Here is a 251,411-nt window from a genome sequence, read left to right on the forward strand (position 1 = left end):
ATGGCAGAGTGTGTACCTAGGCAGCTGCCAGTCATAGAAATGAAAAGCCACCAGAGAACTGTTTCTTGTGGAGAACTCTCCATGGAATGACAAGAGAAAACTCCTCTCCCTACAAAGACTGATGAAAAGACCATTGTATAGTTGGTATTGCTTTAGCATCCCAGGCTTTGTCGCTACGGTGTCAGATGGGAAACGAAAAAGTTGGGTGGGGGGAGAAAAGGTTTCTGGAGATTTTACTGTAGTTTCTTATTCTTGTAGTTTTGTTAATAAAGTTTCTTTATTCCTTTTAAGCCTGTTTTCCCTTCTCCTAATCCATTTCTCACAGCAAGAAATGAGTAAGTACTCTGGTGATTTTTAGCTAATGCTAAAACCCACCACATTATTTGGTTCATTGGGCGGAAAACGCAGATTGGCAAATCTAAACTACTACAGGGTGGCACTGGCCTGTGGCAGCAGAAGGGCCTGGGGGTGGTGCTGGGGCTGAGCAGTGGCTGTGTCCCTGGGGATGCTCCTGCCTGGCCCTGGTTTGGGGACACTGAGCCTGGCAGTGCCTGCTGGGCCAGGCTGGCTGGGGTGCCTTTGCTGGAGCTGTCCTGCAAATGCTCCCTCTGGGGAATTGGGGATCCCTCTGCTGCTCCTGCCAGTCCCAGATGTCCCTTGTCCCTGACAGTCACGGCCTCATGTGCTGAGCTGTGCTGGGGGCAGTGTCCCTTAGTGGGCATGGCCATGGTGACCCACAGGAGCCGTCCCTGCTCCTTGTCCTTGTCCTGTTCCAGCCCCACAGCCCTCCCTGCTGTGGCTGTGCTGCTCCACACCCCATCCCACCACACAAGAGGAGGAGGAAGCTGTTCAGATCTTAGGCTGACGTGTGAAAAGGTGCCATATTGCTGTGGAAGTGACCAAATTTGTTTGCCCAGGGGAGTGACAATGCTGTGTTCCATGAAAGGCAGGGGCTTCTCTCTCAAACCAAACAAAGCAAACCTCAGGCGCTAGCATTTGAATAGTTTGCTATATATGTGCGTCCATGTACTTGTGTGTGCAAGAGTAACTGCCTGCTTCAGGGACAGTTTTCCCTCCCAAGAATCATAGAGTCATAGAATTATTGGTGTAGGAGAGGCCCTTTAAGCTCATTGAGTGCAACCATTCCTCCAGCACTACCAAGGCCACCACTAAACCAAGTCACTCAGTGCCACATGCATATGGCTTTTAAATACCTCCAGGGCTGGTAATTCCACTGCTGCCCTGGGCAGCCTGTCCCAAAGCTTATTATGGATTCTGCAAAGAAACTATTCTTAATACCCAATTAATTCTTCCCTGGAACTGCTTATGTCCATTTCCTTTGTTCCTGTCAATTTTTACCTGTGAGAAGAGACAGACACTAAAAAATTTTCTGTTGCCATTGCTTTCTAGAACTGCAGAGTTTGTTGAGGGATGTTAATATCAACCCTGCCTGCTGTGGCCTTTCCTTCCCCTGTGCTAACCCTGAAATTTTATTTTGCCACTCTTTACAAACTATGCAGACAAACCTGTTGAGGTGAAATGAGAGGTGAAACTTTCCTCTCAGCGTGCAAAGCTGAACACTTTTACAATAGTCAGTCAGATCTTCCACATCCCACTCTGCATATTTATAATGTCAATAAAATGAGAGAATGCAAAGAAGCAAACCATTTCCTCATTTCTGCTCTTCCCAACATCGACCCAGCTCCCTTGTCCATCCCATCCCTCCCCTATCCATCCCAGCCCGTTGCTGCTGTGCCGTGGGTGTCACAAGAGGTTGCATGGGGACAACGGTGACATTGATTGCAACAGCCCCAGGAGGCACCTCAGCCCCTGCCCCTGCAGCAGGGAGGGAGCAGGGCCAGCCCCAGCACCCCCACACACACGGGGCACTCCTGGGTTGGCCCAGGCCACTTGTGCCAGCAGCAACTGGGGCCTGTCCCACCCACCAGCACTGCTATAAATCCAGCCTGTCTGGGGCAAAGCAGCATTCCCTGGCCCCCAGGGCATCCTGGACACAGCCATTCCTGGTGGGTTTGCTGCTGCCTCAACACCCAGACCTTCTCCAGGCAGGTGAGTGTGGAGCCTTTTTCTGCAGTCCTGCCCACTGAAGGTCTCAGGTCAAAGCTCAGGACAGGAGAGTCTCCTAAAGCACAAACTGCTGGATGTGTCCAGGTGGAAAATTTGGCTATCAGAGATGTCTGGGAAAGAGAATAAAAGTCTTAAGAGTAGTCTAAGAGTCCAGAACATGTGAAAAGTGAAATTTTGTTTTCCTAACTGCAGGAGGGACTTGATTGGTGCCTGTGCTGCAAAGAGGAGATGAGATCATTGTTGGGAGAATGGGCACTTTCCTTAGCAAAAAAGAGAGGCACTTTTCCCAAACCAGTGTGGAGATTTCCCATCATTTCAAGCTTTCAATAAATGCAAAGGTTGTTTTCTGCTCCCATTTCTGGGCACCAAGACACGTCCCTGCCCTCTGGCTGCTCCCTGGGTCAGTGCTGGGGAATGTCCTTGCTGGGAATCCTGGGAATGCTCTGGGGTTGGGAATGGACACTGCCAAGCTGAACTGAGAGGACTTTTGTGATCCCAGGGAAGCAGAGGATTGGTCAGGGTGTTTGGGGTGTGTGTTTGATACATGAAGCCCAAAGGAGGAACAGCCCTGTAGTTCCATGCCTGTCAATGGCCATTTTATCTCTGCATTTCCCAAATTTCACTGGCCATTTATTTTGGTTTCACCAGCAACAGTGGGTCCCAGATCTGCAGTCTGTGCTCTGGGAAAAGGTTTCAGAAGATCTATGAGGAAGGCAATTGAATCAGTGCAGGTTATTGATTTCCCAGAGACTGAGACAGTGGAATACTGCCAAGGTTTGAAGGCTGGCACAGACCTAAGAATTGTTTTTAGAGAAAGGTAAAGGGAAGTTGATCATATGTGGTTGGAGGCAGCCCCTCTGCTCTCTGCTGAGCCACAGAGCCCTGCAATATCCTGCCCTGCCTGGGCTCCTGCATGTCCCCATTGCCTTGGTGTCCCCTCTGCAGCCCTGTGAAGACCCAGGAGAGGCAGCAGCCATGAAGATCCTGTTCCTGCTCTTCCCCCTGATCCTCCTGTTGGCCCAGGGTGCTGCAGGTGAGAGGGAAGAGGGGAAATGGGGAAAGTGTGAGCACCCAGCAGTGCGAATTCAAAGTCCCAGGAAATGACCCTGCTTGTGGAGGTGATGAGAAGGTAACAGGGGATTGAGGTCAAAGGGGTTTCTCAAGTGAGTTTCCAGCTAGGCAACAATTTGTGGTGGAGGGAGCCCAAGGAAAGAGAATCCTGTTCTGGTCTTCTGTGGGTTGAGAAGGGATTTAGTTTCAGGCTCTAAGCCTGCACCTATTTGGGACTCTCTGGATGTTCTCTTGCCCTGCACAGGGATGGCAGAGAGCCCCAGGGGTGTTTGGGTGGAGGCATTTCCTGGGGCACAGAGGTGACATTTGTTATGCAGTGGTTCACCCACTGAGTGTCCCAAAACATCATTGCCCCAGGGGATGATCCCTGCATGGGGTGGACAAGGACTTTCCATCAGAGGTCACACAAATCATGGCAGAGCCAGGACAGGGGTGTGGGATGTGAGGAGTCCCTGCCTGCCAGCTGTGCAGCTGGGAGCCAGCACGGCTCTTCCTCAAACACACGCTGGTTTTTTCCACTCTCTGCTCTGGTGTGCCCCCAGTTTAGGGGCACAGGGACCTTCCAGGTGAGAAACATTGCATTTGGAGATGTGGCTGTGTGAGGTTTGGAACTGAGCCCGTCTCTAGGCCTGAAATGCATGGGGAGCATCAACCTGTCCATAACAACACTGCTGTCCCGAATTATTGTTTTAATTGTTCCAAGTGTGAATTTCCCCATGGGAATAGGAAGTGAACTTGAATGTAAACGCCGAAGAGGATACTGTTATTTTGGGAAATGTGTCCTCCCTGCAAGGCAAATTGGAAGGTGCACAGGACAAACCGTCTGCTGCAGAGGGTAAGCTCTGGATCCTGGTTGGGGAAAGGGCTTCTTTATTTTCCCCCAGACAAATCTGTTACAAATTAATTTATCGCCAACACCTGCAAATACTCTTCTGCAATTATGCTTTGTGAAAGATGCCAAAACAGGGAAGGAGAAGTCGTTGAGAGTTTTGGAGCTACCCAGAGTGAGCTTGCAGCAGCCCAAGGACAGCCAGGGTCTCCCCACTCAACAAAGCCACCAGAGTGAAGCCTTCCCTGTCCTTGGGCAGCACCAAGGACATGATCCAGGTCTTGCTGCACCTGCACAGACCTGGAGCCAGGGCTGCCAGCACTGAGATAGCCCAGGTCCAACCTGTCTGCACCAAGGACTGCACCTCACCTGCCCTGAGCCTGAGGCTGCTGCACCACACCCTGGGCATTGCAGGGCAGGGGGAGAGAGGGACGGGGAAAGTTACACCACATGATGTGCTTGTCTCTTTTCTTCCCACAGTATCTGGGGTTAAAACCCTGAAATTCCCAAGCAGGATTTGCCCCTTCCTTCTGGCTGCTGGACCCATCTCCTGATGTCCCCTCCCGTCCCTGCCTGTGCCGTGCCCAGCTGGGGTGACAGCAGCAGTGGCAGCTGCTCCTGCTGGGTGCTGCTGGGCTGGAGCCCTGTGGTGCCAGCCCCGCTGTCTTTGGGGCAGGGGCTGCTTTTCCCGGCTTGAATAAAGACGAGCACTTTGGCATTGCAGGCCTGGGCCGTGTGTGTGTGTGTGTCCTGCTGCTGGAGGGTTGCTGGGTGGCACTGGCCTGGGGGTGGTGCTGGGGCTGAGCAGTGGCTGTGTCCCTGGGGATGCTCCTGCCTGGCCCTGGTTTGGGGACGCTGAGCCTGGCAGTGCCTGCTGGGCCAGGCTGGCTGGGGTGCCTGTGCTGGAGCTGCCCTGCAGATGCTCCCTCTGGGGAACAGGAACATTGTCCTGGTGTTCATAGGCCCAGATATCATTCTTTTAACAGGGCACTATGCCCATGCCAGAAAGAGATGGGCTAGGAGCTGTGGACACAGTGGCAAAGCCTCATCCCTAAAATAGCCAGAGCTTTGTTACAAGTTCCCAGTGCCGATCCCAGCTGCAAAACCTGCAGCAGGAACCATTCCTTAAAGGGATTGCAGTGAGAAGCTTTAGGGAGCATTGCACATCCACCAGGAGAACTCACATGTGACTCATGACCTTGACAGAGATAAAAGAAATACCTGAAAAAAAAATGTTTCCTGTGCTTTCTTTCATCTGCATTGTGTCTATATGGAATACTCAGTATCACAGCACAGCTTCACTGTAGCATCATTTAAATCCTTCATTTTGCCATGCATTCAATTCATTAATATCTTTCCTGCTGCTCCTTGCAGCATCAAGAGAGGGAGAGCACAGAGGCCAGGTTGGAGTCACCAGTAGCCCAAAAGTTCCTTTTCCTGTTGCTCCCCTTGCACCAGAGAAAAGGAGGCTCCAGTTTCCTCTTCTGACACGTCTGAGAAGGATTCCCAACCCAGGGCCTTGTGTCATCCTCCCTTGTGTAATGACCTTGTGGTGCTGTGGTTTGTTGGGCACATCCAGGGACACAGGGACACATCCAGGGACACAGGGACACATCCAGGGACACAGGGACACATCCAGGGACACAGACCCTGCTCACTGGAAACCAGCACCCACCTGCTGCTCTAGCACAGAGAGAACCTTTTCTGAGTCCCTTCAAGAAACCCTCCCAGTAAAACCCACCATCAGTAATGTGGTCAGATGGTGCCTCTGCTCCTGCTGAGCATGCAGGATCCATCTCCCACATTTTTATGATTGCCACCTTGTCACTGTGACTTCACATCTCTGGGTTGGACATGAGAAAAGGCCAAGAAGTTCTACTTACAAATCCCCAGTACCCCCACCCTTGTAGTTTTGGGGGAACCAGATTGCTCTGCCAAACACCTGGAGAGGAAGTGCGAAATTGGGCACAGACCCTCCTGCCCAGAAAGGACTGTCACTTCTCCCAGTGGCATGGCTGGCATCAAACACACTGCATTCACAAGTGATGGCTGCATCCAGCTTGTATTTCTTCACCTTGGTTGGCATTAGAAGGAGACGCGGTTTTGTTGGATCACCTGGTTTATAGAACATGTCATCTATCCTGGTGTTGCTCTCATTTTATATGAAGAGTCACTAGAGAGAACCCTGCTTAACACTCTGACATGTCAGGTGCAAAGAGCTCTTGTCTAATAAGAAGTTCCTGAAGTGTCCAAAGGTGTTTTCCATATTTTGTGAGCTTTCGCACATCCTTCACCTGTTATTTTTTTCAATTAGAATAAGAAGAAGGAAGGATAAGGGTGAAAGAAAGGTTTTCACACTGACAGAGTTTAAATCAGATATTAGGTAGAAAATATTCCCTGTAAGCGTGCTGAGGCCCTGGCACAGGCTGCCCAGAGAAGCTGTGGCTGCTGCATCCCTGAGAGTGTCCAAGGCCAGGTTGGACAGGGCCTGGAGCAACCTGGGATAGTGGAAGGTGTCCCTGACCATGGCAAGGTGAGGAATGAGATGAACTTTTACAACACTTCAAACCCTCATGATTGCAGAGGGGATCCTGTAAGCCTATGCAAGAAGGATTCTGCTCCCCTAGGACTGGGCTGGTGCCTGTGCCCACACCCCCAGTTCCTGTGCCCATCCCAAGGATTTCCCAGCTGGCCCCACAGCCCATTGCTGCTGTGCCGTGGGTGTCACAAGAGGTGTTGCATGGGGACAACGGTGACATTGATTGCAACAGCCCCAGGAGGCACCTCAGCCCCTGCCCCTGCAGCAGGGAGGGAGCAGGGCCAGCCCCAGCACCCCCACACACACGGGGCACTCCTGGGTTGGCCCAGGCCACTTGTGCCAGCAGCAACTGGGGCCTGTCCCACCCACCAGCACTGCTATAAATCCAGCCTGTCTGGGGCAGAGGGAGATTCCCTGAACTGGACTCTTCACACAAGAGATTCCAGGTGGGTTTATTACAAACCATTTCTGCCTTGGTGTGCTCTGAGCCAACACCTTCATCAGGTAGGTCACTGGGGAGTCACTTCTGGGCCACCAAGACACTTCCCTGCCCTCTTGTTTCTTCCTGGGTCAGTGCTGCATGGGGAGTGGGATTGATGGGAATCCTGGGAATAATCACAGTTAGGAATAGACACAGTCCCAAGTGAGCTGGGAAGAATTTACTGACTTCAGGAAAGCAGAGGAGATAGTGCAGGGTGTTTGAGGATCATCCAGCTTTGGGCTGGCTGGGGGCATGAAGTGTATTGGATAAGATTTAATTTAGCTTGGCCTCTCCAGGCACAAAGATTCTCCTAAATCCTTGACCCTGCTTTGGTTCTTGGTGTGTCCCCTCTGCAGCCCCAAGAAGACCCAGGACAGGCCTCAGCCATGCGGATCCTCTACCTGCTCTTCCCCTTGTTCCTCCTGTTGGTCCACAGTGCTGCAGGTGAGAGGGACAGAGGGGAGATGGCTGAGGTGTGAACCCCTGTCACTGGGGTTTTCCACTCCTGGTAAGCAACCACAATTCTCAGGTATTGATAACATTTCAGAGGCACTTGCTGTGAGGAGGATCTGGGCAGCTGAGGATGCAGCACAGCAACTCCTGTAGCTCATGTTACTCCTTCCCTCTGCCTTTCTCCACATGCACATCTTGCTGTAGAAGAAAAGAACTCTGACTGGAGAGTTTAGGATGTTGGGTTTGGTGCTCAGTTCCCACACAAGACTGGGACTCAGAGCCAGCACTGGTTCCTCTGGAACCAGATACATTTTTAACAGTTACGCCATACTCACTTTGAGTCTTTCCTCCTTCTGCAGGATCCTCCTTGAGACCAACAAATAAGGAAGAATGTGAGAAATCAGGGGGGTACTGTGGATTTCTGAATTGTAAATTCCCCTTTGTCATCAATGGACGATGTTCAAGGTTCTTTTATTGCTGCAAAAAGTAAGTTTTGGAATGAAAAAGCTGCTATCATGGCAGAAGGTGTTTAAAGGCCCCTGAGTAGCAAAAGGCTCAGCACCCTTCAGGCTACAAACCAGAGCTGAGGGGAGGGAAGAGAAGGTGCTTGGAGTGGCCCTGAGTGGGGCTGCAGCAGCCCCAGGTCAGCCAGGGCCTCCCCAGTCTCCTCCAGCCCCCAGGACCTCATTCAGATTTTGCAGAGGACTCAACCACTCGCCAAAGAGTGAAGCCTTCCCTGTCCTTGGGCAGCACTCAGGACATGATCCAGGTCTTGCTGCACCTGCACAGACCTGGAGCCAGGGCTGCCAGCACTGAGATAGCCCAGGTCCAACCTGTCTGCACCAAGGACTGCACCTCACCTGCCCTGAGCCTGAGGCTGCTGCACCACACCCTGGGCATTGCAGGGCAGGGGGAGAGAGGGACGGGGAAAGTTACACCACATGATGTGCTTGTTTCCTTTCTTCCTATAGTTTGTGGGGTTGAAACCCTGAAATTCCTGAGAAGAACATCCCATTCACTTCTGGCTCCTGAAAATCCCCTCCTGATGTCCCCTCCCGTCCCTGCCTATGCCGTGCCCAGCTGGGGTGACAGCAGCAGTGGCAGCTGCTCCTGCTGGGTGCTGCTGGGCTGGAGCCCTGTGGTGCCAGCCCCGCTGTCTTTGGGGCAGGGGCTGCTTTTCCCAGCTTGAATAAAGACGAGCACTTTGGCATTGCAGGCCTGGGCCGTGTGTGTGTGTGTCCTGCTGCTGGAGGGCTGCTGGGTGGCACTGGCCTGGGGGTGGTGCTGGGGCTGAGCAGTGGCTGTGTCCCTGGGGATGCTCCTGCCTGGCCCTGGTTTGGGGATGCTGAGCCTGGCAGTGCCTGCTGGGCCAGGCTGGCTGGGGTGCCTGTGGTGGAGCTGCCCTGCAAATGCTCCCTCTGGGGAACAGGAACATTGTCCTGGTGTTCATAGGCCCAGGTATCATTCTTTTAACAGGGCACTATGCCCATGCCAGAAAGAGATGGGCTAGGAGCTGTGGACACAGTGTCAAAGCCTCATCCCTAAAATAGCCAGAGCTTTGTTACAAGGTTCCAGCTCCAATCCAAGCTGCAAAACCTGCAACGGAAGCCATTCCTTAAAGGGATGTGTTGTGGGGGATGTCATGGAGGATGGCATAGACATCCAGAGATCTCACATGTGACTCATAACATTGATAGGGATAAAAGAATTGCCTGAACCAAAAGGTTTGCCTTGTCTTCTTTCATCTGCATTGTGTCTATATGGAATACTCAGTATCACAGCACAGCTTCACTGTAGCATCATTTAAATCCTTCATTTTGCCATGCATTCAATTCATTAATATCTTTCCTGCTGCTCCTTGCAGCATCAAGAGAGGGAGAGCACAGAGGCCAGGTTGGAGTCACCAGTAGCCCAAAAGTTCCTTTTCCTGTTGCTCCCCTTGCACCAGAGAAAAGGAGGCTCCAGTTTCCTCTTCTGACACGTCTGAGAAGGATTCCCAACCCAGGGCCTTGTGTCATCCTCCCTTGTGTAATGACCTTGTGGTGCTGTGGTTTGTTGGGCACATCAGGGACACAGGGACACATCCAGGGACACAGGGACACATCCAGGGACACAGGGACACATCCAGGGACACAGACCCTGCTCACTGGAAACCAGCACCCACCTGCTGCTCTAGCACAGAGTGGAACCTTTTCTGAGTCCCTTCAAGAAACCCTCCCAGTAAAACCCACCATCAGTAATGTGGGCAGATGGTGCCTCTGCTTCTGCTGAGCATGCAGGATCCATCTCCCACATTTTTATGATTGCCACCTTGTCACTGTGACTTCACATCTCTGGGTTGGGCATGAGAAAAGGCCAAGAAGTTCCACTTACAAATCCCCAGTACCCCCACCCTTGTAGTTTTGGGGGAACCAGATTGCTCTGCCAAACACCTGGAGAGGAAGTGCCAAATTGGGCACAGACCCTCCTGCCCAGCAAGGACTGTCACTTCTCCCAGTGGCATGGCTGGCATCAAACACACTGCATTCACAAGTGATGGCTGCATCCAGCTTGTATTTCTTCACCTTGGTTGGCATTAGAAGGAGACGTGGTTTTGTTGGATCACCTGGTTTATAGAACATGTCATCTATCCTGGTGTTGCTCTCATTTTATATGAAGAGTCACTAGAGAGAACCCTGCTTAACACTCTGACATGTCAGGTGCAAAGAGCTCTTGTGTAATAAGAAGTTCCTGAAGTGTCCAAAGGTGTTTTCCATATTTTGTGAGCTTTCGCACATCCTTCACCTGTTATTTTTTTCAATTAGAATAAGAAGAAGGAAGGGTAAGAGTGAAAGAAAGGTTTTCACACTGACAGAGTTTAAATCAGATATTAGGTAGAAAATATTCCCTGTAAGTGTGCTGAGGCCCTGGCACAGGCTGCCCAGAGAAGCTGTGGCTGCTGCATCCCTGAGAGTGTCCAAGGCCAGGTTGGGCAGGGCCTGGAGCAACCTGGGATAGTGGAAGGTGTCCCTGACCATGGCAAGGTGAGGAATGAGATGAACTTTTACAACACTTCAAACCCTCATGATTGCAGAGGGGATCCTGTAAGCCTATGCAAGGAGGATTCTGCTCCCCTAGGACTGTGCTGGTGCCTGTGCCCACACCCCCAGTTCCTGTGCCCATCCCAAGGATTTCCCAGCTGGCCCCACAGCCCATTGCTGCTGTGCCATGGGTGTCACAAGAGGTGTTGCATGGGGACAATGGTGACATTGATTGCAACAGCCCCAGGAGGCACCTCAGCCCCTGGCCCTGCAGCAGGGAGGGAGCAGGGCCAGCCCCAGCACCCCCACACACACGGGGCACTCCTGGGTTGGCCCAGGCCACTTGTGCCAGCAGCAACTGGGGCCTGTCCCACCCACCAGCACTGCTATAAATCCAGCCTGTTTGGGGCAGAGGGAGATTCCCTGAACTGGACTCTTCACACAAGCAATTCCTGGTGGGTTTATTACAAACCATTTCTGCCTTGGTGTGCTCTGAGCCAACACCTTCATCAGGTAGGTCACTGGGGAGTCACTTCTGGGCCACCAAGACACTTCCCTGCCCTCTTGTTTCTTCCTGGGTCAGTGCTGCATGGGGAGTGGGATTGATGGGAATCCTGGGAATAATCACAGTTAGGAATAGACACAGTCCCAAGTGAGCTGGGAAGAATTTACTGACTTCAGGAAAGCAGAGGAGATAGTGCAGGGTGTTTGAGGATCATCCAGCTTTGGGCTGGCTGGGGGCATGAAGTGTATTGGATAAGATTTAATTTAGCTTGGCCTCTCCAGGCACAAAGATTCTCCTAAATCCTTGACCCTGCTTTGGTTCTTGGTGTGTCCCCTCTGCAGCCCCAAGAAGACCCAGGACAGGCCTCAGCCATGCGGATCCTCTACCTGCTCTTCCCCTTGTTCCTCCTGTTGGTCCACAGTGCTGCAGGTGAGAGGGACAGAGGGGAGATGGCTGAGGTGTGAACCCCTGTCACTGGGGTTTTCCACTCCTGGTAAGCGACCACAATTCTCAGGTATTGATAACATTTCAGAGGCACTTGCTGTGAGGAGGATCTGGGCAGCTGAGGATGCAGCACAGCAACTCCTGTAGCTCATGTTACTCCTTCCCTCTGCCTTTCTCCACATGCACATCTTGCTGTAGAAGAAATGTACTCTGACTGGAGAGTTTAGGATGTTGGGTTTGGTGCTCAGTTCCCACACAAGACTGGGACTCAGAGCCAGCACTGGTTCCTCTGGAACCAGATACATTTTTAACAGTTATGCCATACTCACTTTGAGTCTTTCCTCCTTCTGCAGGATCCTCCTGGTCTCCAACAAATAAGGAAGAATGTGAGAAATCAGAGGGGTACTGTGGATTTCTGACTTGCAGATTCCCCTTTGTCATCAATGGACGATGTTCCAGGTTCTCCTATTGCTGCAAAAAGTAAGTTTTGGAATGACAAAAGCTGCTGTCTTGGCAGAAGCTGTTTAAAGGCCCCTGAGTAGCAAAAGGCTCAGCACCCTTCAGGCTACAAACCAGAGCTGAGGGGAGGGAAGAGAAGGTGCTTGGAGGTGCCCTGAGTGGGGCTGCAGCAGCCCCAGGTCAGCCAGGGCCTCCCCAGTCTCCTCCAGCCCCAGGACCTCATTCAGATGTTGCAGAGGACTCAACCACTCGCCAAAGAGTGAAGCCTTCCCCGTCCTTGGGCAGCACTGAGGACACGATCCAGGTCCTGCTGCACCTGCACAGACCTGGAGCCAGGGCTGCCAGCACTGAGATAGCCCAGGTCCAACCTGTCTGCACCAAGGACTGCACCTCACCTGCCCTGAGCCTGAGGCTGCTGCACCACACCCTGGGCATTGCAGGGCAGGGGGAGAGAGGGACAGGGAAAGTTACACCACATGATGTGCTTCTTTGCTTTCTTCCTATAGTTTGTGGGGTTGAAACCCTGAAATTCCTGAGAAGAACATCCCATTCACTTCTGGCTCCTGAAAATCCCCTCCTGATGTCCCCTCCCATCCCTGCCTGTGCCGTGCCCAGCTGGGGTGACAGCAGCAGTGGCAGCTGCTCCTGCTGGGTGCTGCTGGGCTGGAGCCCTGTGGTGCCAGCCCCGCTGTCTTTGGGGCAGGGGCTGCTTTTCCCGGCTTGAATAAAGACGAGCACTTTGGCATTGCAGGCCTGGGCCGTGTGTGTGTGTGTCCTGCTGCTGGAGGGCTGCTGGGTGGCACTGGCCTGGGGGTGGTGCTGGGGCTGAGCAGTGGCTGTGTCCCTGGGGATGCTCCTGCCTGGCCCTGGTCTGGGGACGCTGAGCCTGGCAGTGCCTGCTGGGCCAGGCTGGCTGGGGTGCCTTTGCTGGCGCTGTCCTGCAAATGCTCCCTCTGGGGAATTGGGATCCCTCTGCTGCTCCTGCCAGTCCCAGATATGCTGGTGCCCACACCCCCAGTTCCTGTGCCCATCCCAAGGATTTCCCAGCTGGCCCCACAGCCCATTTCTGCTGTGCCGTGGGTGTCACAAGAGGTGTTGCATGGGGACAACGGTGACATTGATTGCAACAGCCCCAGGAGGCACCTCAGCCCCTGCCCCTGCAGCAGGGAGGGAGCAGGGCCAGCCCCAGCACCCCCACACACACGGGGCACTCCTGGGTTGGCCCAGGCCACTTGTGCCAGCAGCAACTGGGGCCTGTCCCACCCACCAGCACTGCTATAAATCCAGCCTGTCTGGGGCAAAGCAGCATTCCCTGGCCCCAAGGGCATCTGGACACAGCGATTTCTGTTGCAGCCTGGGCACCAAGACCCTCATCAGGTAGGTACCTTTTGAGGACAGGTCTCCATTATCCCACTCTCTTCTGGTACTGACACTTTATAATTTACAAACTGTTGGAAGTGTCCATGTGGTCAGTGGAGGCCCTTTGAGCTTTTTAAAAAAGGACATTATTTTTTTCTATAATTCAGTAGAAAATTCAGTAATTATCAGAGCTCAGAATATGCTGGAAGTAATCCTCGGTTTCTTGTCTTCATCTTTGACTGGAAATGTATCCAGAGGTTGGAGGGATGTCCCTGAGTCTTCTTGTTCTGGGATACCTAGAGACTGTGCTGGATAAGTCGGGAGATGCTATTAGAAGAGTACAGAGATTTTCTGTTCTTTCCCGCTTCTATTAATATGGAAAAACTTTTTTTGTCCACAACCAAACTATGATTCTGTGATGTAGCTGAACTTGCTAATTTTAAAGGAGGGTGGAACTAATTTAGCTATAAGGGATCACTTCATCCCAAACCATTCTATGGTTCTCTTGACCACAGTGATAGGCAGGAACCTCCTTTACCAAGTGTTGGGCATCTCCAGGGACATCAATTTCCCTCAACTCCAGAACCTAGGTAATTCCCAATTCTTTTTTGACTATGGCCTTTGTGTTGAGTGTTGACATGAGCAGCACCTAGCAAGCAAACTCTGCTTTGTCTTTTGGAGAAGGTGAGGCAGAAGTGTGAGAATAAAAGCAGCAGCAACATGTTTCATCTGGGAACTGCATTTGGAAATCTGTGTTGTTCCACCCTTGGCTCTGTCTCACCAGAAGCATGTATTTCTCCTCAAGACAGAAGTGTTGGATGCAAAAGGATTAAGGGAACACAGATTCCAAGACCAGATATTCTGGTTGTTTTCCACAAGTGTTTGAATTCTGATTTGGCCACAAGTTCAAGCATCAGGCATTACTTGTCCCACATATCCCTTAAGAGAGTTCATAGAGAATTCATAGAGAGTAAGATGATGGGAATTGCCCAACAGGCCAACTCTTCCCCAGCTGCTCCCAGGAATTCCTAAAGGTACATACCTGAGACCCATTGTTTGAAACAAGCCACTTACGATAGTCCTCTTGCAATTTATAACATTACTGTGTGCTGCAATGTCCAAGACCTTTGGAGTGTCCACTCTGCAACCCCGTGAAGTCCTGGGAGAAGTGTCAGCCATGAAGATCCTGTTCCTGCTCTTTCCCTTGTTCCTCCTGTTGATCCCGAGTGCTGCAGGTAAGAGGGGAAGAGGGAAAAGTGCCATCACACATTCTTCTCCCAGACTACTGTTTCAACTCTTTTCCTGTGCATGATTTTCCATGGCAGCAGGAAAACATGAAAAGTGCATCCGAAGAGGAGGATTCTGTGCTGTGGGGGGCTGTCGTTTCCCCTATAAATTCGTGGGAGTTTGTTCAACACTGAGTCACTGCTGCAAACCGTAAGTTCTGGAAATTATTTGCTCCTGGTCATAGATAAAGTTATTATTGTCTTTCAAGCCTTCACACATTCATACTCAGAGGCAAAAGTCAGGGAAAGGAAGGGAAAGTCCTTTTGGATTTGGACCTGCTCTGAGTAGTGCTGAAGAAGCCCCAGGTCAACCAGTTCTGCCCTACACTCCTTTAGCCCCACAGGGTTTGCTCACTGTCAATGCAGAGACCACAGCTCTGTTGAAAAAATGAGAAGGCTGTCCCTGGAATAGTGTGAGGCACAGGATCCTCTCTCCTGATATCTGTGACAGCTGGAGTTGGCCTCTGTAGGTTGAGTGTTATCTTCCTGTGGTTGTTTTTGGTGCAGAGGAAGAGGGAGAAAGAGGGGAAAGAAAAGTTACAATAGGTGATGTGCTTGTTTCCTCTCTTACAGTGTTTGGGGTTGAGACCCTGAAATTCCCAAGCAGGACTTGCCCCTCACTTCTGACTGCTGGACCCATCTCCTGATGTCCCCTCCCGTCCCTGCCTGTACCATGCCCAGCTGGGGTGACAGCAGCAGTGGCAGCTGCTCCTGCTGGGTGCTGCTGGGCTGGAGCCCTGTGGTGCCAGCCCCGCTGTCTTTGGGGCAGGGGCTGCTTTTCCCGGCTTGAATAAAGACGAGCACTTTGGCATTGCAGGCCTGGGCCGTGTGTGTGTGTGTGTCCTGCTGCTGGAGGGCTGCTGGGTGGCACTGGCCTGGGGGTGGTGCTGGGGCTGAGCAGTGGCTGTGTCCCTGGGGATGCTCCTGCCTGGCCCTGGTTTGGGGATGCTGAGCCTGGCAGTGCCTGCTGGGCCAGGCTGGCTGGGGTGCCTGTGCTGGAGCTGCCCTGAAAAGGCTCCCTACTGTGAGGCAGAAAACTGATCCTTCTTTTTATAGGCCCAGACTTCTTTCTTTTCTCAGGCCCCTACTTCGCTGTCACTCCGTTTGAGGTGGGTGATGGTCCTTTCTTGTGGGTGGTGCTCAGCACAGGTGCGGATGAGCTCAAGGGAGGCACTGTCTGGCTGCTGGGTGGGAAAAGAGCTCACAGGGTTCTCTCCAGGGATGTCTCATATGCCCAAATGGAGCAGGACATGGCTCCAGTTGGGAATCTCAAGCTACACATCTGTTTTGTGTGTTCATTGTGCACACCTGTGGAGCCCCCTCTCAGTCTGGTTGTTGTCTGGGCACACTGGAGACTGGCCGGAGCCCAGGCAGGGCCTTGCCCTCTGTGCCGAGGCCACCTGGGCTCTGCAGAGCTCTGGGAGATGCTGGAGTGTCCCTGCAGCTCCAGCAGCAGCTCTGGGCTGGGCAGGGCAGCAGACCCAGCCTACGGCTGTCCTCATGTCCCTGGGCTGCCAATTGTTCCCTGTCTCCAACATCAAGGGGAAGTTTTCTGGTGATTTTTATGGCACTTGATTGGGACACACTCAGGGTCTCCCTCAGCAGCCTTCAGCAGAGACTCTCCAACATATCTGATGTCTCTATCCCAGCACAAGGCAGGATTCTGATGGTGAAGCAGGATTTCCCTTCCGCCCTTCTCCTCCTTCTCTCCACTGCTGTGCACAGTGCTGTGGACTCAGAAAGATATACGATAGGAACTGTGGTGATAGGGGCAAAACCTCATCCCTAAAATAGCCCGAGCCATGCTACAAGCTCCAGTCCCAGCTGCAAATCCTGCAGCAGAAACCATTCCTTAAAGGAATGGGGCAGTGAGGAATGTTTCAGTAGCACAGCCACCAAGAGAAATCATATGTGACTCATCATCTCAGTAGAGGCAAAATAATACTGAAAGGTTTGGGTTCTGTCTTTCATCTTCATTCTTTTTACAGGAAAATTCAACATCCATAGCACAGTTTTACTGTAGCATGACTTAAACCCTCTATTTTTTATCCAGTTAATTCATTAGTGTTGTACCTGCTGCTCCCTGGAACATATACAAGAGGAGAGCACGCATCACAGGCTGGAGTCACTTGAGTGTTCACAATGTCCACCCCAAAATTTCCCTTCCCTGTTTTCCCTCTGCACCAGAGAAAAGGAAGTTTTGATTTCCTCTTCTGACACCTCTGAGAAGGATTCCCAATCCAAGGTCTGGTGTCACCCTGCCTTGTGTAAAAACTCCTTGTGGTGCTGTGGTTTGTTAGGCACATCCAGGGACACAGACACAGACCCTTCTCACTGGAAAACATCGCCAACCTGCTGCTCTGGCACAGAATGGAACTTTTCCCACTTCTCTTCAAAAAACCTTCCCAGTAAACAATCTGGGCAGTTGGGCCCTTTGTTTCTGCTGAGGATGCAGAATCCATTTCCCATATTTTTTGCAATTGTCACCTTGTCACTGTGACTTCACATTTCAGGGTTGTACAGGAAAAAATGTTGAGACACCAGGTTCCACTGCCAAATCCTCAGAAACTCAGGCTCTGCAGTTTGGGGGCAACCAGATTGCTCTGCCAAACGCCAGGAGAGGGAGCTGCTAACTTGGGAACGTGGCAGAGACCCCTCCTGCCCAGCAAGGACTTCTCACCAGAACTGGGCTGGTGCTGATGTCTGCACCCCCCAGTTCCTGTGCCCATCCCAAGGATTTCCCAGCTGGCCCCACAGCCCATTGCTGCTGTGCCGTGGGTGTCACAAGAGGTGTTGCATGGGGACAACGGTGACATTGATTGCAACAGCCCCAGGAGGCACCTCAGCCCCTGCCCCTGCAGCAGGGAGGGAGCAGGGCCAGCCCCAGCGCACATGAATTGACTGCAGGGTTGGGTCTGCACTCACAGGAATGCTGACACCACTGGGTGTTGGAAGTGAAGAATGTGGTAACATCAATTTGTCCGAGCTGACAGAGAAGACACCTGGCTTTTGACCTGCTGGGTGATTTTTATTGGCATTTTCAGGTTGTAGCCCAAAGGCACCCTTTGGAAAGATCATCTTCTGGAGGATCTGTACAGCCAGCCTGGGTGATCTATTTCCCTTGAAGACATGCTAAGGTGTTCTGGGGGCTGTCTGCAGGATCCTCCAGAAGGGATGTGGAAAGGACAGAGGCTGTGGGCTGAAAGAGGAGTTGGTGCTGTGGGCCTGGAAGGCAGGGAATTGAGAAGGGACTGCACAGCAGACCTCAGCCCCAGGGCAGATGGGGAAAATGGAGATCCCAGTCCTCAGCGTGATGGGAATCAGGGACATCTGGGATGCGTGGGGTGGAAGCATGGCCATGCTTGGCAGAGACAGCCCCCAGCATGGCCATGCACACAAAACTGTGGCTGTTGGGGACAAGGGACATCCAGAACCAGCAGGACCAGGACAAGGGGCCCAATTCCCCAGAGGGAGCATCTGCAGGGCAGCTCCAGCACAGGCACCCCAGCCAGCCTGGCCCAGCAGGCACTGCCAGGCTCAGCATCCCCAAACCAGGGGGATGTGTGGGGGTGCTGGGGCTGGCCCTGCTCCCTCCCTGCTGCAGGGGCAGGGGCTGAGGTGCCTCCTGGGGCTGTTGCAATCAATGTCACCGTTGTCCCCATGCAACACCTCTTGTGACACCCACCCAAACCTCCTGCTCCCCAGGCAGGAGCATCCCCAGGGACACAGCCACTGCTCAGCCCCAGCACCACCCCCAGGCCAGTGCCACCCAGCAGCCCTCCAGCAGCAGGACACACACACACACGGCCCAGGCCTGCAATGCCAAAGTGCTCGTCTTTATTCAAGCTGGGAAAAGCAGCCCCTGCCCCAAAGACAGCGGGGCTGGCACCACAGGGCTCCAGCCCAGCAGCACCCAGCAGGAGCAGCTGCCACTGCTGCTGTCACCCCAGCTGGGCATGGTACGGGCAGGGACGGGAGGGGACATCAGGAGGGGATTTTCAGGAGCCAGAAGTGAATGGGATGTTCTTCTCAGGAATTTCAGGGTTTCAACCCCACAAACTATAAGAAGAAAGCAAAGAAGCACATCATGTGGTGTAACTTTCCCTGTCCCTCTCTCCCCCTGCCCTGCAATGCCCAGGGTGTGGTGCAGCAGCCTCAGGCTCAGGGCAGGTGAGGTGCAGTCCTTGGTGCAGACAGGTTGGACCTGGGCTATCTCAGTGCTGGCAGCCCTGGCTCCAGGTCTGTGCAGGTGCAGCAGGACCTGGATCGTGTCCTCAGTGCTGCCCAAGGACAGGGAAGGTTTTTCTCTTTAGTGGCTTTGTTGAGTGGGGAGGCCCTGGCTGACCTGGGGCTGCTGCAGCCCCACTCAGGGCAGCTCCAAAACCACAAGGGCTTTTCTCATGTTTTTGGGGCTCTTAGACTAATTATAAAAGCAGGAGAGATTTAGTCAAGTGTTGGCTAGAAAAAATTAGTTACAGATCCCTCTGGGGAAAAAGGAGGAAACTCTTTAGACAGGGATCTGCTCCTTACCTTTTGCAGCACACACTGACTGCTGAACATCTTCCAACGGGTGTTGTGGGGTAGCGGCAACCCCCAAAGGTGCAGAATCCCCCTCTGCGCCTGCATGCAGATGAACTTCCTGTTTGCATGGACAAAAGCACCCACAAAACAGTTACATCAATAATAATGATATTGGATATTATTATTAATAAGCTGATGGATAAGAAAGAAATTGTGCTCCAGGAAACACCACCATCCAAACACCTCTGGGGCTCTCTGCCATCCCTGTGCAGGGCAAGAGACTCCTAAACAGGAAGAGCAGGGCACAGGCTTGGAGTCTGGAAGCAAACGCCTTCTTGACCCACAGAACAGGCCAGGATTCTGTCTCCATGGACTCTTTCCGCTGTAAATCATTGTTGAGTTGGAAACTCACTGGAGAAACCCCTTTGACCTGGGTCCTCTGTTACTTCCTTATCACCCCCACAAACACGGTCACTTCCAGGGACTTTGAATTGCCCCTGGTGAAGGTTTACACTTTCCCCATTTCCCCTCTTCCCTCTCACCTGCAGCACCCTGGGCCAACAGGAGGATCAGGGGGAAGAGCAGGAACAGGATCTTCATGGCTGCTGCCTCTCCTGGGTCTTCACAGGGCTGCAGAGGGGACACCAAGGCAATGGGGACATGCAGGAGCCCAGGCATGGCAGGAGCCAGTGTTGCAGGGCTCTGTGGCTCAGCAGAGAGCAGAGGGGCTGCCTCCAACCACATATGATCAACTTCCCTTTACCTTTCTCTAAAAACAATTCTTAGGTCTGTGCCAGCCTTCAAACCTTGGCAGTATTCCACTGTCTCAGTCTCTGGGAAATCAATAACCTGCACTGATTCAATTGCCTTCCTCATAGATCTTCTGAAACCTTTTCCCAGAGCACAGACTGCAGATCTGGGACCCACTGTTGCTGGTGAAACCAAAATAAATGGCCAGTGAAATTTGGGAAATGCAGAGATAAAATGGCCATTGACAGGCATGGAACTACAGGGCTGTTCCTCCTTTGGGCTTCATGTATCAAATACACACCCCAAACACCCTGACCAATCCTCTCTGCTTCCCTGGGATCACAAAAGTCCTCCCAGTTCAGCTTGGCAGTGTCCATTCCCAACCCCAGAGCATTCCCAGGATTCCCAGCAAGGACATTCCCCAGCACTGACCCAGGGAGCAGCCAGAGGGCAGGGACGTGTCTTGGTGCCCAGAAATGGGAGCAGAAATCAATGTGTGGAATTTCTGAAAACCTGAAATGATGAGAAAACTCCGTAGTGCTGAGGGAAAACAATCTGCTTACTTTCCTAAAGAAACTGCCCATTGCCCAAGCAAAGAAAATTCTGGGTCTCTCCTGCAGCATCAAGGCACTGTACCAGACTATCCTGTACTTGGGAAACCTCAGTTTCAGCTTCCACATGTTCTGGTCTCTTAAACTCACATGAAGGCTTTTATTCTCGCTCCCAAAAAATCTCTGATGGCCGAACTTTCCACCTGGATACTTCCAGCAGTTAGTCCTTTAGGAGACTCTGCCATCCTGGTCTTTGAGCTGAGACACAGAGTGGGCAGGATTCCGGAAGGAGACCCCACACTCACCTGCCTGGAGAAGGTCTGGGTGTTGAGGCAGCAGCAAATCCACCAGGAATGGCTGTGTCCAGATGCCCTTGGGGCCAGGGAATGCTGCTTTGCCCCAGACAGGCTGGATTTATAGCAGTGCTGGTGGGTGGGACAGGCCCCAGTTGTTGTGGCCTGGGCCAACCCAGGAGTGCCCCGTGTGTGTGGGGGTGCTGGGGCTGGCCCTGCTCCCTCCCTGCTGCAGGGGCAGGGGCTGAGGTGCCTCCTGGGGCTGTTGCAATCAATGTCACCGTTGTCCCCATGCAACCTCTTGTGACACCCATGGCACAGCAGCAATGGGCTGTGGGGCCAGCTGGGAAATCCTTGGGATGGGCACAGGAACTGGGGGTGTGGGCACCAGCACAGAATCTTTCTTTCACATAATCACCTCTAGAATGGCTTGAGTAGAAAGGGACTTGAAAGGTCATCTCTTTCCAACCCCCTGTCATAGACAGGGATACCTTCCACTGTCCTAGGTTTCTCCAGGCCCTGTCCAACCTGGCCTTGGACAGTCCCAGGGAAGGGGCAGCCACAGCTTCTCTGGGAAACCTGCACCAGGCCCTCATCACCCCCACAGGGAAAAATCTCTTCCCAATATGCCATCTAACATTGCCCTCTGTCTGAAACCTTTCCCTCTTCTCCCATCTTTTTCCTATGTCACTTCTCCTCTGATTGAATAACCAATTGGCATGGGATATGCAAAAACTCACAAAATATGGAAAACACCTTTGGACACTTCAGGAACTTCTTATTAGACAAGAGCTCTTTGCACCTGACATGTCAGAGTGTTAAGCAGGGTTCTCTCTAGTGACTCTTCATATAAAATGAGAGCAACACCAGGATAGATGACATGTTCTATAAACCAGGTGATCCAACAAAACCACGTCTCCTTCTAATGCCAACCAAGGTGAAGAAATACAAGCTGGATGCAGCCATCACTTGTGAATGCAGTGTGTTTGATGCCAGCCATGCCACTGGGAGAAGTGACAGTCCTTGCTGGGCAGGAGGGTCTGTGCCCAATTTGGCACTTCCTCTCCAGGTGTTTGGCAGAGCAATCTGGTTCCCCCAAAACTACAAGGGTGGGGGTACTGGGGATTTGTAAGTGGAACTTCTTGGCCTTTTCTCATGCCCAACCCAGAGATGTGAAGTCACAGTGACAAGGTGGCAATCATAAAAATGTGGGATCCTGCATGCTCAGCAGGAGCAGAGGCACCATCTGCCCACATTACTGATGGTGGGTTTTACTGGGAGGGTTTCTTGAAGGGACTCAGAAAAGGTTCCACTCTGTGCTAGAGCAGCAGGTGGGTGCTGGTTTCCAGTGAGCAGGGTCTGTGTCCCTGGATGTGTCCCTGTGTCCCTGGATGTGTCCCTGTGTCCCTGGATGTGCCCAACAAACCACAGCACCACAAGGTCATTACACAAGGGAGGATGACACAAGGCCCTGGGTTGGGAATCCTTCTCAGACGTGTCAGAAGAGGAAACTGGAGCCTCCTTTTCTCTGGTGCAAGGGGAGCAACAGGAAAAGGAACTTTTGGGCTACTGGTGACTCCAACCTGGCCTCTGTGCTCTCCCTCTCTTGATGCTGCAAGGAGCAGCAGGAAAGATATTAATGAATTGAATGCATGGCAAAATGAAGGATTTAAATGATGCTACAGTGAAGCTGTGCTGTGATACTGAGTATTCCATATAGACACAATGCAGATGAAAGAAAGCACAGGAAACATTTTTTTTTCAGGTATTTCTTTTATCCCTGTCAAGGTCATGAGTCACATATGAGTTCTCCAGGTGGCTGTGCAATGCTCCCTAAAGCTTCTCACTGCAATCCCTTTAAGGAATGGTTCCTGCTGCAGGTTTTGCAGCTGGGATCGGCACTGGGAACTTGTAACAAAGCTCTGGCTATTTTAGGGATGAGGCTTTGCCACTGTGTCCACAGCTCCTAGCCCATCTCTTTCTGGCATGGGCATAGAGCCCTGTTAAAAGAATGATATCTGGGCCTATGAACACCAGGACAATGTTCCTGTTCCCCAGAGGGAGCATCTGCAGGGCAGCTCCAGCACAGGCACCCCAGCCAGCCTGGCCCAGCAGGCACTGCCAGGCTCAGCATCCCCAGACCAGGGCCAGGCAGGAGCATCCCCAGGGACACAGCCACTGCTCAGCCCCAGCACCACCCCCTGGCCAGTGCCACCCAGCAACCCTCCAGCAGCAGGACACACACACACACGGCCCAGGCCTGCAATGCCAAAGTGCTCGTCTTTATTCAAGCTGGGAAAAGCAGCCCCTGCCCCAAAGACAGCGGGGCTGGCACCACAGGGCTCCAGCCCAGCAGCACCCAGCAGGAGCAGCTGCCACTGCTGCTGTCACCCCAGCTGGGCACGGCACAGGTTTGGACGGGAGGGGACATCAGGAGATGGGTCCAGCAGAAGCAAGGGGCAAGTCCTGCTTGGGAATTTCAGGGTTTCAAAACCAGAGTCTGTAGGAAGAAAAGAAACAAGCACATCATGTGGTGTAACTTTCCCCGTCCCTCTCTACCCCTGCCCTCTGCAATGCCCAGGGTGTGGTGCAGCAGCCTCAGGCTCAGGGCAGGTGAGGTGCAGTCCTTGGTGCAGACAGGTTGGACCTGGGCTATCTCAGTGCTGGCAGCCCTGGCTCCAGGTCTGTGCAGGTGCAGCAAGACCTGGATCATGTCCTCAGTGATGCCCAGGGACAGGGAATGTTTCTTGTGTGGCTTGGGTGAGCCCTCTGCAAAGCCTCCATGAGCTCTCTGGGACGAGAGGAGACTGGGGATGTCCTGGCTGACCTGGAGTTCCTGCAGCCTCAGTGAAGGTGATCAAACCCACAGGGACTTTCCCCTCCCTTCTTGGGCCTCTCTCTCAAAGCATCAATTCAGGAGAGTATTTATCATGAGTTTCCAAAGAAAGAAATCTGTAACAGATCTTTCTGAGAAAAAAGGAAGAAAATCTTTCTTCACTCAAGGATCTGCTCCTTACCTTTTGCAGCACGCAAGGCCAGGTGAACATCTTCCCACAAAACTTGTACCCCGGGGGCAAATACGCCTAGTGCAGAAGCCTCGTTGTTTCCAGCAGCTAGTTGCACTGCCTGTTCCCATGGGGAAGGATGCAAAGAGAACAATTAAAGTAATAATCGGAGAGGGCAGAGAGTGGCTACAGACAGGTTGATGCTTCCTGGTGCTGGTGCATTTCAGGAGAAGAGAAGGGCTCATTTCCAACCTCCTCCCAGTCAAATCTCCAACTGCAATGTTTCTCACCTGGAAGTCCCTGTAGCCCTAAAGTGAGGGCACTCCTGAGCAGAGAGTGGAAAGGACCAACGTGAGATCGAGGAAGAGCCGTGCTGACTCCCAGCTGCATTCCCATCTCAGCACAGCTGGCAGGCAACATTCCACATCCCCGACCCACAGAACAAACCAGGATTCTGTTTCCATGGGCTCTCTCCAGCCCAAATTGGTGTCCATTTCAAGAAACCTCTTTCACCTCAGTCCCCTGTTACCTTCTCATCACCCCCACAAACACGGTCACTTCCAGGGACTTTGAATTGCTCCTGGTGCAGGTTTACACTTTCCCCATTTCCCCTCTTCCCTCTCACCTGCAGCACCCTGGGCCAACAGGAGGATCAGGGGGAAGAGCAGGAACAGGATCTTCATGGCTGCTGCCTCTCCTGGGTCTTCACAGGGCTGCAGAGGGGACACCAAGGCAATGGGGCCATGCAGGGCCCTGTGTGGGCAGGATTCTGGAAAGAGACCCCACACTCACCTGCCTGGAGAAGTTCTGGGTGTTGAGGCAGCAGCAAACCCACCAGGAATGGCTGTGTCCAGATGCCCTTGGGGCCAGGGAATGCTGCTTTGCCCCAGACAGGCTGGATTTATAGCAGTGCTGGTGGGTGGGACAGGCCCCAGTTGCTGCTGGCACAAGTGGCCTGGGCCAACCCAGGAGTGCCCCGTGTGTGTGGGGGTGCTGGGGCTGGCCCTGCTCCCTCCCTGCTGCAGGGCCAGGGGCTGAGGTGCCTCCTGGGGCTGTTGCAATCAATGTCACCGTTGTCCCCATGCAACCTCTTGTGACACCCATGGCACAGCAGCAACGGGCTGGGCAGGAGAGAGATGGGATGGACACGGCAGAGAGGGATGGGATGGACATGGGAGAGTGATTCATGCTGAGAAGAGCAGAAATGAGGAAATGGTTTGCTTCTTTGCATCCTCTCATTTTATTGATATTATAAATACTCGGAGTGGGATGTGGAAGATCTGACTGAATATTGCAAAACCTGCTCAGCTTTGTATGGTGAATGGAAAGATTTACCTCTCCTTTCACTTCAACAGCCTTGTCTGGGGAGATTGGAAATTAAAGGGAGAAAATAAAATTTCATGCACACTTGAAAAAAATGTCTTCCTCTGTCTCATTAAGGACTTTTGGGTTAGGTTCTTTTTCCCCTTGAACTGAAGACTGGCGAGAGGGAGGCAGTTTTCTCTTGTTCGGTCTCAGTTGTTTATTCTTTCCTTATCAGCATTATAAGGCACAAGGAGCTATGTGCACTATGATAGAAAGGGGAAAAAGGCTAACAAAAATTCTTTTCAAGGTTTTTTATATGTCCATTTACCCAATTAACAGATGCCAACTAAATTATTTTTCTTAGTGACCCAATGACCCAGCATTCCTCCTTTTCTCCCTCTTGACTTTTCTGTTCCCCTCTGTGCGCTCTCAGAAACCCATGAGCTGACTTTGCACGCCATCAGTCTGGATCCAATGGATCCAGCATCACAGATGTTCTGGGCCAAGGAGCCCCTGGGCTGGGGGAGCAGCTCGGCAGTGCAGGGCTGAAAAGAGCTTGTGATGGCAGCTCTAGTGTCAGTGCCAGGAAAGGTGATCACGGGGAAAGGAATGGCCATTGCAGGCATGGATGATTGGACAGCCATCACCAGATTGTCTAGTTCAGGAAAGGAATGGCAGTGTAAACATTTTTTGGGGTCAGGCTCTTCAGCCAGGTGAAAATGAACGAGTAGAAATGGTCTAAAGTAGTAGCAGGGAAGGAATTAGTCTAGGTATGAGGAGTAATTTCTTTGTAGGAATGGTGATGATGTTTTGAATGTGCATGCCCGTGGTAGTGGTGGAGTCGCCATTCCTGGATGGAATTTAAAAGCTGTGTGGCTGTGGCATTGTGCACATGGTTTAGTGTTGGTTTGCTAAGGTTACAGGTTTAGCCAGGTTTACAGTCCTGGCTTGATGGTTGGACTCGATATTCTTAGAGGTATTTTCAAACAACAGTAATTTTACGGGTATGATTCTTGAGAGGAAAAGTCTTCAGTGAGCCAGGCAGGGTCCCTGGTTGCTCCCCTACAGCCGTGTCTGTGGAGACACACAGGTATTGAACCAGTCAGGGAATCAAACACCTGAGGTTTGCTTCGCAGACAGGAAGAGACCCCTGCCTTTCATGGAACACAGCATTGTCACTCCCCTGGGCAAACAAATTTGGTCACTTCCACAGCAATATGGCACCTTTTCACACGTCAGCCTAAGATTTGAACAGCTTCCTCCTCCTCTTGTGTGGTGGGATGGGGTGTGGAGCAGCACAGCCACAGCAGGGAGGGCTGTGGGGCTGGAACGGGACAAGGACAAGGAGCAGGGACGGCTCCTGTGGGTCACCATGGCCATGCCCACTAAGGGACACTGCCCCCAGCACAGCTCAGCACATGAGGCCATGGCTGTCAGGGACAAGGGACATCAGGGACTGGCAGGAGCAGCAGAGGGATCCCAATTCCCCAGAGGGAGCATTTGCAGGACAGCTCCAGCAAAGGCACCCCAGCCAGCCTGGTCCAGCAGGCACTGCCAGGCTCAGCGTCCCCAAACCAGGGCCAGGCAGGAGCATCCCCAGGGACACAGCCACTGCTCAGCCCCAGCACCACCCCCAGGCCAGTGCCACCCAGCAACCCTCCAGCAGCAGGACACACACACACACGGCCCAGGCCTGCAATGCCAAAGTGCTCGTCTTTATTCAAGCTGGGAAAAGCAGCCCCTGCCCCAAAGACAGCGGGGCTGGCACCACAGGGCTCCAGCCCAGCAGCACCCAGCAGGAGCAGCTGCCACTGCTGCTGTCACCCCAGCTGGGCACGGCACAGGCAGGGACGGGAGGGAACACCAGGAGATGGGTCCAGCAGCCAGAAGCGAGGGGTAAATCCTGCTTGGGAATTTCAGGGTTTCAAGCCCAGATACTGTAAGAAGAAAGCAAAGAAGCACATCATGTGGTGTAACTTTCCCCGTCCCTCTCTCCCCCTGCCCTGCAATGCCCAGGGTGTGGTGCAGCAGCCTCAGGCTCAGGGCAGGTGAGGTGCAGTCCTTGTTGCAGACAGGTTGGACCTGGGCTATCTCAGTGCTGGCAGCCCTGGCTCCAGGTCTGTGCAGGTGCAGCAAGACCTGGATCGTGTCCTCAGTGCTGCCCAAGGACTATGAAGGTTTCCCTCTTTAGTGGCTTTGTTGAGTGGGGAGGCCTTGGCTTTCCGGTGTCTCCTTCAGCCCCACTCAGGGCAGCTCCAAACCCCTCAAGAATTTGTACCTTCTCTTTTAGGCTACTTCCAGTAATTCTAAGTTTGAAAGAAATTTGTATCAAATCTTTTTGGGGAAAAAGGAGGAAACTTTCTTTAGGCAGGGATCTGGTCCTTACCTCTTGCAGCACACACTGCCTCCTGAACATTTTCCAATAGGTTTTGTTGGGAAGCTGCAACTGTCAAAGCTGCAGAATCCTCCTTGGCGCCTGCATTTTGCTGTACTTCCTGTTTCAGTAGGCAAAAGCACAGACATCTATTACAGGCCTAATCTGGTAGAGCAGGGTGTGCTTGCAGTCAGGCAGGGACTCCTTACATCCCACATCCATGTCTATTTCCCTTGGATCTCTCCATCTCAAAATGGTGTCCAGTCGGAAACTCACTTCAGAAACACCTCTGACTTCAATCTCCTGTTACCTTCTCATCATTCCCACAAACACGGTCACTTTCAGGGACTTTGAATTCCCACTAGTGCAGGCTCACACTTTCCCCCGTTTCCCGTCTTTCTCTCTCACCTGCAGCACCCTGGGCCAACAGGAGGATCAGGGGGAAGAGCAGGAACAGGATCTTCATGGCTGCTGCCTCTCCTGGGTCTTCACAGGGCTGCAGAGGGGACACCAAGGCAATGGGGCCATGCAGGGCCCTGTGTGGGCAGGATTCTGGAAAGAGATCTCACACTCACCTGCCTGGAGAAGGTCTGGGTGTTGAGGCAGCAGCAAACCCACCAGGAATGGCTGTGTCCAGATGCCTTTGGGGCCAGGGAATGCTGCTTTGCCCCAGACAGGCTGGATTTATAGCAGTGCTGGTGGGTGGGACAGGCCCCAGTTGCTGCTGGCACAAGTGGCCTGGGCCAACCCAGGAGTGCCCCGTGTGTGGGGGTGCTGGGGCTGGCCCTGCTCCCTCCCTGCTGCAGGGGCAGGGGCTGAGGTGCCTCCTGGGGCTGTTGCAATCAATGTCACCGTTGTCCCCATGCAACACCTCTTGTGACACCCATGGCACAGCAGCAACGAGCTGGGATGGATAGGGGAGGGATGGCATGGGATGGACAAGGGAGCTGGGTTGATGCTGGGAAGAGCAGGAATGAGGAAATGGTTTGCTTCTTTGCATCCTCTCACTTTATTTCTGCTATAAGTACTCAGAGAGGGATGTGGAAGACTGGACTGAATATTGCAAATGTGTTCAGCTTTGTACGCTGAGAGGAAAGATTAACCTCTCATTTCATCTCAGAAGTCTTATCTGAGGAGTTTGTACAGAAGATGGATAAAATAAAATTTCAGGGTTTGCAGAGGGTAAGGAAAGGCCACGGAAGGCAGGGATGCTCTGAACACTGCCCACCAAACTCTCCAGATTCGGAAAGTAATGGTATGGGAAGCTTTTTTGGGGTTTGTCTCTTCTCCCTGCTAAGAACTGACAGGACCTGAGGAAATGGTCTTGATTGTACCTAGGAAGGGTTAGACTGGAAATTGGAATCAACATCCTCACTGAAAAGGCACTCAGGCACTGGCACAGGCTGCCCAGGACAGTGATGGAGTCACCATCCCTGGAGGGATTTAAAAGCCATGTAGATGTGACACTTGGGGACATGGACTAGTGTTGGGCTTGGCAGTGCTGGGGGAATGGTTGGACTTGATGGTCTTAGAGGTCTTTCCCAACATTGTTGGTTCGGTGATTCTCTGGTTCTTTAAAGAGGAAACCTTCAGTGAAACAGGCAGGGGCCCCTGTTGCTCCTTTATAAACAAATACATGGACACACATGGGTATTGAACCACACAGGGAATCAAATGCCTGACGTTTGCTTTGCACACACTGAAGCCTGTGCTGAGCTGGGGTCTGCCAGGCCCCGGGAGCGGCTCCAGGCCGGGCCAGGCCGCCCCCACCAGCGGCTACCGGGCAGAGGGAGAGGCCCAGTGCAGCCTGAAATCCATCACCGACTGCTGCGGCCACTGCCCACGACCATCTGCAGGCCTGGGCCAGATATTAACCCTTTCACTGCAGAAGTTACACCTGCAGACCTTGATCCTCTCGGAAGAGGGAAAAAGACGGAGTAATGACGCATAAAAAGCGTGAAGACATCAAGGTCAGTAAAAAAAGAGTCAAATTTCACATGAAAAAAGAATGAGGAGATGCCCTAGTATTGAAGGTACAAGTTCTTTTGGTGAGGCCATAAAAACAAACTATAATACACTAAAATATCCCTTTTAATTCATGAGAAAGTAGGGAGGACAGAGTGTTCAAAGTGCAAATGTGAGCAGAGGTATGCATGATGAAACAAAATAAATACTGAAGAGACTGTAATCCCACAAGAAGCTTAAACAGAGAAAAAGAAAATAGTAATAAAGACCCTTTGCCCCCAGGGAGAGAAGAAGACCTCTGTTCCCAGAGATAAAGATAATTGCAGAGATAGATAAAGAGAACCTTTGCTTTTGAACAGCTCATCCTTAAAATAATACCCCATAAGTTAACATGGCCCATAAACACAAATGTAAGAAGGCTGTGGAAAAGGGAAAACTTCACTATTACAAATCGTTTCCTGGTGTGATAGATTGGCATTTAAGAAAACAAAGAGAAACACCTAAGGAAGTTGAAACTGCTGGCGGCTGATGGGAGTTTTTCTCCTAGCCAACAGCTGGCCATTTCTAAGAACTGACAGCAGTTTTAACCATTTAAAAATGAGATCAACCTGTGAACACCACCTTAAGACCTAAGCCTGGGAATTTCTTTGTCTCTTGGTTTCCTGGCTGTGAACGGTAACTGAGCTCCAGCTGGCTTCCCGTCCCCTGCCCAGCCCCTGCGGCCCGGGCAGGGGCTGGGCTGGGCCTGCCGCGGCTCCCGGCCGGGAGATGGGGCCTGCGGGGCTTGCCCCGGGCTCTGGCCGGTCCCGGCCGGTCCCTGGCTCGGCTGCAGTTTTTGCTGGGACTGAATTCACAACAGGCTGCCGAGTAAAGAGAGAAAAAGCTCTTGACCTGCGGCGGGCTGAGACAGTGACCACACTCTCCAGAGCAGCCATGAAGAATCTTCCATCGCAGACAGCTCCAGCTGCTGCTCCGGCAGAGGTCACAGAACCATCTACAAAAGCCTGGGCAAGATTTTAATCCTTTCATTACCCAGATGAGACTTGCAGATTAATCCTTTTTTTCCAGAGAAAGACAAAGAGAGTAATCAACATGTAAAGAGACTTTATAAACTATTAGAGACAGTAAAGAAAAGAATTGAGCTCCTTCAGAAGAGGTAGAGAATAAGGAGATGCTTTAATTAAGCTGAAATATTTTTCTGTTAAAGCTGTAGAAATGGACAATAGTGTTCTGAAAAAAACTCCTTTAATTCATCACAGAGTATATTGGTAGGAATGGAGTGTTCAAAGTGTGGATTTTGAGCAAAAGGTAGAGTAATTGTGATACAGTGAGGTGCTGGAACAGAGAGGGGAGAAGTAATAGTTGAAGATTTGGGGCTGTTGTAAAGAGAAAACTTCTGTTTCCAGAGAAGCTCAGAGAGGCAGATGAAGAGAACTTTTGCCTTTGAATAATTCATCCTTAAAAATGACATCCCTAGACTCATTGACCCATACACACCTCAGAGTGATGTGAAATGGGAGGAGTGAACTGATGGCAGGATTTCTGGGCAGCTGGCATCAGAAAAATAGAAAGCTATAACAGAAATAGCTTTCTTGTGAGAAACTCCATAGATTAGCAGAAGAAGACTTCTGTTTCTCTACAAAGGCTGATGAAAAGACTCTAGCAGGAATTGGGACTGTTTTAAACACCAAAGTTCCAAATTTTTTTGTCTCTATGTTGTCATGTGAACAAGGAAATGGTTGAGTAGTGGGGGATAAAGGAGTTTTCTGGAAGTTTATTCTGGTGTTCTTATTCTCGTAGTTTTGTTAATGAACTTTCTTTATTCCTTTTAAGTTTTAAGCCTGTTTTGTTCTTGTTCTAATCCATATCTCACAGCAAGAAATAAGTAAGCTTTCTAGTAATTTTTTTAGTTACTGCTTTAAAACTATGACACCTGGGGAGCTGCTATTCTTAGAAATCAAAGGCAACAAGAGAACTGTTTCTTGTAAAAATGGATCCATAGCATAGCAAAAAAAGCCCTCCTTTCCCTACAACAATTAATAAAATACTATTGTAGAGGGAGTAACTAATTTAAAATCCCATGTTTTGTGTCTATGTTGTCAGTCGAAAAAGAAAAAAGACAATGGGAGGAAAAGTGTTGTAAAAGTTTTATTCTGATGCTGCTTATTCTTTTAGATCTGTTAATAAAGTTTTCTTCATACCTTTAAGTTTTAAGCCTATTTTCCCTCCTCGTGATCCATATCTAACAACCAAAAATGAGTAAGGGCACAAGTAATTTTAGCCAACACAAAACCCACCACATTATTTAGGGCATTAGCCAAGAAACTCAAATCAGAGAACCTAGACCACTGCAAAGGAGAAGACAACCTGTTTTTTACTTGTGGGGAAAAAAAAAATTTGGACATTTGCAGGCCATGGTCCATTAGAATCAGTTCACATGTCAGCCCAACACCTGCACGGTCTCCTCCTCCTGCTCATAGCTGGTGGGCTGGAGTGTGGAGCAGCACAGCCACAGCAGGGAGGGACACAGCTGGAACAGGACAAGGACAAGGAGCAGGGACGGCTCCTGTGGGTCACCATGGCCATGCCCACTAAGGGACACTGCCCCCTGCATAGCTCAGCACATGAGGCCGTGAGGCCGTGACTGTCAGGGACAAGGGACATCTGGGACTGGCAGGAGCAGCAGAGGGATCCCAATTCCCCAGAGGGAGCATTTGCAGGACAGCTCCACCACAGGCACCCCAGCCAGACTGGCCCAGCAGGCACTGCCAGGCTCAGCATCCCCAAACCAGGGCCAGGCAGGAGCATCCCCAGGGACACAGCCACTGCTCAGCCCCAGCACCACCCCCAGGCCAGTGCCACCCAGCAGCCCTCCAGCAGCAGGACACACACACACACGGCCCAGGCCTGCAATGCCAAAGTGCTCGTCTTTATTCAAGCCGGGAAAAGCAGCCCCTGCCCCAAAGACAGCGGGACTGGCACCACAGGGCTCCAGCCCAGCAGCACCCAGCAGGAGCAGCTGCCACTGCTGCTGTCACCCCAGCTGGGCATGGTACAGGCAGGGACGGGAGGGGACATCAGGAGATGGGTCCAGCAGAAGCAAGGGGCAAGTCCTGCTTGGGAATTTCAGGGTTTCAAAACCAGAGTCTGTAGGAAGAAAAGAAACAAGCACATCATGTGGTGTAACTTTCCCCGTCCCTCTCTCCCCCTGCCCTCTGCAATGCCCAGGGTGTGGTGCAGCAGCCTCAGGCTCAGGGCAGGTGAGGTGCAGTCCTTGGTGCAGACAGGTTGGACCTGGGCTATCTCAGTGCTGGCAGCCCTGGCTCCAGGTCTGTGCAGGTGCAGCAAGACCTGGATCATGTCCTCAGTGATGCCCAGGGACAGGGAATGTTTCTTGTGTGGCTTGGGTGAGCCCTCTGCAAAGCCTCCATGAGCTCTCTGGGACGAGAGGAGACTGGGGATGTCCTGGCTGACCTGGAGTTCCTGCAGCCTCAGTGAAGGTGATCAAACCCACAGGGACTTTCCCCTCCCTTCTTGGGCCTCTCTCTCAAAGCATCAATTCAGGAGAGTATTTATCATGAGTTTTCAACAAAGAAATCTGGAACAGATCTTTCTGAGAAAAAAGGAAGAAAATCTTTCTTCACTCAAGGATCTGCTCCTTACCTTTTGCAGCACACAAGACCCGGTGAACATCTTCCCACAAAACTTGTACCCTCGGGGCAAGTATTCCTAGTGCAGAAGCCGTGTAGTTCCCAGCAGCTAGTTTCATTGCCTGTTCCCATGGGGAAGGATGCACAGAGAACAATTAAAGTAATAATCGGAGAGGGCAGAGAGTGGCTATAGACAGGTTGATGCTTCCTGGTGCTGGTGCATTTCAGGAGAAGAGAAGGGCTCATTTCCAACCTCCTCCCAGTCAAATCTCTAACTGCAATGTTTCTCACCTGGAAGGTCCCTGTAGCCCTAAAGTGAGGGCACTCCTGAGCAGAGAGTGGAAAGGACCAACGTGAGGTCGAGGAAGAGCCGTGCTGACTCCCAGCTGCATTCCCATCTCAGCACAGCTGGCAGGCAACATTCCACATCCCCAACCCACAGAACAAACCAGGATTCTGTTTCCATGGGCTCTCTCCAGCCCAAATTGGTGTCCATTTCAAGAAACCTCTTTCACCTCAGTCCCCTGTTACCTTCTCATCACCCCCACAAACACGGTCACTTCCAGGGACTTTGAATTGCCCCTGGTGCAGGTTTACACTTTCCCCATTTCCCCTCTTCCCTCTCACCTGCAGCACCCTGGGCCAACAGGAGGATCAGGGGGAAGAGCAGGAACAGGATCTTCATGGCTGCTGCCTCTCCTGGGTCTTCACAGGGCTGCAGAGGGGACACCAAGGCAATGGGGCCATGCAGGGCCCTGTGTGGGCAGGATTCTGGAAAGAGACCCCACACTCACCTGCCTGGAGAAGTTCTGGGTGTTGAGGCAGCAGCAAATCCACCAGGAATGGCTGTGTCCAGATGCCTTTGGGGCCAGGGAATGCTGCTTTGCCCCAGACAGGCTGGATTTATAGCAGTGCTGGTGGGTGGGACAGGCCCCAGTTGCTGCTGGCACAAGTGGCCTGGGCCAACCCAGGAGTGCCCCGTGTGTGTGGGGGTGCTGGGGCTGGCCCTGCTCCCTCCCTGCTGCAGGGGCAGGGGCTGAGGTGCCTCCTGGGGCTGTTGCAATCAATGCCACCGTTGTCCCCATGCAACCTCTTGTGACACCCATGGCACAGCAGCAACGGGCTGGGCAGGAGAGAGATGGGATGGACACAACAGAGAGGGATGGGATGGACATGGGAGAGTGATTCATGCTGAGAAGAGCAGAAATGAGGAAATGGTTTGCTTCTTTGCATCCTCTCATTTTATTGATATTATAAATACTCGGAGTGGGATGTGGAAGATCTGACTGAATATTGCAAAACCTGCTCAGCTTTGTATGGTGAATGGAAAGATTTACCTCTCCTTTCACCTCAAAAGTCTTGTCTGGGGAGATTGGAAATTAAAGGGAGAAAATAAAATTTCATGCGCACTTAAAAAAAGGTCTTCCTCTGTCTCATTAAGGACTTTTGGGTTAGGTTCTTTTTCCCCTTGAACTGAAGACTGGCGAGAGGGAGGCAGTTTTCTCTTGTTCGGTCTCAGTTGTTTATTCTTTCCTTATCAGCATTATAAGGCACAAGGAGCTATGTGCACTATGATAGAAAGGGGAAAAAGGCTAACAAAAATTCTTTTCAAGGTTTTTTATATGTCCATTTACCCAATTAACAGATGCCAACTAAATTATTTTTCTTAGTGACCCAATGACCCAGCATTCCTCCTTTTCTCCCTCTTGACTTTTCTGTTCCCCTCTGTGCGCTCTCAGAAACCCATGAGCTGACTTTGCACGCCATCAGTCTGGATCCAATGGATCCAGCATCACAGATGTTCTGGGCCAAGGAGCCCCTGGGCTGGGGGAGCAGCTCGGCAGTGCAGGGCTGAAAAGAGCTTGTGATGGCAGCTCTAGTGTCAGTGCCAGGAAAGGTGATCACGGGGAAAGGAATGGCCATTGCAGGCATGGATGATTGGACAGCCATCACCAGATTGTCTAGTTCAGGAAAGGAATGGCAGTGTAAACATTTTTTGGGGTCAGGCTCTTCAGCCAGGTGAAAATGAACGAGTAGAAATGGTCTAAAGTAGTAGCAGGGAAGGAATTAGTCTAGGTATGAGGAGTAATTTCTTTGTAGGAATGGTGATGATGTTTTGAATGTGCATGCCCGTGGTAGTGGTGGAGTCGCCATTCCTGGATGGAATTTAAAAGCTGTGTGGCTGTGGCATTGTGCACATGGTTTAGTGTTGGTTTGCTAAGGTTACAGGTTTAGCCAGGTTTACAGTCCTGGCTTGATGGTTGGACTCGATATTCTTAGAGGTATTTTCAAACAACAGTAATTTTACGGGTATGATTCTTGAGAGGAAAAGTCTTCAGTGAGCCAGGCAGGGTCCCTGGTTGCTCCCCTACAGCCGTGTCTGTGGAGACACACAGGTATTGAACCAGTCAGGGAATCAAACACCTGAGGTTTGCTTCGCAGACAGGAAGAGACCCCTGCCTTTCATGGAACACAGCATTGTCACTCCCCTGGGCAAACAAATTTGGTCACTTCCACAGCAATATGGCACCTTTTCACACGTCAGCCTAAGATTTGAACAGCTTCCTCCTCCTCTTGTGTGGTGGGATGGGGTGTGGAGCAGCACAGCCACAGCAGGGAGGGCTGTGGGGCTGGAACAGGACAAGGACAAGGAGCAGGGACGGCTCCTGTGGGTCACCATGGCCATGCCCACTAAGGGACACTGCCCCCAGCACAGCTCAGCACATGAGGCCGTGACTGTCAGGGACAAGGGACATCAGGGACTGGCAGGAGCAGCAGAGGGATCCCAATTCCCCAGAGGGAGCATTTGCAGGACAGCTCCAGCAAAGGCACCCCAGCCAGCCTGGTCCAGCAGGCACTGCCAGGCTCAGCGTCCCCAGACCAGGGCCAGGCAGGAGCATCCCCAGGGACACAGCCACTGCTCAGCCCCAGCACCACCCCCAGGCCAGTGCCACCCAGCAACCCTCCAGCAGCAGGACACACACACACACACGGCCCAGGCCTGCAATGCCAAAGTGCTCGTCTTTATTCAAGCTGGGAAAAGCAGCCCCTGCCCCAAAGACAGCGGGGCTGGCACCACAGGGCTCCAGCCCAGCAGCACCCAGCAGGAGCAGCTGCCACTGCTGCTGTCACCCCAGCAGGGCACGGCATAGGCAGGAACGGGAGGGAACACCAGGAGATGGGTCCAGCAGCCAGAAGCGAGGGGTAAATCCTGCTTGAGAATTTCAGGGTTTCAAGCCCAGATACTGTAAGAAGAAAGGAAACAAGCACATCATGTGGTGTAACTTTCCCCGTCCCTCTCTCCCCCTGCCCTGCAATGCCCAGGGTGTGGTGCAGCAGCCTCAGGCTCAGGGCAGGTGAGGTGCAGTCCTTGGTGCAGACAGGTTGGACCTGGGCTATCTCAGTGCTGGCAGCCCTGGCTCCAGGTCTGTGCAGGTGCAGCAAGACCTGGATCGTGTCCTCAGTGCTGCCCAAGGACTATGAAGGTTTCCCTCTTTAGTGGCTTTGTTGAGTGGGGAGGCCTTGGCTTTCCGGTGTCTCCTTCAGCCCCACTCAGGGCAGCTCCAAACCCCTCAAGGATTTGTACCTTCTCTTTTAGGCTACTTCCAGTAATTCTAAGTTTGAAAGAAATTTGTATCAAATCTTTTTGGGGAAAAAGGAGGAAACTTTCTTTAGGCAGGGATCTGGTCCTTACCTCTTGCAGCACACACTGCCTCCTGAACATTTTCCAATAGGTTTTGTTGGGAAGCTGCAACTGTCAAAGCTGCAGAATCCTCCTTGGCGCCTGCATTTTGCTGTACTTCCTGTTTCAGTAGGCAAAAGCACAGACATCTATTACAGGCCTAATCTGGTAGAGCAGGGTATGCTTGCAGTCAGGCAGGGACTCCTTACATCCCACATCCATGTTTATTTCCCTTGGATCTCTCCATCTCAAAATGGTGTCCAGTCGGAAACTCACTTCAGAAACACCTCTGACTTCAATCTCCTGCTACCTTCTCATCATTCCCACAAACACGGTCACTTTCAGGGACTTTGAATTCCCACTAGTGCAGGCTCACACTTTCCCCCGTTTCCCGTCTTTCTCTCTCACCTGCAGCACCCTGGGCCAACAGGAGGATCAGGGGGAAGAGCAGGAACAGGATCTTCATGGCTGCTGCCTCTCCTGGGTCTTCACAGGGCTGCAGAGGGGACACCAAGGCAATGGGGCCATGCAGGGCCCTGTGTGGGCAGGATTCTGGAAAGAGATCTCACACTCACCTGCCTGGAGAAGGTCTGGGTGTTGAGGCAGCAGCAAACCCACCAGGAATGGCTGTGTCCAGATGCCCTTGGGGCCAGGGAATGCTGCTTTGCCCCAGACAGGCTGGATTTATAGCAGTGCTGGTGGGTGGGACAGGCCCCAGTTGCTGCTGGCACAAGTGGCCTGGGCCAACCCAGGAGTGCCCCGTGTGTGTGGGGGTGCTGGGGCTGGCCCTGCTCCCTCCCTGCTGCAGGGGCAGGGGCTGAGGTGCCTCCTGGGGCTGTTGCAATCAATGTCACCGTTGTCCCCATGCAACACCTCTTGTGACACCCATGGCACAGCAGCAACAGGCTGGGATGGATAGGGGAGGAATGGCATGGGATGGACAAGGGAGCTGGGTTGATGCTGGGAAGAGCAGGAATGAGGAAATGGTTTGCTTCTTTGCATCCTCTCACTTTATTTCTGCTATAAGTACTCAGAGAGGGATGTGGAAGACTGGACTGAATATTGCAAATGTGTTCAGCTTTGTACGCTGAGAGGAAAGATTAACCTCTCATTTCATCTCAGAAGTCTTATCTGAGGAGTTTGTACAGAAGATGGATAAAATAAAATTTCAGGGTTTGCAGAGGGTAAGGAAAGGCCACGGAAGGCAGGGATGCTCTGAACACTGCCCACCAAACTCTCCAGATTCGGAAAGTAATGGTATGGGAAGCTTTTTTGGGGTTTGTCTCTTCTCCCTGCTAAGAACTGACAGGACCTGAGGAAATGGTCTTGATTGTACCTAGGAAGGGTTAGACTGGAAATTGGAATCAACATCCTCACTGAAAAGGCACTCAGGCACTGGCACAGGCTGCCCAGGACAGTGATGGAGTCACCATCCCTGGAGGGATTTAAAAGCCATGTAGATGTGACACTTGGGGACATGGACTAGTGTTGGGCTTGGCAGTGCTGGGGGAATGGTTGGACTTGATGGTCTTAGAGGTCTTTCCCAACATTGTTGGTTCGGTGATTCTCTGGTTCTTTAAAGAGGAAACCTTCAGTGAAACAGGCAGGGGCCCCTGTTGCTCCTTTATAAACAAATACATGGACACACATGGGTATTGAACCACACAGGGAATCAAATGCCTGACGTTTGCTTTGCACACACTGAAGCCTGTGCTGAGCTGGGGTCTGCCAGGCCCCGGGAGCGGCTCCAGGCCGGGCCAGGCCGCCCCCACCAGCGGCTACCGGGCAGAGGGAGAGGCCCAGTGCAGCCTGAAATCCATCACCGACTGCTGCGGCCACTGCCCACGACCATCTGCAGGCCTGGGCCAGATATTAACCCTTTCACTGCAGAAGTTACACCTGCAGACCTTGATCCTCTCGGAAGAGGGAAAAAGACGGAGTAATGACGCATAAAAAGCGTGAAGACATCAAGGTCAGTAAAAAAAGAGTCAAATTTCACATGAAAAAAGAATGAGGAGATGCCCTAGTATTGAAGGTACAAGTTCTTTTGGTAAGGCCATAAAAACAAACTATAATACACTAAAATATCCCTTTTAATTCATGAGAAAGTAGGGAGGACAGAGTGTTCAAAGTGCAAATGTGAGCAGAGGTATGCATGATGAAACAAAATAAATACTGAAGAGACTGTAATCCCACAAGAAGCTTAAACAGAGAAAAAGAAAATAGTAATAAAGACCCTTTGCCCCCAGGGAGAGAAGAAGACCTCTGTTCCCAGAGATAAAGATAATTGCAGAGATAGATAAAGAGAACCTTTGCTTTTGAACAGCTCATCCTTAAAATAATACCCCATAAGTTAACATGGCCCATAAACACAAATGTAAGAAGGCTGTGGAAAAGGGAAAACTTCACTATTACAAATCGTTTCCTGGTGTGATAGATTGGCATTTAAGAAAACAAAGAGAAACACCTAAGGAAGTTGAAACTGCTGGCGGCTGATGGGAGTTTTTCTCCTAGCCAACAGCTGGCCATTTCTAAGAACTGACAGCAGTTTTAACCATTTAAAAATGAGATCAACCTGTGAACACCACCTTAAGACCTAAGCCTGGGAATTTCTTTGTCTCTTGGTTTCCTGGCTGTGAACGGTAACTGAGCTCCAGCTGGCTTCCCGTCCCCTGCCCAGCCCATGCGGCCCGGGCAGGGGCTGGGCTGGGCCTGCCGCGGCTCCCGGCCAGGAGATGGGGCCTGCGGGGCTTGCCGTGGCTCTGGCCGGGCCAGGCCGGTCCCTGGCTCGGCTGCAGTTTTTGCTGGGACTGAATTCACAACAGGCTGCCGAGTAAAGAGAGAAAAAGCTCTTGACCTGCGGCGGGCTGAGACAGTGACCACACTCTCCAGAGCAGCCATGAAGAATCTTCCATCGCAGACAGCTCCAGCTGCTGCTCCGGCAGAGGTCACAGAACCATCTACAAAAGCCTGGGCAAGATTTTAATCCTTTCATTACCCAGATGAGACTTGCAGATTAATCCTTTTTTTCCAGAGAAAGACAAAGAGAGTAATCAACATGTAAAGAGACTTTATAAACTATTAGAGACAGTAAAGAAAAGAATTGAGCTCCTTCAGAAGAGGTAGAGAATAAGGAGATGCTTTAATTAAGCTGAAATATTTTTCTGTTAAAGCTGTAGAAATGGACAATAGTGTTCTGAAAAAAACTCCTTTAATTCATCACAGAGTATATTGGTAGGAATGGAGTGTTCAAAGTGTGGATTTTGAGCAAAAGGTAGAGTAATTGTGATACAGTGAGGTGCTGGAACAGAGAGGGGAGAAGTAATAGTTGAAGATTTGGGGCTGTTGTAAAGAGAAAACTTCTGTTTCCAGAGAAGCTCACAGAGGCAGATGAAGAGAACTTTTGCCTTTGAATAATTCATCCTTAAAAATGACATCCCTAGACTCATTGACCCATACACACCTCAGAGTGATGTGAAATGGGAGGAGTGAACTGATGGCAGGATTTCTGGGCAGCTGGCATCAGAAAAATAGAAAGCTATAACAGAAATAGCTTTCTTGTGAGAAACTCCATAGATTAGCAGAAGAAGACTTCTGTTTCTCTACAAAGGCTGATGAAAAGACTCTAGCAGGAATTGGGACTGTTTTAAACACCAAAGTTCCAAAGTTTTTTGTCTCTATGTTGTCATGTGAACAAGGAAATGGTTGAGTAGTGGGGGATAAAGGAGTTTTCTGGAAGTTTATTCTGGTGTTCTTATTCTTGTAGTTTTGTTAATGAACTTTCTTTATTCCTTTTAAGTTTTAAGCCTGTTTTGTTCTTGTTCTAATCCATATCTCACAGCAAGAAATAAGTAAGCTTTCTAGTAATTTTTTTAGTTACTGCTTTAAAACTATGACACCTGGGGAGCTGCTATTCTTAGAAATCAAAGGCAACAAGAGAACTGTTTCTTGTAAAAATGGATCCATAGCATAGCAAAAAAAGCCCTCCTTTCCCTACAACAATTAATAAAATACTATTGTAGAGGGAGTAACTAATTTAAAATCCCATGTTTTGTGTCTATGTTGTCAGTCGAAAAAGAAAAAAGACAATGGGAGGAAAAGTGTTGTAAAAGTTTTATTCTGATGCTGCTTATTCTTTTAGATCTGTTAATAAAGTTTTCTTCATACCTTTAAGTTTTAAGCCTATTTTCCCTCCTCGTGATCCATATCTAACAACCAAAAATGAGTAAGGGCACAAGTAATTTTAGCCAACACAAAACCCACCACATTATTTAGGGCATTAGCCAAGAAACTCAAATCAGAGAACCTAGACCACTGCAAAGGAGAAGACAACCTGTTTTTTACCTGTGGGGAAAAAAAAAATTTGGACATTTGCAGGCCATGGTCCATTAGAATCAGTTCACATGTAAGCCCAACACCTGCACGGTCTCCTCCTCCTGCTCATAGCTGGTGGGCTGGGGTGTGGAGCAGCACAGCCACAGCAGGGAGGGACACAGCTGGAACAGGACAAGGACAAGGAGCAGGGACAGCTCCTGTGGGTCACCATGGCCACGCCCACTAAGGGACACTGCCCCCTGCATAGCTCAGCACATGAGGCCGTGACTGTCAGGGACAAGGGACATCTGGGACTGGCAGGAGCAGCAGAGGGATCCCAATTCCCCAGAGGGAGCATTTGCAGGACAGCTCCAGCAAAGGCACCCCAGCCAGCCTGGCCCAGCAGGCACTGCCAGGCTCAGCATCCCCAAACCAGGGCCAGGCAGGAGCATCCCCAGGGACACAGCCACTGCTCAGCCCCAGCACCACCCCCAGGCCAGTGCCACCCAGCAGCCCTCCAGCAGCAGGACACACACACACACGGCCCAGGCGTGCAATGCCAAAGTGCTCGTCTTTATTCAAGCTGGGAAAAGCAGCCCCTGCCCCAAAGACAGCGGGACTGGCACCACAGGGCTCCAGCCCAGCAGCACCCAGCAGGAGCAGCTGCCACTGCTGCTGTCACCCCAGCTGGGCATGGTACGGGCAGGGACGGGAGGGGACATCAGGAGATGGGTCCAGCAGCCAGAAGGAAGGGGCAAGTCCTGCTTGGGAATTTCAGGGTTTCAAAACCAGAGTCTGTAGGAAGAAAAGAAACAAGCACATCATGTGGTGTAACTTTCCCCGTCCCTCTCTCCCCCTGCCCTCTGCAATGCCCAGGGTGTGGTGCAGCAGCCTCAGGCTCAGGGCAGGTGAGGTGCAGTCCTTGGTGCAGACAGGTTGGACCTGGGCTATCTCAGTGCTGGCAGCCCTGGCTCCAGGTCTGTGCAGGTGCAGCAAGACCTGGATCATGTCCTCAGTGATGCCCAGGGACAGGGAATGTTTCTTGTGTGGCTTGGGTGAGCCCTCTGCAAAGCCTCCATGAGCTCTCTGGGACGAGAGGAGACTGGGGATGTCCTGGCTGACCTGGAGTTCCTGCAGCCTCAGTGAAGGTGATCAAACCCACAGGGACTTTCCCCTCCCTTCTTGGGCCTCTCTCTCAAAGCATCAATTCAGGAGAGTATTTATCATGAGTTTTCAACAAAGAAATCTGGAACAGATCTTTCTGAGAAAAAAGGAAGAAAATCTTTCTTCACTCAAGGATCTGCTCCTTACCTTTTGCAGCACACAAGACCCGGTGAACATCTTCCCACAAAACTTGTACCCTCGGGGCAAGTATTCCTAGTGCAGAAGCCGTGTAGTTCCCAGCAGCTAGTTTCATTGCCTGTTCCCATGGGGAAGGATGCACAGAGAACAATTAAAGTAATAATCGGAGAGGGCAGAGAGTGGCTACAGACAGGTTGATGCTTCCTGGTGCTGGTGCATTTCAGGAGAAGAGAAGGGCTCATTTCCAACCTCCTCCCAGTCAAATCTCTAACTGCAATGTTTCTCACCTGGAAGGTCCCTGTAGCCCTAAAGTGAGGGCACTCCTGAGCAGAGAGTGGAAAGGACCAACGTGAGGTCGAGGAAGAGCCGTGCTGACTCCCAGCTGCATTCCCATCTCAGCACAGCTGGCAGGCAACATTCCACATCCCCAACCCACAGAACAAACCAGGATTCTGTTTCCATGGGCTCTCTCCAGCCCAAATTGGTGTCCATTTCAAGAAACCTCTTTCACCTCAGTCCCCTGTTACCTTCTCATCACCCCCACAAACACGGTCACTTCCAGGGACTTTGAATTGCCCCTGGTGCAGGTTTACACTTTCCCCATTTCCCCTCTTCCCTCTCACCTGCAGCACCCTGGGCCAACAGGAGGATCAGGGGGAAGAGCAGGAACAGGATCTTCATGGGTGCTGCCTCTCCTGGGTCTTCACAGGGCTGCAGAGGGGACACCAAGGCAATGGGGCCATGCAGGGCCCTGTGTGGGCAGGATTCTGGAAAGAGACCCCGCACTCACCTGCCTGGAGAAGGTCTGGGTGTTGAGGCAGCAGCAAACCCACCAGGAATGGCTGTGTCCAGATGCCCTTGGGGCCAGGGAATGCTGCTTTGCCCCAGACAGGCTGGATTTATAGCAGTGCTGGTGGGTGGGACAGGCCCCAGTTGCTGCTGGCACAAGTGGCCTGGGCCAACCCAGGAGTGCCCCGTGTGTGTGGGGGTGCTGGGGCTGGCCCTGCTCCCTCCCTGCTGCAGGGGCAGGGGCTGAGGTGCCTCCTGGGGCTGTTGCAATCAATGCCACCGTTGTCCCCATGCAACCTCTTGTGACACCCATGGCACAGCAGCAACGGGCTGGGCAGGAGAGAGATGGGATGGACACAACAGAGAGGGATGGGATGGACATGGGAGAGTGATTCATGCTGAGAAGAGGAGAAATGATGAAATGGTTTGCTTCTTTGCATCCTCTCATTTTATTGATATTATAAATACCCGGAGTGGGATGTGGAAGATCTGACTGAATATTGCAAACCTGCTCAGCTTTGTATGGTGAATGGAAAGATTTACCTCTCCTTTCACCTCAAAAGTCTTGTCTGGGGAATTAAAAAAATTAAAGGGAGAAAATAAAATTTCATGCACACTTGAAAAAAAGGTCTTCCTCTGTCTCATTAAGGACTTTTGGGTTAGGTTCTTTTTCCCCTTGAACTGAAGACTGGCGAGAGGGAGGCAGTTTTCTCTTGTTCGGTCTCAGTTGTTTATTCTTTCCTTATCAGCATTATAAGGCACAAGGAGCTATGTGCACTATGATAGAAAGGGGAAAAAGGCTAACAAAAATTCTTTTCAAGGTTTTTTATATGTCCATTTACCCAATTAACAGATGCCAACTAAATTATTTTTCTTAGTGACCCAATGACCCAGCATTCCTCCTTTTCTCCCTCTTGACTTTTCTGTTCCCCTCTGTGCGCTCTCAGAAACCCATGAGCTGACTTTGCATGCCATCAGTCTGGATCCAATGGATCCAGCATCACAGATGTTCTGGGCCAAGGAGCCCCTGGGCTGGGGGAGCAGCTCGGCAGTGCAGGGCTGAAAAGAGCTTGTGATGGCAGCTCTAGTGTCAGTGCCAGGAAAGGTGATCACAGGGAAAGGAATGGCCATTGTAGGCAGGGATGATTGGACAGCCATCACCAGATTGTCTAGTTCAGGAAAGGAATGGCAGTGTAAACATTTTTTGGGGTCAGGCTCTTCAGCCAGGTGAAAATGAACCAGAAGAAATGGTCTAAAGTAGTAGCAGGGAAGGAATTAGTCTAGGTATGAGGAGTAATTTCTTTGTAGGAATGGTGATGATGTTTTGAATGTGCATGCCCGTGGTAGTGGTGGAGTCGCCATTCCTGGATGGAATTTAAAAGCTGTGTGGCTGTGGCATTGTGCACATGGTTTAGTGTTGGTTTGCTAAGGTAACAGGTTTAGCCAGGTTTACAGTCCTGGCTTGATGGTTGGACTCGATATTCTTAGAGGTATTTTCAAACAACAGTAATTTTACGGTTATGATTCTTGAGAGGAAAAGTCTTCAGTGAGCCAGGCAGGGTCCCTGGTTGCTCCCCTACAGCCGTGTCTGTGGACACACACAGGTATTGAACCAGTCAGGGAATCAAACACCTGAGGTTTGCTTCGCAGACAGGAAGAGACCCCTGCCTTTCATGGAACACAGCATTGTCACTCCCCTGGGCAAACAAATTTGGTCACTTCCACAGCAATATGGCACCTTTTCCCATGTCAGCCTAAGATTTGAACAGCTTCCTCCTCCTCTTGTGTGGTGGGATGGGGTGTGGAGCAGCACAGCCACAGCAGGGAGGGCTGTGGGGCTGGAACAGGACAAGGACAAGGAGCAGGGATGGCTCCTGTGGGTCACCATGGCCATGCCCACTAAGGGACACTGCCCCCAGCACAGCTCAGCACATGAGGCCGTGACTGTCAGGGACAAGGGACATCTGGGACTGGCAGGAGCAGCAGAGGGATCCCAATTCCCCAGAGGGAGCATTTGCAGGACAGCTCCAGCAAAGGCACCCCAGCCAGCCTGGTCCATCAGGCACTGCCAGGCTCAGCATCCCCAGACCAGGGCCAGGCAGGAGCATCCCCAGGGACACAGCCACTGCTCAGCCCCAGCACCACCCCCAGGCCAGTGCCACCCAGCAGCCCTCCAGCAGCAGGACACACACACACACACGGCCCAGGCCTGCAATGCCAAAGTGCTCGTCTTTATTCAAGCCGGGAAAAGCAGCCCCTGCCCCAAAGACAGCGGGGCTGGCACCACAGGGCTCCAGCCCAGCAGCACCCAGCAGGAGCAGCTGCCACTGCTGCTGTCACCCCAGCTGGGCATGGTACGGGCAGGGACAGGAAGGGACATCAGGAGATGGGTCCAGCAGCCAGAAGCGAGGGGTAAATCCTGCTTGGGAATTTCAGGGTTTCAAACCCGGCGACTGTCAGAAGAAAGCAAAGAAGCACATCATGTGGTGTAACTTTCCCCGTCCCTCTCTCCCCCTGCCCTCTGCAATGCCCAGGGTGTGGTGCAGCAGCCTCAGGCTCAGGGCAGGTGAGGTGCAGTCCTTGGTGCAGACAGGTTGGACCTGGGCTCTCAGTGCTGGCAGCCCTGGCTCCAGGTCTGTGCAGGTGCAGCAAGACCTGGATCATGTCCTCAGTGCTGCCCAAGGACAGGGAAGGCTTCACTCTTTGGCGAGTGGTTGAGTCCTCTGCAACGTCTGAATGAGGTCCTGGGGGTGGAGGAGACTGGGGAGGCCCTGGCTGACCTGGGGCTGCTGCAGCCCCACTCAGGGCCACTCCAAGCACCTTCTCTTCCCTCCCCTCAGCTCTGGTTTGTAGCCTGAAGGGTGCTGAGCCTTTTGCTACTCAGGGGCCTTTAAACAGCTTCTGCCAAGACAGCAGCTTTTGTCATTCCAAAACTTACTTTTTGCAGCAAAAGTAAAATCTGGAACATTTTCCCGCAATGCCATAGGGGAAAGGGCAATGTAGAAGTGAGCAGAATCCCTTTTCTTGCCTACATTGCTTATCATTTTTTGGTCCTGAGGAGGATCCTGCAGAAGGAGGAAAGACTCAAAGTGAGTATGGCGTAACTGTTAAAAATGTATCTGGTTCCAGAGGAACCAGTGCTGGCTCTGAGTCCCAGTCTTGAGTGGGAACTGAGCACCAAACCCAACATCCTAAACTCTCCAGTCGGAGTCCATTTCTTCTACAGCAAGATGTGCATGTGGAGAAAGGCAGAGGGAAGGAGTAACATGAGCTACAGGAGTTGCTGTGCTGCATCCTCAGCTGCCCAGATCCTCCTCACAGCAAGTGCCTCTGAAATGTTATCAATACCTGAGAATTGTGGTCGCTTACCAGGAGCTGGAAAACCCCAGTGACAGGGGTTCACACCTCAGCCATCTCCCCTCTGTCCCTCTCACCTGCAGCACTGTGGACCAACAGGAGGAACAAGGGGAAGAGCAGGTAGAGGATCCGCATGGCTGATGCCTGTCCTGGGTCTTCTTGGGGCTGCAGAGGGGACACACCAAGAACCAAAGCAGGGTCAAGGATTTAGGAGAATCTTTGTGCCTGGAGAGGCCAAGCTAAATGAAATCTTATCCAATGCACTTCACCCCTGTCGTGGTTTTAAACCAGTAACTAAAAAATTACTTATTTTTTGCTGTGAGATATGGATTAGAGCAATAGCAAAACAGGCTTAAAACTTAAAAAGGAATAAAGAAAGTTTATTAACAAACTACAAGAACACCAGAATAAACTTCCAGAAAACACTTTATCTCCCACTACTTGACCATTCCCTTGTACATGTGACAACATAGAGACAAAAAACCCCAGAACCTTGGTGGTCAAAAACAGTCTCAATTCTTGCTACAGTCTTCTCATCAGTCTTTGCAGAGAAACAGAAGTCTCCTTCTGCCAATCTATGGAGTTTCTCACAAGAAAACTATTTTTGTTATAGTTTTCTATTTCTCCAATGCCAGCTGCCCGGAAATCTCTCATCAGAGTTCACTCCTCTCATTTCACATCACTTTGAGGTGTGTATGGGCCATGAGTCTAGGGATGTCATTTTAAGGATGAGTTATTCTAAGGCAAAAGTCTTCTTCATCTGTCTCTGTGAGCTTCCCTGCAAACAGTTTTCTCATTGCCTCTCAAGGCCTCAAATCTTCGCTCAACCCTGTTCCAAGCACCTCACTGTATTACAATTACTTTCTCTCTTGCTTAAAATCCACACTTTGAACACTCCATTCCTCCCAATACTCTGTCATGAATTAAAGGAGTCTTTTTAAACTACTATTGTCCATCTCCATAGCTTTAACAGAAAGATATTTCAGCTGTAAAGCATCTCCTTATTCTCTCTTCCCCATTTAAAACTTAACTCTTTTCCTCACTGTTTTTGGTGGTTTTATGATGTCTTCTTCATGTTGATTCTCTCTCTCTCTCTGTCTTTCTGAGAAAAGGAGTAATCTGTATGTCTTATCCAGGTAGTAAAAGAATTAAAAGCTTTAGAAAAGCTGCAAGAGTTCACGGTGTCAGGTTTCAGTCCAGCAGCAGAAACTGAAAACTAAGCCAAGCTTCTTTTCCTTCCCTCCCTCCCTCTTCGTCCTCTGCAGCCTTCTCCGGCCTGAAAGGGGGGGGGGAAAGAAGAGGCCACGACAGAGCCTTTTTACCTTCTCAAAAGCTGGAAACAAAAGAGAACGAGAGTGCTCTGACTGTACATCTTAAAGGGGTGTTTACAAGTTGACTTAAGATTTTTAAGATTTTTTTTTTTTTAAGTTGACCAAGATTTTTAGATGCACTACAACACTTTTTAATGGTCAAAACTGCTGTCAATTCTTAGAAATGACCGATAATTGGTCAGGAGGAAAAACTCCCATCAGCCACCAGCAGTTTCAACTTCCTTAGCTCTCAAAGCTGTCTTAAAGGTAAAGCTACCCCATGACAATCCTCCCAGTCAGCCCAAAGCTGGATGATCCTCAAACACCCTGCACTATCTCCTCTGCTTTCCTGAAGTCAGTAAATTCTTCCCAGCTCACTTGGGACTGTGTCTATTCCTAACTGTGATTATTCCCAGGATTCCCATCAATCCCACTCCCCATGCAGCACTGACCCAGGAAGAAACAAGAGGGCAGGGAAGTGTCTTGGTGGCCCAGAAGTGACTCCCCAGTGACCTACCTGATGAAGGTGTTGGCTCAGAGCACACCAAGGCAGAAATGGTTTGTAATAAACCCACCTGGAATCTCTTGTGTGAAGAGTCCAGTTCAGGGACTCTCCCTCTGCCCCAAATGCGCTGGTTTTGTCCTGGTTCCAGGGGGTGGGACAGGCCCCAGTTGCTGCTGGCACAAGTGGCCTGGGCCAACCCAGGAGTGCCCCGTGTGTGTGGGGGTGCTGGGGCTGGCCCTGCTCCCTCCCTGCTGCAGGGCCAGGGGCTGAGGTGCCTCCTGGGGCTGTTGCAATCAATGTCACCGTTGTCCCCATGCAACACCTCTTGTGACACCCATGGCACAGCAGCAATGGGCTGTGGGGCCAGCTGGGAAATCCTTGGGATGGGGGATGGGGGCACAGGCACCAGAGCAGTCCTGGGGGAACTGAGTCCTTCTTCCAGAGATTCATTCTGGACTGGTTTGGGTTGGAAGGGACCTGAAAGCACATAAGATTCCACCCCTTGCTATGGGCAGGGATACCTTCTGCTCTCCCTGGTTGCTCCAAGCCCTGTCCAACCTGGCCTTGAACACTTCTAGTGATGTAGTATACACAGCTTCTCTGGGTAACCTGTGCCAGGGCCTCATCACCCTCAGAGCCAAGCATTTCTTCCCAATATCTGGTGTAACCCTGTCCTGTCAGTTTGAAGCCATTCTCCCTTTTCCTGTCACTCCAGGCCCTGGCCCAAAGTCCCTTTCCAGATTTTTTGGATCTCCTTGGGGCACTGGATGGGGTCTCCCCAGTCCCTTCTCCAGGCTGGACACCCCCAGATAACTCGATCTCTATGGTTTTGGCATGTATGAGTCTGCTTTTTGAGTAAGGCAGAAAATGAAATACTCTTTTGAGCCTTCTGCTTCCTAACTCCATCACTGGGCAGAGTTTTGCTGCCAAGCCATGGCCCTGAGACAAATCTGAAATATTTTGTCATGATGTCATGTGTTTTGGAGAAAGACAGTTGCAGGATAGAGGCATCTTCATAGGAAATGAGAGGTGGATGAAGTTACCCAATGAAACAGCATAGAAGCAAATGCCAATAATCAACAGCCTGGCATCTCTGCCGAGTGCTTCGTACCCAGCTGGAAAATTGGAATTGGCCAGGGTGGTATCCTTGGATAGAGAAATCTTTATCAGTAGAACCAGAGCCACTCACTATGAACACACATGTTCATGAATCATGATGATGGAGGCATTTTCCAGAGAGGGTAAGGTCAGCCTTAGCAGAGGAAAGGCATTCTAACCTCAAGTTGTGTCCAGGTGGGTGGAGAGGAGAAGACCCCCAGCTCCCACCCTGCAGGACTACCCAGGTTACCCATCTGATCCATAGGGCCCCTTTGTGATGTCATTTTGAGGGACACCTGCACAGCTCCCCTGGGAAATCTGTTTTCCTCTAAGGCCCACAAAAGTCTCCCTGAGGTGTCCCCATGGGATCATCCCATCCTTGCCCTCAGGCAAGGGAGTCCCTCCCTGCCATGTGGTGGGATGGGGTGTGGAGCAGCAGAGCTCCCAGCAGGGTCTCTGGCAGGGAGTGTTACAGGGGACCAAGGGCCTCCAGTTGGGGAAAGAGAGGTATTAACCATTCATGTTTTCCCACAAAATGATATCTGCACAGGAAGAAATTAGGGATTTTGGCATCTGAACACATTCCCACAAAGGGAAGCTGAGCTTTTTTAGCCAGCCTTTCTCTTGGCACTGTAGGTTAAGGTCTGTGTAGACCTGGAGAGCTGTATGGCTCAGAAAAACTCAAATTAAGGAGCAGTTTGCACCATAAATTGTTGCCCTCTGGGGTTTGTGTGTCAAATCCCAGGCAGGATCATGACCCAAGTTTCAATGCATGTTTCAGTGACCAATGCTAAGCAATAACAATTTATTCAGAAGGAGGGAAAGCAATGCAGAGCACTTTTGGGTTTACTCTATATCATTAAGCTTTTTGCATTGGCAATGAAAGGAGTTTGAGGCTTTGCAGCAGGATCCAGTGGGTTTAGGAGTAAGGAGATTCCATGCAAATTTGTAGGTTTAGAAGAAATTTTCATTGCTCTTCAATGAATGGCTCATCAACATTTCTTAAGTTCCATGGCCTGCAATAAGGAAAAAAAAAATTAGATTGTCTTTCTGCTTACATTCCCTCCCTACTCACTCTCAGCCCATGGTTTTTTCCCTTCTGGACACAAATTCTTCCCAAAATAGTTCATGTCATTTGTAGTCATGTTGGGACAGCTCTCTGCAATCATAACTGTGAGAAAGGAGATTGTTTCCCTGTTGTTTCAGGAAAAGCAGGGAATTAAATTGGTATCCTTAGATTCTAGGGCGAGTGCATTCATTCATGACTGAAAATAGAAGCCTGTTTTTCATATGATAATTTAATTTTATAACAAAATTTACAACAAAAACTTTACCCTGTGCCTGAGAGCATTTTCCAAATATTACTTTGGCAACATTAACACTTGAGTCAACACGGAACACTTGACTATCGTCATGGCATAATAGCTCTTTTTTCCCCTTATACCAAATTTAAATATTCAGGAGCACCTTGGGGTTTAGGAGAAAGGCAAAATATTTATTATTTCCCTGCTCATCCTGCAGATGAGCCTTGGTGAACACCAAACTCACGGTTTGCAGCAGGAGCGGAACCCAAAGCAACTCCCAACTTTAACCAGGTGGAAGGGACATCCTCCAAAGTGACAGCTCCCACCTCTACAGAATATCATTTCCCTCCGGGGCGAAGACAAACCTGCAACAAGAACAAAATATTTCCTTCCTCCTTGCTCTGCAGGGCAGGGAATTGCAGTGGAAGAGTTTCTCATTCCTTTGTCACCAACATCCCACCCCGGCTGTTTCAAAAGGCCGTGTGGGTGGTGAGGTTACAAAGCAGGTCTAGCACAAGCATTGGGCTGATTGATTCATTCCTGACTGGCTTCTACCAATTTGAAATAGAAGTGTTTAAATGTGCTGGGAATTTTGCACAAAAATCCCTTTCTAGCATCTCTTTCCCATCTTACCTGGAGAAACCTGGAGCGCCAAGAAGAGGAGGGAAAAGAGCAGGTAAAGGATCTTCATAGCTGAGGATTTGCTGTGGCACTGTTGGGAAAAGCACCAAGAAAGACTAAAGACAGACAGTTCCTGGGATCTGCAGTCTCCTGAACACTGTGTTAATAAAAATTACATTTATATTAACTTTGTCTTCAAGTTTTCAAAAATAATCACTAAAACCCATAGGAAATCCTGACTATTGTGTGGGGCAAAATGTTTTCAGGACACGTGATCATTAAGTTATTTTAATAGTTTGGTTGCTCAGATTTCTTTTCCATTTTGCAAATAGTCCTTAGTAAGGACACAATGATGGGATCCCAGAATGGTTTGGATTGGAAGGAACCTTGAAACTCATCTTGTTCCACCCCCTGGGGCTAAGATACCTTCCACTAGACCAGTTTGTTCAAAATTCCATCCAACCTGGTCTTGAATATTTCCTTAACTTTATTTTTAGCTAAATGATTTAACCTAGTAAATAAACAACATAAAACAAAATTAGGTGAAAATACTGTAAAAACTACAAACTTCAGGAAAAAATAAGTTCATTTTGTAATGTTTAAATTTATCAAGAGATCAATTTGCTCAACGTCTCCAGTCTTAGTCTACAGGCAGCAGTTCTAGAATGGAAATCTACAATCAAATAAATTCCCATTTGAAAATGAAATTTTAAAAGCAAACATATGATACCTTCATTGGAAGAGTTTAAACTAATATTAGGGTTTATAGGATAAGATAGCCTATAAGAGCACTTAGGGATAAAGGAGGGGCAGTTAATGTTTCATATCCTGGTATGAGGAATGTTCCGATCTGTCAGAAGTGATGGTTTCTCAAGCAAGGAATGGAAGTGAGATTGTGCTGAAATATGGTGACCCAAAAATGTTTCAAAATTAGTATTAGAAATTTACCTAAGTTTCTATATATTTGGAAATATCAGGAGAAATAAGGAGAAAAATGAACAATTCTGAAAATGAAATAAGGGTTTTAACATCGAGACATAAATAAAAAATACTATATATAAAATATGTATTATATACCGTACTAAAATATAAAAATATATAAATAATATATCATTTTATACCTATTAAGCCTTATGCAAATATTTTATTACTATTTATAATATCTTTATATTCCACAGCTATATATTTAATGGAAATATACAGATATAGACATGCACATTTCTACTGAGAGGTCAGGAATTTCTCTGGACCACAGACCTCTCTAAAGTAACCCAAACCAAACAGTTATTTTTCCTAGGATTTAGGAAGCAGAGATTTTTATTAAAGCTTTCTATATATTAGCATATATTTGAGCTACTTATTCAACATGTCCAGTTTTCTGAAATCTTAAGTTTACCTTTTCTAGTTACAATACAAATTAAAGTTAATAACACAGAGGTTTGGGAGTTTGTTTTGGAGTTGAGTTTTTGAGGAAAAAAATAAAGCTGACATCGAAAAGAACTGAGACATTACCAGGTATCAGGTGAGCCCTGAAGCCAAACACGACTTGCTCGTGGTCCCTTCCCTCCTGAAGACTTTGGCTCTGGGACTGGGATACTCTTTTATAAGGTGGGTCCCAGAAGAGACTGACAGTTTCTTTCTCTTCTCAGACATTCATTGAACCAATCCAAAAAATGCTCTTTTATTCCTGGTGGCATCTAACCCAACCAGAAACCAGCTGCTTTTCATTTCCCAATTATACAACAGGGTTTCTCCCTGAACTTGTTTAAGCTTTTTTCCTGGAAAATCCCATGTTTTTCGTGCAATACCTCTTGTGACACTCCAGTTTGTGTAAGAGACGTTAACCCACCATGGTATATGTCAAACATCTTGGGACATAAGTTGAACTGTCCCTGCTTAAGAGTAACTTAAAACCTTGCAATACAATCCCAGTTAATTTTCTGTTCCATAAATACAGAATGTAAGAACACAGAATGGACATGTGGAACTAAAACAAATGTCCATTGGCTTCCCAGACAGTGGCCACTGAAGATGCCTGAGTGAAACAAAATATACAAGAATAAATGTACCAAAATACCAAAATACATTATGGTTATGTCCCTGGACACCCAGATGATGGGAAATATGTAAATTTATGCAAATCCCATGCCAGAGGATGTCTTTAGACTCTCAGGCCCCAAAGCTCCTGCTTGAGCTTTTTTTCCCCAGGACTCTGGTTGATTTTTTGGTACTTCTGGCTTCCAGTTGATCATTCCAAAACCACATTATGCCTTAGATGAGCATTCAGTTTTTGGTTATCTCCTCTCAGTCTTCCAGATGTTGACCTCTGCTTCTTCTGCCATGGGAAGTAGCACCCAGCTTCTGCATGGATGGAGCACCTCTCCTGTAAAGAGGTGGAGAGAACCAGGGGTGTTCAGCCTGGAAAAGAGAAGGCTCCAGGGAGACCTCGGACTTCATCTTGGTATCTAAAGGGGGATTATGAAAAGGAAGGAGAGGGACTTTTTATATGGGCAGATAGTGACAAGACAAAGGGAAATGGTTTTAACTGGACAAATGGCAGGTTTGCATTACATGTTAAGAAGAAATTCTTCCCTGCAAGGATGGTGAGGCTCTAACACAGGTTTCCCAGAGAAGCTGTGGCTTCCCCACCCCTGGAAGTGTTCAAAACCAGGTTGTATGGAGCTTGGAGCAACCTGAAATAGTGGAAGGTGTCTCTGTCCACATTGGGAAGGTTGGAATGAAATGGTCTTTAAGGTCCCTTGGAATCCAAACCATGCTATTCTTCTATGCTTCTAAGATATTAATTGCTTTTTCAGATCATACTTTACTTTAAACCTCCCTTCAGTCAACAAACAAATATTGTTCATGCAGTATTTTGACATGATATATGAAGTACATCATAATAGGTAATGAAACATTTGCTAATTCAAGTGATTGGTGTTTGTAATTGACCAAGACCTCTGAAAATGACACCGTATCTTACAGAACCTTTAGTACCAAAATCAAACTGAAATATTTTCATTGCTGACTGGCAGTTTACCTCCTAGTCCTGTAATTTTTTTCATTGCTTTGATATTAAGTTCTTAAGTAGAAGCACAGAATAGTCTGAACTGGAAGGGACTTTTGAAAGGTAAGTCCAAGCCCTCTGCCATGAGCAGGGACATCTTCAACTAGATCAGGTCAGCCCAGAACTTGCTCAGAGCCCTGTCCAAGTATACAGGTACACAGAAATGTACAGAAATTATCTATATGCATGTGAAAACATGACTGCAAACCATTTCCCTTACAAGCATATCCTGACACAGCTTTTTACTCTCTAGATAATTTTGTATGTGAACTGTTTCTGCAATAGGAAAAAACGGTAATTGAATTTCTGGTGTGTCTGCCAACGTCTGGCCACTAAACTGAAAAATGGAGGGAATAAAATTGCAAAAGTTGCAGTTGCTTCACCTCTTGCCAAGTGTTTGTGGTTAACTTGCCAAATGTTACTCTTACCCAACCCAATTCCTCAAGGAAACAAAGGTGCATCACTAATTTTTATTGCCTGTAAGATCCTACGTGCAAATACTGTCAAGGGCTTGGCTTTAACACTGGGCATCCTTGGCCATGTTTAATACAAATTTTACATGGTCCTATGCAGGCCACCAAAAAGCCTCTGCCTGGACAAGGGAAAGAGAGAAGCAGAGGAGGTGTGGAGCAATTTTGGCAGAACTCAGCAAGATTTTGGGTTGTGGCTCTTAGGGTGGACAATCTTTCCATCCCCATCTGCAGCTCCTGTTCTTCTGAGCAAGAGACAATCAGACACTTTCAATTATTATGGTGGGCTCAGCATTTTGTGTACTAATATAGTACTGAGGAGCTGCTGTGCCTGATGCAGCTGGGATATACGCCAAAAAGAAATGTCCTCCAAGGAGACTGCAAAGTGTCTGGACAAGAAATGTCTTTTACTCCTTTAAAATCAAGATGTTTGAGTAATTTTACCAAAATCACCTTCCAGAGAAGAAAGAGGATCTTATCTTCACCTTAGGAGTTTGTATCTAGCACAGAAGATGAAGCAATTAGGAGCAAAAAGGAGAACCTTAAACTCTGCTCCTAGTAGTTTACTCTTGAAAATAAAAAAGGAAATATTAGGGACATGTTTCAGTAGCATTGCCCTTAATTAAAGTGCTTCAAACTGTATACAAAATGTACTTAATCAAACTCAATACTTTAATGATTATGCCATTATCTTGAGTAAATGATGAGATTAACATCTGCATGAGCAATTCTGGCTCCATCTTTTGACCTGACAGCTAATTAAAGGTACTGGGGTACAAGGGCAGAGTCTCCTTTCTTTTCTGAGAACCACAATGTGACTGGCAGTGATGTGTGTGAGATCAAAGCTCCAGGGCACAGGTACCCCAAAGTTTCTAAAATTCAAAGAACCTTTGTAAACCAAAACAAATCTTCTAGAGAAAAATGCCAGGAGTAATCTCACCAAATTTCAAATATCCTAAAAGGAAATATCGAAGTACAAACTATTTTCACTGCTCTTCCTTTATGGATAATGGAGAGAGACCATTCTATGGACTTTCATTAGACATTTGCAATAAGATTGTTAGAAATAAAACACAGAAGTAACAGAAGGGCTAGAAGAAACCCAAAAAGGTTGCAAGAAAAGGTGTTTTGCAATAAGAGCCACAAGCACTAATTCTGCTGAACAACACAAGTGGCAGCTGTGTCTCTCACAGAGCCAGAATTTGCTATTCAGAGGGTTTTTTAAAATATGTTGTCACCTCTCCAAACCCACCCAGAAAGTCATTAGGAGTCCAAACCATCTGAGTTTGGTAACATATTCCTCTGGGCACTGTTGTGTGACTGTTCAGCAACTGCTCTTGAAGAGATAACAACCAAATCACTAATGTCCATAACTCAGGAATGTATTTTATTCTCTTTTCATTTTTTCCACTTTTTTTCTCCTGTTTTGTGTTCCTGATATGATTCAAAATGTTCCCGGTTTTACTTTGCATAAGGTCCAATCAGAAGTAAAATTTCTCAGATGCCTCCAGGACCCCTGAAGGAAACATCTGGATCTTGGCTTTATCTACACTGCTAGGTCATGAGGGCAAGGAAAAATAGGCAGAAGCACAGATTCCAGCCTGTATTTGGTTTCTTGCAATGAGAAAGGAAGGTCCACTTTGAGATTGCAATGACTGCTTCTTTTGGTACTGAGTGCTCCTTATTCGTAGAACTGCAGAATGGTTTGGGTTGGAAGGGACCTTAAAAATAGTCTCAACCCCCTACCAAGAGCAAGAACATCTTCCACTATCCCAGATTGCTCTAAGTCCTGTCCAGTCTGGCCTTGGACACCTCCAGGGATGGGGCAGCCACAGCTTCTCTTGGCAACCTGTACCAGGGCCTCACCACCCTCACAGGGAAAATGTTTCCCTCCTTCCCTACAAAGAATCACCCAAGGTTCAACCACATGAATGCCACCATAACTGATTTTATTAAAGGAGAGGAAAGAAATAGTTTCCACAGTGTTGTCTGGTTCACATTTGTGATGTTTGCTTCACTGCAAGGGAAGATTATGACAGCTTTTCATTGCAGCAGGAACTGGTGCCACCAGGAGCGAGGGATTCAGGGTGATTCCCAGGAACCTTTCGGTAGAAGCAGGAAGGATTTCCAAGGCAAATCCAGGGACTCTTCAGCTACTCCATCCCCTGCATGAAGAAAAGAGAGGCTCAGGCTACCCACCTTTAGGTTTTCTGCAGAGTTGTTTTCCTTATCTCATGGGATCAGAGTAGAGGCTGCCATGAGATGTGAATTCCCCCTCTACACCAGCAGGTTTGGCACCAGAGAAGTGAGAGAGGTGGCAGGAGCTGTGCCTCTGAGATGTTGCTCTGGAGAAAAGATAATGAGGAAATGAGCCATTCCCACAGAGATCCCTGCATTTCTACTCACCTTCTGCAGCAAGAATATCCGTTACTACACTCTCCAATCCAGTAATACGGACGACGACAAATCCGTGGGAAGCAGCGTCCGTTTTGGGCCAAACAGGAATTATCTAGCCTAGGAAACACTTCTTGTCCTGCACAGCACAAAGAGGAGTCATTTACCATGAAAGTGATCAAAAGTGAATGCATTCTTCTTTACTCCCCTCACTCCTTACCTGCAGCCCCTTGGAGCATCAGCAAGAGGACAACCAGGAGCATGTGAAGGATCCTCATGGCCACAGCTGGGGTGTGAATTCTTTATCTGCACTGAGCAGAGAGCACAAGGTTGAACAACACTGGACAGAGCATTCTCACCTGACCAGGAGATGAGGAACTGCTGTAAAAATGTGCCTGGAGACACCAAAGCCAAAATCTTTCTCCAGTGGATTTGGACAAAGAGCAGAGTGAAAACTTCATCCTTGGAGATATTAGCAGTTTCAGGGAATGCATCTCTAAACAGCCTGACCCAATTAGTACCACTTTAAGCACAGATTCAGACTAGAAACTCCTGGATTAGCTCAAAACCTAAGTTATTCTGGGATTCTATGGTGTTTTGGTGCTGATTTTTCTTTTTTTTTCTTCTTTGAATTTTGGTTTTACTGCAGTGAAGAAAGGATATCCCAGATCTCTTCAGCACCAGGCAGGTTACTCTGGTACAGCATAGGCCTACAAATTATTCCCCTTCCACATATTCAAGAACACAAAGAGTTCAAAGAATGAACCAATATTAATTAAGGTAGCAACTCATTCAAAATGTTACTGCATTCAGGCAAGACATGGGTCAAAAGGCAAAGCTCATCTGCTGTGCTGGCTGGGTGTGTTTCTGGAGTAAAATAGACATTTTTGTCTCTGATGTCTCAAGGGAAAGTTCCCAGGTCTCTGTTCCTCTTGGAGATCACCAAACCCACCAACCCAGAAGCCCTGCAAGCAGCCAATCCATGGCTCTACAGAACATGTACACACAGGAGGCACTTGCTGGAGTAAAGAGAGAGAAATCAAAGCAGAAGGTTGAGACTGATGAAAGGAAAAGAGATTTCTAAAGATGGAGAGGTGAGGGTGGCTCTACAGAACCAGGCAGAGTTACCCGAGGAGGAGGTGGAGGATCACTGCTGCTTCTGTTCTCCCATGGATGCACCAGACCCAAACACGCCTATAAAGGGTTGGGGATGACCCAATGCAGTCATTGGCCAATGAAATAAAAGCCTTTCCTTTTCCAGCCTTTATTTGGTTTCTTCCAATGAGAAAGGGAGGTTCTCTTGGAGATTACTTTCACCACAGAGCCCCTGATCTTTGTGCAACCCATCTTAGATCACACAAGTTTGTGTAAGGCACATTAGACCACAGGGTGATGTAAAATTTCTGGGAACATGCAGTGAGTGCTCCTTCTGATCCTGAGGGCTCCTCAGGTGTAGAATCCCAGAATGGTTTGGGCTGGAAGGGACCTTAAAGTTCATCCAGTTCCACACCCTACCATGGGCAGGGATACGTTCCACTGTGCCACATTGCTCAGAGCCCTGTCTATCCCAGCCTTGAACGCCTCCAGGGATGGGGCAGCCACAGCTTCTCTGGGCAGCCTGTGCCAGGGCCTTACCAGCCTCACAGGGAAAAATTTCCTCTCCTTCACTGGAAAATAATCACTGGTAATGTCACCAGCTTCCCCTGGTAACTGCTGTGGTGCTCTACAGATCTTCTGGACCAAGGATCCAGGACAATCAGAAACCTTGATGCCTAGGAGGGATCTCAAAACTGTGTAAGGAAGAGGACAGGAACAGGCTGTGGAAATTGATGTGGATTTTAAGAAATCTCAGTGCTGGGAATATCTTCTTCAATGTCTATCAGCTTTACAGCTGCTCGAGTGTCCTGAATGAAAAGGCAGCTCAGATGTCCACCTTCAGGTTAGCGAAACGTAGGGCTTGTTCTCAGATGGGCCAGCTCCACATGGGATAAATCACAGCTTTACAACACAGTCAGGGAAGCACTGATAAATACTGCTGATGCTTTAGAGATGTAAAGTACAATTTTGCTCTCTGGGTCTCCAAGCAGCACTTTTATCCTTGTATTTCCAGTGTTTTGGAAGCAACTGGCAAACTCTGTTTGCTTGTGCCTTCCCTGAGCTGGGGGGTCTTTCCTGTGGGAGAGGTTCAATTCCCAAGGAGAGCAGGGGCAGCTCACCACACATCACTGCTCAAAATACCCAACAGCAGATGGGATTTCCAGGCAGGGTTTGGCCAAGTCAGGTCTGGGCAGTTTTCCACAGGGCTGTCCAAGGTCAGTGGATGGACAGCAGAGCTGTTCCCACAGGGATTTCAGGCCATTTTTTGCCAGGTGTGGAGGTGCTGTGAGGACAAATGTTGGGCAATTGTACCAAAGGTCTGTCATCCTTCCTGTCATTTGCACAGAGGACGCTGGAGGAAGAGGATGGCAGAGAGAAGTTGAAGGATCCTCATTGCTTCAAGTGTCTGGGGACATCCCATTGTGACAGGTAAGCTGAGGTGACATATGGACACACAGGGTTTAACCCAGTGGCCTTCACACCATCTCCTAGAGTCATTTAGGGAGCTCTGGGCTGGCTGAGATCCCCTCCTGGGACTGGTGGAAAAGGGTCAGGAGAGAGGAGAGCAAGCCACGGGGGAGGGTTGGGACACAGGGACATCTCAGGAAGCACTTGTCTAAGTGTGGGCAAAGGAACTGAGACCTGGATGTTCACTGGGAACAAAGTCTGTGGTGTGCTGAGTGATAAAAAAACAACTGGGATTTAGAAGAGCCCTTCCACATATTCATTTTAACAATATTTTATATTAAAAAATACCTACGTTAGTGTTGATTTGCTAGGAGGGCTGTAGAGAGACAGGAGAGCAAGAAATATCATTATAGCATTTGTCTATGTTCAAATAAACAATTACTGAAATTAATACGCTGACAATTCCTGAGCAAATCACAGGTTAGAATATCTGGATTATTATTCTCTGTTTGCATGTTCTTCAGCAAAGATAAAATAGAAAGCAGTTGAGTAAATTTGACCTTTGTTTCTCTTGGAATATTTATAGATTACATGCACAGGCATACAAATATATATTTACACTTGGAGAACATAATTTTGGGAGCTCCACACAATGTCCTTTGCAGTACCCCAGGAAAAGGGAACTGAGTAAGACATTTAGTGGTCAAAATGCTTTCAGGATGCAATATTAATTTATTTGCAATATTCATTATTTAATTGCATGTGTTTAACTGCCAAGAAACAGGTGGAATGTATCACTTTTGTGATCATGAGTGGCCAAAACAATGCTTAGAGTCAATAACAGTATATTGGAATTAAAATTATAGTTAAATTATAGTATTTAAGATATTTAAAGGAAGTTTACCATCAATCATAAGAACAAATAAAATTAATTAGTTAAAGATCTTGTCCAAACCCTGATATTTGAGCCTGGATCTGTTTTGTTCCACTTTGGGCAGGTGGCACATGTACAAAGTGGAACAACAGGAAGAAAGAATAATTTCATCCTATTTTAACCTCCTTTTCAGGAGGTTAACCCAAAATCTCAGTTCAGAGCTCTGTGCCTCTAAAAACTCATTAATACATTCAATATTCACAGTGTCTGCTTCTTTACAGTTCATCACTTGAGTTATTTATGGTTTTTTTGGGTTTTTTTAAAGAACAAAATCAAAATCCAAATAATAGAAACAAATGCTCTTCCATGTTATAAAGCAAATATACACATTCTTCCAATTAAATTATACAAAGATGGGATTTTAAATAGCTGTCTTTTTCTGAGGAGCCTATTTAGGGCCCAGCCACCCTCTGGGTGAAGAACTTTTCCTGATATCCAACTTAAACCTCCCCCAACTCAGCTTCATTCCACTTCCTCGAGTCCTGTCAATATGATTTTGAGAGCAGTGACTGGTTTCTGGTTTCTTGTCCATCACGGGAGTCCACAGCAGACTGCAGAGCAGGGAGGGCTTTTCAGTCTGGCCTGTCAGAAAACATCATTCACTCACATATCAGCGCAGGGAATCAAAAGACATCAGTATAATTAAGAAAAAAAAATCCATAAAACCCCGCTGTCAGAATAATTTCCGTACCCTTCACTGAAGAAGGTTGCTGGAGAGGAATTTCAGCGTTAGCTCTTCATTGCCATCTTCTGGGGGAGCCCCTGCTAGGTGAATGCTCTTTGAAGAACAGGAATGTTGGGTTTTTTCCTGGCGGTATAACAATGAAAACACAACATCTGGGCTCACATGTGCATTCAGGGTTCAGGTTAAACCAGTGCTGCCATCAGTTTCTGTAGTCCAGAACCTCTGAGGGCACATACTTGACCAAAATATTTTTTGTGAAAGTTGTTTCCTTCCAAAGGAAGGAAATCAATGGAATCAATGGAATCAATGGTTTCTGATTCCAAACCTGGAATCAGAAAGGCTGTGTGGAAGAGGGTACTTCCCTGGAATTAATTATTCAAATAGAAGTATTTTCTGTGGGGCAAACAGAACACAGATGTGGCAAATCCATGAGAATGAAAGAGTGACCGGCAGGTCAAGGGAGGGCAATCTGCTCCTGTGACATCCTACCTGGGGTCCCCACCCAACATAAGGACATGGAGCTGCTGGAGAGAGTCCAGAGGAGGCCATGGAGATGCTCCAAGGGCTGGAGCCCCTCTGCTCTGGAGCCAGGCTGGGAGAGCTGGGGGTGCTCACCTGGAGAAGAGAAGGATCCAGGGAGAGCTCAGAGCCCCTTCCAGGGCCTAAAGGGGCTCCAGGAGAGCTGGAGAGGGACTGGGGACAAGGGATGGAGGGACAGGACACAGGGAATGTCTTCCCACTGCCAGAGGGCAGGGATGGATGGGATATTGGAATCCTTCCCTGTGAGGGTGGTGAGGCCCTGGCACAGGGTGCCCAGAGAAGCTGTGGCTGCCCCTGGATCCCTGGAAGTGTCCAAGGCCAGGTTGGAGCAACCTGGGATAGTGGAAGGTGTCCTTGGCCATGGCAGGGTGTGGAATGGGATGAGTTTTAAGGTCCCTTCCAACCGAAACTATTCTGGGATTCTGTGAACACAGAGAGGTCTCACCTGTGTTTCACATGGGAGAGTCATTGCAAAATCTGAGCTTCCCAAATTCAGCAGTTAAGGGGCTGTGGTTGCATCTCCAGGCTCCAGAGACAGCTCTGCAGGGTCAGGTGCCCCTGGATCCCAGCCTGTGTGTCCCAGGCCATCGTTTTCCACCGCCCACGAGGGATCAATGTGTTGGGCACACATGGGGGTGAGGTGTTTTTGGGAAGAGCCAACTCATGTTCCAGGGAAAGGGGAGGGAGTTCACGAGCGGTCACTGTCCCCCGTCTGCTGCTGGGAAGTGACATTTCAGCTGCTGGGAATTGCTGTGACAAGTCCATGTCCTTGGCCAGCTGGTCTGTGGCAGCTCTGTCATCCACAGAATATATAAAAACAGTGGTTCTGGGGTGAGACATCACTCTGCAAAGATCCCCTGGAGCAGAACCAGGTAGGACCCACTGGCCCCCTCTCCTCTGCTCCTCTTGGGTGAGCCAAAGGTGCAGTTTTCACACCAGTTTCAACCAAAGAGGAGAAAAACACATGATTTTTGATAAAACTTGTTGCTCTAAAAAGAAATTAATCATCCAAGGTGCAGAATATTGCAGCTTAATTAAATCCCCATGAGTACCTGAAATGGTCAGTGCTTGGTATTTCAGTAATGCATTTGGCTGATTATTATACTCAGTGATGGTGATTCTTAACTATTAAATTAGTATTATTTTCCAAAGGTAGTTGGAATCTGCAGCAAGAAATGATGGTGGAGAGAAAATTCAGGGCTTCCAGGATGGATAGATGGCACCTTGGATTTTCTGTAAAGATATTTCAAGGAGTAATTACTGGCTTGTAAGCTAAAAAAAATACCATTATTTGAATAATTAAAGTTTTTGAGTGTTTGTATTCAAAGAAATTTGAAAGGCTTAAGCTATTAATTAAATAAAATGCATATTTTAGTAATTAAGAAACTTGCTTTGAACATAAAGCACTGCACTGTATGAGCTGCCATGATTAAAGTGAACTCCATCCCAGCCAGATTCAGCCGAGTTGCTCAAATAAAAAAATTAATAAAAATATTTATAGTAATAAATACATTTTATCAATCTTATGCAGTATGCGTTCAATTTTATATTTTATTTAAAAACTGTTATTTCTGTAGATTCATTTCAGAACATTTACTCTATTACATAAATGCCAATTTTTATTAAAAAATTCCAGCTAATTTGTCAATAATAATGTTTGTGCTAGGTTGCAAATGCAGGTTAAATGTATTTGGCTTCTTTTTGTTTTTTTCTTAGCATCTGTTGTATTTGGTGCCAGTGAATTTGGACATGAAAATCTTTGCCTTTTTCTTTGCTGTGCTCCTCTTAATGCTGCAGGGCACTTCAGGTAAGAGTTAAATAAACTCTAAGGAAATGCAGAGGGAAAATTCTGAGTATGGAAAAAAAATAAGAAATAGGAATAGGAATAGAAATAAAAACAGAAATAAGAGGAACAGGAACAGGAACAGGAACAGGAACAGGAACAGGAACAGGAACAGGAATAGGAATAGGAATAGGAATAGGAATAGGAATAGGAAGAGTAGGAATAGGAATAAGTAAATATAAATAATACGAATATGAATATGAATATGAATAGAAATAGAAATAGAAATAGAAATAGAAATAGAAATAGAAATAGAAATAGAAATAGAAATAGAAATAGAAATAGAAATAGAAATAGAAATAGAAATAGAAATAGAAATAGAAATAGAAATAGAAATGGATTTAGTCCCTTTTGCCTATGGCCAAAGTGCTGCCAGTGTGTTGGGCACATTTTTAGCAGTGACCAGACACCAAATGGGTCCATTGGATGCACTGAGCCCTCCCAGTTTGGAAAATAAAGGGATTTAATGGTGTGGAAGTGGCCAGCCTGCAGGTAAACTTCAACATTGCTGCCATGCAATAGCCTGGATTGTTCTTAGTCTTCTTTGGGAAGGAAGATCACAACTCTGCATTGTTTTATTTTTCATTCTGCCCAGGTTTCCTGCGTGCCCCCAACACCGAGGGGCAGTGCAGACAGGCTGGGGGGGTCTGTTCCCGGGACCACTGCCCCCAGCCCCACAGCAGACCCTTTGGACGCTGCCAGCAGGGAATTCCCTGCTGTAGGACCGTGGTGAGTCCAGGATGTGATGGATCACACACTCACAGAAGGGCTTGGATTGGAAGGGGCCTTTCAAAGTCATCTATTCCACCCCCATTATCATGGACACCTTCAACAAGATCCAGTTGCTCCAAGCCCCATCCAACCCAGCCTTGAACATTTCCAGGGATTTCTTGGGGTTTATTACTCATTTATAACCCATTTTTATACATCCAGTCTGCCCTTTAGATGGAAAATTCCTCCAGCACAAGCTGGCAAAGAGCAGAGACTCCACACACTCAGATGTAGGATTTCCTGAGGATTTCCTCACTGCTTCCCCCTGCAGCATTAATGACACAGCTCAAGTGCCTCGTGGGAAAGATCACAGTGAAACCTCTTTGGCAGAGAGAATTAATTAGCCAGAAATGAACTCTTTTTGCTGCTGTTCCCATTAGCTGCCTCAAGCTGCTCATGATGAGTGGTACTGACTCCAAAGGACACATCTCCTGATGTGTCCACACTGTCCTGAGACCTGGGATTTTTGGGTCAGATTCATAGAAACCTGAATGTACGGCCTTGCAAAGGCTGCCTGGTTCCATAGTTGGAAGAACAGCCTGAAAGTCATGTTCTCCCAGAGTTTTTTCTCCATAAATTTCCTCTTCTAGAAAAAAACAAAATATTTGGTCTATTGAAAGTGTCCCTGCCCCGGTAGGGAATTGGAACCAGGTGGTCTTTTAGTCCCCTCCAAATCAAAATAATTCTTTAATTCTGTGACTAGTTTATTCTTTTCCCCCTCAAATTCCTTACTGGAATCCTAAAGTTCACCCATATATTTATTCCAATGTGAAACTGCAGCAACAAATATCCCTGAATATTTACACTCTGCCTCCACTGATTCCAACATTTCATTTTCTGTTTCTTTTTTACTCTGTAAAATGCTGCAGGCATTTTTATTTTTGGAGACTCTTACTTAAACTGTGTTCAATATTAGTAGCAAGAGATGTTAAAAACAAAACATGAGCAGCAGAAACTCTTTTCCATACCACAAATTCCAAGAGGAGTAGGAAGCTTCAGGTGCAGAGTGTGGTCATTTCATTATTAATTAAAATAAAAAAGTGATTTATGATTAAAATTCAGCAGCAGCAGGACTGTGAATATCCTGAAGAGTTGGATTCAGGAATATCTGCCCTTGATGCTCATTCAGTCCCTTCTGTGCATTTTATTTTATTCCTTTCCTGGTTGTAAGTACAAAATCTGAAAGTTTCTTCCCCCTTTTTTTTTTTTTTTTTTTTTTCAGTATGATTAATGGCCACTGACATCTCAGATGGGCTAACCAGAGCTTCTGGTAATTTAATGGATGCATCATCCCATTGGAAAATCTGGAATTCTGAGCAGAAAATATTCAGGCATTTGATACATACAAGCACTTGCCACAATGTGAACAACAGGAAGAGAACAAACCCCTCCACAAACAGCCTTCATGACCTGAAGAAACTCCAAAGCAATTCTTGAAGCACCCAGAAAAGACCACTATTTTTTCATTTTTAAAAATGTTTTGCTGATGAAATTTTATTGTGTCAACCAACATCTGTCCCTGAGAGGTCACCAGTGTGCAGGAGTCTGTGCCCATGAGAGGATGCAAAGTTATTCCTTTGGCCCTTAGAACAGCTATTCTTTTATTATTGTTATTATTTTATTTTCCTTTTGGAGTCAAAAATAATGTGAGTAATGCCAGAATGCTCAGCTAAGGTGCTTATATTTCATAGTCTACACATCTCAATAAATTTTAATAAAGATGCTCTGGAAGATCTGTGTTTGATCCTTATCCCTGTGAGGTATAACCTCCTTATCCCTGTGAGGAACAATCTCTGTGAGGAATAACTCACTGCTGTGTGTTTTTCTTGGAGGGTCTCACCTGCAATCAGTGTGAGATGTGCCTTGTGGTAAACTTATCCAAGAAAAGTGGAGGAAAACAAACCCATGTGGTGACAGGAGTATGTCCTTGTCCTAATCATTATTAATTTGGTTAACAATGACTTTAAGGCCAGGTTGGACAGGACTTGGAACAACCTGGGACAGTGGAAGGTGTCCCTGCCCATGGCTGGGGTGGACCTGGATGATCTCTAAGGTCCTTTCCCACCCAACCCATTCCATGATTGTGTGATGATTAGGCCAGTGGAGAGCTGGCACAAACTGATCAGGCTGAGCACCCATGGAAGCCCTGAAACCATCCAGCAGCTCGTGGCATGGAGAGCATGGACACTTTGGGTCACCCCTTGTCTCAAATCCTTCTGGCCTTTGCACTGGGGATGTTAGGGGTGGGGAAGGAGGGGATGAGTCTTGGTGACGAGAATCCAGGTTGATGGACACACAGCCCATTGTTTCCAGACAGAGCAGTGCAGGGAAAACCAGCTTGACCAGTTTAGGATCCAGAGAAATTAAATTTCATGGACATGATACTGGTCTACCCTAAACAGAGACAGCAGGAGCAGGATCTTGTGGATGTGGTCACACAGTTTCTGCCACCCTGGGGATTCTCTGTATTTCAAATATTTCAGGTTGGGCTGGCAGATGCAGCCCTAGAGAGGAGCAGAGGACTGACCCTGTCTCCTGAATCCCAGCTCTGGGCTGGAATGGACTCTAATGCTTTTCCAATTATTAATATAAATGTTGCCACACAAATCACTGCGACACAGGGTGATTTACCAGGACTTGGTGGCACATGGACTTAATGTCGTTAAATAAAATTCATTTACAGGGTGATTTTTATAGACAGTAAAAACAACAAAAACCACCCTGGCATACATGAGCAAGTATTAGCAACATGGTTTCACAAGAACTTGCTTTTATTAGAACTGAAACTGCAAATATCTTTATTGGACAAGAACTCCTCCTCAGATGTTCCTGTGCTCCTGAGGGCCTCCACCCGCATGGGAAAGGCTCCCCAGGGCACCCAGACAGGATCCATCGATGTCAAAAGATGGGGGATGTCTCAGATGTCCAGAGCTCTTGTCTGAGTGGTCAGTGAGGTGTAAGGTTTAGGAGCTGGGGGTCCTGAAGAGAAAAGTCAGGGTCTTAGCTCACCCACCAAAGAAATAAATCATACCTTGACACCTCAGACTGCTGGAGATGTCAAGGGACACGTGAGGGTAAAGACAGCTGAAGACTCTTGTGAGCTGGACCTGTGTTTCTGGCCATAAGACAACCCAAATAAAAGATAGGATGGGGCTGTCACCTCTCAGCACACACCACAGATACTCATTTGTGGCTGCTGAAGCCCCAGAATACCAGGAACATCTTCCACTATCCCAGGTTACTCCAAGCCCTGTCCAAGCTGACCTTGAACATTTCCAGGGATGGGGCAGCCACAGCTTCTCTGGGAAACCTGTGCCATGGCCTCACCACCCTCACAGTGACAAATTTCTTCCTAACTTCCAATCCAGATCTACTCTCTGTCAGATTGAAGCCACTGCCCCTTGTCCTGTCACTCTTGTAAGCAGTCTCTCTTTCCCTCTGGAATATTTCAACACCACAAAGGCTCAGCCTTGTTTTCACCACACAACCCCCAGCAATTAGCAGGTACTTTTTGGAGGTTGTAGGGGGTTGGAGAAGGGGCTCTGGTGCTGAAAAAGGGAAAAGCCCAGTGATTCTGCTTGCTTTTGGTGCAGCAGCACTTCCCTGGAGGGATTCCTCTTACCATTTGCAGCATCTTAGCTTCCCACCGCGGCAGGTCCCGATGTCAACCAGAGGAGCAGAGCAGGGCACGAAGGAGCAGGAGCCCCGGCTCTGCCGGCAAGCGAGGGTGTCAGCGGTTTCCTGGCTGTAAGCTGCAAAAAAACCAGGGAAAATTCATCCTTGTTTGTCCTGGCAGAGGACTGGAGGCTTGAGGCATGAGATTTACCTGGCACTGTGTTAAGCTTTTGTCATCAATCAAACTGGATTCCATCCCTAATTTGAAAGGCATCAGAACTTTATTCTAAATCAGGTCTACCACATTTCAACCACTTTGTCCCAGTGGTTCCTGAGTCCTTTCTCTTAATCACATATTATTCAAGGATTACATGTTTTTGATGTCACTCAGCTGATTTTAAAGCTACCATTAGACCTTGGTTTCCCTTATCTCTTAAATGAAAAAGCCCTGTAGTGTTTTATGCATATAATCTTTATGAAGAGATAGAAAATAACTGGTGGCCCTTTCCCCAGAGATTCTACTGGAATTGTACCAGTCCTGCAGCCATTTCAGGGGTCACAGGGTTTTTTGATATAAATAATATATTTTGTGGTGCATGAAGTAGGAAAAGCCCAAGAAAGCAATCCCAAAACATGTAGTACAGATTTTGTCTCAATGGTTCTACAATTTTTCTTTGAGTAGACAGACATTTGATGGTCTAAGAAAGCTGGTACAAATTTGAGACTACTGCAAATCAAATTTAGACAACTTCAGCTGCTTCAAAAACACCCAAATAGCCTGGAATGATACATGGCCTCCAAACCCACTTAATGCACATGACCAATACAGAGTTTAGGTAAAAACTGCCAGTCAGGATAACATTTTTCCCAAAAACAGATGAGGTCTCCCAATCCAGAATACACATGTGGGTGAGAAGGTGAGAAGAGAAAGCTCTCATGTTGCTGGGTTACATCTTTAGTATTATTCTAAGAATTGCCTCAGTAAAATCCTCAGGGAATTGTTCAGGTTGGAAAAGGGTCCTTGGATCCTCCGTGACCATCGAGTCCAACCATTCCCCAGCACTGACCATATCCCCAAGTGCCACATCCACAGAGCTTTTAAATCCCTGCAGGGATGGGGACTCCAGCACTGCCCTGGACAGCCCATGCCAGGGTTGGAGACCTCTTCTGGTGAAGAAACGTTGCCTAATATCCAAGAGAAACCTCTCTAGGTACAACTTGATGTCATTTTCTGTTGTTCTGTCCCTGTTCCCTGGGAGCAGAGCCCACCCCCAGCTGTCCCCTCCTGTCAGGGAGTTGTGCAGAGCCAGAAGGGCCCCCTGAGCCTCCTTTTCTCCAGGCTGAGCCCCTTTCCCAGCTCCCTCAGCCTCTCCTGGTGCTCCAGCCCCTTCCCCAGCTCCGTTCCCTGCCCTGGACACGCTCCAGCCCCTCCAGGTCTCTCTTGTCAGGAGGGTCCCAGAGCTGTCCCCAGCACTGGAGGTGTCCCAGCAGTGCCAGAACAGGGGACAGGCACTGCCCTGCTCCTGCTGCCACCCCAGAGCTGGCACAGCCCAGGTGCCATTGGCCTCTCGCCCGCCTGGGCACACCTGGCTCGTGTCAGCAGCACCTCCAGGACATTTTTCAGCCACTCTGCCCCAGCCTGGAGCTGCAGGAGTTTGTTGTGACCAGCACTTGGCCTTGTTGACCCTCACACAATTTGCCTCATCCTATGGATCCAGCCTGTCCAGATCCCTCTGCAGAGCCTTCCTGCCCTCTAGCAGATCAACACTCCCTCCTCACTTGGTGTAATCTGCAAATCTGCCGAGGTTACCCTCAATCCCCTCATCTGGATCACTCATGAAGATATCAAACAGGACCAGCCCCAGTGCTGAGCCCTGGGGAGCACCAGGTGGGCCTGGCCATCCTGATAATTTTTAACCCAGTGAACAGTGCACCCATCCAAGCCAGGAACAGCCAGTTTCCCCAGGGAACCTCTGTGTCAGGGGTTTACCAAAAATCCAGCTCGATACCTAATCCACTAAATGGGACAATCTCATCATAGAGGACATCAAGCTGGTCAAGCAGGATCAGCTTTTCATGAACCAATGCTGGCTGTGCTTGATCCCCTGGGTGTTCTGTACGTGCCACATGAAGGCACTGCTCCAAAACCTTTTCTGGCACAAAGGTCAACACAGGACCATCCTTTTTTCCCCATCCCCATGTGCTAGAAAGAAACCATCAGTATGACTATCAAGAACATCAAATCAATAGCTTGCAAATTAGGACTATGACCAGAGAAGAGGGATTCTAATAGGAAAATCATGGATTCCAGGAGCAGAGAGCTAATCTGACCCTCAGCACTGGGATCTAATGAACTTCTCTGCATGTTGACCCTTTCAGCCTCCATCTCATCTCCTTTCAGCCTTACCTGGAGCAGCCTGGAAGAGGAAGAAGAGAACAGCAACGAGGAAGAAAAGGATTCTCATGACTGGCAGCTGGCAGCAAGGCAGCTTTCTCAGGGATTCAGTGTGAACAGAAGCTGTCCGAGACCGAGCACAGGTGGTGCCTCTGCATATAAAGGCTCTGGGACAGAACGAGGTGGGTGGAGGAGTGGCTGCCTGGAGAACAGAGAGTTCATTGCCCTGTTCCCATGGAGACTGGTGATGTAGGCAGATGTTGCAACCTCCCACGTTAGAAGATACCTGAGCCATGACCACATCTTGCCGGCCAACCCAAGCAGCCAAAGCACCCGGTGCCAGCTGGTGGGCTGCGCCCTGGGAGGACGTGGGATTGGAGCAGGAGGGAGGTGGGTTCCTGGGATCTGCAGGGTTGTAAACCATGTGGAACTGATGGTGCCCTGTGGCTCTTGGCCATGGTCTTGTGACAGCTTGTCCTCCCCCTCAGCCATCAGGCAAGGTGAGCAAAGGAGAAAACTCCTTGGAGTGCAGAGCATGGAGTGACAGGGCAAGGGGCAATGGCTTCAAGCTGAAAGAGAGCAGGTTTAGATGAGATATTTGGATAAACTCCTTCTCTGTGAGGGTGGTGAGACAATTGTCCAGAGAAGCTGTGGGTGCCCCATCCCTGGAAGTGTTCAAGGACAAGTTAGACAGGGCTTGGAGCAACCTGGGATAGTGGAAAACATTCCTGCCCAGGCAGGGGCTTGGAACAGGATGATCTTTAAGGTCCTTTCCAACCCAAACCATTCTGTGATGGTGAAGAGGAATGCAGGAAAGGATCAGAGATTTAGTCCTTGCTTGGGTTAGAGTTGTAGGGCTGCAGAAAGAGACAGAGTGGGGCTGAAAAGGTCATGGATATTCCCCCTCCTGGCTATGAAACTGGCAGACATGGCAGTTCCTTCAGTCTCCCAGGAGTTTTTCCAGCATGGTTCACAGCTCAGTCACTCTCTGTGCCTTTTATTTGTGACTTTAGCCATAGATTTGTACCAAATGTCACAGAAGTCATTAAACAGAAAGGACTGGAAGGGACACTGCTGTGTAGTGCCAAGCTATCATAGGAGACTGATCCAAATTCCCTCCAGCAACCCCTTAGATCTGTCTGAAAACAATGATATCATAGTCTGAACCTTCCTCCCAAATCCAGTCTGCATAGGGTGTCTAAAATTACTCATTCTTGCAAAAATGATCTTGGTTTAATGAAATTTTCCCTCGCTGCCAGTCACCTTGCTGAATGTGGTTACAAAGATACTCATATCTCTCTGACTTCACAGATTCAACACATCAAATCCACTTCTGTGTGGTGTCTCCACCTCTCTTATCACCTTGTAACTTATTTCTGCATCTGAAAATAAAATCTAATCTCTTTTTCCATGCATGTGAAGGCCCAGTCATATTTAAAATGGACCAGAGGAAGTGTCACCAGAACTCTGTAAAGGTCTCTTAACCCCTAACTCTTGTCTCCAAGAAATGCCATTCCTGAGACATGGGGACTTCAAGTGAACATTTTTTTTCAGGCAAACAGGGTGAACAGAAAGTCATCAGTGAAACAAAGTCACGAGGGTGATTAATTATTTACTGCTTGGGCGAGAGCAGCAAACTGAAACGATGGAGAGCAAGAGCAGGGATGAGCTCTGACTGCACACAGAGGGCAGAGAGGTCTGTGCCTGGTGAACCAGCTGCTGCAAGTTGGGTGTAAGGCATGGAAGGGCTTCAGGTTTTTTTAAAAAATAACATTAATTCAGTATATCAGGACTAGAAACAAGCAAAAATCTTCTTGTGGATGGATGAGAAGCTAGAGAAGGGGCAAGAGGATACAGGTGGCAAAGAAAACTATTCCCACCCTTATTTCATTGAGCCCACATCCTTGAGGAACATGGTGAGGAACATGGTGAGAAAATGGACTTTCAGACCTCTGCCAGGAGCTGTGAGAGCCGGCGTGGGCAGTGATGGCTTAGCAAAAGGCCCTGTATTTTCACATATATTATTGAGCCAGAGGCTCTAAAATGTGCTGTTGCTCTCATCTCTTCTCTGTTTCCCTCCTGGATATAGCAGTTTCAAGGAGCCAGTCATTTATATTAAATCACTTTGTGTCCATGTGTGCCTGCAATTTTATTTTAGGGAAGTGACCATGTCCCAGCTTCCTGATTTGTGATTGAGGAATGGACACAACCCCACAACCCAAACCACTCTGAGCACCTGCTCAAGGTTCCAGACAGGCAGCCCATCCACCTACACCCTCAGCTTCACTTCTGGAAAGACAAAAAGAAGGAAAGTGCAGTCCACGATCTTAAAACATGGCCAGCTGTAAGGAAACCATCAAGAGTGAAGCTTACTTGTAGAAATGACAGGATTCAATGGAAAAGGGAAAAGTGCTTTTCTACTCCTTGCATAATCCCACTCCTGCCTGTCCCAGGCAGCACAAGGGGCAGGGATGTTTAATTTGGGGAGTGAGGCTGCTGAGCAACCCCTGCTGGGATTGAGCCATGATGTCACAGATGGTTCAATGCTCTTTGCAACCAAACAGTGCCAGGGAGAGGGAAGGAAATGGGGAATGGCTCCAGCCTCCTCAACTCCCTCCCCCAGCTCCAGCTGGAGAGTGGCAGCAATGCTTGTCCCAGGTCCAGGCTCCCTCCATGGAAACACAAATGTGATATGAGGTGATAACAGCCCCCTTGAAGACTGCTTGGCACCAGGGAAAGGGAGTTTGGACACGATGCTCCACTTCTTCCTTCTTGAGGACCAGGAAAAGATGCTCCAGTTTCCAGTGAACAGAGAAAACATTGAGGCAGTGACTGACAGAAAGCTGTCCTGAGGTGTCTGTCAGAGTTAATATTTGACCTGGCAGCCAAGCAGTGGGTGGTGGAGTTTGTATGGGACTTGTCCTTTTGAAGGAAAATAATTCTGTCACCCAGAGAGAGCAAATTCATCTCTTTGGCTTGCTGATCCTTCAGGGAGCTTGGGAAATTTGCCTTTACACCTTGGGAAGTTATCACACGTGCTCTGTATTCTGGACTGTGGGGAAATATCTTTGGCTCTGAAGGACTTTCCCTGCTTTTAATTACAACTGATGAGCAGCTAATCTGCCTGATCAGAAGGGGAGAATTAATTTAGTGACAATCTCCTCTGTTCTGTCAGTAAACAAAGAGGCAGAAGCAAGCAGTGGTGTTGAGTTCCCCTGTCCCAAGGTTGAGGGCATGGAACAAGTGACAAGTATTTGCAGCCTCAGTGGAGGTGACAGTGGGCAGAGGGTACACCGTGTTTGTTCTCCTTGACAGAGCACTCAGTAAAGGCTGCTCATGCATAAAACTGATTTTCAGTGGGAAAACTCTAGTCTTAGTGGCTGAAGTGCCATGGGACCATCTCCAGCCTGTGTCCTGGCCATGCACCAGAGCAGAGAGGGGGATAAGTCACTGATAGCAGACTTTTGGAAAGCCATGTTCCAGTCATCATTTTCAAAACTGATCTGTTCTTCAGGTCATCAAGGATGAGCTTTTCTGAGATCCTGCACCAGGAAGGGGAATATCAACCAAAACAACTCTTTTCTCCCATAGCTTGAACACTATGGAAGAGTTTGGTTCCAGCTGCTGCCCTGCCAGCCCTCCAAGGGAAAACACCAGTGATGTCCTAGGAGACGTCTCATAGACATGGAATGAGGAAATCCTTGGGAAGAACTCTCAGTGGTCACTGCAGGAAAGAAACAGGACAGGGAACTGGGAGGGGAGAAGCAGATCCCTGTAGGGCCATCAACAAAGGAGAGCTGTAGGAGTTGTCTCACTTGAGGCCAAGCCCAGGTTCCACTCAGGCTCATGGGGAGTGCAGAGGTGAGATGGACACTCAAGAAATTGGGCACAAATGGAAGAAAGAGCCTGGAGTGAGGGTGACTGCTGGGCTGAAATGCCAGACCTTGATGGACATCAGGTCCAGCATCCAGAGACAGAAATGGAGACAATCCTGTTTGGATTAACACCTCTGTGATTCGTACACCAGAGATGCTTTTCTTTGGGGGAGCAGGGAAATCTGAGGCTCAGTCTGTTCTGAATTTATCCAGATTTAATACCAGAGGTTTTCTTCAGGATGTTGTGGTTTAACCCAAGCTGTAAATTCAGCTTCAGGCAGCTCTTGCTCATTTCTGCCCTGCTGGAATGGGGGGGAAAATCAAAGGAGTGAAAGTGAAAAAACTTGTGGGTTGAGATAGAGACAGATTAGTAGCTAAAACAAAAGCTGGGCAAGCAAAGCAGAACAAGGAATTTATTCTCCACTTCCCATGGGCAGGCAGGTGTCCAGCCATCCCAGGAGAGCAGGAATCCACCACATGTAACAGTGACTCGGGAAGAAAAGCTCCATCACTCCAAATGTCCCTTCCTTCCTTGTTCTTCCTGTAAGTTTTCTTGCTAAGCATGATCTCACATGGTCTGGGGTATCCCTTGGGCCACCTGGGACAGGCTGTCCTGGCTCTGTCCCCTCCCAAATCATTGTCACCCCCAGCCCTCGCATTGGTGGGGTGAGGAGCAGAAAAGTCCTTGACTGAGTCCTGCTCAGCCATAACAAAAACATCCCTGAATTATTCCCAGCAGAAATCCAAACCACCATTCCATACTGGGAAGCAAATTGAATCCATTCCAGCCAAAACCAGCACACAGAAGGAATTTGAGGGATGTAGAACACATCCTAAATGTCTGTTTTGTAAGATGGACATGAACAGGTTATGGGCAGTGAGATGTCCTTGCTACTGTGTGCTTAAATATTGAATTTTGTGGCTGTTGTTGACAACAGGTGTGATATTTTAAAACCCATCACCCAAAATCTTGTCTCTGTGGAGGGTTAGCTCAGACCCCATCACTGTGTTAATAAATTCAGGAGTGTGTGTGCATATTTTTAATGCATATATATTAAATATTTTATATATATATATAAAATATGCAATACTGCAGATGTTTATTGGTTACCATATTGTCATACAATTATTCTCTGTCAAGAGTTGCCTGTACAGTTTTTCACACTCAGCTTTCATTCCTGTCATCCTAAATGCTTTATTTCCATCATCAAAAGTGGTTGCTCTTTTAGTCATTCCCTTTCCCAAATCCCTTGTTTGAGACTGCACAAACTCACTTGTTTAAAAAATACTGCATCACTCTGAGCCCTGAGTCAGAACCAGAGAGGAAATTACTGAGTAACAACAATGATCATGGGTTTTGGTTTAAGAAGACCTTTATTTTCACATGCGAATAAAATAATAATATATATATGGCTTCACATCCTCCAAGAGCTGCATGAGCCTGAAGTGATTGAACCTCCAAACACCCCTGTGAGGTAGGCTGGAATAGGTGGCCAAGGAGCCAAAGTGGCTTGAGTATTAAAAGCAAAAAGGGAGTGACTTCAGCGAGGAAAAACCCGGATCTCCAGAAGCGGTGTGCTAACAGGACATGCCCTCTGGAAGCTTCTTTTAATGCTCATTTGCAGGAGGCTTTAGATAGAGGAGGAATCCATGAAAATCAGCTCCTCAAGGCAGTGGAAATGTTGCTGGTACAAGGGATCCTCTGATCCAGGAAAGCCTTTTCTTCTTACTCTGCCAGAACCCTGCAAGGATACAAAGGGTCAAATTGTGCTGCAGTGCCACCTCAACTCATGCTCTAAAAGCCTCAATACCTTCTAATTCCCTTTCAAAATGAACCTGCAGGGTGGGTTCAGCCTGCAGGTTTAAAAATCCACATCTCTGTGTGTGTTGGGTGTCCAGGACTGCAGATAACCAGTGTATAAGAACTGTGCCCACTGGCAAATGAGTTACATGACCATTTGTAATGACATTTTTTTATTTAGTTTACACCAAAATCAAGACTGGGGATTCGATATCGTTGCTGAACACACAGGTCTAGTGCCATCTGAAGTGGTCTGGGGTATCTGCTTGGCCTCCAGGCATCTATCTTTTCTGAAAATCAGTGTTTTCCCTTAGAGCTAACTGAGCCAGATACATTGTTATGATTTAAATACTCCAATTTTAATACCTCAAATGTCACTAAACATCTCAATGTATCCTGATGAATCAAGACTTCTATATCTAAACTCAAAGATTTTTTTTCAAGCAACCTGAGCTGGAAAAAAAAAATAAATTGTACTTCAGAATAACCTGTTTGTTTTAACTTCTACTCTTGTATTGGTCAGCTTAGCTGAAAATCAAACAGCCAACGTAAGAACTTTAATCTTGAATGCTAACATCCATCAGGATCAGGTACATGCTTCCAAGAGAGAATATTTCTGTAGGAAAATTACACCTGAAACCAAACTCGAGGGTTTTTACTCCTTTCCCAGGCTCAGTTTTCTTTTGGTCAGGTCTAGCAGATGTTCTGACAGAAATTGGATGTTGGAGATCTTCCATCTGCTCCTACCAGTCCATTTGCTATCAGTGGAAAGTGCTTCCCAAGGAGTATGAGTGGTCACAGAAACTCGGGATCACATCACTCATTTGTAAAATCATCTGATATCAGGTTCCTTCCGTTCCATTTGCTTTCCTGAATTCCTAAATGCATCCTTATCATCTTATTCCTTAGCATCTTATTCTCCTGGCAAGAATTACTATTGGAATTACTTGGGTTTCCTGAAACCACTGAGGATCCCCATTTGCTGAATAAATGTATAAAACTTTTTTTTCTAGAACCATCTCATCAGATTTCTTCAGTTTCTGGGAACCTTTAAACCCTGGCTATCCTAAAAATAATGGAATCACAGAATAGGGAGTTCTGGAAAATTCAGACATCACAGATCTGAGCTCTCCCTTTGTTTTGAGCCAAGGTCTGTCCAGTCACATCAGTGTCTGGGTATCTCTGCCTGAACATCGTGGCTGGGATGAATTATATCATCACACCAGTCCTCTTCATCAAAGGTACAGGAACCTCTCCTAATCTGGCACTGAATTTGGGGGGTGTGAACGTCACTGCAGCTGGCAGGGATCACCTCATGGCCATTAATGGAACAAAGTTATTCTAAGAATTAAGTAGCTGGAGAATATGTTTTATTTTAAGATGAAGAGAATTCCCCAAAAGCATGTTCAAAACCTTAAGAAAAAAAAATATAAAAAAAAATATCTGGCTATCAGGAAAACTCCAGATATTATTAGAAATTGGTTTCCAAGGTCAAAAGTGAAATGGACACCCAAATCTCCACTCACTGACAAATTCACTCCTCTTCACCTTTCTAAGAGCTGTGCAGTGGTGGGAGGAAGAATAGATGGGGAGAGGTTTAGAAGCAGAGTTCTGTGAACATTTTTCCCCCTTTAAATGTACATTTTCTAGCTAAATTTTAAAATAAAAACAGAGAGACATTAAAATGTTTCCCCTGATGGGTATTAATACTCTGAAGTACTTTCCTAACCATTTATTGAAAAAAAACTTCCTTTCTTTTCCTTTTGAATAAAAATTCAAAACAAAGCAAAAAAATGCTGAATTCTTGGAAATTCTGACCATTCTGAACCCTTTCTCCCACACATAACTTCCATTCAAATGGATTTTCTCCCTAAACACACATCAACATTTTACATGTGTTCCTCCTCCCTCTGGACTTTCCCACCAAGGGTTGCCCTGCAAGCCCCCGTGGAGTTTTGCTGATTATTCAGAGAAGCAGTGGATGAAAGAGGGGACCTTCTGAGGCCCCTGAGATGTTTTGTCACTTACTTGGAGCAGCAGTTCAGTATTCCCCCGTGGCACGTCCCCGTGGCAGCGAAGGTGGGTGGGCACGCCCCGGCACGGCAGAATTTTCCCTGGCTCCGGCACTCGACGGTGTCAGCATAAAGAGGGTCTGCAGAACCTGTGGGGAATGGCAGGAGTTAAAATCCCAGCTTTCTGCCTGAAATGATGAGAGGTAAATGCTCAACAAATCACGTGTTGTCTTTTTTTTTGGCAAGAGTGGCACCCTGAGCAAAGATGCTCCGGGTCCCATCCACTGCACCATCCCTGCAGCATCAGGTTTTGCCTTTCAGCTGATGGCATCCTTTTCCCCCCCTGTGAACACTCTTCTGCCTACAAACTCTTTTGCTCTTTATAGGATTTTTGCTTCTCACCTGAAGTAGCCTGGAAGAGGAGGAGGAAGACAGCGAAGAGCAGGTACAGGACCTTCATGGCTGTCAGTTTCTTGTGGGCTGTGAGGTCCTGCAAAGCCTCTGAAAGACCAATGGTGGCTGGAGCCGGCTTGAGGAAGGGCTGGGACAAGCACCAGTATTTATAGGGCTTGTGGGGTTGTGCAAGTGTGACAAGTCAATGAGTAACTGCCATGAACCCTCTGGAGAGGGACTGGTTATCCCCCTTATCACAGGTGGCAGTGAACGTGTCGCAATCCCCCAAGGGTGAATTTCCACTTCATGTGTCAGTTATATAACCTGACCATCAGCCAAGCCTGACTGAGCTGCACCAATTTTCATGGCTTTTGGAAACCTCTTCCCAACACAGGCACCAGGATGGGTCGGGGGGACTTGGAAGCCAGTGGCCACTGGAGTGGGGACACAGCTTTGTTGCTGGAATCGTCACTCACTGACAGTTCACATAACATTTTGTCTCCATCTCCCCATCCCTGTCTCCAGATGGATGATGTCAAAGGCAGAGGAAAGTATTGGGAAAGATTTGAGGTGATGCAACTGTTCTTTGTCACTTTTTAAACAGGTCTCAGGACAGCCTCACCCACTGCAGGGGGCTGACACAAAGCTCTTCCCCTCCTTCAGTCCTCACTTGTATCACAGAATCACACAACGGTTTGGGTTGGGAGGGACCCTAAAGATCATCTCATTCCAACGCCCCTGCCATGGGCAGGGACACTTCCACTAAAACAAGTTGCTCCAAGCCTCATTCAGCCTGGAATTTCATCCCACATCATTCCCACTGCCTTACCTTCTGCCTTAAGGCACAAATTTTGACCTCTTTGCATTCAGCTCCAGTTTGTCCACATAAAAACCTTCAGGAGTTAAGAGTTCTAACACTCATTAATATATCTCTTTTTTTTTAAAAGGAAATAAACTACTTCATATACAGGCACAAGTTTGTGATGCAACGCCAAATGTTTCTCTTCTTATTGCCCCAAAAGGTTGGAGAATGGGCTGATTCCACAAGAATCGTGTCTGACATAATGCTTTGAAAGGCAACATCATCTGGGGCTTCACTTCAGAGCCTGATTCCTGTGGCTGTAAATTCTCTTAAAAGGAGATCAATGGAGGGAAGGTTCTTTTTCATGCAATCCTGGGCTAATAAACAGGTTAAACACTGTAACAGACCAGGTGTTTCTGCAGTTCCTACCTCTGACATTCTGGTTCAGTGGTTTGCTTCCTTATCACCTCATTTATTACATTTAACTTGGAGTTAATGGCATTTTTGTTCCAAGAATTGTTTGAAGGATGAAAACATTACTGAGGTTTATGTTTAATTTGCACTGTAATGGGCCAGCTCAAGCAGCTGAGAGAGAGGCAACAAGGTGAATTTATGCAGCAAATAACAGCAAGATAAACACTGATTTCCCCCTTGCACTCACAAAATCTAATTAACCAAGAAATGCCAAGTGCTCCTTTCTTGTCCCTCTTTTGTTTTGTACCCTTGCCTTGAAAATGTTCTTTTCCTTTGCCAGCAACTCTCCAGCTTTCCCCATTTCTAATGGAGAAGAAATTGAATTTGTCACCCCACTCCTTTCTCTTTAGTGGGATACAGAGAGGCAAACGCCTGACCTGCAACACCAGCATGAATAAACCAAAAAATAAAACCCTTTTGTTTTTCTTAAGACCCACTGAAATGTGAATTCCCCTCACCTGTCTTTCCCACAGACAGAACAGTGTGGGAATGTTGTGCAAGTGGAAGCATTTGTCCATAAGACATCCATGTTAGGGAGGAGGGGTGCTTTTCCCAAATAAAATCGCAGTGTGGCACTGGGGAAGGTTGTGATTACTTTTTGTTATTTGAATAAGCTCCACTCACTTTCATGGCTTTACTCTTTCCCTCCTCTGGAACAGAGTCAATCTTTTATTAGGGTTAAATTATTTAAATTTCATTTATAAGGATTGCTATAGCACTCAGAGTTTGCTGAACAATTTCCTTCCTTGCAGAAGGAGAACCTCTAGGAAACAGGGAAGAGAATTTTTACAATGAGGGTGGCAAAACACTGGCACAGGTTGCCCAAAGGCGTGGTGGATGTCCCTGGAAACAATCAAGGATGTGGCTAGGAACAATCTGGTCTACTGGAAGGTGTCCCTTGGCAGGGGGTTGGAATGAGATGAGCTCTGAGGTCCTTTCCAACCCAAACTCCTCAAGGATTCCATGATTCCATGATCCCTTGAAAGTGACCAACACTTTGAGCCCTGCTAGCACAGGAAGAAAATGTCATTCAGAGCAAGAGGAAAATTCCATGGCTTTGACTTCTAACAAAAACAAAGACAGGTGCAAACTGGCTGCTTAAAACCGGGAAAAACTTGTATAGAACAGGCGAGGAGCAGAACAATTCATGCAGCACAGCAGTGACCTGGGGCTGGAACATGGAATTGTGAGTATGGAAATGTATCCCACAGTACACAGGGCCAGGATGAATTCCTGGGGATCTCTGTTGAACATTAACTTCCACAGATGAGCTGGGAATTCAAGGAGCTGCAAGTACCTATCCCAGAGAAATCAAGCTCTCTAAGCAAAGAGGAGTTGGGGGGACTTTGCAATTCAATTTTCCTGAATTTTCCCCTAGCAGCCCCTTTCCAAAGGAGATACTGCAAGGAAAATCTGAAATGTTGAGTGGGGACAGCCTTTGCAAACAGCATTTCAAGCTGATTTCTCAGTCTTCTGCAAGACAGGGTTTTTTCTTCTCTTGTTCCCTCCCAAACAAACTACCCCTATAATAATTCACAGCAAGTATACCCTACATGATGCTATATAGGAGGGGTTTGCCTCAGTATTTTCTCTTAAGTGTGAATTGTCAGCTAATGACAAATGAAAAGAAGCCTAAGAACTACTATGCTTTTGTGAAAGGGTGTTTAAAATAGGGTACATGTATTTGGATGGTGGCAAAATTTCATGTTATCATTGTAACTGCTAATATACCTTAAAGATCTCATGGGCACATGGTTATTTAAGAGATCATGTGCTATGTTCCATTAAAACCAAATGCATGTTAAAACATAATCTGGTATTCTCCTGGCTTTCCTAATTATGGTGCAAATCGTTATTATAGAATCCCAGAATCATGGAATGATTTGGGTTGGAAGGGACCTTAAAGATCAAGCAGTTCCACCTCTGCCATGGGCAGGGATGCCTTTCACTACCCCAGGTTGCTCCATCTGGAACAGCCTGGTCCAATGGAAGGTGGAACATCCTTGGAACTGTTCAAAACCAGGCTGGATGAGGCTTAGAGGAACCTGGAGTAGTGAAGTTGTCCCTGCCCATGGCAGGGGGTTGAAACTGGATGGCCTTTAATTTCCCTTCCAAAACCATTCTGTGATTCCATGTTTCTACCATTTGGCATCATCCTGCTTAGGGTACAATGAGAATGGGAAAATGAGGGCCAAGTTTGGTTCATCCATGAAAATTTATTAGTGGACATCCTTTAATATATACACACAATATCCCCACACATCACTCGTCACTAGAGTGGTTTCTGCCATTTCCCATGAGCTAAAGTAGCGCACAGGGCAGGTTTTACCTCTGTTTCTCCATCAGTCCTCACTGTGCTTGGTGACAGCTGCAAAGGTCTCCTATTAAAGAAATATTCTAAAAGTTTTAGGTGAGGGAAAATACAGCAGATCAGTTAATGAACCCTGGTGTGTGAGACATTCTCTGCTGTCACTGAGAGGGCACAAGGGGAGGCCCCTGTACATTTAGGGTTCAGGGATGGCACTGTGCTGAGGTCTGGGAACCTGGTCAATTATTACCTGCCCTTGGCTGCTTTGATCTCAACTGCTTGTGCCCTCATGTTGCAATCCAGACACTGAGTCAACATTAAATAGACATTTACCTGACAGCACTGAACAGCAGCTGAGAGAATGTACTGTCCTCTGAGCCTCTGAGCTAAAGGGGAATTCCTCTGTGGAGGGGAGGGTGAGAATGAATAATAATGAGTGCTTGAGAGGAAGGAGGAAGGCAGGATCTCCTGTGGGTTATGGAGAAAAGAATGGTACTTCTCTGGTCCTGATGAGGAGTTCCCTGATCTGTCACACGGCCCTAGTGCTGCTGCTTTTCCTGACAAATACTGAGACTTCTGTGTGGATGGTATCCTACAGAATAACACAAAAGCCTTAATTTTTAAGAGTCATTGTGAAGTTGATGACAAAGTAAAGCACCAGAAGTGTCTTCATGAGACAGTGAGCAGAGTCTAAATGCTTCCCTCTGTGCATCATTTAAATATCTACTCCTGTGGTGTATTGGGTAGGTTCTGTTGCCTTTGACACCATCATCATCAAAAACAGAATCATGGAACTTTGCAAACTTGCTAGGTAGGAAGCTGCTAATGCTGCAGGCACAAGAACTGGATTGATATATATTTATATCTACAATCAGTCAGGTCAGCATGGCATTGACCTTCTCCTTGATGTCATCTGTAGTAGACAACTCCCTTGTGCCTGCTACATCCAAGATCACATAACAATTTATTGAGCTGCAGCTAATTCAGGTAGCAGAGTGTGAGCAATGACTCAGGATGTGAAAACTCATCATCCTCAATATTCAATTAGAACAGCCCTGGCAGTTTTGTCCTCTGCTAGCCCTCTGCCAAAAATTCCTGGCTGTTTCAATGATTAGTCCTGGCTAGGAGCTATTCCAGCAGTAAGTCTGGTGTGGTCACCTTGGACTGGAAGCCAAGAATTGCACATTATAGGTATGGTCAAATGATGTCATCTCAGAACCCAGAGAAAGGCACTTTTACAAGTCCAGAAGCCTTCCAGACTGTATTTACAGCTAATCATATTACAATTGTTCATATTTGTCTGGTTTGGCAAATGAGCCTTTAATAAGATGCTTCATCAAGTGTCCTTCTCCCCCTCCTCATGGTTCAGTTGTCTTGAATTCCTCTGTCCTGCTTAGCAATCTTTCTTCTGCTATAAATGATAAAAAAATAATAGTAAATTTTTTGAGATCTAAACGTCTGTCTTCTACACAGGTCAGTGTCTGGATCAAAGATTGGAATTGCAAGGAGTTTCATTCCTGTCTCTGCTTGGAGGCCCCTGCACCCAGGAGAAATGCCAGTGGTTAGGAATGTCTAGGTCCCACTCTGTGAGTCAGCCCCTGCAGATCTCTGCTTGTACTGATGGCACACAGTGAGGGATAACACTAAAAGAAAAGGTATCACTAGTCTAACAAAAAAAGTGTGTCCACTCAGTTACAAAAGATGGCTTCAAATATCGTATCACAGGATGGTTTGGGTTGGAAGGACCTTAAGGAACATCCAGTCCCACCCATGGCAGGGACACTTTCCCCTATCCCAGGTTGCTCCAAGCCCTGTCCAACCTGGCCTTAGACACTTCTAAAGAACACAGAAAACCAGCTACCTGGAGGAGTCACCTGAAATTATTAGATACTTTGATTTACTCAGTTACTTCATTTCTAGCCCTCTGGAAAGCAGCCCACAACGCTGAAGGTCAATATCAGGGACAAAACCCAGTTGTGCAAGCCATGACATCATCAAGCACGTCACCAATTTCCAATGAGCCAATCAGGGCATTGTGTAATGCAGGGGACAGAGCTGGGGGTGGAATTTGCTTTCTCCCACCCAATGGGCCACAGCTGCTGGGGAAGAGAAGAGAGGAGAGAGAGGCGAGGTGAGGTGGAAAAAAAAGAAAAAAGAAAAAAGAAAAAAGAAAAAAGAAAAAAGAAAAAAGAAAAAAGAAAAAAGAAAAGAAAAGAAAAGAAAAGAAAAGAAAAGAAAAGAAAAGAAAAGAAAAGAAAAGAAAAGAAAAGAAAAGAAAAGAAAAGAAAAGAAAAGAAAAGAAAAGAAAAGAAAAGAAAGGAAAAGAAAAGAAAAGAAAAGAAAAGAAAAGAAAAGAAAAGAAAAGAAAAGAAAAAGGCTGGCTCTTCGCTTGTTCCTACATCAGCTAATTGTTTGCTTCCCAGGTTCTAGTTTAAATTTAAATTAATTATTTTTTTCTTGAAACTTTTTTTCCTGTAATGAGTTTTCCCTGGAACTACACCCTTTGTGGATTGAAAGCACTATTTAGATGACTGTTGTTTCTTAGGAGTCATAGAGACAGGACTCTGAGCATTTCCTTGATATCTGATGTCCTTTAAATGTCTCCTTGAGATAAGCATAAGGGTGGTCAGGCCCTGGCACAGGGTGCCCAGAGAAGCTGTGGCTGCTTCTGGATCCCTGGGAGTGTCCAAGGCCAGGCTGGATGGGGCTTGGACCAACCTGGGATAGTGGAAGATGTCCCTGCTCATGGCACAGGATGGAACTGGATGATCTTTAAGGTCCCATCCAACCCAAAAACATTCCATTCTGTGATCTATCAGATGAACCTCTGGGAGCACCACGTAAATATACTTTCTGCCTCTCCTTTCACTTAATCTCTTTCATTTCATCTCTCCATTCAGGGATATCCTTTCCATGCTGGTCTCCGTGCTGGGGGATGAGGTTTGCTCCAGCCCCAGCTGGGAGCAGGGCTGACATTGCAGCAGCTGTACAGTCCAGCATGGAAGAATCCCTCAGAACACAGAGCTGTTAATTTTTGATCTCCTTTCCTCACACACACGTTGAAATGGCATAAACCATCCTGAATCTCATCTGCTGAAGTTTACAAAATGCTCAGGATGATTTTCAGTGACCCCAAGCCCCCTCTCTCTGTGGAGAGAGGTCTCCACAGAGCCACACAAGGCCAATAGCTCCTGCTCCCCTGTGCATGACTTGGCTGAGAAACCATAGCAGCACCTCGCCCCCTCCTTCAAGGAGGGGATTCCTCCTGGGTAATGAGCCACAAACTTCTAGGAAACTGACCTTTGGAAAGGCCAGGACTTCCTAGCAGCATTAAGGGCTGCATTTCTCAAGAGTCATCTGTACATTTTCACTCCCACACCTTTTCTGGGGGCATAAAACAGAGTTCAACCCACCTTTTACCCCCATCTCCAGCCCTCCAGAGGGGCAGTGAGGCTGGGTTTGTGGGTGTGGGTGCAGAGGGCCATCTGCTCCAGCCTCATCTTGCCATTTTCTTTCTCGGGAAAAATTCCCATCATGACTTTTTCACTGCAAATATAAGGAATAAAAAGTGTCTAACATACTTCTGGGGCTTTGAAAGCTAATGGACTGTGATAGAGCAGGGAATGTAATTAGAAGGATGGGTACCTATAAACTGATGAGCTCTGTATTATAAATTGTATTCATTTAGACTTTTATTCATTTTAAAAATCTGCTCTTGATTACATCTCACTGCCAGCATTGGAGTCTGCTCACAAGGAGGGTCCCTGTGCTTTGCCCAGGTTTTCATGGAATTTGTTCTGATATTCACCCAGTTCCCAAGATAGCAGCCTGAAAATCATTCAGGAGTACATCCTGGGTCTACACCTGGAAAAACAGCTGAAAAATAGGAAAAAAATAAAAACAAAAAACAAGAGTTTACAATGAATTAATTATGAATTAAGGTCTGGAATATGATGACAAAGAAGTTTGTCAATTTTCAGGCTTGGGGATTGCAACAGAGATAGAGATAAGAAATTGCTTTGAGCCTTCTTTATTGTTGTTTTGCCCTGAAATAAATCCAAGGAAATATTTCTCTCTTGAAGATTCTTAGCTGATAACCCATCCCATACTGGTTTATGGCCTGATTTTAAAGATATCAGTGCACAAGCTGAAAGCCCTTCTGCCTCCTGATTGCAGAGAAAGAAAAATATCAACCACATGCTGTCAACAAAATGTACATTGGGAAAGAAATTACCCAGAGTCACAGCCTGGGTTATTTTCTCCAAATCCATTATCCCCATGTACTTCTGTTATATATTTTCCCACTTTCTCCATTTTATGAAGTTCCCTGCTGTCAGTGTGGCTTTTAAATACCTGAAATAAAACTGCCCAAACCCCACTCTTTGAGGTCTTTTCCATGCCATTGCTAAAGACATTTATAAAAATTCATCCCCTCATGGAAGACTGGGGCAGGCCATGGGCAATCACAGCCCTGGCACCCCCATCCTGCTCCACACTGAGGCAGGAGTGAGATGTAGATGTAAACAGGGAAAGGATGAGAGCACCAGGAACAGGTTTGGCTGGAGAAAATGAGACACAAAGTCTGTTAGAATCAGAGAATCACAGAATTATATAGGGTGGAAAAGAGCTGCCAGACCACTGAGTCCAATCTGTGGCCAATCCCCGCCTTGTCACCAACCCAGAGCACTGAGCACCACATCCAGTAATTCCATGGACACTTCCAGGGATGGAAGCTCCACCACCTCCTTGGGAAGTGCCTTCCAACTCCTGACCACCCTTTCCAAGAAGAAATTCTTCCTGGTATCTAAATGTTAGCAGATTCTTCTGTCACTTCTCCAGCAGCCACTTCATTGATTGATTCAAGTGCTGAGGGAATCAAGAGGCTAAAGACCATTTTTTGGCATGGAATGAGCTTCCCTCCACAAATAGGAGGAGCTACAGGTTGCCCAGAAAGGGTGTGGAATCTTCCTCACTGGAGATATTCCAGAAGTGTCTGGATAAAATCCTGTGCAATGTCTTCTAGGATGAGCCTGCTTGAGCGGGGTGGTTGGGCCAAATGACCTCTAGTGGAGCCTCCCAACCTTATCCATTTTGTGTTTCTGTGATCTTTATCCTTAGGAAGGTCCAGCAGATCACTCACAGGGAGATGTGACCTTGTCCTCAACTTGGACACTGAGACTTGAGCCAGCAGCGGGGAGAGAAATTAAAACGAAACTTCAGCTTCCAAAACAGTCATAGGATCATTCTAGAAGGAAGCCTGGTGACACAAAAGTGACACTGTTGCTTCTACAGACAGAAAAATATTCCTGCCTGACAGAACAGTTCAAGTTTCTACACAAAAACATTTCCACCAGACACAAAAAGTCCAGAGTTGAACCCAATCTGTCACTGTGTGAAGGAGTCCCAGCTTCAGGTTTCATATCCTGCTCTGGTCAACCTACTTCTGTGTCAATATTCAGAGTAAACTACTTTGTGTAACAGACCTTGATAGGGCTGATCATAATTCCAGGAGAACTGGATTTTCACTGGAAAATAAAGTTATATAGGAAAGAGCATTTGTAACAGGAATTTACAGCAATATGGAATATTTAAAGCCTTTCTCCCTCATATTTCCCCATTTGATATGGCCTCAAAGATTTCCTCATTTGTGCAAGACAGAGCACTTTAACTGGAAACATTTGGAGACTCTCAAGATTATGAATTAATCTTGGTTATTAAGTAGCTTATGATGACTTTCCTTGAATGGGAGACATCAAGTTCTACTCTCTGCTGAAGTGTCCCTTTGATTAAACCTCGTCACCAGGCTCTTCACAGAATCATCAAATGGTTTGGGTTGAAAGGGGACCTTGAAAATCCTCTCATTCCAACCCCCTGTCATGGGCAGGGATACCTTCCCTAGATTGTGACTCAAATCTGCTAAAAAAAAAATCAACAACAACAACAAAAAAAAATCAACAACAACAACAAAAAAAATGGCTTTCAGAAGTCTTAAGAGTTTGGTCCTTTGAAAAGTGAGAATAGTTGTAAACTCAGCATTTTTTATGAAAATATATGATTTTTTTATGAAATAACTGTTCCTGTTGCCTGCAGTGAAAATACGTCTGATGAGAAGGCTACAAGAATAATGCTTGCTGCCAAATACCCTTTCAAGAGAGTGCCAGATGTCCCAACAGCAGCATCTTGGAAATTGTACTGTTTGGGGCTTTTTCATCTGTGAAAAATTTGCAAAAGGAAGTACCTGAGTTTCTTTCCATTCTGAGAAGCCAAAGGGACAGAAAATCACATTATGGAGACAGAGCCAAAGACATTTGACTTCATGATCTTGGAGGTCTTTTCCAGCCTCGATGATTCTGTGATATTGAAAACAGTGAGGCAGCGACATCTTGAGGAAATCCCTGCTCACTCAACCCTTTGGTGTCACTCCAGGAGTTATGGGATAAGGAATCTTAGCTTCTTGTCTTTCTTACTGATCCATTGTTCTATCTCGGTATGTCTTCTGTTTGTATATTTTATCATTCACCTTGAAAGAGCCCTTAAGGGAGTTCATCTACTTTTTATGAATTATAACTCATATAAGGTCATTCATATAAATTCAAACCTTTTTTTCCAGCCCTCCATCCCCTCTGTCCATCTCACCGTAGGGAATCAAGGAAAGACAAAGCAGAGGGTCAAAGATCCTGATGACCAGTGCTGGTGGCTCTGTTTAGCCTCCAGGTATTTCAACAGAATTAACAAAAAAACCTCCCTGACATAGTGAAGAAAGTTCAGTGAGAGCCATCAAGGTGGTGGGGGAGTTGGATATGGGGTATGCAGGGAGAGATGGGGAAAAATTTGGATTATTCCATTTGAGGAAGAACAATCAAAGGGATCTTATCCCCCCTAGCAGGTTCTTACCCTTCCAAAGGGGTTTTGGGACCAGAACAATTGATACCCAGACATGAAGCCACCTCTCAGTGCCCACTATTCCTGTCAACTTTGCAAACATGGATAAAGGAAAGCTGCAGCTACACTTTGAAGAAGTATAACTTTGAAGATACTTTGAACATTCATCCAGCAAGGAAAGACCACTGTGCCATGGCTCATCCACTGCCCTTCAGCAGGGGGGAGGGCAAAAGGAAATGTCCAGGAGATGCACATCTCAGATCCCCACAGAGGGCACATCCTGACCCCGGTGTGATTTGAACACACAGCCTTCTGATCTGGAGTCAGACGCGCTGCCATTGCGCCACGAGGTCGGGGATGGGGCATTTGCTGCTCAAATATCATCTTGGAATTTGGGGCATTCTCTCAGGGAATGGGAATTTTGTTTCACCTGACAGAGGGGTGGCACCATCTTTTCCTGCCTTGCCTTGCTAAACAAAGAGGGCTCTAAATGAGACTTCAGAGAAAGAAGGACAAAAATGGCCACTGCCCAGAGCCCTGCTGAGCTTCTCCCAGGGGAAACAGACTCCTGGATGTGGTGTCTCCAGAGGGACAGGAGAAATGGGGGTCCAGCACCTCCCTGGGGACAGAGGCCCCATTCAGCTGGAAGATGCATGGATATCAAAGCCTTGGTTCACAGGTGACAGGTCACAGCCAAAGTGCAGGACAGAGCAGGGAGGTGTGCTGGGTGTCTGCTGCACGTTGCCTCATGAGGAACCTTTCTCAAGGAAGTGAAGGGTTTCTCTGAAAAGTGGAAGAAGCTTCACAACTGCAGGCTCAGTCACTCCTGGGGGACCTGGACTTACCTCCATGTGATATTTCCCTGGAATATCAGTGTGGGGTGGTACAGTCAGTCCAGGGGACTCCTGGAGTGTTTAAGGACAATGATTCAATGTAAGATGACGGAAATAGAGAGAAGATCCTGATGAGCACCATAGGGAGTTTTTTCAAGAAAATAGTAAAAACAAGAGTCTGGTCTATCCCACCTCAGAAGCCAAGTGAAGATTATGAAAGGAAGGGTCCTGAAATGAGGGAAGAATGTGATGATGACTGGAGACAGGGACCATGGACTTCCCAAGGGCAGGACACTCTGGGACAACACAATTTCTTCCTCGATGGCCAAATGGACACTGAGGAACATCATTTATCTTGACTTTGGTTTCACCTCTGACAAGGTCTCCCAGACATGTCCCCACAGCAGGACACACACACAGAGCAGCTGAGCTCAATCCAAAGGCAAAGAGCCAGGACCAGGCACTGATGGGGTTGGGGTCAGGGGTTGCTGGTCCAGGGCATCCTTTGCTGCTGGATGCTGAGCTGGGTGTGCTGTGGGGTCTGTGGTGGGAGCAGAGGCTGTTCCACAGAAGGAAGGACAGGGGCAGCGTGGCAGGGACGTGGGAATGACGAGGGGACAGGGCCAGTGGCGCAATGGACAACGCGCCTGACTACGGATCAGGAGATTGCAGGTTCGACTCCTGCCTGGCTCAACACTTTTAGCCCATGGAAATTCCTCCTGCTCCCTTTCTGAGCACCTTCTTTCTCCTGCCCATCATCCATCCTCCCCCAAGCTCCTGATGTCCTGTCCCACACTCCAAAAGGGACAGGGCTGGAGCCCACACCAAAGCCAGGGGCACCACAGCAAATCCCACAGTGGAATGCAGGTGCCTCCTGAGCTGCTGTTCCACAGCCAGGACAGACACAGCACTCCCGGGATGTCCTGGCACCTCGTGTGCCCTGGTCCCCAGCCCCCTCCAAGGCTCACACTGGTCCTGCTGCCCTTTGTCAGTGCCTTGCCGAGTTCTGTTCTGGAAGCAGTGCCCTGCTCACAGCCTTGATGTCACAAAATGATGTTCCTGTGATGGTGATGTTGGATGGATGGGAAAAAAAAAGCCTGGAAGGTTAAGGACCTCAGGAAGACAGCTGTCCCTTGTCACCTCCACCAGTTTCAGGCAATCCAGGCAGGACTTAAACCTGCAGCCTCAATAGTCAGGTGTGTTCATAGTCCATTGAGCAACTGGGCCCAGCCTCTGATCCCACCTGCTGTACTCACTTCAGGACCACCTGGATTTATTGGTGGTTGAAGGGAAACAGCAGGATCTCATCTTGCTCCCACCTGCCCCTTCCATGTCAGCCTTGCCCTCCTCACCTGTGGTCCCACTGGTTCCACACCCAGGAGAGGAGATGCCTGTACTGAGCTCCAGGCTCAGCTCAGCTGTTCTGGCTGGTTGGAGAGCACATCTTGCCTTCCTCCTGGGATGTGTAGTTAAACTTCCCAGCCCATACAGAACTCTCTGGAGCTGCAGTGCCCAGTGGAGGGGAAAGCTTAGCCCAAGCCCACCTCCATTTGCTCCAGCCTGGTGAAAGAGGTGTGGGCAGGTGAGCTGTAGCAAGATCTTGCTTGATGGCCAATGGGTCTGGGCTACCCTGCACATGGACACCTTCCTGGCCCAAGCCACAGACACAGTGAAGGTGCAAAACAGTGGTGACAGGACCATGAGTATGCAAATGCAGGATGAAGCGACAAAAGAACATGGAAACGGTAATTTTACATCAAATGACAGTGATTCATGTCGGAAATTTGTGGTCTCTAGTCCAGATTTCTGCTTAATTTATGACATGCAGATCAGGACTGCATGCTCAGACTGAATATCTCCAAGGATGTAGAGGCCACAGCCTCTCTGAGCTCCTCTCTTAGTGATTTACCATCTCACAGAGAATTTTTTTGCCAATGTATCCAGTCAGAGCCTGCCCTGATACGAGGGAAGTTTTGTTGTGCAGGAAGCCCACCGAGAAGGGAGAAGACCAGAGAGAGGCAGGGCTCCAGGGAGAAAGATGTCCCCTGTCAGGATCAATATGACAGCCAGGCTGTGGACAGGAAAACTGCGAGCCAGGCAGGAGTCGAACCTGCAATCTCCTGATCCGTAGTCAGGCGCGTTGTCCATTGCGCCACTGGCCCGGCCCTCCCGGAGCTCTGGGGGCTTCCCATCACTGGATGGGCTTTGTGACAGAATTAATTAAGTATAGAAAAAGTGATTTTAGGAGATCCCTGGGAAGCAGGGGATCTAACCCCTGCTCAGAGCACAACGGTCTTTGACATCAGGTTGTAGTCAAAATAAATAGTCTTAAATAACTCCAAGGATGGAAACTGCAAAGCTTCTCTGGGACCATGTCCTGCTGTGAGACCATCACTGTCACATGCAGAACTCGGCAAGGCACTGACAAAGGGCAGCAGGACCAGTGTGAGCCTTGGAGGGGGCTGGGGACCAGGGCACACGAGGTGCCAGGACATCCCGGGAGTGCTGTGTCTGTCCTGGCTGTGGAACAGCAGCTCAGGAGACACCTGCATTCCACTGTGGGATTTGCTGTGGTGCCACTGGCTTTGGTGTGGGCTCCAGCCCTGTCCCTTTTGGAGTGTGGGACAGGACATCAGGAGCTTGGGGGAGGATGGATGATGGGCAGGAGAAAGAAGGTGCTCAGAAAGGGAGCAGGAGGAATTTCCGTGGGCTAAAAGTGTTGAGCCAGGCAGGAGTCGAACCTGCAATCTCCTGATCCGTAGTCAGGCGCGTTGTCCATTGCGCCACTGGCCCTGTCCCCTCATCATTCCCACGTCCCTGCCACGCTGCCCCTGTCCTTCCTTCTGTGGAACAGCCTCTGCTCCCACCACAGACCCCACAGCACACCCAGCTCAGCATCCAGCAGCAAAGGATGCCCTGGACCAGCAACCCCTGACCCCAACCCCATCAATGCCTGGTCCTGGCTCTTTGCTTTGCCTTTGGATTGAGCTCAGCTGTTCTGTGTGTGTGTCCTGCTGCGGGGACATGTCTGGGTGACCTTGTCAGAGGTGAAACCAAAGTCAAGATAAATGATGTTCCTCAGTGTCCACTTAACTACCAAAGAAATCATCTCTTCAAAAAAATTTATTCTTTTGGTCAAAGATTGTCTGCCTTTGGTAAATCCTTGCCCTTCCAGACATTTTCACATCTTCCCTCCATTTGGGCTTTCTGAAGTACTGTTTCCACAGTGTTCAGGCAGACTCAGAGCTGTGATGGCACAGACTAGAGGTTTCCAGATGGTCTTTCATAATATTCTAGAAAAAAATCTTTCCATGCTGATCATCAGAAACTTGTCCCTTTTTCCATAATCCTGCACAGAGTTATTCCTCTTGATTCCCCTCCAGATATTCCCTGGACTGACCATACCACCCCACGTTACCCTGCCAGGCAAACATGTCCAGGTCCTCCAGAAGTGACTGAGCCTGTCGCTAAAAAGTTTCCTGTGCTTTCCTGAGGCAGACATCACCTCCTTCTTGAGGTAAATTATGGCAGACACCTGCCACAACACAACCTCCCTGCTTTCATCCCGATCCATAATTTCCATCCCGCACAGCTCCCTGCTCAAAGGAGAGCTCTGGGAATCATGTTCCACATACAGTCCATGCCCCTACACCCTGAGCCCTGCCTGTCCCACAGAACAGCCCCCCAGAAAAGCAGAGGGGTGCCAGTGGTGCCCCTGACTGACCCCGGTGTGATTTGAACACACAACCTTCTGATCTGGAGTCAGACGCGCTGCCCTTGCGCCACGAGGTCTGGGTGGAGGGGTCCAGGGGCCTGGGATTGGCCACTGGGAATGTTCTTTCCATGGAGACCACCCTGGGGTGTCCCTGCAGCCCAGGAGCAGGGCTGTGGCCATGGAGGGGCAACCTGAGGGGAGGGTGGCCAAGGTCTGGCTGCAGAGACCAGTCCAGGCTGCAGGATGAAGGTGCGGGGTGGGATGAGGGGACCTACAGTGAGGGCAGGAACCAGGTTCAGGGACACTCCAAGAGAGGATGGGGGCTCAGGGGAGAACACAGGACAGCCCAAGGCGGGTTTTGGCTGTGGACCCAGAAATGGTTTTGGTAGAACACCCATGGGTTCAGGCCAGTCACGGCTCCTGATATCCTGCCCCATCCTCCCTGTGCTGGCTGGGAGTGGCACCTGGACCTCCTACAAGGAGGGCAGGACGTCCCACCAGTGCAGGCAAGGTCCAGCACCAGCCCCACCTGCCCAACCCTTTCCATGGGCGCTTAGGGCAAGGCTGCCATGGACAACAGCATCAGTAAGGACGTGAAGCCTTCCTTAGCCAACTTCCAACTCCATTCCCAACTTCATTCCTACCCCGTGGGAGACATGCTGGAGCCAGTCTGCTGGGTACCAGGCTGTCTGGAGAGGGACAATACAGGCAGGGGCTGTGGCCAGCAGTGCAATGGGCAAAGCACCAGGAAACTCCTCCCTGGCTCAACCTAATCCTGGTAAGAGCAAAGCTCTCACTATTATAGTTACAGGGATTTTTAACGTGAAAGAAACATTATGAAATTACATGAAGTTAGAAAACATTAGCTTTATAGTTAAACACCCTGAATGTAAGCTACTCCCTCCAAAAATTCGATTCCTCTGTAAAATTTGATGCCTGAAACCAAATCCCATCCCTGCTCGCCAAACATATCAATAATCACCATACATTTACTCTGTGAATTACCAGTGCTGAGGATGGAGCAAAGAGGCATTTCCTCTCGCTTTTACCTTTCCGCCTGAACAAACCCTGCACCACGAGGTCCCTCCCTCCTCCAGCATCTTTTCCCACCAGAGGGAGCCAGGAACCAGCTCATAGGCTCCTTGGGCTGTAAATCAAGCTGGAGATTAATTATGTTCAGTGAAGGATCCTCCATCCCAAGGCCAGACTGGAAATCCAGCTTGTTTCCTTCCTGGAAATACACTTTTTTTCCTCCACAGCCCAAAGTTTTTGTCTATTCAATCCCAACGGTTGCTATTAGATTTTTGCCCCACATTTTTTCCCTGCTGACCACCCCCAGTGGCACCTCTCCTCATCCATACTGCTCTGTAAATTGCTCCTTCCACTGTTGTAAAAGAAGTCAGGCTTTCAGCCAGTTCCAGGACCACTTCACCCCAACTGCAGTCAAATCCTGCTGATTTACATTGCCATAACTCAAATCTGGTTAAGTGCTTTGGAAAAGCAAATGTTTCCCATAAATTTAGTGTCTCAGGTATTATTTTCAGAGAAAAACTTCAAAATGAAAGAGAAGTCTTCCCTTCCCAAAAAAACTCCCTTGCTCAAAGAGATGTGAGTCCCAGGCCAGATCAGAAAACCCTCCAGGGATGGGGACTTCACCACTGCTCTGAGCAGCTGTGTCAGGGCTGGACAGAGCTTTCCGTGAAGGAATTGTTCCTAATATCCAATCTAAACCTCCCCTGGTGCAGTTTCAGGTGATTCCTCTTGCTCTGTCACTTGTTATTTGGGAAAAGATCCACCCCTGGCTGTCCCCTCCTGTCAGGGAGTTGTGCAGAGCCAGAAGGGCCCCCCTGAGCCTCCTTTTCTCCAGGCTGAGCCCCTTTCCCAGCTCCCTCAGCAGCTTCTCGTAAGAGATCCTTAGGCAAGGAACTTCCACTGTGTGTAAGCATTTCTTTTGTGATCCATATAAAGCATCTCTGACCTGGAATAACCTGGGAAAGTAACCCGGGAAAGGAGGAGAACAAAAAAGAACAGGAGGAGGAGAACAAACAAAGTGCAGAGGCATTAAGGTAGAGAAGGTACTTGAATTTCAAATAATTGGGTTTTTTCTGGGATAATTTCTGATCCTTATTTGAAGGGGACTGTGACTGTATAAGCACTTGTGTTCTGACAGTGAGGACATTCTGGAAATGACAGAAAAGGTCTTTGAATGTGAGATTACACTCCTCTTCCACCAGTTTGTTAACTCACTTGAGGTTTTGAATTTGTACTTCACCTCCCATGGACATAAAAATTTTAAAGACAAGCATTTCCAGTCCATCACTACATATTTTGTGACTTAAAAAATAATTGTCGAGAAAGCTGAGTGTCTGCTTCAGTCTGGCAAACTATAATGACAGATCCTGTCTGAGAGCTGAGATGAATATCCCAGCTAGGATCCCCCTGGATTCGGTGGGAACCTGAGCCAGCTGAAGGGTTCTTGTTACAGCCTTTGTTTCATCCCTGTCCCCGCCTGGAAATGGACACAAACACTTCTCCTTCACGACTGGATGGCGCCTGCAAATTTGCAAAGGAAAGGGAACAAAGAAAGCAGGGAGGCAGGCAGAGAACAATGCACATGGCTGAGGGGGAGGTTCCTATTGTTGATATCAAGGCTGCTGGGTCAGAACGACATCAATAAATATCTTTTGTAGAAAGAGGCTGAAGTAAACGATTGGGGGAGAGCCTGAGCTGTCAGCTCCCACTTGCATGTGTCTGTTGATATCACTCAGACTCCACACAGGCAAATGCTGAGGAAAACGCGTGAATTTCGCTTGTCATGTGCTCCTTGTGCACCTACGAGGTTGAAGGTGCTGCTAGTGACCCCTGAAAACTGATAACCTGCACTTTGTGTATCATAGAAACATGGAATGGCAGAAGGGCTTGGGATGAAATGGATCTGAAAAATCATCCCATTCCATCCCCCTGCCATGGATGGGAACACTTTCCACTAGACCAGATTTTTTTTTTCTTCACAGCACCTTTCACAGAAAAAAAAACCCATAACTATTTTGTATGTTTGTGTGTGGAATGATTGTTATCCTTTATTTCTTTCTCTTGGGAACAGCTGTTGCATCACAGGACATGCAGCAGGATCAGATATTCTCTGTTGCCCAGAGAAGCTGTGACTCCCCTGGATCCCTGGAAGTGTCCAAGGCCAGGTTGGACAGGGCTTGGAGCAGCCTGGGATAGTGGAAGGTGTCCCTGCCCATGACAAGGGATTGGAGTAGATAGACTCTAATGTCCTTTCCAACCCAAACTATTCTATGACTCTTTGGTGATTCTGATATTCCAGCTGCCTCCTCTCCCACCAAACAATGGTTAATTTCCTTCAGATAATCCATTACCAACCACATGGATATTTCAAGTTAATGATGCTCTCTGGATGAATCCATATTGATCCCAGCAGCCTTCCCAGTGGTCAGGCAGGGAGGCACAGCTATTTGCCCCCTTGTTTTTGTGCCCCTGAGCCATTGTTCAGGTTGAGCCATGGGCAGAGGTCAGGCTGTACCTGCTGCCCTCCCCTGCCACCCCTGCCAAGGTTCCCTGGACAGCCGCAGCTGCTCCTACTGCCCTATAAACGCCAGAGTGCTCCCTCCTCCCCTGCTCAAAGGTTCTGGCACTGTGGCCCTGTCTCCACGCTGCAGCTGAGACCTTCCACCATGAAGCTCTTCTCCTGCCTCATGGCTCTCCTGCTTTTCCTCCTCCAGGCTGTTCCAGGTAAGGGGCAAGCCCCACGCTGGGGGTTGCCTGTGTGGGAGGTCCAGCTTGCTCGTGTGGTGGTGCAGAACATTCTTCTCAGCTCCTTTCCTTAGAGCAGTTCCTTATTTGTCAGTCTAGAAGCAGAAGTGTAAATTAACCTATGGTGAGCAGGTACCCCACCAGAACCTCCCCACAGAAGCCTCTGCCAGGTGTTGGCTGTTACGACTCTTTGAAGTGTCTTTATGCCACTTTCTGGCACTATTGGATGGTGGTGCCATGGAAATCACCTCCACTTCTAATCCCAGGGTTAAAAATTGTCCCCTCTGTGTAGGTAGAAGAGAGCAGAGGCGTTCCCTGGTACTGTCCAGGTTGAACTGCACCACTGACTTCAGCTCTCTGAATATTCTGGTTCTCCTTCCTCAGCCCTTCTGCTGCACTGACTCATTTACTGATTGTGTTTTTATCCCACCTGTTCTTCATGCTTAATGAAACTCCTCGCCTTGGAGAAAGGCTTCCAGAGAAAGAAGGAACTGGGAAAACTGCTTCTTCCTGTTTATTGAGCCAGATTCTGCTTTTGGGGGTTTTTATAAGTCATAATTTTATCTTCAGGGCATGTGCTGACCATGCTGTCCCTTGTATGTCCCTGCAGCACTGCAGTCCCAGAACTCAGGAGCATCCAAGACTGGGCTGTCCCTTCCCATTATAGCATGAATGGCCAGGATATGTTCAGAAAATTGCCATCAACCTCTGTGTTTCACTCCAGTTGTACAAAAACCTTCCTTGGAATGCTCTAAAGTCCCATGAGTTCCTGAAAACTTCTGGGTTTTGGGGGTCATTTGTGTCAGATCCCTAACTGGGGTCTGGGGGGTTTCAGCAGAAGGAAGACCATGAAAATGGGCTGATCCTACAGCTGGGAATCCCATTCTCCCTGTAGGTCTCGGCTTGCCCAGAGACACCTTGCGTTGTTTGGAATACCACGGCTACTGCTTCCATCTGAAATCCTGCCCAGAGCCGTTTGCTGCCTTTGGAACTTGCTACCGGCGCCGCAGGACCTGCTGCGTTGGTAGGTGTGGGAACCCTGCCCAGGAGGGAAAAATCTGGGGGGAAATGGCTGAACTCAGCAGGGACACCTCCCACTATGCCAGGCTGCTCCAAGCCTTGTCCCACCTGGCCTTGGACACTTCCAGGCACGAGGTCTAAGCCATCTCTTTCCATGTACAAAGATGGACCTGTGTGTTCCTCCACTGACATCTGTGTGGAGCTTTTGGGGCTGGCCAAAACAACCCAAAGCTCTATCTCAGCTGGAAAAATAAAATAAAAGCTTTGGCCCACAAAGAGTCCTCCTTCCTTGGTAAATCTTCCTATAATCATCTGTTTAGGGACTGCTGGGCTGTACCCACCCTGCTGTGCTTAATAGGTGCCAACTGACCTCTTACTGTTATTTTATCTAAATCCTCCCAGAATTGCTTGGTTTTGGTGCTCCTCAATAGATAATCCTCAACATAAATCATTAATTAATATATACTTTAGAAACAACTGTGCTAATCTATAAATTCCTCTGATCCAGCATCTTGGATCAGCCCATGGCCAGAAGTGGATATTTCCTCACAGTTACTCTGTGTGTAAAGTGACCACAACCATGTCATTACATTTCCTTATATATTACTGTGGCTTTCATGAAATTGCAGCTCAGGATTTTTAGATTTAGGCATCCTTGTGTTTAAAAGTCCTTATTGGATTTTTCCCCCACAAGTTAGGAATTCCTTCCATTTCTTTTAAAACATCATCCCTCACAATTTTATTCAGTGACACCTACCTGAGATGTAGTTATTCTGCATCCATCTTCTTCATAGCTTTACAATATCCCTCCCTCAGTTAATTCTTTTCCAAGCTGGTGGATCAAAATTTCCTTCTTTCACAGAAGTGCTGTGATAAGCCCCAAAGGTCATCTTTTTGTCTTTGCTTTTTGGAGACAAGAGCACCACAACTTCCCAACAATTTTTGTGTATGAGATGGTTTGGATGGCAGTGCCAGGTTTCCTGGTTTGACTTAAACCCTCTGAATTGCAGACACGACATCCAACTTCCACATCTGCCAAGATGAGGGGGGCCACTGTGTGCCCCCAGAAATCAAATGTCTGCAAGAGCAAGAGGGACTCTGCCCTCGCAGAGGATGGAAGTGCTGCACAGAAGTGTGACAAAAACCTCGTGGGATTGCATAAAACCATGGAAATGAACAGCCAGAAAAACAAACAAGTTTTAATCCAAGTGTTGTAGATGTGTCTGGTGCTCTCAACATGCAAAGTGTGTAATTAACTAGAGGTGACGTGTTTCTTTATATAAAAAAGGCAATAAATGCTAAATAAACAGGTATAACTCTCATTTATTTATGGAAAGAGGCAGAATGTCTCTCTATTACACCCATGTGCAGAATTACACAAAAATTTGCTGTTGCATCTTTGGAAACCCTATCCCCTAATCCTTCTTACCAGCCTAATCTTATTTACCATGTTGATTTTACACTTGGATGCTTTAGAAGACTGAGGACACTTAATCACAGAATGATTAAGGCTGGAAAAGATCTCCAAGGTCATTGAGTCCAACCTGTGGCCAATCCCCACCTTGTCACCCAGACCAGAGCACTGAGTGCCACATCCAGTCATTCCTGGGACACTTCAGGGAGCAGCTGAGGGAGCTGGGAAAGGGGCTCAGCCTGGAGAAAAGGAGGCTCAGGAGGGACCTTCTGGCTCTGCACAACTCCCTGACAGGAGGGGACAGCCAGGGGTGGGCTCAGCTCCCAGGAACAGGGACAGGACAACAGAAAATGACATCTAGTAGTACCTGGAGAGGTTCAGGTTGGACATCAGGAGGAATTTCTTTATGGAAAGGGTGGTTAAGCATTAAAACACGGTGCCCAGGGTAATGATGGAGTCCCCACCTCTGAGGGACTTTAAAGACAGATAGATGTGGAATTTGGGGACATGATTTAGTGGTGGTTTGGGAGAGCTGGGGAATGGTTGGACTCGATGTCCTTGGAGGGCTTTTCCAACCTAAATGACTCTATGATTCCAGTTATATTGTTCTGTTTGGGTGTTTCTTTTAGGGATAAAGGGACTTTCAGCCTTGTTCTTTCACTGTCAGTTTCAGATGTGTTCACAGAGCAATTTTGTTACCACAGCTGAAGGCACAGCAAACATCAGGGCCAGGCAGGGCAGCTGGTATATCACATTTTACAGCCAGAGCTGCACACCCACCACAGATTTACCACCTCAGGGTGCACTGCTGAACTAACAGCTCTTCCACCAGCACTGTGCACTCATCACACTCAGGAATGAAGCCTCCCAAATTCCTCAGAAGCCAAAGCTCAGGGGGAAAAAAAAAAAAATAACACCGAGGTTTCAGCTGGAGAAAAAATTCACAGGAGCTCAGATTAAAAATCAGTCCTAGCCTGCATCCTTCTCCTTGCACATCCTCAGTCTTCCCTTGCAGGTTGCTTCCCTCCTCCCTGTCCAAGGGATTTTACTGGCTGCAGGTGAAGGGCAGAGGATCCCTCTGAGAGTGTTTTTTTCCAGCTGGAATTCTACCAGCCCAAAATTCCAGCTGCCAAGGAGAGGAATCAGGAAAACAAATAACCAGTGAACGTGAAAAAAGTCAACATGGTTTGGAGCAGCAGCGCTGGGTCAGAATGACACGAAAGGGTTTCTCAGCAGCAAATGTTGCTCCGGGGACTGGGATATAATTAACTCCTGCCTACTCCTCCCCTCTTCCCTGATGCCATCCAGCATGCCAGCAGCACACAGAGGCTTCTGCAGAATCTCACTCCCTGCCCCGTGGTTTTCCAGCAGAGCCGGAGGAATGGGGATCCTTGTGCTTGTTTTCATACTCATCTCCTTGACCCAGCACGGTAAGACCAGGAAGGCCTGGGGTGGTGACCAGGACATCTGGGAGCAGGGATAATCTTTCTTCACTGTGTGATACTGCAGGTGCTGAGGAAAGGTGTTTTCTGGGTGGGAGAGTGGGTGAGGTACTTTGGGAAAATTCATTATTTAATCCCTTGGGGGAATACAAAAAATGAGCAAGGAGGAAGCTGTGAAAATGGGGCTTTTAGTGAGTGAGTTAGGAGAAGCCCTAAAGGAGAAGCCCTGTGCTCTGGGAAAATGTTCCTGACTTTTCTCTGCAGTTGCCTCCTTGGCAGGGGGAGGACAACCCCTCTGACCTCCATTGCACGGTTTTTACCAACATCCTGGAAAAAACAACTCCATGATAAAACATTCCTTGAGGCAGGTTGGTTCAGCAGCTTGGGGTTTTTAACATAGATATTTAAACCTGTCTGTGGGATGGGGAGGATCCTAGGTGTGCTCAAGCTGCCCAGGCTCTCTGTGTGCTCCCCTTGGCCAGGGACATGGTGCCAGAAGGAGCCCCATGAATTTTATCCACTAATTTGCTGCTCCCTCGTCCAGGAGATGCTCAGGGACCAGACAGCTGTAACCACAGAGGGGGCTTGTGCCGAGTGGGAACCTGTGTTTCTGGTGAATACCCGGCTCAGTACTGCTTTGAACCCATCATTCTCTGCTGCAAAAATCTGCCACCTGCCACCACAGAGAGCTGAAGGTTTCCAAAGCAGCCAGCTGCAGCACATGGAGAGCAGCAGCCTCCACTGGCACGGCACGAGCAGATGTTGGGAAGGAGATTTTGTGGTTTCTGAGACTGTTGTTCCCCTGGGAGAATATGGCTGTGGATTTGCTCATGAACTCCTGAACGCTTTGGTTTTGCTGTAATTTTTTAGGAGACACTGTGACAAGAAGAAACTGAGGCCACCCAAACTATTGTCGCCTTTTTGGGACTCTGATTGTTGTCTGACATGCACAGGTGAAAAGTTGTTTTTCCCCTTACATGAAACCAATAAACCTGAGGTTTAACAAAGCAGCAAGTGCCCACCTGTGAGTCAGCAATGCTGCCAAGTGGTGGGGTGCCACTGACCAGGAGTGACCACAGCATTCCCCACCTCCCCAGAACGTCAGGGGGACTCTGCCCCTTTATTTCACTTCACAGGGAAAACAGCTGCAATAGGGAAAATATTTTTAGCATGACTTCTGGTGCAAAATGCACCTGGTTTGACATAAAGGTGAGTGTGGTCTGTGCTTCTCAGGCAAGATCCACCCCCATCCACTTCTCCTTTCCGGGCTGTGCCAGGTGCTCAAGGCAGTCACGGATTCCCAGAACGGTTTGGGTAGAAAGGGACATTAAAGATCATCTCATTGCACCCCCTGCCATGGGCAGGGACACCTTCCACTACCCCAGGTTGATCCAAGCCCCATCCAGCTTGGCCTTGGACACTTCCAGGGATCCAGGGGCAATCACAATTTCTGAATTTCTGGTACAACTCCTTTCCATATTGGTCACTCAGCCCCAAGGAAATCAGTCTCATTGTCCCTCACAGCTTTCTTCTATGAGCTCCCTCAGCCTAAGTTAATTTTCTGTCCAGACCCACTCTCAGCCCTTCTGTGTCTTTTCAACATAAAATTTTGACACTCCCCTGCCTTTGCCAGCTCCTGGTCTCCCTTTCCAGGTAAAATATTTCTCTCTGGGTCAATCATTTCTGTGAAAGCGTGGAAACAATGATGTAATGAGAGAGCTGTGCCAACCAGCTGAGGCACTGGGCAGATGGAGCCAGGGAAAAGTCCTCCCTGGGACATGAAATTCTTGTTCTGATGAATCAAATGGGAAAATTCCTGCTGACCTCACCAGTGCCAGAGGGCCAACAATTCATTCATCCAAGCTCCTCCGTTCACTGACGAGCAGCCCAGTTACTCTCCTCGGATCGCCACTGGGACTCCAGCACACACAGGGAGATGCCAGTGCTCCCCTGGAGATCCCCTGCAGCTGGATGAACCCTCAGGAGAGCCAGATTACCCAGAGCTGGCTGTTGTTTTGGGAGCTGATTGTGAAAACAGGGACAGGGCTGAATCCAGAGCCAAATTCCATCCCATTTCCAGCCCATCCCTCTGACGCACTCTGATGTACGAGGACAGCACGGGGAGGGGTTTGAATCAAGGCACCTCTCCAAATCAAACAGTTTATTTCTCACATTCATCCACAGGGTTCATTATTCGTGCCCCTCACCTGGGAGTGCTCAGCCATCGTGGTTACAGCCTGCTTTCCTAGGGAAGTGAGGAGTGGGCTCTTGCAGCCCACCTGGCACATCTCCCTCCTAGTCACTGGGCCTTCTGCCCCTGATGTGTTCTGGACCTGCTGGCCAGTCCACCAGGAAAGGTGGAAATGCTCAGTTTATAGGGAATATAGTTCCTCTGGCACTAATGGGCATGCTCACAGTCATGGTCCTGCTGTCCCACTGACGTGTGTTCACTTGTTTGCTGATCTGGATGGAAATAACCCTTAAAAAAACCCCAAAACCACAACCCAGCAACAACCAAAAAAATAAACAAAAATCTGTCATTACTTCTGCCCAGTGAATAAGATGAACTGAATCCCCTTCCAGTCTCACACAGAGGAAGGGGAGAGAAAGCACTGAGGATACAGTGGATGGTGGAGAATGGCACTTCCAGACCTTATAAAACTGTTTCTTGATGTGGTTTCTTGACCCCTGAACTCACCTGGGGCAAAGCAGCCAGTTCAGCTCATGGGGAGTTGCTTAAATAGCAGCATGAGCTGGTTTGGTGTAAGAGTATGACAGGGAATGCTGCTCAAATTAATTAAACCCCAGTTGGAGTATCTTGTAATATTGGGGAGGAGGAAGAATCATAAAATCATTATAGAATCCCAGAATGGTTTGGGTTGGAAGGGACCTTAAAGATCATCCAGTTCCAACCCTCTGCCATGGACAGGTGAAAACCGAATGAAGGAGAAGATTTTTGTGGGAAATTCTTGACTGAGCTTTGAACTCCAGCTGTCTGTGCCTGATAGAGCTCAGAAGGCTACAAATTTGGGTTCTTTAGTACTGTCTCAGTAGACCTTTACCTAAAGGAGATGCAAAAATCATCCAGACACCTTGGCATGTATATTTGGGATCTCTGCATCCATGCAAACAGCCAGCATAGAGCTCTACCCTCAAGCCTGTCAACCAGCACAAGCCTCCTGGATAATTGGGGATTTTAGCCCATCAAAGCACGGCATGGATTCCCTCAGTGGGATTTGTTTGGCAAAGAGAGCCAAATCCTCCTCTTCCGCCCTAAAAACGTCACTGTGATGTGGAATCAGGAGCAGGACGGTGTTAGATGGGCTCCTTCTTGGGGAACCTGAGGTGCCACAGCCATGAGCAGCCCCTTGGAGCCAGGCTGTCTCCTACATCTCTGGCAGTCCCACACAAACCAGTGCAATCCCTGGGTGCCTGGATCATCCTTCACCCCCAGGAGAAAGGGGGTCACATTCCAGCATCCCACCCACGTCGAGCTCTTCCACCTCCTGTGGGGTGAAAGAAATCACCACACCACAGCCCAGCTCCAGGGTGTGCTGGGGAGATAAAATAGGTCAGGATTCACAGGCCGTACCTACACGAGTAAGTCAAATCATGTGAGGCTCAGAAAGTAGTGGCTATTCAGACGTGTTGTCAGAAAATGAATTGTTTTCCTTGGCACCGTTTGGAGGTGGGCACATGCCAGGAATGATCCATAACTGACACCTGGACGTGGCCCTGCTCTGGAGAGGAGAAGTTAATTGCACAAGGTGTGCTCTGACCACCTTCTGTGGGGCAAGAACCATCATTTCTTGCTGTGTCCAGCTTTAGGGGCCTCAAGGTAAGGCAGACATGGACCTGTTGAAAAGAGTTCTGAGAAGGCCATGAAGGGTGGTCTGGAATGAGACCCATGGGGGGTTTCTGGACTAGGGCTGAGCCCAGAGCTGAGCCCACAATCATTTCCTCACAGGTTTAATTGCAGGGTTCTATCAGTGCTTGCTTGTTTGGCAAAATGCTGTCAGTGGGATTGGGAGTAAGAGGTGGCATCACAAGCTGGAAAAACAGTTCATTCACACAAGGAATTGCTCCTGCTGGCAAAAACTTATCCCAGGATGCATTTAAAAATCAGCCTGCTCAGGTCTTGGCCCGAAGGCAATGAAGTCAGTGGAAACATCCCTCCTGTTTGGGGCCAGAGAGCAGATATACATTGATTCGACTCCTCCCAGCCCCAAAACCTCTCAAGCACCCAGGAGCCAGTTCCTGTGCCACGTGTCTGAGCACAGATCAGCCTTTGTGCATGGTGAGCTCTGACAAAAGACATCTGCTGGCAGGTTGGGAAGCAGGGGAGGGTGGGAGGCTGCTGAGCCAGCCCCAGTAGGCTCATCAGAGGCCAACACGGCAGCAGGACCATGCCAAAGGGAGCCAGAGCAGCTGTTGTACAAACAGTTGTCCAGGGGACAGAGATTTCCTGCCCCCATTTCTGGAGGAAATCTGGTGTTTTGTTGGTACTATATAGTCCTGGACTTCTTTCCCAAGGAGTGTTCTGCAACTCAACCCATGTACCACAGCTGCAGAGCAGGGGTTTGTGGTGGTGTGGAGGATGCAGCCTGGTCCCCATGGAGCCTGCAGCATCCAAACAGCTCCAGGCATAAATGACCCTCTGCGTGGTGCTGCTCCCACCACGGGAGAGCAGCTGAGCTGGAGACAAACACCTGGAATTTTGCCATCCACCACTGGGAACACCCTGGCCACGTGCTCCACATCCTCTCTGGAGAGCACCAAGCCATCTGCACACACATGTTCAGACACTTCAGCTCACACACTCAGGGCAGGGCACTCACAGGAGCATCCACACGCTCCTCCATGTGTGGACTGTAGCTCAAGAACTGCCATCTCCTTCCTGCTGGATAAGCTCTGCCCAAGTTCTTTGCTTGGGAAGTTCTTCCCTGGGAGGGTGGTGAGGCCCTGGCACAGGGTGCCCAGAGAAGCTGTGGCTGCCCCTGGATCCCTGGAAGTGTCCAAGGCCAGGTTGGACGGGGCTTGGAGCAACCTGGGATAGAGGAAGGTGTCCCTGCCCATGGCAAGGGGAGGAATGGGATGATCTCTAATGTCCCTTCCAACCCAAACCTTTCTGTGATTCCATAATTCCATGAAATCCCACTTCACCATCTCTCACATTCAAGATGCCAATCCTCAGAGGTGCAGGGGGGGTTTTTGTCTTCCACCCAAGCAGTGCCACCAGGTAGGCAGAGCACCAGCACTTTTCCAGAGGCTCACACACATCCTTGCATCCAGCTCTCCCCCAGGTGGGTTTCCAGATCCATCTCCCTTTCCCAGGCTGTGTGTGGCCGGGACAGGACAGCCTGGTTAAGAGCTCAGTGTCCCCTGCTCCAAAGTCCAACTGGTGAAGGCCCCTTTATCTGCACTGCTTGATAAAGGTGATCCTTGCTCTGTTCAAGCAGCCTGAAGGACATGGGGTTTGCATTTCCCAGCACTCCCTGGCATCCAGCCTGCAAAGAAAAATCCCTCGAGGTGAGTTCTGAAGGGAAAAGGGAAGATTTGGTGATGGCCTCTGCTGCATCATCACTGTAAAAAAAAAACAACAAACCTTTATAAAGTTTCCATTTCCTCTTTCTCCATTTGTTGTTGGCCAGGGGACATTCCTGCTCGCTGTTTGCTTTGTGCTGTTTTCCCAAGTTGAAATGCAGCTCTCACCTCTATTGATTTCCTGGAACTGACCTGGAGAACTGGTACAAACCCGAGAGTCTGCCAGGATCCCTGGGAGAGCTGTAATCCAGCTTTCCTAACACCACTGAATATCACAGGGAGGTGTCCCAGCTTTCCCATTAAGTACATAAATGGATAAAATATTCAATTGCCATTTCTTCTTGACAGTTGTAAACAAAACCTTGGCAAGCATCCTCTCTGCAGCCTGGAAGTTGGGAAATTGAAAGAGACCCATGATTTTTTTAAGGATCCCATTATTTTCAAGCCAGCTTTGTGTGTTGGGGAGTGCTGAGGAAGAGACTCTGGATTTTTTCACGCTTGACTGCGTCAGTGCTAAACACAGAGAGTGGGAGCTGGAAATAAAAAAATAAAAAAACCCAACAGACCAGTTTGATACTGCAAACACTTGGATTGGATTTTGACATCACATGCTCAAGCCTACAAACACAGAGCCACACTGGGTCAGTCCCAACATCCTGTCTCCAGCAGCAAGCAGTAGCAGACTCCCCAGTGCTCAGTGTAATTGTCAACAAAACCCTGATTTTTTTTACCTCTTTTTGGTCTTTTTCCTTCTATTTTTTTTCCTTTATTTCCCCTTTATACTTTTTGTCTGTAACACGATGTGACTGAGAGCAGGAACACCCCGTGCAACTGTTTGCTGTCGTGTTGAAATGCAGCTGAGATTGACAAAGTTCCCTCCACTCCAGGAGAATTACACAACCCTCCTGGCCACTATAAATCCAGGATTTCCCTCCTCTTCCTCTCTTTAGGGCCCTTCACTCCTCCTCGGGGTGGAACCCCACGCCGAGCCATGCGGGTTCTCCAGCTGCTCTTTGCAGTCCTTGTCATTCTTCTCCTCCAGGGCGCTCTGGGTAAGGACAAAATTCTCACAGGGGTTCCTGCAGGACTGTGGAGAGAGAAAAGGCAGGTTCCTGCTCTGAGGTAGAAGAGGACAAGACAGGGCTCTCAAGTCAAGGCTGACCTAACTCGTGCTTCCCAGGAAAAAATTTCTCCTGAGATGGTCTCCATGAAGTTCCTGGATGCAGCTGTCCTGAGTTAATAAGGTTGTGCATCCCCTCCTCTCTGTGCCCTCAGAACTCACCCAGAAATGCTGGGCCTAAGCCAGGAGCCTGAGCTTTGCTCCTGACCAGGATAAAACCTCATCCTCCACAAAACAAGGAGAATCCCACTAAATTCTCCAAGAGTGGAATAGAGATGTGGCAAATTCAGGAAGATGCAAGAGTGACCAGAAGGTTGAAGGAGGTGATTTTCGCTCTCTGATCTGATCTGGGTAAGATCCCACCTGCAGAGCTGCCTCCAGCTTTGGGATCCCCAGCATCAGAAGCTGCTGAAGCAAGTCCAGAGGAGGCCATGGAGATGTTCCAAGGGCTGGAGCCCCTCTGCTCTGGGGCCAGGCTGGGAGAGCTGGGGGTGCTCACCTGGAGAAGAGAAGGATCCAGTGAGAGCTCAGAGCCCCTTCCAGGGCCTAAAGGGGCTCCAGGAGAGCTGGAGAGGGACTGGGGACAAGGGATGGAGGGACAGGACACAGGGAATGGTCTTAAGCTGAAGGAGGGTTTGTGCAAATTAGATATTGGGAAGGAATTCTTGGCTGTGAGGGTGGTGAGACCCTGGCACAGGTTGCCCAGAAAGGTGTGGACCCTCCATCCCTGGAAATGTTCATGGCAAGGTTGGGTGGGGCTTGGATTAACCTGGGATAGATAAAGGTGCCCCTACCCATGGCAGGAGGTTGGAAGTAGATGGTCTTAAATGTCCATTCCAACAGAAATCATTCTGTGTATCTTTGATTCTATAAAATCGAGACCATCTTTCAGTGGGAAAAAGCAAGGGGAAAGGCAGATTAATTTACCTTTTTTGATTGTTTTCTTCTGGGATTTTGGTTTGATAGGAAAATATTCCTTGGCTTGGCATTTTCTCTGGCTGCTTGTATACATGTCAGAGACCCAGGTTTCATTCAGGTGTAAGGTCACTATGATGTTAGCAGGACTTTGGTGATATCACATTTGCAGAAGGCAAACCTGATAACCAGGCAGAGGAAATTTACTTGCTTGGCCTATTTATGCTCTTATTTATTTAACTGAAGTCCTCGGGACAACGAAGGGAGAGAGAAGGGTTTGCCCACTCCATTGGTGGTGAATCCTCCAGAACTCCCAAACTTGATGTTTCTGCTGTGTCTAAAGAGAAGCAGCACATGCCCTTTTAATCAAAACAGCAAAAGATTTGAAAAACCCAAGCAAACAAAAACCCCAAAACACCAAGAAGCCAAATAATCTCCATATGAAAAAACAGGTGGGACACCTGCTCTGAAAAGCACTTCTCTGCCTTTTGATGCTGTCCAACCTCACCTAACTCATCTAACCTAACACAGCTGACCCAAACCTGGCTGTCTCACCCAGGCCAGTCGTTAGGAGACTCTCAGTGCTTGCTGGATGGAGAAGCTCCTCCCAAGCACATCTGATCCTCACCATGGAGGAGGCTGAATTTCCCTGTTGCCAACGGAGAACACCCAATTGCTCAGCCACCAACACCAGTAGAGCTCCCAGTAGGTTTTGGGGCTCTGAGTATGTTCCAGCTCTCCTAACCAGTTCTCCTGTCCTCTTTCCCCAGCAGCCAGAAGCCTTTCAGACAGTCAGCAGTGCAGAAGCAACCGTGGCCACTGCCGAAGGCTCTGCTTCCACATGGAGCGCTGGGAAGGGAGCTGCAGCAACGGCCGCCTGCGCTGCTGCCGGTGACAGCGGCCACACCAGGCGGTGTGACAGCCCCAGGAGAGCTGGCCCAGTGATCCTGCAGCCAGAAGTGTTCACAGAACCTGCCCTCGGACACCTCCGTGCCTCCACTCGTATCTCGGTTTGTCCGCCACCAATAAACCTCTTTGTTTTCTATGTCCTGCTGGGTCTGGAGTGGAGCAGGGATTTCTCCTCAGATATACCACCCTGCCTGACACCCGGGGGCTGAGGGCGCTGGAGGTGCACTGGGGCATCCAAATCACCTGCACAAAGGTGGCAGATGTGGTATAGGAGCAAGGGGTGACCTTCCAGAGTGGCAGCAAGAGAGGGATCTGCTGGGCTGCTACAAGCAGTTATGAAGCCTCTCTTTGAGCCCTTTCCTCCACCTCTGTCTCAGTCACTGTCTTTAACAACCTCAATTTCTAGCTCTGTTCAGAAGAGGCCATGGCAGGATTCATCCTCTTCAAGGGGATGGATCCAAGACAGAGATATGATTTTCCCTCCAGAAGTTCCTCTACCTCTCTGATAGCAACAGGGCGAACCTGGGTGGGTGACTCAGGTTATCCAACCTGATCTCCTTGAAGATGTCCCTGCTCATTGCAGGAGCGCTGGACTGGATGGCCCTTAAAGCTTCCTTCCAACCCAAACCATTCCATGATTGTGATCCACCTCTGTGAGGAGGTAAAGGTGGGTAAGGCTGATAAATCCCCACAGAGAAAACAATTCAAACAATTTACCCGGTCTCACAGAGAGTGTGGTGGGTTCTGCATCTGCCCTGCTCCTGCATGGAGCGGTTCCCAGGCAAAGCCTTACTTCCATAGTGCAAATTATCCCAAACTCAATCCCAATATCATCCAAGGGGTACCACTGCCTCTTGTCCTGCACGGGCTGATTTATCGAGTAGAATTATACGTGGGAATGAGCCAAGGCCAAGGTCACTTCCAGCAGTTCCTCACCACGGAGTAAGAGCTGCTGACTGTGGACTGTTGTTTACTGAAGGAAGGAGAATTTCCCACCCTGGTGTGCTCTGGAGCAGGACCCCCAAAGCAGGTCGTCACCTTGGAGGTGGTGAGGTGGAAAGGAGGTGTTGTAGGGTGAGCAGGAATAGAGATGTCTTGGAGCTGTGAGTAGAGAGATGGCTTGAAAGGAGATGAAAATCTCCTCAGGAGAAAAGCTGTAAGATTTATCTCTGGAAAACTCCCAGTGTGGTTCTTAGGGCATGGAAGAAATGAGGTGGGCAAAATTCCCACCCTAAAACCCCCAGCTACACACCTGGCTTCAACCATCCCAGAGGCACCAGTCTTGCCCTGGAAGAAACCAGTAAAACCAGTGACCCAGCTGTGCCAGCTGACACCCAGTGGAGATCTGACCCATCTCTGGCTGGACTGTGAGCAGGGAAAGATCCCCTCACTCCTCCTACCACCATGAACTGAAGCAGCGAGGGACTGCTGGGCTCCATGCTGGGATATCCCATCCTTGCTTTTGTGACAATGCCTCCATGCAGTCCCCTCTCCTGGATGCTTCTCCTCTCCATTGTGACAGGCTCCTCAGGGACCTCAGAAAGCTCAGCCAGAGGTTAGCAGCCACTGTGGCTCGCATGAGCCACAGCCCCATCGGGAGATAAAGCTCCCCTTGATAACAGGACCTGCCAGAGCTGAGCCTCCAGTTTTTCCACCTTTTTGAAGTCTGGCCGGTGAAGTTTTGCAGAACTTTGTCTTTTTGCCAAAGTAACCAACTTCCAGCTCCAGCTTTTGCCTTCCCTCCTTTTCCCTGGCCTCCTCCCCCTTGCCTTCCCTCTTCCTCCTCGCCGCTCCAAGCGCAGCCTCTCCGTGGGGCTGATAGGGATTCTGGGGGGAGGATGGACACCATGAGGGGGTGATGTCATCTGTTTTTGGCCCTTCAGAGGAGCAAGGGTTAGGCATGTCTGCCCCTACCCAGCCTGGCGCCGGGAGCAACTGGAGCCTTCCTCCAGCAGCCGCCCCTGCGCCTTATCAGGGGCAGGATGACATCCCGGGGCCGGGATGCCGGAGCTGCGAGGGAAAGGAGCCCCTGGATGTGAGCCCTGTGAGCATGCCTGGGTGTGCACATGGATGTGTCTGTGTGTGTGTCTGAGCTCGCTGGCAGCAGGGAAATCGCTCCCAGCAGGATGGAGCCGGCTATCAGCCGCTGGGGAAGGGGAAAGCGCCTCGGTGCCAAAGTCAAGGGTGATGATGTCACCCAGATCTGCTCCTGGGAGGGTTTAACCTCTCATCTCCCAGGCAGACAACCTGGAAAATCCATCTGAAAAAGGTTAGAACATGCCCCTTGCCGTCAAAGAAGGTATGGGGAGATGGAGAGAGATAAATTAATTTGTCCCATACCCAAAGGTCAGGGTCTGCAGTGCTCTCAGGCAGAGCTGGGTACAAATTTACCATGGAAATGGTTTTGGGATGGACCTTTGCATCCTCCTCTTGTTTTGGCAACTTTCTCCAAGGTGGAATGGAAAATCTTCATTCTTTGTAAAATAGTGATAACATTAACACCACCCTCTCTTTTCTTCTCTCCCCCAGAAACGTGGTTTGATCAGAAAAGTGTGAAATATTTTTGGCTAAATCCAGAGAAAACTGTGCTTCCTGTCTCCTACAACACAGCACTCAGAAGGGAAAAGTCTTGTGGGACATGGGAGCCCAAGGAGAGAGACAGTTCCCTACAGCAATGGCCTTAAAATAAATTTAATTTTGTATTATTTATTAATGTTAGAAAGAATATTTTTCCCTTCCATTCTGATGGATCATCATGCTCATTTTGGAGACCAGTGTTCCGGAGGGAAATGGAGATTTTGGGGAAAGCATCTACAGCCCCTGAGGACTGGGACAGAAATCTAAACAACTGGTAGGTCTCCTTCCAGCTGGAAAATTTATAAAATTGATTTTCTTTTGCTTGGAATAAATAAGGTTTTCTGCAAAAGTCATTCTTCAATTGTTGTAACCAGAGTGAGAAAATAAATACTGAAAAACTAGGAGAGCTATAAAATCAGAGGGAATGGCCTCAAGCTGTGCCAGAGGAGGTTCAGGTTGGACACCAGGAGGAATTTCTCCATGGAAAGGGTGGTCAGGCTTTGGAAGGGAATGCCCAGGGCAGTGATGGAGTCTCCATCCCTGGAGGTACCTAAGAAATGACTGGACGTGGCACTCTGGGCAGGTGACAAGGTAGGGATCGGTCACAGGTTGGGCTCAATGGTCTTGGAAGTCCTTTCCAGCCTAAATGATTGTGTGATTCTGTGTCAAATGAACCTCTGCCACCCAAACCCTGGCACCCTTTTTTCCCTCATGAATAATTTGGTGCCCTGTTCGTACATCCCAACAAGGGGACTGGGAAGAAGTGCAGCCACTGGCGCTGCCCCGTGCTGACCTCGGCTCCCCACATCGGCACCAAAGCCTGGCAGAGACTCAGCCCCAGCACCTCAGAGGCTGTGTAATAAAGTACACGTTTTTTCTAGGCATAAATAAATGACTTCACCCTCCTGGCAAGCTGCTCCTGGCTCTTTCAGCAGCTCCATGTGGAAAAATGGCAGTGCTGGAGCAGCACAACCCTCTCCCCCCACGGAGGGAGCACTGGCTGATGGGGAAGCTCCAAAACAAACAGCATGGTGAGCAGCTGCTGGGCTGCTCCCCAGCACAACAGCAAAGCCACCTGAAGCCAAAATCTCCTGGCTCTCAGCTTGGAGATGCCCCAGGGCAGGGTGGAATTTGGGGAATGTGCAGAGGAATGACTTTGCACCCCAAATGAGGATGGTGGATGAGCCCTTTCACCTCTCCAGCCTCCTCCCCAGGACTTGCAGGAGCTTGCAGGACATTTCCCCAAATCCCACAGGCACTCAGGTCTTGTTCCAGGACTATCCCCCACCCCGTGCCCAGGATGGACACAAAAGCTGTCAAGAGTCTTTATTGTCCAGATCTTTGTGCTGTTATCAGTAACTCCCACACACTGGAAGTGAGATATGTGTGACAACATTTTTTCCATCGGCAAGCTTATCATGGCTGAGAAGGGTGGAAGGGGGTGGGGAGGGTGATGGGGAGGGGGAGGAGGGAAGCAGGGGAGGCGCATGGGCACGAACGCCCACCCAGCCCATCCTCCACTCACCCCATGATCCCACATCGGTGGAAGGAAGAGAGGAAAAAGAGGGTTTTAGAGCAATGCAGTTGTGTCAGACCCAAGGCCTCCTGACCCAGTAGAGCCAGCCCTAAATTCCTCAGGCAAGATCCGAAAACACCCTTCCTGCTAACACATCTCTAAATTCATATGGGTGTACGTACAAATGAGGAGAGTTTCTGCAAGGATGTTGGCTGGGCTAGCAGGACCCCGAGGGGTCTGACCCGTCCTTGGTGTCAGGCAGGGGGAAGGAAGCTCCAGCCAGCAGGAAAGGCATTAATGTGGAAAATATCTCAGCTGTATCTGACCACAGCAGAGCTACTGGGACCCCAGCACTGCATCTGTGGTTGTGGCTGCGTGCTGCATCTCGCTGGGTTTCTGCTGTTGCCACTTTTCTCAAGCTCTGGGCCAACAACCCAGGTTTGTAGAGCAGAACCTGATGCCTGCCCTTCCCAGTCTTCATCTGGAGGAGATGGAGGGAGCAGAAGTAGGGAATGATTCCTTAAGACTGGAAGTTCTTCCCCAGTCTGAAGGACCTAATGCCATAGTCCCAAGGCACCAAGAAACAGCAAAGTTTGTGGAGGAGCTGTGGGGACAAAACCAAACCTGGGAAGATTTTAGGGAACTACAAAACTTGGTGATAGAGATGTGGAGCTGGCAGCACTTGCAAGGGCAACATGTCCCAGCGAGGTCTGCAGGACAAGCTAAAAGTACAGACGTGATTTCACAAAATGAAAGGTTTGGAAGGGACCTGAGAGACCATCTCATTCCACCCTCTGCCATGGGCAGGGACACCTTCCACTAGCCCAGGTTGCTCCAAGCCCTCTCCAACCTGGCCTTGGACACTTCCAGGGATGGCGAGCCTACAACTCCCCTGGGCAACCTCATCACCCTTATAGTAAAGAATTTCTTCCTAATTTCAAAGGCTCTGTACATTTGCTCTGGAAATTACTATGTTTATTCCAAGTTCATGCATATCCCAAGTTTGCCATTAGCCCCTTTTCTCCCAAAGCTCTGGGTGTCTGCTTGGCCCATAGCAGCCACTTCAAATGAAACACACTTGCTGGGATGAAAACCAAAGAAATTAAATAATCCCTCCCTCCAGGCTGCTGCTTTCAAGGAAAACCCAGGAAAATGCTGCCCTGGTTTCACTTCAAGGTGAGGAGTCTGTCTTGAGACCGTGGGGAGGTGACTGCCCAAAGGAACCAGCTCTGGAAGCAAAGGTGGAGCTGAGGTCCCCCTTGCTGGCATGGGAACGGCCTTATCTCCCCAGGGAGAACAGTTATGGATTTGCCTGTCAGGATCTGCACAGTGGACTCTCTGCACCATGAACAGTTAAGGACTTGCATTATGGACTCTCCAGGCTGATGTTTCCAAGGATGAGGCTGGATGACAACACAATCCTTCAATATGTGATCCACGGCCCAGGGGCAGCCCTATCTGAGCACCAGACAACTCCTGACACGGAGCACATGGAGGGAAAACACATGGGAGGGGAAAAATGTGGATGTTTTGTCTACTAGGGGCTGATTAGTTGTGGTAGCTGGGATGGGGAGGTGGCGGCTGTGCTCCCGTGATTAATGGGAGGTTTCACCATCAGCATCCTCGCTCCCAGGCTGCCTGTTCCCTCGGGAGCTGCTATCTGTGGGAGATGCTGCTCTGGGAGCTGCTGTCTGTGGGAGATGCTGCTCTGGGAGCTGCTGTCTGTGGGAGATGCTGCTCTTCAAGCACAGCTCGTTAGCAGGATCCCCTGTGGGGTGACAGACTGTGGTGGGTTAAGCGCAGGCTGGAAAAGGGGCTTTGGGATTTTGTGAGCTGACATGGTGGGGGATGATCAGAGGTCCTGCTGAGTGTAGGCAGAAGTAATTCTGGCTCGAGCTAATCCAGTTATCAGCCCCCACAACAGCCCTGTCACTCACCAGAGTCACGTGGTGAAATACTGCAAAAATGCCTTCAGAGACAGGAAGTCACTAGCTGGACAATCCTGAAGTAAAAGTGAATCCCAAAATATGTGCAGAGACCTCCTGTAACCTGGGCATGGGACAGAGATGAGTGGCTTTCTCATGGATGATCTGCAGCAGTGACTCTCTTGTCAGCCTTAGACCAAGAAATGAGGTTTGTGGATGAAGGTGGTGCAAAAAAAATCGGGACAAGCTTTTTAGCAGGGCCTGCTGTGACAGGACATGGGGTGATGGTTTTAAACTAAAGAAGAGTCAATTAAGATTAGTTATGAGGAAAAGTTTTTGCAATGCAGGTGGTGAGGCCCAGGAACACCTTGCTGTGGCTGCCCCATCACTGGGAGTTCAAGGTCAGGTTCTGTCCAAATCAGTTTTTTCAGGGCTGAATGGTTTGGGTTGGAAGGAACCTGAAAGATCACCCAGTTCCACCCCCTGCCATGAACAGGGACACCTTCCATTATCCCAGGCTGATCCAAGCCCCATCCAACCTGGCCTTGGACACTTCCAGGGATCCAGGGGCAGCCACAGCTTCTCTGGGCACCCTGTGTCAGGGCCTCCCCACCCTCACAGGGAACAATTCCTTCCCAATATCCCATCCATCCCTGTCCTCTGGCAGTGGGAAGCCATTCCCTGTGTCCTGTCTCCCAGGCCCTTGTCCCCAGTCCCTCTCCAGCTCTCCTGGAGCCCCTTTAGGCCCTGGAAGGGGCTCTGAGCTCTCCCTGGATCCTTCTCTTCTCCAGGTGAGCACCCCCAGCTCTCCCAGCCTGGCTCCAGAGCAGAGGGGCTCCAGCCCTTGGAACATCTCCATGGCCTCCTCTGGACTTGCTCCAACAGGTCTGTGTCTCTCCTGTGCTGATGACCCCCAAGCTGGATTTAACATATATCTCTCACTTCATTCTTTTTATGTTGGAGAGGGAAAGAGGGGCTGCTCCTCTCTGCAGCCCATGCACAAACAACTCACTGAGCCCTTATTTTTTTTTCCTTAATTAGTTGCAGTTTTGTATCACTTTCTCATATCCCATCTCATGTCCAAGATGTGTCACCAACCACATCCTGGTCAAGTTCCCTGTGTGCTCGTGGTTGGAATTTCGGTTTCCATCCCCAGCACTGTCAGTGATGGCTCCTGGATCAGGTCACTGGAAGGATTCTGCTCAGGCTCCTCTGCTCACTCCCTTTGGCAGCAGTGTCGGGTGTTCTGCATCCCATCTCATCCCAGGGGACACAGCACCATGGAGATCTCCTCAACCTCTGCTGTATCTGAAGGACTGACCTCTTCCTTTCTGGGGTTATCATCTGCCAGACCCTCACTGCTGGCAAATTACCTTGGCAAGACAGGGATAATCCTTCCCATCCTGGAGGGAATTAAATTTGTCTGCACTTTTAAATTAGTCGCTCAGTGTTTTTAACACTGATCAGTGAGCACGGAGCTAAACAAGCCCTTAGCACAGTTTGGCCATCAGGACATTCCCAACAGGCTCCTGTAGGGAAGAGGTCCCAGAGAAATGATTCTGAAGGAACACCAGGTTAGGTGGTGTTCCTCCACAGGTTATGGCCATGATCAGGATGGATCTGGATTGGGGTTTTATCCATGTAAAATGTAGAACAAAGGCAGTGTCTTGGAGTAATGATATTTCCGTGTGCCACAAGTGTGACCTGCTCCAGGGTGAGAACGTGGAAGTGATCAATGCCTGAGGGACCAGCAGAAAGGGGTGGTGTCTGCAGAAACCAGCCAGGAAACACAGTTGTTGTGCTCTGCCACATTAAGATTAAACAGCTGGACACCTGCATAGGGAACCCGAGGCAGGACACACCTGGGGTGTGGACACAAGCCCCTCTCTCTGGTTTGTTTCACCTCAGCAGGGTCCAAGGGATTGGTTCACACCGAGTAATAAAAACATGGAACCATAGAATATAGGAATGGGATGGGGAGGGATGGTGATCTGGTTCCAAATCCCTGCCATGGGCAGGGACACCTTCCACTAGACCAGGCTGCTCAGAGCCCCATCCAGCCTCCAGGACTGTCCTTGTCCTCAGGGTTGTCCCTTTTTAGGGACAGCATGCAGGAGGCTCAGTCTCACAACAATGGGAAACAGGCCACTAACAGATTAATTAGCAGTCTTCACAACGGGCTAATTACCTGCACACAGACCTGCTGAGCATCCCTGTGCTGTGAGGCTGAGACCTGCTTCCCACTACAATGAGAAGGATATTTCTGGGCTGCTTTCCTTTCAGCAGCTTCCTCTTGTGGCACGAGGTCTGCTGTGATCTTCATTTCCCTCTTACCCTCCATTATTCCTCAGTATTCCTCTTCCAGGTCCTTTTCCTTATCTGCCGCCACTTTCCTGTTTTTCTTCCTTGCTCAGCACCCTCCAGCCTGCCCGGCTCCTGGAGCATCGGCTCCTGTCGAAGGGTTTCCTCCTCCTCTGGCTGATGTCCTCCCAGAGATAGCCCCGAGCATCCCGGGGGACCGCGGGCATCCCATGGGGTCCTGTCAGGAGAGGGTGGCGGTGCTGACCGAAGGAAACGGCGCCGGGAGGAAACGGCAGCGCTGGGCTCCCAGAATATCTCTGCTCTGGGTTACCCCAGGGATGCAGAGATAAGCAGAAAAAGGGAGAAGGAGGAGGAGGTCAGGGCTGTTCAGCCGAGATGTTTGTGTGTCTTCTGGCACAAACACCAGTCTGGGCTTCCCCAGCAGGCGCCAGTGTTGTTTTGGGGGGCAATTGTTTGTTCAGCCTCGCTCACCTTGGAACGTGCAGTTCAGCAACACTGCGGCCAGGGAGATGCTCAAGGCCATGGGGAGACAATGCTGGGAGAGCCCAGCCCTGTCACAGCAATTCCCAGGAGAGGATCCCCTCTTCTTGTGGTGTTTGTTGCCTTGGGTGGGTGCCAGTTCAGAGTTAGGACCTCGCTGTGCCTGGTGCTGGAAAGACGCAGGGCTATCCCTCACCCCTGACATGGGACAAACAGGCACTGGGTGCCACAGCCCATCCCATGGGACAGCTGCCTGCCATGTGGGAACTTCCATGGGTGATGTCCACCCCTAGTGGGGCAGTCTCAGGAGCTTGTGGCCCTTGCAAACACTGGCAAATAGAGATTGCCAGGTACAAGTCCTTGGAGAGGCTGCAGATGCTTGGAAAATGCAGCAAGGCCTCTTCTGGGAGAGCCCGTGGTGTTTTGTCAGCCCTCAGACCCTGAAGTCCATCCCAAGGCAGGTGACCAGGGGACTTGGCACAGTGGAGGCTGCAGGCAGAAGTCACCTCCTCTTTCCCCATGCCAGGAACTTCTTGCAGCCAAATGATGTCTTGGCAGATAAATAAAATACCCTGGAAGAGGAATATTGAGGAATAATGGGGGGTAGGAGGGAAATGAAGATCACAGCTACTCCTTCAGCACAGGCATAGCTGGAGATGGTGACTTCTATTCTATTCTATTCTATTCTATTCTATTCTATTCTATTCTATTCTATTCTATTCTATTCTATTCTATTCTATTCTATTCTATTCTATTCTATTCCATTCCATTCCATTCCATTCCATTCATTCAAATGATTCATGGTTCCATGACTGTGCACCATGGCTGTGTGTTGGGACATCTGCCATCCTGTTCCCTGGAGAGAAAAGTCACCTCAAGACTTTAAAAAGCCCATTCCACTCCAGCTGACTTGTTACCCCACCAGCTGAGAAAAAAACCCAGCTGCCAACTTCCCCTCCAAGCCCCAAAACCTCTCCAAAGTCCCAGGACAGCATAACTTTACAGTTAGGTCTTGCTTTAAACACTTACACGTGACTCTGTCGCAATGAGCACGAAGCTGTCTCAGAGCCAGTTCCCCCTGCTCGTCCCCAGCCAAACCTGCTGCCTTCCTCCTGCTATATTTATCAGAAGGATTTGGCTGGCTGGAAAGTGCCTGGGGAGGCAGCAGGGGTGGAGCCGCCTTGGAGGTCATCCATGGGAGAGAACCTGGAGTTGGCTCCAGCCCCATGTGGCTGTTTTGAGATGGTCTCACATCCCCCTCGGGGTAATTCCAGTGTAAACCTGGGAGGCTGCTCTTCAGCTGGTGAATTCCTCATGCTTTACACATAATTTATAAGTCTTTAGCACCTTTGTGCTTGTCCTTGTGCTGGGGACCTGCTCCCCTCTCAAACCCTCACAATCCTCATCTCCAAACAGGGATTTCCAGGGAGAGATGCTGCCACTTTTTTCCTACCCAGATACTCAAATCAATTTTATTTTTGTCACCCTGTCTCTTTGAACCCACAGGGATTGTCACCCTAAGGTGGGAATTCTTACAGACACAAGTGAGATCGGTGAGCTTGAGCACCTAAAAAAATCTTTGTCACCCCCACACTCTCCTGTAGCAGGGAGACCAGAGGAGAACGACACACAAAACCTCTCCCAGACCTCCACAGTGAGACAGGACGGTGTTTGCTCCTGGTTTTTCTGTATCCCCTGGGGAGATCTGTTCGCAGCTGGAAGCCTTGCCCGTGCCAGCCTGGAGGCACTCCCTCAAACCCCTGCAGCTGCAGATGCTGAGCCAGCTGTGCAGGAGATTCCTGCCGTGCACCGCAGCACCTGGGCTGCTGTTGGGCTACCAGGCTTGCAGCAACACAGGATCAAACCTCTTGGACACGGAGGTTTTATGGTGCTCAGCTTCCCCTTCATTCCTGGAGCACACACCCCTGGCATTTCAGGCTCTGAATGTGTTTTTATCTTTCTGTGCTGGGATGCTTCTCTGGGCAACCTGTGCCAGGGCCTCCCCACCCTCACAGCCAGGAATTCCTTCCCAATACCCCATCCATCCCTGCCCTCTGGCAGTGGGAAGCCATTCCCTGTGTCCTGTCCCTCAATGTCCTTGTTCCAAATCCCTCTCCAGCTCTCCTGGAGCCCCTTTAGGCCCTGGAAGGGGCTCTGAGCTCTCCCTGGATCCTTCTCTTCTCCAGGGGAACACTCCCAGCTCTCCCAGAGCCCCCCCTTTCTCAGAGCAGAGGGGCTCCAGGCTTCAGAGCTTAAAATGAGATAGGATGGGACAGCCCAGCTCCCTTGAGGTATTCAGGGTAGCAGTTCCCACACAGACATGGGATTAGGTGATGGAAACCTTCCTCCAGGAATGAGAGTCATTCATGTTCAAAGTGACAGGGCCAGAGGCAGATTTCATGATTCATGAGAAGTGACAGCAGGAGCTGCCCAGCTCCAAAGTTTTCGTTCAGCCAAGGAAATATGCTCCACACATCCCTCTGTAAAACCTTCCCGGACCACGAGATGGCATCAAAAACCAGCCCAGCCTGAACCAGACAGGTTTTCCCTATGGTCTTGCCTCCTCCAGCAAGCCCAGACTTTCTGAGGTTCATCCTGCTGGGATGAATGGCACAGAACGTTTCTTCTTACAGGAATGTCACTTCTGCCCCAAGAAACTACTTGTTGGCTCCCTCATCCCTCATCCCCTCATCTTAAAATTAAGATTAAATTCAATGCACTTCCAGTTTCTCCCACATCCCAAACAGGTCCAGGTACCCATCTTACGGGTCCCTCGCTGCAGATCGTCAGAAAACCCTCCCAGCACTTCGCCCTTCCTTCCCCAGCTCCTCAGGAATGACCCCGATTTCCAGTCCCACCAGTTCTCCTCCTATTTCCATTTCCCCCCTGAGGCTCATGTATAAACAAAGCAGAGAACAGGGGAAAACAGGGTTACCAGGAGAAAACTCGTCCCGAGTGGCCGGTGGCATGTGACAGAGCCTCCCGCGTCACCGGGAGCCTGGCACGGTGCCTGATGAGATAACCTTTCACTGCAGCACCAAAAACACCCTTTTCCCAAGAATCCTGGGAGGTTTCCCTTCCTGCTGGGAGCCAGCAGCTCTTCTGGCTTTGCAGGCAGTCAGAGGGTGCCAGCAGCACAATGAAGTCACTGCAGCAGGGCTCTCCATGGGCCAGCACGGTGGCTTTCTACAGCTGGACTCACCATGGGATGGAGCCTTCCTGCCTCAGTTTCCCTTCTGCCAAGAGGAAACCAAAAATTGCTCTGCAGAGAAACTGGTCTCTCCCTGAAGCCAAATTCTGCCTGTACCAGAGGCAGTCTCCATCCCTGCATCACCTTTCCAAGCCAAAAACAACACAGAAAAAGTGCTTGGGCCTAAGGAACACCCCCACCCAATATGTGTTTCATGCTGTGAGCAGGAGATGAAGTTACAGACAGAAATGAGAATCTGGGGATCTCTTGGAATAGACAAGGGCAATCACAGCCCCATTCCTTGGCCAGACACGTTGGGAAAACACCTTCCCAACTCTGTGTTGGGAAGGAAGACTCGGGCAAGTGAGGAGGAGCCAAGAGCTCTGGTGATGCCCTTGTCCAGGCTCTGCTCTGGGCCATGGCCAATCTCTGAGCCCACAGAGAAAGGCCAAATTGTGAGACACTTCCTCAAAAAGTTGTGCCCAGAGCTCTCACAGTAAAGCCAGGATGGCAAAGTTGTCCTGGTTGGGAGGGACTGACACACTGGTCACCCAGCAGAGCAAAGGACACAGAACAATTTGCTTTCCCTCTGTACAACACCCACAGAAAAGTGCTTTGGATGCAAATTCTCACATGTCACTGTCCCCACTTCTCTCGCACTTCTTTTTTTTCAGTGGATTTTCTCCTCTGGAGCTAGCTGAGGGTTTCTTTTTGAAACATAAGGTCTGTCCTCATCCTTAGATGTCCCCCTCCTTACAGCTCTCTTCTGGGCAGAGTGACCACAGAGGGGCACAGAGGGGAAGTCAGGTCCTGCTTTCCATCACAAGCCAGGATGGATGGACACAGATTGCAGCCAAGTGGCTCAAAAGCACAACCTCAGGAGGAAGTGGAAGGACAAGGTCAGGATCAGGGCAGAGCAGCTGGGTCCTGAGCACTTCCCACCACTCCTGAATTCCCTGGAGGCTGGGGCATGGCAGGAGCAAGAGCAAGGTCAGGCCTGTTACCACAAAGGGAATAGAGATCACACTGTCTGCTCCAAAGGGTCTGACCTTGCCTGACCCAGCTGGACATGAGCCAGGTGTGCCCAGGTGGGCAAGAAGGTCCATGGCACCTGGGCTGTGCCAGCTCTGGGGTGGCAGCAGGAGCAGGGCAGTGCCTGTCCCCTGTGCTGGCACTGCTGGGACACCTCCAGTGCTGGGGACAGCTCTGGGACCCTCCTGACAAGAGAGACCTGGAGGGGCTGGAGCGTGTCCAGGGCAGGGAACGGAGCTGGGGAAGGGGCTGGAGCACCAGGAGGGGCTGAGGGAGCTGGGAAAGGGGCTCAGCCTGGAGAAAAGGAGGCTCAGGGGGCCCTTCTGGCTCTGCACAACTCCCTGACAGGAGGGGACAGCTGGGGGTGGGCTCTGCTCCCAGGGAACAGGGACAGGACAACAGAAAATGACATCTAGTTGTACCTGGAGAGGTTTAGATTGAATATTAGGGAAAATTTTTCACCAGAAGGGTTCTCCAACCCTGGCACAGCTGTCCATGACAGCGATGGAGTCCCCACACCTGAATGGATTTAAAAGCCATGTGGATGTGGTACCTGGGGACGTGGGGCAGTGGTGGCCTTGGCAGTGCTGAGGGATGGTTGGACTGGATGGTCTTAGAGAGCTTTTCCAAACAAAATCCTTCTGTGACACCTTGTATGGAAAGCACATGGCAAAAGTGCCCTGGAGTTAAAGCATTTCCAAAAATAACATCCTGGACTATCTGGGGCCAGAGCAGCTGCCCTAACCAGCCCCAAGCAGCCCCACATTGATGGGGACACCGCTCTGGGGAGCTGCCCCAGCCCCAAAAACACAATCCCTTGCCAGGGAAGAGAAAGCGTATGTCACAAGTTCCCACAGATTCAAAAATCTGTCAGATTCATGGAGGAAAACTCAGTTTTGATAAACACAAAGTTCCACCTTTGGCTCCAGGAGTGCTGCAGCCAAAAATTGCTGGGTGAGTGGGGAGAGACAGGTCTCGCTGTGCTGAGCAGTGACATTCACACAGCTCTACAAAGCTCTGTCCCAAGCAAGACATGGGACAAGTTTTTTCTCTGCCTCTCTGATGTGCCAGATATGAAGAAAAACTTTTCCACCTTTGGATGAGAGCAGCTGGGCATGTCCTTGGGCACAGCTGATCATGCTTGCTTGAAGAATTAGGAGGGGAGATGCCCCAGGAAGACACAATGGACGGAGCAAGGAGAGATTCCCAATAAAAATACATCAGAATGTTTAATCTAGACAACAACTCTGCCTTACACCGGTGCTGAGGACCAATTTTGTCACCCTGCAAAGGGACATAAACTTTTCAGGAACAAATAACATCCCTGTCCTTGCCCTCCACATCCATCCAGGGCCAGCAAGTCCAGCCCTCAAAGTCTCGCTGCTCACCCAGATGTGGGCTCGATTCGCCCCAGCAATGGTGGGAAGAAGCTTTTTGCTGATGTCACCTGTTCCTGAGTCACCTCCCAGTCACAGGGCTCCTCGTGAGCCAGCCCAGCTGAGTCACACGGGGTTGTGTAACCAGAGTTCCCTGTTTGCACAGATTTGCAGGAAGCAGGGGGGGAGGATTTTGCAGGATCCTCCAGATCTATGCTCGTGAGCAGCACAAGGCTAAAGGTGTTGCTCGTGGGTGTCCAGTAGGACACCAAGACCCCCTGTTGCCTTAAATTATCTCCCATCCACATCAGGAGGACACAGTCCCCACCAGCCAGGACAGCAGCTCTTGCTCAATGAGGCAGCAAAGCTCATCTTCTGTCTGGACAGAAAAACCTGGTCAACAAACATCGACTTCCACCAGACAAGACTAAGTCCATCAGAATTAGCCAACAACGCACCCAAGGCTTGTTTCAGCCAGCTTTTTAAAGCCACATGCTCCAGCAGTGACCCTGGCAGACAGTGAATGCTTGGAGGGTGAGGATCTGAGCTCAGGATGTCCCAGCTCCCATGGAGAAGTGAGGATTATGTCGGTGCCCAACCCTTCCAGCCAGGGTTTATCAGGAAGCGTTATGGTTTTACAAAATCCTGTTTTAGTTGCCCTGGGCAAGTATTCTACCTTGGCAGCTGATGCAGCCATGTAATAACCATCATTATACCCATCAAGGCCTCAGAGATGTTCTGCTGCTGCCAGGGAGAGCGAGTCAGCTGCAAAATCATGTCACAGAAATCTTAGAATCATACAATTACTTGGGTTTGAAGGAGCTTTAAAGCTCATCTCATTTCAGCCCTCTGCCATGGGCAAGGACACTTTCCACTATCCCAGGCTGCTCCAAGTCCTGTCCAGCCTGGCTTTGGACATTTCCAGGGATGATGCTCAAAGAGGGACACAAAGCCAAGAATAAAAGAACCTCAGAGGCAAATATTGTAATGTTGCTTCCGCAGTAAAATTATAGTGTTTAAAAGCATCTGAAAAGTATGAATCAGGAAAAAAAAAGAGTGGATATTCCCCAAAGGAGATCTGGCAGTCCAGAACCCAGGCTTGGGGTTCAGGCAGGAGCACAATTCACTCCTACCCCAAGCAAAGCAGAGCTATTTGGTTGCTAAATAAACCTCCAGTTCATACCCTTTTTGTAAGCAATGATGGTTTTAAACCCTGAAGATGAAAAAAAAACTAATTGCATTAATTCAGGCCATAAAAAATTATGGTAGGAGATGAATATACAAAGAAACTTTTTTTTTTTTTTTCCTAAAACCTATAGGTGTTGGCTGTGCAGCAGCCTCGTCAAGAGCTATTTGCTGTTCAGCAAAGCAGTTTGAAGCAGGGGCACCATGATTCAATCAACATTGATTTAAGAGTGATAAAAGAGGTTTACACAAGGCCTCCTGACCCATTTCCTTATCTCGTTCCTGTAGTGGTGGATTTTGCTCCAAAGGCCAAAGCCTCAGCAAACACCATTCATTTCTTCTGATACTCTAAAACAATACCATGAGAAAAAAGGGGGTTTGTTTCGTGCCTGGCTTGGGCACACAAGGGATTTTTGAACTCTGGGAAGTCTCAAATGGAGAAATGTTCCTGGCTGCATTCAGCATCATATATAAAAACAACTTTTCATTGAACCACAGAATGGGTTGGGTTGGAATGACCTTAAAAGTTCATCCCATTCCACCCCCTGCCATGGGCAGAGACACCTTCCACTAGCCCAGGCTGTTCCAAGCTCTGTCCAGCCTGGCCTTGGACACTTCCAGGGAAGCAGAAACTTCTCTAGGTGCCCTGTACCAGGGCCTCCCCACCCTCACAGCCAAGAATTCCTCCCCAACATCCCATCATACCCATTCCTCCTTATCCTGTCCCTCCATCCCTTGTCCCCAGTCCCTCTCCAGCTCTCCTGAAGCCCCTTTAGGCCCTGGAAGGGGCTCTGAGCTCTCCCTGGATCCTTCTCTTCTCCAGGTGAGCATCCCCAGCTCTCCCAGCCTGGCCCCAGAGCAGAGGGGCTCCAGCCCTTGGAGCATTTTATCTCAAAAATGAACAACTTATCTCAAAAAACGAACAACTTATCTCAAAAACGAACAACTTATCTCAAAAACTGACATGTTTTCAGTCCAAACCAGCTGCAATAGGGGCAGCAATTTTGACACTTCCCCAGAAAGGGCAGAAAGTCAGCAGGCTGTGCAAAGTTTTAGTTCATACTTTCGTTTCTTGCAAAAGACACCAAATATTTGCAAGAAAAACGTGTGGCTGCTCCCTCCTGAACAACCCACAGAGGACACTGGCAGACCCTGAAGGATGGGCTCCCTGGTGACTCAGAACAAGGCAAAATAAAATGTTTTTTATGGGTCTGGATAGGTTTAAAATCGCCCTTCTGTGACTTCTTGGTGAAAACCTAGCTGGAAATAAGGAGATGTGGGGAGTTCAGAGGGAACTGATTGAGTTACTGGGAGAAATAAGTGTGATGTGATGTCCTGACTGCGGCTCCACATGACTGGAGGCACAGAGGCTTTTGGAGCTGGACTGTACAAAGGGTGGGACAAAATCCAGGTTATTTCTCCTGTGTTTTATGTCAACAAAACCTCCCAGACAATGTGGAAAACAGAAATCAACCTTCACAAGGAGAGCCAAGAAATCCTGTGGAGACAGAGGGAAGTTGGGCAGGTTACAAGTGATTTTTTAAAAAATTATTTTCATTGCTAAAGCACAAATAAAAACATAGTGAAGGGTTGGTTAAATATTACGTGCAAAGGCATGCAGTGGTCCAAGGGCCATTGCACACAGAGCATTGAAGAATAAGAACATTTAAGGACATAAAAACATCTCCAATTTTATTGCATAAGTACTGGGTTGTGCAGTCAAGTGTATTAAGTGTTACTCTGATTTTTCTCATCGCTTCACTAGGAAATCTTCTCAAACTGGAATTAATCTTTAAAATGTAAATGTGACCAAAAATGGACTGATATAAGGGGATAAAAGGAATGTGCTGACTGGTTTTTGATCACTGATTGATTATTTTTGGTTCCAGGCCACATGGTCTTTTCATTTCTGAGAATGGTGGGGAGTATAGTTCTTCTCTCCTCACAGAGAAAGGTGAGAAAATAACAAAAAAAAAGATGTTTTTTTTCTCATTAAAGAGAAGCTTTAGTGTCACTGCGGTTTAGAACAGAGCTTGAAACTGCCTGCTGAGATGATTTTTCTGTCGTTCATATTCCTGAAAATTGGCCAAAATAAAGGAAAAAGAGTCAATCAGCACAGTAACACAGTGAAATACTTCACTACTTCTGCATTTCCAAATGAAAACTTCAAGGGGTGCTGGCAGGACAGAGGTGGCATGGAGACAGGATAGTGCTGGGCTGCAAGGAGGCTGGAGCAGGAAAATTAGATGGGATAGAGGCAGGCTGGAGGAGGGAAGCAGGAGGAACACAGAATCCCAGAATGGTTTGAGTGGGATAGGACCTTAAAAGCTCATCTCACTCCATCCCTTGCCATGGGCAGGGACACCTTCCACTATCCCAGGCTGCTCCAAGCCCTGTCCAACCCGACCTTGGACACTTCCAGGGATCCAGGGGCAGCCACAGCTTCTCTGGGCACCCTGTGTGATGCAGGTGGAGTCGAAAAGAGATGAGTGTGGGGTGCAGGTGGGATTTAGGAAGGATACAGGCAGGTTGGAGGAGGAAAACCAGATGGAAGAGAGGCCAGCTGGAGGAGAGAAACAGGAAGGAAACGGGATAAAAGCAGGAAGGAGACAGGATAGCAAAGGGTGGGATACAGCTGGGATTCAGGAAAAATCCAGACAGGTTACTGGAGGAAAACTAGTTGGGATGGAGATAGGATGGAAGAAGGAAGCAGGAAGGATGTGGATGGGATTAATTTGGATTAAAGGTGGGATGCAGGTGGTATTGAGGAGAAATGCAGGCAGATTGGAAGACGATGGGATGGAGTGGGGCAGGAAGGGATAAAGGCAGGAGGAAGGATGCAGAATGGGATGGGATGGCAGAGGGTGGAACATCTGTGGGATGGAACCAGGCCAGAGGCAGGCTGAAGGAGGGATACAGGTGGGCTGGAGGTGGAATTTAGGAAGGATGCAGGCAGGCTGGAGGTAGGAAAAGTACGTGGGATGGAGGTGGGCAGGAAGAGGGATGGAAGCAGGAGCAGGGTGCAGGCAGGACGAAAGAAGCAGGGGCAGTGATCAGGAGCGATGTGCGCAGGCAGGAGCAGGGATGGAGGGAAGGAGGCAGGAGCAGGGATGGAGAATGGGGGGAAGGAGGCAGGAGCAGGGATGGAGAATGGAGGGAAGGAGGCAGGAGCAGGGATGGAGAATGGGGGGAAGCAGGCAGGAACAGGGATGGAGGACAGAGGGAAGGAGACAGGAACAGGGATGGAGAACGGAGGGAAGGGGACAGGAACAGGGATGGAGAATGGAGGGAAGGAGGCAGGAACAGGGATGGAGAACGGAGGGAAGGAGGCAGGAGGAAGGAGGGAAGCAGTGAGAAGCAGTGAGAAGCAGTGAGAAGCAGTGAGAAGCAGTGAGAAGCAGTGAGAAGCAGTGAGAAGCAGTGAGGAGCAGTGAGAAGCAGTGAGGAGCAGTGAGGAGCAGTGAGGAGCAGTGAGGAGCAGTGAGGAGCAGGGATGGAGAAGAGATGGAGCAGGGATGGAGAACGGAGGGAAGCAGGCAGGAGGAAGGAGGGAAGCAGTGAGGAGCAGTGAGAAGCAGTGAGAAGCAGTGAGGAGCAGTGAGGAGCAGTGAGGAGCAGTGAGGAGCAGTGAGGAGCAGTGAGGAGCAGGGATGGAGCAGGGATGGAAGGAGGGAGGGAGGCGGGCTCCGGGGGCGGGCAGCCGGCAGGATGCTGTCACGCCGAGGGCGGGCCGGCCCGGGATGACTCAGCCTCCGGGAGCTGCCCCGGCCGTGGCTACCGAGCACTTGCGGGGCCGAGAGTCCCGGTGGGTCCCGGTGGGTCCCGGTGGGTTCCCAGGACGCGCACAAGAAGCGCAGCGGGCGCGGCGGCGGCGGCGGGGAGCGGTAAGGGACGGGATGCTATGGGGCAGGGGACACGGCAATGGGGCACCCCCTTCCAGGGCTCCGTCAGGGCCACGGAACACCCGCAGGGACAACAGCAGCAGCGTCCCCCGCTTTTTCCAGCGGCGCTTTGGGGGATTTTTGTCCGTGGCTAGTGCGGGATGCGGGGTGAGCGAGGGGGATGCGCTGCGGCGCAGATTGGTGCGGGGAAAATGAACCCTCAGAACGCATCAAACCTTCAGGAAGGGCGACGGGAGCAGAGAGGAAACCTTGTTTTTACGATCGAGACAGGAAAAACACCACAGCCCTCTGCTCGTCAGCTGACGCCGAGGTCGGTCTGGTACCCTGGGAACATCCCGTGATGCCCAGCCTGGGTTTGGACCGGGACCATGGCTTGGGAATGGCGCTGGAGAAGCTGCCATGTGTCCCTCCGGCCTGGAATGAGGCTCTCATCCCCACATCCCACTCTCAGGGATGCTCTGCGGGCGTGATACAGCGAGGATCGCTTCCTTCTGGCATTTCCCTCTGGGTTGCGGATGAAGGGAAGGGATTTCCGTAGCACGGGCTGTCTGTGGGCTTGTGCAAGGCTCTGGTTTATGGACTGGTCTTCATTTTGGAGGAATCCTGTGGTTTCTGTGCATGGAAGCTGCAGAGGTGAGTGCTGCAGTTTGTCTTAGGAGGGAATTGTCAGAAGCAAAGCGGCCAGGTCTAGTAGGGTTGAAATGAGGTGATCTTTAGGATTTCTTCCAACCCAAACCTCTCTAGGATTCTGTTATCTGACCTGTGTTAGCGATCTGGCTTTGCTAGAAGGGAATAAGCGTGGGGAGGAGCGCCTCATGTTATTTTTTGGGTTTTTTTCCGTGATGAAAACATAATTGAAGCTTGGTTAATGCAGCAAGAGCGGTGATGAAGTCCCCAGAGCACGGGTTTGATGCCGCCAAGCTCACCTGGTGGCGCAGCAGGCTGAGCTGGATCGGGAGCTGGAGCTGAACCTCTCTGGGTTCGCTTTGTTGTGGTTTGGAGTCACAAGCCCTGGCAGAGAACAAAGGACAAAGCTCGGCCCAGGCTGAGGGCTGGTGCTGAGCTGGACACATGATTTGGGCTGTGCTGAGCACCCCTGGCCCTGGAGGGCTGGGGGGTGTTGTAGAAGGGAGGGTGGGGCAGCTTTTACCTTCCCCAGAGCCTCGGAGAAGGTGTGGATGCCTCCGTCTGTGCCTGCAGGGGGCTGGGAGATGCTTCAGGGCTGTGACTTACCTGTGGTCTAACCTGCCCCCCGACCTGGTCGTGTGAGCTGGGCTCGGAATAGCCGGTTCGGGGGTTGGGTCGTTGCTTTTCCTTAGATAAAGTTAAATGGGACCTGTGGGATTTGTTTTGGGGAAGGAGACCTTTGTGGTGAAGGTGAAGGGCTTGGCAGCTGGGAGGGTGATGTGCGATCCTGCTGAGGTCTGGAACAGCTGGGTTCGACTGTCAGGAGCTCTGTCCTTGAGAAAACAGGCGGGGAGCTGCCCTGGCTCCCAGGTGGGGCAGGAGGGATGGAGGTGGCACTTGGGTGGTGTCTCCTCCTTCCCTCCTCCTCCTCCTCTGCGACAGCACCGAGGGCTGTGGGTGGATGCTGCAGCACCAGCACAGCCACAGCGCTCCGGCTGCTCTCCTCCCTCACAGGCTGCAGCTGCTCTGAGCAGCTCCTGCAGAGCCTTCGGCCTCGCTGCCTCCTCCTCGCTGCCTGGGACAGGGGCTGCACTCAATTTCTCAATTTCAGCTGGCCCAAATGCCCTCTGACCAGCTGGCTGGATCGTGAGTGTCCTGTCCTGCCCAGGGTCAGGTATGCTGGTGGGTGTTTATTTCTTGCTCATCCCTGAAGAAATGGCATTAGCAGATGCTTTGGATCTTAAAGTATTCTCTGCTCTCCTGAGGGGCTCTTTGCAAGCCCCAAAGATCCTCCTGCCGCCTGGGGAGTTCTATAGGGTGAAGCTGACGTGTCCTGAGAAGCCCAGCAGCCTTGTTTCTGTTTCCAGGCTGATGGGCTGTGGTGGGGTGTGAGCTGTGGGACATCCATAGCCAGGGTTACCCTGAAGCTGGGGCACCTCTGGAGACCTTGTGGGGTGCAGAGGGAAAGGATCTGCTGGGGGCTCCTGGAGAAACTCCTCTGCCCAGCTTGCTGTGCACGAAGCAGGGGGCAGATGCTGGGGTGCAGCAGATGTGTTGCAGTTTTGGCTTTGGGGCTGCTGCGCTGGGGTTTAAACGGCTGCGAGGTTTTAGGGTGAGGAGGGGTGTGAGGAGGAGATCACGGTGCTGGGGGAAGCTCTTGCTGCTCAGATCAGCTGGGCCAGGCGGGTGAGGAAGGAAACCAGCAGCTTTCTGTCGCTGTAGGGTCTCTGGGGTTGTTGTGGTTGGGCTGCACGTGACCCACGGCCGGTGGGAATCCATCCTGCCAGTCCCGTGCCTGTGTGTCCTGTTTATAGACCTGCTGTACACAGGATAAAGCCAGGGAGAAAAGGGGGGGTTAGGGAGGAAGAAATCCCACGGGGGATGAGGCTTTCCCCTTCCTTTTCCAGGCAGATCTTGGGATACCTGGTGCCAGCTGAGAGTGTCAGCTCCCACCTCACGGCCATAGGAGGCCTTGTGGAATAACAGAAAGGTTTGGGTTGGAAGAGGTGTTTAAAGGACATTTAATTCCAACCTTTCTGCCATGGGCAGGGACATCTTTAACTGTATATTTTAACTATACATCAGGTTGCTCAGAACCCTGTCCAGCCTGACATTGAATGTTTTTTGGAATGGGGCATCCCCCATCTCTTGGGGCAACCAAGAGTTCTAGTGCCTCACCACCCTCACAGCCTGGAATTCCTTCCCAATACCCCATCCATCCCTGCCCTCTGGCAGTGGGAAGCCATTCCCTGTGTCCTGTCCCTCCAGTCCTTGTCCCCAGTCCCTCTCCAGCTCTCCTGGAGCCCCTTTAGGCACTGGAAGGGGCTCTGAGGTCCTCTTCCTCACCCTGGACACCCCAGCTCTCTCATGAACCATAGGGAGGCTCCATGCTCACAGGAGACTTGGCAAAAGGGGTTTTTTTTTGCCTAAAAAGCCTTCTGGCTCCCAGCTCTTGGATTTGCTGGCCCTGGGCCATGTCCACGGTGCAGATGCAAAGCAGCAGAGCTGAAACTCTGCGTGTTGGAGAGGAAACTGCTGGGATCTATTTTCAGTTTGGTTTTGGGTTGCCTGGAGAGTGTGGTCTGGTAACCCGAGGATGGGAGATGTCCCGTGTCTGTCCCTCAAAAGCTGGCTGTGAGCAGCACATCGATGCCTGGCAGGGTGGTTTTCAGCCTGTCAGCAGATTCACAGACATCCTGCTGAAAAAAAAAAGTGTAATCATGTGACTTCTGGCCTCAAAAAACGCCTCCTGCCTCTGCTATGAGAAAATACCGAGTTCACTGCAGGAAGTGCAGAGGGTTTTGGGGTTTGATATTTGTCTGTTTATTTTTTTTTTTAAATAAGATTTTTCATTAAAAAGGTGCTTCAGCTCAGGCTGGTTACCTGCCAGGCTTCCCGTGGCCTGTTGTGGGCAAAAAGCACAGTTGTATTTTTGTATACAGAAGTATAATTAAAAATTATACAAAGTGTATATTTTTTTTGCCTGGGTGCAACCTCCTCCCTGCTCTGCAAGCTGGGGAGCACAGCCAGCGGGTCCCTTGCCTGTAGAAACCTCTAAACAAGAAAATACTCACAAAACCCCTGAAAATATGCATAAAACCCCTTCAAAGAGGTGAGATTTAGGAGTGGGAGTGCTGCTGAAACTCAGCTGCGGGGTTTTTTTTTGTTTTTTTTTGGCTGAGCGTCCTGCTGAAAGCACAAAGAAAGAGGGAACAAATAAATAAATAAGTGGTGGAAGGAGGAGTGGGAAAGGAGAAAAAAAGCCCCTTTATAGAGCGAGCTGCAGCCGCCTGGGCTCACTGCTGGCAGAAAGTAGGACACTCCTGCTGGGTTTTCTTCTCTGCAAAGGCTAAACTTGGCTGTGAGTGGGTGGAAGCAGCCGGCAGGGAGGTGTGTGTGTGTGTGTGTGTCTCCCATCCCCATCCCCTGCTCAGCCAGCTCTGCTGCTGCGTGTCCGGTTTAAGGCCGGGCTTGCAAAGGTGATTACACGTTCAGCTGGCTGAGTTGAGCAGGAATTAAAGCCTGAATATCTCTGCTGTGGAGGATCTGAGGACTTGGGGTGCTCACCGGGCTCGGGGCTCCTTGGGGTGGATGTGGGGCTGGTGGGAGGGAGCTGGGAGGGTTTGGAGGAGGAGGAGGAGGGTGTCCTGGTGTGTTTGCAGAGATAAAGGAGCTCGTGGCCTTGTGATGTGTCTGAGTCAGGCGTGGGGACGTGGAACAAGTGGCTGCTGGGGCTGGATTTGAAGTTGGGCAATTTGATGTGAATTAGGTTAAAGGGGAGCAGGGAAACCACGGAGCCCTGCAGTGTCTGTGGGCTGGCTGGTGTTTGTGCTCCTGCACAGGAGGCTGTGGTCCTTTCTTTCCTGCTCTTGGGTCCCCCCTGCATCTCTGATCCCCAAATTTGGGCTCTCCTCATACACTGCACCTCCCTGGGGAAAAGCCCCAGTGGGAGGGGAGCAGAGGACAGCAGCTCTGGGGTCACACACGGGGCTGTGACACCCCCAGGGCAACAGGCTGGCCCAAATGAGGCTCTAAAGTCCAAAAATGTAATTTGGAGTAATATATTTAACGGGAAGAGCAGGGCCAGGGCCTATCAAGTCCCATGCCTGAAGTTTGGTGTGGAGATGAGCTATCACTTACTCCTTCTCCTGGTCCTTATTCTCCACTGTTGTGGATGTAAACACAGGTTTTAATACCCTCCAAATCCCTTGGATCTGCTTCAAAAGGTATTTTCCTGCTGCTGCTAATCCTGCAGCGGTCAACAAACAAGGTTGCCTTGTCTGATTTCTCCTGAGCTTCAGGGGGGGTTGTGGCTCTGTTCCTGTTTCTCTCTCCTGACCTTTGGGACAATTTGGGATCTGGTGCAGCCACACATTTTATCCTCCCACGTGTTGCTGCAGCTGAGCCCACCTCGGGAATGTTCCAACCATGCTCCAATGTGGCTGCAGGTGGAGTGTCCTGCTCAGTAGCCAGGATGTGGCCGTCCGTGTCCCTCCTGTGTGTCCTGGTGGTCTTCGCCAGCGCTCGCAGCGTTCCTTACTTCCCTCCTCTCTCCGATGACCTGGTCAACCACATAAACAAGCTCAACACCACCTGGAAGGTGAGTACTGGGCTGATTGGGGCCTGTTTTGGGGATGCATTGCTGGCAGTCTCCGTGTGGGATTCAGTGGCTGAGCTTTGGGAGTGTCACCGTGGCGGTGGCATCGGTCCAGCCTTGGTCCCAGCTGACTTTTCCAGTGAGGTGATGCTATCGGGGTTCCTGCAGGGAACTGTGGAGCTCCTCTTTGGAGCAGGGCAGGATGAATTTGTGCAGCAGGAGGAGCAATGTAAGAGGAAGAAACTCTGCAGAAGGCTGGAGATGAGCAGGGAGCGTCCAGTTACTGGTGACCTGACCCTCCTTGGTCAGTTTGCTGTGTCCAGAGCCTCGAGCTGGACCTTACTGGTCCTGATGGGCTAATCCTGGGCTGTGTTCTCTGTCTGTAGGTAGTTGGCTCTTGGCCCCTGGGCTTTGCAGCAAGTGTCAGACTCTGGTTGGGATTCAGGGAGCTCTGGAGCACCAGGCTGTGGTCCCAGAGATGCTCTTGGTGGCTCTGGAGAGTCATTTCTGTGTGTTTCTCCCAGGCAGGGCACAACTTCCACAATGCTGACATGAGCTACGTGAAGAAACTCTGTGGCACCTTCCTGGGTGGGCCCAAGCTCCCCGAGAGGTGAGTGCAGGGAGGAGGAGGAGGTGAAGCTCCAGGAAAACTTGTGTGCGTCCTTCATGAGCATCTGGGCTGGGTGAGGGGCTCTCCTGTGGCTGTGGGCAGCAGGGTGGACGTTGTTCATGGAATTAGCACACATGAGGGGAAAATCCACCCTGTGTCCCGCCAGATGCTTGACCAGTTGTGCAATTTGTTATCCTTGAAAAGGAACATGCTAGAGGAGCTGCTGACCTGGTCTGGGGACAGCACAAGTATTTATGCTCTTTCAGTAAGCAAACAGCAGCCCTCGTCCTCCAGGTCACCTTCAGAGGAGGTTGGAGAGTGCAGAGCAGCCGGTTGTGGTTGTCTGGAGTTCCTGAGGCAGGGTTTCCCTCTCCTCACAGGGTGGATTTTGCTGCAGACATGGAGCTGCCCGATAACTTCGACTCGCGGACGCAGTGGCCCAACTGTCCCACCATCAGCGAGATAAGAGACCAGGGCTCCTGTGGCTCTTGCTGGGTGAGGACAGGGCAAGTTTAGTGCTGTGTTTGTGAAATATGCTGGGCAAAACCTGTGCCTTTGTATTTGCTGCTGAACCCCCTGCCATGGGCAGGGACACTTCCCACTAGCCCAGATTGTTCCAAGTCCTGTCCAGCTTGGCCTTGGACACTGCCAGGAATCCAGGGGCAGCCCCAGCTGCTCTGGGCACCCTGTGCCAGGGCCTCCCCACCCTCACAGGGTACAATTCCTTCCCAATATCCCATCTATCCCTGCCCTCTGGCAGTGGGAAGCCGTTCCTCCTTGTCCTTGCAATCCATCCCTTGTCCCAAGTCCCTCTCCAGCTCTCCCAGCCTGGCTCCAGAGCAGAGGGGCTCCAGCCCTTGGAGCATCTTTGTTGCCCTTTGTGAGGGAACACAGTGGGGTCCTGGGGACTATGCTTTCTGCACCCATTTCCAGGGGTTTTCCTTGTCTCTCTTCCCTGGCCAGCTCTAATGGGTGTTTTGGGGTTACCCTCAGGCTTTTGGTGCCGTGGAAGCGATTTCAGACCGGATCTGTGTCCACACCAACGCCAAGGTCAGCGTGGAGGTCTCAGCTGAGGACCTGCTGTCATGCTGTGGCTTTGAGTGTGGCATGGGGTGAGCTGCTCCTGGTCCTTGTGCGCCTGGAAGGTGGTTGGGAGAAGCAGAGGGGAAGATAAAGGTGATTCCAGTCCCTGGGACACATCCTGCCCCCAGCACAGTGGATGGTGATGGCTGCAAGCACAAAGTGATGCTCTCCCACACAGAGCTGGCAGCTGCCAAAGCCAAAGGAAGAATCCTTTCATAGTCCTGGATCCTTGGTTTTCAGGCACAAGCCTTTTGCCTGTTGCCTGGCTTTCCCAGCTGCTGAGCACAGGGTTGAGAGTTGAGTCTCCAATTCCTGTTGCTCCTGGCAGCAGGAGCTGCTCAAGGACCTGCTAAGGAGACACTTTGGGATTTGGAGCCATGGGTGCTCTCAAGGGAGATCCTGGGGAAGAAAAGAACAGACTGGAAAAAGGCTTAATGTGCCCAAACCTTCCTTTGAACCGTCCCAGGGTGGCTCCATTCCCTTGCCTTTCCCAAAAGGGGGTGGCTGGGGCTGGAGCTGGTGCCTCTCCCCCCAGGTGCAATGGTGGTTACCCCTCCGGCGCGTGGAGGTACTGGACAGAGAGGGGCCTCGTGTCCGGGGGTCTCTACGATTCCCACGTGGGTAAGTCCTGGCAGAGACCCTTGGGAAAGCGAGGAGGAGCATCTCTGCTTGGTTAAGGTTCATGATTTTTGGGATGCTTCTCTCCTGGTCTGCATCCTTGTGGCTGCTCCCCCCTTCAGCTTGAGCACCTCTGCAGTCCCAGCTGCTGCCCCTGCAGCTCCCTCGAGTCACTCCTTTGGGACAAGGGCTCCTGGGCAGCCCCCAGAGGCAGCAGGCCTCAAAAGAGGCCTCAACACACCCCCCAAGGCTCCTGTTTCCACAGCAGGAATGAATCTGGCTGTGAATTTTGCGTTCTTGCTGCTTTTGGAGCAGTTCGCTGCACTTTGGATGAGGTCAGGAATCCTCCTGACTTGTTTCCCCTTCAAAAAATAACTTCCAGACTGGAAGAAGCCTCTGCCTCCCCCTGTCATGACCATCAGCTGGTTCATGTTTCCACCTTTTCCATCACCATTTGGAGAGGGAGGTGGTGGGAAGCAGGTCTGGTGGGAAACACGTTGCTCATGAAGGGATCGCCCATCCCATTGCAGGGGAAGACCTCCTGCACCCCACTGATTTGTGGGGTTCCTGAGGCAGAAAGGCTCTTCCCTGGGGCCTCTGGTGCCTTTTCCAGCGTGGCTGGTGGGATCTTTGGGGACAGCCAGCTGATGTCACCTCTGTCCTGGACAGGCTGCCGGCCCTACTCCATCCCACCCTGCGAGCACCACGTCAACGGCAGCCGGCCCCCCTGCACCGGGGAGGGAGGGAGCACCCCGAGGTGCAGCCGGCACTGTGAGCCCGGCTACTCCCCCTCATACAAGGAGGACAAGCACTATGGTAAGGGAGGTGGCCTCCAAAGCAGCTCCAGAGCTGCTCCTCATGGGAGCTGGGAGGGGTTGGCAGGATGGAATGCGTTCCTGGTGGGGTTTTTTTCCCCCCCTGTCCCTGGAGGCTCCATTCTGGTGGTCCTGGAGCAAAGCTGAGCGTGGCATACCCTCAGTTTGTGTTTGCTGAGACTCAGCTGGGAAGGGGGAACTGGTGGAACTGGTTTGAGTCCTCGTGGTGCATGTGGCTGGCTTGAAGAGTGTGGTGCTGGGCTCCATCTGGTGTCAAAGCCAGCTCCAAGTCTCCTTGGCAGCAGCCAGCCCTGCACATTGAGGATAATCCAGCTGTTTCTTGGAGATTTGTCTTCACCCCGAGTCTTTTGGGTTTTAAAAAGGAGAGTGTACAAGGGAAAAATGTCCATTCCCACTAAAGCTGTCTGGAATAGGTCTTTGGGTACAGAATAGGACTCAGATGAAATAATTCCCTCTGGAATTACTCCCACTTCTCCTGCTTGGCTGTGTCAGCCCCTCTGGAGCTGCTGGGTTTGGATTTAACCTGAATTTAAGTGCAAGAGGCCTCCTTCAGGGTCACACTGAGCTTGGTGGAGCCGTCCTGTGTGGCCTGACAGTGCCATCCTAAGGGTGGGAATTCTTTTCCTTTTAGGCATCACATCCTACGGAGTTCCTCGCAGTGAGAAGGAAATCATGGCTGAGATCTACAAGAACGGCCCAGTGGAAGGAGCCTTCATTGTCTATGAGGATTTCCTGATGTACAAATCTGGTGAGCAGCAGCACTGGGGCTGGGTGGGGGGAGCTCTGTTCCCTGCTTCATCCACAGGGTCCCTCTTTTGTGGCCCTGGGCTGTCTCCTGCAGACCTGGAGATCCCAACCTCACACCTGAGTGTGTGGTGTGGCGTGGGCAGATGCCATCTCCTGCATCCACTGCAAGGGTAATGGCTCTTGGGACTGGATCAGGGAAGGAGCCCTGATGGGAAGCAACCCGAATTCCAGCTGACAACAGCAGCCCAGATTTTAGGACCTCAAAACTCTTGTTGTGAAGTGCCTTTGAGCCCCTTGGGGAATGTCTCTGGGTGTCCTGTGTGCTCGGCTGGTGCTGAGCATCAGTCACAGAATCATGGAATGGTTTGGGTGGAAAGATAATGATTAAAAATCATCTCATTCCAATCCCCTGCCACGGGCAGGGACACCTTCCACTAGCCCAGGCTGCTCCAAGCCCCATCCAGCCTGGCCTTGGGCACTTCCGGGGATCCAGGGGCAGCCCCAGCTTCTCTGACAACCTGTGCCAGGGCCTGCCCACCCTCACAGGGAAGAATTTCCTCCTAACACCCAACCTGAATTTCCCATCTTTTAGTTTAAAACCTTTCCCTTCTGTCTTACCACTATCTCCCTGTGTAGAACTCCTTCCTCCAGACTCTGCACTAAGTTTCAGTTTCCCATTTAACCAAAAACCCCTCCTGAGCCGCTCTGGGGTTGTGACACTGGGCTGTGAGCTCTCTGTGATGTGGACAGGCGGTGCCTGTTGACATTTTGGGGTTCTATTTCCCTTGCAGGGGTCTACCAGCACGTGTCTGGGGAGCAGGTGGGAGGCCACGCCATCCGCATCCTGGGCTGGGGCGTGGAGAATGACACTCCCTACTGGCTGGTGGCCAACTCCTGGAACACCGACTGGGGGGAGACCGGTGAGAGCCACCAGGAATCCCCATTTCCCTACCCCATTCCCCTCAGATGGATGGAGAGGGTGACTTTTTTCTTTTCTTGGTGTTCTCCCAGGCTTCTTCAAAATCCTGCGAGGAGAGGACCACTGTGGCATCGAGTCCGAGGTTGTGGCCGGCATCCCCAGGACGGAGCAGTACTGGAAGAGGTTGTAACTCTGATCAAACCACAAATAACCCTGAGTCCCTGATGCTTTTAACTGATAGTGGGTTGGGTGCAGAGACCCCCCCTCCCTTCTAAAAGAGACTCTAGTACAGGTTACTTTATTAAAGCTTTTTATCTTTTTTTTTTTTTTTTTTTATGGGTTGGTTTTTTTTGTTTTTTTTTTTTAATTTTTGGGTTTTTGTTTTTTAAATTGTACGGTGGAGCTGGAGGTGGAACTGCTCTCTGCCAACCTCCTGCTTCTGGTGGGTCACAGCAGGTCATTGGGGCATTCCCTGCTCAGAGGACTGCTGGAGAGCTCGCTGGCCTCTTGGAATTTGGTTAGCCTGGACCCCTTCCAGCCCAGTTTGCTACTGGGAGGGCAGGAAAACAGTAGCTTTGTGCTGGGATTAGGGACTTGGTGGGGCAGCAGAGGTGGATGCTGCTGGAAAGCCATGGCCAGGGGGGATTTGTGTACCCCCAGATGGGTTGATCTGACTGTTAGCACCTGAAACAAGCAGGGAAGAATTTCCTGTGAGTGTGTGCCTTGAATTGGCTAAAATTAGACCAATTAACGACAAAATACTGATGGAACTTAAGTGGGGGTGGCTCTGGCCTGAGCTGCCTGCACCAAGTCCCTCCTGCATCGCCTGCTCTGCTCCATCCTCCTGGCTTTTTAAACCACTTCTTTCCTCAACTCTTCACTGGCTTTTTTATCTGCTGTAGTCTGGGGTTATTGATGCTGGGGAAGGGCCTGTCTGGAGCTCCATGAGCCTTTGATCAAATATCCTGCAAGCATCTGGGAGGGAGCTGGAAAGAGCACAGCTCTTCTCCTGTGCGGTGCAGCACCCAAATTTGGGGTGCTTTGGGGCTGTAGGTGCTGATGCTGAGCTGAGGGATGGCTCTCAAGTCTGCTTCAGGGAGCTCAAGCCGATGCTTGGAGGTGTCTCACTAATTTGGAGACGATTAAAGATTTTTTTTCTTGAGCCACAGGCATTAAGGAAGGTAAAAAAACCTTATTTTTGTTACTGGGGGGAGGTGTAGTAGGCTGTGTACAGGAGGAATCATGTGATTTGCCAACACTAATATAGCAAAGAGCTTTTTTTTTTTTTCTTTTTTAATTTTAAAGCACAAAATGTATTACTGAGCTGAGGCTATGGGTCTGAAATGTGTGAAGCAGGCTCTCCATGCACTGTAAAATAGCCCCTTACCTCTGCTTGCTCAGGCAGCAGTGAGGCAGAGCTGTGCTGCATTTGGCTGGAACACCTGTGCCAATAAATGATTTCTCCAGTGTCTCAGCTCCTGGCTCTTGGTTGCTTCTCCTTGGCTTCTGCCACCACAGATGGTTGTCTGGAGTGGAAGCCAAGACACCCTTCTGTCTTCAGAGAATGGTTTGGGTTGGAAGGGACCTGAAAGATCATCCAGATCCTCCCACTAGCCCAGGCTGATCCAGCCTTGGGGCACTTCCAGGGATCCAGGGGCAGCCACAGCTTCTCTGGGCACCCTGTGCCAGGGCCTCCCCACCCTCCCAGGGAACAATTCCTTCCCAATATCCCATCCAGCCCTGCCCTCTGGCAGTGGGAAGCCATTCCCTGTGTCCTGTCCCTCCATCCCTTGTCCCCAGTCCCTCTCCAGCTCTCCTGGAGCCCCTTTAGGCCCTGGAAGGGGCTCTGAGCTCTCCCTGGATCCTTCTCTTCTCCAGGTGAGCACCCCCAGCTCTCCCAGCCTGGCTCCAGAGCAGAGGGGCTCCAGCCCTTGGAACATCTCTGTGGCCTCCTCTGGACTCTCTCCAGCAGCTCCACATCCTTCTGCTGTTGGATCCCAGGGCTGGAGGCAGCTCTGCAGGTGGGGTCTCACCTGAGGAGGGGCAGAATCCTGTCCCTTGTGCAGGTGTGGTCACTGCCAGCCCTGTCCTGTGCCCTGCTGGTGACAGCCACCCCTTGGGATGTCCTGGCTGTGGGGAAGGTGCTTCCACCTGGAGCAGAGAGCAGCCAGGACTTGGTCCCAGCATCCCTGAGGATGCACCAGGGCCCTGAAGCACATGCCTGTGGCCCAGGGCTGTGCCACCACTCCTTTCAAGGTGAATTTATGGACCCCCAGCTGTCCCTCTGGTTAAAATTCTTCCTCCAGGTCTGGCACATAGGGCTGTACTTTGATACCCAGAGTTGGCACCAAGGGTGAATTGGAATTTCATGAGCTGAGGGCTTGTAACTTGTGGGGAAATTGCTGGTGTAAAAGAAATGACAGCTGAAAAGAAAAAAAAAAAAAAAAGACACAGGAATTTTTTTTTTTTTCGCAAAGAAAACTTTTAATTTCAACAAGACGGGAAGCTGCACAAAGAGAGCTACCACGAGTTTCTTTAGAACAACAGCTTAAAACTACACCAGGAACTGTGGAGTAGGGCTTCTCCTTCTGAGTAACAGTCTGGCCACAAGGGCTTGGCCTTGCAAAGGCCAGCACCCTGCACCTCTGTCCTGGACCAGGACATGGGCTCTCCTTCCCTTCAGGACAGCAAAGCAGCATTTGAAGGGGGTGGGTAGGGACCTTGAAAACAACACTCCACCCCAGGAGAACAGGACTTGCCCTCAGAGTGTTGTTTCCTCTTGCAAGTCCAGCCTGATGCGTTTGAAGACAGCAGCGGGAGCCTCTTGCAGCTCGCGCGTCAGTCTGACCCAAAGCCAGAGCCAAGTGGGCCAGGGAAACCTGCCCTGGTCACCCCCTGGGTGGCTCCAGCCTTCCCAGCTCACGGCAGGGATCACTCCTGCCTTCCAGGGTGACAAATGGCCCCCTAAAAAGGCATCCCATGAGGGCCAGCAAGGTGCAAACTCTCACTCCCCTGCCTTGCTCAGGACCACCCCTGCCCTGGGGCTGAGTCAGTGCAGAGCCAGAGCCTGCCCTGGAGTCAGGCCCGGCATTGTGAGCTCAGGGCTGTGCTGGCAGCTCCCTTCTCATTTTAACCACCTCCCACTGCTGAAACGAGAGCTGTGTCACTGCAGGGGCCATCTGTCCCAGGGCAGGGAGCTGCACAGCTGCTGTTCAGCTGGGGCCACGTTCAGGTGGACAGAGTACCTCACCTCCCATATATTTAACATTAAAAGGGCTCATTTCAGCATCCTTCAGCACAACAGAAATGTGACTGTGGCCTCTGCCTGTTTCCAGGCTGCAAGATCTCAATCACTGAGGGCCAGAAAGCGGCCAGAGCTTTTTCCTTGGATAAGGAAGCATGTTCCTCTCCCAGCTGAAGCAGCATCCTTCCAGCACGGAGCAGGCACCGCAGGTGAGGGAGAAGAGGCTGCCTAAGAAAGGGAGGCAAAAACCCTCAGGGTTTTGCTCAGCTCTGAGCTGGAAAGATGCCTCAAATCTCAAAGAAGAAAAGAAACAGCTGGAGTTTCTATTTCAAACCATCCTAACGGAAAAAGCAAACAAACAAACCCAAAACCCAAAAACATTCAGGTAAACAGGAAAGAAGGGGGGAAAAAAAAAATAATACTCAACCCCAAACACTAAGACTCCAATCAGCATTTGCAGCCATCCAAGCAGACAGCAAGGGTGGTGAGGATGGAGTCCAGCAAGTGCCACACTGGCACCCTGGGGCTGCAGCTCCCCGGTGCCCCATCCCTGTCACTGTCCCAGTGCTGGGTCACCCCCACGGCGGGGGACGAGGAGCCTCCTGTCCCCGCCGCCCATCTGCCACCGCTCGTCCCCCCACCCGGGCACTGCCCTTCAGTTCTCCCCTGCCTGCACGTAGTCCTCGGTGGCCTTGGAGAGGGTGCTGAGGTACTGCCAGCTCAGGGCTGCCAGGAGCATGGCACAGGACAGGTAGATGGGCGAGTAGTGGTGGCGGGAGGCCATGGGGCTGCCGGGCAGGCTGATGGCGCGGATGGAGGCGATGACCTGCTGCGTCTTGTTGGATGAGGGGTCCGTGCTCGGGATCTTCTGGTAGATCTAAAGGAGGAGGGAGGAGCAGTTATGGCTCCCACTGGAAGTTTAGGAGGAAAATGGGATGAGGTTGAAGTTTTAAGGGCCAAGAGTGAGCTCGGTGGTGGAGTGCCATGAAGCAAGGGACGACTGGATTGGATCCAGGGGCCATCTCCCTTGGGAAATGCACTAAGCCAAGCTGCCTCTTGAGGGCTCCCCATGATGGGACATGAACCACATGGTCTGGGACATGATCCCTCAGCCCCCAGTGGTGTTACTGGGACCAGTGGCGTTACTGGGATCAGGGGTTCTCACCCTGCAATCCTCACTCGCTGTACAGCCCACCTCAGTCCGGTGGGAATGCTCCTGCCTGGAAACAGCCACATCATCACCTGAGTCTGTGGCATTTGGGGTTTTCTTCTCATGGCCTCTGGCATACTCGTCTGCAGGACTCTGAGCAAGGTGGGCACAAGCAGAGACCCTCCCCTGGGTTGAAGCCCTGCAGCGTCACTGTCCCTGGCCATGGGACCAGACAGTTCACAAGGGCAGCTCTAAAAACCCACAGTTTGGGGTCTCCCTGCTGCATAAGTGAAGTCTTATTTAATAGCCCTCACTGGAACTGGATTTTGGGGAGGGGGGTGGTTTTTTCCCACCAGTTGACTCTCCACATGAACTTTTAATCTCCCCATGACCCTGAAGTCAGGAGGAAGTCAAAAGGTCCCCCCTGAGCCTCCTTTTCTCCAGGCTGAGTCCCTTCCCAGCTCCCTCAGCCATGCCTGGTGCTCCAGCCCCTTCCCCAGCTCCGTTCCCCTCTCTGGACACGCTCCAGCCCCTCAGTGTCTTTCATGTCGTGAGTGGCGCAGAACTGACCCCAGAACTGGGTCAAGGGGACGGGCACTGCCCTGGTCCTGGCTGGACACACTGCTGCTGGTCCAGGCCAGGATGCCACTGGCCCCAGTCCCTACTCCCCAACACAAGAACAAGGGTACGTTCAAGGGATCACACCAAACAGTTTGGTCCGGGCCAAAACCACATCAGGGTCACCACTCCCCACCACCACTGATGAACAGATCCCCGTGTATTCCCAATTCCACCCTAAGAACGGGGCAGGAACAGCCAGAAATGACTCAAAGCAAACTGCTGAGCCTACCTCTTCCACGTACTGGTACATGATGGCTTTGACAGCTTGTATGTTGGTGGCATCCATCATGAGGGTGACGGCCTGGCCCTTGCGGATCTTCACCACCCCCCTGAACACCTGCTGGTTGTTGTAGCAGGCAGCCAGCGTGGCAATGGCCATCACCTGAGGACAGACAGGAAAAGCCTTTGCTGCACTGCCAGGAACTTGCCAAGGGGTCACCTTGTCCACAGCGACACCCATGGAGTGGAGCCACAATCTCAACAACAGCAGAAATGGTAGGAACCAAGAAATGAGCAAAAAACCAATGACACTGAACTTCCTCCACCTCCAGCTCCTCACCAGCTGGGCTGCAGAGGATGAGGAACCACTTGGAAGCTCAGCTCACCTGGGGGATAGCGCAGAAGTTGAAGACACTTTGGTTTTTGAGGCGGGACAGGTAGGTGAGGACGTCAGGGACGTGGTGGAGGGCGTTGGTGATGAGCTCATTGAGGCACTGCACAGCCACATCCATGTTCTCTGGCTTGGCAAGGTCCGAGAGCTTCTTGGCATATCTGCTCCAAACCTAAACACCAAGGTTAAGTGTTGATGAGTTGGAGGGTGCATTGATGCCATCAGAGAGACACCAGGGCTGGGAGAGGAACAGGAACCACCAAAAACCCCCACACAACAGCCTTGAAGCATTCCTGGGATGAAGAAAAGCAAGGGCAGGCTGTGGAGACGTGACAGCGCCCTTCTTGGTGTACACAGAGATGCTAAAGGAGGAGGGTGCAACTCATCTCCACATCTTTCCTAGGGAGGGCAAGGAAAAGGGGAGTCACACATCGAGAAGTGCCCTGTGAGACAGCTGAGCCACATGGAAAAGGGGGAGAAAAATTTTTGGACATCATGTCAGGCACAGGCAGAGCTGGTCCTGCTTTTGGGAGTAGAGCGGGTACCCTCCTGGAATCTCAGCCAGTCTTATCCTCCCTCACTCCTAGAGAAAACCTAGCAGAGAGGAGAAAAAGCTGCCAAAGTAGTTCTTGGCAGTGTGTGGTGACATCACCTTGTCCCCACAGCTGTCCCCAGAGCGCTGCAGACAGATGTTGGCCAGCTGCCATCAGAACTGTTTTTACCAAGAAGATGTACAGCCAACAGCAGCAATTTTATGAGGTTTTTTTCCTCACCTCTCTGGGCCAGAACTCCCTTCCCTCCATCTGGTCCTCCAGATAGTCACGGATGATGTTGGTTTTCTGGAGGAAGAGGCCCATGGAGTTTGCCAGATCTGTGTCCTGCCCCACGATGGAATCTTCCAGCTCTGATGCAGAGAAGAGACGGGAAAGGCCAATCCCCACCAGCCCAGCAACGTAGTGACAATACTGTTAGAAAGTTGGGAAAGGGGGAAAAAAAAACCAAGATAAAAGGAGCAGTTACAAAGAGCTGCCTGTTTGCCACAGTGAGTTTTACAAAAATAAATTGACAGTTCATTTGATGCACGTTCTCATGGCCCTCCCTGGGATGTCTCAGCTTTCCCATGAAAACAAACGCCTTTTCCCAACAGGGAGTCTCCATCTCCTCCTTCCACAGAGACAAGGTGGACCCTACCTGGAAGTGTTCAAAAAACCTGTGGATCTGGCACCTGGGGACATGGTTCTGTGGTGGCCTTGGCAGGGCTGGTGGAATGGCTGGATTTGATGATCTTAGAGGGCTTTTCCAACCTTAACCCCATGACCCTGCTCATGCTCAGTCCATTCCTCTCTCTGGGCTGACTCACCTTATCCCACTCATGCTGAGAATCCACCTTTTTCTCCAAGAACTCTGCCATCCCAACACCCATCTTGTGGCAAATATCCGAAATCACATCCTGGTAGACCTTGGACAGGTTCCTGAATTCCATGGAGATCTGTAGCAGGGCAAAAACAGAAAGAAAATGTTCAGGAAAATAAAAAGCAACAGAACTCACATTTATTAAGAAATCAGAAAAATACTGTTTACCAGGCTCTAATCCTGCCCTGGCTGGAGATCTGGGACTACTCCCCCAACCTGAGCTGTTTCAAGGTCCTTAGAGCTCAGGCTCAGCCTGTTCCCAGTCTAAACAGGATGGTCTCTGGCAGGAGATCAGACACAGCAAAATCTTTGGGAAGGCTCTGTGGCCTTGGACTGGTATCATCTGGGAGCTGCAGGACAAAACTGACTGCACTTGGTACACAGAGCTGTTTTCCTCTGTAATCTGAGAGCATTCCACCACACCAGCCATGGGAGGTTTCTGGTGCTCTGTTCTCCCCAGCCCTCTCCAGCTCTGGCTTCACAGGGCACATCTGGCACAACTGGAAAGGCATCAAGCAGTGAGGGAAGTGTGAAAGTCTTCTACTGCATGTCCAGTAATGTGATCATGGAATCACAGAATGGGTTGGGTTGGAAGAGACCTTGAAGATCTTCTCATTCCAACCCCCCTGCCATGGGCAGGGACACCTGCAGTGTCCCAATTGCTCTCACACTGAAAAAAAAAATATTAAAAAGTGCATCCTCCCTTTCCCAAAACTGTAGAGCATCACATTTTATTGTGCTAAGCTTCATTCTCCATCAGTGGGTGACTGCAGCCAGCCCAGGGTTTGTGTGCAATAAGGGTTTGTCTGTAAAATAAAATGTATCCACTCTGCTTCTGTCTCTGTGGCTCCCCTACACAGAGGGGCACAGCCTGCAAATGCACCTCTAGGAAATATTGTTAGAAGTTTTTTACTACAAGGGTGGTGAGGCACTGGCAGGGGATGCCCAGAGAAGTTGTGAATGTCCCCCAAAAATTTCAGGGTCAGGTTGGACAGGGCTTAAAGCAACATGGGGCAGTGGAAGGTGTCCCTGGCCATGGCAGGGGATGGAATGAGATGAGCTTTACGGTCCCTCCCAACGCAACAATTCCACGGTTCTACAATTCTATGATTATTAAAGTCACACCTGAGCATGGGTTGCCTCAAATAAACAACATATACTCCAAGAGAACAGCAAAGTGTCACAAACACCTTCTCAAAAGTTCCTCTAAAGCCAGGCCACTGACATACCTACTGCATCCCTACACACCTGGAATCCAGCACAGGCATCCCCTATGACAGGCACCCCAAACCTGAGCACAAAAACTCATGACACACCTCAGTGCTCCAAACAGCTACCCCATTCCCACTGCTAGGGAAAGCCTGAAAAGGGTAGAATAAATTAAAAATGGTAAAAACTTGAACAAAACAGAAAGTCTTCAGAAAATGAGATGCTTCTCACCAGAACTATTATATTTTTTCTTAAACAGAGCGAAGGAAAAACCCCTAAAAAATCAACTCAATAGTAAAAAAATCAGTTCAATATTGTTACTAATAACAGAGGGGGTGCTTTTTGTCTTACAGAACTGAATTATGGATATATGGAATTATGGAATACATTCCATGGAATTATGGAATGGTTTGGGTGGGAAGGGACCTTAAAACTCATCTCATTCTGCCCTCTGCCATGGGCAGGGACACCTCCCACTATGCACATGGGCAATGCACTGTGTTGGGTAACAAACCCAAATCTCTCTCCTCAAGACAATGCTCATCTGCTCTTCCACAGAGGAGGCAAAAAGCCACTTCCCAGGGCTGGCACTTTTCCACAGCCAGATCCCCTCTGGCTCCACAATGTCTGTGTTTCTCAGCCCAGCTTGGCACCCAGCCCCACCGGCAGGTGATGGAGCCCTTGGGGAAATCTGTGGGACTGAGCAAGCTCTGCAGGCACCACATGGGGACAACCAGGCACCCAGAGGTGCCTCAAGGAGCAAGGAGGAGGCTGCCTTACCGTTGGGAAGTCTTCCAGCACCTGCCGGTCCTTCTCCTTGCTCTCTGTGTACTTCCAGTCTGGCTGGTAGAGATGGGAGTGGAATTCGTGCAGCATCGGGACCTTGACATCCAAGGGGATGCTCATGTCATCCTCTACAGTGTCCAGGGCACGGAGAACTAGGTAGAATATACAGACTGCATGTCTGGGAGGGGAGAAAAAACAGCAATCCCTTACTTGGGAGTGCTTACGAGGCAGGACAAACAGCTGGGATTGGAAGATACCAGCCAGGTTAGGAAATCCAGGATTTTCCCTCATGAGGAGAACTACAGCATGGTTTTGGGCTTTCTGAGATGTGTATCAGGGAAGGGCCAGGCCTGTGAGCTCCCTGAGCAGGGAAGGTCCAACCCTGCAAGGCCAGTGCTCACCTGGACCCAGAGGACAGAGCCCGAGGTCAGCTTCTTGGGAAAAGCAAACATAAAATAGGGAAGGGGGAAAAAATCAGGTGTGTTTTTCCCATCACTCCTCCCTTTCTGCAACCCTTTTACCCTGTTGGAGGGGAATAAAGGGGTCACACTGTGCAACAGGCACATTAGGACTGGCAGAGAGAGCCAAAATCACCCTGTCTTTTATATCTCCAGGAACAAGACTGGAGGCAGCCTATGTGTCCCAGCATCCCAGCAGGAAGCTGCTGGAAAGTCACCTCCCCTCCTGCTCCCACCACCCCTGCCTTCCCTATCTCTGCCTCCACATTTCTGCAAAAAAATGCTGAAGCAAAAAAAAACAAAAAAACAAAAAAAAACCAACAAAATCAAAAACAAGTCCTGATGGCAAGAAATGCTGTCTGCAGCTCCAGGATCTATAGAAAATAATCCCCAGATCTCCATGAGCACAGGGATATATGCCAAGGAGAAGAGGCATTTATGCATTTATAAGTTTTTTAACAAATGGAAAGTAGCTTGGTCTGGTTAAATGCTAATGACAGGTGACAGTGCTGTACTCCTGGAATGAAAATGTGCAAGCAGTGATTAAGCATCCAGGGAAAACTGACTTGCTCTTAGAGCCAGTACTGTTAAATTTGGCTTTTTTTTCTTTGATTAGAAGGGTATTTAACACTTCTGTCAAACCACATGAGCAGCTCTCTCGTGCTCCTGTTCCTTTGCATGACTGAGTTTTTCCATTCCAACCAGGCTGCAAATGTTCATCCAACAGGATGCAAGTGCCCAAGGCTCCAACCCGCTTCCAGGAGCCACCAAGAACGGCAGAGCAGAATCTGGAATGCCACAGGAACCTCTCACAGGGGCATCATGCCCAGGGAAGAGCTAGCAGTAATTCCAGAACCCAGCAGAGTTAAAACACTTATTTAATCCCAGGTCTGCCTCCCTAACTCCCATCACATACTGAATTTAGACCCTTGGCAATTTTGGCAAATCAAAGGAAGAAATCCTTTGCTGTGAAAAATTCTTTGCTGTGGCACAGGCTGTCCAGGGATGGATGCCCCATCCCTGTAAACATTCAAGGTCAAGCTGGACAGGGCACAAATGGAAGCACCCACTTCCAAAGAACAAGTCTGGATCTTCCAGAGCTTAAGCTCCAGCCCTGTCCTGGGTGCAGCTCCCTCCTGTCCAGGTACAGAGGTCTCCTTTCTCCTTGCCAGGACATGCAGCCTCTGCTGAAGCGTCAGGAATAGACCCTGAAGAGTTCCAGAGACAGGCAGGACCATGGAACTGGCAGCAGAGAGGCAGGAGCATCCCTCTTCTCCTCTCCACCACCAGGAGAGGAGCTATGAGCTGGGCTCATAACTCTTTTCCACCACCCACAGTTGGGATGTTGCTGGCTCGGCCATGGATGAAACTGCAGTTTTGAGCCTCCCACCTTCCCAGAAAACACCCTAACCATGGGCAGGGCTCTGGCCAGCAAAATAGCTGGTTCATGGGGCCAAAAAAAAACAAGAAAAGGAGGAACCAGACGTTTCAGCTCAACTACCAATACCCTGTCTGGCCAGGGAAGCACTGCTCCAAGCACTCCTCCAGAAATTCCCCATTTTCCAGCAGCCCTTCTGCGATGCCTGTCTGTGACCACAGGGGCTCAGCTGAACTCCCTGATGGGGTCAACATCAATGCAAGCACTTTCTTTTTTTTCTGATCCAGCAAAACTAATTCCTTCTGTAAGGCTGCAGCTCTGCCTATTTCTTTATCCTCCCTATTTTGCATTTCCCTCGTTTGTCCCTAAATTCTCCAGTAGAGCTCCTGGGCTTTGAAAATGAGTTTCTCCTCATCCACTGCTGAGCCAGCTGTAATCCAACCACCATCCTTGCCCAACAGTGGGTTGCAAAGATCAGGCAAGAGCATTTTTAGGATGCCAGGCAGAAGTTTCTGTGCCCTGAAGGGTGATCCTGATCCCAGCAGGCTGCAGGGCAAGGATTAAAGGACAAAAAAGACAAACAAAGAAAACTGCAGGAAGTTTGAGGCACAGGGCAGATGCATTGCTAACAAGTTTCATAATGTTTTCTTATTTTTTTTTTTCTTAATTTCTGCACAGAAAAAGCATGGAAAAGAAAAACCTTAATTCCTGGCTCCACTTGTACTTTTCCACACAATTCCAGCCAAACCGCTGAACTTCTCTGCCTTTCCTGTCAACCAGGCTGCAAACACCATTTCATAAACACTGGACACAGCTATGGGGCACCATCCAAAATGTCAAACCAGAGCTCAGAAACCCCAGAGATCACCCAGTGTGCGGGGTGGTGCCTGCAACTGCTCAGCAGAGCCATCAGATGTGTCTGGAACAACTTCCAGAACCCCTAAATTTGATCATCAACCCACCTTGGGATTAACTGGGGATTTAAAAACTGAAATCAGTAGTCACAAATGAATATAAGGAATTATATGGAGAATAATTACATGGCATAAGGCACCCTGGCCAGCTGAGCTTTACATCCTCTGTTACTATTCCCATCTGAAGCTTTTCTGCACGGGGCAGCAAAACCTGCACGGCAAAAAAATGAGTGTGCAACAAACCCCCTGTGACAGCTGCGTTTTTTTTTTTTTTGTTTTTGAGGTTTTGAGGCAGCTGCTTCCAAAAGCACCTCCCAGGCAAGGCTCAGACCCTTGGTCAGCCCCAGGCTTTTTCCTCACCTCCTCCCTGCAGCCTTTGTCCAGCGGCAGCCTTGGCACTGCCAGGACACATTCCCAGGGTGTCACACACGGCACACTGCCAGGCCCTGTGTTTAACAGTCCGCTGGCCAGGAGGCTCAGCCCAGTTTGGGGGAAGGATGTGCTGCAGAGGGGGGATGTGGTACAGCCAGCTGGGACGTGAAAAGCCCCACGTCCTTCTGCACGGGGTGGGGCCGAGCTGAGTGAGCCCAGCCAGCTCCTGATGGGAGAGGCAGCGTGTCCCAGCAGCTCCCCCAGAGAAAAATGGTGTCTGGGGGCACTGCATGGGCCACCTCCTGCCAGCTCTGCTACTGCGGGGCATCACACCCACCACCTCCTGGGGAGACCTGAAACTGGGGGGCCACTGCACCCACTAAGTTCCCAGGGATCCCCAGTGTTGGGGTGGCATTGTACCCACCACCTCCCAGGGAGGAGAATTACCCCCACCATCCCCAGGGGATTCCCGGTGTCGGGGGGAAAGCTGCACCCACCATCTCCCGAGGATCCCCAGTGTTGGGGTGGTACCCCACCTACCACCTCCCAAAGCTGCCCAGTGCCGGGGGCTCACCGCACCCCCTCCCCGGGCCCCGGTGTGCCCCCGCTCACCGCAGCTCTCCGTCCAGAGCCTGGATGACGGCGGCGAAGCTGCGGCTGGTCTGGTTGAGGTACCGGTAGCAGGTGCGGAGGCCACATCCCAGCGAGTCCTGCGGGCAGAGCGGGGCGCGGGGCGCGGGTTGGAGGCGGGGGGCGGCGGGCGGCGGGGCCGGGGGCGCCGCGGGGGCTCCGCAGTGCTGCTGCTGCTGCTGTCCCCGCCGCCGGGCCGCTGCCCGCGGGGCTTTCCGCGGCGGGGACAGGGTCAGTGTCCGCCGCAGCACGGACACGGCCCGGCAGCCGGCCGCCATGGGGGCGCGGGGGCGGCGGGGGGCTGCGCCCGCTCCGCCCCGGCCCGAAACCCGCCCCTTAACCCGCCCCATCCCGGCTCCGCCGCGGCGCCGTGCCCGGAGACGCTGCCATGTACGGACAGCGCCGGAGATGCGCGCAGGGCACCGGCACCGAGCAGTGCGAGGGATGCTCGGAGCTGGTGGGATGCATGCGGGTACGGGCACCGAGCAATGCATGGGATGCTCGGAGCTGGTGGGATGCATGGGAAGCCTGAAGCCAGCGGGGTGCTCGGAGTCAGTGGGATGCTCGAGGGATACCGGCACCGAGCAATGCAAGGGATGCCCGGAGCCGCGGGATGCTCGAGTAGCACCGGGGCTCTGTGATGTCCGGCATTGGTATCGGCACCGAGCAGTGCAGGGATGCTTGGAGCCGGTGGGATTCACCAATGCACAGGACACCCAGAACCGGTGGAATGGCCGGTACCGGTGGGATGCTCGCAGGGTACAAGCAGTGCACAGGACACCCGGAACCGGTGGGAAGCCCGGTACCGATGGTGTGCTCGCAGGGTACAAGCAGTGCACAGGATGCCCGGAGCCGGTGGAATGCCCGGTGCCGGTGGGATGCCCGCAGGGTACGAGCGATGCCATAGGATGCCCGGAGCCGGTGCAACCAGGAAGCACCGAGGGGCACACAAGGCGCACAAAGCCGGGCACGTCCTGTACACGCTGGATACGGCATGATCACCCATGACAACACCGTTTCTGTGCTCGGACATGACAGTGCCCCCACCTCCTCCTCCCGTGCTCCGCTCCCCACCGGGAACACCGCGCACCGGCGACAGCGAAGCGCATCCCGCCGCCCGCGCATCCCTGGCCGCTCACCGTGTCCATCCGCGGCATGACGGCGCGGTAGCCGCCCATCTTGAAGCGCAGCAGGTGGTAGATGTCCTCGGGGTGGCCCAGCCATTTCCGTAGCAGCTCCATGGGGCTCAGACCCCGCCGCCACCGCCGCGCGCTCCCGCCGCCCCCCCCCGCCCGCCGCTTAACCGGTCACGGGCGGGGCCGCGCCAGCCCCGCCCCGCAGCCAATCACAGAGCTCGGCGCATCGCTCGGTGGGGCGGGCGCGGCGCCGATTGGCGAAGGCGAGCTCGCACCAGGGCAGCGCCAGCCAATAGGGAGGCGGAGCGGCTGGTGTGACGGCAGGCGGCGGGCGCTGATTGGCGGAGGCCACAGGGGGAGCGGGAAGGAGTTGGCGGCTCCGAACCCCCTCGTGTGAGCGTGAGGGGAGCGGCGTCGCCATGGAGTCACGGCAGGGTTGAGGTGGGAAGGGAGCTTGAAGACCTTCCAGTTCCAAACCCTTGCCCTGGGCAGCGGCACCTTCCACTATCCCAGGTTGCTCCAAGCCCCGTCCAACCTGGCCTTGGACAGGGATGGAGAAGCCGCAGCTTCTCTGGGAATTCCATCCCAGCACCGCCCCTGCCAGCCCCCAGGGAAGAACTTCCCAGTACCCTATCTAACCGTGTGCTCTGGCAGTAGGAAGCCATTGCCTCTTCTCCCAAGTCCTTCTGCAGCCCTCTTGAGCCCCTTTAGGCACTAAACCGGGCTCTAAGGTCTCCCTGGAGCCTTCTCCAAGCTGGAACCCCAGCTCTCAGCCTGTCTCCATTGCACAGGTGCTCCAGCCCTTAGAGAATCTCCATGTGCCCCTATGGACTTGCTTCATATCATTCCTGTGATGAGAGCCCAACACATACCCAACTCCATCCTTCAAAGTGCAAGATGCAGCTTTTGGGGTTCTTTTTTGTGAGAGGTTTTCTTCCAGAGGCTGGGCTTTGATCATCATTGTGTGTCCCTGCCAGCTCAGGATATTCCATGGTTCTTTGTTTTGGAAGGACACTTCACCAACACCCTACAGAAGGGACATTAACCACCTTCTTTGGCCCCATAACCCCCTTAATTGGTTTATTCAGCAATCCCATAACCTGCAACCACTCAAAGGCACTGCAGCTCACAGGGGAGAGGCTGTACAAGTCTTCCCTAGGAAGCAGCTGCCTACAACAGAGGTGTTTTCCTCCAGCATTCCCAGCTGATTTGCAATCCATCTTTAAATCTAGGTCCCATTAACGAGAAAACGTACACAACTAAGGAAAATCAGCATTACTACCCTCTGCAGGCAGCACCAAAGAGGTAGCTGTTAAACAATTCCAGGTAGCTGGAATCTCCATGTACACCCAGTTTTTAACCAATAAACCACCAGAAAGGACACACTTGAGACAAACATCACCAGTTCTAATTCCAACCTTTATTTTTTTGCTCAAGTCAAAAACTTATTATTAAACTCAAATCCAGGGAGAGAGGACAGCAGCAGCTCCCACCTAGTGTATAGAGACACAGCTCTATTTCCAAACCTTTCTGCTTTCAGGTTTCCTTGGAGATCCTGAGTTTTATGAAACACTGTCACACACTGTATTTTTTTTACTTTTACAGTGAGATCTGGAATTGGCAGTTTGCCACAAAGCTGAAACTGTGGGTGCAGAGATGAGCTCTACCAAGCTCTGCTGACGTATATTTTGTCTATGTTGACGTGGAAGAAGGGAGCTGTTCCTGTCACATCTGACACAGGGAACAGCCCCTCATGTTTAACCACACCCCAGCACAGGTATTCAGCTCCTGACAGAGGCAGGATTATTTAATTCCTAATTAATCAAGCTGTTTAGGCAGAGGGATGTCCTTTGTTTTGCTGACTCCTCCAGGGTCAAGGGACAGGTCCACTTCAAACCACAGCAATCCCCTGCTCAACCCTTTACCCTTCCCATCCACTGCCACCTGAACAGGGCGATCAGTACTCCTCAGAAATGGTCAAACTCTTCACACTGTTGTGCCACTGTGACCAAAAACAAAAAACCCAAAAAACCATGGACAGCCAGTTTTTCCTTTCTGCAGCCACTCAGGGGAGCTGGGACCTTCACTGAGCACATAACTCTGTCAGCTCCCTAAGGACCAAACTCAACAGCCTCAAAAAAAACAGAGAGCTTTTAGGACAACAAAGAGCATGGATGAGAGACCACCCAGCACCCTGCAGGACAGGTCAGCCCGTGACTGGGGAAGGGTCCCCATCCCCTGGCAGCACCGCAGGCTGGCACTGAGGGCACCACCACGTAAGTCTCTTGAAGCCACCCAAGGGTCCAAAAGTGCCCTTCATCAGGGGATGCCCCAGGGGACACTGCTCCTTCTGGTACACCTGGGGGTGCAGCCCTTGGCCCCGCAGTTTGTTGTGCAGCCACTCAGAGCTGAACTGAACGGCGCAGTCCAGCAGACGCTCCCGATCGGAGAGAGCCAAGAGGGAGCCTGGTGTTAACGGGTGGATCCTGGCCAGGTACAAGATCTCATTCTTAATGATGTTCCCTGGAAGGGGTCAGAAAAAAGGCAACAGTAAGGATATTTCTAATCAAGATAATGCAGTCTGCTGGCTCCAACCTGTGATTTCCACCTCAAGGATCACAGCCAGCAACACCATTCCCTGTACCAGAGGTGGCATCCAAAGAGTAGACTTAGAGCTGGGATTGGACGGGAGGAGGTTCTCTTTCCTCTACCATTGTTACAGACCTTGAAGATGACCACATGCCCTCAGCTAGATCAACCATAAGCTCTTTGACTAAAGAGAAAACTGCCCAGACATGCACTTCTGCATCTGTAGACATCCCACCCACCTTCCTCCATTTCCTCTTCTGCCCCTATTCCCTGGAACTCACCCAGCCCTGAAAAATATCTTTGGTCTAGGAGGGTGTAGCAGATGGGATCGGGTGCACAGAGGGCATGCAGCGCCCGGCCACGGTGGAATTCCACAGACAGGATGTCAGAAGCAGGATCAGCCCTCGGAGAGCAGCACCAGAGCATCCGGCAGTTGTAGAAAACAAGGAAGCCTCCGCTCTTGAAGTGCAGAACCAGCCTGGGAGAAGCAGAGAGGTTGGAGTCTTTCATCAGAAACATCTCTGAACTAGTTATACTCTGCAGCTGGCCATTGTCTCAAGGCAAGGTGGCATCTTTAATGACTGCAGCCATGAAGCTTGGTGGTGAACCCAACACAACCGGTGGAGAGTTTTTCATTCTGCTGCCCTGTGACCCTGGATGACCAAGCCTCCAGCAGGACAGTCCACAAATAAGAGAAATGGATGTTAAAAGTAGCACAAAAAACAGTGTCTAAAAATAGAAATAGTCATCCTTCAAAAAAATCATAGAATGGTTTGGGTTGGAAGAGAACCCAAAGATCATCTTGGGCCACTCTCTGCCATGGTCAGGGACACATTCCCCTTACCCCAGGTTGCTCCAAGCCTGTCCAACCTGGCCTTGGACACTTCCAGGGATGAGGCAGCCACAGATTTTCTGGGAAGCTATTCTCCCTTACTCTACAATACCAATGGGATGTAGGGCACAAACCATAGCCATGTTTTCAATTCACTTCTGCCTTCAATGGCATAATTTCAGCCTCTGATTCCAGGTGTATGAGACATTTGCTATTTATCCAAGGCCTTTTTAAAGCACATAATTGGGAGAAACTGGCATTTTTAGGGCATGGTTCAGCCTGGCATCCTTCAAGATAAAAATCTTACCAGAGCTGGTACTATAGTCCCCAGGCAACTGCATCCTACAATTCCACAGTGGATTCTCTGGTTGAACACACCCCACATTCACTCGTGCCTTAAAAATTATCAGATAAAATCAAGGCTAAGAGCATTCCCACACAGATTTGGTTTGGGGGAAAAGAGAAGAGGAAATACCTGGGCACAGGATCCTTCCAGTCCCCCCTTTTATTGGCTCTGTTTGCCCTCGAGAACTCATTTGCCCGGACGCTGCCGAACAGGCCAAAGTGGATGCGCAGCCAATTGCCCCGACCCTCTGCTGCCTCTGGGGCTTCAGATCTTGAGCGCTGGGGTTCCTGCAGCTCCTCATCCTGGGAATGGGGATATGGAACACCAGCCTGTCCTTGCTGTCCTTGGGCAGGACAGTGTGCCCCACAAGCAGCCTCTCTTTGCAACGCTGTCTCTTCTGCAGTTGGTCCAAAGGGAGCTTCAGCTGCCACAAATGCCAGGTACAAGTTCTTCCCATGAGCCTGAGAAAAGAGGCAGGATGTGCTGATGATCCATTAAGGATCATATCATTCTAGAAAGACTTGGGTTATAATGGACCTTAAAGCTCATCTCATTCCAGCCATGGGCAGGGATAACCTCCACTAGACCAGGTTGTTCAGCCCTCATCCAACCTGACTTTGAGCACTTCAGGGATAAAACCTCTGGCTGTTTCCATACAAGTGACTTATTTTCTACAACCTCTATCAGAGGGTGTATCAGCCCACCCTGAATATGGGATTCATCAACATCCAGGCCATTTCCATCAGAGCTGGGGTCATCCTCACAGATTCCTTTCTTTGCCTGCCTGGAGCACAAGGTGTTCAGATGCCACTCAATTCTGAATCCCTCCCAGGGGCTCCCATCAGGCCCACGAGGACACACACTCAGGTTTGAAATCTGTCATCATCTCTTCTGATTCATCTTCCCACTTTGTGCTGGGTGCATTTAGTGCTCTTCATTTTGCTCCCCACCTTTAATCAGAGGCGAGGCTGCACCAGGGTTTGGCCAGTCAGGTCCAAATCATCATCTGGCAGTGTCAGGGCAGTGAAACCCCCACAGGACCAACCCAGCGTGACTTCTGACAAGTACCCACAGCACAGACACCTCAAATTAGCCAGGTGAAACCCTCAGGGAAACATTCACAGGTTCTGCATCTTCTGTCACCCAGGTGTGGGACAATGGTGACTTTCCCTCAGACTTGTCATGGATCTGTAAATTCAACTGTAGCACAGCTCACCTGGGAGTCCTGGAGCCTCAGGGCATTCAGGTCATTCACATTGAGCTTCTGGCTGCTTCCCCCCACCTTGGCCACCACCTGCCCCACAAAAGGGGAGGTCAGCAGCTGGAACTTCCTCACTGATGGGCCCTCTGGCATCTCTAGCAGCTGCGGAGGGATTAGCAGGTCCTTGTCACTCTCTGCCCTAGACTTGAAAGGAAGTTGCAACTCAGAAATACACAAAACATTCTCCTGATTTTCCTCCTTAAGTTCCTGTGGCAAAGTCCATTGAAGATAAGTAGGACCAGGACCAGGGAGGCGGAGGAGTTTCCATCCTAATGGATATATATAATTTAATCCAACACAGCCCTGAACAACATACTCCAATGGCAGTTTCCACACTACAAGCAGGAATTTGGCCTGGGGAATCTCCCAGAACCCTTTTCTTCCTGGGGCAGTGGAAGGTTTCCCTGCCCACATCAGGACAGCTAGAAGTAGATGATCTTTAAGGTCCCTTCAACCCATTCCATTCTGTGATTTTATGATTAGTGACCCAGATCCAGCACAGTGACACATCTTCTTCCCAATACACCACGGGAAGTGCTGCTCCCACAGAAAGATCAGCCCTGGAATTAGAACGTCTCCACGCCTTGCTTTACCCACTGCTTGCCCCACTGACTGCAATGGCGTGGAACCAGTTGGGGAGCATTCCTACACGCTGCTAACAGCATCTGCGAGCAGGAGGCTCTGGATGAGGGGGAGATGAAGCAGCACCATCCTGCAGCTCCTTCCAGGAAGTCACAGCAGTACATAAGGAATTATTTCTGGCATGAAACCCCAGTTACAGTTCTTCTGAGGACTTCTGCTGCCTGTGGGCGTATGAGGAAAGCTCAGTTTGGCTTTCATCCTACAGCACCAGCTCTCTCTGCAGACTAATCCCAGAGACCAGTCTGATCAGAGGCTCAGCTTCAAGCTCCACAACACTCAGTACAGGGCTCTGAGGCACCTGGCACAGCTCTGAGATACCTTGATGAGAAAATCAGCAGCAATCCTGGGGTCCCCCAACAGAAGAGCCATTCCCACCTCATGCCATCCATTGCTGTGCTGCAGCACAAACCAAATCTCTTTTGGAAGAGCTCAAGAGGAAAACATGTTAGGGAACATTAATTTAATGTCTTAGATCCAGGTACAGATATTAAGTGGTCATCAAAACTAGATTTAGCAAGGGTAAAATATTGAGCTTTAGTCCTCTGCCTTCAAGGGCATTTAATGATTATTCACAGGCCTGCTCCAGTTTTGTAAAAAAAATCTGCATATTATATTGTAGCTAAAGAGATACTCCTGCTGCCAAAGGCACCAGCAGCAGTTTGGATCCCTGGAAACAGCTGGGCACAGGTCATCCAAGGAGTCTGCCCTGACTATCCAAGCACTGGCTTCATGTCTGGCAGCATGGATTGAGCCCCTGGACAGCTCATACAGCCCAGAGCTCACATCCCAGGGAACTTCATCACCTGCAGAGCTCTGACTGCTGCTAAGTCAGGCTCCTTGTGAGACCCTGGAAGTGCTGGGAGCTCTGTAAGGTATTAATAATCACTACAGCCCAGCTGTAGCCTGTCTGACAGCAAAGGAACATTCCTCCTCAAGAGGGAGGACTGTCCTGCTCCCCAGCACATCAGAACTGCCAGCATCTGCCATCCTTACCCCATGTAAGGATTCCTTATCTGACTCCCTTATTTCCATGTACCGCCTTATTTCACGTTTTTTCTCTAGACCCACTTCAGTCTCATCCAACCATCCCCAGCCCTCTGCAGGGCATGATGCCCATCTCACCATGACCACCTGAGCTGGTACCTCTGTCAGACCTCCAGGGAAAATCCTCCCCCTGCATGCTCGTTCCCAGTCCTTGTGCCCAGACAAAAGCCCAGCACCCACAGCAGAACAGAGCAAGGACAAGGCTCCTGGAGCTCACTCCAGCTCTGCCTGCACCCCGGCATAGCAGGAAGGCCCCCTGTGACCTTACACCCCTGGGCAAGGTTTCTGCAGGGACTTCAAGGCATAGCTCTGACCCTCCACATGCAATCGAGGGGGGTGCAGAGCTCTCCATCTCCTCACTCTCAGCCAAGCATCAATTTGCAGCCATCGGAAGAAAACAGGCGCTGAGTTCCCACCCCATTCTCACCCACATCGCCCCAGGGCAGTGAAGGCACCCCCTGCTTTTCCCCCAAGCCCCACATTCCTGCACCCAGCTCTAACCTGCTGCTCTCCCCAGGCCCACGCTGTGCACCCATTTGGGGAGCAGGCTGGGCAGCCTTCCCCCACTATTCCTCACAGCCCTTCCTCTGCCCCCAGCCACCTCCCACAGCACCCTTACACACCCCCAACAGGACCTCCTACAGCCAAACCCCTTCCACCCACCTCCTTTTATAAGGGAGGAAGATCCTCCCCCCCAAATAGCAGGGGAGCTCCCAGTTGGCTGCTGGGGGAGGGATGGGCGAGATCCAGGTGCTGGCGGCACTTACCCCACCAGCTGTACCGGTCTGTAAACTGGTTAGACTGGGAAGGAAGCTGGGCAGTACCTGGCAGGGTGTTTGGGTGCCTAAAAGAGGGCTGTGCCCCTGCAGAGTGGGAGGTGGCTAAGCACAGCCCTTGCTGACAGCCTGATTTCGACTCCAGAGTGCTGCCTCTGAGTTCAGCTGGAAGCATTCAGGCTGAACAAGGCCCACTGAGTAAAACTTAGTGAGAAGACCAAAAAGCTAAGTCGTGATGGTTTTTAAGTGCCCCCAAGGGGTTTTCCCCCTCTCTGCTGTGTTCAGGGTGTTACCAGTACTGGGACTTTTCTTCATTTATATTAAAGTCCTAGTCACAGGCTGGTTTGGGTTGGAAGGGACCTTAGAGATCATCCAGTTCCACCTCCCTGCCATGGGCAGGGACACTTTTTGCTAGACCAGGTTGCTCCAAGCCCTGTCCAGCCTGGCTTTGAGTTGCTCCAAGCTGGGTCTGCCACCTCTGAGTTTTTCATCCCGTGTTGGCCATCCCAAATCCTGTGTTTTGGAGGGTCTGTGTGGCTCTGGGACTTGGGGACAACATTGATTCTCCTGCAGTGACTCATTGCTTGGGAATCCGCAGGTCTAGGCAATTAATTTACTGAAGATTTTGGTTCTCATTAATAATCTAATATTTATTATATAGGAATTTTAGATAGGACAAGGAGTAATGGGTGCAAGTTAAAGGAAGGGAAATTTAGATTAGATATTAGGAAGAAATTATTAACTTTGAGGGTGGTGAGACACTGGAACAGGTTGCCCAAGGTGGTTGTGGCTACTCCATCCCTGGAAGTGTCAAAGGCCAGGTTCAGTAAGGCCTTGAGCAACCTGGTCTAATAGAAGGTGTTCCTGCCCATGGCAGGGCATGGGACTAGATGAGCTTTAAGGTTCCTTCCAATCCCTTAACATTCTATGACTTGGAAAAATATTTCCACCATGGGAGTGGTCAGACACTGAACAGGAACCCAGAGAGGTGGTGGGATTTCCATCTTGGGGTATGTTCAAAATCTGACTGAACAGGGCTCAGAGAAACCCAGTTGCCTCTTTTCTGACTTGAAATTCCCTGTAATTCTTTCATTGTGAGCTCTCTGGAGCAGGACCCACTTCACCATTTCTTCCCCAGGTGCATTTCATGTTTTCAGTATTTCATCATTTACCCTTCACCCCCTCCAAGAAGCCTACGAGGGTAGACAGAATCAAGCAGAAACCTTTTGGTTTTATTATCATTGTTTTATTTTCATTAGTTCTAAAGGTGTAGAAGTTACGTGGATTGGTAGCCATACTACTTCAGAATAGATATTTTTTTACATCTTTAAATAATTACAGCTTGTTCAGTTGGTTGGTTCCCTCTCCCCCTTACAAATAAGTGTCTGTTTCCATAAGACCTTCCCAGATGACCTGGGAAGCTTCAAACTTTACACATGGGGAGAAAAAAAGTCAAAACAAAACACCACAACCCTGACATAGTCACAGCTTCAATGTTACATTGAGAGTTGCTGATTGGTTTTAAAGCTCCCTTGCAATATTCCTGAGCTCCTCCCGATTGCACCCTCTCCATCCAAGCCCATAAGATTGCAAGTGATCTGTGGACCTTGTCTGATCAATTTACAAAAAAATAACCGAAGTGAATCAACATACTGCACTTCCACAAAGAGCAAAGACATTTAGAAGTGGTTAAATGACCTTTCTTGGCTCCCTGTCCTGGTTCTCATCTGCCCATCTCACTTTGGTGGCCACTGGGCCAGTGCCAAGGTCTGGTTTGACACAACCAAACCTTGTGCTGTAAACCCTTCAGCATCAAAATTTTCCTGATTAGGAATGATCTCAAGGGGAACAGATCCCACAAATGCATTTCTAAATGCGTTGAGGTGCTTTGCAGGAGCGGGCCCTTCCCTCTTGCTCCTCAGGGAAGGGATAGTTCTTAGTCCTGTATTCGTGTAGGACCTGGTATGGATCTCACTAGGTTCTCCAGCAATAAAAGCAATAATAAAACCAGTAATTACTTTGCCTTAATGGGTCTCTAATAATTGTATCTAATTCATTCCCAAAGCAACTGGCTCTATCTGCCTCCCCCATCACAAGCAGGAAAGCAGAGTTCAGGTGGAATCTGGAATTTTGTCATTGGCTCCTCTTGCTGGAAAGAGCTGAGTGTCCTGAAAGTGGCAGCACTTTAATCCTCTTGTGCCGTGAGTTTCCCTTGGTCTGTCATTTCTGGAGTTTGCCATCCTGCACTGGCCATCCCAGCTCCTTCCTGCAAGACGAGGCTCTAAGTGATTCCTGGGCTTGGAGACCACGTTCAGCCTCCCACAATGACTCCTTACATGGGAATCCCCAAGTACGAGCGATTAATTTGCCAGTGATTCTTGGAAAAACATTTCCAGCATGAGGGTGGTCAAACACTGGGGCAGGAACCCAGAGAGGTGGTGGGATTTCCACCCTTAGGAATATTCAAAAGTTGCCTGAACAGGGCCTTGAGAGACCTGATTTCATCCCTTCTGAGTTAAATTATTCTGCAATTTGATCATTAGAAGCTCTGAAGAAGGGGACCCATCAATTATGGTCTGTTTGTCCCCATCTGAAATGGTGATGCTGCATCTGAGGTCAGTCTCTCACCATCCTGATATCAGCATTGGCCTGAAAAAGACAAAATCTCTTGGTCTAACAGCAGCTCTACAGCAGTTTTGGGTGACCTGAACCTGGTGTATCCGAACTTCTGCTTCTGGTGCAGAAAGGGGGACAAAAGAGTTAATTTCTGCCCCTAAAGAGTTGTCCTCTACCCCTAAAGCTGTCCTCACATCCCCCAGAACTTCACCTTTGGAAAACAGATGTCTTGTTCTGTTAGCAGGGACTTGTGAATGCTCCTCACTCTGTTTCAAGAATTGTTTTTCAGGCTTTGAGGAGGGCTAAAATCCAGTTCATAAATCTCTGTTAAGGGGACATAAGGCAGATACGTTCTTCAGGGATTTTTCCTTCTGGCATTACAAGCAGAATTCTTTCTGGCATCTCTGAGTGAGTTTTAAGGGAAGGAGAAAAATTCCACTGGGGAATTTGGCTTTGAGGGAAGGAGGAGCACAGCAATAGGGAAGGGAAGGTAGACAGAACCCCTGTGAGCCTCCAGATGGAAAGAGAAATGGGGGTGTGGTTGGTCTGGACGTTTAATCCTCTCCAGGAGGCTCCACTCGCTCTTGGGCTTTCCAGGGTAGTTCTGGAGATCTCAAAAGCTGGCATGAGCCACGTGGCATTTTGTGGTGCAGGCTGCTGTGTTATGGCCAGGAATTCACAGCCAGATCCCAGGAGAGCTCAACTGCCCTTTACAAAGGGATTTACTTCAAGGAGGAATTTGGCTAAAGATCTTCCTGCCAATGGAGAAACACCTTTGTGTTTTCACCTCAAATTCATATTTTTCAGTGCTGTTTCTGGCCTTTTCTCTAAAGCCTAGCAGGTCTGAACAAAATCAAAGAATTTAATTTCTTTTTATTCATGTTTCATGAATGTCTTTCCCTCACTTGTAATTAGCACTAATGAGGCTAACACACTGCATTAGCTCCAAAAGACAGAGTGGGAACTGGTGTAAACTCCACCCAGCTGTTCTCATGGCATCATTGCCATGGTGTTTTTCTCTAGGGAGTGTGGAGGCTCTGTCACGCCTCCAAAATCCTGCAAATCTGGGCTATGGAGAGAATGGGGAATGTGGGAGGGTCCAAGACTCTCCAGTCACGACCAGTCCAGTTGAATCCTTCTCCTTAGAGAAGCTTTTACACCACCAGCAGGAAAAGAATGAGTTTGAGTTCAGACAGACAACACAACACCATTCTTTTGCTTCAAACCTGTCCGTGGCTCTCCTCTTCACCCGGCTGTGTGCCTTAGGTTGTGTGGAAGAACACTCCTTGTGGGAATGTTAAACAGTGGGTGGCACGTTTGGGAGGGCTGCACAATCCCCCTTAGAGATTTTTCACTTGGTAGTTCTGTACTCCAATTCTGGATGCGGGGAGGAAAAGAGAGGAGCTGGGAAGACAAGAAGGGTAACAGAGCTTGGGAGCAGACAGAAACAAGAGTGAAGAATCTTGCAGGATGAGGTCTCCCAGGAACTCTCTGCATGGACAGGCAAAGCTGTCCTTCCTTGGAAATGTTGATTCAAACGTCGTGGGAAGCATCTGGTGAAGCACTTGGACTGCCCAGGGGAGCTGTGGCGCCTGCAGTGCTGGAGTTTGAGTTTGTTAAACCAGAGGCAGAGCAGTCAGGGCTGGATTAGGCAGGACTGATCCCTTTGGGAAAAGGGAATGAGTCATTGGGCTCTTAGCATCTCTTCCAACTCCATTTGCCAGGATTCCCTGGTAGGTGAGAGCCTTATGGGCAAGGAAACAGTCAAGTCTTGTTTAATGGAGTTGTGCTTCTCTTGCAGGCAGGCAAGTCTGTGCACATGCTTGATAAAGAAAATGGTCCCTGCCACCTCCAGTAGGGGATGAAGCCACTGCTTGTTGCAAAAAGTGAAATCCTAAAGGATTAGATGTGGGAAATGGTCACGAGCCAGCTGTTAGGGGAAAGTGGGCACTCACAGTACAGCCAAAAATAAGTGACAGTCAGATTTCATCAGTGGCATACAAACCAACATAAAAACAGGCAAAATAATTAAATTATCTGTCTGAAAAGCAATGGCACAGCAGTGTTAGAAGAGCATCTTTCACTTGCTGTGCTCTTGAATCATCTCTAAGCCTGGCTAGTCACTATACATCAGGGAAGAGCCCAGCCATTTCCCCCAGGATCTGATGACCAGCATGGGTCTCATCAACCTTCTTCCAGAAGGTTTCTTCTTCCAAAATCCCCCTTTGACTTTGGACAGACCTACTCCAGGCTCAGCCAACAACCTTTTGGAAACACATCCCACAATTTCGTAGTGATAAATAGGAAGGGAGTTACTATTAAATACCGACATTCATGAGCTTTCCAGACCATCTAGGAAAATGAAGACAATGCTCTACATGTGTGAGCTGAGGAGGAAGGGGAATGTCTCTTTTTTTGTCTGGCCTACATCATATCAAATCCATTAAAGCCACTAAAGAATTTCTAGTGAAGTCTGTTCAGCAAACTGTCCTGGAACTGGCTCCGTTTGGTGGAAGATCACTGAATTTGGGTCATGAGAAGACAATGGCATTTTCTTCTGTTTGGGAAAAGAATGGGTGGTGACAGAAGTGTCTCTGCTCCACCATTGTCTGAGTCTTAAAATGCCAGATATTGTTAAATTAAACTCAAGAACTGTGTCCATCTCTGTGTTTCTGGCTGTTTCATAGGAAGCGGTGACGGTCAAATAGAGAGGCTCATTTAAAGTGGGCGAAAAGGCTTCAAATCCTTGAGTTACTCTGAGATTTGAGTCTTCTCTGTTCATTTCATAGGAGCTCCCCTACACCTCGGATAAGTTCTCTTTACCTCTTTGCTGGAACATCTCACAAGGGGAGAGAAGGCAGGAGAGCAGGGGAGGTGGAGACAACATTGACTTGATGATTACGTGGCATCTTCTTCATCTCTCAAGCAGATCAGCCTGGAGTTCGTAGGGAAAGGGCCAGGTTATGCAGTTATGATGTCCCCGTGGTTCTCAGCCAGCACCAGGCTGTTCCAGGAGTCCTGTTTGGAGCTGGTTTGGGGAGACTGGCTCATGGCTGACTGGTAAGCCTGGGGGGAAAGCTTCAGAGCTGAGATCGCAGGGTGAATGGATGATCCATGTCCAGACATGGCAGAGACGGAAAATGCCTATGGAAAAAGGAGAATTCTGTGAAAAAAAAAGCTTCAAACCTTTTAGAAGAGGACCATGTGAATCCCTTTAGTTTGGGCTGGTGCTGTTGTAGAAATGTGTTGTAAAAATGGATTTGCTGCAGGGCTGGAGATTGCAGCCTATGTGGGATTCTTTGGGCAGGCTCTTTCCTTCTCTCTCCCTTTCCTTCTAATTCTAGAAACACAGAATTATTTGGGTTTGAAGAGACCTTAAAGATCATCTTGTTCCTTCCCCCTGCCATGGGCAGGGACACCTTCCACTATCCCAGGTTGCTCCAAGCCCCATCCAGCCTGACCCTGGACTCTTCCAGGAATCCAAGGGCAGCCACAGCTTCTCTGGGCACCTTGTGCAGGTCCTCCACCACCTTCACAGGGATGAATTGCTTCCCAATATCCAATCTAAGCCTGCTGTCTTTCAGTTTGAAGCCATTCCCCTTTGTCCTATCGCTCCAGACCCTTGTAAATCATCTCTCCCCATCTTTTCCTGCAGCCTCCCTTCAGGTGCTTGTCTTTAAGTACCTAAGTAAAGTTTGGAGGATGTTCTCCCCACGTCTACCATCCTATTTCCTGTTTTTTGTCCCCACTGCCAGCACCTCCCCTCTGTACCTGAGAGACAGGGCTGGGGTGCCCATAGTGAGATGAGAGCCCGGGTTCTGTTTTGATGGGGCGCATTTCCTCGGTGGTCGTGGTGCTGCTGCTGCTGCTGGCGGAGCTGGTGGTCGGGGTAAGACTCTCACTGCTGGATGGGCCTGGGAGAAATCAGAGGGTAAAACAGGCTCTTTCCAAAGACCTTTCAGCACAGAGATGTGCCCCCTCACAGTTAGTGTGGTAAAAGTAAATTTAAAAATAGTGGGAAGGGTATTCAGGTATTTAGACATCCCCTGCTTTTTAAAAATTGTCATTGGATCTCTAATTTGAGGGCATTGTGGTCAGAAATACAAGTGCACACACAAATAGACATAATAAAATAAATTTCCTCATTCAGCACTTACCTGCTGGTGCCTTTGTTTTGTTAAGGTTCTTAGGCTTGCGTTTCCTCGTCTGAATTCCCTCTTTTCTCATGGCTAAAGGCCTTGGGACCTGTGGATCCAAATAGAAAAGAACATTGGTTTCTGAATGTCCTTAAGGTCATCTAAGAGAGCATGATTCCAGTTCTCACTTGTGGTTGAGCTGGTTTAATTGAAAGCAACAACAAGATGGAGCCCAAATTCTCTGGTCAAGAGAGATTCAAGATGTGCATCCAAATGGGAGTAAGAAGGCAGATCACACCATGGTATTGAGTGTTTTAGGGTCAGATGGCAACTACAGCTCATCTGTTTGTGCTTCTGACTTGGCTTTTTTACTAAAGTGCCTGAATTTATGTGGGAAGAATCTGGGCCTGGTTTTATTAGGTTTTAAGACTTATTTGCAAAGGAGACCTAATTAGTAAGTGAGAAATACCTAGCCTGCACACTCCCTTGCAGGTATAAACATGACGTAACATTGAGGGGGACTAAGCCCAAAAGGAGAGCAGGACAGACAGCTCCAGGAGAGCACAGAGGTGTGTAAAGAACCCAGCCTCCAGCCTGGTGCCACGAACACCTTCCCACAGCAAGGATTTACCCCGTGGAGTTTCATGTAGAGCCCGCAGGCGTTGCAGACCGGCTCCCCCTCAGCGTTCCTGCGCCAGAGCGTGGTGGTCGTCGTGTGGCAGTTGGCACAGGAGAGCCCAACACGGCGGGACGCTGACTGCGGGGACAACAGAGCAAGGAGACACATCAGCCCTGCAGTGCCCTCACCAGCAGCGCCCCACGTCCCAACCAGCTCGCTCCACCACACCTCAGGGTTCCCTCTCCTCTTGCCTCTCTTGTTTCTCTGGCTTTTTCTCTTTTCACCCCTTTGCAGTGGTCCAACTGCCTCTTTCTGCCCCTCTTGCCTTTCCACTGACTCTAGGAGGTCTCAGCTCTCCTAGGCCATCTCAGATGGCACCAGAGACATGAAATAGAATCATTAAGGTTGGAAAAGACCTCCAAGATCATCGAGTCCAACCTGTGACCAATCACCACCTCATCAACCAGACCAGAGCATTGAGTGCCACACCCAGTCGTTCCTTAGACACTTCCAGGGATGGGGACTCCACCAACTCCTTGGGCAGCCCCTTCCAATGCCTGACCACGGTTTCAGTGCAGAAATTCTTCTTGATGTCCAACATGAACCTCTCCTGGCATAGATTGAGTTTCTGTCCTCTTATCCTGTCCCTGTTTCCTGGCAGCAGAGCCCAACCCTCACCCGGCTGTCCCCTCCTGTCAGGGAGCTGTGGAGGGCCAGAAGGGCCCCCCTGAGCCTCCTTTCTGCAGAATCCACATCACCTGAACAGAGCCCCAGATCTCCAGCAGCTCTGGTGGCAGCTCAGAGGCCCCCTGCACGTGCACACACCTACACAAAGGTGTCTGGATCTCAGCCCATCCTGCCTTTTCCAGCTCCCAAGCCCTTCCAGGCATTGTGGCTACCCCAAGAAAATGTTATCAGTACCATAAATGGTACAAATGTAACAAGGAATGTTACATATTCCTTGCTGGCTTTGTGCTGTGTTTCTCACAGAGCTCAAGGGGAAGGTTAAAAAAAGAAGGATAAGCTTCCAGTAGCATTTTCTTCCTCTTGATAAAAAGGGATCATTAATAGGAGGTCTCACTAATGAATTAATGCAGGGAGCAGACCTGAAGTTCCTTTTCTGGGTGAACTGGTTTAGTCAGGTTCAGAAGGCAACAGGAGAAAGCAAGGGTCTTGAAGCCATATGAAATACAAGTTTTGAGCTGAGAAAAAGAGTGGGAGGTGGAGGAAGAAAACGCCACATCCTGCACACCTGCCTGACTCTTCCCATCATCCTTCAAAGCTCAGGGCTTAGAGGTCAGTAAATGGGAGAGGGAAGGTCCTGGGTGCGGGGGTGAGAGCCTGCCTGCATCAGTCGGTGTCTGGAAAGGCTTTTCACAAGAGGGCGCTCGGTGCCTGTGGCTGCTGGCAGCGCTCGGGCTGCCGGTGTCACTTTTGTCGCTTTTGTCACTCGCAGGGTTTGGGCACCGACAGGGCTGAGCGATGCAAAGGGCGGGGCAGGATGAGGATGGAGCCTCGTGGAAGACAAGGAGTGTGGAAACCTGGCTTTCAGGTGTCTGCTTTCAGCTTGGGTTCGTGATCATAGAACGTTAGGGAATCACAGAATGTTGTAGGATCATAGAATTTTAAGGGGCTAGAAGGGATCATCTAGTCCCACTCCCCTGCCATGGGCAGGGACACCTTCACTAGACCAGGTTGCTCAAGGCCTTATCCAGCCTGGCTCTGAACACTCTCAGGGTTGGAGCATCCACAGCTTCCCTGGGTAACCTATTCCAGAGTCACCCTCACAGTAAAAAATACTTCCTAATTTCTAACCTAAATTTCCCCTTTTTAAAGTTGTACCCATTGCTCCTTTCCTGTCACTCCAGTTCCTGATGAAGAGTCACGGCTTCCCTGTAGGACCCTTGAGATACTGGAGTGGGCTGTGAGGTCTCCACAAAACCTTCTCTTCTCCAGGCTGAATAGTCCCGACCTTCTCAGCCTGTCATGATGGACTCATGACACTGGGGACACAGAGACCTTCCCAAAATCCCTCACCAAAACATGCAGGGAGAAGCAGATTATCAACACTGAGCTCACAGAATCATGGAATGATCTGGGTAGGGATCCAGTTCCACCCCCTGCCATAGGCAGGGACACCTTCCTCTATCCCAGATTGCTCCAAGCCCTGTCCAAGCTGTCTTTGGACACTTCCAGGGATGGAACAGCCACAGTTTTTCTGGGCACCGTGTGCCAGGGCCTCCCCATCCTCCCAGGGAATAAATCTTTCCCAATATCCCATCTGACCCTGCTCTGTCAGTTTGAAACTATTCCCCCTTGTCCTGCCATCCTTGTAAATAGTCTCTCTCCAGCCTTCCTATAGGCTTCCTTCAGGAAAGCTGCAATTAGGTAAACCCAAAGCTTTCTCTTTTCCAGGCTGAACAATCCTGTTCCTGTCTCCCAGGTCCCGTGTGCATTCCCCACCCTGACCCCACAGGCTTTGGGATGCCCTGACCTGCCCTACAATGGGGGCTTCACCTCACCCAATGGATCTGGGAGCAGAGTATCCAAAAAAAGTATCCAGAAAAGTCACCATGAAGTGAGGGGCCCACCCAGCAGTGACCAGGGACCCCTGTGGCAGAGAAGATGGACTGGTACTGTGCTGGAACTGAAAGAGTTGCCATTCCTCCAAATATACCTGCAGTGATACTGAAGCAAAGACTGGCTTTTGCTGAACCAACACCATAAATCCCAAAATCACCCAGTGTCCTACAGCCCTTTCCAGTGCCTGGCTGAGTGTCTGGAGAACTGCTCCGGGCAGTACGAGGTCTTGGAGTGTCCCAAGCATGAGAAAATCTGGCTTGTTTTGAAAGTCTGGACCTCGACTGGGCAGGTGGGTTTGAAACACCCCTGGCATCTCCAGCTGGCTGAGATTTCTTTGCCTCCTCCTCCTCGCCCCACGTGTGTGATCTTGACTTACCAGCCTCCTCTGGGGTTTGAACAGGGGCCGGTTGATGCCGTTCATCTTGTGGTAGAGCCCGCAGGCGTTGCAGAGGTAGTGCCCCGTGCCATCCCTCCTCCACAGCGGGGTGGACATGGCCCCACAGTTGACACATTCTCGCCCCTCGGAATAATCATCAAAAAATTCTGCTGCCAGGGTGGGAGAGAAGGCAAAAGACTCAGTTAATTAGGTGGCTGCACCTTTAATTGCTGCTCTGCTTCTCAGTTTAGCCCAGAAGGAACATTTCAAGAGATCACAAATATTAAGATTTTAGAGGTTGCAAGAAACAGTTCTTTTCCCCCAAGGAACCCACCCGGCCCCCAGGATTATCGGGAAGAGGTACTCCTTTGCCTGCCATGACTGCAGAATTTCTGTGGCAGCAGGGATGTGCTGGGATATGGATACCAGGAGACAGAAATATAAACCTTTCCCTTCTGCTCTGACATTATCCAATTTACAAGATTGGCCATAGCTGGGGCAAGCAGATCAGGGCAGGTGAACAACCCTGGTCACAATCAAGGCAGATTCCTGAGACCACGGATAAGAACAAACCCCACAGAGCAGAACTGCCCAGAGGCAGTTCCCTGGGCAGGGAAACCCATTCCATGTGCTCTGCTCCCCATGGGAACGCTCTTCACCCAGCCCCTCTGCTGGGGGGAACGGCAGCAGAGAGCCACAAGGAGGTTTCTGTGCCTTCACCCCATTCTCTGCACGGAAAATATCTCCTGATTTACAGGAATCCATATGTACAACATGAAGGCTCCCTGCCCAATGGAAGGGGGTTGGAAATGGATGGCCTTTAAGGTCCCTTCCAACCCAAACCATTCCATGGTTCTGGGATTCAAACCACAGCTCAGGCTGACAGCTAACAGGGATTGTTGGGAATTTATGTGTGTTATCCAGCTTTTGATGGAAATCTGTATTGTGCTTGATGCCACACTGCAGGGCTTGCTGCATTCACCCACTGCCCTCCTGGTACATCCTGCACTGGAGCTTGGCTGCAGCTGGGATGTGAGGGACAGTTGGGCATGGAGTGATAGGAAAAGGGGGAATGTGTTTAAACTGACAGAGGGCAGGGTTAGATCAGATGTTAGGAAGGAATTGTTCCCTGTGAGGGTGGGGAGTTCCTGTCACAGGCTGCCCAGGGAAGCTGAGGCTGTTCCATCCCTGGCAGTGTCCAAAATCATGTTGGACAGGGCCTGGAGCATCCTGGGGAGGTGGAAGGTGTCCCTGCCCATGGCAGGGGGGTGGGATGAGATGAACTCTGAGGTCCCTTCCAACCCAAACCATTCTGTTATTTTCTGAATTGCCCTGGGCTGGCCCAGTCCAGTCCCTCTGGCTCTGGCAGGACCAGGAGGTTGAAAGCTGAGCACAACAAGCTCGACTGCATCATCCTTTGGAAAACCACAGCTCATTCCCTGTTCCATACAAATCCTCCCAGAAACCAACAACTTCACTGTATTTTTTGCTTGTCCACCTGCTTTTTACACAAGAATCTCAGCTTCCTGCTGGAATACAATTCCTCCCCAAAGAGCAAACCAACAAAATTTTGCTTCTTGCTGAGCTGTGCCTGAATCCCATGTGGGTTCTCTGATGTCTAGCAAGGGTTATGTTCAGACATGGCCTTATTTTCTCTTTTCCCCAGACTATTTTTGGAAAATCTGCAGGAAACTGCATAACCGTGAACCGGCCAAAGGACAAAAAAAATTAATGAAGTGGCGCCAGTTAACAGAGACAAATATTCACGTGAGCCTAATTCTCCCTAGAAAATCTGGCTAAAAATGGCAGATTACACGTGTGCCCATGGGGAAATGGTAGAGAGCAGTAATTTATCGTACCCAAGCAGCTTTGGAGCCAGCAAAGCAGGAATCCAGTATCTTCCCAGCAGCTTAGGAAAATCTCACTACCCTGGAGCAATTCTGGTGGATTCAAAAAGATGAGAATCCCCCCAGGCAATTTTTGTCCACATCGATTCAGTGATACCACAACCCTCATTTTCCCCCTTAAAATGACAATTGAGTCATAGCCAAAATCTAGATCAAATAAACTTCCTTTGAAAAGAGAAGGGATTGGAACAGCTGGTCAGGAAAAAACTCGTTTCCTTGAAAAATCTCAAAAAGGAAAACATTTCACTTTTTTTTTTTTTTTTTTTTTTTTTTGCATCTTGGAAGTTGTTGAGGTTTTTGATTATAATTTTCCAAAGAAAAAGCCAAAGTATTTTTGCAGTAATTTTTTTCCTGTAAAAAAATCCCTTCTTCTTTGAAAATAATTCAGTGCAGAGTTGTAGACATAACCCAGGGAGAATTTAGCACAACAGAGATAATCAAAAGGTAACAGTTAAAGCTTGAGTGATTTGAGTTTTGTCTGTGACTAAATACAAAATACGATCTTTCTTGGAGATTTTTCCACCAGGCAACCAAAATATAAAAGTTTTTAATCAAAAACAAAGGAGAAAATTCCTAACAGTCCCTCAGAAATGTTAGAAATTGGATTAGTTCTTGAATAAGAAGGTCCCTCAAAAAAATGTCAAGTATGGATATATTTCTGGTTTTAGAAAAATATAAGTCTCCTAACTTCTGGCAATATTTTGTTGCCAAATGTTGAATGTTATTTCCCAAGAGTGGGACACCCAGCTCTAGTGCCACGTTATTTTCAGCATTGGTTTCTCATTGACATTCAAAAGACCAGTGCAAACCTGCCTTGAGACCTGCTCTGCTTTTCTACCTGCATTTGGCTGATATTTTTCCCTATTTTTTTGGTGTTTTGGGTTTTTTCCCCAGTTTCCGTGGAATTTGAACAGGAACATCTCTCTTGAGGGACTTTTATAGGATCACAGACTGGTTTGGGTAGGAAGAGACCTTAAAGCCTATCTCATTCCAACCCCTGCCATGGGCAGGGACACCTTCCACTATCCCAGGTTGCTCCAAGCCCCATCCAAACTTTCACTGGCTGAAGTTTCTAAAAGTCCCCTTCTGCTTCCGTGGCAGTAACGTTTGTGAGACTTTCCCCTCTCAGCTGCAGGTGAAGGTGATCCTTGTGAACGTTCATAAACAGGAGTCATTGGGTTTTGAGATGGGAAGGGACAGACTTTGTTCCCGGGGGACACCGAGGCTCCAGGCCATGGGTGGCTCTTCCTAATCACAGCCCGTATCAGATGGGTGTGTCCCCTCCGGGCACCACCCAGTGCTGAGTCAGATGACACCCACAGAATACAACCTCATTAAAAACATTCCTGCAGCCCTGACAGAGCAGGGAGAGCTCCTTGACCTAGGTAGATATCACCTGGAGGAGAGATACCCTCACCTGCTTCAAAGGATGTTTGGGATGGCACAGGAGGTGTTTTGGGCGCTACTGGATGTTGGCTTAGAGATGATGATATGGGCTTGGTGCGTGTCATTTATTGAACAAAGGGTGTTTGGGCCCTAAGGAAGTGGAAAACAAGGGACTGGATTTCTTTCTAGAGTAAATTATATATTTATAATTATTTTTTTGTGTATATATATAATATCAGAGCATCTCTAAACTCCAGGATGAAGTTGCCAGGGGTAGCTTTCTGAGCTGACCTTCTGGCCACACATCCCCCCCTGCTCTGAAAAACCCTGAAGATCTACAAAATAATGAGAAAGTATCACCTGAAAACCTGGAGCCTGTGCAGGTGGGTGTTCAGGTTTGACGTGGGTGAGTGTTCAGGACCCAGGAAATCAAAATGTTCTCAGGGCTCAGAGCCCACGGGAACCAGGATTCACCATCAGGCCGAGCTAAATTGGGCATGGAGGTCACCGGGCTTCAAATGCACTAATTGTTTAATTTGTCAGTGTTATTAATAATGGGGATTAAGGAGACTCCCCAGGAAAAAGCAGCGAAGTGTTTCCTTGGCTTCTGGCTCAGGGCTGGAGCTCTAAATCCTGGCATTATGAGATCCCCTGACACTTATTCCTTGTACTTTGCAGCCGGGAAAGGAAACGTTTATTCAGGCAGCAAATGGCCTGAGCGGCTCCCGGAGGGCCCTGAACAATGAGGGGGGAAGGAAAGGCTCCCCCAGTCGCACTCAGGGCAATAATTTCCGTTCTGTGGCACAGGAGCCGCTGCCTGATAATGGAGATTTATGGGTCCATCCGGTGACCTCTGTAATGGCCTTTCTGCTGGAAAGATTTACTCCCTCTCCTGAAGCCAGGTACAGCCAGCACTGGGACAGGGTTGAGGGAAGGATTTGCTGATCAGGCTGAGAAGGACATCGGCCCGCGGCTGGGGGAGCCTCGTGTGTGCTGAGTGGCCTCATCTTCCTCTTTGAATGTTCAGCTTCCCCACGTGCCTTTGCCAAGCCCTTATCTTGTATCTTGGGATCATTCAGTCCTTTTTATGGGCTGGGTCCCTGGTGTTGACTAATCCTGATGGCCTTCTACTTAATTCTTCATAAAACCCTGCCTTTAGTCAATGAAGGAGCTTCCCACATGAAAGCAGATCATGAAATCTCACTGAATGACCAGTGGAGAGGATGGATTGTGTCCCATCCCTATCCTGGTCATCAGCTTGCTGTGTAAAATGAGATTTCATCCCTTCACATCTACTGTTTATGAGCACTGCAAGGTTCCCAGGGCAGGAAATGTCACTTGCGTGTTTCACAACAGGCTCCTAATCTTGGGTGAGGCCTTGAGTATGCTCATGTCAGAAATACTTTCCACAATGGGATATCCAGTTCCCAGGAGCCAGGAGTGACTCCTGAGTGGGGCACAGGGGTCTGGAAGGAAAAAAAGAATTCTTGGATGTGGCCCTTCGTGACACTTGGTCGTTGGGAGGGGTCCTTCACATCCACTGAGATCGACCTGTACGGACAATGCTGGGGTCATCAAAAACGCAGATTGGAGCTTTCCCTGCCAGCCCACACCTCCAGCACCTCCAGTTCACCAAAAGTCTGAGGAATTTTGCCTTCCCAAACAGGAGAACCAGATGCCCACTTGCAACTCAACCCAAGGCGTGAGCCTGGAGAGTGGCTTGAAGTGACTTCTTTCCACCACCTCTGCCAGCCTGGCACTACATCCATCCCAAAGTCCAGACTTTTGGGCTTTTTTTTAGCAACCCATCCCTGGAAGAGGTCCAGGGCAGGCTGGATGGGGCTTGGAGCAGCCTGGGATTGTGGAAGGTGTCCCTGCCCATGGCAAGGGCTGGAACTGGATGAGCTTTAATGCCCCTTTCAACCCAAACCATCCTGTGATTCTGTGATTAAATCTGTTTGCATTGGAGAGATCATCTTGAATGCATAAACCTGATAGATCAGGACCCTAAGGAGTGATAACAGAAAAAGGAAGGATTTTGATTCCTTCAGGTCAGACCCAGCATCCAGTTTATGAATTTCTCTTCCCCATCCTGTGGAAGGGGACAAGGAGCCCTCCCTTCCCTGGTTTGGGTCAGACCTTCCTGCATGAGAAACAACGAGGTTGTCTTCTGCTTCCCTCCAGCCCCCTCCTGCCTTCACCCTCTCTGGACAGAAAGAGACTTCCATTACTAAAGCTCTGGAGTTTTGTTTACAGCTGGAGAGATATTTGATATCAACAGTTCCCCCTGCAGAAGTGTCTTCTCAACCCAATGAAGCAACTCAGCAAAGGAGGAACTGTCCTTCAAACACAGCCAGACCACTTACAGGCTCTAAACAGAGCCTGAGAGCAGTTTTGCCAGCAGAGAAGCAGTTTCCTAAAACAATTTGTTATGATAAGAGGTGAGAGCCACGATCCTGTGTATACACAAACCCCAAATGGACTCTCAGGGGCACTCGCAGCTGAGGCAAAGGACAGGGACACCCTGGAATCCCACCCAGGACACCTTCACCTTCTGCTTCAAAGGACAGCCATAACAGCATGGCAGCACGAAACAGGATTTACCATTCATAGCCACTTGGTCCCAAATCCCAAAATTGTTCCCATTAAAAGGTGGCAGTTTGGAAATCCTTCCTACTCTTCAGGCCTTTTGGGGTCCTTTAAACCAGAATTTTGGTGCAGCTAGAGGAGCTGAAAGTCACATCTACTTCTTTGGAATGGGTTGAGGTGTTTTCCATGAATTACATGATTCCAGAAGCTGAAGTTTCAAGGGGAAAAACCCACCAAAAGGTTTCCGGTCTGATCACAGCCCAGTTAAAAGTGCTGGTTGGTCCAGGATTGTGGCAGAGAATGAAAAAAAAAAAGAGGAGGGACAAAAGAGGAATGGGAAGGGAGTGACTGCAAATTTTGAAAGTCCAAAATCATGCATGGGGGACCTCTGTAGCCAAAGGAAAGCTGTCAGTGAGCCTTTCCTTTGTCCATGGGGACATCACCAGCTTGGCACACAGGCTGGGATCAGAAAGTGGGGATGGAGCTAATGGAGCCAAGGTTGTTTCTGTAAAAACAGGTTTTCCTCGTTGGCTTTTACCCCTCTGCTCCCTCTTCTCTTCCTGTTTCCTCTCAGATGGAATTTGGGTAAAATTCACCCAGGGTTTTAGAGATGAATGGGATCTAAACACAGGGGGAGCAGGACAGTGCCTGTGTGAGCAGTGCTCACCACTGGGCTGGGTGCTGTGGGAATGTGGCTCCCTGTTCTCCCCTGGCCTGGATTAGCAGAAGGCATCATCACCTGTGTGATTGAGGATCTGCAGGAAGTGGGGAACCAGGTAAATTCCCCACACTTAGCCAGAAACACGCTTTCAAGCAAAAAGCATCATTGTGCAGCCTCACAGAAATGGCTTGATGCCATCCCAGAAAGTTTTAGGGTTTACCTGACACGTCTATGGTGGAGAAAATGGCTGAGTACCCAGTTAGGTGCCTGAGCCAAACAGTTTTCCCTCTGAACACATAAAGACCCTACTTATTGCTGAGGAAACATTCACCCTACAGTCTGGCTTTCCAGAAGGCAAAGAAATCTGCTTTTTCCCCAGCTTCGCGAAACGCCACGGCGAGACATTTCCCGTGCAACCCTTCCCAGGCCAAATGTTTCACGTCAAGGCAAAGGGAACATTGTGTCCCTCCCCTGCAGCACTCCCTGCTCTGCCTACAGAGAGCCAAGGTCTGTGGCACACACCATTGCCAGCAGCCAGGAATACTCCTTTCCTTCGTGGATATGTTTTCCATGCTTTGAAGGACGGTGGAGGTGGAAGCAGCCAAAGGACCAGCTGAGATCATGTGCTGGAGGGCCACGATGGGAAGGTTGGGAAAATTCTGGGCCTGGCTTGGAGTTCAGGCTTGACTCTGCAATAGGATGCCCTTGACCAAGGCTTTTCATCCCGTGGTGACACTGTCCTTTCCACATGACAAGGAGTGACACTGGAGGGGGGCAACAGGACAACTTTCAAAAGCCACAGCTGCAGACAAGAAATGGATGGAAGAAGGGTGGGTGGAAACTAGCTGGATTCCTCTAAATCAGATCTAAACGGTATTTTGGGAAGGGGCAGGAGTTGGGGAAATGGCTAACCTGGTTGCTTGGAAAAGCACTGACAGTTCTCCAACACCAAAACCACCAGAGCCCAAACCATCCAGCCCTGTGGTTGTCCCAGAACTTAGTGGAGAGACAGACCAGAAACACACAGAGGGACCATGTCCCACATCCCAGAGGTGCACAGCCTGCTCTGAAGGAGACAGGAATGCAGACATTCCTGTAGGACTTTTGGTGGGAGCCTCTTGGCCACCTCTTTGAGAGTGATCTGGTGTCCAACAGCAGCTTCTGCTGACTGTCAAGTTATGCCTGAGTGAACTCCCACCCACCCACCAAGGTGACCTCCCCTTCCCTGCTCCTCCTTGCAGTTCTTACACTTGTAAATATCCGAGGCTCCTCTGATAAACAGGAGATTCCTCTGCTTATCGACTGTCCAAATATTTTTTAACAAATCTCAGATTAGCATGGAGAGCCCAAGGAATGGGCAAGATGGGGTCAGCCACAGGCTGGGGTCTGCTTGGCAGGAGGCACCTGGAAAGGAAAAAACCTTTCTCTCTTTTGACAAAGGAGAAAGAGCCACAGCCTTGCCCTGCTTGAAATCTGGCCCATCTCCAACTGGATGTGCCCATCAAGAGACTCTTCTTTGATGGCCTCAGGGAAGGGACAGTGGGGAAAAAATGAAAAGGATCCGAAAAGCTAGGGATTTACAGTGCCATGATCCCTCCTGGGCAGCTGTTTCTGAGCTGGGAACAGGTAATGGATCATGTGCAGCCATTCCTGGTGTCCCCACAGGGAAGCACAAGCAGGTGTGCTGTGGAGTCCTGCCAAGCTGCTGCTCCATGGCTGAGCCGTGGGAATTGGCCTTATGGCTACGGGGTAACTGTGAACCAGGGCCAGTTACTGGGGAGGTGGTGAAGCCTGACCCTAAGCCCAGCCAGCAGAGTCTGCCCATGTTCAAATGTTCTGAGATCCCAATCACATCCAAATTTCTTCCCAGGAGATGCTGGGCTCAGGCTGAGATGGTCTGTGCTTGGACCATGCCAGGGCCTAACAGAATCACAGAATATCCTGAGCTAGAAGGGATCCACAGGCATCATTGAGTCCAGCTCCTGGCTCAGCGCAGGACAACCCCAAGGTGATTCTTCACCAGTGAAGATTATGGTCTGTTGGGCTTTCATTAGGAGATGGAGGAATGTCCATCACTGGGCATTCCAAAGCCTCATCCACATGCCCTCAGCCACTGCTGAGGTGGTTGTCCTGCTAGGGATCTTAAAACATCCATTTCTCCAATCCTACAACTCCAGAAACTCGAAGTTTGGGGTGGGTTTTTTCCCAGATCAGAAAGAAGACATTTATCCAAAGCAAACAGGCAAAATCTTTCTCATAGGATTGCAATCAATTGTATTATTGTTATTATATTTGTGTGTGTGTGGTATACATATATGTAAACATATATATTTGTATATATACACATAGCATGTCCTAGAATGAATGGTTTGGGTTGGAAAAGGTCTTAAACATCATTTAGTTCCAGACCCTCTTCCATAGGCAGGGATGCCTGGGATATCCTTGACAATGCCATTGTAGCAAGTTAGGAATCATCTCCAATCAATTATTTCTGTTCTTGCTATTAAAATTATTATTATTCTGTGACTGCATGGAACTTAGCTATATAGAATGGTGTGTCTATATATATTTATATATATTAAAAAAAACTCATGTGTAAACCACACGTGATACATTAAAGCCCCTCACTTTGTAAAACACTTCTGTACCATGTGTAGGAATATATGGAATATGTAGGACTGCTTCACTTGTCCAATCCCTCCCTGAGCATGACAGCACTGCCCAACGCTGATGTATCCAAACCCCTGTCCCAGTTTTGTTCTATTTTCACTGATTTAGACACAGGCTCTGCTTCCAATTCGGAGCTGATAAATCCCACTTGGAGGAGCCAGCACAAGCCAGGCCCGATCCCAACCTCCCAGCGGGACTCCAGCCAGGGACAAACAAAAAGGTGTTTACTGCGGCTCATCGCGTTAGAGGGGACAGTGAGTTTGTCTAACCCCTGGCCCTCCTCTTCTCCTCTTTTATTAGTTCTTCTGGACGTTAAGTCAACTCAGCCCCCGAGCGGGGCGGGAGGAGGGGGTGATAAAGCATCTGCAAAGGTCACTTCGCAGCCCAGGCCAATAAAATGGCAGGTACCGAACTTATCAGGGCCACATATAACTTGCAGTTTTTCTAACTCAATTGATTGGACTTTTTATCTAAAATAACAGGCATTATAAGATAGGCGAAAGTCGAGATAAGGAGGAAAACTGAGTAGGCCTCGAATCAAGATCAGCCTGGGGACAGGTTCAAACTCCCACACCTGCCCCAGAGGAATCAATGAAAGTTTCTTGGCGCCTTCCGCTCGTTTTGAAACGCTGCTGAAGTTGGGTGAACTTTGAGACCACGGCGTTTATTCTGTGATTATAATTAACCTGCTCACCCGTTGTTATTGATTTGTGAGGAGGGAGGTGGCAGAGCCTCACTGGGATGTGGGTTTGGGAAGAGAAGTGCTTGGGGAGAGCAGGCAAGAGTGAGACCCTTCCCTGGCTCAAGGCAAAGGGAAGGGGCTGCAAAGGGGATTTCACCCTCCTGCTTGTAGTCCTACTTATTCTGGGAAGTGAAAAGACCCCCCAAGCCCAGATCTTCATGTCCAGAGGAGCAGGATAAATTACAGCATCACTCATCTCTCTCAGGGAAGTAATGAATGACTGAAACATGGGAAAAGTCAAGCACAGGATCCAGAGCATCGTCCCAGCCCAGAGGAGTGTGAGAGTGTGAGGAAGAGACATCCTCCACCCCAAAGCAGCTGCCCCTCTCATGCTCCACACCACCCAGCCATGTCCCAGCCCAGAGTCCTTCCCAGCAGCCAGCCCCCTGGGCAGGCAGCCCCTGGGGCCAGAACTCCCTTCCCAAAATAATCTCAGACATCTGGGACCACACGTCATTTGGAGGAGTCCTGATGTCTGGGGCTCAGAGCCTCACTGATTTTTTTTACAGCTCCAGCACTGTGAATGTTGAATGGATGTTGAATAATGGTGGCTCCCTGGCTTGCAAATCCAAGAGTCTGGCTTGGAAACTCATAGGAGATTAAATAATAAATATTAGGGTTTGGTTGGTTTTTTTTTTGCCTCGTCTAGGATTTCAGCATGAAGGAATCAGGGTTTTCCAGCCTCTCCCTTGTCCAGGAAAGCTGTTTTTTCCCTTTCTGAAAGAGCAGAGCCTGACATATGATAACAGGATGCTGGAAGCAGGAGCTTGAAGGAAAATTGAGATGCACCAAAGCACAAGGGCTGGCAAGAGCCAGGGATGGGTAGCTGGGAATCCTGCCAGAGGGGGATGTCTCCTGAACTCTCTGGAGGTGTTTGCAGAGCCAAAGGAGGCCCTTGAGGTCAGAGGACAACCTGGAATTTGCTTAAATATTATGGACACAAGGAGCTCCATGTGGAAAAAAACAGGAAGAATTGGCAAAATCTTGTTTGAAGGGACTGGCGTGGTCTCCTTCTCCCTCCCTGCTTCATCTCTGCTGCTAAATTCAGTTTTAACCCTTTAGGAGAGTCTGATGGCAGTGGGAACCCAGGCTCACCCCAGCTCCCTGTAAACGCACCGTGCTGGAAGCATCGTCCAGCGGAAAAGGGCTGAGCTCTGGAAAGGAGAGCAGGAGCAGGGAGCGGCGCCCCACCATGGGACCTCTCCTGAAATGCTCCCCCAGCAGACACCAATTTAATTCCCAGGGATTAGGAGGAAGCATTTCCAGGCAGCGATTTTGTTATCCCAGATGCAGAAGCAATCCAGTACCAGTCCCTGTTGGAGACGGGAGATCAGCCCTGCAGGATCCCTCATCCGGCTGCCCTCACCCCACCTCTGCTGGAAAAATTAATAATTTTTGGCTTTCCAGGAGTGATTTCTTTTCCTGTTTCACAAACAAAATTAATTTCTGAGTCTCTCCCAAGGCTGGTGTGAGCAGTTTGAGCCCAGCTGGCTCTGATAAGGGTCTCACAAGCTTTAGGGGTGATTACAAATAATTTAAAAAGCATCATGAATTCCTTCATGCTGCAGCGTATAAACAAAGTGGCCACTTCTCAGGAAAAAAAGGAAGGTCCCACTGGATTTTGGGGTTTCACCTCCCTGAAGACACATGTAAATTCCCATGTAATTGGCAATGGGCTGAATTTCTTCCCCATGGAATCTATTTGCATGAGCCTGATCCTGCACCAGCTGCCAGTGAACCTCCCAGTGCTTTAAATCAGGGATGGCTCCAGCTCTGAGCAAGGAACGTGGGTATTTTTTGAGGTTGCTTTTTTCTTTGTCCCAGTCCATAGGGAATCTGTTTTTCAGGGGATGGCTGATCCTAAAAACCTGAGCATGTTTGGCCTCAGAAAGACAAAGAAAGCAAAAAAGACATTGGAAACAACAAAGTTGCTCCCCCCAAGCAAAGACTTCATTCTACGATTAGGTATCTACCTCATTAAGCAAAAAATCCCCCTGTGCCAGCGAAGAATTGAGGAAAAAAATTAATCACTGGGCACTTCTTGGAAAAGAAAAAATTGTTTTCACTTCCAGTTGACGCTGCCCCAAATTTGGCTTTAAAATCCAGGTCTTGCCAAAACTCCAAAGCTGAAACATTTCAGCACTGATGGCGGGGTCAGATCTGTGTCCAACTTGGAAGGATCTCTGCCTGGCTCTTCTTTTGGAGCAGACCCAGCACCCGCCAGTTCTTTTTTTGGGGGGATGAGAAAATCCAGCCCGAGCTTATCGTATTAAAAAAGAAATTGCCGCCGAGCGCCGCGAGGGTTTAAAAAGGTGCAAGAGCACAGGGAATGCTGCGAACTCAACACACCCCACAGGAAGGAGCTCCTGGAAAAAAAGGAAAAGAAAGAAAAAAAAGGAAAAAAAAAGGAAGAAAAAAACCCAAAATTTTTGGAGTAGGTTTGAAAGTATGTGTGTTTTCAAAAGAGCCTTTAATGCCACTCGTGCCAACGGTGCTGGAGCTATTTTTGAGGGCTGTCACGCAAGTGCAAGCACCCGTGTGTGAAAAGACCTCAGTGCTCAGGCCTGGCAGATAATTGGGTTTAATTTGTCATTACAGATGTATTTACAGCTCAGGCCCGGTCACCGTGACCGATGATGTGGGGAAGGCTTGGAAAGGCAGGAGTGGTTTTCATATTTTGCCATAATGTGGGAAGTGATCGTAGACAGCTGCAAGAGTTCTGTCCCATGAAGGAGAAAGACCAGTTTTTCTTAAAATTTAAAAAAACCCCCTCAATCCGACCTTGTAATGAAATTTGCTTCTATAATTTGGGTTAATTTCGGAGGTTAGAGTGAATTCTCACCTATTTCCCTGGTTATTTAAGCAGCGTTTCACACTCGCGCACCAAAGACGAATTTACACCTTCCTGCCAGACGGCAGCGCGGATTCCGACCCGCCGACAAGGTGAATATTTGGCATTTCCAAATATTCCCATCTCCCTTTTTGCAACCCTGCAGGCATAATTACACACATTCCCCACTCCAAAGCATCTCAGACCTGTAACAACCCAACCTGGCCATTACAACCAAAGGGTTTTGGCAGCGTAATCGCGTTTTTCAGGATCCCACGTCCCCGAAACTTGCGGCCGGCACAGCAAAAATCTGCATTTCTGCCTCTCCCTCCCAGCATCAGCAAAACTTTCTTTCCTAAGCCTAAGGACTGAGCTCCTGGGGTAGATTCCCACCTGGTTTTGCAGCCAGCAGTGAGCCCCAAAGGGGAAGCAGATTCTGGTTTTATAGTTGGGTTGCAGAAGCCTTGAAGGACCCAAGATTTCGGCTTCCTCTGCCCCGTGAATCCCCAGGAGTGTCACCGAGCGGGGGGAGATCCCTGAAAATCCCATTTCTGCACCTCCTTTTCAATAAGGAAATTGCAGGGAGGGAAGGACAGGTGCACAGATTTGGGGATAAAACCTCTCAAAGTTGATGTATTTGCAATCCTTTTTTTTGTCTCCTATGCTTGCAAAGCTCCGCAGGGCTCAAGGAACAAAAAGTTTCAGCCCACAGCCCTGCACTGATGAGAAACAAAACTTCTGAAGGTTTTGGGACAACACAATCAATTTTTTAAAATTGAATTTTCCTTAAATTACACCTCTATTTTAATATCAAATATCCTCCCCCAGAAACAACAGGCTGGCCAAACTTTAGGCGCATAAAATGCCACTTTTTCACCCAGTTTGGAATTTTATTTGCTGTTTGCTGCTTTCTTGGTGTTTTTTTCCCATACATCCTTAAATTTTCAGAGTGAAATGGTTTGCCCATTCAAAATACCTCTCTGCATTTGGGAGAACCAGTTTTGGGGAGCCCCTTTCTGCCAGCCAAGCCAAAGTTTTCCCATCATCAGAAGAGCACAGAGGTGGCAGGATTAGGCCTGATTTCCTTTGGAATATTCTGCCTGATAAACCCTCATCTGTTTCCAAGAATTTCACCTCTTTCCCTTAAAATTTCTGGCAAAAAAAAAAAATGTAGAGGGCAAAATATAAGCTGCATCTTAAAAAAAAAAAAATTGCTGTTATTGTAAAAGGGATGAAGAAATGCACATGGATGGGTGAAAAATAATTAATCCTGATTTAATAAAGTCTTAGATTGAGCACCACCATCCACTGCCTTAAGTTTTACTGCTCTACAAAAATTTGTGAGCATTTATATTATATATATAATATATATATAATATATACACGGCATATATATAATATATATGTGTTGCACAGAACACCCCACGGCTGTTCTGTGCAACATAAGCTGTGCTTGGTAATACAGCGCAATTTTTAAGTAAGGAATTGAATTATTAACAGGGGTGACAGAATGCTCGTGATGGTGTTATTTTTATTATTATCATTGATTTATTTGCAATTTAAATTCTACTGCATGGGTGGCTTGGAGGGGGGAATAAACACTTGTGTGTTCAAGCTTGATCTTGCTCAGAGATTAGAAACCCCGATTCTGTGGGTTTCATCCCAAATCCCAGACTGACGGGTGACAATTAAATTAGGAGGGAGCGCAGAAGGTGGATTCAAACCCGGAGCGGGGAACAAAGCCCTGGGCGAACCTTCCCCGCCGGCGGGGTTGAGGTGAGAAATGCGCCGCTTGCGAAACGGGGGATGGAGGAAAATGCAGACACGTCCTACAGCCCCATCCCGATATCCTTCAGCCCCAACCCGATATCCTACAGCCCCAACCTGATATCCTACAGCCCCATCCCGATATCCTACAGCCCCATCCCGATATCCTACAGCCCCATCCCGATGTCCTACAGCCCCAACCCGATATCCTACAGCCCCATCCCAATATCCTACAGCCCCAGCCCGATATCCTACAGCCCCAACCCGATATCCTACAGCCCCATCCCGATGTCCTACAGCCTCAACCCGATATCCTGCAGCCCCAACCCGATATCCTACAGCCCCATCCCAATATCCTACAGCCCCAACCCGATATCCTACAGCCCCAACCCAATATCCTACAGCCCCATCCCGATATCCTACAGCCCCTCCCCACTGTCCCGCAGCCTTTTCTGCCATCCTACACTCACGTCCCTCTCTCCTATGGCCCCATCCCTGTGTCCTAAGGTCCCATCCCTCCAGGATCAGGGACAGGATAATGCTGGGCCGTGCTCATCGCCTGCCACCCCACAGGGACCAGCCACCTTGTCCTTCGGGGCGCGGGGAAGGTCAGGGGCTGCTTGTAGGGCAGAGGGTTGTAACAAATGCCAGTGAATCGCTGGAAATGTCAGCCCCGGGATGCGACAGGGCAGATCTCTTAGCATCCCTGTGGGAAAGCTTAAGATCTGGTTCCCAATCTCTCCCCCAGCAGCAGCAGAAAGGACGTTTTCCAACCCAGGGTCTGCTCCAGGCTTTGATCTTCCCAGATGCTGTGTTCCAGCAGCGCCTGTTTGAGGAGCCCTGACTTCGATTCAGCCAAAAATAAAAACAAACCCAAAAAAAACAACAAACCAACAGAAAAAAACCCCAAAACCCAAAAGCACCCACGAGGAATGCCCACAGCCCCGATTTATCCCCAACCACAGCAACCTCCGCGATGCCACAGCGAAAGTAAAATCCCCGCTGCGAGCAAAATAAAAGGGAACGGGGATGGCAGTCTGGGATCTGAGCGTCTTTCCCCAGCCTGGAAAGATCCAGGAGGCAGCGAGGGGCTGTGGGATGGATGCGCTCGGACCCCCGTGCCGCCCTCCATCCCCGCTCCCCTCTGCCTGGGGAAGGGCCAAGAGCCAAACTGCCCATCCAGGGGAATTTTAGGAGCGATTTCAAGAGATTTTTGGTGCTGGCGAGGAAGTCTTTGGAGAGGGGATTCTGCAGCTCGTCCTTTTCATGCCTCATTAAGTCGGGAATTCGCAGTAACTCCATCCCAGGCAATGCCCGGGGCAAGTTCACTGCCTCGATCACAGGGTCTGATCCTGCTCGTCAGGGTAATGAAATCAGTCACCGAACTTACCCTAAAAAGCCCAAATTTGGCATTTTGAGCACACACCAGGGAGTTTTCAAACGGGCCCGTGTGTTTTACCCATCCTCCCCAGTGCTTTATACCACGGTTTAACCCAAGCCAAAATTCCTTATTTTAGGAAAAAAAAATAAAAAGAAGGTGTATATTTATTTTAGTGTTATTTTCTTTTACTACATTTTCACTAATCTTCTTTTCTCCGTGTCTTGCATTATTGTTACAGTGATATATTTATATAAAAGGGGGAAAAAAGTCGTGCCCAATTGCACAGACGGTGAATTCGTGTCTGCATATTCACCTAAACCTGCCTATACTTGATCTTTATTTTTAAAAAATGATAATAATTTAAATTTTATGACCCCAGGGGTGCTCTGCATTTAACACTACCCGAAGGTGGTGGTTATTTCTCTTTTTCTTTGGAAAAGAAAGTGAGAGCGCTGCAAACACCACTCGATTTAAAAGGATTGCGTTTCCTTGAGATTCCTCGCTGTGCAGAGAATAAAATTACTTTTAGCCCTGAGAAAAGGCAACTGCACCGTGCCAGGGATCTCGCAGGAGCTGACCAGGCTCGGATGTGGGATTAAAGTGGGTCTGTGATGGGAGCAATCCACAACGGTGTCCCCTCCACTACATCGTTCACTGCCTTCGGTTTTTCAGGATTTTTACCTTTAAAATCATTAAAATAAAACCCTTTCCCAGTTTGGAATCCCTTTCCCAGCCTCTCCATGCTTCACTCAACCCCCTCGGTGCCCAAAGCATCGCTCGGCTTCAAGGAGGGACCCGGCAGTGGCCGCGTCCCGACTCAGGGAGAAGCGGGAACGGGGTTGGACCTTAAACTTCTTCCCGGAGGAGCTGCCTTCCAAAAATCCATCTAAAACTCACCAGCTCTCAGGCAGTTCATTTTGGTTTGTTTTTTTTTTCTTTTTTTTTTTTTTTCTTTTTTTTTTAAACCTAAACCCAAGCACTTGTGTTTTAAAAACCAAGTGCTTTTCCATATCCAAGCCAGAGGCGCAATTAGCCCCATGCTAATGAATCTCGCGGATTCGGCCGCGCTGCCGAAAATCCGGCACCCGAGTCAGGACCTGCCGTGAACAGGAGTCCCTGCTCCTTCCTCCTTCATTAAAACACATTTTCGGGACTGTCTTAACTCATCCCTTCTTCCCAGTGCTATTTAAATCTCCGTTTTTTGCCATCAAAATGCGGAGCTGCAGCACAAACCCCCAGACTCAAAACCCCGAAATCCCCACGCTGGCGCTTTAAAAGCTGATCGTGTTTCTGCAATTGCAATTCTTCATTTGTATTGTTTTTGGGGTTAGGTTATTTTTGTCATTAAGAACACTTCTAAAACTGCCACAAAAAGGTGACTTTTTTTTTTTTCCCCAAGGAAGAGATGGCATCATGGTAAAATACAAATATTCAGATGTGCTTGCTGATATTCAATTAATATTCGATTGTTTAATTCATCCTGATTTTTTCCTCTATGATCTGCCTTCTAATGGCTTCCCAAAAAACATTGTCAGATTGGTTAAAATTTTATCCTTAATCTGTTCCTCATTTTGAGAAATTAGCACCTAAAGAAAAGCACAAGATTTTGGCAAGGCCAAGTCTTCACCGACGTCCAACTTTCCTTCTTTTAACGTCTTAAAATAATGCTAAAGGCAAGGCAAATCCTGCTGGACACGATGGAAAAATCACCCTCCAAAATTCGGGTCAGAGAACACAATCATAAAATAGATCTGCAGCAAAATTTGAGGTGTTTTCTTTGTTAACCCCAACCCCAAAGCCGACAGAAACACCTTCACAGAGAGGAAACGGGAAGGAAAAAAGGGTTTTTGAAACCACAATGCAAAGATGTGCCTGCGTTTCTTTCCCCTTTTATCCCCCTTCCACCCCACGAAATATAAAAGCAGTATTTTGAGCCATTTGGACCAATTCTTCATTGTAGGAACCAGAAGATTTTAATGAAATGAAAGGCTCTGAGACTGGGCTCAACACGAGAGATCAGGGTGAGGTTTTTTGGGGGAAGGAGACTCTGAAATACCAGGATTGTGTCAGATATGCCTGAGTTCCCCAAAAAGCAGCATTATAAATGTAGATGCATTCCTTTTAATCCTTCTCCATCATCTCTCCCACCTCAGCTCTAAATCTGCTCTCCCTTTCCGTAGCCCAACTGACCTTTCCAAAAAATTTTTAAAAAGACCAGAACTTAAAGCAGCCCGAAGGGAAGACTTGGAATTCGTGGACTCAGCTTTGATTTCTTAATGCTCCCAGTTTTACACCTGAAGCCAGCTCAGGAATGGACTGCGTGTCGATGGAAAATGTGTTCCCGCACCCCACAATCCCCTTCAGAGCCCCCAAATCCCCGCTGAGCTATCTGAGGAGCCAGCAGGCCCGCGCTCCAGAGCTCAGCTCATCATTCCTTGCCACTCCAGGCCTGCCCTAAATTCCATTTATTTTTTGGAAACTCCGGCCTTTGAGGATGTTTTGGAATGTGATTTTGCAGAATAAGTAAGAATAAGGACCCCAATATTTTCCAGTCAGAGAGGCAGCGCCAGCCCCAACACTCAAAATTCCTCCCTCCTGCCCTTTGCGCCTATGCGCGGGGGGGGGTGTGTGTCCCAAAATCTGGGGGGTAAGGGGGTGAAACCTTCCCTCCCCTCTCCCAGCCCTCTGCTCACCGATGTTGGCGTGGCGGGCGGCCGCGGGCGTCCCTCGGCTCTGCAGGTTGTGCAGCATGGGGCTGTCGAAGGGCGAGGAAGTCCAGGTCGTGGCCATTTCGGGGCTCATGTAGGCCGGGTAGGGGCTGGAGTAGGAGCTGCCGAAGCCCCTGCTGTACTGCTCCCTCCCGTTAGCAGAAAGGTTCAAGGAGCTGCTGTAAGCCGCCGCCGCTTCCCGGGAAGAGGTGGCCGGGATGGGGGTGCTGGTGGAGAAGGAGAACCGAGGTGACACGGGAGGGTGAGAAGATCCAGGGTTGTAAGCGGCGCTTTCGGCTCCGGGCTGAGTCCAGATGGAGTGGCTGGAGACGGGGCTGCCTTGCTGGGAAGAGCCGCTGCTCTGCAGGTAGGGCAGGCTGGGGAGCATGGAGGTGACCCTCGTGGTGGGCACATAGACCGGGGACGCTGCGGCCGCGCTGTGCATGAAGCCACCTGCCCCCTCGTACGCCGGAGGGCCGGGGTTTGCTGCCATGGCTAAGCTCTGGTACATCTCGTGCGGGGCCTCCCCAAAGCCCGGCCGGCTCCCCGGCCGCGATCCGGAGCGATGGGGAGCGCCTGGAAAACCCTCGGCTCCACTTTTCCCCGGAGCGGTCTAGCGTGGACGCAGCCTTCCAGCCAAAACCAAAACACCACCAGCGATGCGATTTTCCTCCAACCCACCCCCCCCTTCCCCGCCGCCCACCTTCCCCACCTTCAGCAGGTCCCGTCGCCTCTTCCAGACCCCAAGCAAGAAGTCCGGGTCCCTCCGGAGGGGAAATTTAGCTCCCGCCTGGATTTAGCTGCTCCCACCGGGCTCCATCCATCACCTCCCGCCCCCCCCCCGCCCTCCACCATGAGGCTGGGCTGTTTAAAACCCTCGCTCAGTCTCCTCCTCCCTCCCCCCCGCCCGCCCCTTCCAGCACCCCCCGGGGGAGCAGGGGGAGATGCTGCCGGGATGCGGGATGCGGCGGCAGCCGGGCCGGGACCCCCCCGGGCGGGGAGATAAGGAGGTTAGAGAAGGGGGGGAGGTGACAGGAGGGGGGGACACAGCCGGGAAGGTGAGAGACAGCGATGCTCTCTCCTCTGGCCCGGAGGAAAAACCTTTGTCCCGCAGGTAGGATCGGTGCTTTAAGTTGTTAATGGCCCCCGGGGCCGGCGTTTGATGTGGGCGGCGGGAGGCGGCTGAGGAGGGTTGGGGTGGGGGGGGAGTTAAATTAGGGAAAAGTAGAGGGGAAAGAGGGAAAGGAGGAAGGATGGCTCGACCCTCCCACCCCACGCGTGTCTGCACCCCCTAAAGCTGTGACCGAGGGGGCTTAGAGGAGAGGGGGGCCATTACCCACTGCAGCCCCGTTAGTGCTGCCTAAAGTGGGAGCAGACCCCAAGCAGCGCCCACAAAACTCCCCCTCCCGGGTGGTTTTTTATCGCTCTCCCCCGTTTTTCCCGTGTGGGGAACCGGGAGAAGCTGGAAGCACAGTGGGGTGACCCACTGGGGACTGGGAATGCCGTCGGTCTGGATGGGGAGGGATGTCCCAGAGTCGTGGGAAATGTTGGGGGAAAGGGGTGCTTTACTTCATGTTGGGTTCGTTTTGAACTTGGGGAAATTTGGGGGAATTTGGGGTGGGTTTGGGCCTTGGGATGCCATTGGGGCCTTGCGGGTGGCCCGCAATGGCAAGACCCCAAAACCCACTTGTGGAAAGGGGTCAGGGTGAAACCCCTTTCCCAAGGAGGGCCCGGGAAGGGGGGGAGATGAGTTGAGGTGCTGTTTTCTCTGTAAATCATGGAAGCAGCCTCTCGGACGAGGCTTGGAACGGCCTGGTCTGGTGGAAGATGTCCCTGCCCGCGGCAGGAGGGTCAGGACTGGATGGGCCTTTAGGTCTTTTCCAACCCAACCCATTCTGGAGCTGTAGGATTCCATGAAAACCACCTCACTGCGGGAGAAGGGCTGGATGGAGCACGGAGGGGGGAATTACGGCCGGAGAGAGAACTCTTGGGACTGCTTTAGGTTTCACCAACAGATTCCCCCGGCTGAACCCCTCGGCTGGGCTGAATTTAGCAGCAGAAGAGATAACCAGCAGATAAGGACTGATACCCTGGGAGGACAGAGGGAGACAATGGGCGGCCGGGCAAGGGGAGAGAAGCCGGAGGCAGCGTTGGGAAGGGGTAAGGATGGAAGCGAGCCGAGAAGAAGGGGCTTTAAGGGAGGTCTGTGTTCCCCCCGACCCCCCGGGAATGGTTGGTGTGTAACCGGCCTAGGACGGAGCTTTTCCACAGGATTCCCTAAAGAGGAGCAGGACTCACGGGAGGGGAACAAGGAGCGAGTTTCCCTCTTGCCCTGCAAATAGCAGCGGTGATAATAAAAATATCAACCAAAAAAAATTAAAAAAAAAGCAAAATCCAGTCACTTTTCAAGCCCGAGGAGACAATAGGAGGAAGCTTTTGGGGAGGCCTCTAGGAAGGGGCTCGCTGGGGTCCCGGCGAGGAAGAGGAGCGAGGGGACAGAGAAGCACTACCCACCTTCAGTGCTGGGGGGCACAGGGGTGGAGGAGGGCGAGGCCGTGGGGCAGGGACCCCCCCCTCGCTGTGGGGAAGGCAGAGGGCTCAGAGATGCCCGGCTCCTGCTTCCTTTGGGGGGGAATAGGGGCAGCGCTGCCCCCCTCCCGGCTCCCCAGTCTGCCCAGTCCCACTCGCTGACTGGTTTTCCCACATCACGTGGAAGTGGGCGGCGATGGGAGGGAAGCGGGGGGGGGCGAAGGGGTTGGCCGGTATCTCTTGCACCATCAGCCGGGCGCCAGGTTTCGTGGCTGTGGAGAAGAGGAAAGGGAAAAAAAATAAAAGAATAAAATAAAATAATTAAATCAAACCAGCCCCACCAGCCGCGCAGCCCAGGGATGCCCGTTCCCGGCTCCCAGAAGAAAATCAGGGATTTTCTGAGCGGTACAGACACCCTCCAATCCCTCAATCCCGTTGGAGTCAACCCCTTTCGTTGGCGCTGCTGCAGAGGGGAGTTTTTTCCGTGTTTCTGCCCCAAATCGTGATCCCAAATACGGAGTGAGGAGGTGGCAGCTGGTCTCCCCTCTGCCCCAGCCAGTCTGGGGGTGCTCTCCCCAAACTGGACACCAGTTTCCTGCCCCTCCATGCTCGGATGGGTTTAAGGCTTAATGATGAAGCGCAGCGGGGGTGCTGCACCCTCTGCAATTTGGGGTCCCAATCCCACGTGGGGTTCAGCCCCCCATCCACAGCCCCCCTCTCCTAAGGGCTCATTTCACCCTGGGGTCTCTCCAGACATCGGGGGGGGGGGGGGGTTCCACTGCTCTGTTTCCCGAGAATAACTCTCACACTATTAATATTTCCCACACTCTGGAATTTCCCGTGGAAATTTGGGGTTCCTACCCTAAGTCGGGGGGCGAGGGGGGGAGATGCCAGCGGATTTTGGTGCTTGGAAATAAAAATTTTAAATTAAAATTTCAAATCTCCGTATGAAAAAGGCGGGGTGGGGGGGAAGAGGGGATTGGGAAAGCGATTTATTGAAGGGGGGTGGAAGGTGAGGAGAGCACTTGGAGAGTGGTCCAGGGTTAGGAATGAAGCCCCGGGAATGTGGGAACCCCTCGTCCTCTGCCCTCACGTTATTCTGGAATACCCAGGGGGCACAGGGACTCCCCAAACCCCCAAAAGTGGGAAAACGCAGTTGGAGATAACCCCAATTATCGGGATTAAAATAATTATAGCCCCGTATAGAAATAAAATTATAATCACTGAAATGCGTAACAAATAAACATCAGCAAGGGTGTCTTTGTGCGTATTTGTACTTTCAGCACATGGGGGAAAAGATGTAATTTATAAAAAGTGTGCAGCTTTATACAGATCGATACAAAAATTAAGTATAGATGGGATTTAATGTATGTTATGATTCACGGGAATGTGTTACATGCAAACATAGATGTACTGTCATACCGAAATAATTTATTGTTTATAATTTATAACGCCATGCGGTATTGTTTTTGTATGTAAATTATGAAATATATAAAAATAGATATATAAACCATAATGTTTAATAACTCCTATATAGTATCTAAACATGTCAATATGTCATTTAAAAATATATATGAATACATGTATATATAGAAAATGTGCTTATGAACACGGGGCAGCACACAGGGAAAGAAAGGGGAATTAAATATATCAATGTCTCTTTTTATATCCCTCCTCCGAAACAGCTGCCTATCCAGATGTGCCGGGTTCGGGACATTCATCTTCCCTTTCTTTGCAAAATCACCGATGGTTTTCTCTCCCAAAACAGCGTTTCACTAAAGTTTCGTTGTATTCTTGCAGAAAAGCGGCTTTTTCCTTGGTAAAATAAAAAATAGAAAAAGAAAAAAGAAAAAAAAAAAAAGGAAAAAAAACCCAAAACAACCAAACAAAAACAATTTATATTTATTAAACCCTCCCAAGCAGCAACACCAGGAGCAGAGAAGATTTCAAGGCTTTGCTACTTCCAGGAAAAAAGGTACAAAAGCGATTCCCGTGGATTGTTTGGTGTGAAGAGTGGCCGGATCCAGCCCTTTCTGCAGGGAATTATCGGCCGGTGGGGCCGGGAATGGCAGGGACGTGCATCCCGAAAATCGGGAGCTGAGGAGCCGCACCGAGCCCAGCCCGGCGAGACCCAAGAGCCGGCAGGGAGAGGATGGATTTAGGACACAATTTCTCCCGGAAAAAGCAGACGGGACACAGCAAAACGCAGCGGCAGAAAAAAAAAACCCAAACCAAACCCAAACCTCTGTTCTGCACGCGGTAGAGACTTTTTTTTTTCCTTGCGATTAACGAAATCTGTGTGAAAATAACCCAGGGGAACAAACTTTGGCCTTCCTTTCCAGCCTTCAGTTCTGCCCCAGGCAGGAAAAAAGTCGATACGAAAATATGACTATTTTTCAGGGCTTTTCTTGTGTTTGTTTGGTTTTTTATTATTTTTTTTTTTCCCCATATCGAACTTAGTTTGGCGGTGGTTTTAGAGTTAAATCTCCGGGTGTTGATGCATGGGAAAAAAAACCAAACCAAAAAACAACCAAACCTCCCCCCCAAAAAACCCCAAAACACTTTAGAAACTAGTGGCGGAGGGGACGGAGGGGAAGAGAGGAGAAAGTTAATTTAAATTTCTATCTGCGCTAAACATTGAATTTTTAAAAAGTCACGAAGAAAAATGGTTGAAAATAAGGGGAAAAATCAGCGGGGAAAATGTGATTTTAGGCGGGCAAAAGGAATAAAAGCGGCCGGCGGCTGCTGCGTATTGGACACTTGGGAGTATTTGGGGGTTTTATTAGTATTACCTTAAATTTTTTATTTATCCCTTGCTTTGGCTGCAGCCGGGAAGGGTCTGGAGGAGGGGGCTGGGGGGAAACTGAGAGTTACAGACTGTGGGAGGGGATTGGCCTCCCCGGGACGGCGGAGAGGGGAGAAATCGGCTCCAAAAAAATCCGGTGCCTTGGGTTGTGCGGGATGGATCAGCTATAGGTGTCTATCTATAGGTGTTTATCTATAGGTGACTATCTACAGGTGACTATCTATGGGTATCTCCAGGCTGTCCTTGTGTTAGAGCAGCCGGTGCAAGTGCGGAGGGGAAGGGGGGTCCCAAGCCCGGATTTTTGGGGCTGTGCGGCAGGACCGGGGTGTTTTGGGTGTGGGGGATGGCCGGGAGTGCAGGACGAGGCTCCCTGCGAGCCAGAAGATGTCTCGGGGCTGCATCGCCTCCTCCCGCCCCCTTCCCACCCGTCTGGGGGTCTGGGGATGGACGGGGGGCGCTGCCCTCAGCCCTGCCCCTCCAGCCCTCCCCTGGTCCGGCAAAAGGGGGGAAATCCCTGCTGGAGCTGCGCGGGGGGAGCGATGAGCCCCCCGCCCTCCTGGGGGACAGATCCTGGACCCTCCTCTCCGGGGAGCCTCGGGTACCCCGCTCTGGGCCCCCCCTGCACCCCCGCGCCCACGGACACGTCTCTGGACACCCCAGCGCAAGGAAACCCCACGGGAGGCTGTGGGGAGCACGGCTGGAAGGGACAGTGGGACAGCACAGAGGGACCGTGAGCCGCTCGCAGGGGACCCTGCTGTGGCTGCCACCCCCGCCCCGGCTTAACCAAAGGCTCTTGTCACGCCTTTCAGAGACGCTTTCCCAAACAAATGTCACGCCTGTTTACAGGACGGCAGCGGTCCTAAAATGCCACCAGCCCCCCGCCTCCACCCCCACCCCAAAGGCCAGGTAGGCAGGAGGGTGGCCAAGGAGCATCACGGCTCAGCGGAGCTTCAGGAAAATTCCTAAATCCTTCCTGACCGCTCCCTCTACCCCGAAATATTATATTACTGCTTTTTCCTGTGCTTTTCTTTTATTTATTTATTTTTTTTTTTTTTACCTCTAGTGGAAATAAATACAAGTGACTTTCTCAGGGCAAAAGCCACGGGATGCTGCAGAGGTGCGTGGAGCAGCGGTCCGTGCTCTGATGCAGCAGGAGGGGGGAGGCTGGGAAATGAGGGTCAATGCCGTGGAGATCTGGGAACAGGCAAAACCCAAACCCCGCCTGCAACGGGGATTTTTAGGAAACGGGAATCCCTAGGAAAAGGGAAGCACTGCACATGTGACGCCCTGAGTGTCTGTGCCACTGTGTGTGCGTGGATGGGACAGATGTGTCCCAGAGAGCACTGAAAGTACAGCGTGGATCAATGTCCTGCCCTCCTGTCAGCTTTACTGCCAAGGTCCAGTGAATTGAGCCTAAAACGTCAGGGCTCTGAATTTCCCGGCCTGGCATTCTCTGGGTTGGTGGGGAGAGGTGAAAGGCCAGCTCAGGGGGCTGCGCCACGGCGGTGTGACCAGTGTCTGCGTGTCACCTGCGGACACGCGTCACCCGTGGATGTGGCATCCCCCGGGGCCACCAGCACGGGGGCGAGTGGGGGAACATCACCCGCGGTGGGGGGGACCCCGCTGGGGACGAAGGGGGTGCGTCACCAGCCGGGCTGTGCGGTTCTGCTGTCATCATTGTCACCGCCCTGCGACGCAGTGACAGTGAAACCACCCGTGTGGAGCACACCTGCGGTGACATCCCGGCTGTCGGGGACTGACCGGCCCCGGCAGAGCCCCTGGTGTCTGGTAGGAGCAGCAGCGGCTTTGGAAAACCCCTTCCCACTCTCGGAGAGGCTGGAAAAGCCACGCACATCGGGCGGGGAAGGCTCCTCTGCCTGGAAATGCCTGGGCTGGAGCCCTGGGAATGCGGAACCTCAGTCGTTATCACCACCCATCATCTATCCAGATATCCATTTATCCATCATCTATCCGTATATCCATTTATCCATCATCTAGCCATTTATCCCTATATCCATCATCTAGCCATATATCCCTATATCCATACATCTCTGTAACTCCCTACTCATTCCCATGTCTTATTTGCTTTTTTGTGCCCGTCTACTTTGCCAGAATATCGATTTATTAATCCATGTATTTATCCATGGGTCTGTATCTCTCTCACCGGGGTGTTTTACCTTCCTACTCGCCTGTACCACTCACTGTGTGTCCTTACCTGTCACCGTGGGGTCCCCTATGCCCCCGTACCCCCCCCGACCCCCTCAATCTGCCCCACTGGGGTGTCCGTAGCCCCTCACAATGATGCTGCCTCTATCCCAGAGCCACGGGGCTGCTGCCTGCGGGAATACCGGGGATTCCCTGGATCCCTTCGGCGTTGCCTACAGCCTGACCCCCGTGGTGTTCTCTGCACCCCAACTTCTCCTCTCCTCTCCCCAGATACATCCCGGACGGATGGCGCTGCCTCCATCCCCACCTTCGGGGTTCTCCCTGCGCTCCGGGCCGTGCCAAGCCGTGCCGTGCCGGCAGCGGTGCCGTCGGGGCGGCGGGGCCGGGGCTGTCAGCCCCTATTGATGAGGTGTGGGCTGACGGCGGCGAGCGGCGGCCGCCGGCTCCGCTCCAGACTCCCCGGCGCTGGGGTCAGTGCCCCGGGCAGCCCCGCCGCCGCCGCCGGGAAGGGAAGGGCTGCAGCTCCGGACCCCGAGGCGATGCCCCTGAGTTCCCTCCGAGCATCGCCCATCGGGTGCTGGGAGGTGCGGCGCCCAGGTTGGATGTGGTGATGGAAAAAAAAAGCCGGTCCTGGCCCAAATCTCTCCGCTCCTGTGTGGCAGATGCAGGGTCAGGACGGAGGTTTTGTGGCTGAGCTCCTTCTGGGCTGAAAAAATGGTTTCTCTCTCTGCACTGGTGTATCAGTGGTTGAAGTAACCTACTTATTCTGGAGAGGAAAGCAAAAAAGAAAAGAGATAAATTTCACATAAAAGTAAAGCCACGAAACCAAAATAGTTTTTCATGCACAAAATTTCAAGCGCTGAACTTCCAAGCCCAAATCCACGTGAAATGCACTCACCGGAGCAAAGGACAAACAGGGTTTCACATGCAGGCAGTGCTGGTGGGACTGAGTGGTAATGCAAGAGGATGGTTTGACCTTGGATAAGATGCCAGTCCAAAAACACACAGAATATTGACAATTCTAAATTCTAATTCAAAAAGGAAAACTTGAAAAAAAAAAAAAAAAAGTGAAAAAATATCTGGTCTGTTCCAAAAAATTCCCTGGTGCAGGCTGAATTTGTGATTTGAGGTTGGCAGTGTCCTTCAGCAAGGGACGCTGGGGGCAGATTGGAATTTCTGGGAATCCTCCTCTCTTCACCTAGATTTGCAAATGGTTGAATTCTCTTATTTAATTCCCTGAACTTCTGGCACTGGGCTGGAACTCAGCCTCTCCCAGATCTGCTGGCCTCAACTTTGCAAAGGAGAGGAGGACCCAAAGGATTGTCCAGCCCTGGCACAGCTGCCCAGGACAGTGGTGGCATCCTCATCCCCGGAGGGATTTCAAGGATGTGTGGGTGTGGAACTATGGGACAGGGTTCAGTGGTGGCCTTGGCAATTTTTTGGGAATGGTTTGACTCAGTTATCTTGGAGGGCTTTTCTGACCTAGGCAATTCCATGGTTCCATTAAGTGCTGCCAGAGTTCCTTGGGATTATATTTAATTTCCATGTCATCTACACAACAATTTCTGGAGCTGAAGCAACAACATGGGATTTTTTTAATTTCCTAATTAACATCCACCCAATTTTCCAGAAATATCCCACCAAAATCCCCTTTGCACTGCTGTTCTCCAGGCAAGTGAGCATTGCAGCCTTCCCTGGCATCACTCAGGGCAGCAGGAATTCCGACTATGCCACTGAGATTCTTATGGCTGCACAAATAAAGACCCCAGCCTCCTTCTATCATCAGGAACATCGTGCTCCTTCTTCTTCTCCTCTTTTGGGTTTGTAAAGAAAAATATCAGTGGTATAATATTTTTGATGCACCGGTATTACCAGAGAGAAGCAAAGTTGATGCTCCCTTAAATCTGCTGAAATCCCTTAAATCTGCTGAAATCCAGTCTGCCTTTGGCTTTTGGATCCATCCTGCAGCTTCAGACCCACCTGGGAATGCTGTCCAGGATGGGAAACCCTGGTGAAGGTGGCATTTTGTCACCCCTGGGGATAAGCAAGAAAATACACCACAGGCTGTAATTGTAAAAGGCACAGACATGAAAGTCCATTTTACCAGGAAATGATATTGTTATCATCAGGCAAAACTCCAGTGCAGTGCATGGGGAAAGAATACTCAGGTATGTTGCCAATTTATGTGTAATTAGCCCTCGTTATTAGACCATTATTGCAGTGCTGATACTATTAATAACTGTGGTATCTGTTGGGCAACTGATGAACATCTGAGTTTTCATGCACTGGAAAAGGCAGGAATGATGGGATTCCCAAGACTCTCAGTGTCGCAGGAGAGAGGTGGAATCCCAGACAATGGTTTGAGTTTTGGAGGGTTTTAGTTGAAATGAACACAAATCCCACCAAACCAGTGTGGGACAAGAGAATCCTGGATTTGAATGTGCAGTTCTGGCTGCTGGACAGAATCAGGGAGTTATGGAAAGGTTTGAGCTGGGAGGGACCTTAAAGATCATCCTCTTCCACCCCCTGCCATGGGCAGGGACACCTTCCACTATCCCAGGCTGATCCAAGCCCCATCCAACCTGGCCTTGGACACTTCCAGGGATCCAGGGGCAGCCACAGCTTCTCTGGGCACCCTGTGCCAGGGCCTCACCACCCTCATAGCCAGGAGTTCCTTCCCAATATCCCATCCATCCCTGTCCTCTGGCAGTGGGAAGCCATCCCCTGTGTCCCCTTCCCTCCATCCCTTGTCCCCAGTCCCTCTCCAGCTCTCCTGGGGCCCCCTTAGGCACTGGGAGGTGTCCTAAGATCACCCCAGAGAATTCCCTTCTCCAGAAATTGGCTTTTCACTGTGACAGAGCAGCTCGGGCTCAGCCCCATCCTGTCCAACCCACCGGGGACAAGGTGGACAAAGCAGATTTGATCCAGTACAGAAAGGCAAAGATGTCTCAAAGGGACAGGTCTTTCCATGGGCTGGAAAAATGTCACTGCAGTGTCACCCCCGCTGGGACCCAGGAGCACAATGAGGGTGTGGCTGCTGGGCTCTGCAGTGATAACCTGGGCAGGGACAGCTGATCCTGGGCTTTGTCACAAAGTCATGGAATCACGGAATGCTTTGGGTTGGAAGGGAACTTCCAGATCATCTGTGTCTCCCTGGGGGTCACTCCTTGCCCCTGTGACACCAGAATGAGGCTGGATCCTACATTTTTTTTTTTGCTTCTTTTATTTTTCTTTTCTCTTTTCCAAAAGATCCCATGGCACTTTATAAAGATTACCACGTTAAGCCTCCCAACAACACTGCAGGGTAGGTGGATCTTATTATCTGGGAAGACAAGGGAAAGGGGGATTAAAGGCTTTTTGGGGGACAGCAGATCCAGGACAGGACCTGTCTCTCCCAGAGCACTTAGTCCCATGCCTGTTCACAGGATTATGGATTTTTTGGCAGAACAGCTGTGAAATCTCACTGTAATTCCAGCGGGACACCGAAGGCATCGGAGCATATTCCAGTTGTTAACACCCAAAGATACCTAGACCAGCATGGAGAAATGGTCGCAGGCACCCCACAGAGGGCTCCTTCCCAAAATATCTCTCTTGATTAACTGTCTTTTTCTGACAATGAAAAAAGGTTCGTTTTTAGCACCTTTCCATCTGGTCTGTGGTAAAACTGCATGTGTAATGTTCACTCCAGGAAAACACACATGAAAGAAGTAGAATTTGTTAAGAAACCCTTCTTTTTCTTTTTCTTTTTCATTTTTTTTTTCCCAGTGGAAAATCCTCACAAAATCAAAAAAAAAAATCATTTATGTTCCATCTGGAAGAGGTGGAAATACAAAAACAGCAAACTGGAATGTTCAACGTTTTTGTTTCTGGCTGGACAAAGCTCCAAGATTTAATAGTTTGGGGTTGTTTTGTGTACTTTTTTTCCAATTTTCTGTTTAATTGAATTGAATTTTACTTTTACTTTGGGCTTTTTTGTTTGGCATTGGTTGGTTTGCTTGTTTTAAGAAAATTCTAAAACCTTCCTGGATGAATTGTTGTTTGAAGTCAATAAAAAGAAAAGCTGAGCTTGAACTGCTCTAAGCAAGAAGTTTAAATGTTTCTAATCATTTTACTAATTATAGATGAAAAAATGTGAATTCTTTCCTTTCTTTTTTGGGGGGAGGGTGGCTCATATAGAGAATGAAGAACATTTTTAGAATTCAGCCTTCCTTTGGCAGTAAAAAAGCCTTGACTGCTCACAGTACGCAGTGGGAAAACAACGGCAGGGGAAAAAGTTGTTACATTTTATATAACTGCAAGCAAAAAAAAAACCCAAAAAACAAAACCCCACACAAAGGGGGAAAATAAAAAGCCAAAAAGCAACCGGGCTGTTTGTGTTTAACTCTTTCTTCCTTGTCTTTCCTCTTCCATGGAAAATTAAAATATGAGAACCACAGATTCTCCACCACAAATACCAGGATATTTAAGAATTCCCCAATGCTTTTTTATTTTGGGATAAGGTTTCTACCATCACCCTTTGGAGGTGTTTCTTGTACTCACCTCTTCTTTAAGCAAATCTCAGCATCACAGAGGGGTCACATTGTTCCTGATCTTGAGGTTGTAGGCCAGAAACTCAGGAAGAACAGTGGATTTGCTTCCCTGAAGTGTCCAAGGCCAGGTTGGATGGGAGAAATCTGGGATAGTGGAAGCTGTCCCTGCCCGTGGCTGGGACTGGATGATCTTTGAGGTCCCTTCCAACCCAGACCATTCTATGATTTCATGGTTCTATGGTTCTTCGATTTCCACATTTCATATCCCATTTGGATTAAATCACAGGAATTTTTTGATGACACCCCAGAATCTTCCATTTCCCAGTGGCTAGTTATGTGAAGAACATCTTTGGGCCTCATTTCCTGCCTTTTGTCTGTCCCTGGGATTCCGTCACCAGCTCAGAGGTGATGTGAGTTCAGATGCCATGAGTTCACATCAGAGAACCATGGAATCACAGACTCACTGAGGTTGGAAAAGACCTCTGAGATCATCGAGTCCAACCTGTGACCGATCCCCCTCTTGTCACCCAGCCCAGAGCACTGAGTGCCCCGTCCAGTCATTCCTTGGAAACCTCCAAATTACTGTCCCTCTCCACCAGTTACTGACAGTAATTTGGACACCACTGGGAAGCATCTGAAGAAGGTCCAGCTGGGCCTCAGGGGCAGAACCTTCTGTGAAATGTTCTTTGTTTCCTTTCCTTGTAGTCGACCACCAATATTGACCATGTGGTGAAAACATCTTCTGTTGGTGATGGGATTTTATTTTTTTTTCATAATTTTGGACTACTTTAATATTTTTCATGTTGGAAAAAAAAAAGAAAGAAAAGAGAATACATAGAGCTTTTTTCCTATTTTTTTTTTCCCTGATTTCTCTTTCCCCTTCTCTAATTTTTTTTCTCCCTGCTTCAGGTTTGATTCTGGAGCCCAAATGCCTTATACTGACATTGACGAAGGAAGTAAAAGAGAATTATTTAGGGGAGAACTCTTCCCTTCAGATTTGGCCTGTCTTGGAGCCTGGATCATCAAGAGCTTTTATTTTTGCTTTTGTTCTTTCTTCTTCTCCACCCCATTGTTGTCCTGTCAGATGGGTCCTGATCTGATCAAGACCTCTATGTGTCCTTATCTCCTCCCCACTGACTGGAAGAGGGTTGCTGGGTAAATAAAGCTTAGCAAATGGTCACGTCTCCAAAAAGATATTGGGAATTTAGATAGAAAAGTGTCTCTGGCCAAGGCTTCTGTGTTCAGCTGTCAGCACAAAAACACCCTGAGCTGGTGTGGTGCTGTTGGAAGAGAAGGATGTCCTTAAGGATTGGGAATTCCCAGCTCAATTTTAAACTGTCCTGGGATTCTGCAGAGGCCACTGCACCCTTTTTGGGACCTCAGCTGTCCATCTGCTCAAATAAAGGAAATAAAGCCCCGCAGGGTTAATCCTTGACTGCGACGTGCTCTCCACATCATCAGGATCTGGGATGGCACGAGCCGAGGGGGACACTGAGGACATTCATCCCCACGCCCAGCCCGCAGACAAGGCAGGAGGGATTTGGCCACACAAACAGAGATTTATCCATTGATCAAAACGGTCCTGAATGGGATTAGGGCTAAGTCTATCAGCGGCCGGGGTTTGGTGTCCTCCTGCCGAACGCGGGGGGCTGATGCCGCTGTGCTGATGAGTTGATAGCCTTGGCCAGAGGAGTTATCAGGGCTGGGGACAATGTGAGGACATGGGCAAACACTGGGCAGCGGCACCTCAAGAAAGGCTCTGAGATCACTGGGGTGATGTTATCTGCCAGGGCAGAGCCTGGGAGCCGCTTTCCCCTACACGGTGGGGTCGGTGGCTGCGGCAGCCTTTGGACATGAAAGACTGAGGGTACAACGTGACGGTGTTTGGGCAACAGTGCTGGAAGACGTGGTCAGAGCAGAAGTCCTGCACTCTCTTTTGAAATGGAATCACCAGCTTTCAGCCTAACTTCCACAGAATCTTGGAATTTTTAGAGTTAGAAGGGACCTCTGGACCTCTGGGCAGGGTCACCTGGAGCAGGCGACACAGGAACGTGTCCAGAGAGGGAGATTCCACGCCCTCCCTGGGCATGTTTCCATGCTCTCCCACCCTCAACATGAAGAATTTCTTCCTCATGTTGAGGTGGAACTTCTTGTGTTTTAGTTTATGGCCATTGCTTCTTGTAAACTTGAGCACATCTGGGCTGGAAAAGAGTCTTGGTGTGACTACAGAGGTCTATAGACTCCCTCTGAGGAAATGAGGTTGGGTGAATGTGCTGGCTGCATGTCCCTCCTGATGACATTTGCATTGACTGATTCCTTCAAGCCAGGCTTGGCAGAGGGGTGGAGACCTGTAGGTAAGAGCAGAAATAAGCACCGGCTATCAGGATTCACAGACTCTGGCTGAAAACATTCAAATCTGTAGAAAATCACAGCATTTTATTCCTGCCTTTCCCAAAGGAGATCCCAGAGCCGAGACAGCCATCAGCCAGCCCCTGAAAAGTTCACACCTTTAAATGTTCTCATCAGAGGAGAAACCAATGTCCAGAAGCTTGGCAGTGATTGGATCACCAAGTGCAATCTCCCGTGATTAGATCAGGTGTCCTCTGCCAGGGTTTTACTGAATCAAAAGAAAGGATCAGAGGGCTGGAAGAGGGAGAAGCTCTTCATTTAAACTTCATTAATTTCCTGTCATCTTGGCAGAGCCCATGAAATGCTGAGGTAGCTTCTAGTGACCACAGGCCATTGCTGGAACAAGAAAAAGCCTTCATAATCCACAGGATGGGAAGAAGCAAAGTCCAGGCTCCAGTTGTCTGGGATAAGCCTTGTCTAAAGAAAATATGTAGCTGGTTTCTGTATTTTTTATTCAGGCTCACGTGATAAACTAGAAGAAATGCAAATTTTATTTTCTAATAAAAAAATCTAAGGTTGTTCAGGAAAGTTCTGAAGATCTGAAGATCTCCAGCTGTGTTGGATGGAGGACTTTGAGCCCTCACACCTGTTCTTGGAAGAATATCTGTGTAGAGGTTAAGCCTCAAATTTCCTGCTTAAAAATTTTTTTACTAACCAAATACCAGGAATCCAGAGGTTTATCCCTGCTCAGATGTCACTGAGGTGATGCTTGTGATGACCCAACACTCATGCACACTTGGGTGCACTGACCAAGGTGCCCAAAATCTGATCCATCAGAACTTTAAAGAGGTCTAAGCCCTGATGTAGCTGCAGGGATGCTCACCTGACCCCAGGAGCCCTGAAACTGTCCTTATCATGGCACAAATTATGTGGACAATGAAGGGCTGGCTATCCAAACCTGAAGCAGGAGACACCAAAAATGTCCTGGGCTGCGGCTGCCCCATCCCTGGAAGTGTTCAAGGCCATTTTGGGTGGAGCTCTGAGCAGCCTGGTCTAGTGGAAGGTGTCCCTGCTCATGGCAGGAGATTGGAGCAAGATGATTTTTAAGCTCTTTTCCAGCCCAACCCATTCCATGATTCTGCTCTACATGGTGTAACTTCCCCAGAAGGGTATCCTGGTTTTCCAGAGCTTTTCATGACCACAGGTGAGCACACTCTCCAATGAGGAAGGTGTTTTATTTTTTTCCTAGCAGAAAATCCCCTAAAATCCCATCATTTTTAGTTTGTAAGCAAAAAGTAAGGGAGTTGCTGTCAGCAAGAAGGCTCATTCATCTTAAAAGAAAAGGACATTCCAGCCAAATTAAATAATGAAAGAGGTGATAAAACCCACCTGCTTTTTGACTCCAGGTTTCTGTTTCTTTTTAAATCAGATCAGTGTATTAAAGCTATTCAGACTTTTTTTTTTTTTTTAATGGAATTTTTGGGCCAGATCTGTATCTGTTCCAAGTGGGAAGAGGCATGTCCATCCAGGAGCCATCATTTCATGATGCTGTACATCCCTTTTCACTACAGTCTCAGGGGAAGCAGATTTCTCTTGGGTTGTTATTGGAGGGGGTGGAAATCAAAGGAGGATTATTTCCTAAAATTTGCCAGGAGGTGAGGGAAGAGGCCAGGAGGACATGCAGAATATCCAATCACTCCCTGCTCTCTGGCAGTGGGAAGCCCTTTCCTCTTGTCCTGTTCCTCCATCCCTTGTCCCCAGTCCTTCTCCAGCTCTCCTGGAGCCTTTTTGGACTGGAAGGGGCTCTGAGTTCTCCCCAGAGCCTTCTCTTCCAAAGGCTGCTGCAATTCCCAGCTGACCACGGAGCAAGACCCTTCCTGGAAGGATGTCCACATTCAGTGAGAAAAGACCCGTTTTGTGGGTATTTTCTGTTTGATGTTGCCTGAGACAGCTGGGCTGCCAGAGCCCTGAATTAGGGGTAAATATAAAAAAAAACTGCATGTGAGCAAAATGGAGAGTGGCTAATTTGGTTTCAAGGGCTCTAAACGCCTCTGTGCCTGGCAGTGTGTTGGGAATTTAGGGAACAGAGACATCACAGGGTGGAAATGCAGCCCTGATAAAGCCAGCCTGAGTGAGAAGTGCCAGCTTCATTGCAGAGTCTGGGACTCTCAAACACGGAGGGTGGCAGAGGCTTGGGAAAAGGGAGGACTTAGAGGAAAACTGGATAAAACTGAGTAACAGTGGGACAAGACTCTAGAGAAAAATCCAAGCTCTTAGTTAAGGGCTACCCTAATTAGGCACAAGAATTGCTTCACCATGGCATGAAGAGGATCAGCTGGAAGCAGGAGGTGATGAGTTGTGTTTGGTGCTGGACCAACAAATCCTGCTCCCTTAAAACTGACAAACTCTATGACCAAGACAGAGACTTTGCTGAGAAAGAAGGAGAACCTTTAAAAAGTCCCTTCCAATCCACATTATTTTATGATTTTATGAAAACAACTGAAGGGACTTGCCCAGGGCCAAGCAGTGAGTCAGTGGTGGAGTCAGGGAGGGGGCTGAGGTGTCTTGGCTCCTGCTGGTTGCACTGACCCAGCTCAGGACCCAGAAAGGTGCAGTGACAATAAATGATGAGCAGGGTTGGTGTTTTTACTCTTTCCCTTTTCATGACACCCTTGGAAACTCACACGAGTGAATAGAGCCAGACCTTTTAATGGAAAGGGTGGTCCCTGTTCCAGGGAGACAATTTCACTGGGGTTTGTAGGAGATTTTGGGAGATCCCCCTAGGGAAAAAAAAAATTAAAAAAAAATTCAGGAAATGGACCTACTTTGTGGCTTTTCCATTGCTGTTCCCTTTGTATGGGTGTGTTGAGCATAACAGGCTGGTTTTTAACAAATCTTCTGGGCATTTGATGTGAGCCCAGGGGAAAAGTGGGAAGGAGCTGTAAAATGGCAAGCCCTGGCTGTCTCTGCTCCCAGCCTTTCCTCGGAGTTAGATAAGAGCAGCAGCAGATAAGAGGAAAAGCGGGTCTTTAATTCAGTCAGAATTTCACTTAGTGTGAAGGAAAACATCTAATAGGAGAATTAGACTAAGCCAGGAAATTGCCTCTTAAACCTGAGCTCTCCTGTGCTGGCACAGTCAGCATTTTATATAAATACATATCTACACATCTGCCTTTCTCAGTACCACCATAAAACCCTGCTCTTAGCAAAGTGGCCGAGAAATCCTTTTAAACTCATAAACCCAAGCCAATACAACCTTTTCAGCCACATGGGCTGGAGCATTTTTCCAGGTCTCTCCCTGTGTCAAATACTCCCAGCCTCCAAAGACACCTGAAGCCGACAGAGTCATGATTTCCCCTTGCTGAGAGGTGCCCACCCAACCCATCCTGAGCTCCACAGAGAGGGGCCTTGGCCAGCTGTGGCCACAATGGTGTTTTAATGGTGCTGCATCCCCCAAATGAGGAGGCACCATCAAGGCTTTGCATTGAGCAGAAGCTTTTGGGGAGGCTGATGAGGGGTCAGGCTTTGGGTCTGACTCTTGTTGGAAACAAGATCTTGCTGGATCCCACGTCAGGGAAGAGTTTCTTCCTGAGGGCTGGGATTTTGAGGGGCATCTGCCCTTCCTCTCCTCTCATTCATCCAGCCCTGGGTGTTTGCTGGCAGAAAACAACATTCTTTCCATGTGGGCAGTGGTGTAGGATTAACACAGGGATATGGTGGGGTCTGGGGAGATCTCCCATGAAAGGTCAGGACAGGGGATATCACTGGGGTCTGGGGAGATCTCCCATGAAGGGTCAGGACAGGGGATATCACTGGGGTCTGGGGAGATCTCCCATGAAGGGTCAGGACAGGGGATATCACTGGGGTCTGGGGAGATCTCCCACGAGCAGTCCATTCATGGCAAGGAGGTGATGCTACATCAAGAGGATAATTTGGTTTAATAAAAGACTTTTGGATGTTCCTGTATCGTCCCAGCTGAGAGCTGGTAAATCATACCAATTCATTTTTGGATTTGGGGAGGAGATACATCCAAATATCCATTTCACAGCCCTTGGGGTCTTCCCAGTCCTCATCTGACTGGGATGTGGTCTCCTGACCCCTCCACCAGCAGCTGCTGAAAGGGCCCTGCAGCTTTGTGTCACTTAGGCCAGGGAGATCAGAATTGTGGCGGGTTGGTGTTAAAAACTGGCCAAATTCCATGTTGTTTCTCCTCTTAAAGTTCCTGAGTTCAGCTCTTCTAAAGATGTCAGGCAGAAAGAAAACCCTGGGCAACCTCAGGGTCGTTCCTTATCCAAAATTAGTGTGTTTGATTAGTGATTGACATTTAATTTCTTCAATCTCTGGCCCTCAGAGGCTTTAGGTAGGTGATTCAGGCTGTTTGTGGTCTTTCCTTCCTTGTTTTTTCATTTCAAGTTATGCTTGTTATGGAAGTCCAGGTGCTTTTAGAAGTAAAGCAGTTTTCTTCTGGGGCACTGACATCTAATTAAAGGTGGCGGGAGCTGCAGTCTCTCCTCTGAGAAGTCCTGTTTTGTGGAAGTCATCAAATCCTTTATTGGGATCTGTTTTGGCTTGATTTTAGGCTTCAGACTTCTCAAGCTTTGAGTTGTCTTAGTACCCCTGCCATCTACTGCAAAGGAGCCCTGGTGTGCCGAGGGGCAGAGATTGCTGCAGCCATACAAACTTTAGGAATATTCATTTTATACTATAAACATGAAATATTGCTCACTAAGATAGATAATTATGTTGGAAAAATAAGAACATGACAGCACATCTTTGGCAGAACACACAGAGAGGAGTTAAGGGTTGTGCTGAACTTGAAGTGGGGATTTGGGGTTTAAATGGGCATTTTAATTCTGTAATTTTTTTTCCCCATCGCTGCTTGAATGCTCATGGACTTTCAGCATCCCCAGCATCCTGGGAACACCTCCAGGAGACTGAAAGCACCCAGGCAGCTTATTGCAACACCTGGGGCCAGTGCAGAAGCAGGAGACATTCTCTGTGCACCTAGCAAGGAAAGGTAAAGTGGAGCTCTCTGGGAGCTGATGCCGAGATAGCAGCTCAGTATCTAAACAGGTAACACCCAATTACAACAGAACTGTGTTGACTTACACTTTCCCTTATCAGAAGAATCAGGTATTCATGTAAATCACAAAAGAGTTTGATGGATGCCTGCTCACTCCGAGCCCCACACCAAGGAACAAGAGCCTAGTTAAACAAAATGTATGTTGCCCTTATCTTTAAGCTGTGACTATTGCTATGAAATAAAAAACTATAAAAGAAAAGTGCCTTATCGTGAGGGTTTTAATTCCTTAATGTTCCCCAAGGGTTGTTCCTGTGCTGGAATAGGCCCCTTGGGACCACTTTCTGAACCCCACAGAAGTAATTTTCTCGAAGACAGATGATCTTTCCTTATCACGTGTTGTCTTGGCAATAAAAAAGTCTCTTTCTCGAGATGCATGTTTAGACTGAGCCAGGAGAAAAAAACAAAAGGAAAAGATGAGGGGCAGATGAATTGGTCTTAATTCTGATGCTGGCCTAAAAGTAAACAATGAGGTCCAGGGACAATCTTCATTAGAGCCTCCTGGGCCTGGGAGCGTGGCACGGGTAGCACATGTGGTCAGGAGCCTTCAGACAGCCGTGCTGGAGACTTGTTCCGAGCCCAGTCTGATGGCCATGGCTAATCAACCTCCCTTATCACATTTACTAGGAGATGGGTGATGCCAATAAAACCGAGTCAGGCTGAGTGCACTTAGAGGAGCCCAAAAGCTGGTTGTTAATAAATGCCTATGGCTCATGGAAAAACAGCTGGCCCCTCTGCTCTCCTGCCTGGGCGCTGGTGGGACCCCAGATTTGGGTTATTCCTAAGCTTCCTTTGGCACCCTGGAGATCCTGAGCTGTGTCAGGAATGATGGGCAGGATCCATATGATTTTATTGGTATTTAGTTACATTATTGTGTGTCCAGGTGCTGTGTTTGAGATCCAGGCCTTATTAACTGGAGTCTCCAAGGGTGACGATGAAATCAAGCTGGTGCTTTGCACCGGGGTTAAGCTGAGCCCTGACTTTGCCAAACATGGAAAACTGAAACGTGTAACTTGTGTCAGTGATGAACTGTGCTCGTACTTCCTTCCTCCAAACTGGAAAGAGATATTGGTGGAAAAAGATGAGACAGAGTTTATCTTGCAGTCACTTTCCCATGGTGAACTCCTCCTGCCTATAAAAAGTTACGAGTGGTGGATATCCAGAACCAGAACCAATATGAATGTGTTTAAATCCTTATCTTCCAATTTTTTTCCTTTAAGAAGCATCTGGGTGTCTAAAGCCTTGTCTGCTCCTGCATCCCAGCAGTTTAACAGAGATTTTACACCGCTGTAGGACACAATAAGGAGACCTTACACCTTAAAAAAAATTTCTATTTTTCAGTAACCTGATAATTGAAGGTAGCTTTCTCTGTTGACCAATACACAGTTCAATAGATCCCTCAAACCCAGCACTAAAGGGACAGGACCCAGACATGAATGCCAGGCAATTTTCCAGCTGCTTGCTCTCCCCACAGACTCCCAGACCCCAGCAAGTGCCTCCCCAATCTCTGCAGCAGCCACTTCCCCCCCTGCTCTGGAGGGAGCCTTGGACTCCAGCTCCTTGGTCCAGCAGCTTTGAAGGTTCTTCCTTGTCCCTGTGTGAGTCTGAGCATGGAAAACACCCCAGGGTCAGGTGCATCCCTCCCTGGCCCACATCCAGCAGAGATGGGAGAACCCTGGTGTTTATTTTGATGGAGGGACCATGGTGGGAGCAGGAAGCACGGATTCCCTCTTCTCCCAGGCTGATTTGAATTCCTGACATGGACATGGGTTAATCACAGAATCACAGGATGGTTTGGGTGGGAAGGGACCTTAAAGCTCACCCAGTTCCACCCCCTGCCATGGGCAGGGGCACCTTCCACTATCCCAGGTTGCTCCAGGCCTCATCCAACCTGGCCTTGGACACTTCCAGGGATGGGGCAGCCACAGCTGCTCTGAGAACCTGTGCCAGGGTCTCACCACCCTCACAGGGAAGAATTTCTTCCTGAGGGCTGGGATTTTGAGAGGCAATCGCTTGGCACCTTCACCTGCTGCCTTCTCCTCGCCTTGCTGGTGCCCCCAAGTCCAACCTCATTTCTGAACCCCTAAACCCTCATGAAGACCCTTCATTACAAGGTGCACAATGAGTGGTAAAGACTTTAAAGTGGTTTTTGGAGAACAAAAGCAGTAGGCTGCCCTTCAGGTACACCCCAGGAAGCCAAGAGGCCTCTGCAGAGGCTTTGCAGGATTATTTCCCATCCCTGAGGCCCTCGTTTGTTGCGCTCATGGCACCATTTGAACTTCCCTCCAATTTCACTCCATCACTGGACCTGAAATCCTGCGCCCAGGTGCAGAGGCCTGGTGAGCTCAAGACACCAACCTGCAAAGAGGGGAGCAGGGAAGCAGCTGCTGGAGAAGGGAAGTGGGCTGTGACTGCACAGCCATTGCCATGGGAGGGGGCTCAGCCCCAGGTGAGCAAATACAGCTCATCCCTGGCATCTGCTGGGAACCCAGCTGAGCAGGGATTCACTGCTTTTATCTCCTGACCTCTTGCTCCCTGCCCTGAGCATCCAAATGCTCCAGGCCCAAGTGCATTCCAGCCAGCCTGGATGGGTCCCATGCCACAGGCAATGAGACTCTCCGAGGGATCCCTGTGGAGGGATGCTGCTTCCCAAAAAAACACATTTTCACTGAGCCCCACAGCAGCACAGTCCTGTGGGTGCATCTGCAACACCCCAGGATCTCGTACCAGCACATCTGCGTCCTCTGGGCTCACACACTGCACACAGAGGGTCAGGTCAGACCCTCTCTCAAACAGCAGCAGTTAAAATGCCATAAAACCCGTGGTCCAGCACACCCAGGGAATCCCCTAGCATCCCATATGTGCTGCAGAAACGTCTTTAACTGGGCTGGCTGGTGGTCTTCCTCAGCATCCTCAGCCAGCCATCCATGTGTCATGCAGCAGCCAAAAAAGTCCCAGAAGCCCAGGGCCCCACCTCGCTCCCTGTGCTGTTCACACGTGTCACTTCTGCTTCGTTTTTCTGGCAAGGGAGGTAAAAATAGCTCGTGCGAAAATTATTTATTTTGTATTAATAGCTCGGAGTCAAAGCCTCAGCAGACACTTGGAATAAACAGGATCACTCAAAATATAGTTGTTTGAAATCAGAGCTTTGCTCTGACCCTGGGGTTTCCAACCAAAGCCAGAAAATTGTATATATAGAATCCCTTATTATTTTTCCCTGCTGTTAATTCTCAGTACAACAAGGCCTTGCTTGTAGCCAAAGGACTTTGACCAGGATGATTAAGGCAACATTTCATGCAGGCTCTTGCACGCGTGGTTGTGGAGGTGGTCGAGATGTAAAATAATCCTCCCTATCTGACTAATAACCCCCTTTGCACTTCCAGTGCAATTTGTATTTAAGCACATCCCGTTTCTCCCCAGCCATTCCTCTCCTTTCACTCCTCCTCCAAAATAAAATTTATTTTTAAGTGCAGGCAGCTGTTGGGTGAAAAACAGTTTTGGGAGAAATTTACTGGACTTGTTTTGGTGAGAAAGAAGAAGAAACACTCACTTTTGTTTTTTGGTTTTCCTTCCTCTTTCTTTTGTTTTCTTTTACTCCCTGTCCTGCACACTCAGTTTTCCAGACAGATAAAAGGAAGAAAAAGGGGAAATAAAACAACGAGTGAGTTCGTATTTTTATCTGTCTTCAGTGTGGTTTTCCTCTCTTCCCTTTTCCCCCTTAAACAATGGAAATATTCCCTGAGAATTAGGACACCTCAGCTTATTTGAATTATTGTGCAATATTGAGCACATCCATTAGTGAATCCAGCTCTTTAATTATGGTGAGCCATTGCTACTGATGGATTAATTAAGGTACAAAAGGGAAGAAGAGTCAATGCAGGAGTTAATGCAGACCTGGAGAAACCCTGGTTCAAGTCCACGAGCTCCTTTAGGACTCCAAGATCATCCATGTGGTTGCTTTTTATTTCATTTTTTTGTGAAATGGGGCTGAGCAGCACATGGGGTCTTGCAGGGTCTCACAACACGATGGTGCAGGCAAAGCAGAGAAAAAGGTATTTCCCCCCTTTGCAAAACTTTATTATTCCACCTTCAGGCTGCAATTAAAACACTTCCAAGGGGTGAGCTTGGGCTTTGCCCGACATCCCCGACGAAGGTGGATCCTGCAGGGCTGCTGAGGCTTCACACTTGCTCTGGCTCTTGGAAAGCCTCAGCCAGCGGCTCTCCCGATCCCAGCCGGCTGCCATAATCACACATTGTTCCCTCCCCGTCCCGCCGCACTTGGAAAATGTCAAATGTGGGAGTCCGGCAGCCTTAGGTTCGAGTAAAAAACTCCCAAACATATTTGGAGGGCCGCCAGCACTTTGCAAACCCTCTGCAAACTCAGATAAGAGGCGACCTTGCAGCCTGCAGGGTAGGCCAGGAGTTTATAAACCCTGCGCTTGCTTGGGCTGAGCTTTCCCAATATTGTGACCGTCCCGTCCCCTCCCAGCATCGCCCGGCCAAGGCGGCGTGCGAAAGCAGGGGCTGCTGGCCACGGTGACCTTCACCAGGACGTCCAAGGTGGAGGAACCCGCTGGAGATGTGATGCCCAGAGCTGGCAGGGACAGGACTCCTCCGTGGAGGGGAGACAGAGGCTGCCCGGGGCTGGATCCGACACAGCCGAGGGAGTAAACGCGGTGCCTGGTTGTGTTTCAGACATTATCCCCAAAGAGCCCGTTTTGGGATTTGCAGTCCCTGAAAACGCGGCTGGGGAAGGGTGGCAAACGTTGCTTGGTGAGGAGGGGGAGGAAAGGTTGAGTTTGGGGCTTCATTTTGAGCCCGCAACGAAATCTAAACATTTTGAAATTCTTCCCCAAATGACAAATAATGTCAAATACTGAGATAGCACCGGGCTGGATTTGAGCCGCGAGGCACCTTCTTATAGTCCTAACTTCTGATAAAAAGGATGGAACAGAGTCAGGAAAACTTTCCTCTCCTTCCCCTCATTATTTTTCTTTAAAAAAAAAAAGAAAAAAAACACCCCCCAAAAAAACCAACCTTAGTGAAACCAGCAACGTCTCCTGAAATGTTCCAGTTTGGATGGGAGAGCCTTTCACAGCAGGAAATGTTTCCCTCTGGTTTTTCCTGGCCAGCTCTGGCTGCACGTTCCAGCTGAAGGTCCAGCCTGGGCATGACAGCTCAGATCAGGGTGAGCAAAGATCCCCTGCCCCCACAAAAAACAGCTCTCAGGGGGTTGATACCTGAACCCCCATTAATTAACAGGGTTAATTAGCTCAGAGGCAGCACAGTAGCTGGGTAAGTGAAGGATGTGTATCCTTAAGCCAGCGTTATTAATCCTTTTTTTCCCTCTTTGCTCATTTTTTAAACTCGAGGCTTTCTGCTGAAACCTTTGTGGCTCACTTTACCAATATTTATACACTTTTGATCCATGAATCCTTACAAATCCTTTCCCCCTCTATCCTCACCACAGAGCTGCATTCGGGTGAATTATTTCTCACCCACCCATACATCATCTAGTGAATTTCGGCTCCTTTGGGGTCTGTTTGCAGTTTGTTCCCTACTTGCAAACACATTTGTTTTCTCTCCAGGTCAAATAAGTCATGTGAAAATGTCAGTGCATGAATTACCTGTGAACTATTTACCCCCTGCATCCCACCTGGGACCCCCTGAGCTTCCCAATGCACATCCGGTCACCTGAAACACCAAGAAAGCTTTTGGGTAGAGCAGGATAAATGGCCAGGAAAACACCCAGGTGGATTCTTGTTTATTTTCACATTCATAAGAAAATCAATCAGCTGTTTTCCTGGATGCATTTGTCAGCTCCCAAACTTAAGCAAACTGTACGATTTTATGGGAAAATAATACTCTCAGCCACCTTTTGGGGCTGCTTGGCAAGGTCTTTAACCTCTCTCAGCTGATGAAAGTTTGTTGTCTGGCTCTCAAATTTGAAGGAAAATTGTATTATAATAATAATAACACCAATAATATAACAACAATAACAACAAAAATAAAATATATAATATACAACATAATATACAATATATAATATAAAATGTACAATATATTCTATATTCTATATTCTATATTATATATTCTATATTCTATATTCTATATTCTATATTATTTTGGCCATTATTATTACTATTATCACTATTACTAGTAATGTTTCTTTTTCCACTGTGCCCTGCAGGCAGCTCCCTGACATGGAGCCCTCCCTGGGCAAAGTGCACACTTAGGGATAATAAACCTCAGCCTATGTGACATGGAAACAACTCCTTCCTTATTTTCCTTTCCAGAAGGGTGAGGAAAAGACCTGTATCCTCCAGATCCCTCTCATCCTAAGGGGTGGAGATGATGCAGATTAAGGAGTTAAATACCCCCAAGCTGGGGCGGTTTTTAGGATGCTAAAGCAAATCTGCAGGATAAGAATGGAGTGTCTCCAAATGGGAGAAGAGACCATCTCTGGGCTGGCATCTGCTTCTCTCCTTGTCCAAATCAGCCTGCCGTGGTCCCCCTTTTTTTCCCATTTTTTCTCCCCCTTTTTTTCCAGCTCTCTCCATGCCATCGGTGGAGTGTTCCGCAGTTAATATCCTTCTGTCTCCAATTGTGCCTGGAGAGGTGTAACATTTGATAAGGCCCATTTAACTTGGCTGTACTACATTGTTTAAATAATTCAAATACAGATTGGCCCTTTAGAAGAGTTTCTGCTCTATTGACCCTGCTGGTCATGAGTTGCCAGGAAGTCAGGGAGGGGCTTCTAGAGCTGAAAGCCTGGAGAAAAAAAAAAATAAAAAAAATAAAAGGGATCAATTCCACCTCTTTAGTGCCCCAATCACACCCCATTATTCCCGGGTAATTGCAGACCTGCTTTGCTGTTAACTCTTTGGGAACAATACGGGAAGAGGGGAAGGAAGAAGGGTTCTCTTCTCCGGTAAGGTCCTAATCTGCTTGGAGAGTGTCATGTCCTTATCACTGGAGTTTGAATGAATAATTATTTACAAGTAAAAGTGGAAAATTGCTTTGTTGTTTTTTCTCCCTCTTCCCTCTCAATACCTGGTTTGCTGGAGGTTGTTTGAAATGCAGAATTTGTAATACTTTAATTTTTCCTGATTGTGTTTCTTTTTCTCTCTTCATTGAGCCATCAGAAATAAGGATTGGGATGAGGAATCAGTTCTAATTAGTGCTTGTCTTTCATGCAGGGACCCCACCAGCCCCCTTTGCTGCACAGACACGTGGCAAATCCAACTCAATAACTTGTGGAAAAACAGAAGGAGAGGTGGCCATGTAGGAGTAGGACAAAGCAGCCAAAATATTTGCCTTGAGCATGTGATGTCCCCACTGCAGGTGGTTCAGAAGGGGCTTACCCTGGTCCTGTAGAAAGCAGACCCATGAGAAGCTATAGTGCATCTTTTGCATTGATTTAATCCAAAAGAGATCTGTGATTTTAGGCACAGTTGGATCTGGAGAGGAAAATGTTGAAGGCTCAAAACAGAGGCTGGAGTGTGGTGATGCTTCAGAAATGAGCTGGTTCAATCCCAAAAGATGTGCTTTGTTCTTTGACAGCTAGAAAAGAACCCCAAACTTTGCATGCCTAAAAATGCAAGATACATAAAAGCATCCTTTTTTTCTCACTGTCATGAACAGGTGTAACCTGCTCTGACAAGAAGGGGGCTGTGATCCTGGCACCTTTGCCTTGTGAGATTTCATTAACTAGGCAAAGAACCCAAAAGCAGGTAAAAATGCCCCAGATCCCACCTCTGGCGTGGTTCCTTCTGCCTTCCTTCAAAATCCTTGAGCTCATGCTCCTCTTTCTTGACACAAGGCCAACAAGATGGGACCCAGGGTTAAAAACCTCTCAGGACTTGACGCACAAAAAATCCATCTTTCTTTCCTGGTGTGGGGGGGCTGAGAACCACCCACCCCATCCTCCAGCCTGGTCTGGCCTGGGGCTAAAGCCAGAGCCTCACCCTGTCACCCAGCAGAGCTCCTGGGCTGGCACTGGGCGAGGAGATGCCAGCCAGCGTGGAAAACGAGGTGCTGGGGAACTGACCATGCTTGATGAGGCTGCTGAGTCCCCACCCCTTTCACAAATGGTCACCTTATCGCTGGACACTGTTTATCCAGGAACAAGGGACAGAGGACAGGGAGGAGCAGCATCAGCCTCCACTCTGGGTCACCACACCAGAGGCTGCTCTGAGTCCGTCTGTAGGACGGGTGGGATTCTTGTCCCAGCTGCTTCTCCTGGGATGTTGTTCCAGACCCTCTGTAGGAGCCATCTCAGCCATCAAATGGAATTTCCCAGGCTCACATGTGTCTTGCAGCACTGGAGCATCCCTGCCACCTTCCTGAAGGGTATTTTTGGTTGATTTGTTGATCCAACCCATGGGTTTCAGGGTGTGGACAAGGATGAGGTGACATCTCAGGGTAACCAATGCAGCAATGCCCACCCTGGCTGTTTCACAACACTTAATTCAGCAGGTGATGAATTCCAGGAGATGTTACAGAGCAGGAGTCTAATTTTGGTGTGCTAAATGGTCCTCAGGAGGTGCCACTGCCTCTTTCCTCACCATGAAGAGCCTCTTGTTAATTTAACTGGCTAAACCCCTGCTTACAGGTCAAGAGCCTGAAAATCTTCCTCAGCCTCGTGTCTGAAGGCAGGAACACACTTCTCTGCACATTTCAGAGGCTAAAACACCCAGCAGCAGGACAAGAGGGACACAGCACTCCAGGACCTGGCTTTGCTGGGTTAATGGTTGGACTCGATGATCTTAGAGATCTTCTCCAACCTTAATGATTCCAGAATTCCTTAATTCTAGGGTGATTGGTGTTGCCATGGAGATGCCAAGTTCCAGCTCAGGATATTCTATGATTTTCTGATCCTCTGCAATTGGGGTAAATCCTACCTGCTCCAAGCAGCAGCAGAGACATTTGTCAGTGGTGTTTTGTGTCCCCAGGGTGGGTCTGATGGGCTCTGTGCTGTTCAGAGCCGAGAAAATCCCCTTACAGATGTGCACAGCTGCAGCGGTGTACACACCACGGTGTGGGTGCAAGCAGCACCTGAAATGTGAAACAGAGTGAAGAGGAAGAAAAGTCTGTGATCTTTTTTCAGTGACAAAATGTGGGGCTTTCAAAGCATTTTAGGGTGGTTAGATGCTTGGCTCCCACTGGAAAATGATGTCTTCATGTGCAGGATCCAAACAAATTCCATCAGAATTCAGGAAAACCCCGGGTGCAGAGTGAGGAGAAGGCATCTTAACTGGAGTTACTCACCCCTGTCTCAGGTTGCTCTGAAGAGGCTCCTGGGACCCTGATTTTAGACAAAGCAGAGCCGTGCTCACCTCCTCCCCCTCCCTGAGCAGCGAAGGGTTAAAGGGTGGGGGAGCCATTTGATTAATAGATGTCGTGTGAACGAGCACATTTGCCTGTGACTGCATTCCTGGGGCTTTTGGCCGGGCGATAAGCTGCGACCAAAGTCCTCCGGCTCTGGGCAAGGAGAGCAAACAGGGCCCCAGTGGAGCAGTTATTAATTCCAGCCTTGCATCTCCCAGGGCTGTCTCTCAGCAACGGGGCTCCCGGGAAGCCTTTCACACACCAATCGATACAGCTCACCTCTCCCCTTGCCCTTTTCATCCTCATCCCCCCTGCTTTGGCCCTTTCCATCCTCATGTCCCTGCTTTTTGCGTGCTTGCCCCAGTCTCCTTCCATGCCAGGGCCTCCAGCTCTGGGACCCTTTCCCATGGGCAGCACGGGAAGGGGGAGATGATATTCCCATTAGGGTGATGGGACAACCCAAAGTGATGCTGTAATTGTCCCCTCCTGTTTTTTTCTGCAGTAGGGATGGAATTTTTGGGACCAGAAAAGAGGAATTCAGCAGTAATGTTTCCCATGAATGTGTAAATCTTTCTGCTCCCATGGAAAGACATGCTCTGAGAGTCATTGCTTTTCTTCAAAAGACATTTATAAAATGAACACACCTGATTCAGAATTTCTTTGGATGAAAAATTTCCTTTTCTCTCAGTTGCAAATTGATTCAAGCCACAGGTGGTCATTACAAGTCCAAACTTTGGCATAAAGACATAGATTGAAAACAAAACTCTTTTCCCTTCCCTGAGAAGCAAAACAAACTAAATCAGCCTGGACTTTTCAGTTTGCTGGTGTTCAGACAGAACATTGACATCCTTGCACACCTGCTTTGACAGGGATGTATTTTTAGTAGCAGTGATTGGTGCATAGAGGATTTCTCCATGCCACAGTTTGGGGGCAAAAAGTAAATTTCTGGTTGCTGAGATCTCTCCTAACCCCACAGCTGCTCTCAGGAGGTTGGTGGTGGCAATGACCAGGAGGTGTCTCCTTCAGGAAAATCAGTTTCTTGAAGTGGGCCAAGACATTCAGTAATGGTTTGGAGAAGACTGGATGCCAGGCCACTTTATAATTTACAATTTTCCAGTCTCAGACCAGAATAGCTTAATGGTTTAGACTAAAGGAGGGTTGATTGAAGTTACATATAAGAAAGAAATTTTTTATTATGAGGGTAGGGAGGCCTTGGCACAGGGTGCCCAGAGAAGCTGTGGCTGCCCCTGGATCCCTGGCAGTGTCCAAGGCCAGGTTAGATGGGGCTTAGAGCACCCTGGGATAGTGAAAGGTGTCCCTGCCCATGGCAGGGGGTGGGAATGGGGTCAGCTTTAAGTTTCCTTCCAGCCCAAATCATTCTGTGAATCTGTGATTCCACAACTCCATGAATGTGCTTGGTGCTGTATGATAACAAGATGTTTTCAAGGCATGCCAAGCTGATCACTTCCAAAACAAAGCTTCTTAAGCCAGCCTGTTTTCCATAAAGAATCTAGTTCCATATTTCATAATAAATATTATGGAAACCTGGCATTAGAGACCATCACCAATCTGTATTCACACCTTGGCAGGCAGAGGTCATGGAAAGGCACCACCTGCAAGTGACAACAACTTTTCTCTGATCAAAACTGATTCCTGCCTGAACCATTTTTAGTCGCTGAGGAGAGAAGCTGGGTTCACACCAGGGTTTGATCCAAACCACCACTGTCCTCCTTTCCCATATCTCCTTCAGAGGATGTGGTGGTGCACAGGATGCCAGGACCACCGACCTGCAAGGGGTTTGGAGAAGGGAGATGATAATTTAAGGTTTGATTATAAGCAACAAGCCACAGATCTTGTGCCTAACCCTGGATTGTCACGGAGGAACAGTAAAATGAGATGTCCAAAGAGTCAAAACTGATCCTGTACTGAGAAACAGAGAATTAAGTGCCTCATTGGGACTGTAAATATCTTCAAAGCTATTGGGTGAGAAACGTGATAATTTTGAGCAGAAGTTCCATTTAGCACTGATAATTTTTACAGGATTCACCGTAATGTGTATATTTACATATAAAAGAGTAACAACAGCAGCAGCAGCAGCAACAACAACAACAATAATAATAATAATAATAATAATAACTAAACAAATAGGTTTTCCCTATTAGAAAAAAAAAATAGAATAAAAAGTTCTGTCCAAGAATTCCCCACAGACTCAAGTAAGCCTTATATCTGTGGTAGCAGATATGGAAAAGGCATACTGAGGTCATCTAATCCAAGGGCCGGAAACCTTTCAAGGGTTCAGTGCCAGACTGTATTTTTCTTCCCCGGCAGAAACTCGGCAGTCTCTGTCTCTCCTGAAAAAGGGTGAGGATCTCATAAGGGTGGGATCCTGCCTTTCCAGATCTGAACTGTCTGCAGCAGCCCAGCTGCCCTCTCCAGGGTTTATCCTCATAGCTCCTCTCCCAACACATGTCCCGGCCTTGGGATATCACAGGATCATGGAATATCCTGTGTTGGGAGAGACCCATAGGGATCACTGAGTCCATAATCCACTCAGTCTCCAGTTGCTGGACAGAAAAGTGTGAATCACCTGTGTTCCCTTTGCCTTCCAGCCCCATGAGGGCATCTTGGCTGCTCTGGTGCATCTTCAGTGAGGAAAACTGAATTAAATCCTGAATTTAGGCTCCTGGAACTTTCAGTTGAATCCCATCCCAATATTTTAGAATGAGAAACACAGGAAGAGAAACACTGTGCATTTGCCTGAGTTAAAGGATCTGCCCAGAGGTTTTGTACTGTGGGAGGTAAAGGGTATTTCATGAAGACCCCAGTATCCCGCAGCCACATCAATTAGGAAATCCCACTGGCATCAGAAGGTCTTTGGGGATCTGGTCTGGAGACTCTTGTGCATTTCCAAAATGGAAGTTGGGACTTGATCTTGAAGGTCTTTTCCAAACCTTACTGATCCTGTGATTCCATGAAAAAAGACAACCATGGGTCATCTGCAGGAGTCTGAGACCAGACCCAGGCTGTTCTCTTCCCTGAAATCCCAAACCTACCCCACACATCCTTCTCCCTGAGTTTCTGAAGCCTCTTCCCCAGTCCCCAGCCACTTCTCCAGTTAACACAACACAACTTCCACCTTTCTGAGCCAGATCTAAGAACCAGTGAGGTCAGGGGAGGGAAATGGGTCAGCACTGAGGTTGTATAAACTGGATTTTCAACCCTCTAGCAGCTTTGATCACCCTTCTCTTGTGGGCTGCACTTCAACACTGCAGAGCCCTTCTTCTTCAAGTAGTCTTGAGTCAAAGGGATCATGGATTCTTCTGGATGAGATTGGCTTTTCCAGGGGTTCCTTCTTTCCTGAAGGGGAGATGCATTTAATTCTCTGGAAAATTTCACAATCTGAAGCCAATAAAAATTTCCCAGGAGAACAGAGGTGTTCATTGGTGTTCCAGAGCAGATAATGAATTTCTCCTGTGAGCATCTCCCCGGAGATTCCATACAAAGCCAGGTCTCTGCTGCTCTGTCCCAGAGTGATCAGTGCAGGTGGACTGCGAGCCCTCACCCATGCCCACGTGTGCCCACGTGTCCCATGGCCACCTCAGGCAACTCCCTCAGGGGATGGGGATTTGAGAATATTGAATATTGATACTGAGTTTTGAAAAAACAGAGGTCAACCTCTGAAATGTTGATTGCCTCAAGTCCAGGTTGGATGGGGCTTGGAGCAACCTGGCCTAGTGGAAAGTCTCTGTCCATATCAGGGGGTTGCAATGAGATGATTTTTAAAGGTCTCTTCCAACCCAAACTTTTCCATGGTTCTGTGATCCAGAGACCTCTACAAACCAGTGTGAGCCAGGGTACAAACTGTACCCCCAGAAGTTCTGATGAGCATGGGGGTTTGAGCCTTCATCCCTCCCTTTTTCCAGACAGAGAGGACCTTCTCTCCTTCCTGGTCCAGCTCAGCACTAAATCCAGGCATTATGACCAGAAATTGCACTCCAACCATTTAACTGGTGTTAGAAACTAGATCCAGACTGGATCTCCTTCCACACTCACAAGAGGTTCATTGGGATTTTCATGGGGTTTTTTTGGTCAGCATCAGTTTATTGAAACAAAGAGAGTAGAGATGGAGATGCAAGAGGCGGCTTCTTACATGACAAGGTCTCCTCCACAATCTTCCACCTTCAGCAGCTTTCCCTGGGCATCTTGTCTTCTTCACAAACATGAATGATGAGCTTCCATCCTCTTTTTTTTGCACTCTGCAACATTTTGTGGTTTGCTTCTATCTTTGAATAATGAGGAAATGGTCTCCAAGTTGACCAAAAGGGTAAGAAAGTCCACTGGTTTGGGAAAAAGAGAAAGGTCTCACTCAGAAGATTTTCAGAAGAAAAACATGTACAAAATCATTGTAGAAAAAATATTTTATTTTTTGTTTGTAAGTCTTTACTTCTGATGAAACAGAAGGGAAATCTTTGAAGCTTTTCAGCCAGATTTCATTTTCCATCAGTGGAGTTTCGTGCTTTCTACCCCTGTAATGTGCAACGTCCTCATAGATCTGCTCTACCTCTGAGGATTTGGGTAAAAACATCACCCACTTCCCAACATAAAACCCATTTTCTGCTTTTACACTGAGTTTTCAGCCAGGGCTGATCTTGCACCCACTGCCATGTGGCAAGCTCTGAAGTCTTCCTGCTGAGGTGTGGGCAAGCACAGAAAAGACCAGCGTTGGTTCCCGAGCGTGTGCTGGGTCCCAGATTTTCCCTGCGACACGAGGCTGTTGCAGCATCCCCACTCCAGGCTTGCTCTAGGACCTGCCTTCCAAAGGGTGCAGCATCAGCACTAAAAAAAGCCCTCTCCACTGCGAGCCAGGCCAGCACGTCCGCTGGAAAAATGACATAACCTCACCACGTAATCTGGAGTTCCTCCTCTGGGGCAGCCTCGCGCCGGGGCCGTGTGAGAGGAGATCAAAGGGCAGCACAGGAAAGCCAGAGCGGAGCCCACAGAGGGAAAAACACCCTCACCCGTCAGGCAGGGCACTATCGCAGCCCTCGGCGGGCTCTGGGAGTTCCCGTTCACAGGAGGGATGGAGACAGACATCCTCTGGCCCCTGGCACCGCCTGGGTGCGGGCAGGGTGTCCTTCTCCGTGCCTCCCCCACTTTATCTTTCAGACTAATGTGGGACAGCAGCTGGAGACAAGATTTGGCTCCTCCAGCTCAAGTCCCATGGAAGGGATGTTCTGGACCCAAAAGGACTTGGGAGACTGCAGTGCCACCAGCATCCCTTTCCCTGCATTCTCCAGCTGATTTCCCACTCTCCCTTGACTTCAGAACACCCAGGGAAAACACAGGAGATGGATGAGGCAGTGGCAGAGGGATAAAACACCAAGGAAAAGCCGTGGAAAGTGGTGGGTCCCATGCCAGGAGATGCTGAGGGATCTCTGTTGCACACAGAGCCTGGCACAGTCCTGCAGCCGGACCTTTTCCATCCATCATCCTCCTCCCTACCCCTGCAGCCATAGGGAATTTGCCACCAGCTGCACCCCCAGCTCCATCTGCCCAGCGGTGCACAGACCAGGGGATCTGCCTTGCCCAGGGCTTGTGGTTTCTGACCCCTGACTTGCCCGTTGCCACTGGAATTCCCTATCGCTGCGGTGACTCAGCTGACAGAAAGGGAGACAATGGCATTTTACATCAGCCCAGGCTATCAGGAGCCTGCCTTATCTGAGCTGTGTTTTTCTATTAGTCTAACACTCCATTGTGCATCCCTTTATCAGCTGCAATGTTGATGTAATGCTGGCTTGGAAGTGGTTTCTGCATCCTAGCACTAAGACAGCTCACTTTTATTTCGGGGGGGAAGGGGAGGGTGCGAGAGGAGGGTTTATCGGGATTCTCAGGAGATAGGAGCCCTTCTCCTGCACAGAGCAGGGAGGGAGGGCTGGCTGGGTGGTGGAGGGGGGCTACCAGCCCAGACTGAGCAGACTCTTTTTTCTTCAACCAGCAATTTAATGAGCATTATCCCTGCTCCTCCCATCCAGGCAATATTTTTAATCGGGGTGTTTGCTCTTCAAGATAAATGTCCTCTCTGGGTCCTTCTGCAAGTCCCAGAAGGTGCAGACCTGGCTTTCTGCAGGAACTGGCCCAGCTGCTGGTGGCAGTGTGAGCCCTGTCATGTCCTGTAGTATGGGTAACCCTAATGGCATTTTCCTGGGCAGATTTTCACTGGCTGTTACACTCAGGGTTCTTTTTCCCCCCAGATTTTTACATCTCTAAATATCTATTTTCAAAATCCCACCAGCAATTGAGTATCCTTTAAACAGTTTAAAAAAAAATCTGGGGTTAAATGGAAAGGACAAATGAATCCTCATGCATGAAGTAATAATGTAATGGCGTGGCCTCATGGGCTTTGCTTCCTGATGATGTTTGTGGGTCCCTTCCAAGTCAGGATGTTTTAAGTTTAAGCCCTCAGGACCTGCCTCGATGACAGCAACAGGGACAGAGTCACTTCAGCTGTCACACAGGAAGAGAGGAGCACACTGGATTTCTGTTACTGCAGCAACATGAGGTTTATGGCCAGGTAGGATCAAGCATGTCAGATTTGGCTTATTCAGCAGTGGGAAGAGCAGCAATGAGGTTGTCAGGCCAGGGCACAGAACATCCGGAGCCATATCTGAGCACTGTCCATGACCAGCTTGGCCTGGTTTCACTCAGCTCCCTCAGCCCATGTAGCAGCTGTGCCTTGGTCAGCAGAAATGAATACTGACCAAAGTCAATATTTTCAAGCCCACTGTGACTTCCTCTTAGAGCTGTCTCTGGTCTGTGGGGCTGGACCTCATCAGGTACTCTCTGCTCCTTCCTGGGTGGGACTTCACACTTGTTCTTCCCTCCTGGCTCTGTGTGTGAAGGTAGGACCAGAAGACATTTTTAGGTTTTCTCTTCTTTTAATGAAGTTATTAATTTCCTACTCTGCTTCACTCAAGCCCAGTGGCCTGGTGAAGATGCTGCTGCCAAGACACCCCCTCATAAAGTGCATAGAGCCACTTGTAGAAGCCATGGAAGGGACCTTAAAAATCAACTTGTTCCAATCCCCTGCCATGGGCAGGGACACCTTCCACTACCACAGGTTGCTCCAAGCCCACTCAGCCTGTCCTTGAACATTTCCAGGGATGGGACAGACACAATCTCTCTGGGAATCCTATGCCAGGGTTTCCCCACCTTCTGAGTAAAGAGTTTCTTCCTGACTTCTAATCTAAACCTGTCCTCCCTCAAATAAACCCATTCCCCCTTGGCCCATCACTATCTGCCCACAGAAAAAGTCCCTTTTTCTCCTTTTTATAAACCCCTTAAAGGTCTCCCTAGAGCCTCCTCCTTGCCACTGTGTCATTAATAACGATCCCCTCTGACTCCTACTTTGCTGTGCCCAGTTCACAGGGTGACCAAGCAGAGGATAACTTTGATTTTGGACCTTGGGTTCAGCTGCTGGGTGGCTCACTGTGAATGAGGGGCTGTATTTTGTGGCTCTGTAAATCCACCACCCCGATGGCGTGGTAGCTCTGGTCAGCTCAGCAGGTTTGCTTGATGTGGAAGAATAAGCAATCACATGTCTTGCTGCAGAGCCCTGAGCTCCTGTTTTGTAGCAACAGTCAGAATTTAGGCTTTTCTTGAGCTCCAAAAATCTAATCAGGACCCATTTGCATACCTTCAAAATTTATCCTTGAGACCAGAGGAATTTACAGTGAAGTTCAGGGAAATCCTGTGCACAAGTGTGAGCTTCATCCTCTCTGCCATCATCCACACACTGCTCTCCCTAGAGGAGAGGGCGGCTGGTGCCCACCTGTGCTGCCCAGGGCAGGGCTGGAGTCACATTCCTGGAGGGATTTAAAAACCCTGTGGATGTGGCACTTGGAGACATGGGTTAGTGGTGGCCCTGGCAGTGTTGGGGGAACAAATGGACTTTTCATCCATCCCCAATAGCCTGGGCTTTGGTGTTTGCCTACCAGCACTTTTGCACCTGTATTTGAATACCCTGCGTGACTGTGTTTGCATGTTGAGCCCTGGAGATGAGTGAGGACCGCAAAACGTTTTACTTGAAGCAGAGAAACTAAAACAGGCCTTTGTGAGAAGACCTTCAGAGCTAATTCCATTTCTCACTCCTTCATTTACTGCTCCTTCTGCTCTGCACCCATCAGATTAGTGAGAATCCCTCATGATGGGGACTCAGCAGAGCTCAAATGGAGTGCTTGGGTGGCAGTGCTGTTGAAGGGACAGCAAGAGTAGAAGCACAAACTGTGGTGGGCAGAGTTGTGGTTAAAGGTTACTGCCCATCCCCACATTTGTGGGACTGCTGCGTCCTCAGACCTCACATAAATGTGTGAAAAGGCTTGTGCAATGGGGAAAACAAGCCTGGAGGGTCTGAGCTTGCAGAGGTCCTACCTGGACCAGCCATCTCATGCACTGAAGCTGTTTTGCTCTTCCTCTTCAGCCTCCCCTGCCCGAGGTGGGCTGGCTGCTCTCTCTGCACAGCCAGTGGCTGCAGTTTCGTCTCAGTCATCATTTCTATTGTTATCTGCCCATTATCTGATCCTCTCCCAGGCCGGGCCAGGAAACATCCTTCTGTCTCTGTCTTCGGCAGCGCTCCATCCTCTTCCTCCTTGGAGAAGACAAAGGCAAAACAAGCGCATAATGAATCAGACGTTTCCCTTCTCTTCGCCCCTTATTTCCCCCTCTCATTTTTCACACGGGCCAATTTCTGCCTTTTCCCTCCTGTTTGTTTGGGATGTGGCCTGCGCTCAGCATCCCAGGGAGTCTGGCCGGCTCCTCTCGGAGTCAGCGGGAGTTCAGCGGTGGGTAAGGCTGATAGGGCTCCTCTGGCCCCCACTGCGTCCTCAAACGTCTGCAAGAAGCTTGGCCTCCTGACACCAGGGCATGGGATCAACTCCAGGCCAAGCTGGAGGTTCATGAGGGTTCAGGAAAGCAATTGGACAGTTGGGTGGAGGAAAAATGTTCTATTGAGGGTGATTAAACATAAGATCAGCTTATCCAGCTCAGGATGTCACGTGGCAGAAATGCACTAAAGGCTGCAAGAAGGTGTTGGGGAAGGGCTGCTCTGTCCTTGCCCTCATTTAGTGTTTCTCCATGGCATTCCTGGAGGAGAGGTGGGACACTCACCTCTCTGCACTCCATGGGTTCCAGCTCTAGAACAAGACGGGGCAAAGCTCTGCCTGTGAAGCCCAGCACTCCTTCACCTCCGGTGACATTTCACATTTGCTGTTCCAAACCAACATTGGGTCCCACATCCAACAGTCAGTGGGTTTCTGATTATAATCCAGGTGGTCCTGGTCTTCTCTGGACCTGGTCAGGGTGGGGGTATTTAGGACCTGTAAAGAAAGTTCCTTTAAAACACCCACACCAGTCCTCATCTGAGCAACCCCTCCCTCTGCTTCACCTCCCCCCACCGCCCAGCAGCGCTGCACTTTGGCTCTTCCATTCCTTGGCCAGCTTGTCTTGGGAGCCTGATTTTCAGAGATCCCTGCAGCCCAGGGTCAGCACTGCTGTGGGCCTGCTGGTGTCTTCCAGGAAGGAGTCAGGTCTTTGGAAGCTCTGCTGCTTTTTGGGGAGCTCATCTGCAGGTTGGCCAAGGGCACAGGCCAGTGGCGAAGACTTTGATGTCGTTGGCGTGGGTGATGTGGGTCAGTGCCTGTGGATGTTCCTGGACCCTTTTCCATGAATGGGGGAAAGACAAGAATCTGCAGGGAGTGATCCCAGTCCTGAAACTTTCCCACTCTTTTCAGAAAATGAAGGTGAAAAACCTGTCATTTCAAGACACACCCACACAGATAGATGAGTTCCCCCAAATGCAGATTCTGCAGTGATTTTTTAATATCAGTTTTCACTGTAAATAGAAAGGAACAAATCATAGAATAATTAAACTTGGAAAAGACCTCCAACATCACCAAGCCCAACCTTTCACCCATCACCACTATGTCCCCTGAATCATGTAATGAAGTGCCACATCTGCTTGTTTTTTGAACTTTTTCAGGGATGGTGACTCCACACTTCCCTGGGCAGCCTGTTCTGATGCTTAACTCCTTTAGTGAAGAAATTTTTCCTGATAACTAACCTGAACATCTCCTGGCATAGCTTGAGGCCGTTTCCCCTTGTGCTATATCTTGTTCCTTGTAAGAAAAGGCCAAATCTCAAAATGTAGAAAGAAAGAAGGAAAACATCCTTATTTCTTTACCTTTATAAAACACTCTGACTCTTTTCCTGTCATTCTAACCAGGCCACACAACTGAAAGCAGAAGGATCATCTCTCAATAGATGCTGGGATAGTTTGTTAGATAGTTAGACACTGAGAAAAACACATTGTTGCTTTAGAAAAGATCCTGAAAAATTAGAACGGGCATGGAAAAAGGGCTAAAGACTATCTGAAGAGTGAAGAGGAAACCTTGGCATGGCAGGCTCGGAAAGCTTGTTCTGGTTGGCTTATTGGAAAAGGAGATGGAGAAATGACTGGAGAAGAACTTTATGGGGTGAAAAATGTCTGACGAAATAAGTTCTTTAATCTAGAAAAAAATTGCCTTCCTTGGCTTCAAAGCAGAGCCAAACCACCCAGGCTTGTGGTTGCTGCAATGGGAAATTAATCACCTGGTTAACCCAGGTCCTTTATCCTTGGATATCTTTAAATTGGGAGCAGATGCATTCCTGGAAGCAGTGTTTGAGTCAGGTGCAAGCTGCTGAGTCACAGGCAGGAGCTGCACCTGAATATCACACTCACAGTGCTGAAATGAGGTGGGGTGAGCTCTGATGGGTGGGGATTCCAGCTGGGTTTGCTTCAGCAGTTCTGGAAGGACTGCAAAGGGAGATCTGGCACCTCCTCGCTTACTGGTTTATGAGAGTTACAGGATTTCTTCCTGGTTTGAGGACACAGCCCTTATTCCTGTCCCAGAGCTTCTGACTGGGATAAGGCAATGGCTCAGAAAATCAAGGTGATGGGGAAACCAGGGTGAGAATCACAGAGTCATCAGGGGTGGAAGAGACTTTCCATCTAGTCCAATTAGAATTTCCGCTGGGAAATCTTGGAGCAGTCCAGGAAATGTTTCTGCTTATGAAGACAGGCTGGGAGAGCTGAGGGTGTTCTGCCTGGAGAAGAAAAAGCTCCAGGGAGAGACCTCAGAGCCCCTTCCAGGGCCTAAAGGGGCTCCAGGAGAGCTGGAGAGGGACTGGGGACAAGGGCCTGGGAGACAGGACACAGGGAATGGCTTCCCACTGCCAGAGGACAGGGCTGGATGGGATATTGGGAAGGAATTGTTCCCTGTGAGGGTGGGGAGGCCCTGGCACAGATTTCCCAGAGAAGCTGTGGCTGCCCCTGGATCCCTGGAAGTGTCCAAGGCCAGGTTGGATGGGGCTTGGATCAGCCTGGGATGGTGGAAGGTGTCCCTGCCCATGGCCAAGGGGTTGGAACTAGGTGACGTGCAAGGTCCTTTCCAACCCAAACAATTCTCATTCTATGTTTTTCTGTGCTTTTCTGCTGGTGTTTCTACACTCTTTAGCCTGTGCAGGTCATAAGCAAACAGGGAGGCTGTTGGATTTAGTACTTCACTTCTTAAAAGTGGAATTGTCCTTTCTTTAATGCTTGCCCTGTTCTTCCTTCTTTCGGTTGTTTTTTTTTCTTTTTTCTTTTTGAAGGCATATGTCACTCCCAGCTGCTTCCTTATCCATGTTCAGTTTTCTCACCGGGCAGGATTTACAGGAGGGACTTTCAACAAATACATTGCTTGAAAAATGCTTTTCCTGAGGTCTGCCTGCCATTCTGATCAATGAACTTCTGTTCTGATCAATGAACATTCTGAACTTCTGTTGGGGAGAGCCACCAGCAGCTAAAAATGGTCTAAAAACCCCATTTGGACCACAGGCTGAAGGTGTGAGCATCAAGAGGGCAACTTCAGTGAATTTTGAGCACATCTTCAGCAGTGGAGGAATAAAAAGTGAACAGGACTGAATGATATTGTGACAGGTAGGGGACCTTGAAAAACTCAGTCAGTCCAAACACTGGATCAAACCTCCACAACCTCTCCTCCTTGTGCAGCCTGTTCTTGTAAACCACTGGTGATGGAGACACTCTCCCCTCTCCCTAGACAGGGAAATGATGGACAAATCTCATTTACCCCATGCCTTATCTAGAACTGAGCACTCCATGTCCTTCAGCTGCTCCTCACTGTCTGTGTTTTTCACTCTCCTCCTTGTTGCTGTTTCCTGCATTTCCCCCACTTCCTCCTGTAACTCCATGTGGTGCCCAAGCTGGACCCTGTGCTGGACATCCTCGATCCCAGGCTTTGGACCAGTTTATGCATCTCAGTGTGGAATAAAAGCCCTTTGCTCCAGCTGATTGGTGCTCAGCCTCTGATCTGCAGTGCAGATCCTCTTCTGCTCCTGCTCTGCTGCCCTGTGGTTGGTCACCATCAATCCCACCCTATTTCATGCAGGATCTCTCTCCTAAATGCTCCTTTTCTCCACTAAATTTTGCTCATGGAGATTTCCCTGTACTCTTACAAACATTCTGCTTCCAGGAGTTTTTATAGCAATATGGGAGTACTGTGCTCTCTCTTCCTGCCAAATTTCCCCCACTCCCACAGAACCAGTGGTGATCCAAACCTTTTGGAGGTCAGACCATCCATACGAGGTGGAGGTGGGCTCCCAGCCCTCCGAGGCATCAAGGATTTGGTGCCCTGTGTACACAACCCTCGGTCTGGCAGGGAGGGGCTGCAGCCTCTTGCATAGGGAGAGGCCCCAACACCTTTCATTGCATGGCAGGAGGGGAAAAAAAAAACCCCTTTCCATTCATTCTGAGCAGGTTTTCCAGCCCCTCCCATCTTGAGCCTGATGGCTTATCAGCTGGGATATGTTTATCCTAAATCTTTCTTTTCTCCTTTTCGCTTCTCCCCCTCCACCTCTCCCTTTCCTGCTTTTTCTCCCACTGTTTCTCTCTCCCAGCTGCCCACATGCACACCCCCTTCCCAAGGCCAGGGCTGAGCTTGCAGAGGAGTGAAGCTTCAGACTAAACTTTAATTTGCATTCTGCCTCTCTCAAGGGCAGCCGGCATTTTTTCGGCTGTTGTTCACCGCAGAACTGGAAGGTTCTGGTTTGTGCCACTGTCGGTCGAGACAGCACCAGTGTAATTACAGCATGTTCCCTCCCTCTGGAATTCATGAGACCAGCTCCTTTTATAGCCTGGCCAGAGCCCCTCTGAGGGGCTGCTCTTGTGCCTCTTTCATACCCTCTGTCCCAGGGACTAGCGTGAAAGTGCTGCAGCATTGACCTCAAGCCCTGCAGGTCCTTCAAGTGGTTCCTAGAAAACCCTCCTGGCACTTTGCCCACGGGGTACAGTCACAACTCTGCCCTGGGAGGGCTGTGCTGGTGCTGGCCTGTGTCTATGCAGAGGCCCTGCTGCTGCAGACACTATTCAGAGACCAGGTCCTTGAAAAATTCACATTATGGCTTAGAGATACGGTTTAGTGCTGGGCTTGGCAATGCTGGGTTTGTGGTTGGACTCAGTTATAGAGGGCTTTTCTAACCTGAATGGTCCTGTGATTCTCTGTGGCGTGAACTGCCCAGCTGTGCACATCTCCTGTTTCCAGGAGCTCTATTCCTACTACATCCTAGAGAATCCAGGAGCCCTTTTCCTCAGCAGAGGTTTTGCCCATGCCAGGGCAGATGTTAGGATGCAGATCAGGAGCCACCCTCCCTGAGATGATATCATGCCAGAGCAGCAGAACTGCTGGGGAAGAGGCAAGGGGTGGGGTGAGAAGAGAAATCCTGCACTTCTGGTGTCTGGGAGGTGCTTGTGCTGAGGGAAATCTGGGCCTTTTTGGGATCCTGGTAGTTGACAGCAGTGCCTGGTCAGGAGGATTAAACAGGGAGAAGGAAGACTATCACTTCATGCTGCTTTCCCAGCCTTTTGAACCCAACTTTCAGCCTAAATCAGATGGAAATATCACAGCACAAATGAGCATCATCTTCTCTCTGTGGACCTGTGATTTCCATTCTGTCTCTGGGAGCCCATCCTCTGATTGTCCTCATGCATCCCAGCCTGCTGCTGCTTCTCCACATTCCCAACCACTGGGAAATAAATAAAGTCAAGTGAATGCAACTCCTTCCCAACATATATTTCACAACGGGTATTTGCCTTTCTCTGAAGTCCTTCCTGCTCCTTCTGTAAGGACACAGCGTTTCTGTGAAGTGTTTCTGGAGTGTTTCTCTTGGATTGCAAAAGCAGGATGTTGCAAAATCCCTGAAGACTCTGGGAGACTGAGACTGGATGGAAACTGAAGAGTCTTGTTCTTCTGAATTGCTTGGTTGTTGTTTTGGCTTCCCTCATCCCAAGGTCCATGAAGTGGGGGCAGAGTATCTTTGGGTTGTCCAGAGTGCGTGTTGTTTCCCAAATGAGACAGATTTAGTTATCCACTGGGTAGAGTGTTGGTCTGGGAAGTGAGGTGGGATTTAAACTCTCCTCCTTGAGTGTCTCATCATGCTTCTCCCCAGCTGTGAGACAGAGGCAGTGCAAGAGCAGGATGAAGAGAGCTCCGTGTTATCACGAATAACAAGTGGGTTTCTAATCTTGGGGATGAGATGATCTTTTCCGTCACAGGACACAGCTCCACTAATAAATAAAACAGTGCCAAACACAGACACTGGAACTTGATTGCCTCTGTCGTTGACATGGTGCTTGGCACAGTTTTGGCCCCAGACAGCTACTGCCACTCTAAATCTGCTCAGGGCAGAGCACAGGGATGCTGCTTCACCCAGACAAAATCCTGGTGGAACATCCAGTCTTTTGGGGTGCCCTGTACGAACTCCCTCTGGGCGCAAGGAGCGTGTGGCCAAGCACAGCTGAGCCTGTTGATGCATCACTCCTCTTGTGCTGCTTCTTAGACCCTTTACATAAACATTTGCAAGTGGCCAGGGTTGGGAAAGAGCCCACAAGCAGATAGGGCTCTGCTCTGACTCCGTGCGGCTGCTCAGATGTTTTTGCCCCGCTTTTCACGCAGATGAGCTTAGACCATGGCAGAGGTCAAACCAGAGCAGGATATCTTTAAAAAGACCAGAGCTGAAACAGCTAGCTCTTCTCAAAAGCCTTCTTTGCCAATTGTCTTTTCCATTCCTGCCATACTCAGGTCATGCCAGAGTTTCTGCTTGCAGCACGTGGAAAGTGCAGCAGTTGCATGTCAAGAAAATGCAAGGAATAAAGAACTACAGAAGGAAAGGGCAGATTGCACGGGGCAGTTCTTGTTTATATTGCACTGGGGCTTGCAAGGTTGCAGAGATCCTCAGGCTGAGCTTGGATGGGGAGGAGATGTCCACTAGCTCCGTCTCCTTGATTTTCCATGTAAAGCTTTCCCCCCACTTTGCCACTCCGGTCCCCCCAGCACTGCCCCTGCCCCCCGACCCATTAGGACGCAGCGGGCTGTCGGAAGCATAATGGAAGAGAGAGCTTTCATCCATCACAGACCTTGAAGAGTTCAGCGAGGCAGAGCCATCACAGAGGAGAAACATTCCTCCGAGAATCCCCTCTTGTCTCTCGGGTGGGAAGGGGGAGGAGGAGGGAGAGATAAGGCCAAGCTAATTTGTCTTTTTTAATTGGCTCAGAATACTTGAACGAAAGCTGGTTTGTTATCCTTGGCTTTGCTCTGGCAGGCGTCCAGGATGTAGGGCAGGGCCAGAGGCTTCTGAAGAGTTAACCTCTTCTAAATATCCTATTAGGATCCTCTCCATTTAGTGTAAGGACGATGTAAGCAGAGTCAGAGTGGGAGGGCCTCTTCGGCTCTCTTTTTTCCCTTTTTCTGGTGGAAACTCAGCTTTGGAAGGGACACTGGGACATGCAGAGCAGCAAAGGCCTGAGGGTGAGAGTCTGCTGGTCAAACTTTGCTGTATGCACTGTAAACATCCAGAGCTGAGCTAATCACCCCGAGCTCACTTTGTAGTCAGTGAAGAGAGACACGCAATTTCTGAGGGACAATTGAGTCAGACTACGGCAGGATCTGAAAGAGGTCAAATGATTCAGGCCTGGAGTGGCTGGAAAGGGAGAATAGAATGGTTTGGGTTGGAATGATAGAATCACAGAATGGGTTGGGATGGAAGTGACCTCAAAAACCATCTAGTTCCAACTCCAAGGCATTTTTTCTCAGGATTTATCTGGCGTAACACAGATGTGACAACAGATCTGTTGGGAGGCCTGTGCAGGTCTTGGAGAGCAGCTGGAGGATGAAGGCCTCTAAAATGGCACTTGATGTCAATGGGGAATGGATCAATCTGACAAAGTCACCGTGGATGACTCGGGCTCTGGATGTCTGGCGTTAGCTGGTCATGTCTTGTACACAGAGTTGTGAAGAATCAAGGTCTCATAGAGTGATCGGGGTTGGAAGGGACCTTAAAAACCATCCATTCCAATCCCCCTGCCATAAACAGGGACACCTTCCACTAGAGCAGGTTAAGCAGTGGTCCCAAAGTCAGGCTTGGGTTCAGATTGACTGGCCATCCACGATTTCTGTTGTGTGACCTGTTTGTTATAAAAGAGAGATCACCGAATCCTTTAAAACAAACTCAAAGGCATATTCACAAGGTTGTTTAGGCATGAACTCCACCTTCATCAGTGTTTGTGGTCATGATGTCTGACAGACAAAGTGGTAAAACTCACTTCTTTGAAGGGTCCCAACTGTACTTTTCATGAAGATGGATGATGTGGGCCAGGCTGGTCCACGGGGCTTGGAGAAACCTGGGACAGTGGAAGGTGTCCCTGCCCATGGCAGGGGGTTGGAGCAAGATGAGCTTTAAAGTCCCTTCCAACCCAAATCATTCAATGATTTTATGTGTATGGAGCTGAGTTCAGGACAGTGCTGGTGGATCTTAGAAAAACCCTGGACTTTTCCAGGGCTCCTCACACACCCAACTGAGATCCAGCCAAGAGGCATTCCTCAAAAAACGGGTGATGCCGCACACTTTGGCTTCCTCTCGTGCTCAGAGGGGTGGATCCTTTTCTTTCCAGATGGTTGCAGTCCCAGGTCAAGGCCTGTGCCCTCCACATGTCTGGGAGCATCAGATTTGCTTTGGTCTCTGACAGCATTACTGCAAATAATTTCTCTCTTTGGGCCGTGTGACTTCAGCAGGAGAAGAGGCAAGAGGCAGAGCCCAGCAGCTCTGACAGACAGTTTGCAAGGTCCAAGGGTTAATTCTGTGCTCTGTTATAAATTTCCCTTTGTAGAGCTGCCAGGCCTAATTGATTTAGGAGCCAAATTCCTATTTCTCAAAGAAGACTTATCTGGACTTGTAAAAAGTGGAGCTTGCTTTCAACCCCAAAGCAGGAGAGTTAATGTGCGCTCTACATGTTCTGCCATCTTAAATCATGCTAATTAACAATGTCATTTAATTAATAGAAATTCCTGATTCCCTTTTTTTTTTTTCCAGAACCCCATACTGCCATCAAAACCCATCATGTGGGCAGTTTAGTTGCATTCTTCAGCCTTATGGAAAGGAAATATACCTTGTTGTTGGGCAGATAAAAGCCTACAAAGTGAAAGGGAAAAATAATGTCCTGGAAAAACATATCCAAGACTGGAATGGTACAGCCAGGGCTGTGATTGTCAGGGCTGGAAATCCCTCCTCCTTTTTTCTTTGATTGAATCTCCTGGGGTTCACCCCATGTGACCCAAGTAATGCCATCACAAACCAGTCCCAGCCCCTGGGTTTTGCTTTTCCCCAAGGTTTTAATCAGCTCCGTTGACAGGTGCAGGCACAGAGGGGGTGGCCCTGCAGCCAAACACTTCTGTGGGTGCCCTCAGAAATGGGTCTTGCCCCAAAAGTCCCAAGATGCCTGGGGCAAGTCCCATCCCATGGCAGCAGCCACAGCCCCAGCCAAGGATCCCAGAGCCCCAGGAGTGAAGGAGCTCCTTGAGGACATCTTCACCCTCCTCCTGCCCCAAGGCAGTCAACAGCTCCCTGCTTACCCTTGCCAGGGCTGTTCTGAGCAATGCTGAGTTTCCCAGGCAGTTTCTCCTTCCTGCACTTCCTTGTCCTTGCCATCAGAAGTCCCTTCCCTCCCTTCTTTTACCTCTCATGAAGGAATGTCACTCCTCAAGTGTCTCTGCACACCAACCAATTTCACTGCTCCCTCCTTAATCTGACTTTCCTGCTCCTTTAGCCGCTCTTTTGGCATTTTTTTTGGGCTGTCCCCAGTCTAACCCCTCTTTCCCTTGAAGCCTGGAGGGGGGCCCAGCTCTCCAGCTGAGACCTTCCCAGCACCAAGGGGATAACTCCAGAGCTGACTTCAGAGATAATGCCGTAACTCCATGGAGCTTCCCAAGGGCTCAGTCACTTCCCAGAGGTTGGGAAGAGGAGTTCCCAGTATGAAGGGAGCCTGGGGAAGGCAGATCTCAGACACCCACATTTTGGTGTCCACACCCACCTGGCCAAACCTTGGGCTCTGCTGCTGAGGGGAGAGAGGAGCTGTGGTGGCTCCATCAATACTGGGGTGGGATTTAGTTGCCACAGGGGTGTCTAAGGTGATTTTAGTCTGAGGTCCTGCTGCCATTTGGCCTTTTATTGGCATCTCAGGTGCTTTCAGACTTTCCCAGTGCCTCTGTTCGGCCAGCTGAATTGTATCTAAGGGTATAAAGGGAATAAAGGGAATATAAAGGGTATTTAGACATCCAGACAACTCAAAGACACTGATCTGAGGAAATTATTAGTCTTAATCCACAACTGAGTCCTGATTTGGCATGCCAAGTCTCACAGCCTCCCTTGCTGTTCCACGACTCCCTTCTCCTTTCCCATCACTTTTCCCTGTGTAAAGGCTCCCTTTTCCTGCTCGGTACAGGCATTGCAGGACCCCTTCCTTCCCCATCCCTGGGCATCCCCTGGGAGCAGAGCACTGAAAAACCTGAGAGGGACCCCCACACTTGGGATTTGAGCCTTGTGTAGAGGACAGGGATGGTAAAACACCTTCCCTCGACTCCCCTCGTATGGTTGAGCTTTGCCTGGGGAGGAGCTGTCTCCTCCTGCCTGGGGATGTGCTGGAGGCTGAGCAGAGCCCATTCTTCCATGGAAACCCCCCTTGCCTTTTCCATGGCTCTCGGAGACGGGCACCCCCAGCCCTGGGAGGGCTCTGACAGTAACCATGCCACGGGGGCTGTCAGTCAGAGCAACGTTGGGCAGTGTCAGCCACAGTTCGCTGTAATCTCCCGGGGGGAGAGCGGTGCCAGAAGTGACAGCTACCTTTATCCACATCCCAGGGATATAAACAATATCCTGAAATAATGACAGGGGGAGCATAAGCATCAATATCCTTCAGCTGCTTCTCCCCCCTCTCTCTCCACCCCAGAGTATGTTCCTGAAAAGCCTCGTTTCCTAATACCTGGGGTTTCTTTGCTTATTAGCCTTATCTGCGGGAGCAAAGTACCTCGGTGAAAGACATTTTTTGGTGACGTTTTTCGGAATGTTTTTGTAATCCTTGCATTTATAGGCAAAGACAAGGAGATCAAAGCTGCCCAGGGTTTATAAAGCATGTCAGGCTGAAAGTTTGACATCAATTAGAGTGATATACACGTTGTCCAGATTTATGAGAAAACACTGATTTGGCCCCATCCCCTGCCCCCAAATCAGTGAGACTCTTTGCAGTGACTTGCATCTCTTTTCAGGGCCTGCTGATGAGTGATCAGGGCTCTGTGACCCAGTGCCCAGTGGTTCTTCCCAGCTGGAATCCTGCATGCACTGAGTTGGCCGGACTCAGCTGCTTCCATTCTCTCTGCCCATGGCACTGCAGTGGCAGCAGTGAGAAATTATTCACTTGAAATGTGTTTGAAAGGGGAAAGAGGAGGGAGGACTGAGAATTTAGTTTTCCTCTTGCTGCTTTTCTTCTTGATACTTTTTTTGTGGTGTGTCTTCTTATGATTTCTTTTGCAGTAGAAATGACTGTCACCAGAAGGAATGGCTGAAAAAAAAACATAAATCCTTCATGGCTTGGTTGCAAATGGACACATTCCCTCTAGAAGGGCAATTGAGGCATTTCCTTGTGAGAGAGGTTTGGGTCCCCATCCCTACCACGTCCCAGTGTGGACACCATCTCTGTGACACAGCAGGGAAGGTGCTGGGGAGCCTCGTGACTGAGCTGTTCAGGAGAAGAGATTTCAGTTCACAGCCTCTCTCAGGCTCAGGAAAGTGAAACTGAAATCATCTGGTTCCCAGAAAGTAGCCATGACCTTCTCTACAGCCCTCTGGCTGAAGGTGGCAGAGTCTGTAACAAAAATTAAGCGACCTGTAGAGCGTGAAGGTAAGGGAGGGGAAGGAAGGTCGTGCCTTTCATCTCCAGGCTGCTCCCCTGCGCAGGTGGCTGTGCTGTCTTTGCTTTTGCCTTGAGGCAGTGACATGGTGGGGATGGAGCTGGAGTCTGATTTATAGGCACAGACTCCCTTTCTTGTGATCTGCTGGGATTTGCACAAAGAATCATGGAATAATTTGGGTTGGAAGGAACATTTAATGCTCAGATAGTTTGCTCTCCCTGCAGTAAAAAGGGACATCTTCCACTATCCCAGGCTGTTCCAAGCCCTGTCCAGGCCTCCTTGGGCGCTTCCAGGGATCCAGGGGCAGCCACGGCTTCTTTGGGCACCCTGTGCCAGGGCCTCACCACCCTCACTGTAAAAGATTTCTTCCTTATATCTAGTCAAAATATATCCTATTTTAATTTAAAATCATTATTCCTTGTCACAACAGGCCCTGCTAAAATTTTGTCACCACTTGTGCCAGGTGATTTTGGTTACTAAACCCTAACTTGCAGGAACATTTTGAAAAAAAATTTGTGGTGCTCAACTGAGTTTTCCAGCTCTCCTGCCTTTGGGAATTTGGTCCATGGAGAAGATCTGGAAAGCTTACAGCAAGCTGGAGGAAGTCCCCAGACATGGATTTGGAAACAATGGAGCTGTTGTATCTGTTGTGCAGATTTCATTTACCTCTGGTGTCTGGACAGGCAGCAAATCATTTACCTCTGGATGGCTGGACTAAATATGAAAGCAATCCTGACTATCTGGGAGCCTAAAAAAACGGTTCTGGATCTAAAAACGGCCAAAGCAAAGGCAGGGTGTGGGATGAGGATAATAAATGCAAATTGGAGCATTTATCTGTAAATTAGACCTCGCTTCCATCTCATTTCCCCTGCTGCCTTTCAGATATCCTCCCAGTGTTTCCTGGCAGTCCCTCCACATTTTTAACATCCAAATTTTCCTCGTTTACCCCAGCGTTCACTGCTCTTCCTGTGTCTTGTGACCGAGGGTTGGTTGCAATGGACGTTGTTCCTCCAGAGCAAACCAGGAGCTGATTGTCCCTTTAACCCTTCTGGAGCACAGAAATCCACCCAGACCAAGGAATTCTCCAAAAGCACCTGGAGAATTACAAACACAGTTTGCTGGGTGGACAGAACAGGAGGTGAAGATTTCAGCAGGGATTTTTGCCCCTGTGTTGTCACAAGTTGTTTCGTGCCAGAACTGAGTAATGAGCACAGAAACTTCCACCAGGATTTTCCATTTCCTCCAAGTGAAACCCGGCGCTGCAAAGATTCTCTCAGATCTCAAGGCTTCAACACCTCCTCCGGATCAGACTCCAGGAGAAGGATAAGATTTGATCATTTACTGTTTTTACATGGAAAATATCTGAGCAGAGTGGGTTTTAGCTCCTTTTGCTCACGGTGGCTGTCGAATGTGTCCTGTGATGGTCACTGGAGGTGTCACCCAGACACTCAGCAGAGTCTGGAGGGATTCAGCTCATGTTAAAGCAGACACTTCCATCCAGCTGAATTGCTCTCCAAGCTCCACTTTCTGTGGGGCCTGTGGGCTACCATGAGTTCAGATGCCTAAAAACATCTTTGATCATTGCTTGGGATCCTTTGGCTCTGACGCTGAATGGTGTCATTTATCTGGGAAGGGGAGATGAGCAGTGATATTTGTGCTGCCCAACAAAGCCCATTCATGTGATCCAGCCTGTGTTCTGTGCATCCTCTGGAGGAGCACTCTGGAAATTCCTGTAGATCCACGAGCTGGCATGGCAGCTTTTGTGTCTCAGCAGCAAAGGATGACTGAAAATGGACCAGAATCAACATTTATGGACCAAAGAGGTGATGTGGGGGTGTCTAGTACAGCTATTGTTAGCTGAAATGAATGAGGAATCCCTATGGGACCACATTTAATGGTTTTTTGCTAACCTCTGGGGCTATTTAGGACCTCAAGGTGTGCAGGTTTTCTTGACAGACAACCAGTATTTTTTGCAGATCCCAGTGGCCTGGCATTTCCCACCTTGGGATTTTACAGTGGGAGCCAATGTTGCATCAGTGAACTGAGATGAGTGATCCAGCTCACCAGAGAAGGAAATGTTAGTTACAGCTCCTCCTGAAGAGATGCTCAAAGGTTCTCTGTGGTTGTGGTGCAGCCACACCCTTTATTTCTAATTCTGGGCCAAACCTGAAATGGCCTTGAGTGCCTGCTCTGCTCATTCCTCCCAGATTTTCAGAGGCCCCCAGCTTCCCCAAGCTGTGCTATTCAGTCCATCCCTGCACTTGCTCCTCGTTTACAAAGCCATAGTGAGCGAGTTCAGTCTGGGAAAGGCACCAGAAGCTGGGACCCCTCTTCCAAAGAGCTGCTTGTGGAAAAGGTGCCAACCAGAGAGAGAAATGCTCTGGTGCTCCCTGATATCTGCATGGCAGTGGGATAGAGAGCTGGAGTTTTAGCTGTCCTGGCTGCAATGATTCCTCAGTGGGAAAGAAATGGGAAGCCATGAAAACCATTAGAAGAAAGGCTGAGATTGGCATTGTTCAGTCATTTTGAAACTCAGGGGAAAATGCATTGAAGTTTTCTTTGGTTTTTTGTTCATTTGGGGTTTTTTGGGTTTTTTTTTGTTTTTTGTTTGTTTGTTTTTTGTTTGTGTTTTTGTTGTTGTTTGGTTTTTTTTGGAGGGGTTTTTTTTTTTTTTGGCTGAACTTGCCAAATTTGGCCTGAACTTGCAAAGAGACTTGATCTGCCAAAACCTGCATTTTTGAGTGAATTAATGATGGTCATGAAAAATTTCAGCCAGCTGAGACAAAACCCAGAGCTGTCTTGTAGAGATAAAGTTAAAATGGTGCAAAAGTCTTTCCAGACAAGCCTTTATGGTTAGCTCCTTAAAGGAATGCATGTACCTAACTCCCTCTCAAATGATGGAGAGTCACTACTTAATTCTTGGATGACTTTGGCCCTTCATTCTTAGATGGTGATGGCTGTTCTTGACAGCAGAAGGGACTGAACCAACAACCACTGAAAGCAAAAAGCAGAGTTCACACTAATTCCATTCACCCCATCCAAGGATTTGCACAGATTTCCCTACAGGACTGTGAGAGCAACATTTGGTGGCAGAGGATTGAATCTGACCCTTCTCCCTCTGAGCAAATTCCTGCACTTGGCATGTTTCAAGCCCAGTTTGCTTCAGCTTTAGCAGTAAAATTCAGATTCCATTGAAAAGTGCCAGTGACTGTCTCTACTCTTCGGCCTTGTTTTGTTTTTAAATCAAAGAACAGCCTCAGCATCCTCCCTCATCCTCCTTTTTATTTCCCTCTTGGCAAAAAATAAAGGCATATATTTTTCCTAGGATGCTGGTATCTCTGCCCAGAACATGCCATGATATTATTTTTAACTCTGTTTTCTCTTCCTTGCTTTTCATTATGGAAGAGCCTTGGAAGCCTCTCTTTTTTTTTCTTCATCTGAACCCAGATCTGCTTTGCCCTTTCCTTCCTCGCTGCTCCTGATAAAACACCTTGGTCTGATTCCAGCAAAATGCCAAATGTACCGTGCAGGGAGCTGGGCAGAAATACCTCTGCTGATTAAATCACCCTTTTTAAATAGCCTGAGCTCTTCATGTCAAGCCTGGTGCCAAACAGTTTCTTGCCTACCCAAATCTCCTCAGCAGCAGCAGATCAGTGGCAGCCAACCTCTCTTGCTCTTGGCTTGTGCTGAGAAAAGGCAGCTAAAAACCAGACAGATATGGAGATGTCTCCTGAAACAACAGGAGGAGGTGAAGGAGCAGGAAGAAACATTTCTGGGCAGACTGGGCTTTGCACTTAGCCCAAATTCTGCTGTTTTCTGGCTGAGTGTGGGCTGAGTGTTGTGTGAAGAGCCTTAGAGGGCTGCCTGTCAGTTGTGGTGTGGTTGTGGGTGGGTTTGGGCCTTTCCTCGGCTGGATTCACAGGGCAGCGAGGGGTTTTGGGAGGCTTGGATTTGTCTTGGTGACCAAAGGTCCTGCCACATAAAAAATATATGTGTAAAGAATACAGAGAATACATAAAATAAAAGTAAAAACCAAAATGGCACCACCTTATCTTTGAGATCTTGTGGCACTTCCTGGTGCTGAGTTTTCTTCTCATGGGGCACGGGGCAAAGGGGCTGCCCTGCTCATGGATGGCTGAGCTTCCAATGGCTCCAATGCCCCTGTTCAGGCAGGGAGGAGGGAGGAATTGATTCCATCTTGCTGGGCACTCTGGACCTTGCAGATGTTGCACCTCAGAGAAGAGGTTAAAGGAGGAAAGACACGAGGAGGAGACCTGACCTCCTGCGGGCTGGCTATGCTCAGTGGATTACCAGGGAAGGAGAGATGTTCTCTGGCTAAGAACAGATTTCTTTTTAGGATGGACAAGACAATTTTTCTCACTGTCCATACTGGTGGGCTGCCTGGACTGCAGCAAAGACTAAAACACTCTCCCTGTGCATGGTGGGTACAGGCTCCAGTGCAGTTTTGCATCTCATCTTCAGGGATTCCAGGGCTTTGATATTTCCTTGCTCTCATTTGGGTCCCGGCCATCAGCACTAGCAAGAGCTAATCCTGGTTCCATGGGTTCAAAATCACTGTGGATTTATAATCCATGTGAAAACAGTGTGGATGTTTATATGGATAGAAAGAAAACCCAATTTTACGCCAGCAAGACTGTAGATAACACTCGGGGGCTTTGCCAGGTGTACAAACCCTGTGTCAGAGGGGAGGAGGAGAACGGGATCTAACAAACATCCCATGGGAACTGCTCAGCTTGCTGCTGGGGCATCCAGCTCTTTCTGTTGAAGCATCACCCTGGAGCCATCAGCTCAGGGAGGGGACCCAGGACAGGAGCATCCTGCGCCCCAACCCTGTTATTCCACGCTCGTCTGCCAGCGCAGCCCTGGCCCGTCCTTCCCGTTCCCAGGCAGGAGTCAAGGTCTCCGTGGCAGGAGAGCCTGACGCAGGCGGCTCCCCCCGTGACGCTCCCGCTGCCGGGGACGGAACATTCCCGAGGGGAGGCGAGGGGTGGCCGGGGGGACAGGGCACAGATGTGCACGGACAGTCACCTTGAGCGGCTCTGGAGCGAGCGGGGATACGGCAGGGTTGTTTTGCTGTTCTGCTCCAAGCAAGAGGAGGAGGAGGAGGAGGAGGAATGGGGCTGACAGCAGGGATTTCGTGGGAGGTTTGCGTTGGAAGTAGCCGGCACAGCTGGGCTCTGGCCCGTGGCCTTCACCTGCTGCTTTGCCAGGGGAAAAAGGAAAGGGGAGATGTGGCTGCAGAGCTCTTTGGTTTCTCCTGCTTTCATATTTTGTTTTGTCCCCAGGTGGAAGGACCCTCTGGTCCTGCAGCATGGGTTGGATCCATCCTATTAAGCTCTCTTCACCTTCAGAAAAGGATGGCCAGGCTCACAATGATTATCAGGAATTTGGGAATGGTGTCTGGCTCATAAAAACCCCCAAACTATGCCTGGGACTCACCTGGGTCAGTGCCACCCAGGCCAAGCCAGACCTGTGCCAGACTAAGCAGGACGGAGAGTTTGGAGATAGAGCTTCAAAAGGGTTTTTCTGTGTTTCTAGGAGAGACAGAGAAATGGGGTCATCCCCTTTCCCTCCAGCCATTCTTTGAGCTCCTCCTGCTTCAGAGTGAACACTGGTTGTCATTTTCCCTGCAATGAGCTATCCCAATGTTCCTTCCTTTTGCATCCAGGTGGGACAAGGCCAAGAGAACCCCTCTGAGTAAAACACATCCCCAGGGATGAGTCCATCCCCAGGGCTCAGGCCTTCCTTACTTGTGTACAAGGAGCTGGGGGTGGGAAGCTGGAGAGAGGCTTGGAACAAGGGATGGAGGGACGGGACACAGGGAATGGCTTCCCACTGCCAGAAGGCAGGGATAGTTTAGATATTGGGAAGGAATTGTTCCCTGTGAGGGTGGTGACGCCCTGGCACAAGTTTCCCAGAGAAGCTGTGGCTGCCTCTGGATCCCTGGCAGTGTCCAGAGCCAGGTTGGTTGCTTGAAGCAACCTGGGAGAGTGGGACAAGTTGATCTTTACGATCCCTTTCAATCCAAACCATTCAAGTGTTCTATGAAACTGGAGGTGAATTTAGATCACCATCCTGGTGGGTGTTGCTTTGCTCCCAACAAACGGCTTTGCATTTTCATGTCACACCTGGGGGCTGGCACGTTGTTGGTCCACGCCAAAGGCTTTGCAGTGTTCCACTGTCCCTCTCTTTCTAGATCAAACCCATAAGAGACAAAGCAATATTTTAGAAACACCATTGGTGCTTCTGTAGCGCCACACACTCAAACTGTGCACGCAGAGCACACACACAAACCAGTCCTCCCACCCTGCAGCCTTCCCCGACTCCCCAGCCCACTGCATCCAACACCCAGCCACAGGCTGAGCCTCTCCCAGTGATTTTGAATCCGAGCAGCCAAAGTGGGAGCGAGAAGAGGGCAGGGGGCTGGGGGGGCAGGGTGTAAATTGCTCGCAGAGGATGCTATCACGTCAAACGCACTGTTTACAAGCTGCTGCCAGGTTATTGAAGATCAGAGAGGGGCTGGCTCTAAACACAGCTACTCCTGGAGTGCAGCGTGTCGGGGCTGGTTGATACATGTCCCCCAGCTGCCCTTGGGGTGACCTTTGAGACCCTGGAGTTATCAGGGGGAAGCGACCATGCGGTGGGGCTGCAGGACCACCTACGGTGCGAGGGGAGCTGTGGGGAGATGCTGCCCAGCCCAAGGGGAGGAGATCTGGAGATACAGAGGGCTCCTGGCCCCTACAGAGCCAGGGTTGGGAACCTACAGGAGCATCTAAACACCTTGGACAAACATTTGCCAGTCCATGGGTGGTAGAGGTGATTTTTGCCAGTCTGACCAGTTGGGTTGATTTGTGTCCTCTGTGGTGTTGGTCCATGGAGAAAGGTGGCTCTGTCCACCAGATGAAAACCAGCGCTGGTGATTTCAGGCAAATTTGTGTTTATTGGATGTATCTGCAGAATTAAATTCAACACAGCCAGGAATATGATCATCTGCACTGCTAGACTCTTAACCCGTTCCTCCCAGAAACAATTAAAAATCCAAACAATCCCTGGGCATCAGACTGGAGACAGCACACATCAAGAACAGCTCCCAAAATACATTTGGGATCTGTCTGTGCTGTTTTGGAGGCTGAGAGAGTTTAATAGCATGGACATGGCCAGAGCAGACCAGCTGGCCTCAGGACCAGGGGAAAGAAATGACATTTTTTTTGTTTATGAGCACAGCTGTACTGAGTCGGTGCCAAAGTTTAAGGTACTGGAAATCAACACCAGACAGAGCAGCCCTGGCAGTGTTTGTCCTGTCAAAGGAAAGCCCCTGAGGTCCTTGTCTGAAGATGACAAAGTCTAGTGAAGGTGTCCCTATCCAGGGATGTTGGATCTGAATGATCCTTGAGATGCCTTCCAACCCAAACCCTTCTGTGATTTTATGGAAGTTGTTCAGATGCAGATGGAAGAGGCAAGGTGTGATATTAATTTCTCATCTCCTGGATAAGACAGATCAGTTGTTCTGGAGGTTTGATCTGGATAAGAAAAGCGGGTAAAGCCTCTCACCTTTTCAGAGCAGCTGTGGATCCCCCAGCTTGCCAGAGCACAGTCCCCAGTCAAAGCTTATCCCTGTGCCTGGGAGGCTCCCTGTGGTTATGGAATCATTTAGGTTGGAAAAGCCCTCTGGGATCAAGCCCCACCATCCCTCAGCACTGCCAAGGCCACCACTCACCCATGTCCCCGAGTGCCACATCCACACAGCTTTTCATCCCTCCAGGGATGGTGATTCAGCCACTGCCCTGGGCTGGCTGTTACCTCATTCCCAGACATCAATATGGTTTTAATCCCATTTCTGATCATGATCCCGAGCACCTCCAGCCCAGGGCAATGGGCTGACCACAGAAAACTCCCACCACCCTGCCACAGCTGCCTTTCCACTGTCTCCACCCTGTGGCTTCAGCCTACCCTGAAAAGAAAAGAGGAAAGATAAGGCCAGAAGGAATTCAGGTGAGGATGAGTTAAATATACATTTGAAAGGCTGAGGGGAATCTCCTGCTGTCACAGAGATGGCCAGTAAAACATCTGGCTCAGGTAGAACCAGGGTGACATCTGGCATTTGGAGGATGGTGGCAGGGATTTGTGGCTCCAGGGAGATGTTCCTTCCTCCTGCTCTGCTGGCAGAGACCTGTAGCTCGGGTTTAAGGTCAGAGGACAATCCTTTCCTTGTGACCACCAGAATGGCAATGCCAGCCTAATCTCCAAGGGGAGTCAGAGCTGCATCTCCTGTTGCTCCCAGGACTGTGAGCAGGCCAGAGCAGCTGGCCATCCCTTCTCCCCAACTCTGGATAAACTGCTGATTTACCTGGGAGTGACTTTGGACAGATTGAGGGAGGACGAAGCCCTGGAGGAAGGAGGTCTGGAAGCAGCCTAGGAAAGGAGAACCCATGGCAGGTCACAGCCTGAAGTGGTGGGCAATGTCATGGGGAAGGGTGCAGCACCAGCCCTGGGAGAGCAGAACAAGGAAATTCAGTCATTTAGAGACTTTCCAAGCCAGGGGTGGTGTTGTAACACCTGGCTCAGCCCCCTGAGGGATCAATCCTCCAGAAACAGCGCCAGCCCTCTGCCTGCAACCCAACACAGCTTCTTTGGGGCAGCCATGAGCCCTGAGTGACTAAGGAAAATGCTTCCCTTGATCCCTGTTATCCCTGTGGGGTTTTCCTGGCTGCTGGCAGAGATGGAATGCTGCCCTGAGTAGCCAGTGGTGACGGACAGGACTTTCCTTGGGCTGATTTCTTGTAGGCTCTGTCTCTGCTTCCCACCAGGAACACATCTGTGCTCCCTGCTACCCTCACAGCCTGACTGTGACACACAGACACAGCTTCTCCTTGGTGAGGGGTGCTCAGGGATGGCCACAAATGCTTTTCAGAGCCAGCCTGGAGCTTCACCAACCTCGGGGATGCTCTGAACCAAGACTCCTCGGAAAAGCAAGCTTGGGAATTCTCCCTGGGCTCTGGGCTACAGAGAGGCCTGGCCAGGGAGGGGGCCCTGGTCATTGTTCCCTTTGGTGGAGCAGCTCAGAGACCAGAGCTCAGCCTGGCAGGACATTGATGCCCTTGTTTGCTCTGCAGTGTTTGCCAGGGAATATTTACCCTGCTGTGTGTGGGTGGAGGTAAAACAGAGCAAGGTGAGGGCTCCTCAGCGCCTCCCTTCTCCGGCAGCTTCGGTTTGCAGCGCCAGCAAGGCAAGCTCCAGGCAGCCTGTCCTGCACAGAGCAGGTGGAGACACTTGGACCCTCCTTTTACCCCTTGGGAGAGATCCTGAGCTCCTGGAATGTGGCAGTGTGCATAGGGATGGGCTGTTCCTGCCAGTGCTGCTCTGCTCCAGACAAGAGCCCAGCCTGGGATGGCTTTGAAATAAAATCCCAACAAGTTGTTGTGGGACAACAACTTTAAATTGAAGGAAGGTGGATTTAGATTAGGTATTAGGAAGAAATTCTTGTCTGTGAAGAAGCTGTGGCTGCCTCTGGATCCCAAGAAGTGTCCAAAGCCAGGCTGGATGGGGCCTGGATCAACCTGGGATAGTGGAAGGTGTCCCTGCCCATGGCAGGGGTTTGGATCAAGATTAATTTTAAGGTTCCTTCCATCCCGAAGCATTCTGTGATTCTGTGGCTCTGTGACAGGACTCTGATGCTGCTTTGCTCTTGTTTTACCCCAGCTGCCCAAGCCCACCTCACAGCTCAGGGTCCAGCTGCAGAGTGTGTGCCACGCTGAATCTTTTATTAGACATGAGGAAATCCACACTGCTGGGGGTGCCTTGGTTCTGAGGAGAGCTGGAGCTCACACCTTACCAGACAGACAGCAGGGAAACCACGCAGTGCTGCAGCTCCCCACAGCCCTGCCCTCTCACTGGTTTTCCTTTGCTCTCCCTCCCTCTCCCACCTCTCTCCCCTCAGCTGATTTTTCCATGCCTGTCTCCCCTGCTGGCGCTGGCTCCAGGTTTCCAGATGCACTTCCCACTTTGCCAAGATGTCCCAGTGCACAGCTCTTGCCCAGAGAGGTGTTACACAGCAGCCACGGGCTATTTCTACATCTACAAGGTGAAGAACTGAGAAATGCCACAAAAACCTTCTCTCCAAAGCCTCAAACCACTTGTAAACAGGGTGTTAATGACAACAAACTCGGCACAAGACCAGACATTACCCACAGAGATGAAATTTCAGACAGAATGATGGGGATGCAGGAACAGGACCAAGGCTGTGGAGGAAAGCAAAGATCAATAATGGAGAACTGAATCTTTCAGTGTGAGGGTTGGAAAGACCATTCCAGTGCCACCCAGGGAAGAAATGAAAGGATTATCTTGCATATTATGCAGGACACACATCACTTGATAATCATTTAAACCCTTGTCTGGGCCATCCAGGGGTTCAAGCTCTGTCTGTGGCAGGAATTGACTCAAATCTTGTAAAATACCTCTGCACAGCCCAGCAAGTTCTTCTTGGGTAGGTTGAATTTGAGAGCCTGAATCACCTTTATCACCTTTCTGCTGCTCCAAATTTCCCCTGTGAGCCTCTGGCTGGAGCTCACCCATGTGGACAGACACCCCTTGGGCTGTCAGGTTGGGGATGAGAGGGTTCTTTCTGATGGCACTGGAGGCATCCTGGGCTGGAGATCACAGGGGACAGCACCCCACTGCTCACCTGGGATTGGACTGCATGTCCACGCTCAGGAGGGCAGGTCCTTTTCTGTCCAGCTGTGGTGGAGGAGCTGCAGGGCCCATTTCCCAGCGGTTTTCGTGGGTGTTTTGTGAAATTGTGGGTGTTTTGTTAAACCATCCTCAGGGAGCTCGTGTTCTCCCTCCATGCTCTGGAGAGGCTCAGCTCGGTGGCACAGCCCCAGCCTGCTCCCCCAAGGCAAGGGAAGAGTTTCCAGGGGCTTCATGGAGGAGATTATGGAGCCAGGTCTGCCCCAGGGAGCAAATCTAATGTGTTTGTTCAGCAGGAACAAAAAGAACCGTGGTGTGCAGTGCAGAGGAAGCTCAGCTCACAGCCTCTTGTTATGTTCACCCTGGGCTTGGCCACGTGCTGCAACTGGCCATAAAAATATCCATTTCCTTTCTAATTTGAGCTACAACACTTGACACTTTGGCCTTGGGCGATAATGCAATGTACAAGTGCTCAGCAGACACCCTGCAGCCCTTCTTCCTGCTTTGCTCCAGCACAAATAGTCCACAGTTTTCACTTCAATAAAATATTAACAGCCAAGGAGTCAAATAGCTTTCATCTGTATTTATTTCCTGACTATCATCTCGTTAACAGGAATCTGCTGGTTCTGCATGGAGTTCCTGGGATCTGCGAGAGACCAAACTGGAATTTAAGCAAGGGGAAAGAGATTTCCTTCAACTCCAGTGAAGATATTGAATAAATGGCTTTTTTCCCCTGTGGTTTAAAATGGGCTTTGTGTAATTATAGCACATGTCACTTGTCTCTTGGGAACCACGAAGGAACTGGACCGAGCCTGATTAATCTGAAATTATTTCTAGGACTTACTAGCCTTGAGTTCACAGGGTTCAGATGGTGAAGATGGAGATCTTTTCCACAGCCCAAGATTTTCCATCCAGCTCCAAGGCAATCCTAGAGGGGTGCAGGTCTCCCATAGACCACCATCCACCATCCCTATGGAAAAATTCTGGACACTTTAGGTTTTCTGTACTAGATCTAGCATTTCTGAGACTGGGTCATCTCAGCCAGTTCCCTCTTCCTCAGTCTGGGAGATCATTTATTGTTATTAAATCCTCCTTTCCCCCTCAGGGGGACAACTCCTTTTTCTCCCAGGCCCTTGTGCAGCAGTGGCATGAACAGGTAATTCCGTGCCGTGTCTTGGGCTTGGCTGGGTGTTTTTTCTGATTCACATGGTGTTGTATCATGGGATGGTTTAGGTTGGAAGGGATCCTAAGGATCATCTCACTCCCACCCCCTGCCATGGGCAGGGACACCTTCCACTAGCCCAGGTTGCTCCGAGCCCCGTCCCATCCAGCCTTGGACACTTCCAAGGATCCAGGGGCAGCCCCAGCTTCTCTGGGCACCCTGTGCCTGTGTTTTACACCCTCATTCTAAAAAAAATATCTTCCTTATATCTGCTCTAAATCTACCCTATTTTAGTTTGAAAACATCGCCTCTTATCCCATCACAACAGATCCTGATCAAAAGTCTGCCCCCATCTTTCTTACAAACCCAATTTAAGGTCTACTGGAGATTTCTCTTTCCATCTGGGCTGTTTCTTTCCCATGGCAATCCCTTTTCCACAGTGAAATGCACCCTCTACAGCTGGACTCAAAATCTACTTCAAGGAGGAGAAAATAGCAGATGAAACACCCCGGAGAGATGGTTCTGGAATGTTCTCCCGTGCCCCAGCCTGGAGCTCACTCCTGTGGTGCTCACACACCTCCCGTGTGCCATCTGTGCCCTTTGTCTTTGCCCTCCACTCCTCAGCCCGGCGAAACTCCTGACTGGAGCCTGAAGCCTCTTGTGGGCATTCCCCCGGGCTGGAGCTTCACCAGAAACCAGGGAAATGTCATTTGAGCCCTCCCGGCGCTGGGTGCGGAGCGGGACCTGCCGGGCTCTTGCACCGCGAGCTTGCTCAGCCGAGCGAGGAAGGGTTTTATTTCCGAACTATTTTTTTTACATG

General features: G+C 49.5%; 15 protein-coding genes, 4 long non-coding RNA genes, 5 other non-coding genes and 1 pseudogene across 40 annotated transcripts; 10 read left to right on the forward strand and 15 right to left on the reverse strand.

Annotated features, from left to right (window-relative positions):
• Nucleotides 1–1,971: 1,971 nt before the first annotated feature.
• On the forward strand, nucleotides 1,972–3,998 carry LOC148184725 (antimicrobial peptide THP1 pseudogene; annotated as a pseudogene). The gene is made up of 3 exons (XR_015772140.1): nucleotides 1,972–2,070; nucleotides 3,034–3,121; nucleotides 3,886–3,998. The product of XR_015772140.1 is annotated as an antimicrobial peptide THP1 pseudogene (transcript).
• Nucleotides 3,999–6,833: 2,835 nt separating this feature from the next.
• LOC148184726 (ostricacin-2-like) lies at nucleotides 6,834–7,951 on the forward strand. Its single transcript, XM_088053662.1, has 3 exons — nucleotides 6,834–7,031; nucleotides 7,365–7,452; nucleotides 7,821–7,951. Exons 2-3 carry the CDS (start codon nucleotides 7,395–7,397, stop codon nucleotides 7,949–7,951), a joined length of 189 nt encoding a protein of 62 aa, XP_087909788.1. The 5' UTR covers nucleotides 6,834–7,031; nucleotides 7,365–7,394.
• Nucleotides 7,952–10,860: 2,909 nt separating this feature from the next.
• LOC148184727 (ostricacin-2-like) lies at nucleotides 10,861–12,639 on the forward strand. 2 transcript variants are annotated; one of them, XM_088053293.1, is made up of 4 exons: nucleotides 10,886–10,994; nucleotides 11,328–11,415; nucleotides 11,784–11,910; nucleotides 12,396–12,639. In XM_088053293.1, the coding sequence occupies exons 2-4, from the start codon at nucleotides 11,358–11,360 to the stop codon at nucleotides 12,406–12,408; spliced, it is 198 nt and encodes a 65-aa protein (XP_087909419.1). In that variant the 5' UTR covers nucleotides 10,886–10,994; nucleotides 11,328–11,357; the 3' UTR covers nucleotides 12,409–12,639. The 2 variants fall into 2 exon arrangements, with proteins under 2 accessions (XP_087909420.1, XP_087909419.1); XM_088053294.1 differs by lacking the exon at nucleotides 12,396–12,639 and having other exon boundaries at nucleotides 10,861–10,994; nucleotides 11,784–11,914.
• Nucleotides 12,640–18,349: 5,710 nt separating this feature from the next.
• On the reverse strand, nucleotides 18,350–24,555 carry LOC106628461 (uncharacterized). Of its 2 annotated transcripts, none has more exons than XR_015772173.1 (4): nucleotides 24,447–24,555; nucleotides 24,280–24,367; nucleotides 23,667–23,775; nucleotides 18,350–18,593 (listed from the first exon to the last, which is right to left on the reverse strand). It is a non-coding gene; the product is annotated as an uncharacterized LOC106628461 (long non-coding RNA). The 2 variants fall into 2 exon arrangements; XR_015772172.1 differs by lacking the exon at nucleotides 18,350–18,593 and adding an exon at nucleotides 22,911–23,149.
• A 7,651-nt stretch (nucleotides 24,556–32,206) lies between these two features.
• Nucleotides 32,207–33,849, reverse strand: LOC106628465 (uncharacterized). Its single transcript, XR_015772250.1, has 4 exons — nucleotides 33,743–33,849; nucleotides 33,576–33,663; nucleotides 32,962–33,070; nucleotides 32,207–32,445 (listed from the first exon to the last, which is right to left on the reverse strand). It is a non-coding gene; the product is annotated as an uncharacterized LOC106628465 (long non-coding RNA).
• Nucleotides 33,850–45,969: 12,120 nt separating this feature from the next.
• On the reverse strand, nucleotides 45,970–48,462 carry LOC106628466 (ostricacin-2-like). Its single transcript, XM_088053215.1, has 3 exons — nucleotides 48,220–48,462; nucleotides 46,470–46,557; nucleotides 45,970–46,100 (listed from the first exon to the last, which is right to left on the reverse strand). The coding sequence occupies exons 2-3, from the start codon at nucleotides 46,525–46,527 to the stop codon at nucleotides 45,970–45,972; spliced, it is 189 nt and encodes a 62-aa protein (XP_087909341.1). The 5' UTR covers nucleotides 46,528–46,557; nucleotides 48,220–48,462.
• Nucleotides 48,463–50,096: 1,634 nt separating this feature from the next.
• LOC102107437 (gallinacin-2) lies at nucleotides 50,097–52,907 on the reverse strand. The gene is given in 4 exon segments (XM_088053249.1): nucleotides 50,097–50,293; nucleotides 50,843–50,974; nucleotides 51,243–51,321; nucleotides 52,743–52,907. Coding segments are annotated over 3 exon segments (327 nt in total). The 5' UTR covers nucleotides 51,301–51,321; nucleotides 52,743–52,907; the 3' UTR covers nucleotides 50,097–50,156.
• A 3,788-nt stretch (nucleotides 52,908–56,695) lies between these two features.
• LOC148184728 (ostricacin-3-like) lies at nucleotides 56,696–58,436 on the reverse strand. Of its 3 annotated transcripts, none has more exons than XM_088052422.1 (4): nucleotides 58,290–58,432; nucleotides 57,382–57,472; nucleotides 57,174–57,300; nucleotides 56,696–56,932 (listed from the first exon to the last, which is right to left on the reverse strand). In XM_088052422.1, exons 2-4 carry the CDS (start codon nucleotides 57,437–57,439, stop codon nucleotides 56,917–56,919), a joined length of 201 nt encoding a protein of 66 aa, XP_087908548.1. In that variant the 5' UTR covers nucleotides 57,440–57,472; nucleotides 58,290–58,432; the 3' UTR covers nucleotides 56,696–56,916. The 3 variants fall into 3 exon arrangements, with proteins under 3 accessions (XP_087908548.1, XP_087908549.1, XP_087908550.1); XM_088052423.1 differs by having other exon boundaries at nucleotides 57,382–57,467; nucleotides 58,290–58,410; XM_088052424.1 differs by lacking the exon at nucleotides 56,696–56,932 and having other exon boundaries at nucleotides 57,170–57,300; nucleotides 58,290–58,436.
• Nucleotides 58,437–59,562: 1,126 nt separating this feature from the next.
• On the forward strand, nucleotides 59,563–66,170 carry LOC148184729 (gallinacin-8-like). 2 transcript variants are annotated; one of them, XM_088052425.1, is made up of 4 exons: nucleotides 59,563–59,687; nucleotides 63,542–63,632; nucleotides 64,264–64,397; nucleotides 65,662–66,170. In XM_088052425.1, exons 2-4 carry the CDS (start codon nucleotides 63,575–63,577, stop codon nucleotides 65,668–65,670), a joined length of 201 nt encoding a protein of 66 aa, XP_087908551.1. In that variant the 5' UTR covers nucleotides 59,563–59,687; nucleotides 63,542–63,574; the 3' UTR covers nucleotides 65,671–66,170. The 2 variants fall into 2 exon arrangements, with proteins under 2 accessions (XP_087908551.1, XP_087908552.1); XM_088052426.1 differs by lacking the exon at nucleotides 59,563–59,687 and adding an exon at nucleotides 62,609–62,697.
• Nucleotides 60,071–63,524, reverse strand: LOC106628468 (uncharacterized). 4 transcript variants are annotated; one of them, XR_015772109.1, is made up of 4 exons: nucleotides 62,271–62,349; nucleotides 61,775–61,900; nucleotides 61,292–61,408; nucleotides 60,071–61,182 (listed from the first exon to the last, which is right to left on the reverse strand). It is a non-coding gene; the product is annotated as an uncharacterized LOC106628468 (long non-coding RNA). The 4 variants fall into 4 exon arrangements; XR_001331862.2 differs by lacking the exons at nucleotides 61,775–61,900; nucleotides 62,271–62,349 and adding an exon at nucleotides 62,878–63,524; XR_001331860.2 differs by lacking the exon at nucleotides 61,775–61,900 and having other exon boundaries at nucleotides 62,271–62,398.
• A 1,022-nt stretch (nucleotides 66,171–67,192) lies between the features above and the next one.
• LOC106628467 (gallinacin-9) lies at nucleotides 67,193–70,621 on the reverse strand. Of its 2 annotated transcripts, XM_088052420.1 has the most exons (3): nucleotides 70,462–70,621; nucleotides 68,062–68,191; nucleotides 67,193–67,418 (listed from the first exon to the last, which is right to left on the reverse strand). In XM_088052420.1, the coding sequence occupies exons 1-3, from the start codon at nucleotides 70,517–70,519 to the stop codon at nucleotides 67,403–67,405; spliced, it is 204 nt and encodes a 67-aa protein (XP_087908546.1). In that variant the 5' UTR covers nucleotides 70,520–70,621; the 3' UTR covers nucleotides 67,193–67,402. The 2 variants fall into 2 exon arrangements, with proteins under 2 accessions (XP_087908546.1, XP_087908547.1); XM_088052421.1 differs by lacking the exon at nucleotides 67,193–67,418 and having other exon boundaries at nucleotides 68,058–68,191.
• A 7,528-nt stretch (nucleotides 70,622–78,149) lies between these two features.
• Nucleotides 78,150–78,696, reverse strand: LOC148184730 (gallinacin-10-like). Its single transcript, XM_088053656.1, has 2 exons — nucleotides 78,540–78,696; nucleotides 78,150–78,286 (listed from the first exon to the last, which is right to left on the reverse strand). The coding sequence occupies exons 1-2, from the start codon at nucleotides 78,595–78,597 to the stop codon at nucleotides 78,150–78,152; spliced, it is 195 nt and encodes a 64-aa protein (XP_087909782.1). The 5' UTR covers nucleotides 78,598–78,696.
• Nucleotides 78,697–89,277: 10,581 nt separating this feature from the next.
• Nucleotides 89,278–89,349, reverse strand: TRNAW-CCA (transfer RNA tryptophan (anticodon CCA)). The gene has a single exon. It is a non-coding gene; the product is annotated as a tRNA-Trp (tRNA).
• A 1,100-nt stretch (nucleotides 89,350–90,449) lies between these two features.
• TRNAR-ACG (transfer RNA arginine (anticodon ACG)) lies at nucleotides 90,450–90,522 on the forward strand. Its single transcript has one exon. It is a non-coding gene; the product is annotated as a tRNA-Arg (tRNA).
• Nucleotides 90,523–91,918: 1,396 nt separating this feature from the next.
• TRNAR-ACG (transfer RNA arginine (anticodon ACG)) lies at nucleotides 91,919–91,991 on the reverse strand. The gene has a single exon. It is a non-coding gene; the product is annotated as a tRNA-Arg (tRNA).
• Nucleotides 91,992–92,549: 558 nt separating this feature from the next.
• Nucleotides 92,550–92,622, reverse strand: TRNAR-ACG (transfer RNA arginine (anticodon ACG)). The gene has a single exon. It is a non-coding gene; the product is annotated as a tRNA-Arg (tRNA).
• Nucleotides 92,623–93,549: 927 nt separating this feature from the next.
• TRNAW-CCA (transfer RNA tryptophan (anticodon CCA)) lies at nucleotides 93,550–93,621 on the reverse strand. Its single transcript has one exon. It is a non-coding gene; the product is annotated as a tRNA-Trp (tRNA).
• A 3,621-nt stretch (nucleotides 93,622–97,242) lies between these two features.
• On the forward strand, nucleotides 97,243–99,479 carry LOC102102029 (gallinacin-11-like). The gene is made up of 3 exons (XM_005528784.1): nucleotides 97,243–97,300; nucleotides 98,217–98,345; nucleotides 99,352–99,479. The coding sequence occupies exons 1-3, from the start codon at nucleotides 97,243–97,245 to the stop codon at nucleotides 99,477–99,479; spliced, it is 315 nt and encodes a 104-aa protein (XP_005528841.1).
• A 1,491-nt stretch (nucleotides 99,480–100,970) lies between these two features.
• On the forward strand, nucleotides 100,971–102,222 carry LOC148184736 (gallinacin-12-like). Its single transcript, XM_088053324.1, has 2 exons — nucleotides 100,971–101,185; nucleotides 101,742–102,222. The coding sequence occupies exons 1-2, from the start codon at nucleotides 101,053–101,055 to the stop codon at nucleotides 101,888–101,890; spliced, it is 282 nt and encodes a 93-aa protein (XP_087909450.1). The 5' UTR covers nucleotides 100,971–101,052; the 3' UTR covers nucleotides 101,891–102,222.
• A 5,449-nt stretch (nucleotides 102,223–107,671) lies between these two features.
• On the forward strand, nucleotides 107,672–112,620 carry DEFB125 (defensin beta 125). Its single transcript, XM_088053872.1, has 3 exons — nucleotides 107,672–107,793; nucleotides 109,550–109,786; nucleotides 112,215–112,620. The coding sequence occupies exons 1-2, from the start codon at nucleotides 107,733–107,735 to the stop codon at nucleotides 109,669–109,671; spliced, it is 183 nt and encodes a 60-aa protein (XP_087909998.1). The 5' UTR covers nucleotides 107,672–107,732; the 3' UTR covers nucleotides 109,672–109,786; nucleotides 112,215–112,620.
• A 16,398-nt stretch (nucleotides 112,621–129,018) lies between these two features.
• On the forward strand, nucleotides 129,019–140,701 carry CTSB (cathepsin B). 2 transcript variants are annotated; one of them, XM_005528785.3, is made up of 10 exons: nucleotides 129,019–129,172; nucleotides 134,266–134,417; nucleotides 134,939–135,024; nucleotides 135,405–135,519; nucleotides 136,018–136,136; nucleotides 136,643–136,728; nucleotides 137,395–137,541; nucleotides 138,193–138,309; nucleotides 139,100–139,228; nucleotides 139,320–140,701. In XM_005528785.3, the coding sequence occupies exons 2-10, from the start codon at nucleotides 134,292–134,294 to the stop codon at nucleotides 139,415–139,417; spliced, it is 1,023 nt and encodes a 340-aa protein (XP_005528842.2). In that variant the 5' UTR covers nucleotides 129,019–129,172; nucleotides 134,266–134,291; the 3' UTR covers nucleotides 139,418–140,701. The 2 variants fall into 2 exon arrangements, with proteins under 2 accessions (XP_005528842.2, XP_014113119.1); XM_014257644.2 differs by lacking the exon at nucleotides 129,019–129,172 and adding an exon at nucleotides 130,854–130,991.
• Nucleotides 140,702–141,684: 983 nt separating this feature from the next.
• Nucleotides 141,685–153,294, reverse strand: FDFT1 (farnesyl-diphosphate farnesyltransferase 1). 2 transcript variants are annotated; one of them, XM_005528786.3, is made up of 8 exons: nucleotides 153,152–153,294; nucleotides 151,995–152,092; nucleotides 148,255–148,438; nucleotides 146,213–146,341; nucleotides 145,626–145,817; nucleotides 144,848–145,024; nucleotides 144,472–144,624; nucleotides 141,685–143,348 (listed from the first exon to the last, which is right to left on the reverse strand). In XM_005528786.3, exons 1-8 carry the CDS (start codon nucleotides 153,251–153,253, stop codon nucleotides 143,127–143,129), a joined length of 1,257 nt encoding a protein of 418 aa, XP_005528843.1. In that variant the 5' UTR covers nucleotides 153,254–153,294; the 3' UTR covers nucleotides 141,685–143,126. The 2 variants fall into 2 exon arrangements, with proteins under 2 accessions (XP_005528843.1, XP_087909564.1); XM_088053438.1 differs by lacking the exon at nucleotides 153,152–153,294 and having other exon boundaries at nucleotides 151,995–152,290.
• Nucleotides 153,295–154,546: 1,252 nt separating this feature from the next.
• NEIL2 (nei like DNA glycosylase 2) lies at nucleotides 154,547–160,495 on the reverse strand. 4 transcript variants are annotated; one of them, XM_088053277.1, is made up of 6 exons: nucleotides 159,137–159,252; nucleotides 158,770–158,979; nucleotides 158,132–158,320; nucleotides 157,045–157,376; nucleotides 156,019–156,215; nucleotides 154,547–155,671 (listed from the first exon to the last, which is right to left on the reverse strand). In XM_088053277.1, exons 2-6 carry the CDS (start codon nucleotides 158,920–158,922, stop codon nucleotides 155,355–155,357), a joined length of 1,188 nt encoding a protein of 395 aa, XP_087909403.1. In that variant the 5' UTR covers nucleotides 158,923–158,979; nucleotides 159,137–159,252; the 3' UTR covers nucleotides 154,547–155,354. The 4 variants fall into 4 exon arrangements, with proteins under 4 accessions (XP_087909403.1, XP_005528873.2, XP_087909404.1 ...); XM_005528816.2 differs by lacking the exons at nucleotides 158,770–158,979; nucleotides 159,137–159,252 and adding an exon at nucleotides 160,486–160,495 and having other exon boundaries at nucleotides 158,132–158,315; XM_088053278.1 differs by lacking the exons at nucleotides 158,770–158,979; nucleotides 159,137–159,252 and adding an exon at nucleotides 160,364–160,481 and having other exon boundaries at nucleotides 158,132–158,315.
• Nucleotides 160,496–161,862: 1,367 nt separating this feature from the next.
• GATA4 (GATA binding protein 4) lies at nucleotides 161,863–190,280 on the reverse strand. 2 transcript variants are annotated; one of them, XM_005528787.3, is made up of 6 exons: nucleotides 189,595–190,280; nucleotides 170,969–171,135; nucleotides 168,022–168,147; nucleotides 167,412–167,499; nucleotides 167,026–167,168; nucleotides 161,863–166,398 (listed from the first exon to the last, which is right to left on the reverse strand). In XM_005528787.3, exons 1-6 carry the CDS (start codon nucleotides 190,118–190,120, stop codon nucleotides 166,216–166,218), a joined length of 1,233 nt encoding a protein of 410 aa, XP_005528844.1. In that variant the 5' UTR covers nucleotides 190,121–190,280; the 3' UTR covers nucleotides 161,863–166,215. The 2 variants fall into 2 exon arrangements, with proteins under 2 accessions (XP_005528844.1, XP_014113144.1); XM_014257669.2 differs by having other exon boundaries at nucleotides 170,969–171,138.
• A 456-nt stretch (nucleotides 190,281–190,736) lies between these two features.
• Nucleotides 190,737–194,540, forward strand: LOC148184738 (uncharacterized). Its single transcript, XR_015772184.1, has 2 exons — nucleotides 190,737–191,769; nucleotides 193,824–194,540. It is a non-coding gene; the product is annotated as an uncharacterized LOC148184738 (long non-coding RNA).
• The last annotated feature ends 56,871 nt before the right edge of the window (nucleotides 194,541–251,411 follow it).

Source organism: Pseudopodoces humilis, chromosome 3, assembly GCF_049639895.1.
Source record: "Pseudopodoces humilis isolate 2021_Gansu_Grassland_sample_001 chromosome 3, ASM4963989v1, whole genome shotgun sequence".
Lineage (NCBI taxonomy): Eukaryota > Metazoa > Chordata > Aves > Passeriformes > Paridae > Pseudopodoces > Pseudopodoces humilis.

What these genes read in the sequence shown, in the direction of transcription:
- LOC148184726 (XM_088053662.1), top strand. Translation starts at nt 7,395, where the DNA reads ATGCGGATCCTCTACCTGCTCTTCCCCTTGTTCCTCCTGTTGGTCCAC. An exon ending in GTTGGTCCACAGTGCTGCAG is followed by an intron (nt 7,453 to 7,820) that starts GTGAGAGGGACA and finishes CTCCTTCTGCAG; the next exon opens with GATCCTCCTTGAGACCAACA.
- LOC148184727 (XM_088053293.1), top strand. Translation starts at nt 11,358, where the DNA reads ATGCGGATCCTCTACCTGCTCTTCCCCTTGTTCCTCCTGTTGGTCCAC. An exon ending in GTTGGTCCACAGTGCTGCAG is followed by an intron (nt 11,416 to 11,783) that starts GTGAGAGGGACA and finishes CTCCTTCTGCAG; the next exon opens with GATCCTCCTGGTCTCCAACA.
- LOC106628466 (XM_088053215.1), bottom strand. Translation starts at nt 46,527, where the DNA reads ATGCGGATCCTCTACCTGCTCTTCCCCTTGTTCCTCCTGTTGGTCCAC. An exon ending in GTTGGTCCACAGTGCTGCAG is followed by an intron (nt 46,101 to 46,469) that starts GTGAGAGGGACA and finishes CTCCTTCTGCAG; the next exon opens with GATCCTCCTCAGGACCAAAA.
- LOC148184728 (XM_088052422.1), bottom strand. Translation starts at nt 57,439, where the DNA reads ATGAGGATCCTTCACATGCTCCTGGTTGTCCTCTTGCTGATGCTCCAA. An exon ending in GATGCTCCAAGGGGCTGCAG is followed by an intron (nt 57,301 to 57,381) that starts GTAAGGAGTGAG and finishes TGTGCTGTGCAG; the next exon opens with GACAAGAAGTGTTTCCTAGG.
- LOC148184729 (XM_088052425.1), top strand. Translation starts at nt 63,575, where the DNA reads ATGAAAATCTTTGCCTTTTTCTTTGCTGTGCTCCTCTTAATGCTGCAG. An exon ending in AATGCTGCAGGGCACTTCAG is followed by an intron (nt 63,633 to 64,263) that starts GTAAGAGTTAAA and finishes CATTCTGCCCAG; the next exon opens with GTTTCCTGCGTGCCCCCAAC.
- LOC106628467 (XM_088052420.1), bottom strand. Translation starts at nt 70,519, where the DNA reads ATGAGAATCCTTTTCTTCCTCGTTGCTGTTCTCTTCTTCCTCTTCCAG. An exon ending in CCTCTTCCAGGCTGCTCCAG is followed by an intron (nt 68,192 to 70,461) that starts GTAAGGCTGAAA and finishes GTTTTTTTGCAG; the next exon opens with CTTACAGCCAGGAAACCGCT.
- LOC148184730 (XM_088053656.1), bottom strand. Translation starts at nt 78,597, where the DNA reads ATGAAGGTCCTGTACCTGCTCTTCGCTGTCTTCCTCCTCCTCTTCCAG. An exon ending in CCTCTTCCAGGCTACTTCAG is followed by an intron (nt 78,287 to 78,539) that starts GTGAGAAGCAAA and finishes CATTCCCCACAG; the next exon opens with GTTCTGCAGACCCTCTTTAT.
- LOC102102029 (XM_005528784.1), top strand. Translation starts at nt 97,243, where the DNA reads ATGAAGCTCTTCTCCTGCCTCATGGCTCTCCTGCTTTTCCTCCTCCAG. An exon ending in CCTCCTCCAGGCTGTTCCAG is followed by an intron (nt 97,301 to 98,216) that starts GTAAGGGGCAAG and finishes TTCTCCCTGTAG; the next exon opens with GTCTCGGCTTGCCCAGAGAC. An exon ending in CCGCAGGACCTGCTGCGTTG is followed by an intron (nt 98,346 to 99,351) that starts GTAGGTGTGGGA and finishes TCTGAATTGCAG; the next exon opens with ACACGACATCCAACTTCCAC.
- LOC148184736 (XM_088053324.1), top strand. Translation starts at nt 101,053, where the DNA reads ATGCCATCCAGCATGCCAGCAGCACACAGAGGCTTCTGCAGAATCTCA. An exon ending in CATCTCCTTGACCCAGCACG is followed by an intron (nt 101,186 to 101,741) that starts GTAAGACCAGGA and finishes TCCCTCGTCCAG; the next exon opens with GAGATGCTCAGGGACCAGAC.
- DEFB125 (XM_088053872.1), top strand. Translation starts at nt 107,733, where the DNA reads ATGCGGGTTCTCCAGCTGCTCTTTGCAGTCCTTGTCATTCTTCTCCTC. An exon ending in TCTCCTCCAGGGCGCTCTGG is followed by an intron (nt 107,794 to 109,549) that starts GTAAGGACAAAA and finishes TTTCCCCAGCAG; the next exon opens with CCAGAAGCCTTTCAGACAGT.
- CTSB (XM_005528785.3), top strand. Translation starts at nt 134,292, where the DNA reads ATGTGGCCGTCCGTGTCCCTCCTGTGTGTCCTGGTGGTCTTCGCCAGC. An exon ending in TCTCTACGATTCCCACGTGG is followed by an intron (nt 136,729 to 137,394) that starts GTAAGTCCTGGC and finishes TGTCCTGGACAG; the next exon opens with GCTGCCGGCCCTACTCCATC. An exon ending in CAAGGAGGACAAGCACTATG is followed by an intron (nt 137,542 to 138,192) that starts GTAAGGGAGGTG and finishes TTTTCCTTTTAG; the next exon opens with GCATCACATCCTACGGAGTT.
- FDFT1 (XM_088053438.1), bottom strand. Translation starts at nt 152,290, where the DNA reads ATGGCGGCCGGCTGCCGGGCCGTGTCCGTGCTGCGGCGGACACTGACC. An exon ending in TGCTGGAAGACTTCCCAACG is followed by an intron (nt 146,342 to 148,254) that starts GTAAGGCAGCCT and finishes GCCCTGCTACAG; the next exon opens with ATCTCCATGGAATTCAGGAA. An exon ending in TGTACCAGTACGTGGAAGAG is followed by an intron (nt 143,349 to 144,471) that starts GTAGGCTCAGCA and finishes CTCCTCCTTTAG; the next exon opens with ATCTACCAGAAGATCCCGAG.
- NEIL2 (XM_088053277.1), bottom strand. Translation starts at nt 158,922, where the DNA reads ATGTACTGCTGTGACTTCCTGGAAGGAGCTGCAGGATGGTGCTGCTTC. An exon ending in TGGAAGGATCCTGTGCCCAG is followed by an intron (nt 156,216 to 157,044) that starts GTATTTCCTCTT and finishes TGCTTCTCCCAG; the next exon opens with GCTGGTTCTGCACTTCAAGA. An exon ending in AAGATATTTTTCAGGGCTGG is followed by an intron (nt 155,672 to 156,018) that starts GTGAGTTCCAGG and finishes GACCCCTTCCAG; the next exon opens with GGAACATCATTAAGAATGAG.
- GATA4 (XM_014257669.2), bottom strand. Translation starts at nt 190,120, where the DNA reads ATGTACCAGAGCTTAGCCATGGCAGCAAACCCCGGCCCTCCGGCGTAC. An exon ending in TCAAACCCCAGAGGAGGCTG is followed by an intron (nt 168,148 to 170,968) that starts GTAAGTCAAGAT and finishes TTGTCCCCGCAG; the next exon opens with TCAGCGTCCCGCCGTGTTGG. An exon ending in TCTACATGAAACTCCACGGG is followed by an intron (nt 167,500 to 168,021) that starts GTAAATCCTTGC and finishes TTGGATCCACAG; the next exon opens with GTCCCAAGGCCTTTAGCCAT.